We start from the raw sequence: 207,500 nt of genomic DNA, 5'->3' as shown, positions 1-207,500 counted from the left end.
TATTATTTACAAATTGGACAAGCATGTAGTCCTCTTACGTATTAATGATATAGCTGGTTAGGTAATCCAGATTTGTCAGCATGTTACAGAAATAATATTGCAAACTCAAACCATTTGTAGTTAAAACAAAAACACACTAACGATTTTTAAAACAAGTTTTTGTTATAGTGCCAACTTATCCTTTACAAGGCATAACACCTAGTACTAGCCTTTCTTTTTCACATTTTGTAGTCAACTGTAAATTTTAAAAAAGAGCTTTCAATGATACGGTGCTACAGGGGAAAACCTCCATTTTGAGTACAAAGAAGATAAAACAAAAATTCAAATACTTAATTTAAACACAAAAATAATTGAAAATACACATTTCATTCGTCATCTCAAACAATTTTTACAGACTTTGTCTGTAACTGGACATTTGAATGCCAAACATCTAAACACAATTACCATTGTTTCAGTTCTTGCATATTTTCCAGGAAAGTTATCGTGAAATATGCAGGATTGTTTCCAATACAAACTGTCACCAGTTTGGTCATACATTTTCCTTGTAGCCCAGACAAGAAACCAAAACAAAAAAGCAGCATTTGCTGTCATAAAATGACACTCAAAGCAATGAGAAGCCAAGAGCATTCGCCAGTGAACCACAATCAGCCAACTAGACTTTTTGGCATGTTGTCACAGGGACTTTGCACAGATTAGCTAGTTTGTATAGCCTATTGTACTTTCTGGAATTTGATTGGCTCAGACCAACTGTCCTTCTTTTTCTTAAACAGGAGAGTTTGCCTATAATTTCCAAAGGAAAGTCCAATCTGAAACTGTCCAAATTAATCCCTAACTGGATAGTTTGCTGACAATATCAAATTAACCACCGGCTGTATAATTATGTATTAAATGGTTGACTGATTTTTATTGTTTGTGTTGGTTGCAGTGGTATTAAAATCCATATTGTTACTAATATTTTGATAATTTTCTTAGGATCATTACAAACTCCATATGTGGCACTGATCAATGGAATAACTATGGGAGGGGTGAGTAAGGAGATAACTCTGCACTGAGCTCAACATTTACTTTATGCACTAGTTACCAGAATCAGTTCCTAAAGGGTAAATGGAATTGGTTCCCCCATGAGGCAAGAACAGGCAGAATGTTTTTTCATTGATGGGTCAAAAAAGTTTTGTTTAACAACCCACTGAAAACTGTTATTAATATCATGACCCAGTATGGATTCCAAATGTCTATGCGAGACTGCTAGGGTAAAATTCAATGCAAGTAAAATTCTGCTACATAATTATTAATAGCTTACAATAAATACAAATGCCAATGAAGTATAGCCATAAACACTGAACCCTGCCGAGGTATGAAGATCTTAAAAATGGTGAAAAACTGACTAAATTTTCATGACTAAAACACTGTGATGTACACTTCAGAAATGCTAGAAACCTCATTTTTAAGGACTAAAACTTCATGACACTTTTGCATTCAACAGCCATTCATTTGCATTTTGTGATCCTGTTACTAAATATGCTTAGTATTGTTTGGTGTAGTGTAGTAAGCAGTACAAGTACTGAGTAGTACTTTATTACTTCCTAGGGCAGAACAAGGAGATCTTGATTACGATCTGCCGGCTAGCCTACATGTATCCTCTGATGATGATACTATCTTTAATAGTAATGATAATCTTGCAGGGAGTTGGTTTATCAGTCCATGGCAGATTCCGAGTTGCCACAGAAAGCACTTTATTTGCCATGCCAGAAACTGCTATAGGTATGTTTTAACATTATTTAGGGCCTGTATTTCATTTAGATGTACATATAAAATTACTTTAAAAATACAATCATTAAAACCCATATTTAAGAACCTTCCTTTTTTCTATTTGGTTAAGTATGTGCTGGCAGAATTTTCCATTTTTTTTGCAAGGGATGAAATTTTCAAGGTCAATTTCCCCAAGCATATAAACTGACTTGAACTGTCTATTCATGGCAGCAGCATGCAACAGTGCTACTAAAAGTATGCATTTACAGTAAAGTCTTGTCAAACAGTTCCTTGAAAATTTTTTTCTTTTCTTGTTAGGTCTGTTTCCTGATGTAGGTGGTGGATATGTCTTACCCAGAATGAAGGATAAATTAGGTATCTACTTGGCCTTGACAGGTGAGAAGATCATCAACTACTTTACATGTAATCAACTATAATGTGTTTGTCTCACATCATTTTCTGGCTGTGAAAAAAATAATTCTTATAAATTCATATGAAATTTAATCTACCCTAAACTATATAATCTGAACATGGCCTTGCAGACATCTCTCTGCTGCAACAACTGACTGCAACTATAATTGACTATACGCCAGAGAGGTAGTCTCCCTTACACTACTTTTATTTAAGGGTCCTCATGCAATGCCCTGGAACACTGCGTGATGTCTCTTATAATGGCTGCAACAGGGACTACAGTAGAAGGAATCCCTAACCAAAGTGATGTGGATGCTTAGGGGTCTGAATTACAAAATTGTGGTCTCACTTAGGGTGTTCAGAAACAAAGCCACTGTTTTTCGCCCATAACATTATTGCTTTGGGTTTTCATGTAGAGAAATTTCTTTTTAAAAAATAGATTCATACATGTGTTGAAGACAGCATTTTTTTATTTCAGCATCTCAGCACAATATTATTGCAGCCACTAAACGCTCTTATTTGGGGTCTGTTTTACCTTTTTAGAGGTCAAATAGTCCTTAGCTATGCCAGAGGATTACTCTGACAAGCATCCTGAGGGCTGTTTGATCTTTTCACAAGGGAATCCCCCCTGGTATTGTACAAGATGTTAACATGTGCCATTCTTTCACAATTTACAGGTCCCGTTCATCTTCTCTCTCTTCACAAAACAAAAAATTACTGTATATTAATGATCACAACTGCAACTTATGCACACTCTTTTTTGCTGAATTGTCTCTAAAATTTTGCAGTTAGGTATGGTAAACCAACAAATTGTATTTATCAGTATGTATCTTTACTTTAGGCCATAGGTTAAAAGGTTATGATGTGAAACATGCTGGAGTAGCTACTCATTTTGTCACAAGTGAAAAGGTAATAATTTTTTGTGTATCGATCAGAAATCACGTTGTTGTGTTGTTTAACAAGGTCAGGATCTTAGTATTGACCTCAGAAATAAATGCTGTGCTAGTCATTGCATGCAAAATAACATTGATCACCCATCCTTTTTTTGTTTGTGAATATCAATGTTATGTTTTATTTTATTTATAACAATCTGGAAGCTAACAGAACTGGAGTCCAGTTTACTTAATCTTGTGGACCCACATGCAAACAGCATACAGGAGGTTCTAAATCATTATGACAAAAAGGTAGGAATACTAAACATTTTTCATTTGTAATTGTATAGTCTGAAAAAGGGAGCCAGGGGTGGAAAATGTCAAATAACAGCATATTAATATTATTAATAGAACCTGAATGGGATCAAACTATATCAACACCTTATCAACTGCGTGAACTGACCTTAGAGTGTATAAAAGCAAGTTAGTCTATTCAATGTAAAAATGTGGCATATTTTTACACCTACTGATGTAAGTTGCTATCATAGGTAGGTGATTTTGTTAGTTTTGGGGGTGAACAAGTACTGACTCCACTTGCTTTACTAAATACCAGCACCTTTTCAAACCTACTCCTGGTATTTTTATCTTTAAATTGTATACATCTTTCTGCAGTGCTCTGAGGAACATAGCAAAGAATTTGTTCTTGAGAAGTTTACCAACCAGATAAACAGGTTAAATTACTTTACACTTTACACTTAAATGATTAAGTCTTTTTTCTGTTGTGTGACGATCTGAACCACTGATCAATTTTGGGGGTAATAATATTTTTCTGCTTAACAGCTGCTTTGATCAATCATCTATGGAAGGCATTATTAAGGCTTTGGAGAAAGATGGCACAGAGTGGGCATTAAAACAAATTGAGGTGACTTTTATTCATATTCTTACAGTCAAAACTTTCCACAGTGGCCACCTTGGGGACAATGGAAAGTGGCTTTTTGAAAAGGTTAAAAAGGAGTGGAGTTAATGTATCCTGGGGAATGTCTAAAGTGGCCATATAATAATAACAGTGAAATCCCAACTTACGGCTATCTCATTAATATGACCACCTCATTATTATGGCCACTTTTGTGGCTGCCTGGCAAAAACCTCCTTACATTTTCTTGTAAAAAAACCCTCATTAATATACTGTATGGCCACCTGGTTAATACGGCCAGATTTTTTTGGCCCATTGGTGACCATATTAACAGGGTTCCACTGTATTTGTTTGCTGGTGAAGCTAACAAGTTTTATAAATCTAATTCTTTTCCTAGTAAAGTACATGTAATGTACGTTGCGTCGGTCTCTATAGTTACAGTAAAATAAATGATCAGGGCCCAGTTGTTCAAAAGGTGGATTATAATGCTTTCAACTGGATAAAGCATCATCTAGTACGGAGCAACACAATGAATGGTTTCCCTACTACTTGCAATTGTCTTCAGTGGATGGGTATTTATCCAGTGGATAGCGCTATTCAGCGTTTAAGCAACTGGGGCCTGATTGTAACAGATGGTGAACAATCAGATGACACTGAAGTCAAGATTTCACTTGCCGCTCTGCACCAGCTAATGTAATACCCACATTATTTTCATTACACCTTCATTCACTGAGTTCATTCAGTTCATTGCCTAACATTTTTACTTATACTGAAAGAGAACCTTTCTTTGACTTTGAAACAAACTCTAGCCTATTTTCAGCAGACATATATACTCTTAAAAGTACAGTTTGAAAAGAAACATATCCTGGACAAAATAGTACAGACATGAACTTCTTTGTATGGCGGCAAATTCTTTTGAACGAATACTGTTTCATTGTAACATGCCAAATGTCTGCTTAACCATTAAACAAGTTCATTACTGTTAAGACTGCAAAATATTAATTGTTACTTTCGTTTACTGTTTTTAGATCTTAAATAAAATGGTAAGTACACCCACTCCTTACAGTGTTTAATGGTAACAACTCAGATTTAATGTCACGTTATATAAACGAATTAGAAAAACAACTTTACTGTCGCTTAATTTTTGTGGAATCTGTGAGTTTTAGACTACTTGAAGATTCTTGTACGTGCATCATCTGAAGAGCACGTTGAGTACAACTATCCACAATCAATAATAAATTGTTCAATGATTAATATTTCTGGAGTATTGGCATCTTGTTTGTATACTGTAACTACTCATCAGAGTGACTTAGAAATAAATCAATTATAAGACCAAGTGTAAATACTGAACGTTTTAAAAATAGCTTTTTTTTAGTTTTTAAGTATAACCTAGCTGTATATATATTAGGTTTTAGAATTTTTTTTCACTTAATTTCCTTGTATAAACGTCTTAAAATAGCCTTTTGTAACAGATTAATTTGTAAGTATAACCTAGCTGTGCAAATATCAGATTTACGAATTAATTTTGAACTTTTTTTCTTTACTTGGATACAAGTGTACTTTATGCTTGCTTCTTATCACGTCAATGTAACATATGTATTATTATTATTATTATTATTATTATTATTATTATTATTATTATTATTATTATTATTATTATTATTATTATTATTATTATTATTATGTTGTCGCTGGTTGCCAACATTACCTTGATCGCTTTACCTTGAGACTCAACTCAATCCTTAACTTCATTGCCAAGTCACGTCAACCCGTAATTATTGTTCACTCTTCACTCTATGCCGATGTTAAAGGTTTTCTGAATCCGTCAATAATAACTGGTGAAAATTATGGTCCAGAACTTCTTTTCCTAATCCAGTCCAAGTGCCTAAATGTTCTGGAATGAACATTTTGGTTTCGAGTCTAACCTTAATAACAATGCAGTGCGTAGAAAAGAAAAATATCTGAACTTGATCAAAGAAATGAGTAGAAATTACAGATGTGTCTAAATCTCTCCATGAGCTCCCTTGGCGTTTTCTCCGACGAATGCTCCACGTTCTTAGACATGATGAATGACATGGGCATTGACAAAAAGCAGCAACTTAATATAATCAAGAAAATGATAAATATAGCCTTTAGAGCAACATCTTAATCTTTTGTTGTAGAAATAGGAATTGCGAGAGCCCAGACTTAATGCAATTTTGATTTTCTTTTCTTTTCTTTTTATTTAGTAGTATTTGTTAATTGCCTATACGAAGCGAGATTTACAATTGTACTTTTAAAAACACAATAAAGTTCCCATTATTATTATTAATATTTGGCAGTTTTACACGTCTGGATGCCCAGTATTAGTAAAAAAAAAAAAACAAAAGCTGGGCGTCTGTCCGTACCAACCCCTGCGCCGTGAAGTCTTTCTTATGTAAAAAATATTTAAATTTTAATAATATCCTAGTCACAACTGGCTCCTGTAAAATATCAAAAAATTGTTTCCTTTTGTCCTAAAATTTGTCCATCATTTTACTTCGCTTATGATCTATGGCAAAATCGTACTAAAAGTTTTAATAAAAATTTCAACATGCCATAATTTTTTTTTCTAAAAAATGAACACTTTAGCAACAGTCCTCGTTGTTTAAGCAAGAATTGTGAAACTGTGCGCAATGTTTAGTGTATTCGATATGACAGATCTCAGCATTCTTTTCAAGATGGAAGCACTCTTCTCTCCAACAAGTTCCTTTACTGCATGACTCACATCAGCTGAATATCCTCCCAGAACATCAAAACGATGTTATACTGTTTCACTTGGTAGCCAGGATTTCTCTCTCTCAATTCCCACATTAGTGGACCATATTTCTGTGTCTTCTCCATCTCTCCCCCCCCAACCCCCCCACTCCCACGCTAGGGCAGATCATGGGCGCAAGATAAAATTAGCAGGGCTGCTACGTCAACAGTTTGAAGAGAAAATTATTTAGCAACGCTGGTTACGCCGCAAAATTGCATTGAAATGCTTACAAATCTTACTTTTGTTGTATAATTTGCATATTTTAGCATCAGATCAAAAAAGTTTTTGTTTGTTTCGAGCAACTTTTGGGACACTTTCCTTACAAAAAGCAATTTTTGATTGTTTTTAGAGCAACTTTTGAGCAACTTTTTGAGAAATTACGGGAAACTTTTTGGAAAATCTCGAGCGACTTGTCGAAAGCCCTAGTCTTGTTACCATTTCTTCTTCTTCTTCTTCTTCTTCTTCTTCTTCTTCTTCTTCTTCTTCTTCTTCTTCTTCTTCTTCTTCTTCTTCTTCTTCTTCTTCTTCTTCTTCTTCTTCTTATTATTATTATTATTATTATTATTATTATTATTATTATTAACTATGATTTTTTGGGGGAGGCGGGTTTACCGAATTTATTAAGGAAGAGGCATCCTCGTTGCAGAATAAATAATTATTTGTACCTTTCGCTTAGGTCTCATTTTTTCCATTTCCTTGTTTTTTAGTCTCCCACATCTTTAAAAATTACATTAAGACAGTTACAAGAAGGAGCTAAGTTAAACCTTGCAGACTGTTTGAAGATGGAATACAGATTAACTCAGCGATGCATGGTAAGAAAAAATAAAAATATGCAGCTACTGTGTATTCCTAGCAAATAATTAACAATTAATGGACGAGGTTGAGCAAAATATCGTGATTTGTTAGTGGCGAGCAGATCAATTATTTGCCAAAGGTTGAGGTTGAGGTTGAGGCAAATAATTGATCTTCGAGACACCGGCAAATCACGATATTTTGCAAAAACCGAGTTCAGTAATTGTTTTACCATTCGATCACCGTGTTTGTTTTTGCCTTGGACGGAGGAGAACGCCTACTGTTCATGCACCGTACATGAGGTAGTAACCGTTCTGTATGCCATGTGGACGCCATCCTGGACCAGCTGGCACATTTCGATCCCATGTGTTAAGTTTTTCCCGCCCGGGAACTGGTATCTATTTTGTGACACTCGTTCACAGATGAAACATTGGCGATTTCTGTTTGCTGCAGGTTCGTTTATCCGATAAACAAACAGCGTTTTCTCGCAGTTTTCAATTAAGTATATATATTTTTTATATGGGAAAAACTCCATTTAAGATAATCGGATATGTAGATATTATGTTAACAATGTATTCTGCACACTGTATTTGCTTTTATGGATTCTAGCAAGATCAGTTTACGACCATATTTAATTCTATTACAAATCTTTTCACTTTCAAAACCTATTTACAGCGTTGTATTCGCTTTTGTTTGTCACCAGTTTTGAGTCATACGCGACGCTTTGACATCTTAATCAATGAACTTTTCAGATTACTTTAATTTTCTGTAACCCAATTTTTACCCAATTGTATTGACCATCCTACAGTGCAAAAGAATATCTTGTGGATCATAGTCAGAGTGTGGCCTGTTGTTACTTACATGTACTTTACCGAGAGGTTAGGCCAAGTAAATGTAAAAAGTACAGGGCGCTCTTGCGTTTTTGAGGAAACTGAAATAGTAACGAATTGTTAAGTGGGCGGACAAACAATAGCACTGATGAAGACAGCTGCTGATATTCATAGTGTTTGACTCTTACAAACTCATCAAGTAGTGCACCCCCCCCCCCCCCTTTACGACTACCACTCACTACCCACCCACCTCCTATCGAACGCACTCCCCTAATTTGCAATTAATAATAGTTTAATGAATATCTTCGGGAAGCGAGGAGATCTGTTTTCTTTTTTCACGCAAGAGCGATCGTAAGAAGGAGAAAAGCATAGTTTCATTTACGCATGAGTAGAATATTATTTCAGCCAAACCCAGTTGGACGACATTGCGCATGAGCAGACCATTATTTGTCGGCAGTTATTTGCAGATCACATGGTGGGCTCTCGACCAATGAAAAAGAAGAAAAATTTGCGTTGAATAATAACGCCATCTGTTTCTATTGTACCCTATTGTATCCTGCGGTCAAACTATCTGTGAAGATTTGATATATTTTTCTTTTCTTTTTGATCATTATTCTTTTTCAGGAGGATAACGATTTTTATGAAGGAATTAGAGCAGGTAATAGTTTGATTAGCTTGGCGATTTAGCTTGTAAGAATAATCTACAATGTAATGAGTCCCTATTGATAGTTTGAATGTACAGACAGCAGGTGCGGTTACACACATCATGGTAAAAGGCATTTCCCACGGTAAAAGAAAAAGGCGCGGTAAATTTAAATTACCGTGGGTTTAAATTACCGAGGTAACATTTGGTTACACATTAATTAATCACTAAGGTAAACAAGCCGATCTTACGCCTTCATTTGCACTACTGCAACCCTATTTCAGTAATAATCGCCGTCGATAATGGCAGGATTTAATGTTCTGTTGACAAATTGACTTATAATTTTAGCACAATTTAATCTTGTATGTTAGTCCCGATAACTGTGCGAAGTTATATACCATTTTTTTTAAATCAACGCCTTAGATTCCATTTTAAAGTTGGGCCATTTCAATCTTAATTCTTCTCATTTTGTCTTGTAGTTTTGATAGACAAAGATAACAGTCCTAAGTGGAACCCTAGTACTTTGAATGGAGTAACACAGGAAAAAGTGGAACACTACTTTGAAACATTAGGAGATAGAGAACTTGTTTTATAATACTCTAAAAATTTCATGAAACTGGATTTTCATATAGCTTATGAAAAATTGACCTGTGCCTGTTGGTGCTGTGGTTTTTGCATATGAATGAAAAGAGAACAAGACAGTGAGGTTGATCCTCAACTCTTCGTATTTCCTGTAGTATACCTAGTATACGTGCCACATGAAAAGAACTGAATAAAATTTATCTTGCTTTTAAATGGCGTGAGGTGCCGTCTCTAACGACGTCTGAGGGTGTGACGCGCGCGAGCAGCAGACCTAGTGCACTCAGTTACCAGTTTAAATCTCGCCATTTAACAAATAAAGAAGCCGTGCCTACGCTCTGTTCTGTTGTAATGCACGCTGGAAGCAGCAAGAGCACCAAAGAAGTCAGGGTGTCCAGTTCCTATTTTTTCCTATTTTTTTGAGCATATTCCTATTTTTAAACTAAAACCTCCCATTTTCCTTTTTTTTAGCTGTGTAACAAAATTGAAAATGGAATTATAGTTGTATGTGTTTTAGAGTAAGGTTTATCGTAAAGCAAGTAGTATGTTGGCAGTGATGTTCTGGATCTGATGATTGATGTTCTGATGTTATGGATGAGAGATGATAAGTTAATGCTAAATGACGATAAAACTGAGTTCTTGATCATTGGCACGGAACGACAGTTATCAAAGGTGTCCGTTGACAAGATCAAGATCGGCCAAGCTCAGGTATCGCCTGCCTCTTCAGTGCACAATTTGGGCACCTGGTTCGATTCTCATCTGGACATGTCGACTCATGTGACTAAGACTTGTGCTAGCGCGTTTTATTATTTGTACAATATCCGGCACATTAGGAAGTATTTGTCTCGTGAGTCCACCGAGAGCCTTGTTCACGCGTTCATCACAAGCAGGCTTGACTACTGTAATGGTTCACTGTACGGTGCTCCTGAGTATCAAATTAAGAAACTTCAAAGAGTCATGAATCCCAGTGCTCGATTGGTTTACTGTGCACCTAAGTATTGTCACGTTACTCCTTTGCTAAGAGAACTCCACTGGCTACCAGTGCGCTTGCGCGTAGATTTTAAGATTCTCCTTGTTACATTTAAGATTCTTCACGGTGTTGCGCCTAGCTATCTTAAGGATCTTGTCTCTGTCTTACCGGATTCACGTTACCAACTACGCCGTAACAATAATGGTTTATTGTTAGAAAGACCTCGGCTAAGAACGAAGAAGACTTTGGGAGATCGCGCGTTATCGATGGCTGCCCCCTTTTTATGGAACAGTCTTCCTCTGCCAATTAGACAGGAAACATCAATCGACTCTTTTAAACGCTCTGTTAAAACATATTTATTTTAAAAGGCTTTTAGTTAGATTATTTATTTATTTATTTTTATTTTTATTATTTTTATTTTTTTAATATTGTGATTTTAATATTGTAATTTTAATTTTGTAATATTGTAATTTTACCGGGTCATTTTACTGGTTTTTAATTTAGTTATTAATAATGTTGTAATGCGCTTTTGAGTATTTTTATAGCAAAATGCCAATATAAGTATTAAATATTATTATTATTATTATTATTATTATTATTATTATTATTAGCAAAGATAACAGTTACATTCGTTCTTTCCATGACCTATATTGCCTATTAGAGTTCTTTTAACAATTTTGTTATATTGTTACTTTTTGTATAATTTTCTAGTGCACCTACATATACACCGAATACAAATATGGCGGACCTCGCGGCCTGCCCAGGTCGAGTTGCGCGAAAGCGAGGCCTCAAGAGTTTTTCGAAAACGCTGAGGACACACTATCAGTTCCAATCCACCCCGCGCAATATTAGAAACTTATTCAAGATGTTTAACTTCGTTTTTGCCCTGGTTTTGACAAGATGGCGCCAATTTGTCATTTCGCGGGCTCATAATAGCGAACACGTATGCGTCAAGCATGCGCATTTGGGTAAGTTATCGTTTTCAAAAAGTGCGGCAGGTTTTTTCTGCAGGTCACAGGTTACAGGTCACGGGTCATAAATAACGTCGGGAGCTGAAATCTAAAGTTAGAAATAGTGTTTTAAAAATCAGAGGCAGTTGCATTTCTAAGAACACCAATTGTGAAGTCATTTGTGATGGCCGTTCACAGCTAAGCATTCCTTTCGATCGCGCCTTTCGTTTCTCGAGCGCTACTATCTGGAAGCATAGCGACCGCTGAATAAAGGGCTCAAGGGCTCACAAGTTACCCTAGCGTTTATACCTACAGTCAAACCTCCATGTGCGACCACCTCTCGTAAGCGACCACCTCCCATAAGCGACCACCTATCCTAAACACCAAAATTTCCTCAGCCAAAGCGTTACAGTTGGGACCTCTAGTAAACGACCACCTCCTGCAAGCGACTGCGACCACTTGTTGGGCCGGACCGTTAATGATGTTCCATCGTAAGCGACTACTTGATGTATTCTCTGATCTCTGTGTTCTCTGTTTTCACTATGCTACGTAGAATATACGAAGAGCTTTAGCGACAACATGGAACTACACATGGCGTCAGAAATTGTATGCAATAAATTATCTTCCGTAAAGTAGATGTGCCCGGACCTCTTCTCGGAAAAGGTCCCCTGTGGTTCGACTCTTGTAAGCGACCACTAACTCTTTGCATTTTGCGTGGTCGCTTACGGGAGGTTCGACTGGATTTCTTGCTTGCAAGCGATATATTCGGTGGTCATGTGTTTAAATATAATGACCCTCAAACAGTGACTCTGGATCTTGAAGTAGATAAAAAAACTTGCAGTCGTGTATTATCAGGTTTAGAAAATCTTGGCTTTGCCTCGAGTTTTTAAACCTGATAATACACTCAAGCACTCAGGCACATTTTTGCTGGCTGGGAGATGTGAAAGAAATAATAGTCCTTGGAAGGAAAGTGTTGCTGGGAGAAAGATAATTCAGGGTGCCAGAGGGGATTTGAAGTCTAGAATAGCTGCTACGGGTTACTTGTATGGGTTACTTACCACTCAAGATCTGAATTGTGCCCTATGAAACTTTCCAGTAAGTCAGGTTGCAGGTTGTAAGGTTGCTGGCTGGGAACTCTTCCATCAGTCTTGCTGGGAGTGAGGAACAGATAATTTTTTTCCAGCAATCTCCCAAAATGCTTAAAATAGTCTCAGAAAACTTTTTATTATATACATACTGAGAAATACTCACCAAAAAGCTATATCGTAAATTTTCGTACGCAAATTAGTTCTAGCCAATCAGAGGAGCGAACGATGGTTTTCACACGTGAAAAAAATGATACGTCCAATCAGAATCGCGAAGGATGTTTTTTCACGTGTGAGAAAAATGATACGTCCAATCAGAGGCCACAGAGGTGTGTGAGTTTCGCGCCAAAATTCCCGCCTTTTATTGCAGCTTGCAGCGCCGCTTCGCACACATTCAACGAGAAAAGTTTTACTCAAAGAGTTTTTCTCGCTAAAAAAGTGAAAAACATTTCTGAAATGGAGTGGAATAGTTTCGTTTGTTTCACTGTCGATAAAGAAAACGGTAGAGAGCCGGCGAAACAACAGCGGAAAGGGAAAAACAGAACGAGACGTAAGCTTTTGTTGTGCTTTTTGTCGGAGCTACTTTGCCTTTCATTTAAGCTTAAGCTTATATTGAAACCGGATATTTTACTCAAATTCACTCATTTTCAATTGTGCATTGACAACAAACAGTTAAGATTACTTATAGTTCTTGGATTACCTCATATCCTTACCGTCATTTATGTTTTTAACAAACGTTTTTACTAAAAAGCTGATACTTCGTTTTCGTTGTCATTTTGCGGCAAGTGTGTAGCGGCAAATAAGATTTAAAATAAAAAGGCCGCCAAAATGATGAATGTCTCGGTATGTATATAATAAACACAATACCACATGGAAAGTGCTTTGTACGGTATTTACGCACTCGTTGTTTTTGTATCAGAAATCGAACGAGTGAGCGCAGCGAACGAGTAAGATTTCTGATACGTCAACAACTCGTGCGTAAATACCGTGCGCCAGCACTTTCCATGAAGTATTCTCTATATTCACGCTTTGTTGTTGTTTTTAGGTCTTTTTCTCAAAATTTCCCGTTGGGTGCCCCTGAATATTAAAATTTGGGGTTTTTTAGTCTAAGTTAGACGTAGAGTTTAGTTGTGTCTTTATCAGATGTAAAGACACTCACTAAACATTAACTTCTTTTTTTCTTTATGAATTATTAATACGTTTTTCAAAGGTACATTCCAATGGATTGTTTACAAACTAGACCCCTCTGCTCCCTAATTGACCTGTGACCTGCAAAAAAAACCCTGCCGGTATACGTGTGGACGAGCGAAAACGATGCGCAACACGCTACCAGTGGGTACGAATATTTTTTGGAAACGGAGGAAAAAAGTTGCGTTTTGAAACGGCGAATACGGATACGTGTGGATAGTGCCCAACTCCTTCCAAAGTCACAAAAATTGACTTTTCCGACAATTCTGTGTCCAAGAAATCAGCGCAGATACAAAACCTCCCGAGCTGGCACTCGCTGGCGTAAACTTGGTAGATTGTAGTGTGTCATGTATAGAGCAGAATTCTAAAAGAGCGCTTTTATAGAAAAATTTAAGGCGTTACTTTCGGGGATGACAGATTTTGCTCATTTAACGATTGCAACTTGCTGGCAAACTTTAAATTGTAAAATCTGCTTCTGTCGTGACACACTAGCAAAATCGAGTCTTACGTGGATGATTCTGAGCTCTTCTTAGCATTTTCTAACAAAGATACTGATTCCGGCCTCGAGGCTCTTCAACGTCATCTGCAACGCGTAGCCTAACCATCTGTTGATAAATCCGGATAAAACGAAGTTCTGTGTTTTTGGCACCGCCTCACCTTACAGCTAAGAAGAACGTCAGTACCCTCTCTTGTTTTCCTAGTTAAAGACCTTGCCCCAGTAGATGTAGTTAAAGACCTGGGTGTGTTAATCGATAAGCACCTTTCGTTTAGCGACCTTACAACAGACATACACGTAACAGTGTCAAGCTCCAAGTTCCGAAATGCCGTACCACCTTTGCTCAGAACTCTTTTATGTATAGATCTACTATCTTTTAGAACTCGTTGCCTAGCAACATTCGTGACTCGCCCTCCCTTTCCCAGTTTACATCGTCAATAAAACACTTTTTGCTGGAAAAGTGGCTCGAGGGTTAATATGTTTTTATTCTATTTTTAGCTGGATATTTTTATTTCTTAGAGTGATCTTACTTGACCCGTGAAACAGATACTAATAACTACTGCAAAATAGCTACTAGTAAGCAAAAGAAGATAATTAAATTAGTGCATAATAGTGCGTAGTATTCTAGTACCTATTTCAGGGGTTAAAGGAGCTGTGTCACGAAATTCAGCCAAATTAGGTTAATGCCCGTTAAATTAAAAGAAACGTAAAAATAACCGCTTAAAACATTAAAGGAAGGTTAAAATAACACAACAGATGCCAAGGATGGGCAAAACTGAAGAAGATTGAAACGGATTGAAATTAGGGTTTTTGAAAACTGTTCACCCTAACAGTTTTTCAAAGTTGATCTCTGCTGTTTGCAACTTCAAAAATAATGCCCAGGGGACATATTTGTTTGTGTCAGAAACTCATAAGGGGTTGAACAACCCCTTATGGGTTTCTGTTTGTGTCTAATCTCTGATTTTGTCATTTAAATGTAATTTCTTAGCCTACTTTAAGTTCCATAGCGATTGAGGGCGAGTAATTAAAACAAAATGAACTGGACTGCCGTGACACAGCCCATTTAACTAAAATCACTCTATCTCTTGTTCAACAACATTGTACGTTTGTGGACTTTTTTTTATAATTTTAATGATCTTATAGTTGTAAATTGTTTCTGAAAACCCCTTTGTGGGAGAATCAATAAAGTCATTTGTATTTTATTTGTTCTAGAGGTTTTAATAAAATCACAGAGTGCTGTCTTCTTTTCGATCCGCAAACTTGGACGCAAAATCACCAGGCTTAAAGGATTGCCGTAGAGTGCGATCTACAAACTTCCATCAATTCTTCAAAATCATTAATAATTCATGAGCCCATTAACCTATCAAATGGTCGATAATACATCACGAGCAGTGATATAACTGATAAAACCTCCCTTTAGTTTATCAGATATAATGTCACTACACGTGATACACACAGATACAGCAAAACGATTAAGCAAAGATCATATAAACGGAGTCCTAAGCAGAATATTCATTCACTCATATTGTAAGGTATAATAATCCGAAAGGAGGTTGCGCGTTTCGCAAGAAGAATCTCAGTTTTCGATCACAGAAATTGTGTCTAAGTTTTGAACGTACCTACTTCACAAAACTCGATTACAGAAAACTGCAACAGGTTAAACAGTTTGTACTGATACAAAGCTATCGTCCGTTGCGCACATTTAGTCGCACGTATCCTGCAGCATGGATGCAAATTTAGTATTTAACCGATGGTGAACAGTTTGATGTGATATTTTAAATACCAGCCAGTTACTGAAGCAACGTTTAGTGAGTTGATATTCCTAGTACTTTAACAATTCGTTTATTTTGCACCAGATGTCCGAAGGAAAGACAAAGAAAAGTGAATCTATAGTAGGAGGATCGATTCAGCTATGCACATTGTTTCGCGATTTCATTAATGTACAGCAATACCCAATTTCGCACAAAAAATAGTCTAAATTTAGGATTAAAAAAGTAGATTCTGGGTACGGTTACAATGAAGCATTCAAAATAGCTCATGCACGTTAAACGTGCCTATGTTTAGTTTAGTAAGGAAAACAAGAATTCGGCATTCGCATATCTCCCAAAATCCCCCCTTTTTACGCTCCAAACGTTTGCATAACCATCGTTTTTAATTTTTTTTCTGGGTATTACAGTGATCCGAAGAGAAATTTAAGACAAAGCTTATGCAAAATTTTGGGGGCAAACAAGGTGTATTATGGGAGATGTGCAAGTGGCGAATGGGGTAAAGGTGGGGGCCTCGTGGTTCCCGAAAGCTTTCCCCTTCTACCCTTTTCTAGCCCCAGCGCGTTTCTGCGGTAAGGCACTCATAGAAGAGAAATGTAAAACGATCAGTGATACCCTGTTAGGGTAAAATTCCGACAAGCAACATGGCCTTGAAACAGCGACATAAGACTACATAAAATGGCGACAAACGACATGACGATGGGTTGAAACTGCGACAGGGACGAGAAAAATCGTCAGTACAATAGTAAAATACCGACACAACGACATGGCCTCCTCTTCAATACGCCAAACTACCGCTTTTGAAATCCAGACTAGGAATATGCGTACCCCCTGAAGAATGCCTCATCAGTATTTATATCCCACGGTGGAACGAACGCTCGCATCATTTAACTCTGCTTTACAGCTATCAGTTTGCACACCGGAAACTTGCCAAACTGAAATTTTGGCTGTTGGCAACTGTTGTTACCAAACATTGCTAAATACCTTTGCAAACGTTCCTCCGTTACAAGCGATAAATCAAACACCCCGTGCGTTGTCGACCAGTGCCAATTAAGAAGGCTTTCGATGGTCTCAAAGACAAATTCTACATCGCAACTTTCGTCACTCTTGATAATTTTGAAGCCCGCGAATAAACAATACTGCTCGATCCTGGATTTCGGTTCACAATGAACCATCTGGAGGATACACTCTACGTTTTCAGGATTGAGTTCTTTGAATGCATTCAGCATAAAGGGGGGCACATGGTCATTGTAGCGTATAGCTATTTTCCCGCCAACTTTAAGACTTGAAAACATGTCTTTAAAGACTTGCTGTTTTTCAGGCATCCAGTGGAGAGCAGCGTTGCAGAAAACAATGTCGTATACATTTGAAGCCATTCCGAGAAAGCTCGAAGCACTTCCTTCAGCAAATGATAGATTTTTTATATGCGATTGCCGGGCCAGCTGAATTCGTTCCTTGTCAGGATCGACACCAATAACCCTTCCTTCGGGCCCTACCAGCTCAGCTAGGTATACGGACAGCTCTCCTGTACCGCAGCCTAAATCCAAGATTACATTTCCGACCTGAGGGCAAACATCGGTTTGGATGAACGCCTCGCCGTATTTTTTTTGATAGGAAAACGAAGCTTGTTTGTAACCGTCAGCTGCACTGCTACTGAAAGACTTTGCCATTAACCCGTATAATTTTCTGCTTTGTCCTATGGTTTCTTTCAAGTATTACAGTGAGGCACATTCTGCAAGACAATTTTTAGTGGTTAAACAATGCGAGACTGCTAAATCGTTGATGTAAAAACGTCCTCGCAAGATCGAAATTAGTTTAACTAAATTGTGTGTTCAAAACATCGGCAGCAGGAAAAACGCTCAAAATATACAGCTATTTCGAAAAAGGTTGTCGGAAAAAGTGAACGCAACAATCCCGAAAGGTATTGTGGGTGGTTTTGAATTCCCTGTTTTTCAAAGAAGTTTGAAAGAATGACACGAGAGGCCATGGACTTATGTTTGCGAGTGCTAAAAGAAAGCAACAAAAGTAGGTTCGACAGCTACAGTGTCACGAACAGTGTATTGATCATATCCCATATTACCTTTCGGAATTGTCGCGTGCACATCTTTTCCGACAACCTTTCTCGAAATAGCTGTATGTAGACCCCACTTGAAGATCGAAAAAACTCAAAAACCAACCTTTATGACGAGTGCCTCCCCCCCCCCCCCCTCCCCTCCTTGCCACCTAGGAAAGTTAAATATGGAGGGAGGTCCGGTCTTTTTTCAGGAAAAAATCTGCTCCGCAACTTTTATTTGCTTTGCCATTTGTTACAGATGAGCTCACACCGGTGGGCAAAGTTAACTCTTCCCTCGTCATGGTACACTTTAAGGAGATGGGAGTGAAAGAAGCCCCTTGGTTTTCGTCAGTATCACATAATTCATTAACCTCGAAGTAACCATGAATGTGATAATTTGGCTTCGCCCTTACCACGACCAATTGAAACGACCATCACGGCCCCCGTTGTACAAACGCTGGATAGCCCTATCTAACGGATAAATCACTATCAAGCGGAGAGGTGTAAGGGAAAGCAATAATATTGCGTTATCCACTAGATAACGATCCAATAGATAGCGCTATCCATCGGATAAATCACCTTTTGATGAACAACTGGAACCTGAAAACCAATTCATCCATTCCCATTGCTAACTCAGACAATGGACAACCATTCAAAAATATCGCAGTCTCTCTTGGTTACCAATCTCTAAATGATAACTGAGAACCCCTAGGGTGAGATCAACTGAAGAAGTCAAAGGGCCTCGTGATATGGGGGAGCAGGTGGGGCGGCTGCCCCCCCCCCCCCCCCCTCCCCGGGACCTGTTGAACCAGACAATAAAGTCTGCGGATGGATTTATTTTCTTTAGACTCAGTTATTTTGATAAGCCATCGCACCCCCCCCCCCAGCTTTTCAGGAGAAGAAAGTTACAGGTGTATTTATAACTCCCTCTCTTTTAAACCCTCCCTCCCCTTCTCCCTCATCCATAAAGGATAGAATAATCAACCACGACTGCAACACTTCATGTGACATGTGGACTGATCCAGTATGGTTTTTCACGTGCCGGAACTTTAGATTTGTTTTTCATCTTTGGCTGCGGGCTGTGTGCCTGATCTTTTCCACTTTGTGCTCTAGTACTAATGAAGCATTGACAACACCCTTCTCTGTATTAAATTAGACCCCCCTTTCTATTAAGCCCCCCCCCCTCCCAATCAAACCTGCTTGCAATAAATACGTCCACAGGGGAGGGGGGACTTTACTTAAAATAAAGGATTTGCAGTATCTGTTGTTATTATACCGGATGAGATAATTTACCATCCAGCCTTTGTAATGTCCTTCTTCCTTGGTCCGATACGTTCCACTTCACTATTGTCAACACAGAGCAGGAAAGGGTAACCCACTCAAATGTTCCATGTTCTCAACTGACTTGCTACAGAGTAGACAGATTAACTAGGGCTTATTTGGGTTTTTTTTGTCAGGGGTGAGTAGGGTATTTGTCACCACCAATCTAAATTGGCTCCATCGCACCTTCACATGAAGTCAATACGATGTTGCCATACAACACCCAGCTTCCCCCTCTCGGTCTCTTGAAAAAATAAAATCTCTCCCTCTTCCCAATATTATAGCACTGTACAGAAAATATCTTAAGAGATTTTTTTCAGTGATTTTAACCTGTTTCATGGAGGCATTTACATCGGTAGGGAAGGCGCAATGAGAAGTGAGCAGGAGGGGGGGGGGGGGTCTAAGTATCAGGTGTAACAAGTACATCCAAAACATTGATTCAAAAATTGTCTGCAGTGGATATGTTAGTTTCTTGAGTAAAAATAGCAAGGGTCCTTTAATGTCTGTCTTCAGGGGCAGCAAAAAATAACATCAATGCAACAGAGCAAAACCTTCAAATAACAGAAACTGTCTTGTGTGACAAAGTAATATAAAAGGTCAAAAGCACATGAAAAACATTGCAGTATGACACTTTTTTAATAATTCAATAGTAATTATAGCCATGTAGGTTAGTAACATTTTATAGCAAACAAATTCTACAGTCTCTGAGACTAGTTTACATGATGCACAGAAGTATAAGGAACCTCGGGATGAACATCGCTCAAAACTAAGATAACCTAAAAGAGCTTTATAAAGTGGAAATCGCTAGGCAGGGGCATAGCCAGCTTTGTGACTTTTGTAGGCCTGGCTGACTTTCATTTCCACATATCCTGAAAATTGCACGCATCACTAGTACACGCTGACCTCACCAGCACTCTGACCTCTAAAGCTTTCTAGCTCACCCTAACAATGCATGATTAATTACAAGTGGTAGAGTGCTCAAACCAAAAGGTCAGGCTGGCTAGGCCCCTGATAGGTGAAATCAAGGACAACAAGAATTAAAGCTAGCAATGTTTTTATTTTGTAAAATTCAGCTAAACATCAACAAATGCCAGGGTGGAGAATCCCTTTCAATGACAGTATTGATGAAAGGCTGGAACACCCAGAACGATTCCCTAAAAAGTATTTTGCCCAGCATGTACCTTTTGAGTCAGTTGTTTGTGCCAGCTTGTGTTGCCCTCCTTGCCAGCTGAGCCTATAAGAGGACTTCAGTCGATATGTTTCCATGGTCCCAATCTTTGCAAATACCCGCTTTCATGCAAAATTACAAGTCAGAAAAAGCCTCCTACCCTGCCTTGCTCATTGTTCATGATCTGCATTCTTTCTCCGCTTCATTGAAAGCCAATTTGATCAAAACGACAGCATCCAGCATACAAAGAAAGTAGTGTCCGATAGCCCAGGGCTAGTGGATTTTACCATCGGGCTAATGAATTCTGTTCTTAACTTGCCCGATGGGCAAGTGAAGTATTTTGAGGAATTCATCTTACAGAAGAACTGTGAAATCAATTCTGCTCATTAAAAAATTTGGGGGGCTAGTTGAAATGCCGTTTGGGCTAGTAAATGCTAGCTTCAGCTTGCCCGAATGGCAAGCTGTAAAAATACTTTCTTTGCACCCTGAGCATCTCAACCGGAGTATAAACATTTTGAATCACCACGCAGAGAAAATTGGACAAAAATCATGCACACAAAACAAAAATTTAAACCAAAGGGCCCAGAGACACTCAAATCAACGCTCAGTCTCACTGGAAACCAATGAATATCACTTATCATTGAAAAAAATCGTGTGTACAATTGTTACTGAAAGAATCAACTTTAGGCTTTCTTGAGAACTGTCATTTTCACTTCCATTTTGAACTGAGGCATGTGCACTAAGACCAGATTCCCAAGTTTTCTGGTAATGCAAATTTCCATTTTCCCAGCGGCGTTCCCCCACTGACCAAAAAGCCAGGAGACTCTGGGTACAAGATTGGGATAGATCTGGATAGGAAGCCCTGGCATGTCAAAAGGTCAGGGGTGGCCCTGGGATTGGCAAATGCCAGACCCCTGGGCTGCGCAAAATTGCTAATGCCCCACCCTTGGAACTGATCAGGTGGGCAAATGCCCCACAGTAGCCGGGAGGGGGGGTGCAGCTGGAATTGATTGATACATTAACTCTCACACTGAGATTGGGCTGCCTGTGATTGTAACTGTTAAGGCTGGTTTCAATAGCAATGGAGTCAGAGTCGGAGTCATAATCAAAAGCGTAGGACTTAATGATCTCGTGAAAACAGCATTCTGATTCCGTTTACAACTCCGTCATTTACAATTAAGTGAAAACTGGGTTGTCAGAGGCACAAGCAGAAGCGGAAGAACTAAACCAATCACAAAGCGTGGGAACTACATTGGGATTATCCTTCCACTTCTGCTTCTGACTCCGATAATCCAGTTTTCACTCGATCTTAAACAACAGAGTCATAAGTGGAGTCAGAAGAAAATGGAGACATCCAGATTCTTCTGACTCCGTTGCACTCATGATTCTGCTTTAATGTTAACAACTCCGATTTTTGACATTCACAAGGTCATAAGCGCTCTTTAATATGATGCCACTTACGATTCCGACCCTGTCGCTAGTGAAAACCAGCCTTTCCTTTTGCAAGTTGCCTCATGATTGCTTCGCAAGAAGCATGAAACTCTGAGTAGCAATAAATTTTAGTCCAGCTTCATCAGTTTACTTGAATTTTGCTCAAGCCGACATCAGTCTGGTACTCTGAAATACAAAGCTCAGCCAAATATAACAATATACAATTCGATTAATATCAAATATTCGAATTGAATATTGTTATATTTGGCTTGCCATACACTGCTGGGTTTTTGACTCAAAATTAGCGTTCCCTTGGTCATAACCCCTCCAGCTAGCGACGCATACCAGACAGCGATCTAGCCCCGAAATTCAATCCAAGATAGCGACTACTGGTACAATAGCAGAGACCGTCCCGTTCATGTTCAAGCGATGTAGCGCGTTCCGATTAACTTGGCTGCAGATATCCAGAATTCTGTTGATTACATAAGCCTAAACAACCATGAATAAGGTAACACAACTGAATACTGCTAAATTAATTTGGGTTCCTTCTCTGGGTACCGAGGCACAGATTACTACATTTTCGGCCAACAAATACTTAAAAGAACCTACCAGCAAAGCAGGCCTCGCTTACAAATTTTTCCAGTGTCTTGCAGTGGGACAGATACGTGCAGATTTGGAGCCGAATTGTTCACTTTTTGTGGCTTTATTACTGAGCAGCGACTGTGCGCCACAATGTTGAGGTTGATCACTGACCACGTGGTGTGGGTCGGCCAATCGCATCGCTGGATTTATCACGCAGAACTCCACGCAAACATTATCTCGAATTTATATCGCCCTGTTTTTACCCTCCAAGAGGACTTCTAATGACAGGTAAGCTCTTTTAGTTTTCCATGGCAGATATTTGGTTGAGCTTTGGCCTTTGAAAGCAAACTAATTGCAGACGATGGGCTGTACTACCCTTTTCAGATCAGACATTTAGATTTAGATTTAGATACTCGCGAGCCTCTTCAAACACAGGCAGCCCAAACTCATTAAATGAACGCGGACGTGACTATTGCTTGCGAGCGGTGTTGTGTTACAAACGGTTATTTACAAAGGCTTGTATGGGATCGATCGGTTTTTCTTAAAAGAGATAAAAAATGTTATGTTTTTAAATAAAAGAAATAAATAAAAGAAAGTCTTTCTTTTAGCAGTGGAACACCAAAATAGCGCTAACTCGCCGAAAACGCTTCAAAACGGCCTGAGACGCGGGTAAACAACAAAGAATACAACAAGGCAATAAGGTACGTCGATTTGATTTAAAAACATAACATTTTTTATCTCTTTTAAGAAAAACCGATCGATCCCATACAAGCCTTTGTAAATAACCGTTTGTAACACAACACCGCTCGCAAGCAATAGTCATGTCCGCGTTCATGTAATGAGTTTGGGCCGCCTGTGCTTCAAAATGAAGAATGGCGGGTACAGTATGTGGTCCTTGGTCCGCGTGTAAAAGTCATTAACTTGAATATCTTACCCGAAACTTCATGTAAGGAGCTGAAATACTCCCTGAAGATAGCTTTTATGTTCCTGTCAATAATCCTGAAGTTTCAAGCTCCAGACATAAATATTTTGCTAGGAATTCGCAAAAAGGCGACCGTTTTCGATGGTCCTTGGTCCGCGAATCTGGTCCTTGGTCCGCGTCTCAGGTAAGCAGCACGATAAAAACGTAAAAATGTTATAGTTTCCTCACGAAAACGTGATTTTCACAGTATTTCTTGTATTTTTTTCTTTTCTTGATGCAATTAAGCTAAAGTTTTTTTCGGAAGATGCTGTGAGCATAAAATAATCCGCTTTTCTTTCAAAGACTTCTGACAACAGTCTCCTCGAGTCTCCCACACGAGCGTCGACGAGCGGTTTTTAGCGCGGTCGAAAATAATTAGCGAAATTTGGTGATATTTTTCAAGAGTCGCTAAACCAAAAATTCAGCGTCTACAGCAATATGCTTCCAACAGCAGAAATAAGTTGATCTGGAAACCTGTTCTGCAAAAAGGCAAGTCTTCCCGTTTCGTTTTAGTTATTCGTAGGCTAAGTAAACATGACCACGTAATTTACGGTGCCGCAAAAATCCAAACATCAAATTAACCTACCTGTCAACAAACTTTTGCGTCTTCACCCGCAGTTAGAAGGCTGAAACTTCGTCATATGAAAAAATGCTAATCAGTAAATGACGATATCTTTCATTATTCAACGTATTTTTTTTTTCTTGACGAAACATTTTATCATTTTCGGAAAAGACGCGGACCAAGGGCATCGGGGACTTGCGCGGACCAAGGACCACATACTGTATTGTAAACGTTATGTAGTCAACAAACGTGTTCGTTTCTCGAATCTATAATGTGTCCGCTATAACTAACTAAATAATGCCATGTGTTAGAACAATCGTTATTCTTTTATTCTATGGTATTGCACCCCATCGCACTCCTTAGACGAGTTACCGTTTTTCTGTTATTTGCGGAGGAAGTTTGACCTTTTTCGACGGTAAATGCGAGGAGGAAACAGTGTGAAAATTGGCTCGAAAAACGCGATTTGGCAGTTAAATTTTTTCGCAAGCATCCTTTTTACTGGATCTCGTAGTAGGCACAATTCTTATATGTATTATAGCTTCATTAATTTTTATTTTTTCTCTTTCTTGTCCTTTTATTCCCTTCTTCTTGGCATAGATCCCATTTTCCATTTTCTTTGAATATCCCAACCTTGCTAGTTTAAGTTGTTATTGACAGCCTTGCAAGACCCTCATTAGGACTAATTGTTCATACAGTGACAGTTTTCTTCTAACCTGAGTCTCCCATATTTTGTTTCTCTGCAGTCAAGAACCAAAAAACTAAATTTAAAGCTACAGATGAGGCAGAAGAGGAATATGAAATGAGCTTTTTGGAGGATGTGTCCAGTCTCAGATTTTCCAGCACTGCTCAATCTTACAGCTATCCCCGGGGGAACAAATAGAGATTAAGAGCTTCCTGGTAGCGATAATGATTGAAGAAAGAAAAAGTGAATTGCCAAGAGAGATGAACGACAAGTTGAAGACAAAAAAAGAACAACTGCGACAAAAGGCCAAAGAAATTAAAAATAAAAAAAAAAACAGTTCTCAAGGGCAAGTGGGTGGCTGCCCCATTGCAACTTATGGCTGGGCAGCTAGACCACTTGGCCAACCACATTCTGGCTGAGGCCCAAAAATGAAAAAGAACATTCATTGAAAAGAAAAGTTTATGAAGTAAATATAAATGTTTGTATTTTTTTTTTTTTTAACAAAGTCAGTGTAAGATTTATTAATGTACATATGGTCAATATAAAAGACAAAACAATTCATCAAATTTCTCTTATTGTGTATAGTCTCTTCTTACTCCATTGTATCCACTCCATCTCTTATCCTACACTTCCCACACTAATCTCTGCATGAAACATGCTAGGTCAGGGCAGGCATCCTTTTTCAAAACAGCACCACCTGTATCATACACATATGAATTTCCTCTTCATCTCTCAAGTATTCCCAAGTAAGGAAGCACCTAATTTTGAATTAATCAATAATTATTAGTAAAGGCATTAAAACCCCTTATCTCTTCATACCCCTAATTATAGGTTAAGAGTTATTGCCTAAAGAAGCACCTCTTGCGCCATGTGTTATTTCCAAATAAAGAAGCACCTGATTTGAATTAAACATTACTAAGAGTAAATAGATTAAAACCCCTTACCCCTATAAATAGGATAAAATGTATTTCCTAAATTAAAATAATAGAATAAATTCTAAGTCACGTGTCAAAATATTCACACAATTGATTTTTGATCTTAAAATCAATATCTAAATGATCCACCTGTTTACCTGTTTTAATCATACCATAACAATGACAAGGCTATAAAAAATGTATATTAATAAAAACAATACAACAGTAGAATCAAAAAAAGGCAACTATGCGGGGGCCTTAGAACTGTTACAATGGCTAATTAACCACCTTCTAGTCTTGTAGCAATTGTTTCTTTACTGAGCTACGCATACCGAGAAATAACCACAGAACTGACAGGGCCTCGAAGAACGATGGATTTGAACATTGTCACTTAATATAACTAACAATAGCATAGAGTCAAAGTCAAAATAAAATTAAAAGCATAGATGGTAATGGATTTAACTGATGCCCCTCAGTACACTCCCACTCCCAAAAGATCCGCTTCCTTAGTACTTATTATTATACCTTAACCTAATAAACATGCACAAGAGACTATAAAGGGGACAGAGAGGGCATCCCCCATATACACCCTATTCCATAGGTAATTCGTCTCGAGTTATTTTTAACACCACAGATCTCCAGGGGGATTAGACAACAGCCAATCACATAGCGCGAACGTGTTCCGCGTGGATGACCCACGCTGAGAGCCACGCGTCCTTCACGTAATGACGCAGAACAAAATGGGGGAAGACGCGGAGAGCGATTTTGCTATTCCTTTTGTCGACGAAAACGACTACAGCGAAATTTCTGCGAAAGCTGTGTCAGCGAAACCGAAATTAAAAAAGAATCGCCCTTCCTCTCTTGTATAGAGCTAACAGTAGAGCAGGGAAATCCTTAACACACTGAATATTCTCTCAGGATCATTTATAATTTGCAATTTGAAGAGAGCAATTTCTGGTTTGATGTTTATTTTTCTCAATCTTTATAGCGATTATTCCTACCCACTTACTTTGTCAATTGTAGGCGAACCCTCCTAAAGCTGAATTTCAAGGAACCATATTCAAGCTCAGAAAGAGAAATAAAATTTCGTCGTTGCTTATTCACATCCTCCATAAAACGCGAAATTAGGCATTTTCACGTCGTAGTCGTGCAAAAACGGGAAAGAAATGAACAAAAAAGTGTGTTGCACGTGCGAAGTTGTTGTTTTGCTAATTAAACCTATTGTTTTTCTGACGCTCTAGTTGTCGTCCGCGTCGTCGGATCTTAAACTCCCTAAATTGTACAAACGACCGGTTTCAATAGACCGGCGAAATTTCTCATTTTATTAAAGCACTGAGGTTACGACAACTTCGAGTTAAACTGATTTCACGGGTTGTCAAAGAGTCCAGCGATTCCTTTTTCCCAGGTGAGCACCGACTCATTTCGCTTCAGTATTCAGGAATGCTCTCGATCTTTGTACGCTTTCATTGCCTCTCGCCCGACGTGTTTTGCACGGCGTTTGGTCATGTGAAACCTCCACGAAACATCCACGCCTCGCGCGAGGTAACTTTATCCCGATTCTAAAAATAACTCGAGACGGATTACCTATGGAATAGGGTGTATATGGAGGATGCCCTCTCTGTCCCCTTTATAGTCTCTTGACATGCATTGATACTTGTGGTGTTGTCTGAACTCATGTAGCTGTTCTTGAACTATGGTGTCTTTATTGAACTACACAAAAAGTATTGTTATCTAAAAGCATCTGGACGTATTCAGTGAAGAACTGCACATATCTACAATGACAAAAAGGGAAACAAAGCATGCGACTCGTAGAACCACATACACGAGAAAACCACTTTCGACATCTTACCTTCTTGTCGGTTTTTACAGGGCTAAATCTTGGGCACAAGTCCAGATACTTAGACGTAGAATACAGCATGCATCTATTCCTTCCGCCTTATGACTAAAATTCCTCTCATGAATACGCTCTTGAATGGGCTTAAGGTGGCTCGACTGGATTTTTTTAGGGGGATACCTCCCAAGTTTGAGCCTTAACTACGTCGGCATGAGTAAAAATATGGAAAAAAGGTTACCATAACTGTATTACGTAAAGATGAAAATTTTTTATGATCTAGGTTTTATTACAATCGGAGTCGCCATGGCAACGTAATGACGCCATTTCGTTTTTCATTTATCTTTTTGTTTCTCTGTACCAGGAGTTTTTTGAAGAAATCGCTTAAGGGAGATGTACCTGCCATAATTGCCTCCATTATGGCAAAGTTTGAAGAAATTCTATGAGAGCGTTTTCGAAATATTTTGAAATGCAGTTTTAAGAATCATAAAAACAGTGAAATAGCATGCTAGCCGAACAATTCGCTAATATTTTAAGAAAATGATAAGCTTTGGGAACGCGGCTTCATCTCATAGTGGATTGATACCATTGAAAACTGCATACAAAAAAAGAGGGGAACTGCTCTGGGCGATCGCGAGTAAGAAGGATTTTATTAACTTGTATTCAGATGCTTTTGATACAGTTTTTGGAGGTAATTTGGTCCACGCCTAAAAATTTCGCATTTTTCCAAAAACCGCTCGATAAATTTTTTTATAAATTCGACAATTCCGAGATCAATCGTCAAAAAATATTCTCTGCAAGTTTTAAGAACATTGAAAACGAGGAAGGCTTTTAAATAGGGCCTTAAATATAGCCAATTTTCCCCCCAGATTTTGTGTTTACAAGCGAGCGACCTCATTATTCACTGGCATTGTTTTCAAGTTTCATATACACGTGCACATTTAGCAAAAAGATAGAATTTGCATCAAAAAGGACCCTCGGTTAAAGCTCCGGGATATGCTAATTACCGGGTAAAGAGGTTAGTGATACATTATAACATCAGAGCAATTCTTTGTGAGAGTTTCTGTGATGTTATAACCCGATTAAGATAATTAAGTATTGCTTCCTACACGATGAGCCGTGACATTCACCGTTTCGGCTCTCATTGCTGTCTGTGACTACAAGCCAATTATTAGCATATACCGGATATTTCTTCGGAAAGTAACTTTTGATCCAAATTTATATCTTTTGCTACTTGTGCACGTGCATATGAAACTTGAAAACAATGCCAGTGAATAATAAGGACGCTCACTTGTAAACACAAAATCTGGGGGGAAAATTGGTTATGTTTGAGTCCCTACATAAAAGCCTTCCCTGTTTTCAATGTTCTTGAAACTTGCAGGGAATATTTCTTGACGACTGATCTCGGGATTGTCGAATTTATAAAAAAATTTATCGAGTGGTTTTTGGAAAAATGCGAAATTTTAAGGCATGGACCAAATTACCTCCAAAAACTGTATCAAAAGCAGCTGAATGCAAGTTAATAAAATTCTTCTTACTCGCGATCGCCCAGAGCAATTCCCCTCTTTTTTTGTATGCAGTTTTCATTGGAATCAAACCACTATGAGATGAAGCCGCGTTCCCAAAGCTTATCATTTTCTTAAAATATTAGCGAATTGAGCGGCTAGCATGCTATTTCACTGCTTTGATGATTCTTAAAACTGCATTTCGAAATATCTCGAAAACGCTCCCATAGAATTTCTTCAAACTTTGCCATAATGGAGGCAATTATGGCAGGTACATACTCCCTTAAGCGATTTCTTCAAAAAACTCCTGGTACAGGGAAACACAACAATAAATGAAAAACGTAATGGTGTCATTACGTTGCCATGGCGACTCCGATTGTAATAAAACCCAGATCATAAAAAATTTTCATCTTTATATAATACAGTTGTGGTAGCCTTTTTTCCTTATCTTTACTCATGCCGACGTAGTTAATGCTCAAACTTGGGAGGTATCAACCCCAAAAAATCCAGTCGAGCCAACTTAAGCAGATTCAAAAGCCCTTTCACTCCCGTTTGAATAAAATTACACGCTCTCGTGATCCGCACAGCTCGAGGTCCAGTGGCAAATGAGGCCAGAGGGGGCCCAAGCGTAATATGAGAGTTTGTATGGGAAATGAAACTTAGATGAAATAAATGAACTAAAAGCGGTAAAAGTTATCAATGATATGTAAATATTGTTACTTGGTGCCGTTGTCTTTGTTTTTACGAAGTCTCAGCGCGATTTGAGTTCTTTTACATCATTTGTCCTGACAGTTTTATAATAAGAGACTACCTATAAACCTAGTACTTAAAGAGAAGTGCAAGAAGTGGACGAACGTGCAGAGAACTGCAAAGCACGTGCTGTAAAAGTTCCCCGAGGAACAAAGGAAAACTGGTGGTGGCCCAGGCTAAAAAGAATTGGCCTCGCTGTCAAATCAGTACTAACATAAAAAAAAACAATCATTAGTTACCTGCTGTGGGCTCAAGCAGATCTTCGTTGGCAGTTGTAGCAATCACAACACGTTTTTCCACCTTGTTATACCCCTAAACTAAGCAAAGGGTTCAATATACTTGTTATGTCTTCACAACTGAACATGGCGGGCATATGGTCAACAGTTTAAAATGATGTAAGTGACGTAACACATACACTACATAACATCTTTTGTCAGCAAGGAACTCTGAATTTATGAAACCAAAGACGTCCTGCATTTAATCCATTTACGAAGACCACGTTGTAAGTAGCTACACTCACAATTTTCGTAAGTGTGCACTTAAGCGGGGAGTCTGGTTAAAACCTTTTTTTTCGTTTCTTGGGTGATGGAAATCATCACATATGGAATTACTTGATTCGACTTTCTCTTAAACAAAAATCCATGACTTACCAACCAAACCCACCCTGAACCTTGCACTGCCACTGATGCTGTGTTGAATCTTTCTTTAAAATTCTCAAAGGAGCCAAAGTCTCGCTTGATAGCTTCCAGCAGGTCACCTGGTGTCAGAAAACATTTTACTCAGTTTACTGTGAAGGTTCACCACAACCCTCATTCTTCATTTACACGAAGAAGCTGCAAAGATTGATTTTTTCTGCTTTTTTGTGAGAAGTGAAAGTGTATACTCGATGTATAAATGACTAACAGTTTTTCTCATCCACTTTTTGACACGTACGTTTCTGAGAATATTCAGTCCAGCGGATTAATATTTTTACTTTTTAGTTTAGCTAAAAGAAAAGAATAATGGGGATAGATGAATGTCAATGGATGAAAAATATCCTTCCATATAATAATGATCGATGACTTTTTTGTTCATCTCTGTTCAAGATAGAGTCTATTCACAACTGGTTTTTATAAACCCATTAGTCTGGTAGTGAGGAAATGAAAAAGTAAGCAAACAGTTAATTTTTTCTTATTATACCTGTTGGTTCACGTCCACCGTTAAGAGTAAGACACATCCAAAAGTAATTGTGATTGATGAGCCCTCAAAGTTAAACTTAAGGACTGATGCTAGAGCTTCCATGGCACTTCCATCACCTAAAAAGAAATCGCATGATTTAATAAAAACCAGGTGCGTAACACAGTAATGCTTTAACCATCTGTGGGGGGAACTGCAAGGCTTTTGCCAGTTACGTCTTGAAGCAGGTGTACTGTGTTCCCGGTAATATCTCAAACAGTGTTTATAGTCTTGTTTCTTTGGCTACCCACATATACCTACACTTACAACATCAAGTGAGATCATCTGAAATGATTTACACTGATATAGGTTATTGATTGCCCTGAAAAAAATCGCGAGATGGTTGAGCCGTGCTTTTGTTTTGTTTTTCCTTCTGTTAGTAGTAGTGTAGGGCGCACCGGTTACTCCACTTTTTTGCTCAGGAATGTCATTAACTTGCGCAGGAATGAATTAACGCCAATGACGTCATAACCTTTTGTCTTTATCTCATGAGTAAAATGCGCAGGAATCTCATTAAGATAAGGTCGTGTGCTATTTTTAGTTGGTTTAGGTTTTCTAGTTACTTGTGGTCGATAAACGTCTTCGTTTTCGATTGGTTAAATAGAAAATAAGAAACGTTTTCATTGGTCAATTCATAGTGTCTGAGGAGTAAAGTCAAACTTGTCTGTGACTCAGAATCACTGATACGTAACGTAATTATGCAAGTCCTATTTCCTGCTGCTGTGATTGTCCTCACTGATTTTTGGTGGGCAAATCGTGCATAATGAAGGCAAAGACAAACTAGCTCTTTTTAGCACGAAAGACAATGTTTTACTTACCCCACACCCCTACTACTCCTCCGCAATTGATTTATTTTCCCTTTTTGATTTTACTTTTTATTTTCAATTTCCCTCCTCCGTTTTTTTTCCCTCCTTCACAATTTTAATATTTTCCCTCCTCATTCTTGAATTCCCACCTTCTCCACAATTTTATAATTTTCCCTCCTCCTCCTCCACCACATTTCTATTTTTTCCCTCCTCCTCCTCCACCACCACCATATTTCTATGATTTTCACCCACCACCACCACCACCACCACATTTCTTTTGTTTTTCCTCCACCACCACCACATTTAAATTGTTTTCCCTCCACCATCACCAGATTTAAGTTGTTTTCCTTCCACCACCACCACCACCGCCACCACATTTCTATTGTTTTTCCTCCACCACCACCACCACCACATTTCTATTGTTTTTCCTCCACCACCACCACCACCACATTTCTATTGTTTTTCCTCCACCACCACCACCACCACATTTCTATTGTTTTCCTCCACCACCACCAACACCGCCATTGCATTTCTATAGTTTTTTCCTCCACCACCACCACCACCACCACATTTCTATTGTTTTCACTCCTCTTGTTGTTTTCCTACCAAACGGGCCAAAAAGGCCAACCTCAGGCCAAAATCGCCAAAAATCAGAGAACCGGAACTAGGACAATCACAACAGCAGGAAATAGGACTTGCGCACAGTTACGTTACGTCTCAGTGATTCTAAGTCATAGACAAGTTTGACTTTACTCCTCAGACACTATGAATTGACCAATGAAAACGTTTCTTATTTTCTAACTAACCAATCAAAAACGAAGACGTTTATCGACCTTAAAGTAACTAGAAAACCTAAACCAACTAAAAATAGCAGACGACCTTATCTTAATGAGATTCTTGCGCATTTTACTCATGAGATAAAGACAAAAGGTTATAACGTCATTGAGGTTAATGTATTCCTGCACAAGTTAATGAAATTCCTGCGCAAAAAAGTGGAGTAACCGGTGCGCCCTATACTACTGTTACTTTTCTTTTTTTGTGTTTTATGGGCTTTTTAATTATTAGTTTCTTATTTATTTTTAAATGTTTATTTTCTGCTTGAATTTGAAGGGGGGGGGGCGGCAACACGATCTGCGCGATAAACGAAATATATCAGCAACTCACTGGAACAAGGGTACAGGAGGCAATGCGGCAGAAAAAACATGCAGGAAATGTCACAGGTTTAGCGACAACATTTGAAATACACAACCAATTCCGTGAGAGCCGAGCTAAATTAGAGAGAGACCTCCAGATTTTAAGATTAATCAAAACTAACCTTGTGGTAGATGTCCTTGGAGGATACAGTCGCAAGGGACTGAGAGAGCCGGCCGGAGCAACTTACTACCATGCTCGGAAAAACTGCTACAAGAAGAGTGTTAACCATCCTCGGAGACCCAGGGGCAGTCAGTCAGTTTTCAAGCACAGGCGGAAGAGCCCCTGGGTACCGACTCTCACCGGACCATTTCCAAACGGTCAAGTGAATGCTGTCTCCTGATTGGGCACAAAAAATGCTTTGTATTATTGTGCCCAATCGGGGAACAGCATCTCCTGAGTTCTTTTCGTGAGTTCGTACACGACGCGACAGCTATTGACTCGATCACGGCTTGTCTGGCTCATGCACCAAAGAAAGAAATGCACGCAGTCAGGAAACTTTCAGTTTGATATAAACACTTTATTTCAAAATACTGGTTGGTTGTCTTTACACTAGGCTGTTAAGTAAGACTTAAGAGCCGCTAAGTTTTACTTAACCAAAAATTGGTGTGTGAAGGCCTAAGTAAAATCTCAAGTAACTTTGCTTTGCATCTCATTAAAGTCGGAAAGTTGAAACGGTTCAAGAAAGTTTCAAGCGACTTGAAAACCATCCTTATGACCTACTTAGCTGACTTGCGGTTTTGCGGTTTCTTGAGCTTTGAGAAAGGCGAGACATGTCAATCAATCTTAATTTTGTTGCGTGGGAAAATAACCTGAAGTAAAAAAGAATCGGTTGTGTGTGAAGCTTTATTTTACTTGAAGTAATTAAAACTTACTTGTCTTGAAATATTTCTTAGCTTATTTAGGCTCTAGTGTAAAGACTACCACTGTCTGCCCGAAAACTAAAGACGCTTTTCCAAAAATACAAGCTTGAGCTTACAACAGGTATTCATACTTGCATCGATCATGCCTTCGTAAATCTTAAGGAGTTTAAGATTCCACGACAGCTGACAGCCACGAAAACGTCGCATGAAAAGTGAATTCACATTTTTCAAGTCTCTATCGTGATTCTCCCAACTCGCTTACTTTGTCAAATGCAAGCGAACTCTTCTGGAGCTGATTTTCTATCAACCATATCCAAGTTCATAAAGAGAAAGAAAATTTTGTCATTGTTTGTTTACGTCCTTCACAAAACCTGAAATTAGGCATCTTCACGTGGTAGTCGTGCAGTGACGGCAAAGAAATCTGCAAAATGCGTGATGCACGTGCAAAGTTGTTGTTTTGCCTTGTCAAGCTATTACTTTTTTATTATCTCGCCGCCGCCGCATCTTAAACTTCCTATTATCTAATTATTTACGATACATTGTGATCCGTCAGAAACAGAATTTTCTCAGTGCAAAATGAATTGTTCCTGCTGATAGCATCCGAAACGCTTTTCGACTCATCGGTAGGTCCTTCGTTTCTGGTTAGGAAAGTAGAAAATGGAAGTTTCCCTTGTACGCACAAGCTTGGTGAACGAACCGGGCAACTGTGGCGACATAATACCCATCGTGTACGAACTCACGAAAAGAACTCACGAGAAAAATGTTCGCCGATTGGGCACAATAATACAAAGCATTTTTTGTGCCCAATCAGGAGCCAGCATTCACTTGACCGTTTGGAAATGGTCCGCTGAGAGTCGGTACCCAGGGGCTCTTCCGCCTGTGCTTGAAAACTTTCGTCGCGCCTTTTCTCCCGGCCCGACTGACTGCCCCTGGGTCTCCGAGGATGAGTGTTAACCAACACGCAAAAGACTTGTTGCATTTATGCCTGCTTTTTTGTTTTTGTTCATTTTAGTGAGGCAAACGCATTAAGCATTAAAGCATTTTGGTGGCATTTTTCTGAGAAACAATTACTTTTCAGAGAAAATAAAAGTATTTTTAGATAAAATGAATTTATCTTTTACGAAAAAAAAGACTTCAAAAAAAATTCAAAAGTGTCATCCTAATAAACTCAGACCCTACTCCTTACAGCCATAGGATCATCTTTTTTGCTGTTTTAAAACTATTAGCATGTATACGTATGCCACTTGAATGATTTTGTTAGTGATTTTAAAACCTTATTTAAATCGCTTAGAATGAATAAAATGGACTCTCTATAATGAGCATTATCCGAGCATTTAAGTGACTTTTTTTTGCAGGACAAGCATTTAATTTGGAGGCTGATTGGAGAATGAAGGTGGAGCATTTTATTGGGGGGGAAATACAAGGATAATAGGGTAGGTTTCTCTTGAAATTTCAAGGTGCTGAAGTGAATCAATCTTAATGAAAGTTTCAGACTGTAGCGTCCACTCATAGCTACTTGAAACTGTACTTTAATCAGTTGTTCACTTGCTAGTTCGTTTCTAATCTGCACATAACTTGTATTCATTCCATTCACAAATTGCACGTGAAAGAGAAAGATTCGCTGAAATAACAACAACGCGACTATTACAAAGATGATATTGATCGAATAACCGAAAATACTGCATACTTACAAGTTATTGTGCCTTCTTAATGGAAAGGAAAACTTGTCCTAACGAAACGACAGTATAACTCCATAACAAAACATGTGCTTTTTCGTGGGAAAGAGCGCCCGCGATATTTTGTGTGCGGTCACCGAAGACCACACCATATAACGTTTATTTTCTGTCTCTTACACGCTCCCCCCCGAAAGACGACTGGGGAGTCTTTCTACTTTAGCACAAACTAGTACTGAGCGTACAAAAAACTAGTCGAAACTATCCGATCAGTACAAAGTTCCTCAAAAGTTCCCTCAGTTATCTTAACCTTTCGGAACAGTTCAGACACTTCTCGGTGCCCTTCCTACACACATGAACTGGTAGCTTCAAAGAGGTTTTGGCTGCTGTTCCAAGCCACCTAGTAACTGCTCTTCCAATAGACAGAGCTTCCGGACATCTCTGCGGTACGCTCCGTCCGCTGTTCTGACGACAACTTGGCGTACCATGCCTTCGCTATCAGGAAAGGTTTGCTCGACCAAGCCCTTTGGCCACTGACCCCGGGGCAAATTCTTGTCTGCAAGCAACACTAAATCTCCCACTTTAAAGTTTGGCTTAGGCTGTAACCACTTCTGGCGTTCTTGGAGCGTCGGCAGATATTCCCTTGTCCACCTCTGCCAAAATTCATTTGCGAGAAGGTGAACGTGCTTCCATCTGGCTTTGAATCGATCTGACTCATCGAATAAATCTGGGGATGAAGACGGGTTTCGGCGCAACAGAAGGATATGGTTCGGTGTCAGTGCTTCCAAATCCTTTGGATCATCAGAGACCGGCGTGATTGGCCTGTCATTCAAAATCTTCTCTACTTCAATGAGGAATGTTCTCAGGGTTTCTTCGTCTACGAGGCGTTCTCCCACCATAGAATGAAGGATCCTTCTGATAGACCGTATAAGTCTCTCCCATACGCCGCCTTGGTGACTGGCCGCGCGTGGGTTAAATTTCCACTCAATTCCTCTCCTGGTCAACTTCAACTGAATCTTCTCCTGATCCCACACTTTTAAAGCGTTGACGACGTCCAATTCAGCTCCTCTAAAATCGGTACCGTTGTCACTATAGATAATACCTGGGGGGCCTCTTCTACCAACGAAGCGCAGAACGGCATTGATAAAACTGTCGGTGGAGAGGTTGTTAACTAACTCTAGGTGAACTGCTCGATATCTTAAGCAAGTGAAGATGCAGCCGTAACGTTTGTTCAGAGAAGGGTCTCTCCTTGATCTTGTGTTAGGTCCTATCTTCACGTAGAGGGGCCCGAAGTAATCCAACCCAACTGCAGCAAATGGATATACGAGCCTGTGACTGTCCCAAGACACTCTAACAACTGGAAGTGGTGCTGTCACTTGTTCTCCTAACTTGGCGTTCTGACGTTTGCACACATGGCACTTGCCAAGAACTTGCTTTATCGTGGAAACTGCATTCACGATCCAATAGCGCTGCCTAATTTCGGCGAGAACTTGATAGGTTCCTACGTGTCCATTCAAGTGATGATAGTGGCGAGTTATCAACTCAGACACGGGGTGCTTTGCTGGCAGTATCATCGGGTGCTTGGCATCATATGGCAAACTCGAGTGATTCAATCTTCCGCCGACACGTATGATTCCTTCATCTTCGAATGGCTTAAGTCTGGCTAGTCTGCCTTTGATGACTGTTTCACTTTTCTCATCAGCAAATGACTGTTCCTGGACGAACTTCACAATTTTCTTCTCCGCTTTGTCCACGTCATGGATCGATAAGGTTTTAGGACTATACTTCACACTTCTATCTTTGTCGTTCTGGCACTGGGACTGCATCGGTCTGTTGAAGGCTCTACATAGCCACCCAACTATTCTTCTCAGTCGATCCCACGACGAATATCGTTGGAACAAAATGCTCCAGAAATCCGCACGAACTGTGGATGCTCCAACAGTGACTTTCTCCTTTTTCACTCCTTCGTCTGTATCTAGGAGGTCTCCCAATTCCTCTGGAGGGTGCGGGGGCCAATCTTCAACTTCTCTCCACAAGAATTCTGGACTACGGCGCCACCTTTCCAGTTTTCCAGTCTCCGAGGCTTTGATCCCTCGGGAAGCATAATCCGCAGGATTGAGCTCTGATCGTACATGCCGCCACTGCCCTGGATCTAATTCTTGACGTATGACAGCTACCCGGTTTGCGACGAAGGTTACAAATCTTCGTACTTCATTGGCAATGTACTTGAGAACTATCATAGAGTCAGTCCAGTAAGTCACACTGTTAATCTTCAGTCTTCCATCTAACTCTCTCGTTATGACCTTGTTGACTTTCGTTGCTAGAGTAGCCGCTGTCAACTCCAGCTTTGGTACTGTAACAGCACTTTTCAAGGGTTTCACGCGAGACTTCCCCATTACGAAACAGCAATGAATTTGCCCCTGACTGTTAACAAGACGTAAATAAGAGGCTGTCACATAACCATGCTCTTAGTATGCGTCGGCGAAATGATGAAGCTCTACATGTTTCACTTCACCGAAGTCCTTTGGCTTAAAACATCGAGGAATACTGAATCCTTGTAAGCTCATAAGCCCTTCTCTCCAACTCTTCCAACGTTCACACAATTCTCTTGGGAGCTTCTCATTCCAATCCAACTTTAGTTTGCACAATTCCTGATTCATTTCTCTTCCAGGTAAGAGTAGGGGGCTGGCGAATCCGAGCGGGTCATACACCGTTGCAATAGATGATAAGACACCTTTCCGATTCTCTGGACGCTCCTTGTCATTCACAACAAAGTCAATGGTGCCATGTTCAACATTCCAGTGGATTCCTAGTGCTCTATCTATAGGCAAACTTTCTGATTTCAAATCTAAACTCTTAATGGTGGGTGCTCTTTCCTCCACCGGGAACGCTGACAACACGCTGCGAGAATTGGGAATCCATTTTGTCAATTCAAAGCCTCCTCTCGCGAGTAACTCCTGGAGCTGCTTACTGACTTGTACTGCGCGTTCTGAATCAGCAAAGGATTTAAGCAAGTCATCTACGTAGAAATCCTTAAGCACGGCATCAATTGCCTCTTGGGAGAAGTCTTTCTCATTATCCTTGGCCGTCTTTCTGAGGGCGTATCCTGCTACGCTCGGCGAGGACTTTGCTCCAAAAATGTGCACGAGCATTTGGTAAGTCTTCGGTCCCTTTGACAGGTCACCATTCGGCCACCATAAATAACACAACGCTCCACGATCTTCTGGTGCTACGAAGACCTGGTGAAACATTCTCTTAATATCTGCCGTAACTGCAACGTCATCTACTCGGAATCTCAGGATCACTCCTATCAGGGTGCTGGTGTTTTCAGGGCCTCTCAAAAGTTGCTCATTCAAAGACGTTCCACCACTCCTTGAGGCACAATCAAACACTACCCGCGGTTCTTCGGGTTTTCTAGGATGCCACACCGCGTGATGAGGAAGGTACCATAGCGGCTTAAGCACTGGGACTTTGTCATCAGGTACCCGTCGTGATGCTCACTCGGTCAGGTACTTCTCCATTACGCTACTGTACTTTCGGTGGAAAACTGGATCCTTCCGCATCTTTCTCTCTAGCCAACTTAACCTGCTTGTGGCCGTCGACAGACTCTCAGGAAGGTCAGGCTTTCTCTTGGCGAAAAGGAAGCTTAAGCTGATAGTGTCCGTTCACTAAGGTCGCTGACTGATCCATAAGTTCCTGTGCTTTACGGTCCTCAACAGACATGCCTTCCTCAGCATTGGCATCAGCTTCAACAAATTCCTCATCATACATGCGCTCTAGCTGAACGCTTAAGCTATCTTGGCCGGTGCGAGTAAAGTTCATGTGAACACGGTCCTTAACGGTTTCTCCAATCGGGCCGTGGACTGTCCACCCAAGGGGCGTCCTCACTGCAACAGGTTCGCCTTGGTCTCCTTCTTTCCGATCTAACTGCTTGTCAATCAGGTCTGGGCGATCGTTTCCTATCAAAATTGTCACTTTCTTATCTCCTGTTTTGGGTAAGCTAACGTCACAAAGATGAGGCCAACGCTTAATATCCTCGTTTGTGGCCATTTGTCGTGCTGAAACGGGAACATTGCTTGTAGTCAAGACGTTTTCGAGTCGGAACTTTGCATCTCCTTCTAACGATTCAATTTCTAACTGGACTTCATGACCATGTCTTAGCTCCCCGTCCGCACAGTTGGTGGTGGTCATAGTATAGCTGATTGGCTTCATATCCGTTACACCTATTTCACGCGACAAACTATCTAGACAGAGCGAGGCGTCTGAACCGCTGTCTAGGAGAGCGTGCGTTATGATCTCTCTGGCGCCTCCCGGACATCTAATCTTGACTGGAACTACCTTAAAGCATACTCTGGGTCTGCCCGCTTCGAGCGCAGCAACCGTCACCAGATCCTGTTCCCTTGCACTTGCCATCGAAGGGCTGCTATCCTTCGTGTTGGGCGCTTGCACATTGCTACTGTTAGCTGAACCTTCCACCGCATTACTGCTGGGATTTCTAGGGTTCTTTTCATCAACGCTCTCCGACGGGAAATGTAGCAGGTAGTGGTGATCCTTGCCGCAACCTGATATTCGGCAGGTGAATCCCTATCACATTGTTTCGCAGTATGTCCTTGGTCAAGACCAAGCTTACACAGTCCACGTTGACGAACAGTCTTTAGACGGTCATTCAATGAGGCACTTCTGAACTTTCGGCACCTCCAAACATTGTGAGGTCCGGAACACTGAGCACACTTCCAAGGGGGCCTTGGTGATGTTTTCTGGCTTAGGCAGTTCTGGTCAGTTTGAGTCGCAAGGGTAGTAAACTTGGGAGGCGGATCCTTTATCTTGTTTGGTTCCTTTTTTTCTCGGTTACCATGAGAAGAGGACCCTAATTCTTGCCCGTATCTATTGTTTATACGATCTGCAACTCTTCGAACAAATTCAACAAAGTCCGCAAAGTCCGCTCGACCTTTTCGCTTGATGAGATCTCCTGCTTTATCCACCCACTTCCTTTTCAGGCCCTCATCAGGGAGCTTTCGCATCAACGAGATTATGACATCTTCGTTGTCTAACCGACTCACGTAGTTGTGACCCATACTGGTCAGGACCCTCCTAGCATCTTCCAGTCGCCTTACAAACTCCATGAGAGTCGTCGCATCTGTTTTACGCACTTGAATTTCTCTCAGTTTCTTCATGTGGGCTTCTACTATCATGTGAGGCTGGCCAAAGTTCTCGCTAAGAGTTCTCCAGGCTTCTGTGTACCTTTCACCCACTGTCAAATTAACACAACTCCTAATTGCTTCTTTAGCTTTGCCTGAGCACTGAGCTAAAAGGCGTGTCAGTCTTTGAGACTCATCAGACACCTGGTTCTCAATATTGTCTCTAAAGTTCGTAACGAACTCCACATACTCCAAAGGGTCTCCACTGAATTTCATCAACTCTACTTTCGGTAAGGATGGCCCTTGCTTGATTGCTTCGGCAACTGCCACCCAAGGATCAGGTTGCATGCGTGACTGCGGACTAGCTCGCTGCTCAAAAGGAGGGGCTGAATAAATGTACGTTGATGTGGATTGCTGAGGAGTGTCGGCAGGATAGAACTCGGTTGCTGATGCATCTAAACCTACAGTTCGTGGACTACAAGGCCATGTAGGCATTCCTGGTGACTGGTGCATCGACATTGGTGATGCCGCAACAGCTGTGGATGTTGCCCTTGGCAAATTAAAACGAGGTACATAACTGATAGGCGTGCTGAACTTAGTACAAGTAATTGGAGCCTGGGTAGTTAAACTACTAGAACTCGTCTTGTGAATTGCAACTCTTCCTACGTTTGGACCAGAAGTCGTGACCGCTGACCCTGATGTTACGTAACTCGCAGTCACCAATGAAGAAAGTGAAGTTTGGGCAATATCTTGTGCTGAAGATGTTTGCATTTTTCCATTGTCAACAACTGGCTGGGATTCTGAAGAGGGTGTGGCACCACCCGTAACAGGCTGTGACAAATGCCCCTTCGCAGGAGGATAATTGGCACTATGCTCTTTTAAGTAATCATTCATCCCATCCTTCGCTTCATTCTCTTCGCCGCGCTCCAGCAATAAGTCAATTTCCGCCTGCTCCATCTTAGTTTTAGCACTCAACAGCTAATTTCCTGTTTAACTCTGCTTTACTTCTTTCTACTTCTTCTAATTTGCGTTCTAGTTCCTGCTTTTCCTTTAGGGTGTGCACTTCCAATTTAGCTTCTACTGCCACCCTTCTCTTCTCTTTAACACTGCTTCTATTTGACACACAACTTCTCTCGCTCTTGTCAGACCCATGGCTCAATCCAGATTCAGAAGGAGGGGTACCTACTCCCTTTTTCCTCCACTGATTTATGAGGATTTCTAACTGTAATTTCATTTCTCGTTCATTCTGATAACTGTCAATAATAAATTGTTTTTTCTCTTCATCATCTTCAGAGCTCAAGTAATTATCATGACTGACAACAAAGTTACGAAATGCTTCTTCATACCTGTAAATCTCGACTTCCACTCCACTTATCTGTGTGCTAGGGCTTAAAATCAATTCTTGTACACAATTTCGCCGTTTCCGCAGTTCTCCAAGATACCAGTTTCGCTGACGCTTCGCATGAACCGCTTTCTCGACTCGAACTTCCAATTCATCTATTCTTTTGTTCGGCTCCCTTAATCTAACAGGCCTGGAACTACTGCCTTGTTCTACCGGATCCTCGCCATAGAAACCAAATTCCACGTTTCCACTTGTTAATGATGGCCCTACTTGCTCTCATCAGCTTGGAACGTGCGCTGAGGCGATTTCTCTGTTGGCGCCGAATCGGGAACATTTTCCTTCTGTGGAGTCACGTGAGTCGCTGCTTGCTCGCGTCCACCTTTCTTAGCACTACTTTTCGATTTCTTGCGGAAAGTTTGGTCGAATGGATCGCGCCCCGATCCATTCGACCAAAATTTCCGGAAATTTCGGTCCAAAACTCAATGGATCGGTTCGGTCCAACCGGAAAAGTTTCGAAAAAACTGGTCCACCTTTTGAGGTGGTCCACTTTTCCCGGTCGGACCGGTCTGAATTTTGGTTGAATGGATCGCGCCCTATAACTCCATAACAAAACATGTGCTTTTTCGTGGGAAAGAGCGCCCGCGATATTTTGTGTGCGGTCACCGAAGACCACACCATATAACGTTTATTTTCTGTCTCTTACACAGACATTGTTAAAAACATCATGAAGATTATGTGATGAGGTTTAAAAAGAATTCTGTCGAGCCGAGCCGTTTTAGAGATAATACAGAAAAATGCTAAAAGTCAAAATTTAGAATAAAGCTGCACTTAGACAGATGTTAAGAACTCAGGTTAGTTCTCAGAATCGCAAGAAGGAAAATACACCAAAATTTCCTAGCATCAAAACATGATCTTGACGCTACTTAAGATTAATGTGAGTTATTTAGAACTTTTTTATTAAAAATTATATCCGGCTATTGAAAATATAGTTTTGAAATATATTTGTGTTTTCTTTGAATTCAAACATACAGAATTTTTTACTTCTCACAGAGGTTATTTGCTAAACACCACACTAAAGCTCCTAGTGTCGGACTTTCAGTAGCAGGTCTAGATCGCTCAAAATTCGGATTTTATTGATTTCAAAGTTTTTTGGTTTATTGTTGTCATAGTGATACCGATTTTACTTAAAACTCTGTATTTTGACAAACTTCAATTTATAGTCGATCACTGGTGAAAATGTTGTAGCGATCGGACAAGGATAAAATCACTTTTAAGATGAGAAAGACATCGGTATGGTCTCCCAAAAACTGAATCGAAACACCTTAACTCTCTTTATTCTTATTAATGTTTGGAAACTTCCGTAGTTCACACTATTAAAACTAGAAAATCTGAAAACACAGTTTTTCACAACACTTTCCGTTACGACTAAACAACTTATTTTTCTTTGAAGAAACACAACTTTGTTTGCTGTTTGTCTACAAAGTTTTAAAGCTTTTAAAATAACTTTCTGAGTATTTCCAACGCTCAAGACACATCAAACTTTTTTTTGCAGCTCTTTAATACCCCACGTGCCTTATCAATCACAACACTAACAGTTATTTGAAGCAGGTGAAGAGTTATCATCCACGCATGCGCAGTCCTGAAAAAGGACTTTGGTGTACCAAACAGCCTCTTTACAGGCTCTTTACAGGCTACATAGTACATACAGTATCTAAACTCACAGGACTGTTCTTCAGTAAGAATCTGGCTCCTGGACTATCACATTCAACTTCACTGAAACATATCTCATTAGACTGGGTTCATCATAGTTTTCTCCATATGATTACTTGTGCCAAAATTATTTGCAGTAACTCACAGGGACAGTATACTGAAAATATCATTTGACTAACAATCAATGAGTGGTAAACTGTGATAATAGACGAATTGAAACGCAGCAATGGCATTTCGAGTCTTCATAACCTGGACAATCATGTTCAACCTACTTATGAAATGAATCCTGCATCCAAACCTTCCACAGTTTCACAGTTATACTGAGTTAAATTTTAAAAGATTTTATCCCAAAGCTGTGTAAGGTTACATATAACTTTTTTTGGAAACTCACAAAAAAAAGCTAAAAACAGAACTTCTCTTTCATCAGAAGTGAAAATAAAAATTTGATTTTGTCATTAGTGTATGAGACAAACAGCAAACTTCAGTGTTCAACAAGAAGAATTGAAGGTTATGATTTGGCTGCATCATATCTTTCAGCTACATTGGCCCAGTTGATAACATTATAAATAGCCTTCATGTAATCAGGACGCAGGTTCTTATACTGAAGGTAGTATGCATGTTCCCACATATCAATTCCAAGAAGGGGAACAAGACCTGTGAAGAAAACATATCATAACGTTAGCAAAAATTGCAAAATGTGTTGATATACATGTAGCTGCGCAGTTGTGTTGATTACGCAGACTTTGTTTGGACAGATCACCCCAGTTTAACACAAAAAAAGTGAAAAAGCTACAGGAGTTCCAAAGCTGCTTTGCTAAGAAAATTTAAGGAGAAAGCATGTACAAGTGTAGAGCCTGGGAAAACAGCAGTCTGACATTCTGTGACACTACTACTTCCCACCAAAGGACATCTGTGGAATTACCGGCAGAAATTCCATAGTGATGATGTGTTACTACCTTGAACTGGGTTTTGCTTCTGAATGGATGAAAATTTGCTTCAACCTTTCAGAAGCACATGACCCAGATCATGTAGTGACATATCATCTGTATGTCATTTACGGGGAAACAGTTGGTGGTGTGTTACAGTTCTGGATGAATTGAACTGCCTTTGATTATATCCACACCAAAGTCAACGTAGTTCAGAGTATCTGCAACTTTATGGATGACCAAAAAATTACCTGTTGTGGCTTGAAGTGGATCTTGGTTGGCACAGGTAGCAATCACAAGATGTTTATCTACCTTGTTGTACCCCTACAAAAAACATGCAGTGGATCCATTAACTTATAATACCATTTTCAACATTCAATAAGGGTTCAATATAAATACCAGTCGATACTAGCCTTCTTCAGAACACATTATTCTCGTTACCTTTTTTGTGGGCAAGTTTCCTTTTGACATGCCATAGTCTACAAGACACCAAACTACAAAGCTCTTACATAAAACGATGTGACAACAAGCCCATATAGAGGTAAGTGAAGTGAATTTCCCATAAATGCAATATGTAGTCCACAAATCATTTACTGTACAACATAATAAAAGCATACAGTATCAGGCCTGAAAAAAAATTCTTTTTAGAAGGACACGTGTTCACACAGGTCACTGTTTCTGTCAGAAAAACTAGAAAAATTTTTGGTCTGGGGTGGTGATTCCCATATGACAGATATGGGGATGCTCAAACAGAAGCATAGAATTAAGCTTCTAACAAAGACTAAAGTAATAAAAAACAGGCTGCTTCCCAAAACCAAGAGCTACATAAAATCTTATTATTGTAAGAATATTATGACTGACATTTAATGTTTTTGTATATATTACAGCGGTTACCACTAACACGCGTCTTTGAAGGGTTTTTTCTGTCTGTTTAAACCTGATTTTGCGTGGACGTCAATCAACTGTTTCCATGGTTTTCCACGCGCTCTGACAGAGAAGGTTCCCTCATCGCTGAATGAAGGGTGAATAATTTCAAACGACGACGGCTTTTTAAAATTATTTTATTAAGATGAAGGATTACATTGTTAAAACAACGAGGTCTCTGCGAGCTGAGACATTCTCAAACATTCTCTATAGTTTACATGACGGTTTTCAGGTTGTTTATTTATTTGATGTATGAAAACACGGGAGCCGTGGAGGACTGAATTGCCAAGAAGCTAGTATAAATTCAAAGAAACAAAAGATATCACACCGAAAAGGGAAAAAGTTTTCTCTCAGTGGTGGCTGTTTTTGAAAATGAATTTTACTACTTATCATTCCTCATGTTATCGAATAGAAACCAAAACTATCAAGAACTGAGACAAGTTGCGAGCGATTGAGAAAGCTTGCTTATGTGGTCGTAAATTACAGTGTGTAAATATGTCGATAATTTGAGTTTCCTCCGAGAAACACTCAACAAATTCTTTCTCCTTGTAATCTTGACATGAAGCGGTGTCAGATCCTGCAGCCGGCTGAAACGCCGACATATTCCTCCGAGTGCTCAAGAAACGGAGAAAGAATCTTCTCTAGGCCAACGCATGAAAAACCATGGTAACGGTTGATTGACGTCCACCAAAACGCAGGTTTGAACCGAAGAAAAACCCTTTCAGGGTGCGTGTTAGTTGTAACGGCTGTAAATTCTTTTCCCTCATCCCATACGACATCTATTTGAGCAAGAATATCAGCTTTTCCATGGTAACATAACTGGTGAAATGAATCTCCAATTTACACAACAAAGCGAGACATCAAGCATCCCTATCTCCTCATGAAGGGAGTCCCGGCCCCGCATGTGTTAGTCCTTAGCTTCAAAACGAGCAAACTTAACCAAACAGTCTTTAATCAGCGAAAGCTCAAATCAACTTACAAGAACGTACCCGAAACGTTTTTCTGAGTATGCGATATTATGTCAGCGGTATTGATTACTACTTCATAATATCACATCTCCCTTCTCATGAAAAGAAAACTTATTTACAATAGGGCAATCAAACAATCAGTCAGACGATGACAGTTCAAAGTCCTAAACAACGTTCCTTAAACAAAATCTCGTAGTCGTCCAGGTCTATGAATGATTCTACCAGATCTTGTTTGCATCACAGGTGGTCCTTCCACAGGCAAAGGGGTACTACTAACTGGCAGGTTTTCTTGGGATTCCAAATCCAACTGTGGCGATGGTTCCTTGGTCTTTACCAAGTGTCTTCTATTTCTCCTGAACATAGTTCCTTGGAGATCTACCTCGTAGGAGCGAGGTGCTACTTGTTTGACAACCGATCCCTTTCTCCACAGCTTTCCTTTGTCTGATGGCAGCGGTTTCATGCGCACTGTGTCTCCGGGTTGAAGCTCAGGAAGCTCTTTTGTTCCTTTGTTGTAAAACAGTGCTTGTTTCGTCTTTCTTTCTTTGAGCTTGTCTTCAGTTCCCTCCATGATCTTTGGTTGTAACAAAGTTCCTGCTGTAGGTAACAGTGTCTTTGTGCGTCGTCCAAACAATCTTTGTACTGGTGATGATCCAATACTGGGTGAAGGTGTGTTGCGCCAGTCCAAAATGGCCAAGTATGGATCTTGTCCACTTGCCTTTGCTTTGGTTAGTAACTTCTTAGCTGTCTTTACAGCATTTTCAATCTTGCCATTTGATTGTGGATAGTGTGGTGAGGACGTTTGGTGGTCAAAATGCCAGGCGGATGCAAATTCTTTGAATTCTCTGGAAGCAAACTGTGGTCCGTTGTCAGAATACAGAGTATCAGGTATGCCATGGCGTGCGAACTGATTCTTGAGAGACTTGATAACAGAACTTGAGTTGGTACTGGATAATTGGTTCAGTTCAAAGTAATCTGACCAGTGGTCAACGATGATGAACCATTCTTTGTTGTCAAAACTGAAAAGGTCTGTTGCCACATGAGACCAAGGGCGTTTAGGTGGATCATGAGGTATGAGTGGTTCTTTCTGCTGGTTTGTCTGATAAGTGTTACATGTTTCACATTTAGAAACACAGTCCTTGATCTCGGCGGTCATGCCAGGCCAAAACAGGACATCTCTTGCTTTATTTAAACAGCTTTCGATACCAAGGTGGCTTGAGTGTACTTGCGTTATCATGTGGGGCCTTAGCGCTACAGGTACAATTACTCGATTTCCTTTGAAGAGGATACCATCTTGGATGCTGAGCTCTTCTTTGAAATCAAAATATCTCCTGATTTCTGATGGGACTTCTTCTTTTGTTTCTGGCCAACCAATCTTGATAATATGTTTCAACTGCTGAAGACCTTCGTCAAGTTCAGTTTTTCTTCTGAGATCAACAAGGCGTTCACTTGTGATGGGCAGAAACTCGACCATGTTGATCTCTTCAATGGATTTGATTAGATACTCTTCCTGTTTGACTAATAAAACCTCCGACTTCAACTCTTCTGTACTCGGCTTATTGGGAAGGAATGCTCGACTGAGTGTATCAGCAATGAATAGTTCCTTTCCAGGCTTGTACACTATATTCAAGCTATACCTCTGGAGCTGTAATAACATTCTTTGGAGCCTTTTGGGGGCTGAAAGCAGAGATTTCTTGAAAATGCTCTCTAGCGGCTTGTGATCTGTCTGTACTGTAACTGGTATACCATAAACGTACTGGTCAAAGCGTATGCACCCGTGAACTATGCTGAGCAGCTCTTTCTCTATTTGAGCATAATTTCTTTCAGTACTCGTGAGTGCTCTTGACGAGAATGCTACAGGCTGACCCTCTTGCAGTATGACAGCACCAAGTCCAGATTCCGATGCATCGCACTGCAGAGTTACTTCTTTACTGGGGTCGAAATACTTCAACACTGGTTCTCTTGTGATCAACTGTTTCACTTGCTTCCATGAGTTCTCGTGTGTATCGTTCCAGTGCCATTGCACATCTTTGTCTAATAGACGTCTCAATGGTTGCGTCACATCAGACAGGTTAGGCAGAAATTTCGCAAGATACGTAATCATTCCAAGCAGCCTTTGCAGGGCCTTCTTGTCTGAAGGGGTAGGCATTGCTACAATTGCCTTGACTTTACTTGGATCCGGCTTGAGGCCATCAGGGGTCAGTACATGACCGATGTAGGGCACTTCTTGCTTTCTCAACTGTAACTTCTTTGGATTCAACTTGATATTCTTCTCACGACATCTCTCCAGGAGTGCAATTAGGTTTCTGTCATGATCCTTAACCGCACTTTCATAGGTGTCACCCTCGCCAATACAGAGTATGTCATCTACAATGTCTTCTATACCTTTAAGACCTTGTAGACTTTCATGGATTCTTCGCTGGTACTCTTCTGGGGCTGTTTTGATTCCAAACGGTAAGCGAAGCCAACGATACCGGCCAAAGGGTGTATTGAACGTGGTCAAGAGTGACGACGGTTTGTCTAGCTGAACTTGCCAGAATCCATTCTTTGCATCCAAAACTGAGAAGACTTTAGCCTTGCATAGCCTAGTGGCCACATCTTCAATGGTGGGGAGAGGATAATGGGCTCTCAGCAGGGCTCTGTTTAAATCTTGTGGGTCAATACAAATTCTTAACTTCTCTGGCTTGTTGACTAAAACCAAACTAGACACCCAACTTGTAGGTTCTGTAACGGGGGTGATAACTTTCTCTCTGACTAATTTGTCCAGTTCTTCCTTTAAACGGTCTCTCAGTGCGACAGGTACTTTTCTAGGGGGGTGGACAACAGGTTTTACAGTTTCATCAAGTTCCATATGGTATGGGCCATCCATGCATCCTAATCCCTCAAAAACATCACTGTACTCTTTCAAAATTTGATCTCTGGTTAGAACAATGTGGGCAGTTTGAACCTTGTCATTTACTGTGTTCACAGTTTCTGACTCTGAAATGTCACTTGCCATAACCTTGATTAAGTTCAGTTCCTGACATGTCTCAGCACCCAATAGAGGCCTGACATCCTCATTAATTATAAAAAAATCTGCATCTCTACTCATCTCACCTTTGGCACACTTGAGAGTGCACTTTCCAAGTGGAGTCATAGTGGTTCCATTGTACATCTTGAGTATTGCAGATGTTTTCTTCAAATAGAGATCTTTGGGATCCCCCATAATGCTTGAGAATTCTTTTAGTGATAGCAAATTACAAGTTGCTCCACAGTCCAACTGAAATGTAACATCTTTAGCATTGTTTACTTTGACTGATGTAAACAACTGTTTTGGGTGTTTCTTTTCTTCAACAGCACTGACTTGATAAGTTATTACATCAATAGTATACTCTTCAAATTGACTCCCATCTGAATCTTCTTGCACATAATTCAAATTCTGATTGGCATGTAAATTACGACTGGACTGCCTTCTTCCTGTACACTTCGCAGCAAAATGGTTGCTTTTTCCACACTTGTTGCACTGTTGGCCATATGCAGGGCACTTTGATCTGTCTGGTACATGTTTCCTGCCACAAAACTTGCAGTCGATCTGCTGAGTACTTCCGTTTGCTGATTTCTTCTTCTCTTCTTGTTTCTTTCGGAAGAATTTTTCTTTCTTCTTCCCCACTGCATTAACCTCGTGCAAGTTTTGCATTTGTTTCAACTGGCTTTGGGTTGCTTCGGCAGCTCGTGCAATTTCTAGAGCTTTATTCAGCGTCAAATCTGGGACTCGCAGCAAACGCTCTCTCACGTTGTTATCAGCGATTCCAAACACGATGCGGTCACGTATCAGTGAATCTTTCAAATCTTGGAATTCACAAGAGTCTGCCATGTTTCGTAGAACTGTGGCATATTTATCAATGGGCTCCCCACTTTCCTGTCCACGCGAAAAGAATAAATACCTTTCGTAAATTGTATTCTTGCGAGGCTCACAATACTGCTCAAAATGCTCTAGAACTTTATCCATTTTGACTTTGTCTTCGTCACTGTCCCACGTGAATGCATTGTAAACATCTAGCGCTTCGTCGCCGATCACGGTGAGAAAAGTTGCTACTCGAATGGGGTCTTCCTTTCTGGCTGTTCCGATAGCTAGCTCATAGTTACTCCACTTTTGTTTAAATCTTTTCCAATTCTGAGATACATTTCCACTTGAAAGCTGCAGAGGATCCGGCGGGTTTAACAGACGCCCGGCCGCCATTTCACACCACGCGGTTTCGATTTATGCGAACAGCAACGAACCAAGGTGTTCACAAGACAAATATTTCACAAATGCGGTCGGCAAACAGCTTCATCCACTGACTTCTGACACCATGTGTTAGTCCTTAGCTTCAAAACGAGCAAACTTAACCAAACAGTCTTTAATCAGCGAAAGCTCAAATCAACTTACAAGAACGTACCCGAAACGTTTTTCTGAGTATGCGATATTATGTCAGCGGTATTGATTACTACTTCATAATATCACACCGCAGGCATTATTTCTCAAAATATGTTACAATGCTGAATTTTAATTTCTTTAATTACTGTGCAAATTTTCAGCTAAAAAATGATACGTAAAAGTGTTTGATCTGTCCAGTCATTATGTCCATCTCAGTAGGATTTGTCACACACAAGTAAATAGCACTTTGCGCTATCACAAAAAATAGGTTTTGTAACAGTAGACCCACTTCACATGACGCAGGCAAACTTTGTATTCTACTCAAAGGCAATGGAAATTGAGGCCCATTTTCAAGAAGAACAGATTCCGTAATAGTTTTATTACGTCCAACGCCCCCAAAGCTTAAACTGTGTTTCTGATCCATAGCTCTAGAAATTTCGATTGCTTTTTATTATGTCGATTCTGTTTTTTTATTTTTTTAACAAATCTCAATTTTACTGTAATGTATTCATGTATTGTTTCTGTTATTCTTTTCTTTGATTTTTTTTATAAATTAGCTTATTAGTGGTAGTATTTTAAGTAATCATAATTATTTGTAAATAATCGCCTAATTCAACCTCTTGGTTGTGATGTGATTATAAATAAACTATGTATCTATTTTGTATCTATCTAACTCCATGAGCAACATGCTTTTCCAACATGAAAATTGTTCATAAAATTCGCACTCAATGTTTTTAAAATGCTTTTTGAGCTTTATTCTAATATATAAAAGACATTACTGCTATAGGGAGTAAACGCTGGCCCAAGTAACTAAATTAAATGTTTTCAAAATTAGAAAGTAAAGCAACCTGGTCAAAGTAAGGCTACTAAAATCAGATCCGTAGCTCTGTCTTAGTCATAACACTGAAACATGACATAACATTTCTGGCTGTGTAATACTCCAAAAGCAAACATGATGAAGTGAAAAACTGAGTTTGTATGTGTTTTTGCAAGTCTGTGGCAGAATTTCTTAGTAACAGAGTTGGAGTCGGAGCGGTAATCAGAAGCATAGAACTTTGTGATCTAGTGAAAACAGCTTTCTGATTATGCTTATGACTCCGTCGTTTATGATCAAGTGAAAACTAGGTCATCAGAGTCGCAAGCAGAAGCGGAAGAACTTAACCAATCACAAAGCATGAGAACGTGCATTGTGATTGGTTTATCCTTGCGCTTCTGCTTCTGACGCCGACAATCTGCTTTTCACTAGATTGTTAGCAATGAAGTCATACGCGAAGTCGGAAGAAAATGGAAATGTTCTGATTCTTCCAACTCTGATTCCGTCGCACTCACAACTCTGCTTACAACTCCAATAAATTTTTGATTTTCACTGAGTCATAAGCATTCTTACGAATGGCTTCGACTCCGACTCCCTCGCTAGTGAAAACCAGCCTTAAAGCACCCTAACATGAGCACAAACCGGAAATTGTATAAGTTTTTTACCTTTGGTTTTGAAACCAGGTAGGTACCATGCAGTATTTTATATCTCATAGTAGCATGTTGAGCATTGCCTTTGCACTCAGAAAAAAAAAGCATCCTTTGCCCTTTGTACATTTCTAAGTGAAATGTCATAACATATTTTAGCCAGGGTAATGAAACTGCATTCAGAATAAAACCATTCATCCATACAGTCATTTCATTTGTTAAGAAAGTGTTGGCACACGTTAATTTTTATTCAGGATATATACATTGTCAAAACCAGCCCGATTTTTTTTTCCAACAATAAAAATCTTTAAAGACGATGTTATTTGTAGGCGCACATGATTCTTCCATACAATCCTCTTAAAAGGATCAGGTTCAATGTCTGAGGCACAGCAGGGATCAGAAATTTGTGATGTCATCAGTGAAAAGTGCTATTTTAGTTAAGCAACATCCAATGACTGAGTGTCATTTGCAGTTCACAAACAGTATTGAATTATTCAGGTTTCAGATATCAAGGTTGGGCTACCTGTGCCATGCAGAGAAAGACTAATTAGTAAATTGTGCATCGGTTACCTGGGCAAGGGAAATGATTACACATGAAATTGGTTATTACAAGTTTCTAACAAAAATCGATGACTTACCAACCAACCCCAACCTGAACCCTGCACTGCCACTGATGCTGTGTTGAATCTTTCTTTGAAATTCTCAAAGGAGCCAAAGTCTCTCTTGATAGCTTCCAGCAGGTCACCTGGTGTAGAAAACATTTTACACAGTTTTCTGTGAAGGTTCACCACAAACCTATTAAATTCACAGCTCTTATCAGGGACCACCTTCAGAATCAATTAAAGAGGTCAGAATTAGAGAGCTCTGGTTATTAATGAGAATCGCTCTAGCAGGTGACTAGTCTTTAGTGGTTAGTTAGGTTTGCATTTTTTCTGCTGCATGTCAATTTAAATTCCTTCTTCACCACCTCTTAAGACTGACTTTGTGGCCTCAATGCCAGAAATAGGTACTGTATATCCAGTTTGTCCAAACGTTCTATCCTGGGGCTGATTCAACTTTAAAACACATGCTATCTTTATAAAGCAAGTTTTCAATGAAATTTCTTCCCAACCTCTGCTATTATTCTATCTCGCTACTTTTAACTTGTGGTCCTGACTGTGTCTTGTCAAAACCTGACTTATATACAAACGATTTTAAGTAAAATTATGCAACTTTCTGGGTGAACAGTTCATTTAACTGTGAATTCCTCATAAAAAATATGAAGAGAAAGCCTTATATGAAATCTGGTTTTCAACTTATGGCTTGTAACTTGCCCATGGACAATTATCCTCAGTGTCTTTCTTTTCATTTCTTTTTGTATAAATATGCACCTGTTGGTTCTCCACCACCATCAGGAGAAAGATTTGTCCAAAATATACTGTGATTGATGTGCCCTCCACCATTGAATTTAAGTGCTGGTTGTAGAGATATTAAGGAACTGATATCACCTAGAGAGAAATCACACAATTCAAAAAAGTACTGTACATAACACAATAACGCTTAAGCCACATAAGGAACTACGAGGGCTGTAGCATACAAATGTCCCCAGTAAAATCTCAAAAAGTGATGATGGTGTTTTGTTTGGCCACCCATTTTACAACTTGCAACATTTATTGAGCTCAGTTGACAGTACTTAGTGTTATAGTATGTCCCTGGAATGACATCTTAAAAGTAATTCAATGGATGACTAAGAAAAGAGACGTTTCCAAGGAATCCAATCATCATGGCTTCACTTATACCTACTACTTCCCATTCCTAAAGCATGAGTCCCACCTGCTGATAGGTAACTTTACTATCATGCCCTAAGCCTGTAAGACCATTGACCATTTTTTTTTATGTCTAGCAAAAAAGCTGAACCATTAAAATCTTAAATAAGATACACATTTTCTCACACACTGAATGCCATTTGTCTGCCACACAACAATGCAACAGCACTTTAATCACAACCATAACAAAAATCTCACAAAAAAAAAAGAAGTAGAAAGAGAAAAACTCTTCCTGAACTTAATGCACTGTAGTCAATATACCTCACATTTTTTTTCAACTGGCAAAGGGCACTGCTTCACAGACACTGTTGCACTGTTTGGCAAGAAACAAAAACTGAATCACATCATTAGCGTGACAACCGATAAACAAGAACCAATGTGAGAGAAGTCAAAGAGAATGGATCAATGAAGCACAGTCATTTTCTTGAGAACTCTAGAAGTCTTCAGAATGTTGTTAGAAATCTTCTGGCACTGATATGGTTGGGTCCTCTATTAAAATCCTGGCACTCTCATAAAAACTTGGGATCTGTTGTCACAGATGTCCAAGATGGCGGATAGATCATTTAACGATTGTGTTGTGCTACCTGTCACTGCTTCGATTTCTAGAAATGGCGAAGAAAAACCAGCAGTGCGTTGGTCCTTTGAAATGGGAAATCGGGGGCGAAAGTGACAAGATGTTGTTTGATTTTATTTTTCGAGTTGGATAAGGACTTGGAATCGTAGATTGATGTAGCCAGCTAAACATGCCCACAGAAACATTCCAGTACATGAACTTCTACTTGTGTCACCCACCAGGAGTGAAGAAACGACTAAGGACTAATTCCTTGCAGATCACATTTCAGGAATATCAGAAAGGGGCTACCCTGCTGCTATTTTAAGAAAGTACCTCTCTGAAGTAAAATTTGCCAACAAGAAAACAGCCCTATCACAGAGAAACAAATCTGCACGTAAAAAACTTCTACCTTTTGTTACACAATGCGACCCGGCTTTACCTAACCTGAAGAAAATATTAATGGGAAATGGCACCTTATTATACAAAGCCAAACGGCTAAGGAAAATCTTTAAGGAGCCTCTCCTCATTTCTTGTCGTAGGGGAAAATCTCTTAATTCAGAACCTTTTAGTTGGAGCGAAGCTCTGAAGGCCATATAACTTCAAATACAACTAAGTGCAGGAGTCATGTCATGCACGCCGCTTATTTTTAACCAGTTAAGGTTAGTTCTAACGCTCATTCCACTCTGATGGATTGTGAATTTCGATCAAATGCTTGAGATGATGTGTCCCACAAATTGAACATCACTTACAATCTATTTTCTCCTTTTGTAAGATTTGTTTTTGGTGTATTATTTCTTTCTCTTTTTTTGCGGGAGGGAATTGATGGCAGTGACAAGTGGTAAGCAAATTTATTTACAGGGGAACAAATAATGAAAACATGTGGGAACATAGTTAATGGAGGTGACTGGTTATGAAGCCCGGCAAACATCAAAGGAGCAAACAAAGATGCCAAGATTTATGTTAGAAGGTCCACAACCCTGCACAATCTTTTGTTTTGCGTTCATACGTTATGCATGAATTACGTAACCAGCACGTTTCTATTGGTTAGTTCCTCAGTACGGAGTAAACAACTATTGTGTTTTGTGCAGGGTCAAGGCCAAAAAAGAGAACAAAAACATACAACAAAGAACTTTGTCGGGTTTCATAACCATTCCCTCTATTGACTATGGTGGGAACAAGGGAACATAGAGCAATTTTGGAAGGGAACAAGGACCCCACTATATAAGAATTCAAAGCAAACCAATTCTTCCTTGTTTAATATCTTCGTCTTTAAAAACTGTAAGTCAAAGAACCGATACACTAAATCTGGAGGGCATTCAATTCCATCATCGGTTTTAGGAAGACATGATTTCTGAATTCGACCGTATCAAATCTGGATTCCGAAGTTTATCCGATGGCTTAAGAATATTTACGAAGATTATCCGAAGGCTTGACGATCATGAATTACATAAAGGAAGCGTAAATGAGGCATCACATTCCACCGATACCAAAACTTAAGTCTTTTTACGCTGTTTTTAAGAGATTCTTTTTAGTTTCGTCCCACCTTTAGCTTGTGCCTCAGCAAGCTTCTCTTCTGCCACATTTAAGTTATTTACGTAAGTAGCATGGTGCTTTTGGTGGTGAAGTTGCATGATTTCCACGCTGATTGTTGGTTCCAAGGCGTTGTAATCGTAAGGCAAGTCTGGAAGAGTGTGCTTAGCTCTAGCTACTCCTGCAAGAACTACAGGAAAGAGCTTTTTCACGGACATAAAACTTAGACAACCCCGAGAAAGCATTTTCGATGAACTTCGAGATGCAGCCAGCCAGAAGCCAGGACCAGCCTCCAAAGAGACTGGGCTCTTACTACGAGGTTGAGGGAGTGGTGGTGGGGAGTTGAAATACATTGTACACAAGCTACATATATTTTCCAAAGAGGCATAAAATTGTCCAGAAAAATACCAGAATCAGGAGAATTTTTTTTTTCAATTTTTAATTTTTAATGGAAACGAAGTGGAAAAGATAAGAACTAAAGCTATCACGTTTGCGACTTCAATTTGACTACCCACCCTTCCACCCTCAATGCTATTGGTTCGATTAGATCCCAGTTTCTCGCGCGGAATTTAGGTTGAACTTAAAAATGGAGGATTGTCCAGGACTTTCTTCGGCGCAAGTTGAGAAGGTAAATTGTTTGGGTAATATTTTTTTGTATGCATCCTTAAGCGCATGTTCCATAGCAATTGAATCTTCTCTAGTACAAAACAGATGGCTTCCTTGTCATCGAAGGCTTCTTCTCGCTTGATGAGGTGGAGGAAATGAGACAAGAGATGCACAAAATTGTGCAAGAAATGAACCTAGATGAGCATCCCAAAAGTATTTTTACAACTGATGTTTCACAGACAAAGGTAGGAAATTATTATTATCTTTACCCAGCTCAGAAACCTGTGGTCTTAATTTGACCTCTTTGTTCTCCAATTTGATATTAAGCTATCATTCATACAGTTAACTCATGTTAATTGGGACAGCCAATGCTAAGTGTCCATTTTAAGGAGGTTTCTACCTTAAAGCGAATTAGAAAAAATGACTAGGGAGAGGCAGGGACCCTTAAGGTTGTATTTTTTTGGAGATGTCTCTTAGGAGAAAGCTGACTGTACAAAGTGTTTTCCTACAGATAAGGTATTTGCATCATTAGGGTGTGGGATATCCCTTGGGGGTACTCAAGAAAGTTTAAGGGGGATGGTTAAGGGGCATCTAGATCACGTTTCCTGGGAAATAAAATGGTCTTTTTGCAATTTACAAAAAATAAAAAAGGCAATTCAGACTCAAAGGAAATCACGGTTCATGACCAATTAAACGTTTATTTCTCTTTTCAAAACAATTTTGCAAAATTACATTTCACAGCTACTATGAAAATCTTGATTCACAAGGAAAAATCTAGCCATTTCACGTTTTACGAAAAACTAAGGGCCGATCACAAGTCACGAAAATACCCTTTACCACCCTGTATACGGGGAGACTCTGCCCTGAGGTCCAACCCTTTACCCCTTTATATACCATTTTTGACAGAAAAGGTAGCCCATTTTGTGTACCTTCCATTGACAAATGGTACCCCTGTCATATACCTAGCTTAGAACTTTGCATTCCTTTCAACTGCAGTTAATGCATTGACTTTTTGAATATGGATAAATCACAAACTTAGATATTTTTTCAACTTTTTCACAGCCATAAAATGCATCTACCAGCCCCTTTGGGCCTTTTTACAGACCAAAATGGCAGGTTTCCCTATCCTTTCATATATTTCAACACCTGAAATCCCTACCCTTTCAAATTCTGGGAAACTGAGCTGGTGAAAATTTCATAACTGCCTTGTGTATGAAGTCACGGCTCATTACACATGCAAGAATGCAGAGATGAATCTGAAATCTACAACTGCCAACGGATTCAACTTTCGAATAATAAATTCAGAATGGAATCTAGGGAGGGGAGGGGGGGTACGCTTGTCCTGGCTTGACTGTAAAGTTTTAACAGTTTTGTTGGTTTGGGTGAAAAATCTTTAAGTTATGTTTTTTTTAAAGGTCTACTTTGTAAAGGTTGATTTGTTTGATTTACCAACAGTTTAGAGATGATTATTTTATGACAAGTGGAGATAAGATCAGATTTTTCTTTGAAAAGGGAGCTTTTAATGACAAAGGTTTGTATATTGCATACTCTGTATTATAACTTTTCTAGGGATAAGGGATATACAGTCCATCCTCCACTAATGGCCATCTCTCTACAACGGCCATTTATTGGGGGTGGACAGTCCATACATTCACTCTTGTTTCAACCTCTCTACAATGGCCGCTTACTTCTGTCCCCAAGGTGGCTGTTGTAGAGGGGTTCAACTTTACTACAGTAGTGTTTTACATGACTGGTATAAACCACTTTAGTAAAATCCAACTAGTGGTCTATTATCAATGCCGTGTTCTGATTGGATGAGGTACTACTAAGCTATATGTTATAGCCCACTAGTAGCGTAAAGCGCCGGCTTTTAAAACCAAAACAATAGTGGCTGAATCATGTTTTGCTAGCTGAAGTTGCTTTGTCTTGATATTTTCGACCAACTCAGAGACCATTCGGGGAATAATTGAGGAATAATTGTTAATTATCTTCTGACCAATAAATAACTATTAAAATAATTGAAATGTACATGTAACTTTTAAGTACTATACTGGGCTGAATTTTAAGACTTAACAAAATAAACCAATAGATGCATGGAAAGAAATCCACTAGGTGGCACTGGATCAGCTTGCCTCTCAAGTATACGGAACAAACTATTTACAAGGAATCTAGAAATGGATCCTTCCAAGGATTTTTTCAACTTTTGACTTTGGTTAAGTGAGTGAAAATCAATTGACCATACTGGAAAGAGTGTCTTAAAATTAGTTATTTTGCCAAGTTTGAAAGTGATTTGTTGAAAGCTATGAAGATATTGCTCCTCAAAGTCTAGAAATTTTTCAGATGTTTTTATGGTGGGGGGAACAAAATTACCCCCCCCCCCCCCCCCCACCATACAAATGTCTGTATATTTTCGCAACTTTGGGGAGCTATTTCTGAGCTCACTTAAGACTTATTACTTTCATGTTTGGCAATTTTACTAATTTTATGTCACTCTCAGTGGTGTCGACAGATTTTCCCTAACTGGTCCATGTCAAAAAAGTTGAAAAACCATGGAAAGGCTTATTAAAGGCTTATTGAACAATAAGCCAGTTATAGTACTTCTTTTCCATGTATACCCATTCATTAATCATTTGGTCCTCAACAGTCATTTGTCCTGTCAGATTAAAATACCCAACCCCAAGGTTAAAGGTTAGTTGTTTTTTCCAAACAACAAATAAATCAGACTGATGTGATGATCTTATTTGAAGGTGAACTTATTACAGAGAAAGACAGAGCTATCAACAAAGTTGGTCATGGTGAGTGACCTCCATTGTTATGTGCTGTTAATAAAATAATAATAATAATAATAATAATAATAATAATAGTAATGGTAATATTAATAGTATTATTAAATAATTTCATTTTTTATGTTATATTTAAAATCTTTATTACAAAACCTCAATTAAAATCCTATTTACAACCAACCCTCGGCCTTCATAAGAGAACAAAAACAATCCTATATATAATAAGTGAAGAAAGAAACTATTCGTTTACAAATTCTAAAAAATAGAAGTAACTTAACCTTACATAAAAGAAGAGGAAATAGATATAATTAATAATAAAAGTTCAAAATTCTATAAAATAAAGAATTCCATTATGCAGAGATATTAAGATCATACAATCGAATTATACTAATGACGGCTAAACCAGTGTCCATAAAAAGCCCTAAGTAAAAGCATATAGACACGTATTTCAGATATCCGCACTAGTGACGTTTATTTTACAGTCTAATGATTGCTCTATCTTGCTACAAAACGGCGTTCGCGAACCTCTGACGCATGCATGTACTGATCTTAAGAGTTCAAAAATTGTTCTTGTTGTTGTTGTTATTGTTTGAAATTTTCAAAACACTAAAGTTCAGTTAAAAATATTGTTCTCATTTTTTAATTAAGACATCATTTCTGAATTCATAATTATTTATTGAGTGACAGAAAATTTACGGAAAGCAACTACCCAGTTACAAGTTATAGCATACAAATGTTCATGTTATAGGGTTGTTTTAACTCTAGCCTAGCATACTGCAACCCTCCAAGTTGCAACCATTTTGGTCGCCAAGGCGCCTTAAATTTTGCAGCCGGTAACTTGATTTGTAAAAAGTGTGGACCCTAAACCAACAGAGTTGGTTGCCAAATGGTGACGGAGCAAAAACTTTAACTTGGAGGGTTGTACTGCCACATTTCTTTTGGATGTATTTTTGAAGTATCTTAGTTTTTCCTTTCAGCTCTGCATTGCTTAAATCCTGTCTTTAAGAAATTTACATTTAACAAGAGAATTCAGGTAATCACTGATACTGCTTTGTTTTTGATGGTGATCACCTTCTTGTTAGTTATCTATTTTTTCTTCATTTCAGTCCGTTGCCAAATCAGTTGGTTATAAACATCCAGCTGTTCCACAAAGCATGTACATCTTTAAGGTAATTTTAATATGCTCTGTAATGAAGTTGTTAGTTCAAGGAGAGACCATGTTGCAGGGTCAATAACCAGAGTTCTCATTAAGTACCATCAACTGGCTAATAATAATACTAAAATACCGTAAAATTCCGAAAATAAGCCCCTCCATGTATAAGCCCCTCCAAATATAAGCCCCCGAAACCGGTAGCGCAAAAAACCCTCCGTTAAACCGCCCCTCCAAATATAAGCCCCCCAGGGGCTTGTACTTGGAAAATTGCCCTCAAATACAAAGTAAAACAAAGCAAAAACGGTAAATTTACTTCCAACTGTAAGGCTAGCCCAATCGATTTTGAAACGCAATTTTCCCTCCGTAGACAAGCCCCTCCAAAAATAAGCCCCTCAAAAAGGGCCTTTGAAAAATATAAGCCCTGGGGCTTATTTTCGGAATTTTACGGTACCTAATACTAATTATAATAATAAAACCGAAGTGATCCCTGAGGTTGTTTTTGCAGTGCTTGGTACAGTAAAGAAGTAAGGGGATGGTAGACAACATCAAGAAAGTATCAGAGAGAGCTACTGTGACAGAGACCCAAAATATCTACTTGCTTAGATCTGCATCAATCCTCAGGAAGGTGCTTGATGTATGGACAGAATGATTGACTTGAGTGACTGATGTTCCAGGTGCATGGTTTGCACCCTGCTGATGCACAAAAAAAACACCAGCAAAGACTGTGACAGAATAATAATGATAATAATAATAATCATAACTATAACAAAATTCTTAAATCTGATTGCCTATCAACTGCCCTGATTTCAGCCTTAACAGGACAGTTAAATAGGACAGTACGCGTCATGCCTAAGTAATTGGACAGTACACACCATCACGCGCGCGCTTAAATGGCTTTTTTTTCACTGCTAGCAAAAAAATCTCGGAATTTCTTGTGTTTTGATTAAAAAAAGGAGCCTAATATATCAAAAATTTTGTTATAGTTATGATTAATTGGTAACAGAACTTCGTGTCGTCCAATTCGGTCTGTAATCATACTCGTGATTAAACAAATTGGACTCCCGCTACACGGTCGTCCGATTTTGTTAATCACTCGTATGATTACAGACCGAATTGGACTCCACTCAGTCCTGTTACCATTACTAATAATAATAATAATAATAATAATAATAATTATAATTATAATTATAATTATAATTATAATAATTTATTATTATAATAATTTTAATTTGTATAGTGCTGTCTCATTTTGGGGGAAAAAGGGTTTGACATGCTAGCTGTTTACTTTAAAATTATTTTACTGAGAACCCTGAGTGTTGGATAAAAATAATTGCACCATCATGAATGTTTTGAGCACTAGCTCTATTTCATTGTAGATCATGATCAAGGGATTTTGGTTTAGTTGTGAGAAGTTCATTTCCACTTTTTCCACTTTTCTATGACTGTCCTAGTTATGTCCAGCTTCTTAAGTGTGAACTTGATTTCTTCTGCTGTTTGCATGAAAAAAATATTTCATGTAGATGGAACTTTTTCTTGTGCACTGCTGAATTCAAATAAAATTGTCTTAAGTTACTGGTCACTTCTTTATTGTCATATGTTTCTGGTGTTTCATTAGTTGCAGGATTAGTTTAGTTTTAACCTGTGTATTTGGTTTTATGGCAAACAGTATATCTCCATTCATTGTTAATTTAGTTACAATAAAACTGTTTGACATCACTTTTAAACTATTATCCTTTTTTTCCGTACTTTTCAGCAACCAAGGATTGGTGGTGAAGGTATGAACTTCCTTATTTTGACTGAATAGTATTATTTCAAGTTCCTTATAAGAAATTGAATGATATTATTATTATGGAAGGAGAAGGTACTACCGAAATGTGGTGGAAATCATTGGGAAAATGTTCATCCAACAGTATGTTTCCCTACCAGAAAAAAAGCCAGTGAGAATAATTTCCTAAGTTCTGCATGCTTTGAAAACTTTGTAATTATTTTGGTAAGTTCTGCATGCATGGAAAAATTCACAAAATATTATTAGGGGATGTTTCTGCATGGAGCCCTTCAATTTTTTTTAAATTAAAAGTGATTCATATTGAGTTGAAGTACATTTTTTTTCCTTTGATAGTGACTCCTCATCGCGACTCCACATTTTTGTTCACTGAACCTCTTAGTGCTATGGGAGTGTGGATACCTTTAGAAGATTGCACTCTGGAAAATGGCTGTTTGCAATTTGTACCCAAAACTCAGAATGGTATAAGCCATTAAATAAATGTCATTATAATTAGTAATAACTTAACCAAAGGTTACGGAGTGAGGGCGACAACGATGGAAGGTCAAAAAGTTTTGCTCTCTGACCACTGTGCTTTGCATAAATTTCACATGACAGATAGTCAAAACACGCGCGGTCAGATTACAAGACAGTGATAGAAGGTCCACACGCGCGTGATGAAATTGTGTTCTCTGCATTCCATTCATTCTAAGTGAAATTTCAAACGAATGTTGGCTACATACATGCGACGCATGTGTACTAACAACCTGAAGATTAGGATTGTGGGCTCCTCTTTTCACCCGCAATAATTATCCTGTGAATGGTTATTGAGTATAATCCCAAAGGTGATTCACTAGTATCAGTCTATCTTTGCCCTTAACAAGTTTCAAACTAGATAATCCTTATTTCTTGTAATTCAGCCGTTGAAACTCTTCCAAACAAATGGAATACAACTTGACGCATTTCCTTGTTATATTAGGCACTGTTTATTCAGTCCTGGCATTTAAGCAAATGGCTTACTTATTTCTTGCCAGTCAGCTAATTTGAAAATATAGACATTTCATTTGTCATGACAATTTTTACGCATTAAGAAACTAGTCACAAAGTAGTAAGTGTGTATCAACGAAGTTGATAAATATAAGGATTGAAATAATTTTTGGGCTGTGTATAAAAGTGGGACGGGGACAAGGGGACAGGGACATAGGAACACGTGTGTGGGGACATGGGACTTGGGGAGGCGAGACGAGGGACTTAAGGACATCAACTATGGGACGTGGGGATGTGTGGGACGGGGATGCAGGGACGTCAAAAACCGGGATGCAGGGGACGCGGGATGTGAATGAATTTCACAAAAGTCGGAGGTAAATGGGATATCAGTCACTTTCCTCGAGAATATGTTTTGGTGAAGGCAACCCACCCTGACCTCCTTAGCGTTCCTCCATGCCTGTTTACGAAGCGAAGCCTCAGCGAAGACCCCCTGCATTGAAGAAAGTGAAACTGTTGTCCTCGTCTTCTTGCTGATGGAATATTGGAGCCCAAAGCAGGAAGGGTGGGTTGCGGTTGCCAAAATTTATGTAGAATAACAGCATTCGATTCCAAATAAATAAAACATTAAGTGGCATAAGCGAGCTTCAAACCCCGAAGTGCTAGCTCCGAAATCCATCGCCTGTACCCCTAAACGACGGGGGCAATATTTATGTAGCGATATTTATTTTGTTCTACATATATTTTTAGTGGCAAACCTAAAAGTAAATGCTTGCTAACGGTACTTAAAGGTTGATTTCCACCGACGCGTTTTTGGCTGTGCACGTTAACACAAGTAAATTTTAATCACGTAAATAAGATAGAGGCAAGATATAAATTGTTGACATTAAACGTGAAGTTGAGCGAGATTCTACTTTTTTGCTTAGGTGCGACCTTTTATACATTGCCTCTATTTTATTTGCAAACGTAAATTTTACGCACGTACGCATGGAAAAATAACGCGACAGTGGAAATCAACCCTAGCCCTAATCACGATAGTCAGTGCGCTTACTCCTATTTGCAAAGGAATATTTTGTATAAACATCATAAGGTGTCCAATGTGGTTTTGGAAGATGTTGACCATAAATAACACATTTTCACAAAGAAAGAGATATCACATTTACCTCCGACTTTTGCGATAATCATTCACATTCCGCGTCCCCTGCGTCCCGGTTTTTGACGTCCCTGCGTCCCCGTCCCCGCGTCCCATAGTTGATGTTCTGAAGTCCCTCGTCTTGTGTCCCCAAGTCCCAAGTCCCCACACACGCGTCCTGATGTCCCCGTCCCCTTGTCCCCATCCCACTTTTATACACAGCCTAATTTTTGTCGATGTTTCATTGACCATGACATCTGCTGAGAATATCTAAGGCTTTGTTCATGTGGTACCAGATGAATTTTTGACTGCCTGAAAATCTCTGCATTCCATTCCACTCACAGCAGGGAGCTATGCTAACCATACAAAAAATAATCAATTTAGATGCTTAGCCCCTCAAAAATTTAAGTAACAAAATCAGTCAAATTTTAAGGTTGAAATATTGACCAGCATTGTGGGAACTGCTTGAGCCTCTTGTACAGCAAAGATGTACTAGTTGCATAGTGATCGAATGCATGGTTACTGGGCAAGAAGAGGCCATTTTGGATTTGCTTAAGTAGCACTCTGTACATAGCAGATAGTAAAACTACTGAAAAAATGTTAAAATTCAACCTGGTCCTTCAGTTCCGTATTAAGCAGTTCAATGTGAACTTGTCTACATGTCCTGTAAAATTGTTTTAATAAGTTAAAATTTGTCTGGTACCATTATATGAACTTAGCCATAAAACATATTTAAACATTGTTTCTATAAAATAAGAATCAGGAAATACTCAACTGATATATTTTTATTCAATTATCTTTTTCAACAGATGAATTAAAGCGACGGTTTATTCGTAACCCCCAGCCTGGGGGGACACCTACCATTTTTACTGGAGCAGATAGTGAAGAAGCTGGTCATGAAAATGATTACATTCCTCAACTCACAAAAAAAGGTCAGGAAATTCCAGCTGTAGTCAAAATTTTTTAATAGCAAGTAGATCATGTCAAGCAAATGTTTTTGTGGTTTTGTACACTCATGTATCTCTCTGTTCCCAGTGACTATGGCTAAGTATTATTGATCAAATTAAGAATCAGTGGCTAGAGGAGTGATGTGTTTCTTCACACTGGTGACACCATTTATGCATCAGTCAATTCCACCTGCACCCAGGGCTGTCAATTCCCTGGGGTGGGGACTAAAAACGAGGGCAAATGGCCTGTCCTCCGCTAACACTGCCATGTTTTTCATTGATCGCACAGGCGATTTTTTTGTTTCAATTAACGTCTTCCCTTGAGGTTCAAGGTTCAAGTTTATTTCGCACTATTCAAGTTGATACATTATAAGATGGCTTACAGAATCAGTAGGTTAAGAAATAATGAAAAATAAATATATACAAGTTTGTTGAATTATGTGCACAGTGACCAAAGTAGACAAAGCTTTCGTGTTGAAATAGTGCTATTCTAATTATGACTTCATGCCGTGATGACAACAGTTTATGGTTTTACTATTGCTATGACATTATTGACATTAAAATTAACAGTGCACTGTAAAGTTAACTGCTATAAATTGTTTTATAAATATGAAAGGATATTCTTCAAATAATATCAAGAGAAACTTGATTCAATAACCAGAAAAACATTGATTCATGTCAATAGCTCCCGAGTTTCACTATGTAAGTCTGGCTTGTTAAGCAATGAAGAAATGCATGCATAAAATCGAGAACATGCCTTTAAAAACCTCTTCAGTTTTTTCCCGTCATTGACAAATGAGCCAATCTGCTTGTTTTTCCAGTAAAATCCTCTTATGAAAATAATAAGGGCTGATCAGCAGCAACTCGAGTCTTGGGTATTTGGTGGTATCTTATGGTTTAGAAGCAATCATGGGTCATTGGTGCAAATGAAGAGTAAAGCAAGTGAATATATCAGTTATTGATATTAATTTTATTATAGGTTCATTGGTGCTGATTCATGGAACAGTGCTACATAGAAGTTCTGAGAACAAGTCAGAGAAATCCCGACATGCATATACATTCCATATTGTTGAACAAGAAAATACAGAGTGGAGCAAACAGAACTGGTAAGATGTTATTGTGAACTCTAAGTTAGCAAGTTTTTTTTAAAACATACTTTATTTCAGTTTTGTAGCTCATAGTTCAAATTGAGTTTTGGCTGTTTTTACTTATGCATGCTTAATAACTCTACATGAGAATGTTGGGCATGACCTGGTAATAGTTTAGAAACATTTGTGTGGAGTAAGGAAAACCAGAGGACCCAGAGCTCAGAGAGCTGCCAGACAATCAGAAAACTGCAAAGCATTTCATTTTTTTCTTGTTGAGTTCAGTTTTTCAAGCTCTGTTTTTTTTGGCACTTCTTGGAACCATAAACTGCTGCTTATAAACCCAGCTCCTAGTTTTTTGCCCATGTACCTGCAAACAAAAAACTACATTTGATTATAAGCCCCCACCCGGTACCTAGCTAGCTTGTATTAAAATGAATTTGATTTATTTTGGCATTTTGAAACTTCATTAACAACCAGTAAATGAAAAACGCCTTTTGATCAACACTGCTATAGCTTGTTTTGATCCACGATTTTTTATTGTCTTTTTAAGTCCCCCAGATATAAGCTTTCCTAAAACCTCTTTTGAAGGTGATAAGCAACAGTTTACAGTATGTTTTCCCTAATGTTAGGCAGGGTAGCCAACTCCTGTAGAGGTGAAATCTGGAGTTTTTTGCCCCATCTCCACTCCCCTATCAACCCACTCCACACATGACACTAAACCACCCCTTCTCCCCACTAAAAAATATGGCAGAATTTTTGGTAAAAAGCATCACAAATTCTGGCAATTGTAAAAAAAACATTTTTGAGGTTAAAATATCAGCCTAGTATTGACCTTAACGACAAGAGAGAATTTATGACCTGTATTGGAGGCTTCTGACTATGTGACTATGACAGCAAGCAACGGTTTTAGACATTGTAGGAAGTTTATATACAGTATGCTTAAGCTGTCCATTCCGAAAATACGGTGGACTTTGGATTTGCAAATCCTGGCATGTATGTTACAGGTCAAAGTTAAATTCAGGTGAAAGTTTTTTTAACCTTGGTTGATTCTCAATTTTCTTTATCTCCCAACCCTAATTATTCATGAATTGGGGCTAAGAGACAAAGGAGGTTGAGAATCAACCTAGGTTAAAAAAATTAACCTGAATTTAATTTTTACCCATACATGTACATTCACATTTCCTCTGGAAATTGGTGGAGAATCCAGAGGCATTGATAAAGTAGTATTAAAATATTAGTAAAGAAGTATAAAAGGAAATATTTCAAATGGCCCAAAATTTTAGCTACTGACAAATGTTCTGAGTGCCTTCATGCTTCTTGCAAGCCCCATTGTTTTCCCCTCTGAATTATGACTGTCTCACGGCTGGGTTTATGTGAACAATATGCTAAAGTTCATCTTCTTGTCTCTTTTTTTTTAGGTTGCAACCTACAGCGGAACTTCCATTTCCTGCACTTTATATAGAATAATCACATTATATGGGATAAGTTTAACTGTATAAGTCTAAGGTTTGACTGATTATGCTTGAGAAATCAAATACTTTTCTTCAGTGTCAGCCAGAGTATCATGGTTGGGTCAAGTCAGAAGTTGTCAGAAGTTAGTTGAGACTGCTTTACAGAATTATAGATTGCTTTCAATTTCTTTAGATTATAATTTTGTTAAAATTGACAAGTCTTAAGGGGTTGTTTATTCTACAATATATCAGTCATAGTCTGTTTCAATAGCACAGCATTTTTTTATTGTATTTTTATAAAATTTAATTACTTATACACTGATGAACAAAAATCATTAATTTAATCAACACTTTCTAAGCAATTTTAGCAGCCCAAAGCATAATATTAATATAGTCAATAACATACTGGGGCACTATAGCCTGTGGGTACAACAAGTACAGCTATACTGTACAATACGTCTTTAGTTATCTCACAAACCAATAAATGGCAATGTTAATGCAGATAATTAATGACTTAAAATGTTGTTGAAGAAAACAAAATATGCAATACTTTGATCTTGGAATATTTCAGCCTTAGGACCCCAGCATGATTTTATTATGGAATAAATATGAATATGTTATTTAAATGCACACCTTGAACGTCTTATGAACTGTGAAAAGCTAGTGTAAGTTCTAATAAATTTATGCTTATAAATGCGTTTTTTCAGGCAAGTAAATGCAATTGGGGAAGGCATGTGCACGTCTGGCACTTGTCGCTGGTTTTGTGCTTTCCTTCGCTTGCCTGAAAAATGTGAAAAATAATGCCTCTTATGCAGACTACGGTTCTGTGAACTAATAATCATTTTTAACTTTCAGCTTAATCTTACATCCTCATAATTTGATTTTAACTGGCTCTTCAAAAAACTAACTTCTTAAATATAGTTTTCGAAAAACATGTATGATTGTGAGCAGAGGAACTGCTGAGTTTTAACAATTTGGAATGTGTTAACAATGAGCTGTGATGAATAAACAAGTTAACATTTTTGTTCATGTTTTGATTGCTTTGTTTTTTTCGTATCTTGAGTTGTATTTTCGTCCTGCATCTTAAATAGCATTATTGCACTTTAAGACAAATAAAACTTTCAGCAGTTTTTAAAATTTATTAATACTTATTAATGCAAAATTTAAAATTTACTTTTTCCATTGATACTTAAAAATGGAATTTATTTAAGCTCATCACTTATAATGTGACTGATTCTTTAGCTTTACTACACTTAAAGTAATAAATATCACACACTACATGCTACTAACAATAAAATGACAAATGGCTTCTTTACATCCTTTGCCACTTAGTACTTAAGGTGGTTTATTTCACTCCAACTGAAATAATGATGTTATGATACATTACAAAATATCAGTAGGCAGTAGCAATTTATGGAGCTCCTTTACAGATGGAACCCACTTTACCAGGTAGATACGAACTTGCAGGGTATATTTCATACCACAGAATCCCAAGAGCTGCTCCCATGGAAAATCACAAAATAATACTGCTTGGGTTGGCTGTACTTGAAAAGGACCAGTATCAGGGCTTGAAAAAAAAACAACGTTGTATTCAAGCTTGTCATTAGGACAATCTGTTCTCTCATTTTGCTTGCCCAAGGTGATTAATGTGTGTTTATCATTGTGAGTTAGAAGATGGCTTGCTTGGCCCTTGGCCAGTGGGTAAGTGAGCATGTAACCTACTTGCCTGGCACGAAAATATAGTTCTCTTGAACGACTGGATGGGAATTTTTTTCAAGCCCTGATTAATTATCACCCAGACAAAAAAGTAAGCAGGTACGAAAGTTATTTATGTGAAAACCATTATTTAAGAAGCAGTACTCACTGCAGTAACACATACACTTAATATTAAGTATTTCAATATATATTACATCAATATTAAACAGGTCATCAAATGCATTATCAGGTTTTTAAAATATTAAGTATAAAGGTCCTGCATCAGTTTCATAAAAATAATTATCTTCTGTTTTCAAGTTGATCAGATAGTTTTAATAGGTTTCTAATACGTTTGAAAATTTCAGATATAAATATAAAGTTGTAGGTTGTTTTATAAAGATCCAGTTTATGTAGAGTTTTTAATATTGCAAGGTAGATTTGATACAATTAATAGTATTAAATAAACGACAAAAGGATCATTAACACCTCAGACTGGGGTGATCTGACAATGTTAGCAATCAAATTTCACTAATGAAATCTGACTGGTTGCAACACTACAATTACTTGAATACTATTTGCATAAACGGTTTTTCTTTAACTGTGAGGCAAAACAGGGCCTACCTTGACTGCAAATCGCACGAAATTGTACTTCTGTAAAAAACTAAAAACACCTCATGAAATATGTCTTAAACTTGTTACTGCCCAGAGGCTCCCTCGTATCCAGATCTCTCTCTCTCTCTCCCACTGAAAATTTGGGTGCAAAGGAAGGCACGATGAACGAAATGGGCGAGATGTCTGCACCTCTCATTTTTCTCCTTCCAACTATTCCTTACACTTCATCACTAGTCACTCGCCTGTCACTCACGTTTCGCGCTCTCCTCTGGGAGAAGAACAAAGTGCCTGAAGAGGAGGCAGGCCCAGAGGCTGTCAATATTAAATTCACTGAAACATTTTTGGTTCAACGTTTTGAACTGAAAGCTCAAGGTAGAGATCAACCAGCCAGAAAACATTATCAGTATAAGAAGTCTTAAATACTAGTTGGATTTCATTAAGTAGTTATAATAACTAAAATTTGTGAATGAAGCTTGTAGTCCATGCGTCATTAATTTTTTTTAGCTTTGTTTTCCAGACAATTCTAAGATTCCAGAAATAAACTGGCTTACCAGAGCCAGCATGTTCTCTTGATATACAGTGTCTAAAATACAGCTTTAACCTCAACTAATGGAAACATCTTATCATTCAAAATGGTCCCTGTGACATACAAATGAGTGTTGTTGGCCTTCAGGAGATTGGACTGTTCAAGCTAACAAGCCAACAACTTGTACCTTTTTACTGGAACAGCAACCGGATTCTTGAAAGCTTGATAAGTTAAGATATATCCTATGTATTGTTTATAAGACAAAATGTATGATGTATCCTAACTGAGAAGGTCTTCATGAACTCAGTTCCAGATGTAATAGAAACAATTGCAGAAAATTCCACCGTCTAACTCACTGTAAAATGAAATCAGTGTACAAAACATCAATAAAATATCATTCTTTTTTCACATTAAAAGAATAAAATAAAATATGATTTAACAGAACTAAAATAGCATCATTTCTTTATAATTCAGGTAAATTGCTAAGCAGTCTTTTGTCACAGACAGTGTTTTATGTAAATGATACTAGATGTTGTTTGGGCCTAATTATCTTCTTCTAGAGAGTAAATTGATTTTAGTTTTGTAAATTAATTATTAATAAGATCCAGTTGTTATAATATTAGAAAGATCAATACTGGGTTCCAGCCCTAAATAATGGAAAAATTTTTTTTGATTACCAGAATTACTCCTATTATAAAATTAACATTTCAATAACAAATAAGACATTATTTTGAGAAACAAATTTCAGTTCATGACTCTAACAGGTCAGATGTGACAAGCGCAATGTTACTGTTCTTTTTTACTGAAAACAAGGACAAAAAAATGTAACTGACTGGTAATTTTCTGTCTTTGACCAAGAGCACCATCACAAGGATATTAAACCAGCACCTAACAACTATGTCTTATGATTATTACAGCTAAAACTTGGTATGATATACATAATATATAATATTTCTACTGCTAACTTCCACATAATATTATTTTAAAAGGTTCATATTCATTCAGTAGACAGTAGATATTCAGCCAAACAACTGTGCTTGTCATAACTTCAGATGAGATGTATTATTCAAAAACTGTATTTTCATTTTTTTGAAAGAAAAAATGTGCACCATTATTATAAAAGATGTCTGCAATGTTTATTCATCAGACAATTCCAAATATTTCACTGACAGACAATAATTAATAAATATCCAATTTCTGCAATTTGTGAGGATTTGGCATTAGCATTGGGAAATAATATAACAATATTATAAATTATATCAATTCAGTTCTTTAAATGTTTGAGGTATATATGTATTTTTCCTGACTTGCTCTATGGCAATGTGTGTGTTCTAGCAGAAAAGTTGATGTTAAAGTAATTAACAACACAAAGGTCAAGGGGTATTGTGTTACATGCGCCTAATTTAAATACTGATATGTCAATAATTTACTATATACAACATACAAGTTTGAAGCATCAATATAAATGTTCTTTAGGTTAAAAATTGTTACCACAACATTTCAATCTGAAAATCATCAGTAGTAAGTGTAGTTGTGGCGGTCATAGAGTTACAGTTGTAACAAATTCTTAAAGTAAAACAATTTAAAAAATGATAAAAAAAGGCCATGATTATGTCACACAATAAGTGCCAAAAAAGCACACATTATAGTAAGCAGTTAAAAGAAAAAGTGAACATGGAAAATTAGGGGCATTAAGTACAACCTTGCACTGCTACATACCCAGATACTTAATGAAAAAGTTTGACAAAAGCACAAACCAAAAAACAATGTTACGAGTAATACAAATACCTTCCGAGGGCAATTTTTTTTCCAGTGACTTAAAGAAAATGACCAGCAATTTCCAGTGAGTTAATGATATTGTCAAATTACAAAATTTTTGGCAAAATTGTGCCCTGAGAAAGTGAAGAGGTTGTGAACAGCATGCCATTAGCTGCTATGTTTCATCTAGCATCTTTGAAAATTCTCACTGCTTATGATGTAGCACACATAGAGCAATAGTGGTACCTTGGTATGAGGCATCAGAACAAATACCTCATAACCTAAAAGTATTGAAACCACTTTCTTTCTTGGCTGGCATGTCAGATGTAATTCATATCACGCTTCTTTCCATGTCCACTAAAAGAAAGTTCCGATACACTGAATAAACTATGGTATGCATAACATTTAAGGGTGAGATTCTCCAGGAAACAAATTCAAACTCCCACCAGACGTCATAACTATTCAAGTTGTGACATTTGGCAGATAAAACGGATTGAGGTTCCTTAGATTGTATAACAATTTATACCTATACAGTCCAAAAAACAATTTTTAAATCGCTCAATCAGATCAAGGGCTGTGGAATCAAATAAAGACTACTTTACAAGATTACCAATACACCAAGTATCACTCTTAAAGTAGCACTTTTCCATACTGCTTCATGATAAAATATTCAAAAGAGTAGGTCATCCTTAATCTGGACCACTGTACAGGCTCAGAGGTCATCCATGTCATTGAACATGGCGTTGTTGCCATGCTGGTTGTAACATCAGAGTTGTATTTTGTGTTCTCTCCTTTGTACATTTCCTGAGCTAATATCATGGAAGTAACTGGAGATAACTCTTCCAGCTCTACAGGGTCTGCTTTGATCTGCACAGGAAAATAACAGTGTTAGAAAAGGACTTAAGGCAGATCAGGCTGAATTCAAACACTGCAAGAGTAATGCAAAAATAAACCTTGTTCAAGTAATAACACTGTTACTAGCTGCCATCCTGTTTATGGAATAATTTGCCTAATAAATTGTTATATATTCAGTCACTATATAGCAAAATTAAAACTAATCTTTTCCAAACAGTTTTTTCTTGAAAGTATTTTGCACTAGGAGTTTTCTTTGTATTGATTGTATTCATTAAGATGTAAGTTTCATAGGTCAATGGGCTTGACTCACCCACTCCCCTTCCCCCCACTGCTATCATAACATGACCCCTTACCTCTCTTCTGCATTCCCTTTTAATCTTCTCAACTTCATCTCTGCATATTTTGCACACATAAATAATGCTGCGATCTCTCTCAAGTTTCCTGTAAATCTCATCAGTTATGTTGTCACACATCGTATGAATCCACCTATGAAAAAGTTGATTCATTAAAGGATTGTCATATAATGAAAGGTTTCTATCTTCTCCAAAATGTAAAAGTTTTGTCACAAAAAAGGTACTGATGTAGTCACCTGCTGCATGAATCACACTGCACCACTCTGTGGTTACCCTGCTCGGTGTTGCAAATTGGACAGTGATTTGTCTTGTGTTTGTTTTGGTAGCACTTGTCACACAATGTATAGTCAATGTGCCACCGTGATGTCTTCTTAGTTCTGCAAATCCTGCATTGCCGACATCTCTGTTTGGAAGATAGTTGAAAAATGTGTATCAAGTTTCGCAGGAAAAGTATGGTTCCTCACAAACAGTCATGTTACTGGATATTATATTAATAGACATTTGAGACAGACACAAAGTTAGAAACCTGAGCATGAAGACATGTCTCTTTTAGTTGACACAATCTAAGTATGACAAAGCTTTGACCGGCAGTTAAGTGCCTTTCTCAGTTAGAGAGGCTTTTCCGAAAGGCCAATAAGCCTAAATAAATAACTGAAGGAGACAGGGACAATCTGACTAAAATGAAGGAAATGACATTATGGTCAAGACAAATAGCATGGCTCCTGAGAGGTTGCATTGGCTTGTAAATAATTTCTGCTTCAAACAAAGCTAACAACTAACCTCACACTTCCAGCCCAATTTTTCTGTAGGGTTCACCACCGGTGCTATACACAATGGATGGTAACCTTTGTCACAGCTGCGACATATTAGCAGCTTATCCTTTGGGGAAGGAAGTCTGTGAAATGTAGAACAGCCATGATTTTAAATTCCATGAGTTTGTGTTCAATAAAATAACAAAGCCTCAATAATATTATTAACATGAGAATTGTCATCATCATCATCTTCACTGTTATCATCATCATCATTATTAACATGATCATCATAATCATCATCATCATTATTGTTGGCGTTGTAATTTATTTTTATCATCATCGTCATCATCACCATTACTAGTGATCGGGGTAAGATGGGAAGCAATTTCTTTGAGGGGTATAGAATGGTAAATTCGAGTCTTTGTGAGACTGCGAGACCAAGATTCGAGACTGAGACTAAAAAAAATTGAGACTCCAAAAACAGTGATTTTGTTATCTCTGTGTCCTATGTCCCTGACACATAAAAATCTCCAAAGACACAAAATAATTCATGGCATGCATCCTCATGGCATGCATCCCGTAGGATGCAAAGAGGGATCGATTGATCTGAACATGTGTATTTGTAGAAATAGCCCGTTCATGTAATTTCTGGGGCAGTATAATGGCTGTTGTTTAACGATGCACATTTCTTTTAGCCTTTGTTGTACTTTAGAATAGAAGGACTATATTTTAATTTCAGAGTTTTGTAATACAGAGTTTTGGAGTCTGTCTTCAGACTGTTCGGTTACATAAAGGCCCAAGCATTTTCAATTTCGGACTCGTTTTTTTAACTTGGACTCATTGGTTCTGGACTGGGACTCATAACTTTTCACAAGATGAGTCCCAGGACTCACCATAACTATTTGGAACAGGATCACAGCAGGAGGCAAAATCACCAGAAAACGACACTTCGAGACCCATCTCAAACGCTTTTGAGATTTCAAGATTGGGCCAAAATTTTTCAAGACCCCCATTATTGAGGAACCTGCAGTCTATACCCCTTCTTTTGTTACGGCACATTATATGCTTTCGTCACATAGAAAGTTTTCATTTTCACACAGAGAATGCATGAACCTACAAAAAGGCAGTTTATGAAACAAAACTTCATTTCCAAAGGATATTTTTTGCGTAAAAAGATTTCGACCAATCGTAAGAGTTGCAAACAACAGCCACGAAAAGTTTACAATTGTACATCCTCACGTACGATTTCTGTATTTGTTAGACTCACAAAATTTTGTTACAAGGAAGCTGTTTAGAAAACAAGGGATTAATATACATGTTGCTTTGTGAAGATTTATTAAAATTTGATGTTTGAACCAATCAGAAGTTCATTACAATAGTAATGTTAGCACCTTTTTGCACTTTGACGTGCTCATTGCGGTTTGGTTCTTTCCTTCTTATCTGGACCATTACTTGACATTATAATCCTTTAATCAGGTATGTTGTACATAGCTAATGTATAACCTGCACAACTCTTGAAGAAATCCATCAGGTTAGAAATAAGTGAAAAAAAATCAGGAAAGAGGAACCTCAACTAATGACTTGCGTGCACTTGAATGTCAACACAATCAACATCTATTGATATCTACTAATGGCTGCTTGTTTAATGACAAAGTTGAGGATCTTACCTACAAGACTGGCAGGATTTACACTGAGCACATTGCCAGCCAACTCTAACAGTTTCAGTAGCACGCACCGGGGGTGAACAGCAGTAGCTGTGATAATGACAGTTACATCGGCTGCAGAGTAGCAACTGTGACAGCTCCCCTCCCTGATGACATCTGTCACAAAATGCTGCAAATCAAAACATTACATTAAATCTCTCTCCTTATAAACCACTTTTTCTAAATGAAGAGAAATCTTAAGGAAAATAATAATTATTTTTCTTTAATTTTCTCTTATTTTTCTCATTATATTTAAGATCTTTAAAGTGGCTGCAATCATTTTACAAATTAACGGTATAATATTTAATACTGTTTTATTTGCATAATTGATTTTGTTTTTGTCTGTTGTTTGAACCAGCTTTATTTCTACCATTGTAAGAACCAGATACTTACCTACTCTTTGTATGATGTCCTCATGACTTGAACAGTAAAGTTTCAATGTTTTTATGTCCTGTAAAAAAGATATGACACATTTATGTACTTTATAATTCCCAATGATGTTTGATATTTCTACCTTGTGGAGAAGCGACGACAGGAAATGCGTCTGCGCTTCGCAGGCTAACCTTGTGGAGAATCCAGAATAATTTGGGATTGAAATAATATTAATCACCTTATGTATAAAAACATGAAAATTAATATTTTTCCAGGACATCTATATATACTGGTCACCACTGCGGGAAACAGCGAGATTCACTCTGTATGAAAAGCGTATTGGCATTAGAAATGACATGTGTTCAAGAATGTCGACATGGTTACCGTATTATATTTATAATTCAATGGAATTTTTTTTTTCTTTTTCACTGACCAAGAGCCCACCATGTGACCTGTAAAAAACTACCTACAAAATTTGTAAAAAAAAAAAAAAAAAAATTATTTAATAATGGTCTACTCATGCTGAATGTCATCCAACTGTGTTTGGCAGCAAATAATATTCTGCTCAAGTGCAAATGAAACCCCGCTTTTCTCCTTCTTGCAACTGCTATTGCGTAAAAATGGCAAAATCGCTACACTTTGCAACGCTTCGCAAAGATATTCATCCAAAAATAAACTTGGTGATGGAATGACAAAACAATTATTGAACTTGGTTAAAAAGATTTATCAGTATCTCACTTGCCACTGACAAATCACGATATTTCTGCTCAACCTTGTCAAATAATATTGGTAATGATATGTTCTTAGCTCTCACCTGATAGGTTCTTGCAGCCATTGCACAGGGGTAGTGGTATATTCTACCACAATCTGGCATTTCACAGACAATACTTGCACCAAAGCGACCACAAAAACAACATTTCTGCCCAAATAAGTAAATGTATAAATAAATAAATACTAAAAAATTGAAATTAAAATACTTTAAAGTACACAACTCATTACAGTGCAACAGATATAAACAAGGAAACAGTCCAAAGCCACTCAAGGCCTTTACTTTATTTATTATTTTATTCATTGAATACTTTTTAGGAGACAGCCTGGCTGAACAGTCAGAGCTAGGGACCTGTAATGGCAAGCCTTGGGTCTCAAGTTTTAAGTCCCACCTAACTGCTAGCTGAATTTGTTTTACGGTAGTCCCCAACTAGTTCAGCTTTGACCAGTTGGCATTCTTGAACCCAGCAGTTATGTTTGAGTTAGATTAGTTTCAGTCACTGATTTGCTTTGTGATATAGTGCTGAAGGCGAAGTAATTATAAACCACTAGTACATCTTGATTGACAATATGCATGCAAAGTCCAAATGAGTTAACAGTTAAGTGTAACCTTGATGTAAAGAAATTCCACCAAAGAATACCCTGCAAGCAAAGGTTTCTCTCTTGCATGGCTTTTAGTGTTTAGGAAGTTGTTCGCGTGGCTTTTTTGTTGAGTAGTTGGTTTATTTACGCTCCGTTTCTCAAAAGCAGTTGCAATTAACAGACATCACAAACAACAAGGAAGAAGAATTTACCTTTGAAAGAATCTGGTTTGTTAAATCCACTGTGTAATCAGCTGAAGATTTGGTTGCTATGGAGGCCAAAGTCCATGCTGCACATCTCTCATGCACCCATATGTGACCTGACATGTCACACAGATCAACTAGGTCAGGTTCTTCTACAAATCCAACACTGGAAAGATCTTCTTGAGGAAATGGTGAGAGTCTGCCACTACTTGAACTATTTACTAAATGTGATTTCCCATCTGGGCTTCTTGTTCTAAAGTTGAAGCAGAAAAAATACAGTAAACGAAAATTTAACTTACAGTGTAATAATAAATAAACACAAAATGCTCATTGAGACCGGAAATAATGCAGTGATATTGTTGACACCTTTGGCCCTTCTCACATTTCAAATGAGGAGTGGTTATGGTAGAATCCACCACTCATCAAGACTCATCAGTGTTTTTAAATCTGAGACATGACAGCCAAAAGTTCCACAGTGTGAGATGGGAAGAAACTAGACTTTTACAATGCTTCCAAGATTTTGAGAATGTCACCCCTTAATTGGTAAACTAATTACTAATACCACAGAAAAAGACTGGTTGAACATACTTTATTTACCCTTCATGTATTTACCCTCAATCAGTGAATTACCTGACAGGAATGTCACCATGACTTTGATGATGAAGTGTTGAATTAGTGGCATCAGTCCTGTATCTCCAGTAAGACCCATGCTCTTCATAGTCATACTGAGGGGAACTTCTTCTTCCATAGGAAGCAAGTGAACCTCCACCAACAGCGTGGTTATGTAGATTTGAATAAGCCGCAGATGCTGAATGCTGCATGTGTGACTGAGAAGTGACTGGAGAGTGCTTTGGAAACCCAGATATTCTTCCAAAACAAATAAATTCACCTTGTCCCAATAAACTGTTATTCACACAGTTGCACAGAGCACAGCGTACTCTGAAATAAAAATACATTAAAACTTAATAATTTAAAACATTTTAAAATTTCTCATTGGAACATTATGGGATAGTTCTAATTTTGTTAGTTTCATGGAGATATCTTCAGATGGTGATCAGGAATTGTACAAAGACAATAACAAACTCAACTTGATATTTATAACAATCTAAACAATAAGAAACTGATGGCAATATTATTATTTTGGTCATGGCTGGGTAAGGGGGGACCTTTTTTAGACCTAAAAAAGTATGTGCCGCCAAAAAAAGAGGGTATACTTTTCAGGTTCTTGCTGACTCTTACAAGTACATACACAGGGTGTACAATTTCACTATTTAGAGACTTGAACAAGGTGTCTTTATTTTGCTGGCCAACCGGAAGCTTTTAAGAGAGTGGGAAGGTTGGAGATGAGCAGTCTACATTTACGGTACCAGATTTTTTCCAATAAAATCTAATTCCATGATGTTAGTTCCAAAAATTACTTAATTCTGTATGAATCAGTGTCATAAAATAAGGTCTCCTGTCTTAAACAGGGTAGTGAAATGAAAAATATTTGTCTTAACCCATTCGCCCCTGAACCGCTCGTAACCACTGTGTGGATACACGTCCTTTCTACCCCTTGTGATGTCATCAGTTTTAATGGTCAAGAACAACTTTGTAAGCTAACTTGTGCAGAGTGAAGAGATCTTTCAAACCATACCAGAATGAGCACAATTCAGTCAACGACACCGGAGAAAAAGGCAAAAAACCATGTAAGATTGACCTGTAAATCTCCATGAAAATCTTGTTCCATTGCCACCTACCTTTCCTTTCACCTAATCCTAAGATCCTAAAAGCTTTCCTAAAAACTCTTCCCACCAAAATGAAGCCTACTAAATGCCCAGCAAGAGAAAAAAAAATGAGGCAAGAAAAGTGAAAAGAGAGGGAAGGAGAGAAAGCGAAAAGTAAAAGTCAAGACTGCTGTGTCACTTTTAAACCCAATTTTTGCTTTCTGCACATGCCCGAACTATGCAAGCTGATATTTTGCATCTGGATCAGACGACCGTGAAGTGTACGACCTGTGAACGGATTTGGGGTAAGTCTTAGCTCTTTATAGCATGACAGTGACCAGAAAACCACTTGACTAGCTTCAATCCCGTTTTTCTGCAAAATCTCCAGGAGTGAATGGGTTAAAGTGGATCAGGGTTTGAGGGCCTCAGCAGCACGTGATGCACCTCTCGCTGAACTTTCCTTAAGTGCCCCCATCCCGCCCTCCACCCCACACCCCACTGGGAGCACATGGCTCTGTCATTAGATTAATATCCATCAGCTTTGTTACTTACCTTCCTGATTTGCTATCAAAATTGCTGGATCTCTCATCTCTTTTGACTAGTCGTCTTGATACACTTTCAGTTGGAGAAAGCTTAAAAGATAAAATTAAGCAACCAAAAAACTCACAAATTTGCAGTATTTCCTCGAATAATAACCATCCCTCGATTAATTGCCTCCCTCCAATAATTGTCCCCCCCTTTGACGAAAATATTTAAAGTAACTGCCTCCCTCAAATTATCACCCCCCCCCCCCCCCCGCCCCCCTCCACTACTTCACCCCTCACGCCGGCCACCTAATTCTCTTTCCTTTAACAAGCAAAACTGATCAGTGACAATTCAGCTGCTGAGGGCAAGGATATTGACATTGAAAATTAATCAAGGAACCAAATTTGGAACACTTGAATTATAAAAAGCCCAAGTTCAGTATATATGATACTATTCTTGTTTGAATTAATGGCATAAAAAAATAAAATATTTAGGGCACGACTTCAATTCCAATGAGCAATATCTGAAATAATCGCTTTACCTCGAATAATTGCCCCCCTTTTAATTTGTTTTGAAAAAGCAATAATATTAATCGCTGCCGACTATTATTTGAGGAAATACAGTATCTTTTCTGGTAAGTAGGCTGGGTGTGATGAAATTTATTATTGATACAATTATTTATTATATAAAGTGAGCGAGTAGGGTACCTTAGTCCTCTTGGGTGATTCTGCTTCAATATCAATATCTTCATCACTGTCACTACAATAAGATGATGAGTTGGGTAAAATTGGTCCTTGGTATTCAAAGAGCCTTCATGTTGGTTATATTGTTGCCATAAAATAACAAATTTTCCTCCTTAGAATAAGTCAACAATGGGAACCAAATCGACGTTTTAAAAATATCCATTAAAAATATCCACAATATTGTCACTTCACAGGAAGGTAACTATAGTAACTGTTATAAATCCCAAAAATGTACCGTACATATAAGAATTACATTGCAAAACAAGGAGAGACAATTTAAGGAAAGGCATTGGTCATTAAAAAAATCCCACCCATTTTTCCCCTGTTGTTTAATTTTATGCTTGCTTTAAATGTTATTATCGGGAATTGAACTTTTTTTTTAGGTATGGTAATGCTGGTAATGGGTTTGACGTGGAGGAAACTATACTTTGCACCAAGGATAAACTTAAACTAGACCATCTCCTTATAATATTAATGATCAAAATGACAACGTTTTACTATTGGTAGTACAATGTACCTGTCTTGATTAAAATCTGCAGGCTTTCTTTTTGCCCTGGAGTTTAAGATGTTTGCATCTTGGGCTTCTGTCTTCTTCCCTGATGGTGGAGAACTGGTGTGTGTACAGTAACAACTACTGTTTTTCTCAGTGGCATCACTTCCATTTGAGAGTGAGCTACCATTCGTATCCTGTGAGAAAGTGTGCACAGTAACGTACTTAGAAAAAAAATTACTCTCAGCAGATAACTAAGCAATGGCCAGGGGAGGATGAGGCCCAACTTAAAGCCACTTTTTAGAAGTCCCAGCAGGTTGAATTACAACACCCAGGCCTCAGTACTGATCACCCAAACCTTTCATCACAGAATGAAACATTAAAATAATGGAAACTTCTATGTTTTGTTAGCCTCCCATCCCCTCCAAGAAAGGTTTAACAGCAATCCTACCCTCTGCCCTTTTTCTTTCACACAAATGGGTGTGGTCCAAAAGGTGACTGTACTTGTTTAAACTTGCAAATTGTGACTGAGCGATGTGTTAGTTATGTCAGCCCACCATTGACCTGCTCACCACTGACTTCTCAGTAGCTCAGTGGTTAGAGCATCCAACTAGTGTACAGAAGGTTGTGGGTTTAATTCCCATCTGGAAGTCAGAATTTTTTTCTGTGTTCTTCTCTCCACACATATCATTTCATTTAAAAAAAATTTTGCATAAACAACTAACTCACCTCATCACTTCTAAGGTTATTATCACCTTCTGTGAAGGAAAAAAGTATAAATATTATTGTACCAGTAATTAAAACCAGCTGCAAGGCTGGCTGTAATATTTCCCCTCAAAAGAACAGACTTTTTAAGTACAGCTTTACAACAAGTAACTTTGAGATTACAAGTGTATCTGGAAAATTTGTCATCTAATTTTGCACCTCACATTTTGTTCCAATGCAATCACTGCTCATTACAGGATAGTATGTTTGAATACACAGCTGTTATTTATCATATCCAAAGTGCTGTATGGACTAGATAAAAAACCAAAAAATAAACAAACCTGAAATGCTATGTGACTTGTGTGCACTACCATACAATGAAGCTCTAAACCAATCTGAAATATTCACGTTTCAATTAAAAAAATAGCTTTCACACTAAAGTACCATACTTTCATTATTATGTGCTAGTTCTTTTAACTGGACGGGGGGGGGGGGGGGAGGTTGGTCATGAATAACAGTATTTCTGTAAGTTGTGGGTAAAATCCAGGGTTGACAATAAAGAGTGGGTCAGGGGGGGGGGGGGGTGGGGGCAAGGGGATAGGGATTCCTTCTGCAACTTTGACCATGACCCCTGCAGCTCTCAATTCCCTGCCCACTACAACAGTTATTGAGACAAATAAGTAACCAGATTCCTCACTAACCAGTAGTTTACAAAGTTATAAACACAATGCTTAGTTTGATCATACCTGGTGGTTGAACTCTCTCATAATGGTAAGGATTAACACAGACTTTTTCATGTTTTGTGTCATAACCATTCTGACAAAATTCTTTATGTCGCATTTCCATTTTATGCACATCTGGCCATCTCCACAACCGTGCGTATATAACATGTGGGAAGTCCTTCTTGTCCCCAACTTGTAACCTCCCATCCATTGTCCTTTGAACAGTGACACATTTTGATGGCTGCCGTCCTTTGGAAGTAATAGCTACTATCAAAGAGTCCAGCTCATAAAATTTTTTCTTTAACTTTTTCACCAGGGACTCAATGGCCCTGCGACAAAAGCTCTCAGCATCAGCACCCTGATGTCTAAAGACAGCATGCCAGAGTAAATTACGCACAATGATTGGACAGGGATCAGCAGAACAAGGAATATTGCTGGGTCCCGGTAGAGTGTTACTGGGTCCCGCTTCTAAATATTTTGGTTGATCATATGTAGATGTTGGTTGGGGAGGACTTTCTTTCAAAACAGATAATGCACACTTGTCACAATTTGGTGATGTTGTTTTCACTGAAAGAGTTGCAGCTGAATAAAAAAATAAAATTAAAAATGTTATTATGACAAATAAAGCAGCATATTAATACCGGTTGCACTCACCTGTACTAGGGGACTTAACCCAGGATTAAAAGTTATTGTGGCCATGTATTTTTGGTGTACAAGAATGATAAACTGAACTATATAACTTTCTTAGTGGAGAGTGATGCCCTTAATCAGCAATACGTAAGGCAACATGCAGTCAGCACTTACACTTATACAATTTCAATATCATCTGTTCCAAAAACTATAAAGTAAATTATTAGTCTCCCATGCAGATTATCTGAAATAAAACTGGCCGCAAATATAGAGAGAGAAGAGAGAAGTGTTACTGCAATTTAAGATAGGGCGCTTTTCGTGATTTCAAAGAAGATAATTTGCAAAATTCATCAAAAATTACTGCTTAGTCATTACTGCTTAATCATTGTTTACAAAACTTTGAAAATATTCACTGATGATGTTCTATTAGCCATACTTGAACCCTAAAGATACATGTTGTGTGAGAATAATGACTCACTTAGTTGCACCAGGCGACTAGATTATCAGTACTAACATTACTGATAATCACTTTATTTCATTGATACTGGATTGTCTGGTTCACAAATCATAATTTTCACGGATCAGTGGTTGTAATCTTGTGTTGATAGATTGTATCACTTAATTTCTATTTTAGGCATCAAATACAGAAACGAAAGACACACATCCATTCTCCCTCCAATACTGTAAATAATATTATACTGATTCCAAAAACTTATCAAAGTATTGACAGTATAGGTTTCATTTTTTGACAGAGGTATTCATTGAAACTTCACTCATCACCATACCATCCATCATTCTCTTCATTTCCGCTATAAGACAAAGGTCATTAAATTGCATTATAGGAATACGACTTGCTATGACATTGCCTAAAATGGACACACCAACTAAGTTTATTTTATTCTAGATTTTGCTTAATTTTGTTTTAGATTTCATAATGATTCTTAACCAGTCAGAAAAACACTCTTACCATTTGTTTTAACCTTTTTTCCTTGTCGGTACATGTGCAATATCTGTTTTATTCATTCATAATTAGACACTGTAAGCTTAGCGAAGGGATTGTTTTGCCTTGAATAGTAATAAGAGAGTTGTTTTGAAGACTATTATTTGCATGCATGCATGTTTTGTATTAAGAATGCCCAATAAATTATGAATAAGCTCACAAGAATGACATCATCATACATAATTTTGATTGTCGGACTCCTAAACACGTGCATGTCTAGTCACAGTCATGTAACTGCTGTCTGGTTGTCTTTAGCTTGCTGATGAGCAAAAGCAGCCAGCAGGATGTACGCTGACGATTTTTAAAGCAAGTGAGCACAAAAAGCTTTGACTTTCCTGGTACAGAAACAATATATTCTTGTACTGGAAATATGCAATCCATGGAAATAAAAAATCAAAGAAAGTAGGCAATAATTACTGCGGAATATTTACATGAATGTTTAACACTTGCCGTGACCACAAGAAGTCAGGACTGATTCCAAGGGACGCTAGATTTACATTAAGACTGGCATAAGATATATTCCATTAATTGTGTTACACTGCAAGTTTTTAATTTGGATTCCCAAAGTTTTGAAAGCCACAACTTTCACAGGATTCCTGTGCTTCAAATCAACACACACGGAAGTGTTAAAAGATCGAGATAAACCTACTCCTGTCAAAAAAACATTTGTGGTATTTCATCAAGTGTAAAGCACTACTCAAACATGACCTATAATTTGGATGTTAATCAAGCTTCACTCCTAGCCTTTTTTAAAACAACTAACTTATTTCTTGACATGGCCACTGTTAAACAACATGTTGTAACAAGCTAGCATCAGCTTTATGTTGCTTATATAATTTCCTTCTTTACTTTTTAAGGATATACTAACTGCCTATCAGATCTTTGCAAGAATTGTGCCTTAACTCTGATATGTCTGCCTCAGATTTACGAGTCATATTGAAACAGTGTCAATGAGAAATTAAAAAAATGCACAGACATCCACTAATAAAACTGGCTGGGTAAGGGAGTTAATGGGAGCTACAGACTGCACTTGACAAAGCTTAACTATTTATGTGACAAGGAAACAAAGGAACTGCCTAAACAATCATAAAAAATGATACTATTGCAAAAATGACCAAACTACCAGTAAAATCTTAAGAAAGTACAGGTCACTTGTCACTTAGTCACAAAAACATAGAACTTCATATATAATATTGACTAAACAACTCAGTACTAGGAGGCAAGATCAGATATTGCAAACCTTAATAAGAAAAATACAAATCGAATATATTTAAGGACTGAATGATTTCACAGTATCATGGAGTCTGTGTAGAGACACCATTTACAAAATAATATGTGAGAATGACATACTCAGTCATTATAATCTTCTCAAGAACCAACTCCCTCATTTTTTTCTCTATCTAGAAAAGCACAATAAGCCAGTAGAGATTGGAATACCTTTCAGTATTTATTGCAAAAAAAGATAAAAACAAAGGTAAAAATGCTTTGGGTAAAAATATTCATGACTCTATCTGCCACAGTGCCTGCCTGCAGGTAAGTAAACAACATGATATCCTGACCTTCAACCAACCAATATCACCAATAAATGAATTCACTACCCTTGCCAGTGAGCTGAAAACTTAACTTAGATTATACCAAAAACTTTAAAATATTAGAATTGATACAATGAAGTCAAAATTTGCATTTCAGTTCTTCTGTTTTCTGAGCTTTTTCTGATTCCCTGGGGTTTAAAGTGGAACGATGTACACAAAAGAAACCGACAGATCAAATCCTTTTAACAATTAGCTGGGCTTTAACATCACGAAATACTATGGAAAGTACATCTGCCTAAAACAAGTTAACTGAGCTTCCAACACGTAATGGCGACGTTTCGTATAGCTCGACCAAAGACGAAATTTTAATTACGTGACAGTATTACAACAAGCAATTTAAATGCATCTGCGTGGCTTTTGTGGTTTTGTTTGTTAAGAGATGAGAAAATATTAATGGGCGGAAAGATTATCACAAATTATACATGTGATATTTCTAAAGCTTCTGTCCTTAAAAAATCAAATTTTGAAAACGTTAAGGTGGGAATTAATAACGATTGAAACAACAGAATTCGCCGCTGAAGCGAATTTATTATCTTCGAACTGTCAAACAATTACAAACAATAAAGGTTGTCAGAAATGGCATTCAAAATTTCAAAAGACTTTCACGCAACAAAACCTGTTCCGCAAAGATCGAGATAGCGTGCGCGTAGCCCGAAAAATAAAAGGCACTAAAGAGATCGCATGAAGGCTGAAAAATTCACGCTATCGTCTAGACAGCCAAGCAGACTGAAATAAAAAATATATTCAAATGAGGTGTTTTTGAATACTAATCAGGCAGCCTGTTTACTTTCTGGCTAATGCACATTCACTGTTCTCAGAGCGTTTTTATTCAAAAAACTTCTTCCAAATGGCGCGCGCGTGTACTCTGACCTCCGAGAAAAACAATTTCACGTCCCAAAATAAATTAGAGCCGAAGCAGACGACATTTCAGACGTTTTCAGACAAGAAACGTTCCAGCCAGACAATGACCACTAACCAACAATAATACTTAAACAAAACCCAGACAAAATAATTCTCTCGCCCCACACGAAATGATCGCCAGTCATTTGACGTGATTCGCCGCTCGACACGTCTGAAACCAAGTCTGGAAAACGTTCCCAACAAAATCGCGCAAAAATTCCGGCCAAAAATTCATCTAGATATTAAAAATGCAAAATAGGCGCTTGCTCGTTATCCAAACAATGGCCAAGCTTAGGAAAGCACTGACGTGCCCACTCCCATGAAAGAAATTAGCATTTCGCTTTTTGACATGTTTATCGCTAATGAATTCGTGAGGCGAATTCTGTACCATCGAATAAACGAAATGCTTTAACACAGGGAATTGATCGCAAAGATATTTTTCGTAAAAGGCTCTGGTCGAAGTAGGGATGATAACGTTGTAGGCAAAAAGCTGGAGTGAGACGATGCCGCTCGAAAAAAATGTCCGTGAGTGAATTACGAAAATATCACCCCCGATCGAGCTTTTTAGCTTTCCTTGTGACACAAGCACGAAAACAAACTCATGATAGACAATTCCATGGTAAGAAGGATTAAAGCAAGCCTCAATCCTTGTCACATATCAAAGCTCCGGTGTACTTTGTCATCACGTCTGCTATAGGAGCACGTACACGAAATGCGTGCGTTCACTTAGTCCCTTAGGCCAGCTACATGACATCATCACACAATTGACCCAGCGCACAAACCTTCTGAAACAAAACTAAAAAGCTTACCTGCCGGACTGCGGATTCTTTCATAATGGTACGGATTGACACAAACACTTTCATACTTAAGGTCATAGCCGTATCGGCAAAAGTCCAAATGTTTCATCTCCATTTTTTGAATGTCGGGCCATCGCCACAGTCGAGCGTAAATCACATGTGGAAAGCCCTTGCGCTCGCACACTTGAAGTCTGCCGTCCAAAGTTCTCTGAATCGTGACACATTTCGATGATTTAGAGCCTTTAGTCGTAATGGCAGTGATCAAAGAGTCTAGCTCTTCGGATTTTTTTCTCAGCTTCTTTACTAACGATTCAATGGCTCTCTTTGCGAATTTCTCAGTTTCGCCTCCCTGGCGATGGCAAGTTGTATGACACATTAAGTTCAAAACGATGCTTAGGTTTGCATCGGCAGAGCTCGGTCCTCGTTTCGGGGAAGCCGATTGCACTAAGCTTTTTTCCATTCCGCAGACCTTCTTTAGTCCTCATTTCATCATCGATAGTTCAAAATTTCAAGAAGGATTGCTCCGCCAAACAACCATCTATGTTCCTTCCCAAACAAACTCCATATGCGCAGAACAGTGTGAAGATTCAACCAGTAGTGTCATGTCATAGCAAGTACCTCGTCCAATAGCAACTCACAAAAAACGATAGCAATTAATCCTAAAACACGCGTTCTTGTCAATCACTTTGATTGACACGACAAGATAAACAATGGCTAAAGACACGAAAGGCCCTTGCCAGAACTAAATGGTGATGAACATTTGTACAGGTTATGTGCTTTTCTGTCCATCTTCCGTCTTTTATGAGCTAGGACACGTTTTACGAAAGATTACGTCGCTTAAGTTCCGGCCCAAGATCTCTATATAATAGTTACCTTTCCCGTCAGAAAGATGTAAAAAGTGGAAATTATACTCTCTTTAAACATATTAAGTTTCGCCAAGAATAACGTTTTCAAAGCGCTCATAAAAAGCCAGAAGAAATACATCGATCATTTTTTTCACTTAAGAGATCATCAACCTGTCACATCAGAGAGCACGTATAAGCACACCCACGCATCCCTAGGAAACAAAACTGAATTCATGAAAAGCTGAACGTGCAGTTAAAATTTACGCATTGCAAAATTATGTAACTTAGCAGAGAAGAACTAAATAGAATACATACCAAATAAAACAATTACTTGATTTCCATATATTTTAATAGGTGCCATTGGCGTATTTACATAAAGAAAAAAAGAGAAATTCGCAACTTTCCCTCCAAATTTCAGTCATCACGCGCCAAATTTTCTAGATTATTTCCTCTTTTGGAACAAAACAAAAATAAGGTAGACCTTCATGCAATTAATTAAAAGCACTATTTTTGGTAGAACGATAAAACAGAGGAAAATAGCGCCTGCACCCTCGACGGTCACGCGACAAGTAGTGTCCCCAGATGTTGTCTGAAATCAGTCGTTGACTTCTTTTAGGTTTTTTACGCTTCCGTTTGTAACGTCTAGCCGGCCAATTTTTTGTCTGTCTGGAATTTCGAGGATGTCTGTAATCGAATCGGCCATGTTGTTTCGTCGGGCTCTGTGGGATATCTTGATGCATTTTATCTTCTTAATTTTGCCAAAAACAGCTAGGTTGAGTGAAGGAAAATTGTTAGCGGACGCAACTGGGGATGATTGCGGAAGGCATTTACCGCGAAAAGTCGACGTTTTCACTCATATATTATAAAATATATTTTTTCGTATTTTTGGAATTAACATTTACATGGCTCACCCACTAGCAACTATTTCTACAAGCATTACAATGAATTTGTTCTCAACAAAAATGCTCCACGCAAGCATACACATTTTACTTTGACGAGCAGTACACAAATATGGGGACTAAATTGTAATGTTTTAACCACGTACACCGGAAGTAAGCATTTCCGCTCACATAGCTTTGTCCATTGAAGACAATCCACAAGGAGTCAACTGGTGGCCTCTGGTCGCCTCTTGTATGTTAATGTTTCCAAACTTCGCTTTGTTTCTAAGACAAAACAAATCACCATTTGCAAATGCTTGGAATTTTCTTTGATAAGAAAGAGAAAAAAAGTCCAACCTGCATGAATGTAACCCTAACCTATTAAATAAAACCTTTCGGAAAGCAGATCATATCCTTTTGGTTCAGTATTTAGTCGTCGATTTTTCTAGGGAAACGGAGGGCTAGCACCAGAAGGCAGAACTATCAATATAGAAGGTTTTTTTTGTTGCATTTTGCTTCTTCACAATGAAAAACAAAAACAACCGAAACTGAAAAAAGAAAGAAAAACAGGTCCCAAGTTTGCCCAGCATTGTTTCTGAAAAACGAGGACTGTTGTCGGTAAAACCCGTTTCAAGAGCTGGTATCTTTCGTGACTTGAAAAAGGCAACACCAAAAGAAAAATGAAAACCTGCCGTAAATATTTCACTCAAGCAATAAACAGAACACAGCAACAATAGCTCAGAACAATTGTAACAACCAATAGCCGAAGCAATAGTAAATTAATTTAATCTCACGGACGGTTAATTCTGACATTCCGCGAACCAATTTTCGATTCTTTGAAGAATAACTATTCAATTTAGAGAAATGCGTCCGACGCATGAGAAACCTGCGTCAGATTGTGACACGGTTGAGAACTTCGCAAAAGAACATATTTTACAACCAGCTGGCTTCAAGCTACGTACTCAAATATACACATAATGACGCCTACAATTGAAATCACAAGACAGTTTTCCACTTCTTGTAAAAAAAAATCGCTGAAATAGAATTTTTTCCTCCTTCTTCTTCGCATTCCAATTTCTAGATGTATTTCCTAAGTGCTTTACAATATTTGGAGAGATTCTTGCGTGTTTTTTGCTCAATGCCCCGTGTGCAGGTGCCACCGATACAAAACAATCAAAGAGGGTTTGAAGAGCCACGATAAAAGTTTGATGGGTAAGGCCATGGACACGTTATGTAAAAGTTTAAACTGAATTGAAACAACGAGGACCAAAATTATTTCATTTTAAGCACAATGCCGTCCATAGTCAGTACGGGAAAGCTGTTGATATGTATCTAGAGAGTTGATACATCCTCCCTTCTTATTTAAATCCGTTTCGCATTCTGTACAAGGTTAATTTGGCCAGCCGGCTCCTCTGCGTTTGAAAAACCCAATGCATTCATTTAAAGTGTTATTACCGCCATGAAAACGTAAAAAACGTATGGAGATAACGTACGGCGAAATATGTGCTAAGTAGCTAATCTTTAATAGTTTTTTCGTTGGTCCAAAAATTAGCACAAATAAGATGGGTGTTTTGCTCCTCTCCGCTTTCAAAATAGATTATATCGCGACAACTTGTATGGCGCCAAGTAACTAAACAAGGGGCATGTATTGCTTGAGCGAGCATTCAAGCATCCGCTCTTTATTGATGTTGGACGCTTTTACAAGCTACTGTGCATTGTTTTTTGGCACCCAATACAGCATGACAGTTGATATCCTCGATTACGCTTTTCAAATGAACAGAATATTTTAGCACTTTTTCATGGTTAACTTCGCGCACGGACGATTTTATTCCTCTTATTAGAAACAATTTTGTGGTCTTGAGATAACAAGCCATTTCACAATAGCGGAAAGCGCATTATGTACCTAAACATCGTTTCAAGCCCTAGTGAATTTAGTTTTGCATATTATGTAAAAGAGATTCAACGCCGGTGTCAGTACAGGACATAACAAATTGCCGTGGCAAAATGCAAGGGGAAAACACAGCAAGATTTTCCATACATAACATCACCAAAAGCCCAAATCAAGTTAGAGTAAATAAAACGCTTTGCAAAGCCGCTAACATCACGATATATGAAACCAAGGTTTTTCCGTATTACACAAAACACACAAAATACGCTCTCCAAGCAAATTTTATTTATTCTCCATATTCAATGATAAAACCTCACTTCAAGCAATAAAGCATTAGTATATACACTACATTTGATGAGCCACGCACTTAATATTACAAGGGCGTGTAAAATTTGTAAAAATTATGGATCGATTTGGGATTATTCGGACTTTTGACTGTGAACCTAAATAAACAAAAATGCACAGGGAAAAAAAAACAAACAAACCTAGCGATTCCTGTATTTCGGATGGCATATAGCTATTCCTGCATGAAATGTCTGACATGAGAAATTCACTTCTGCGAATTGAAAAAGCGAACTAAAACATGATTAATTATATATCATACAATATTATATTTTCCGTTGTCCTTAGGTGTATAAAGAAAATTCTGGATTTGTACCTGCCAAAAGTTGTAGAACATTCACGTTAAATAAATAACGATTAAATAAATTTCGATGAAAATTGCTCCACATTCAGTTCCTCAGTTCATCCATTTTCGGCAGTTAGGAGCACCACACAAGCATGGAATTTTATTTTCTTCATCCTCAAAGTCGAACTTGTAGTCATAAGTGAGCTGTAAGAAAATGAAGATGTGTAAGTTTTGGCTTCATATGATATGGAACGGGTTGAAACATGGCGGAGGTAGTAAGCCAGATCAAGAGAGAATAATCTATTTTGACCGGATCGATGCCTAAGAGATTTAAAGGCTCTTCAGTCTTGTTCAAACAATGTAATTTGTTTATCGACCGTCCTAATACAGCAGTTCCCAAGAACGCGTTTAACAACCTTTTAAACGTCCAGATCGAATGGAATTTGAAAATTTGTAGTTTGTTGGTATTGTGAAAGGTTCCATAGGACAAGTGATGTAACAAAAGATTTAAAAAAAAAAAAAAAAAAAAACACCGCATAATACGCACATCAAATTACAATACCTAACTAGCAGTAATTTCGACACTTGGAGCCACTAAAGTGGGTAGTAAGGTGCTGGTTTTTGAAGAGCGAGAAAAACTGGAATTCCCGATTGTAAAAACCGCTTGAACAAAGAAAGAAAAGAGGACCAATATACGGACACGAACCAAGAGTTTAGCGCTGTCCGCAAGTGAGATGCTTCTTTGGAAGAAGTTTTTCATCTTTTCCTGTATAATACCCACTCCTGAGGAATAAACTGAATTTTACCTCTTCTCCTTTTTCAACCTTTCTGTTGGAAATAATAATAATTTTCTGCTCCTTCTCGAAGGTCACCACCTCAGCAACGCAGTTTGGCTAAAAAAGCAAAACAGCAAACCAATAAATGTAGAATTCATGAAGGTAAATTTTGTCACTTAACAGTGTTGGATAAAGACTGGGGGGAGGGGAGAGAGGGGCGAAAAGACCTTCGTCACCCCTTTTTCCGCTGCACCAGGCCCCGGTTGTTCAAACGTTGGATAGCACTATACCCACTGGATAAATCACTATCGAGCTGATAAGTGTTAAGGTTGATTTCCACTGACGCGTTTTTAGCTACACACGTTAACGCACGTAAATTTTAATCACGTAAATAAAATAAAAGCAAGATAAAAAAAAGTGGTGAGCTTAAACGAGACGTTGAGCGAGGTTCAACTTTTACACTTACGAGAGATCTTTCATGCATTGCCTCTATTTTATTTGTGACCGTAAATTTTACGCACGTACGCACATAAAAATTACGCGACACTGGAAATCAACCCTTAAGGAAACCAACTGCGTCGTCCACTGGACAGAGATTCATCCAGTGGATAGCGTAATCCACCTTTTGAACAACTGCGGCCAGGCCACAAAAGGCTGTACTAGTTTCTATAAACTTCGAGCCCCCAACACAGCGCCTTTTCACTTGCGACTGCAAAGACCACCTGACCTCACGGGAACAAGTAAGAATTGTCGCGGAATACTTACACTACATGAATGGTTAATATATCGCGCTGGTCCTCCAGCCATTGTGGCATCAATAACGGCATCAGAGTCAATTCTAAACATGTACACGCCGCGATTCTACAACAACGGAAAAAGGAAAAACTGGTCAGTATTTCCATCTCAAGTTTCCTTGCGGCCGACTGCTTAACACGTCAGTAGTGCAATACACCGCCATCAACAGACTATAAAAACCCAATCGCTTTAACGAGGTGGTCGTGTTCAAAAGGTTTTCAGGAAAGAAAATAACCGAGTGTTGGTATGATTGGGACTAAATAATAGTAAAGGTCGTAATAACGGAGTTCTTGTCAGGCGGGGCTTGCATACGAACACTCAGTTTTTTGCTCAATCACCTCGTTAATAGAAGGGGAACTTACTGTCCGGCGGAGAGTGGTCGTATTAAAGGCGCCTTACTCTAAATCCTTTTAAGAAGATCTTGGTTTCGGTTTTATATCAAGAATCTTATACTTTCGACATTAGCTTGATTTTTTCATTCCTGTACGAATACCTTATTGCTACTCACTGGTACAAATATCTTACTGGTACTAATTTTCGCAGGGTCTTCAATTTCACGTTCCTTGATTGTAAAAAAATCGCGAAATTAAAGGTACGCGAATAAAAATCCTCGCTAAATTTAATATCCATAAAATGACCGAAAAAAAATGATTAACATGTAACATAACAACAACTGAACATACACAGCATATGTATCGACAAACACACAAATCAGTGCGGGTTAGTTTCATTTTGCATCTTCCGTTGTGAAATAACGTTAACACATTTAAAGTTAATTTTCCAAATACGCGTTTTGCTTCTTCGTGTATTAAGAGTTCCTTTTTAAACATGCATTTTTGTTTTTCAAGTTTAGAGAGAAATTTTAAAAGTTCAGACTTTTTGCAAACTAAAACGAAGTTGAGTGAGAACGTTTGAATCGCGATATTTAAAGCCTTTTATACATAGTTGCCCAATTGAGATGGCCCAAAAAATATAATCCCGCGAAATAATATACGCGAAATTAAGTAAAAATGGGGTATTTAGATATGGGGGCGGGCGGGGGGGGGAGGGGGGGGGTGGTGGCGTATTTTGGCTAGGAGATTGGATGTTAAGTTTAGGCCTGTCTGTATCAGATATAAAGATACTCATTACACGCTTGATGCTTTTGCTTTTTCTTGGCGAGTTTCTTGACTGAGTTTTCCATGAACTCACGTTTGAGATTTACCAGTTGCGCAATGACCATAGAAATCTTGATGGCAAAAAGACACACTCACAAACATTGGAATTAAAAACGTTTTCGCGCAAACGTTACCTGCTTCTCGTAGATTTGCTCTCTTCTGTTGGCCACTTCGTTTCGTATGATAGAGCCAATGTACTCGATGACCATACTTCCCTGTTGACACGACCAAAAAAGGAACAACATCGACATAAGCGACCTTAACATTGGATTTAGCACAAGTAGCAGTTGTCAAACCAAATTCGTGTGCCTCAATCTCATCCTGAACGTTCATTTTTGTGCTTGTCATATAGTTATAGTTCACGAGATAAAATTAGCCCAAAATTCTTAACTCTTACTTGTACTCGACGACTAACCTAAAGGTCGCTATTAACAAACAGCCACAACAACAGTGTACTAGTGTAAGTTGTGTTATGGTCTGTTTACAAGGAAAGAGGGTACCCACATATTTTCCGGGATTGCCCGCGGGTTTACACGACGTAGATCGAGTTACCCTGAGGAGAGGATCACACTACACTAGACCCTAGACTGTCTGGTTACACTGAGCAAGATGACTTTTCTTGTCCTCAAGTTGTCTCACTTGTGATTGGGTGAAAAGCACATAAGACATTCTTTTCACGTTCTGGGAGGGTTGCCTTCCTTCCACGTTAACAGGTGCTAATAAGGATCGCAAGTCAAGGGCTGCAAAGTACCTAAATCGCTATGACGAAAAAACATCTTAACTCACCCCTTCCATGTCCTTGTTCGCAAAAAGTCCCAAGCCCTGCAAACAAACGAAACTTAATATTCAAAGACGCGACATTACTACGCCGATTTTTATTTCAAACCATCTTAAAACTTGCCCTCACAAGAAAATGCCCCCGTGAGGAATAAAACATTTAGACTGAAGATGTGCTGTGTTTAAGCAAGCAGTTGCCTTGTTTTCTAAGAGGCCCAACATAATATTCTGTGAAGGTATCCGGGGCCCCAAACTAGCAAACAAACTTTCATTAACAGCGATTCGGAATATCAAAGCACTTACTTGAATGTTGGATCTTCCCAAGAAGACGTTGTTTTTCCACTCGGTTTTTAGCTTGCGGTATTGCGCAGCTTTGGAGAATACGAACTGTTTAAGATACAGACCAGATGACTCGTCGGCGATTCCGGAACTGACCGTGGCTGCAGGGGATACGGCGGTGCCAGAACTGGTAGCAGACCGAAGGGCGCGAGCTCTGTGGACAAAAGTAATGATAACATTGATTATAACCTTCCATACACTAGTTCTCGCTGAAGAGGGTGGGGGAGAGGTGCGACTTTCCCGCAGGTTTTCCCATGGGCACAACCGGCGGGCAACCAACATTTGCCGGTTGGCCTGCCAGACTGTTACGGGATGGAAAAATTCAGCGACAGCTTGCTCGTCTCACAATGCCTTAGCAGTCCAAGTACCTACTGTACGAAGTGCGATGAGGGTTACGATGAAGCGCGACAAATCAAGTTACCTAAGCCTTGTATTACTTTCATCGACTTTATAATCTAACGCCGAGATGGCGATTTTGTCTTCAAAAGGTCAGACTTGAGGCAAAAAAAAAAGCGACACCGGGTACGATATTCATAATAAAGTTGTACAGAACACGAATAACAAAGCTTGCGACACACACCTTCCACTCCTGAAATGTGTTCTCAATAGCGGCTCTGACCTGGCACTACCGGTTGGATTTACCGCTAACGGCAGCTCCATTATGGGTGACGGGCCATAACGCATATTGTATCCTTGCATTTGGTCTACACCAGGCATCTAAAACCAGGAAAAAACAAATAAGCGGTTCACAGCAGGCTTGGCACTAACTAAGAATCTAGCAGTAGTGAACGACCAGGAAGACACGTACCGACTCGATAATCCTCAGTACAAATTGCTCTGATAACCCAAACAAATCCTGCGAAATAAGACAAAATAATTAATAACAGTAAATGACCTCTTCCACAACACTGCAAAATGTTTAAGTACCAACCTAATGGGGTTGAACAATAATTGAAACAGCAGGTTTAATTCAAAAGAACGGGTTAAAAATCCCCAAGGCGGGATAGAAAAAGCAGGGTTGAGCGATAAAATTCAGGACAAGCGAGGGACAATTTCTGGTAGAGCCTCTGGCCAGGTCGAGATCTGAACCAGATTACAAGAACAACAAGTAGTTAACCCATCAGTGATGAAACGTAAGAACTCTTCCACTTACCTCTCCTGAGATGTATTCTGGGAACAAGTTGACGAGCCCCTTCTCCTTCCTCATTTTCAAAATGGGAATGAGAATCTGTTGCCAGACATCTGTTGAGAAGAAACGACAAAGTGTAATAAAATTGTTAATCGACCCTAACTATATATAACTCCTTTAATGTAACCCATCCATTTTAACACTGACATGGATATTACAGTCGCACACCTCTTTAACGTATATATCCCTTAAACGGACAGGATCTTGGAGAGAATTCAGTATACTACCAACTGAAAAAATAACATGTTAACTCGCTGAATGAGCATAGATCTGTGGTCTGGAAGGTCCCCATTTCGAACCCTGGCGCCGGGACCATTAACCAGGGTATTTTACAAAAACTGGTCAGATCATGCCGGCTTGGATGAAGACCTTGTCGTATTTCAAATGATCTTGTCATTGGGCGGTAACATCAAGCCGTTAGCCTTGTCTGATTTTTTTAACACTATTATTACTACTTTTGGCATGATAATAAATCTTTATCGTAGATACAAGGTAGAGTGCTTGTTGCAAGTTGTTATAGTTTTGGTTGCTGTTTTTTTGTTTGTTTGTTCTTCATTTGTGTTTTTTTCCTTTTCTCCTTCATTCTTCCTTATCAACGCACAGGGGACGTAAAAGAGCCCCCACCCCCCAAAATACTGTTCTAAGAAAGAAAGGGACGTGGTTATATTCAGCGTCTAAATTTAAGTAATAACTGAAAATCGCATTTCGTTGTGTCAGTTGCATTATCTGACACAAGTCTGACACAAGTCACTTCTAACTTCTTCATAGCACGCTCTGCTTACCTCTTGGCGATTTTCCCCGAAAGATAAGTTGTTCTTTTTGCTCGTCGTCCTCCACTCTGATGGTAAAACTCGGGATACCCTCTGCATCCTCAACCATACAATGATATTTACAGCGGCGGTTCACAGAGTGCATACTCCAGTAGAAACGGATTGTCTTGAAGCCAACCTGATACACCAAGAAACAATCCAGTAAAGAAGAAAACCGCGTCTTCAAAAAATAATTTAAAGAAACTTTAAAATGCACCTTGCAAGGACAAATTGTTTCTAAAACAAATGAGATGACGTCACGTCGATGTTTAAAGAATGGATGTCGTGTAATAAATTAGTACAAGTTTAATGTAAAAACCACATGAGAAGAGTCGCTTGTAAACTTTTGCCCGACTCCAACATTCATATCTGGAAACATTTATGAATAGTTCTGTTTATTCTTGGTGACCCAGAGGCAGCCAATCACTTCTGATTGGCCAAAGAGTCAAAAGGGAAGTATTCAAATGTTTCTTGGTGTCAAAATGCTCTTCCGTTGATCTTATAGTATCCCGTCTTGCTTAGCTGTCCCTGGGTCTTCGAGAGCGAGTTGCGCTGTTCTTGAATAGACAATTGAAATAAAACTTAGCTATAGTTTCTCGTTTATCACTAAGAGAAAGACTGTCCGAGACTACACGCTGGGTTCTATTATCCGTTACTTAGTTTCTATTATCCGTTATTTAGTTTCTAAAATACATGTGTGCATTGGAATGCATGTCTAGCCGAAAACATATACACAGGTTAACGCCTTCGACACCCGTGTTTCCCTAATATCGCTCACTAAGCGCAGTTCAGCTTGGATGAAACCAGTGACTTAAACAAAACAACTGCACGCATGGGAGATTACCGGATAGACGGAGTCTCTGCTGTGAAATGACTGCAGTTGATGTGGCAGAAGCTGTCCCAAGGACCTCACTACCAGGCTTCCAACTCGTAACGTCTGAGGTTTATCGTTGGTTTCCTGATTGTGACGTAACATACTGGCGGCGGAAAAATGTTCAGTGGTTAGCAACAAAAAACGTGCCACAGCGAAAGAAAGAAAGAAAGTGAAAAAAAGTTATTAACCTTGCGATCTGCTGAATCTCGTCTCTGTTGACATAAACCTTCCGATAAACAGCATACGATGATAGAATCAGATCCGTCATTCCAGGGGTATCTGGTCTGTGCTCATGACACAACATCGTCTGAAAAAACAAGGAACACCAACAGTTCAGAGTTTACCAGCAAATTATTTTAGTCCTGTAATTATGCAAATTCGACGCGGTTTGTGACAAAGTTTACCTTGTCCTTGAAGAACACACAGCCATGAGTGATCGCACAATTAAAGTGAAAATTGTTTGGACAGCCAATCTTGGACAAGCCGATCTTCTGATTACATGACACGGTAGCACCTCTTTTCAAACACACCACACAGTTCTGCGAGAAGGAAACAATTTGAAAAAACTGATTAACTTTATGGGTAAATTCACTTGGTGAAGAGAAAAGAGTTCATCAGATATATAGTTTCATCACAGGTCCTTATCCTACCGTTACAGTTCCTCTTTTAACAGCTACATCCACGTTCATGAGAGCGCCGTTTAACGTTTCGTAAACTTCCAGTGACCAAAGCGCACAGTTGAGATGAACCCAAACATCCACATCGAGATTCAGCAGACTGCAAATAAACCAACCACAAACAAGTTTGAAACCACAAGAGTTGATAAGGACTTTATATTGGAGCTAACATTCACTACCCTACGATGGGTTTTTGTTTGTTTTTCTTCAGTGATAGGTGTCATAATAACAAGTAAGGGCTAGCCTACGTGGTTGGCGCCGGTTATTTTTTTGGGTTATTTCAATCGGGCGCGCGAGGGGAACACGCCTCTTCTTCCGCGTGCGCGCGCGTCCTGGAATTTTTTCCTTCAGCACAAAAATGGCGCAGGCTAGTAAAAACAAGTAACTGGACAACCCAAGCAAAATGGATTGCCGGACTGCCCAAGCGTTCCGAAGTTTGTAGATGGGTGACGTGATTTTTGCCACACTCTTTTTAAACTCGTGATCAAAAATTCCTTCGGCCAAGACATTTTCCTTCCTAATTTTTTTTTGAGCATCGTCTGCATAGCGGATACTAAATAATTAGCGGCTTCTATCGATACAATGTCTTTTTGTTACCTAGGCTCCTGACCTTGGCTTGGAACTCTCCCCTATGGCATTAAATTAGCCTTGTTTTGGCTACTATCCACCTTACTTTTTTCATCGGAAGTTTAATATTTGTTTATGTGATCAAGGGGGTGTGTTTTGGTTTTCTGAGTTGAGCAATGTCTGGATTCTTCTTTTTTTGCACGGCATGTGTTCCAAACAGGCTATAATTTAAGTATTTATCCTAGTGTGCTATTGTGGGTAAACAGCTATAAGTTGAAACAGTAGTTAATCAATAATTATAACAATAATAACAATAATAATAATAATAATAATTGAATATTTATCCAGGATAACCCTTCCGAGTACCAAGTACTGTTATCAAAGGGAAGTAGCGAGTTGAAAACAGTCGGTTAATGGATAGTTGAACCGGCTGAAAAGGCTAACGAAATGTTGTATAGGGTCTTGGTACAGATCAGTGAACCTGAGATTCTGCTCCAGAATTTCAAAGTAAATAATGCAAAGACAAATTAGTCAAATACCGTAAATTGCCGCTTATTAGCCCTGGGTTAATAGGAGGTCCTTAAAACTGAGGGGGCTTATATAAACCAGATAAGAAAAATCGCTTCGAAACAAGCTATTGCAGTGCTGATAAAAACACGTTTTTCATTTACTGATTTTGAATCAAGCTTAAAAGCTAGGAGTCTATAACTGGATGTATTTTTTTGTTTAGTAGTAGTTTACAGTATACGAGATAGCTCGTGTAGGAGTCCTTTTCCCAGGATAGATGTTGTACTGACCGAGCTGAAGCGTTGTTGTCTCCATCGCCTGTCTCACCACACAAAGTACAAGACCTCTTGTCATCTGGCAGATCAGCACAGGGCTTCAACGCGCCATGTTTTCCTAGAAGCTAAGAAAAGACGTGACAGTTACAAATCAATCTCTGATGATTGTACGTCAACAGGAACGAAAAAAGGTCACTAGTTTTGTACAGCAACCAAAAGTGGACGGCTTGCTTCAAAGAATTACACATCGTGTCAAATTACTTTTAAATGCTTCTAGTTAGAATTTGCTTAAAAAACGCAAGGGAGGGAGGGGTTAGAAAACGTAAAAAACAGAAGGACAACTTCCTCTCCTCTACCGTCCACTTCGTCCTTCCAGCCTTAAACCCACCCCTTTGACTGCAGCATTTACTCAGATGTCTAGAAATCAGAATGGCGATTACACACCACTGTACGGAATACCAAACCTTAGAATACCGGAACTCTGGGCTGTTCCAGGTCTTAGCTCATGTTGTTACACACCGGTAACACTGTATTAGCTTCACGTACCTCCGTGATCTCTTCAGCTGAAAGTTCTAATCGTTGCTTGTTGACACCTTTTGCCGCTTCATTCTGCTGCCATCTTTTCCATTGTAACCGACGCTGACGTTTGCAACTATTTCCCTAAAGACAGAGAGTAACGATGTTCTAACATCTGTTCAACTTGACACATTAACGCTAGAAATGAAAACATCCCTAGATAATAAAAGTAAGATATAAGATACCAAATATGCTTCAGTTATTGTGGAAAGTCTCGAAGCGAGTGCAAAACGTCGTTCAAACAACACACACAATCCCTTTAATTGCAAAGTCCCTTAAAATAAAGGTCTTAAAGATGTTAACGAGACCAACGACAAAGAGAAAATGTAGCCTGAGAAGACAGCCGACATTTGGCGACGCTACCACTGGTTTCCCCGCCAAATGACGTCTGAGAAACGAGCGCAGAAATTCCATACTGATGACACGTCACTACCCAGATCTGGGTAGTGCTTCTGATTGGTCGTGCGCGTGGGAAATTTGATTCAACCAATCACAAGCACTACCCAGATCTGGGTAGTGACGCGTATTAAGTATGGAATTTCTGCGCTCGTTTCTCAAGACGTCATTTGGCGGGGTAACCAGTGGTAGCGTCGCCAAATGTCGGCTGTTTTCTCAGGCTACACGAAAATGTAAATGTCCCCAAGTGTAGAACATGCCAATGTGGGCTTCTCCAGATGCAAAAAGTATCCCTAAAGTACGCCTCTACGACAGACTTGGTCTAACAGTTTGTTTGTTTTTTTGGTAGTGTATTTTAGAAATTTTTATTTATGAATTTCTAGAGTTTACACACAAAAAGAAAAGCTAGAGAGGCTACAAAGGTGTCTGCCTCACAAACAGTCAAAGAAAATGACTGAAGAAGGCAGGTACCAAACATAGTATACCTTGACAAAGACATGTCAGATAATCTAAAAGACAGCCAAGCACTTCTCACAACTTCATGGTGAAGTACAAAATGACATCAGATTAAAATTGTTGGCAACATGTCAGGTTCTTATTCATATGAGAGCCCCCACCCCGCCCATCATAAAACCACGCACTTTCTCCTTGTTATTTGGTGGCCTGATGATGGTTTAAAGAAAAGCAACATCTTTCAAATACTTGTGATCTGATCTCTGGGTGTGTTTCACTATAGAAATTCGGATCATCCTTTCTGCTATACCTCTCACAATGTCTTGAATCATTCTTTTTTACAGAAGCTTCAAATTGTCCATCGTAATGAGTAGTGTTTTCACTAAATAAATGTTGTACACGGTATACGTGGATAAACGGAAAACAAAAATGTTCTTGGTCATGGTATATCAAATAAAAACGAAACAGAGTAAAGAGGAAAAAAAAACAAACTAACCTGGTCATCTCGGTCTTCTTCCTTCCAAGAAGGACTTCGCAGTTTCCGTAAAGATGTCGGCGATAATCCATCCGCTACGACTCCTCCCCGACAATCAACTCCATTAACTGTTGTCACGTTACCGGATCCGACACTCGTTTGACCCACAGATGTAACAGACATATCCGAATGAGACGGCAAGGCCCTGAGCCCTGATTTACAGTCTTGCGTTAGTGACGAACATTCAGAAACAACATGCGCGAAATATTGCTTCAAGCAAGCTTCCGAGCAAAATATGTCCCCTGTACAGTCCCCTGCTTCCACACTAACTCTGTAGATTTTATAATCTGCGTTGTCCTTGGCTGTTTCATTTGAATTCACTGTGTCTAGTCCCTGTACCGTTTCTTCATCGTCTGGTTTACGTTTCATACCAATACCTATTACTAAAACATCACAGTGGCGACAGTACGGACCTTCTGGCCTTTTGACCGAGCATTTTTCCTCGCTAGATGAGAGGTTTACTTGAGAACTTGGAAAAGGTGATTTCTGATAAATATCCGATGAAGTGTGAGCCATAGGAGCTGCTATTGAACTACTGCCGAGTTTGTTAGTAGGTTTTAAGAAACCACTGGAAGGTACAGTATTTCCAGCCGGCTCAATAACAATGTCCGAGCGTCGGGGAGGAGAACAGCCTATCAATGCAGCGACTGACGCCACAGTGTCTGTGACCCTTTGGTCTGATGTTGGCGACAATGTCAATGACACGTGAATATTGTCCAAATCATCAGCATCATTCTCTGCTCTAGGCCCACAGCAAGTAGTCTCACCAAAATGAGTATCCGAAATACTCCTACAGGAATCGTTAAAAGACGGGCATATACCATTTTGTAAGACGTGTTCCACTTTCTCGCGTTTTATTGTCACTGCTGGAAACGTTGGCGAGTCTGTACTGTCACGATGTAATAAAGCTGAGAACTTAGGAGTCTGCATTCTATTGAGTGCATCGGACTCCGGAGATGAAGAAGCAATGTACTGAACTGTTTCAGGTGACGAAGACGAAGAATTACTATTGGATTCTTTACCGTTTGATTCAGACCTTATAAGGAGAAGTTGTTTCCCAGATGATTGTGCGTCAGCGATTCGATCGTTCACAGACGACGCTGCCGAATCGGACAAAGGAGGAGTAGGCATTGATGGAGGAACACTAACGCCCCCTCTCGCAGAATCCAAAACTGCCATGTACCGCGCCCGTTTGGATGGCCGCTCACTATCCGAACCGTGTGCCTTGTTAGAAGCAAGCAGTTCAGCGCGTTCAGAATGCTCAGGCGAAACGTCGCCATTTACAAGAGGCTTTTCATTGGAATCGTTCTTATGCTGATGCACCCCTGGGGAGGGTGGCAGAGACGAGGGTGGGGTCGGCGGATGTCCCAACACAACATCCACCCCAGATATTGGAAACTGTGAATAAAAGTCAACCATTCCATCTATTTTTGCTGAACCAAAGTTTCCTTTCAAAGGACACTGCCCGTTAAAAGGCCTGCTTCCGTACGGATGTGTCAAGGCATGAGTCAAAAGCAACTTGGGTTCGCAGAGAGAAAGAGGAGTCCCCGGCTTGACTTCTTTGTGAGAGTTGTTAACAGTGGAGATCGTCAAGGATATAGCAGTGTTAGCAACTTCTGTTTTCTGCTTGCTCCGGCTGCTGGGATTCATATAAATACGTTGCCGTTTCCTCTGCTCTCTGATCATTTGTTTTTCTATGCGAAGTTGTTGCTGAAGTGCTCGTTTTTTCTTCTGTTGTTCCTCGTACTCGCGCTTCTTTCGCTCGTACTCCTGTCTTTTCAGCTCCTGCCACTGCTTTTTAATGGGGTCTTCCTCCTTTGTAGAGGTTTTCTTCTTTGCTACTGCATCTGATAATCCATGCTGGTTTTTCGGTCGACTCGATTGTTTTGATGCCTTAGCAGGCTTCTCACGCTGAACTGGACGAGCAGAAAGTGTTGCTGTTGGTTCTTGTACTGGATCAGCCGTGTAGTATTTCTTAGTGTCGGAGATTTGATCCACAGTTTCATGTACAGCTTCTGGTACAATACAACTACTCATATTTGTAGCATTTTGCTGAGGAAAAGCTACACATACATCCCTGCCGCTTCCAAAAGGAGCTTCGCCTAGCGTCTGCTGATGGTTTTTACATTCTTGAACAATCAAGTCTTTGCCATTTACGCTATTTAGCAGCTCGTTTACTGAAGGTCCAACACTTGACGTAATAGATACAGGGACGGCACTTTCCGGAGGACGGATGCCTTCGGAGGCAGCACTCCCAATTGACACAGATTCTGTTGTTCCAATACTTTGCTCTAGTTCTCTGTGAGTGCCTTTATTTTCATGAGGTCCTTGATTACCAACTGCATCAAGTGAACCTAATTCTTGCATTGAACCTTCATTCCTAATTGCTACAGTATCCTCGATAACTTCTTGCTTACACTGATCTCTACTTTGATCGCTGACGTTTCTACCATGATCAACCACCTCGATAGCATCTTCTTTAGAATCAATAACAGGAGTAGCAACATCAGGAGTTAGAGATGGTTCGATAGAAGGTGTCAGCAAAATCTCTTTTTTACTTCGCTCTTCGCTTTCAGTTTTACCCATAGACTCGTCACTACATTTCTTTTCTACTTGAGGTGTTTCGCTACACGAAACGTCCGCGAAAAACTTCTGCCGCTCTTTTCTTTTTTCATGCTCCTCAAACAACGGCGAAATGAGACTCTCTTCATGACACTCAAGAGACGCCACAGAGTTAGCCTGAGATCCATTGCCCACAGTTTTATTAGGTGAGAGTAAGCTTCTTTCGAATGGAGTGTCTTCTATAAAATCTCTTTCGTATATCTTGTCCATTTCAGGATCATATTCATTCTCATCCAGCAGTCTTTCCAATTCAGACTGCTTCTCCAGCTCTTTACATGCTTCTTCCTCATTTGCCATGTCTGCAACCATAGACTCCAACCTTTGCAGTGCTTCTAGCCCCGTACCTTTGCATGCCCCTTTACTCTTCTCAGCAGACTCAGACCCCTCTTTTGTAACACCACGCGTGTCACCTGTACTCTCCTTCTCAGCAACATTGAGGTCCTTTTTTGCTTCTCCTTCGGACGGCGCGCCGTAACCAGCCTCAGTGTGCTGCTCCGCTGGAATGTCCTGCTTTGTATTCTCCTGATCTTTGTCGTCTTTACTTCCATCGGGATTCTCTTGTTTTATTGACTCATGACGATCAGCAGGCCCGGTATTAATCTGCACTTGCGGGGACTGGGGAACTCCTGTGCCTTCTGATTTTTCTTGCATTACGTCCCGTGCTAGCGGTGATGGTGTGGCAGCATGCCATGGAGAAACAAGCTCTCGAACAGCAGAACTCGTTTGCTGCTGTTGTAGAGGGTCGACATCTGGAAGTACTGCTTCTTTTGCTTTTTTGCCTCGAGGCTTCCCTGGTTTCCTGGGACCAGGTTTCTTCTTTTCTGTTCCTCGCCCTCTTCCTTTGTTTTCCAAACCTTGAAACTGATCGCTGAAGGGGTTGTTTGCTTCTGCTACATACCGCACGGTTGGTTGCCTCTGATGCATCTGGTTTTGGCCAAATTGCTTAAGATAATCTTCCGGTGTTGGGAATCTCTGAGAAAAGGAACCTTGATCATTTTTTTGTGGATGACCTGGAGGAATTTGCATGTTAGGAGGAAGGGGCACTTGAGGACCCGAGGGCATCTGAGGACCTGTTGTTCCAGGGGGCAAGCCGATTTGCGAATCTGGTCTTGATGGCAGCCCTTGTTGCAGTTCTGACGTGTGTGATAAAGGTCGCGTTGGGTGCGGCATATCCATAGATGTTTGAGCAAGCACACCAGGGTTATCAACTACATTTTGAGTTAATGAAGGTGAAGGTTGTTGCCCGGGATGTTTTCCCTGTTCAACGTACAGCCCTTGCTTTTGTTGCATAAGACGATGCCTTTGCTCCATTTGTTGGTATAACTGTTGCTGAAGCATCTGTTGTTGTAGCTCAAGATCAGGATCAGCTTTTGGTCCTGCTTTCTTGCTTCTCCTCTGCCGTGGTTTAGTCTGTTTTGCTTTGGGAGGGGGCCAGTCCATGCCTGGGTTTGGCGGACCATGGGGAGAAGGCTGAAGTGGCGTGTCTTTACTCTTGCTTCTTCCTCTACCTTGTTTTGGTGTTTCATCAAGAACCTGAAAGCAAGAAAGCCACGACACAGAGAGTCATCAGTTCAGTAAAAGAAAGGGCTAACGTCCGGCAAAAATGGACTATAAGATGGTATATCATCAAAGATATCCTACCTTGTCAGTCAGTGATCCACGAGCTTGCAAAGGATGCTGCATTGCCATCGCCCCTGGTCTCGCAGCGATAACACCAGGCTGGGCTGCTATCTGATGACCTTGAATAACTCCCTGTGGCCACTGTGAACCTAACTGAGGCTGCGAAGCCTGTGGCTGCTGCTGTTGGACAGAATACTGCTGTTGGTTCGGTGCACCTGCGAGCTGCAGTTGATGTTGGATCAGCTGAATCTGTTGCCAGGCCTGGACCATTTGCTGTTGAAGAACTTGTCCTTGGGACTGGACTGTCATAACCTGTGCTGCTAGCACTGGATCCTGCCCTCCTGCCTGGTGCAGTTGTTGTTGCAGTTGTTGGTACTGCTGAACAAGAACCTGCCTTTGCTGTTGCATTTGTAGAAACTGCTGCTGAAATGCTAAGAACTGTTGCTGAACAATGAAATGCTGGGGTTGAGGAGGAGGTACTGGCAATCCCTGGCTAGGTATATGGAGTGCCTGAGCAGGGGCTTGGTTAGTATCATGAATTGTTTCTGCTCCAGATGACAGTTTTGACTCTTGCTGACGCAGCGGTTTTGCGCCCTCACCTTCCTCCAGTTTGTTCTTCTGTATTTCTTCAACGTCTGACCTTGATGTTTGCGCTTCATCGCTACTTTGATTTACTTTCACTGAAGAACTCCTTGTGTTGGCAACTTCTTTGCACCCCATATCAGAGGATGTATCATTTGGAAGGTCATCTCTGCTATTAGAAGGTTCCTTTTCAACAACTTCTTCGTCAACGTGACTATTATCATTCTCTTCAACCTTCGTATGTTCAACATCCTCATCACCTTTTTTCTTACCATTATCGTTACCAATTTCACCGGTTCTTTTACCACATCCCTCTCCAAATGCAGGACCCGGTGAGGAATTCAAGGTTTCTTTTTCTATCCCACTGGTGCCTTTCTTGCTCTCAGCAGTAGCTTCTATGTCATGCCCACCGCTACCTTCATCACTAAGATTATCTTTCTTGCAATGAGATACAGACGCTTCTTCTTCAAAAGTGGCAACAGGAGCCATTGCAGTTGTTGAGTCACTCATGCTCTTCAGGTTGTCTTGGTGTTCCGCAGTATCTGTTTCCGTCTTTTCACATCTTTGGCGTGAGTGATCCTCGGAAGACTGTACATTTTCTTGGGGATCATTAATGGCGTCACTCTGAACTACAGAGCCAGACCTATTAAGTGACTCACCGGAATCATCCTGGGCTTCAACATTACTTTTCGGTGTATCAACCTTTCCTGTTGAAGGACTAGCCTGGGAAGTATTGTTTTGGAGAAGTTCACTTTTTGGTTGTTGCATCATCATCTGTTGCTGTAGTTGCATCTTGTAAAATTGCTGCTGTTGACCCACAAACTGGCCATCAAGTCCGTAAGGGATAATAGGTTTCAAACCAGGCTGAACCATTGGAGTAGGCTGTCTTACAGCAAATCTCTGCTGTGGAACCTCGATGAAGGGAGCTGTAGGGTGGGCACCCCCTACCGCTATTCCTTGCTGTTGCTGAAATTCTTGCAATACCTTGTCATACTGAACCGTTTGTTTGCCTAAGTCTTGGCGCTGTTGTATTCGTCGTTGATATTCAGCAAACAGCTGCTGCTGTGTTACGTCAGACATCTGAGGATGCATCTGCTGGGCAAACTGTTGCATTAACTGAGGGTTGGAAGTGTCCACTTGTATCATCCCTGAAGGCACAACTCCTTGACCATTTGCAGTTGTTAGCTGCTGCTGGATCCAAGCCTGCTGCATCAGCTGCGCGTGCATCTGCATTTGCTGTTGTTTCTGTGCTTGGCGTTGACGATAAAGGAATCGCAACCTTTCTTGATGTTCTTCCTCTGTATCAATTTCAGGCAAATCTTTTGTGTTTGCGACTTGATTAAATCGAGCTCGCACAAATCCTGGCTGAATTGCGGTGCTCTGTTGTTGCTGCTGCTGCTGCTGCTGCTGCTGCTGTTGCTGTTGCAACACTTGTTGTTGTTGAAGCATCTGGAAAAATTGCTGCTGTTGAGCTCGGATGAGTTGTTCCCGCTGCTGTCTCTGAGCCACGTCTTGCTGGGGTTGATGCAGTTGGTTTTCCTGAGACTGGACAGTCATCGGTAGGGCAGGAAGTTGATTTGGTGCTATCTGGATTGGAGGCTGCTGAACAGGTTGAAACGGCATCTGTGAAATTGCAGGTTGTAGATTTGAAGCACTATGTAGTTGCTGAGGTTGCTGAGAAAAAGGTGTAGTTGACTGTGGATGTACATGTGGTGGTGGTGGTGGTGGTGGTGGTGGTACTTGTCCCTGCTGCGAGGGCCACCCTGTGTTGATTTCATAGGCTTGTAACGGTCCTGTTTGTTGTTGCTGCTGTTGGGACGCCGGCAAAGGTGGCGGCGGAGGGGGAGGGGGAGGGGGAGGGGGAGGGGGAGGGGGAGGGGCTGAATGGGGAGCGATAGATTGAGGTGGAAGGAGATCAGCAGCTGCTACCTGTGCCCGAACTTGAGACAGTTCTTGTTGCCAGTGCATCACTGCAATTTGCTGAGAAGACTGCTGAAGGTCCACACTTGGTTGTTGGTGGTGCTGTTCTGAAGAATTCAACGCCACGTCCTGTTGTACTGGATAAGGCAGACCTTGAATCGAATCAGGGATAGAAGGTTGCTGTCCTATTTGCTCATTTTCCCCACCAACCTGTTGACCTTGCATCGATGACTGTGTTACAGGTATCCTCGTAGGGTTACCATGGGACCCAGGTAACCAAGATTGCTGTTTTTCACCTTGAAACGCTAATTGCTCGTGAGAACTGAAGTTGCCATGAGCGACCTGTTCCTGCTCTTGAAGAGATTCTTGAGAGGGCCTTATGTGTTGTTCAATAAGAGCAGTGCCGTTCTGAAGGTTGTTGCAGCCCAAATGATCCCGATTGGCTTCAGGTTGTAGATCTTCACAGCCCCACACACTTTGTCTTGCAGCTTCCTGTGGTTGACGTGCGTGGTCACTAGGTCTTCTTTGTTGTTCCAGTTGGTGGTGACCTTGAGGATGTTCCCAGATAGCTCTATCTGTATGCTGTACTGTTTCTTCTATGGTCTCCTTTTGCCAATTGAATGGTCCCTGATATCGCTGACTAGCATCTGCATTCACTGAACGTAATTCATCTGTGACTGGGGTAGGGATTTCAGGTCTGCAATTACTTTCTCTTGTGTCAATGTCTCCTTCTTTGAACGGTTTATCCCTTTGCCCATCATAATGAGCCAAAAAATCATGTGACGATTCATTTTGAAGTTGTGTGGTAGATGATGCAAGAGCATTAGCATTCGCTCTTGGTGCAGCAGAAAACGAAGATTCAACCGGTAGCACTTGTTGCTGTACGCCTTGAGTGCCTTGAAATGATCTCTCAGAGTTTTCTCCGTGAAGACCTAGGTTGGAAACTGTTGGATCAGCATGTCGTTGTCCCTTTGACGCCTGACAGGAAGCTCGCTTGCTACCCTTTGGTAAACGTTTTTTCTTCTGCTCATCAGTTCCTTTAGTGCCTTTTGCCTGCTGTTGTTTCCGGAGCTCCTGTCTTAGCAGGGTGTTTTCCTGTTGCTGTTGCTGTTGTTGACGCTGCTGCTCCAAAGCTCTCCTTTGCTGGAGAATTTTCCACTGGCGTTCTTGTTCCTGTTGAATTCGTAGCCGTTGCTTTCTGAGTTCCTTTTCCCTCTCCTTCTCCTCCTTAGTTTTTTTACCTTTGGAACTGACGGTTTTTCCTCCCTGGGGATGGTTCACTGCAGCTGCTGGATGGCTTAGTGCGATCTGTGAATGGCTCAACACTTGACCATGGGTAGGGGTTGGTGTTGTGGGGGTGGTAGGTGTCATGGCTCCAGGAGTGCCTGGAGTCACCGGAGTAGTTGACCTTGCTGGTGTGGTAGGTGTGAGTGGCACAGGCATAACAGAAGTAACTGGAAACAGGGAGCCGTCTGCATTTGTTTGCATGGGTACATACTGCTCGTATTGATGGCTTTGACGTGGGTCTTGTGAGTGGTGGGGTACCTGCTGTAGCATTTGTTGTGAGAGCTCCTGCGACTGCTGCATTTGCTGCGGTACCTGCTGCACTTGCTGTTGTGTCGGTTGTGTTTGCTGCAGCTCCTGTTGTGGCAGCTGAGTCTGCTGCTGCTCTTGTGAAGGAAGTTGTTGTTGCTGATGCTGCTGAGGGTTATTTTGAGCTGGCTTCTGTCCTTCTGCTTTTGAGTTTTCATCATTTCTTGCAATTAACTGGGAAAGAAAAGACAACTAGGTCAACAAATCTGCCGTGCTAAAAAACATCAAACTGCCTTTGAAGTCGCTATAAAACCTATTGAATTACAATTCTTCAAACACCGATCTAGCCAGCTAGCTTTTCACCACAAAGAATTACCAAGGAGTCCATATGTAAAACATAATTCGAACTAAAATAAACGAACAAGTAATTTTGTGACATTTCAATGGCGCCAATAAAAAGAACTAGGTATCGATATTAAAAAAGGCATGGATGTCAGTTCGTGGAATTACTAAGAAAGCTTAAGACCAGACGGACGGTACGATAGCAACACAATTTCCAATACAGCGAAATAATGTAAGTGGTGTACCACATTTTAGGCACATATTCATCCAACAATACTGCTGCAACTCTTGCAAGAATACACTTGATCTTACCTTGGAGAGAACGTATGATTTTGCAACATTGTCAAAGCCTTGCTCACCTTTTACTATAGTTTATCACCCACGTTCGATGTATTAAAATTCATTGCGGGACAATGGAGTGCTGAAAAAATTGCAATTTTGTCCCTAAAGCCTCCGTGTCAAGTTAGAATTTTAATATATCGAACGTGGGCTATTTGCAAACTATTAACGGAAAATGTATACAGAATCACTGACATGATTTTAGCAGCCTCTAATGGCATGATGTCTAAACAAATGTTGGATGTGTCATTTCAAAAATTTTAACCTTTTCTTCACCATCCGAATGTCTTTACCTTTTAAGCCGTAGCCTGTACACAGACGTTGGTCTGTGAACAGGCTATTTACGCCGAGAACAACAATTTAACAAGAAACCCTACAAACAGGTCGGTAACTTGTTCTTTATTGTTCGTTGAATTAGTAATATTTACCTTTTTCCCCTGATCTTTTAACCGCACACGGTTGTCTCTTGCCTTCAGCTAAAAAAAAAATATTAAAAAAAGAAATGCTTAATGGACCAAACATACTGTCAGTATGGTATCATCAACTCTTGCTACTGCTAACTTAGCACAAGAGAACAAACTCTAACTGTTTGGGTTAAGTAACCTTACCCGATAAGGATCCCTTTGCTCCACTGACAACTTTCTCCACAATCTTGCGATAGCTCTGTATCTGTTAGCCCATTCTTAAATAACAAGTTTCAACATCAGTTAATCTGGTGAAATAGCCAAGTAACTTGATTGACACTAACTCCACTGCAATAACCTCTTAAAGAACATCAAACTAATACGCGTACTTGTATAGGTACTCTGGGTGCTCATTTCATATTAAGGACCACAGGTATAGGTAGGGTTGGGAGGAGGGGTGGTGGCTGGCTGAAGGTGGGGCACGGCTTAGACCTTTATGCCCAAAGAGTGATAAACACTATATTTCTCCTTGTTACAACAATGTACTACAAAAATAAGTAGTCAGATAGTTAAGGAAAAGATCACACAAGGTTAACAACTTCTCCCCACCACGTCTAAAGGAATGCCTCGGGGCAACAAATAAGAATGTAAATTTTGACATAAGGTTTAAAAGGGTAAACAAAACATCACTGGTTTTGTCAGTTAAATACATCTGCACATACAGATACATACGATTGTTTTCTATGCACGTCACAAGGGCCAGGGGAGTTAAATTTGTAAAACCTTGGACCATGGTTTATTTCAGACACATTATCATCTTATTACAGCTTCTTTACCCAAGAAAATTACTATACTGCAGGCCTAAGGGCTGTGGGCTCACAGGATCTAACAGGATCCACTTTCAGTAAATAATACAGGGAAAATATCTTTTTTTATCCTAAAACTTTGTGCCTCATTCGGAAACCTTCACTTTTCCACAACATCATCTTTTAGGTGAAAATGATCGCTCCTACTGAGACAGTCAAAGTTGGGGATATTCCACAACAGTCCAACTAGTCTTGAAACACTGTTACGGGCATAATTGGTCACATTTATTTGCACAACTACAGCAGTATCACAAAAACTGGAATCAAGGTCAAACATGAGTCTTCTGCTCCTTGTGATCACGTACAAAGTTACATGAAGAACTGATTGTTACAGCTTTGCACACAACACACATTCAGGACTAATGACCTCAGAGTTACCATTTTAATGCTACATTTCAGTGAGCTACAAAGACACTGACATTATGTGTACACTAACTATGGTCACATTTGTTTCCTACCAATTTCCACTGACTTACCAGGATACTCTTGCTTCAAGTTGGTATGTTCAAGGTTAGCGTATAGAACTGGTGATATAGTTGCCATGGCCCCAAGCTTCTCATCCTCTTCCCATTTCTGCTGTTGTTTTAGCGGGTCTGTTCTAGGACTGGGCGGTCTGCGTCGTTCCCTTGGTAAGTCATCCAGGTCACCTGGTCTTGGAAAGGTACTGCTTTGGCCAAATCCAACAACAGAACTGGGAAAGCCATCAATTTGATTGTGTGTTGCAGGTTGATATCCTGGCCCTCCAGGAACACCTTGGAAATGGGCAGAACCAGTATTGTAGGCATGATTGGTGACACCTTGGCCATAGGCAGCCACAGGGTGTTGACCAGACTGAAGACCTACACCATGGTGTGCTACAGTAGAGTTAGAAACTGAAGGTGCAAACTGTTCTTGGTTGCTCACCACAACACTGTCATTTATGTCAGTATCCAAAAAATTAAACACTCTGTTTGTCATCTCTCTTTCTATACCAGCAAAAATTTCTTCAACCTCTTGGCCATCAACATGAGGCAGTATGTCTCCAGTGTCCAGAATATCCAGGTCATTTCCCTGGGGCCGGGTTTGTGTTTGATTCCAAGTAGATGCTGCCGCTGCTGGAACTACATGTTGTTGGGAAGTAGCTGTTGATGGCAGAGGTTGGGAGGTTGTATGAGAAAGTCCTGTGACAGATGAGATAAGAAAGCAGATCAACCTACTCTAGCATCAAAGCAATTGTTAGCTCAAATTAAAAGAAACCCAACAGTAACAATTATCCTACAGAAAGTAAATAGCTTGAACCCAGAAGATATGACATAAGTAAATTGAATATGATCTCCAAATGAGAGTAGCCGCGGATTGCATTGTTGCTTACAGTTATGGTAAAAGACATGAAAAGAGTGACAAATCACAGCAACAAAGAGGTCCTGTAGGCTGCTGAAAAAAAAGACAGAAAAGGATAAGCAACACAAACCTCTGGTTGCTGCAGAGTGAGAATCATTCTGTGTTGCTGGTGGTAGATCATCCGTCAACATATCCAGTGAGCTGTACAGTGCATCAGGATTAGGAACCTCTTCAGGCAAATTAAGGGCATGAGATGGAGACCAGCTGTAAACAATACATACAAGATTGTATGCATAACAAGTTTCTCTTAATTTCCATAACAACATTCACTGAAAGTAAGAATTGCCCAGGATCATAAAAAGCTTTTTAATCAAATAAAGAGTGATCCTTGCAGTTGTGAACGCAATTTATGCAATTGCGTAAGAAGCCTGAAAAAAATACAGGACTTCAATGGGATTTCAACCTCTGACCTTGTGACACCGGTGCGATGTTCTAACCAACTGAGCTATGAAGCCACTGATGTTGAGTTTCATAGCTCAGTTGGTTAGAGCATCGCACCAGTATCATGAGGTCACAGATTCAAATCCTGTTTAAGTCCTGAATTTTCTTCAGGGTTCTTCTGCAATTGCATAAATTGTGTTCAAAACTGGGAGGATCATTCTTCATTTGATTTTGTTTCTGCAGGTCTCATGTACATCTATCAAATAGCTTTTTGACCATGGAAATATTAAAAATAACTCACCAGAAAAAAATTCCTATGTGAAATTTATCAATCAATGGCTACTAACACACTGATGGCATCTGCTGGCTTATTACAGCCATCATATAAGCACAAAAATAACTATGCCCACATGTGAAATAGATGTATGGACACCTTAACTTCAAGAGAGTGCTTTATAAAAGCCAATTAATTACAACATTCTCACATCTCATGTTCACTTAAGCCCAAGCTTGTATGTTGTTTCTGTGGCGCTGTAGAGTGACTACTGGTTCTCTGGTATCCTGGCTGATAAAGTGTCTGTTGCTGCTCTTCACTAGTCACCAGTGGATATGGGACTTGGCCTGAGTTGCCTTGTTGCTCTTGGTGCACAAAGCCCTGTCTTGGTGCAAATGGGTCTTTATTTGTCCCTTGATCAGGGGTAAGCACTGCTTTGCCACTAGGCTTCACTCTCTTATCTTTGCCTAATGTGTCCAACAAGTCTTTGCCAAAAAAAGCCTCCTTAAACAAGCAAAAACAGTTGAATTGAGAAAGGAATATTTCTCATAACATGCTCTGAGATGAATGTAAAGTGATGAATGGAATTCTCTAACTTCATGAAAGTAGATTACCTGCATCCACTTAGGATATGCATCTTGCAGACCATTTTCATCACTACTGTCAGCTGCCCAGCTGTCATTACTGCCAAGATTAAATGAGGCCTCTAAGTGGTTGAAAGAAGGCTGTTTGGTTGGACTGTTTAATCCACTTGTAAATGACTGATGAAAAGAAAACAAAGCATTTGAATTGGGCCATTTTATAGTTTTTATAGTTATAATTCCAGATATAAACAAGGCTGGAGTTGATCTTGCTTTGATACAAACATTCCTGCTTTCTTGTGTAAACTATGTTGTTCTTATGCTAAGTACAATTTTTCAAGCATAATTTCCATAAGAAAACAAAGTAGATTTACATCAAAACAAGGCCAAGATCAGCCTCACATTCCCTCAAAGGCTAGGGTACAAACCCACAACTATAAAATAGCCTGTGAACAGGCCTTGGGTCGAGTGGGGAACTGGCGAGAGGGAAAACCGGGAAGGGCTGAACAACACCCTTTGGGACCACTGTTCCACGGCACCCACTGTACACCAGATTCTGATGCAAGCTCCTATTGGCCAGAACACTGACTGTTGACAGGTTTGATTGACATCACCTTTTTGGTTGGCAATAGCACGCGATTTGAATAATTGCTTGTAAACAGGTTGCTTCAGTTTAAGCAGCAATTCATTCTTCGAAATTTGGAACTGTGATTCACTATCTGATAGAATTTTTAAAACATCCTGCAATAAACACTAACAAGTGTGACAAAACATGGCCGGAAACCACCACATTCACAGACAAAAGAAAATCGCTTTTAGTTATTCAGTCTATCCAGGAGGCACTTTGGAGAAAATTGAACAATCTTAAACCCTTATTTAGCCACAATGAAGAGCTTTTCTTGCATCAGAGGGCAAATCATGCCAACTGGAAACAATAACTGCAGAAAATCAATATGTGTGTCACGACTTCTCAGTTTGAAACAAGCGCCAAAATCACATTTGCTCAGACAACACATAGAACCTTTCAGAAACAAAATTCATTGGAACAAGCAGCATTTTGGCCTGAGGTGAAAGTGCCTAGCGACCTTGCCTAGTCCCTAGGCCTCATTATTCTGCGCAGCCCAAGTGTTTCTGGTCACGCGATCCAAGGGAAAATTTGAGGCCTAAACAAAAATCTTCAAAAGTGAGACAAAAGTGGGACAGTTCAATGGTGGTGGTTTGTAAGACCAGTGTTTCACCTTTCAAGGTTAAAAATACACCGCTAAAAGACACAGATGGGAAGGAAAAGTTCAAAAGAACGCTTACAGTTAGTTTTCTTTTAGTGGACAGGGGAAGGTTCTTCTTTGCAAAATTGTCCTTTGAGGAACTCAAAATTCACGAAATTTTCATTGCAGCCGATTGGAGTGCTTAGCCTGTTTTGAAACACAACTGGCAACGGAACCAAGCAGCGAAGTTTTTGAAGAATTTTCAGGTACATTCTGTACTCTACAGTCAATTATTTTTAAATGGAAATATATGTTTTTGTAAACATTTCATCCTAGACGTTTTATACACTTTGAGATTGTCTTGAGCGCCCTGATTTGAGATGACTAATTTTTGATATGTGCCCAGTCGATTTTAATTGAGTGAATGGATCCACAAGCCAAGTTTGAGCAAAGCGAATTGCTTTTAAGGATTAATGTACGGGTTTATAAATGAATTAAATAAAAATATTTCGAGGAATAATTTCTCAGTCTGTTGTTACAACAGACAACAGCATCCAAGTTGAATTTAATACTTCTCACATTACTGGCATCAAATCTGCGAATGTCGGTGAATTTTATAGGATGTTAACTTTTAGGTTCAGTTTTCGGCACTTTTCGATACACAGCATGAGCTAATGAATTTTATTTCAAGGTACGTTTTTCTGATTATTCAAGATTTGCGCTCTATACACTCTAAGTAATAAAACAGTGGTATATCTAAAAATGGAGTTGACGCAAAATGAAACATACCCGTGGCAAATGGTTTCCTTGATTGTTAAAATGGGACTGTCCACGTGAGGCTGACATAGACAGAACAGGAACTTTCCTCTTGTTAGTTCCTCGAGTACCTCGGCCAACAAGCCGCCTCCCTCCTGAACCACGACCACGTAACACAAAGCCACCAACACCTGGTCTACCAACACCAGATTGCCTAGGTCTACTGACTTTAGTAGGAACTAAAGAAGGTTGATGTCCAAGGCTTTCCATTTCATTAGCCATGAGTGTGTCACCATCTTCAGTGAAAGTTCTGTTAAAAATGGCCTCTTTCTCTGGAATGTGTCCTGTGGTAAAACTGTTCTTTTTGACAGGGCTAACTGGTAATCCAAACCTCTTAGGTTTGACCTTGTTCTTGATCACTCGTCTCCTGGCGCCTCCAGGTGGTAGCTTCAGCTTGTTCATGTGCCGTACACCAGATTCTGTCAGTTCAATATTGTTACCAACAAAGGGTTCTGAGATGTGTATTTTATTGAAGTGGCTAGATAACTTCAGTTCCACTAAATTGTTGTTTCGTCTCTGACAAGGATGCAGAGGTTTGCCGGAGGGAACAGGAGTGTCACTATCCAGTGAAGACTGAGGTCGGTAATGATGCAAGACTGTGGCCTTCGGGGATGGGGGACCTTTGAACAAAAGAAAGAAAGTACCGACAGTCGCTAACGTCCTTAAACAAACCCAACAATTTGAGATGTTAACAGGACATAAGCTTTACAAATGAACTAAGCGAAAAGCAATCATCCTGTGAATAACACTGCCCACCTTTTGAACAACTGGGCCCAGCTTTTTACCTACAGTGTAACTTATATTTTGCTTGCTATACAATACCAGGCAAAGGAATAAGGGAAAAACAAAAACAAAAAAAAAACAAGAAAAGTTTAATTGGAGATTAAATACCCTCTACTCTAACATTAAGAAGGTTTATATAACTACAAACCCTTAAACGACTTACTATAGCAGTATTCCAACGGAAATGAGTAAGTGAAGGCTGGCTAATTTCACGATTACTGAATTCCAAGCTAAAACAAATTCAAGGGCTAAGCAATCTTTTTTGTTAGAATTTATTGACACAATCTACGGCATAAGGTCTGGAATGCTGGCAGAGGGTATCTTAATGAGATGCACAGTGATACATTTACTAACCATGCAATGAGTTAGTTCCAGCAGAAGATAAGAAGGAGAGGAAAGGATTTGAAGCAGGTGGAGTTGTTCTATAAGACATACCACTAACACCAACAAGTGCTCTCTTGGTTTTAGGTCGACAATACAAACAGTGATATCCATGATCTGCTGCGCAATCCAGTTCTTCCTCATTGACAAGACCATCACAGGAGCCATGAAGCCATCTATACAAAATACATAAGTTAGATTTACAGATTTCAATATAGCATACCTGTGAGATTACCCTTAGGATTTTGACATAATACACATCACTGGCTTACTACTACAGACACCCCTTTAACAGACACTGTTTTTTCAGTGTTCTCCCCAGGATGTTGGGAAGGCCAGAGGGTACTCTGACTGTGATTTTAAAGTGTTTGCACAAAACCTGCTGTAGCCTGAATAAAAATTTATCAACTTGGGAACTTAGTTTGAGTTGTAAAAAAAACTCAATTTGCTTTGACAAGCTTCTCATTTTTCTTCCGCTCATCTTGTATTGACTGCAAGTGAAGGAACTTCCCTTCGTACTCCACGTTTCAAGTCCCTTGAAGGGCCATTATGTTTCTGGAAAAATTTCAAGATGGCTGTTGCTCAACAAAATGAATGCATCACAGGTTTGAACAAATTCATCCAATGGTAAACCACTTTTACAATCAATACCTTGCGAGAAAATACACAAATAAATAGACCAGACAATGGTTCATTCCGACGTATGTCGACATAAGCCTCCATTCAGTTAAATCTTTGGTTTTTAAGCAAGGCGGCCACAATTTTCTGGTGAATTAAGCCAGGCAGTCCGCTTAGCCTTTAGTACCTAGGGCGAACACTGCTTTAACTGCATGTATTAATAAGGAATGTATACCTAAATGTTGAAGAAAAATAACATTGAAAATTTCGCTACTTCTGTTGCAAATCTAACACATATTCAAAGTGACAAAGAAAACTAGGGAATTAAAGTTTTCCTGTGTCATCAAGGTGCATGTAATTTATCATGTTTCTGCCAAAGCAGCCATGGCTCGCAGGATTATTTTCCAGGCAAAATCCACAGCTTGTCCCTGAAGCAAGTCCAGCACCAGGACAGCTTAGATCAATGGTGCCTGCTACCACACAAAGAACTGACAAATAATCCTTATGAGCATAAATGAATATGGTAGCATCCTCTCAGTAAATCTGGAACATACCTTTCACAATGTGAACACTGTATCATGAGATCATTGGTGTTGTACTTGATCTTGCAGACAGGGCATGTTGTTTTACTGGCACATGGACCACACTGAGTGTAATTTGACATCCACTGACACCCCAGCCCTGGTGTTGTAGCTCCACAGTCAGAACAATTCACACACCTGACAAAAAGAAAGGATAGATCAGCAGGAGGTGCAAAAATTTCTATAATTGTCACATTTCCAAAACACTTGATAAAAAAGCAAAGCTTGTGAAATGTCATTCATTCAGATGTGTTCCCCAAAAGATCCGGGGTCTGGCAGCCAGCAAAAATTGCCATATATAGTCACCACAGAAGTGCCGGTTACTCACACAAAATATTTTTTAAGAGGGGAATAAATCTTCTGTATTACACTTAAACAGATGATGAAAGATACGGCGAATAAAGGTGAATAAAGATGCTACTACTAAGGCTGAAATTCTTTCAACTGGTCACTTAAAATGCATTTTTTAGAGCCCCTAAAATAAATATTTTCCCAAGGGTAGGTGGCCAATCCCCATCCAATACCCACATGCAGGTCTAAACCGTGTGAATGATGTTCCACTTATTTTGTTCCAATTTATTGCCACCTACTTTACATTTTCAAGGGAAACCTCCAAATTTACTTCAGGGCTGTCAAAAAGTTTTCAAGTAGCAGGCTGATAATGAATAGCAGGTGGCTTTGGAAATCGCACCAAAGGCACAAGTTCTTGAGGGTCGAGGCAGCTAGGGACATGTTGAAAATTAGAGTCTTGGAAATGGCGTTTCCACAGGTTTTCACAAGGTATTTGTTTGGTCAGAATAAACACAAGACTGGGAACAATGCCGTCGAAATGTCCCAAACGTATCGCAAGGTTTGAATGTTTCACAGATCTAAACCTGTTAGAATATGTGTTCAATGTCATTCAAAACTGGGAAACGGATGCTTAACAATTTTATTTGATGGTGCTTATTTTTTGTTAGCAGTTATGGAAGAAGGAGATGAAAGTAGCCGGCTAAGGAGAGCAAACTAGCCGATGGTTTGGCCGGCTACTGGCCCTTATTGACAGCCCTGTCACTCACCATTTGCACTTCCATCCCCCCTGAGGTACATGCCCCAGTGGAGGATCAAGACAGTATGTGTGATAAGAGATATCACAGCTGTCACACAGCAGAAGACGAGCCTCGTCACTTCCCTTTCCACATCCCTCACAAAGAGTGCAATCTAAACAACGCCAGCCCTTGGTCAAGATGACTTTGTTGATCTATAAAAAAGGCAGTTTCATTTCAGGCTTAAACCAATAATTTGCATAACTCCTAGCCTCTAGACTCCGTTTCAGGAGTGAAAAATAGCCTTCCTTACCACTTCACATAATATTAAATACAAACAAGATACATTGAAAATATAATGTCAACAGATCAAAGTAATCTTTGATTATTACTAAAAAGAAATGAAAACGGAAACAAGAAGGGATCTGGAGCTAAAATGTGTCGCACAATTTTTTCTGGGATCGTTACTGGGGACACACCGACTGGTTAGCTATTTGGTCCATTTTTTTTTCCTATCTCTAGTATATAACAGTCCCAGAGGTCTTTGCAAAAGTTAACTTGTCCCAGTTCCCTTCTCATTTCTAAAGAACAAGAATAACAATGATCCACAGATCAGAAAATCTCAATGTAAATGTAAATGTTTGTAACTACCTTAACATTAACACAGTAAGGATGGTAAGACTGGCCACACTGGGAACACATGATTAGCTGTCCCTCGGCATCTTTACCAAAACTGCCACAGCACAGACACATGTCCTGTCTGGAGGTAAATTCATCATCTGCAGAGAACAGCACCAGGGTGGTGTGAAGGCTCTCTGATTCCTCTTCCTTGTTGTTCTGTTCTACAGCATTTGAAGCACTTGCCTGTAAAAAGAGATAAAGATGTACTAAGGATAAAATTACACAAGACAACCAATTACAAATTCCAATGCTAACACATGCACATGACTATAGCACGTAATTTATTTTGACAAACTAGTGATAACCAAAAGTTAGGGAGCATGGGCGAGATCGATCAAAAGTCAAAAGGCTCTTGCTCCCATGCTGAGATTTGCCCATGATCAACTTACAAGTGACTGAAGCTCCAAACGCGAGTGATCAAATTGCATTCTGCGCATTCCATTCATTCTTACCTATAATTTTTCACTGCAGACCCCTCTTGGGTGCTTGAACCACACAGAGACTGAGACTATACTCACCACATTTTCCTTGCCAGGTGATGTCTGAGGTGCAGCTTTACTTTTCAGTTTGCTTGGTGGTCGACCTGGTTTACCATGTTTTGACTTTTTCCGTGCAGGAGTTCCACCAGTCTTAGACTACAGAAAAATATGAAAAAATTAATTCTGTGAAATAAGCATCACTAACTAAATTGAATAAACACCCACTTCCAACTTTGTGACACATTATAATGACAAACCTTGACTTTGCCAGGAGCCAGCTTTCTTTTTCCTAATATCTTAGGTGGGGTGACAAATGAGTTGTGATGTTGATAGTGGCTGGGAGCGGGTGCTTTAGGTTCTGACAAATGTCTGTCAACCACTGAAAATGAAGGCAATGAGCAGGAGTCTGAAAGATCAGCAGATGTTGCTAACATGTCCAGTTCATGGTCGGGCTTTACAACTACTTCCATTTCTTCGTCCAGTGGCACAGGGAGTTTCTCACTTAACTGAACTTTCTCTGGTTCAATGTTATCAAGGTTGGGAATTGGAATGGTTTCTGTGTCAGTAACATCCAGCACAGGATCAAAGTGTCGTAAAGGATTTAAGTCATCCAGACTGGAAGATAGCAGAAGGTCATCGTCCATGTTAACAGGGCTCATACACCCAGCTGCAATCGTCAATGTACGTTTGTCTTCTTCAGGATTGTTGTCAAATGACATGTCTACATCAGTTGGCTGCTGATCATTAAACCCAAGCTCAATTCCATGATTCCTGTCCTAAAGCAACCACCAACAATAAAGAATGTATTATTACTCAAAGTAAGAAAAAGCTTTGTTGGATTAATATTATTCTAACATTTCATGAAAATAATAAATGGCCATGAAAAAAGACTCTCAGACTCACCATCTTTTTTTAAGTATCAACACATTTGGTTATAGCTAAGTTTTGCTAAAATTCTTTCTATTCAGCCCAAAGGCCCCCTTCTCAAAGAATTGTTCACTTTTTGGGGCCCAAAATCTAAAATAGGGTACTGCCAGTTCCAATCCCCCCACCACTCCAGTCTGTTTTGCATGCTGATAGTTTTATTACATAACTTTCAAAAATATTAAAAAACCTTGAACTTGAATGTGAACAAAACAGCTTTCTAGGCCTAGTAATTACCAGGACTATCGAGAAACAGTCAAAGACAATAATGACAATAGGGAACTTAAGAACCATAACGACAACCTGAAGTGAGTTACAGTGTACTGCCCAAGTACGACCAGTAAATTTCGTCATCATGGTGTCGTCGGCGACGCCAAGTAGAATCACGTTGTCCTGCAATCCACAAGTTTCGGCAGGTGTAAATCCACTGTTTTAAGTGATTTTTGAAGTCCTTTGCATTTTCTTATCCTCGTAAATCCAGGTATCATTCCTTTTTTCTCATAACAAGCAATGTTGATTGAAAATTCGACTAATGAATTATTTTTACTTCGAAGAATGACAACAGCTGTGGAGGCCGAGCGAGCGAACTCGTAAGTGATAAAGAAAATTATTTGTATGTATTTAGGTACGGCAAATCATATATCTTTAATATAAAGAAAATAAACTTTATATGGAAAACAGCTATCACGTCAGAAGGTCTATTTTTCCAAATCTACACTCTGACAGACACTCGGACTCAGTCATCTCATTCAGGTTGAAAGTTGAATAATCTTCGTACGGAAAGCAGGTGTTTTTCCCTGCAAAAAGGTCAGACAACACAAAAAATTCAAAGATAAGATCTTGCATTGTTTTAAAAGATGCCATTGCAAAGAACTTTGTTGCGAACGAACATAACAGTTTTAAATTTGTGTTTACATTCAGTGTCGTCATCGTCGACCTACTGACCAACTGCATCTTAAGTTTCCTTTTTCCCGCCGAAACTGACGTTCTCGTTCCAGTCTTTTCTGAGTCAACAGACGTCGTCGTTGTGAACTTCGTCGTGGTTCTTAAGTTCCCTAATGTTGCCCAACACACTCTATACCAACAAAATCCTTGCTTACCAATAGCTGTAGAGAACCTTTCTTTGGTTTGCAGGAAGGGCAGAAGTAAGGAAGATCTTTGCTATTATACTTTTGATAATCATCTTTGTCAATATCATCACAGCTGGCATGAATCCACTTTTCACAAGAAAGACACTGTACCATAGCAACATCAGTGAACTGTCTATAGGCTCTCCCACACAGTGGGCAAAACAGGCCCTTGTTACGCTGTTGATAACAACTGTCGCAGACAGAGAAGTTATGATGCCAACGTGATGTAGGTCCTCCTCCAGGGGTATTTGACCCACAGTCTTCACATCGACGACAACTCTGTTAAGGAAATAAACAGAATCGTGTCGCAGTTATGTCAACTACCGCAATAATCTTAGTATGACAATCTTTATGAAAACACTTTAATACTGATCTATCAAGCCCTATGTTTGTCAAGGATTTAGTTTTCTCAACAGAGTTGATAAGGCAGATTGGCCACCATGGGTAGGTAGAGAAGTTGACGTTTTAAGCACTAACCCTTTCTCAGAGCAAAATGGCTCTTATGAAGGGGCTAGCACTGAAACATCAGCTTGTATGCTTTGGCAAATCTACCCTACCAACTCAGTAATAAAACTAAATCTTTGTATAATTCCATTCCCCTACTGATGCACCACCACAGATTCTTTAGAAATTAACCCCTTTATTCCTCTGCTTCTCAAATCTAATGATTATTTGAAAAAAAACGGACTTTCCTTCCCCTGGTTAAACAATCAAATTTTACCTTAACTTTTAAACCCTCACAAGAATACAACCCAAATTTCCACTTTTCAACAAGGTTCGAAAATGATGATTTCAATGAAAGAATGGTAATAATCAGGTACTAACCAGACACTTCCATCCTGTCTTAGGTATAGTACTCATGGGTGGATCCAAACAGTACGTATGATACCCAGTGTCACACAAGTCACAAACTAACATCCTATTGTCATCACCAGGTTGCCTGCAAAGTTCATGTTCAAAGTTAATTTACCAAGTCTTTGACAAAACCTGTAGTACACAAGCTACTCACAGTAAAAACTGTTTTATGTCTCACTATATTCACTTTGCAGGGTCCCATACAAAGCAGACACTGGTATGCCTTTCATTCATGTCAACTCAACACAGATATCACTGTCATTTTAAGAAGACATTTACTTAAGTCTTTCTATTTGTGAATAATTCAGTACCACATAATCTCTCTTTCGTTTGCTTTGTCTTGTTCCAACAATGAATGTAACTTGAACCCTTGATAACTCAAACCTTCTGCTAACTTGAAGTAATCTTTGTTTCCCTTCATATCCTTTCTATACAATTTTACCCTCAGTAACTCAAACCATGTTTTAACATGTGAAAAGTAAAAAAGAAGGGTACCACAGTCCAAAAAATTGAATTTATTTCAAAACAACTGCGTTTTCTTTATCTTTACCTTTTTTCAGTCCAGTTCAATTAGTGTCCAGGGGCCCGTTTCTCGAAAGCCCCGGTAACGTTTAGGGCCCGAAATCAAATTTTCAAATCAAAATATAAAGAATAAGAGCCCGGGTTCTCGCTAGCAAACAACTCCATTTTGTTTCATTAACTGATAGTTTTATCATGTTAGATGCAAAACTATTGAAACCTTTACCTTGCATGTAAACAACAACAGCTTTACGGGCCCGTTAATTATCGGGACTTTCGAGAAACGGGCCCCAGCCCTGTATATTAATTAATCAAGCTTTGTCGAGGGTCCGTGAGATGAAGTGTGCATGATACTTGCATTCCTTCACCATCCCATTTGCTTGTTTTCTTATTCCCTATTTTTTGCTTTAATTTCCCAATAACTCGAACTTTTTTTCAATTTCCCTTGAAGGTTCGAGTTATTGGGAGTTGACTGTAATATTATCAACAGTAATTTGAGAGTAATATGTTATTTTCACAGTGGCCTACATTTACCAATTGAACACTAAGCATGTCAAGAGTAATGCTGCATCGTTACCGGGAGCATGCAGCACTTTTTCAGGGGCAGTAGAAGTAGTGCTAATTAGAAACTGGCACCCTTTAGAGTAATGCTGTATGTTATAACATTTTGTTGGCCGTGGTGCTAATTGATTGTCGAGCTTCCTTCGTAAGTTTAGGTCAGTTTTTTCTCTTCTGGGAAAAATTCTGCATTTTCTAAAACGTACTTAATTTGGGTTTGCAAAAATACAATGTAGAAACAAACCTGCAACCCTGACAAACTTTACAATCCGGGCACTGCCATCCCATCCTGATAACAGATGTCAAATCAACAGATGGTTCCAAGCAGCGACCATGATAATGACGGCCACAGCTTGTGCAAAAAATTAGCTCCGCAAAATCTTTAGCTTCGCCACAAAGGACACACTCTGCTTCACTACCCGCTGAAAAAAAAATTGTTGCAAGATCATTAAAAAAGAAAAGTACACCAACTTCATGTAGAGAAGCACATAGAAAAAACAACTAATGAAATAAAGGCAATAGACTATCCTAAAAGATGAAGGGAACCTATGCTATGAATATAATGAAATGTCCTGTTTTGAAAACTCTTTTTACGAACTTACAAAGGTTTGAAACCATTAATTCAATTCAATTCTCTAGAAACAGAGGCAACCCAGAGTGGTCTTACCAAGACGTCCTGCATCTTCCAAGTGATCTGGACACAGCATTGTCATGGATTTAATGTCCTAGAAAGTATGTACAAAACAATAATTTTATTATTAATTCTTACACTAATGCGAATGAAAAAACACCCATTGATCTATTAAGTCAGATTAAGGATAATAATATATGCACATATACAAAATGAGTAAATTAGACAAACCTGAAAGGAGCCACTGCTAGCTGCACAGGGATAGTGATATGTTTTGCCGCACCGTGGAATCTGACAAACAACACTTGCACCAAATCGATTGCAATGATTACATTGCTGCAGAAAGGACAAATACAACAAGGTCAACAATTAATTAGTAAGTAGATAATTTTTTTTATTAGTAAATAATTTTTTTCAAAAGAATTCCATTTCGTATGGTTGAGCATAGATCAAAATCAAAGTCCTGTTCTGTAGCCCTTATGGGGTATCAGACAGCAATCTTGCACTATGACAGTGCAAACTCCCATTTGTTAAAAAGTGAAAAACATGGCCAACAATGGCCTGCAAAAACAGACATTTCTCCTCCCTCATCACTGCTGGGGGACATTTCGGGAGGAGGAACGTCTGCGGCTCAGCGATAGCAATTCCATACCAGGGCTCGAAATTAACGCTCGCAAACTCGCAAAATGCGAGTGATTTTGACAATCTGCGGGTAAGAAAAATATCCACTAGCAAACGATTGCGAGTTAGAATTATCCATGTCTCCCAAACAAAGGGAAATAATTTGCTTGTGGTCTCACCAGTTTGCTAGTGGAAAAATATCTTACTAGCAAAACTTTGCAAGTGCACTAAAAAGATAACTTCGAGCCCTGCATACTGATGACATAAAATCTGTCTGGAATCCAGTCATAAACACTGACTGGACGTTGGAGTAGTTATATTGTACTAGCCATTGTTTATGAATGACAGACATAATAGGGAGCTTAAGCAACTACGACAATGACCACAACGACGACTTCAAAAAAAAACAATAGGTTTCATGGTCAAAACAACAGCTCTGCTTGTGCATCACGCTTTCTAGTACATTTCTTTGATGTCCACTACACGACTACAATGTGAAACCTCCTAATTTGCCGTTTTATGGAGGACGTGGACATAACGACGACGAATTTTCCGTCATCTTTTTGAACCTGAATAAAATCCTTAAGAATTCAACTCCCGGAAAAGTTGCCTGCATTTGACATATTGAGCGGGTCCAAATAGATGCGATTAAGTTTGAAAGAACGCAAATTAATTTTTTACTGACGCTTTCATTGCCATTGTCGTCGTCCTTGCTTAAGGTCCCTAATTTCAAATATAAACGCAATGAATCTGTAATAAAACAGTCAAAATTTGTGGTATATATATTTCTCTAAAAAATGATTTGAGTTTTGCTGGAGCTTGTTTGCAAATGAACACAACACTTTACCAAAATCGACCAGGGGAAACGTAAAATTGAACACATTTGCATTTGAATCCCCATGTACAACAGATCAGTACAAAAGACTAAGCAATAACATTTATAGCCACAAATAAGCCAAACTTCCACCAAGTCTTATCAGGACTGCAGCTAAGAGCACTCCACACAATAATACAATGTTGCAAGATCTACATGTAAATTCCACAACTGAAAATGTCAGAGTATCAGCAAGAACCCAACTTGAAAAGGACGTATTAAAGAAAGTAGGTAAGATAATTTCTTACCTCTGACAAAGCATTGACAACAGCCTTATCAACATTTATTAAATCATAAGAATCTGTCTGGCTAACTCCTTCAGACCAAGCTGCACAACAATGATGAGCCCATGTGTAGCCGTCCTCCTCAAAAATATCGCTCAGATCTTTTTCTTTGACAGTGCCAAAAGAGGTCTTATCAACTGTTAATTCCTGATTAGCAGATCTTAGAGGTAAACCAACTACAACAATTCCCTTCCTTCTGCCCCGCCCAGGGGGTCTCCCAGGACCACGTCGGGTTATAATAGGCTGAGTCTCGCGCTGCTCTTCAACACAAGGTCTGTTATCAAAAGGATCTAAGTCTAGCTTGTCTCTAAATGGTTCGCAGCCACTATTTTGTCGCTGGTGTCTGCTTTGAAGTCTCTTGCTGGGATTGAAGCCTGGAGTTGGTGCATATCTCTGGAGCTTCCCATGAAACATACGCATCTCCACACCACAATTGCAGAATGAACAAACTTTGCTCCTTGCTCTAAAACAAAAAAAAAACAAACAAAAGTCAAGTTGACCACTGTCATCCAAGAATCATATGCAAGCCTCTCTTGCTCTTGTGCAACAAGGAAATCTTAATGTTTTCAAAGAAATTATGTGTTATCCTTCAATTTTTTCTTAGAGCAGAACCTTGAGTTTCAGACAAGAATAAATGTCTGAAAATTAGCCATCCAAAAATCTTAGCAAAACAAATCTTACAGTGTACTTGTACAAGGACAAGCCTTTTTTAATAATGAAGATAGCAAAAAATTAATATTAAAGTAGAAGCTCTTACAGTTCATCCTCTATGCCTGTTGTTTTTTGGCTAACAGCATCAGATGTTAAATTTTCAAAAAGCAATTGTCCTGATCCATGTAAAGTCACAGAGTAAGGTGACATGTCCTGTGGTACACAAAAAAATCAACACAATTTTAATATTCTGACAAAATATAGGTTATATAAAAAATTGTTCATGGGCTTCTACAGAAAATCTTTTACATTTATCACTGGCAAGCACACAAGAATTGTATCACAGTAAACTTTCCTTACCATCAAATTTCCATGTTCCATACTGATATCATGATTCTCATGAGTGCGCCCAGTGCATGAACCAATGGGTGAGGATTTGATAGGAGATTTCAACTTACTACAAAAAAAATACAAAGCAAACTAAAGTGAAATAAGAGACACAGAAATAAAAAAAACACAATGGTTCATAAAGCAAAAAAACTCCACTGTGGAAGAAAGGAAGTTCAATGACCAAGAAGTATATTTTCCATTTTTTTTTTCCACACAAAATCAAGTACATAATTGGCCAAAGTCATATTAGAGACACAAAAATCAAGATGAAGTTTTTGCACTTGCACCCAAAAAGAATGGAAATAGAAAGTTAGCTACCGTTACTGGGTAAAAAAAGGCACCCAAGAAGAGAGTCATGAAATTTTGTATTATTTTTAAAGAATTCTAATAAAATAAATAGTATTTATATGGCTGGCAAGTGTCCCGGCCACTCCTTTCTCAATTTTCTGGATCTGCCCCTCTAATTAATAAACACTGATGTTTTTTTGGAGCACTGACAATTTAGATTGCTTTTAGCTGTATCAGCTGGAAAACTATGGGTTGAAAAAGCAGGGATAGGTCACAACTCTAAGACGGTTTACCATCCTTAAATTCTTATCAGTCAGTATTTTCTCTGACGGAATTCTGTCTATGACGAGTTTCCTGTCTTCTAATACGAATTCAGCCATTATGAAACATTCAAGGTTGTTCGGATAAACCGTCACTTTAATCAACTGAACCAATTTAAGTTTAGACAATAACAAGGTCAAGTTTAGATGACTCTGCCTGTGTTTCTGCCGATGGATGGGGTCGCATATTCACGACTGGATTGACTATAATGGGGTTGCATTTTCAATAGAGTTACTAGAATGGGGTCACACATATTTTTTTATTTTTCGGGGTAAGACAGTACTTCATATTTATGGTTAGCAACCGCACCGGAATGTTTGGCTGTAGGTGGGAAGTAAAGTGTTCTTCATTCGGTTTTAAAATGGGCCAATTCATAACAATAGAAAGTGACTAAGTTGGGATCGCAAAAATTACATATTTGCCCAAAAGTGACTATGATGGGGTCTATAATTGGTCGCAGAATAAACTATAATGGAGTAGGGGCTCTGAGAGGCCAGCAGCACATACTCAGCAAAAATTTACCCAATTTACCAAATTTCCCCTTTCCCTCCCCAGGGGGGGGGGGTCTACATGTATTTCAAGTAAGTGCACACAATACAGTTGAATGTAGTGAACTCACACTTGCATTGTGGGTCAGTTCAGCGAGAAATTAAGAAAATGAAGACTGTTGTAGTTGATGATGATGTTTTTGTTGTAGACTACATACCTCTGAGCATTGACCCTGGTCTTTTTGGCTGGCTGAGGTTTTGTTCTGTTTCGCACTCTAGTGGAACGTCCCCCCTCTCTGATACTCATGATGAAACTTTCTTCAAAGTCTGGTGTTAATGGCGAGTTTGGATAAGGACTCAGTGATTGCTGTTTTATAAAGGTAACAACAAAAAAAGAGGAGAATTATAACATGTTAAGCAAGGAAATATTAATCATCTATACACTGTGTAACTACAACTGAAACATGACAAAAGCCAGAATCGGGAAATCCGGTGATAAACAGCTTTTTCACAAAAGGCTCCATTTGAAAGTTTTGGAACCATTTTCTGGCAAATCTCTACATAAATTGAAGTCAAACAATCCATAATCTTATTCCCAACTTGAAAAGTGTACTGCTTCCTTTCTGCAAAAATACACACCAACCTCCCAAACTACAACCACCTAAAATGCCAAGATTCAGTTGTCACTTACAGGAGCTGGTCCAATCCAAGAATAAAATTACAGGTGGCCTTTTCTGAGTGGAGGCTCCGACACAAAAACTATACTTTTTGAAGGAGAATTTACTCCATGCAATTTCTACATTACAATATTTTAGCTACAAGCTATCACTAAAAGTTCTTCACATAGTGTAGTAAATAACACGTCATTACACACAGATTGGACCTTGACTCAAGTGGGTGCCAACAGGAGGTTCAAAGCAGTGGAAAATTTTAAAATAGTCTCTCCAAAAAGTGGTCACAGTTGCTTATGAGAGGCTCCAAACTACAGTACAGTAATTTGAATGGGAAAATTTTGGTGTTTTGGAGTAAAAACATTTTGGAACAAATATTAGATACACCCAAATTGACATTTTTTGCCTTTTTCTCCTTTTCAATTTCTAAACATCTCTTTTTTTTACTGTGCATACTTTATTCCATGGAACCAGTCTCATTCTGGCAAGGTCCAGACACTTTTGTCCCCTTGCATTGACTACTTATCATTTACTATCTTCAAATGTAATATATGCTGTTAGTAAGGGCAGTGGAACACAGAACACAGGCTTAAAGCAGTTTACAATGTAGGTGATACACTGTAGGAAAGAGTCCAAGAAAATAGAATAGACAAAGCAGAAATCTTTTTTAATGTTGTTAGTGCATATTAAGAACACATTGCTACTAAAAAAAAGGCTTAAGAGTCATAAAAGAGATAGAAATGTAATGCACTTATGTAATGGCTGAAGAACCTCAAATTAAGTACATAAATATTGCTTTTGTCACTGTTTCAAGACTAAACAAACACAAAGGTGAAGAAAATCATGTGTCCAGAAAAAATGTATTATGACAATACCTTTAAAATACATAAAATTAAGAAATGAAAAAGGGCATCTCAAGAATTGAAACCAGCTTTTAATTTAAAATCAATTTAGACAAAACTTCAGTAACGTAACATAAGTAAATAAAATTACAAATAACAAGGAGAACGACACTGTTTATTTCTGAGATTTTAAACCACTTGTACAAGAAATTAATCGCAAGCTAAGGCTGGCATGCTTTTGGCCCTAATTCAGTGGATGGGATGTAAACAACAGGAAATAACTACATTGTATAAAATTATCAGTTGAACAGTATCTATCTCATACTGAAACCTTTCTCTGAAAAATTACCTTAGTCCTTTCAAAATTGTAGTGCAGATGTAGAGGGGAATTTCAATACATGTGTATAACATTTTTTGGGAAAACATCCACAATTTCCTGAGCTAAAATGAATACACCTCTAAAAAGCACTACCAATTATTACTTCCTCTATGCTTCCTGTACAATACACCTCAGTCAAAATGTTCCACAACAGTTAACAGGATAAATAGAGTAACAGGCAGCAAATTGCTGCCTGCCTGCCCACTAATTTGGTCTGACAGTAATTTAAATGGTCTGATTCTAACAATGACAAGGAAATCTTCAAATCATAATGGAAACAGACATCTGTGACTACCGAACAAAAAATATTTAAAGCTATTTCTTTTTTAATTACCAAACACAACAAAAAGATTATCAAGCTGACAATAATATTTTTCACAACCCTGTTGTCTTGAACAAGTATTGGATTGTTATGATCTTTCTTGAGAAAGAATGCCATACGTTGGCTTATAAACCGATGAACATCAATAAATTTTGAAGTTAATTCCATGCTGAGTATGGAAACTTGTAATTTTTCCTATATGTGCATTATCTCCTAACAACGTACTTGCAGTCACCTATGAAACCTCAACAGGAAATACTTTAAGCCTATTTCCCTTAATTTACTGGGAGTAGCAATATTACCTATGAAACAGAAGCCTAAAAGGAAAAAACAGCTGCAAACACCAGCATGGATATAAAAAAATATCTGATTCTTGAAATGGCTGAATGAAAATTAGCAGCAAATTTAAGAAGCAAATAAGAAACAATTCTCCAAACTACCCGAAAGCATAACATCACCTTCCATGCAGCTAGAAAGTCGAGGATCATGTACCAGCTATATACATATATATATATATGAGCTATTTTCTACAGGAGCTCATTACATTGCTTTTCTAACAATGATCGAATCTGGAATCTACAGCTGTAATCAAGGCTCTAAAAAGCATAACAAATTCACTAGCACTGGCAATTATCCCAAAAAATTGAAATGCAAGCAGGAAGAGACTCACTAAGGCAACGCTTGGAGGGCAACAAAAGATCCATTATACGAAATACAAATCATGGTAAAATATCTCAAAGGTTAGTTGTCGGATGGACCACTGTATCTTTCTAAAAATTCCTAAAATGTCAAATGACTCACCGCGCTGTCTGAGGTTCTAGGTCTACCAGGGCCTCTTTTGGTTCGTCCTGAAAATCGAAGACAACAAGTTAACAAACGGAGATCTTCTTCGGAACTTGAATTGGGGGAAGTTATATTTTACAGCACATGTGGCGATCATTTCACCTCCATAGTGACCCAGCGCTTGCAAGGCGTTGTCGACCTGATGGATAACTTTTGAGCAAAATTAACCACTTCCAACTTTTTTACGATTAAGACTGTTTCTGTTGTTTTCGCTCATCGAACGATGGCCTCAGCTGATGGCTTGCATGCGTCATGGTAAATACTACGAATCATATGAACTGAAGCCTCGCCGACAATTTACAAGCAAGCACGGAGAAATGCATATCATTATTGGTAGATTTCCAATTTGAAACTGACACTAAATCCTGGGGTTGTAGATTTCAACCGTGGCTGGGGGAACTCCGATAGAACAACAAATGAACATTCATAAATAATACAAAATCGCTAAGAACGCAGATGTTTCTCTCGGTAAATGGATGAAGAACATTTCAACGAAGTGCATATCTATGCGGATACACGCAATGCAGTAGACATTAACCTAAAACTGACCAGTTCCTAATGCAAAATAAAATTCGCGCACTAAAATGATATCATCTTTTTCGATTTTTCACCGACCGTGCATCGGCCATCTTATGTCATTGGCAGTAATTATTCATATCGCTAGAACTATTGGTTCGTGCCTTTGTTCACATTTGAAGAATCGTAAGTTTCTCGTGTATTTTATCCATGAAAAACGTTAGCCTGGAGTACTTGACTAGAAGCACTTTTTTCTTCTACACATGTTCCAATCCTGAACAGTATGTTACGCCCATCGAATAAAAAATCAACTGTTATTGGCAACAAAACACATGAATGGCCGCGGTTGGGTTAAAAGGAAAGATAACGAAGCGACAGTAGTTTTTCGAATTTAAAGGTACGGCGAGAAAGCCTTTCATCATTTCGATAATAAAGAAGAGACCAACACTTTATTTCTTCACCGTTAACTCGCGTGTCCTCGTATAGTGTGGGAGAGAATTTAGGGTTCAGATGGAACGCGCCACAATCTTTGGACTTCATCACAAAATGGCGTCCCTTAGACTGGTACATACGAATGCAAAACATGGAAGAAAAAAAATTCTCGGGCTCAAAAAGCAGCAATCTGGGACAAAAGTCAACGGTAAAGGGGGCTTTAGCAGTTTATGAGGAGGGTAACTTTAGAGCACGAATATGAGGGAGTAAAAATACAATTGAAGTTCATACGCAGACTTACAGTACAGCACGTCATCGTATGCAAGTCTACAACACAACAACTTTCACTCACCGGACATGTCTTTTAGATAGCAGTCCTGCAAACACCGTTAAGATTCCAGGAGGTTGTGGTAAATTTAGTCCAACGCAATCCACTACACTTTCCAGAACAGATATGCTCCGCCTTTGCAACTCACTAACGCGTCAGGTCGAACGCAGTCAAGAAGCTACAAACGCAAAACGACAATTGAATTCATCGCACATAACCAATTCCCTGAAACGATCTCGACTTCGGGAACGATTTTCATCGAAAGTTGATAACTTTGTCTCAGAGGCAACACAATTTTGTTTCTTCATGCAAGTGTTTAAAAGTCTCTGAGAAGGGGAATTTCAGTACTCTCTGAGCCCGTAGCATGCCGCCATGCTAGAGATATGCAATAGCCTTGCGCGGACAACACGACCCCCCATGCACTAGCCACGCCAATCAAATCAGCCCTCTCTTCCACTATAGACGAGCGCTGATTGGCTAGTGATAAGTGACGCGGCGGTAAAGTGAAAGAATTTTCGTCAGCTGATTGAATTATTACCGCACCACGAACTTCGCCATGGCATTCTAAAGTAACGTTCTTTTGTCACGAAAATAGTTTTTTTTAGCTTCAAAGGGCACTCTTGATGAAATTTAGGAAAGTTCTAAAAAAGGATGCTTTCTCTTGCCTTTGATTGTTCGTTCGTATAAATGGAAAAACAGCTACTGAATGAAAGAAAAAACGTTCGTGAACGATACAGCGAGGGAATCTTCCATTTGTTTTACGTTTCACCCACGCTCCAGACTTCTTCGTGATCATGTCTTCCTTAACGTCTTTGTATGGATGATGTTGAAAGCACGCGAATCAAAACATTACTATAAGATCATAGGTCGTCCCAGCTAATGTTTTGATTTATCATGATGGAAAGAGAGTAAATGCTTGAAAAAATGTATTAAGTGATCAGTTGTTGGATTAATCTTAATTTTACGAGAAATGCACAGAAGACCCATAAATGCTTTGTTGTATGTTTTTGTTGTTTATTGTTATTTTCTGAGCTGATTCTGCATTTCATTTTTCCATGGCGATTGGACAATCCTCTTTGGAGATTGTTAATTTACTGAATTTAGATTTAGATGTACTGTATCAAATAAGTTTTTTTTAAAAAAGAATGTGAGCATTTGCATGCCGCATTTTCATGTCGCGACACGACTCTACCGAGTTCGAAAAGATCTCAACTAACAATTAATAATCTCGATTGAGATTAAGCGCTATTTTCAATTTTCGTCAACTGCTCGTTGTTTGCGTGAGCTCTAGCCAAGTTTCTTTCTCTTTTGTTCTCCGGTTTGCCGTTTGTATGACGATTTTTTCCCCTTTTGGTGATAAAATGTCTTATGATATGTATCAGATTTTTTCTTCTCAAGATCACCATCAACGGCCAGGGTAATGAATAATATTACCATTTTATGATGTTTTTACAGAAATAATCAATACAAGCTTTCATTCTTGTTTTTTTTTTTTTTTTTTTTTTTGATTTGTGTTTTCCTTTTTTAAATCCAATCAAATCTGTACACCAAACTCGATATAAAATGGAATATCAGCTGATGGGATGTCAAGTGAAAAAATGGATCGGAAGAAATAAAATGACAGGCAAACACACCACTAACTTGAGATCATGAAACTTGTGATAAATTCGCTTTAATTATTGTCACTGAATTGGCTTGCTCTCTCTCCGGATGATCATTGCCTTTCGCACGGTTTCGATCTCCTCAAGGAATGCTTGGAGGATTTATCGACGTAAAAACCTTGCACTAACGCTTACACTACTTTTATATGCCAATGGAAAGTGAGCAATTTTCTTAGCGAAAAATCGTAATTCCGATCCATACTATGCTTTGACGGTACGGTAGGCAAAATTTGGCGCCAAAATAGGGGAATACCCCTGACGCGCTCTTATTTCAGACAATCAGGATTTGGCAATCGCCGCAGGTCTATTTATAGTAACGGGAAAAAGAAATACGATATCGTTTCGTACGAGAAATTTTCTATCATTTCCTGAACAATTATTGTTGCTTTCTTTTTCAAAAACAATTGCTAAGTCTTAACTAAGTCATCATACGAAAAAGGTGTCTCGTATTTTTATCGACTTATCCGTTGTTGGTTGGATGAAGAATATTATTTCATTGAGTAGGTCATGGTTCAATAAGCAGTGGAAAGTAAATAAACTTGATTGGCTGATAAACGTTTTCTTTTTCTTTTGTTTTGTTTCAATGTATGCCGATGAGGTTGATAGGATGGTAGTCGAAATAATTTCTCTCTTAACGGTACAGACGTCACTGGATTCATGACATCTGATTGACCATTAAGACCAATGCTACGCCGGCTTGCTTCAAAAAAGCCTGTTATTTATGTAATTTACTGTATTTGTTTGTTGCTTTGTACAACAGTAAATACAGTATTCTACGCTGTGATTGATCTTGCTTTCACTTTAATTATGGTTTTGTAACTGCAACACTGAACTAAAAAATAATAGTATCTAAAGTTACCACACAAATGTAACTCCCCTAAGACCGCCTTCTCTCTCATCTCCTATAAACTGTACACCCGTCAACCGTGAAAGCTCCCACCCCGTACCTCATTGGCTTCTTCTTTGTCACCGCTAGCTACTTTTATGGACATAGCGGGATTTGCCACTTTCTTTGTTTTATGCACCCAGACGATTTACAGCGGTAGTTGGTATACCTCGTGATTTTGGCGAGATATTCTGCACCTGACCGTTAGTCAGATTGAATGTTCCCGTACTTATCCCGCCTTTAGTAAAAAAATAAATAAACAGAGAGTCATTGTAATCTCCAAGTGCCAGATGCCGTGAAGGGGATTGTACTAAAGTTCTCAGAAGCCAGAGAAGCTGTTGTGAATATTAAAGCTCGTCCACGAACAATACCCTGAAGAGTAAAATTATTTGAACTTCCTAACTCTTTTAGTTACTGATCTTTTCTTCAAGACATTGAAAAATCACCAAGAAATTGACATGATTGCTTGGATGTTTTCCTACCGGCTTTCTCTGCTTACAAGTCTTAGTGAGTTTGATTTTTTCATTGCATTGATTTTCACGTGAAAGATATGTACCAAAAAGGTTCAGAGTTGGGCTATTATCGATCATTTCATTCTCTCTTGCTATTATCGATTATTTCAAAGATCTTTTTAGCCAGCTTGCTGAGTATCAGCTATGTCTGCTGACTACAAGCGCTTCTTTCGGCCTCAGTATATAGACCCCGTATATGTCTCAAGTGTAAGAGCTAGTGTAAAATATGAGTTGATGTAATGCAAATAATTTATTTTTTATTGGGTGGAAATTTGGTGGTTACATTAAAATAACTGTGATAAATATATAGAACTCCCCTTATCTTTGTTATGAAATACCGTAAATTTTTGAATACCCTTGTCACTTTCGGAATTAGCAGCCTTCAGAGGATCTTAACTTTCGAGAGGAAAGGTAAAATCGTCAAATAAAGTAACTTCGAGTTACTTTTTTTCCGAAGTATAAATTTATTTGAAAAAAGTTCATTAAAAAAAATTGTCAGAAAATCGGACTTTCATAAAAAAAACAAGGAATTTCTTTTCCTTCTCTAATAATATGACAAATCTGAGGTTTGGTAAGTAAAGGGCTTTATCTGACAGCCTGCACTCAGCAAGTGCCGTCAAAACTACCATCTTGTTCAATGACTGAAGAGTGCAGTCTTCTGTAGTTAGCTTATCCACTACACGATATTCCACATTTTAACTCGATATTATCATCCGGTCCCCAGCGATTAAAGACAGGCTATGTTTGGGAGTTTTGCACTTATCATCTCATGAACGGCAACACACGTTAGAAAATGCTAAACATACGGAAGCTCTACTTCTGAACTCCCTGAGCCGAGACAACCTTGACCTCAAAATGTGAATCGGTTTCCTCAGTTTCTCATATATGTCTGCTTACCAGCTCCAAAGTATTGCACGAGAATTTAAAGCTTCTAGTCCATGGGATCGTTCATAGTTCCTTTATATATTTAGCAGTTGTGAAGCTCTGACAGTAGCAGGGTAGGTGGGCTTCATGGGTCGAAGAATTTGAACTGAATAACACGTTGTTCTAAAGTGCTGAAAAGTAGGACAAAGTTTTTCTAAAGAAGGGGGTCACTGGCTACTTAAGAGAGTACAATGTATCTACATGTGAAGCTAGACCTTTTTGATATGTGAAACACTCAGCTTTGCACTCAGCTGTGCACTGTTGAGTCCTCAAGGTCGGTGAGGAGTACTTAATTAAGATATCAATCCAGAAAGAGAAGAAAAGTAGAAAACAGTGTTTCGGCGTTACGTAAATGAAAAAAAGGGTTCAGCTATAAATATATACTGTCTTAACACCAGTTTCGCTTTAATAATTTAATATTCATGCAAGTTTATATGGTAATAATTATTTGATTACAGTGTAAAATGTAAAACCATCTATCTGGCCATGATTGCGAACAGTCAAATTGGCGACCACCTTCAAATAATAAACTGTCTGGCCTAGTCGCTTGTACCGAGGATTTTTACGCTGCACACGTACCAAGGATGTGCAGAAACAACACAATGACGTCAATAATATGTTACTTTCGAACCAAACACCGGAAGACCGACTTCTTAAGAGATGTTTCTATGGAGAATGTAACAATCATGGATAAGTATAAGATAATAAATGTCGGCTGGGGTATTCCGCTACTCATCCAATCGAAATGTTTGATGAAAACTAACCTCATTTCAAATTGGTTCATGACGTGATTATAACATTGTCCAAGTGAAGAATAACATTGCTGAGACCAAGTATGACAGACGATCCCTTTCAACACAAATGATCTGACTTCTTATTTCAAGTGCGCACACGCAATGAAATGTTCCAGAAGTAAGTCTATTACATTAACCAATCAGAGAGCGAGCCAGGGAATCCCCCTAAAATGAAAACAATAACGATCATTTTAAGAGTAGTGATATATTCATTTTGCTGAAGTGATTAGAAATACGTACATGGTGCTCTTTTAAATTTGCATATGAAGCATCGAATATTTAATGACCATCGTCTCCGCGACACAAAAGCTGTCAAGCAACTGATACGTCATTCGCAATAAGCAACAATGGTCTGTTCGTGGTATAAGGAGAAGCACGAAGAAAAAATTTCATACTGTGAATACTTCTTGAAATAATTAATTCCCTTTTTTAAAAAAATAAGGAATGTAAGGAAGATCATTAATCAAGACCAACGTCAACATCTGCTGACCGTTAACAATGAAAACTTTTTGATGATTTTATGCATCCCTCTCCGGCAAGAACTGATGTCACGACAAAATATATTTGATTTAATTTGCCAGGATCAGGAAATGAGGACTCAAGCGCAAGAAGATCATGTATGCCCTGATTTTATTGTTCAATATTACAGGATTTTTTTTAATTAACGAAAAGTTTCAAGCCCCGTGTAAACGAACGCAACATTGTTGGGTGTTACATTTTGCGTCCGTTTGCACACCCTGTTCCATGTTGTTGAGAGTAACGGCATCCGTTTGCACTCCACTGCAACACGCAACAGTGTTGTCATTATTGTTGGTACAACAATGTTGGGAGTCAGTGTTGCCTCCGTTTGCAGGTAACTTTAGAAATCGCCCCTTTTCAATCAGGCGATGATCAGGGTATTGCATCGAGGTATTCAATGGTGATAACGGGTCTTCTATCGAAAAATAAATAATACATGTTATCAGATTGAAGATGTATTCAAAACACTTATGTTATAATCTGTGAATTGCGCATTTTGGCACATTTCTTAACACACCAATTCGGTTTTTTTTCGGGGGGGGGGGGTAGGGGAATGATAATTTTCCTGCCTTTTCACTAAAAGAGCCACTGATGTATAAAATAAAGTGCCCATCATGACGATCGGTCTAGAACATGAGTCACTGGGTAGACAAGAAACGCGATCAGCCAAAAAGACTTCTTCAAACTGAATATTTTTAAGGCCGAGAGTAAAAAAATATATAAGTGTAAGAGTATTTATGCGTGAAAGAAATCTACCTCTCTGATTTCTCTGATCCTTTGTTTAAATCTTTGATACATTATTTTATTCAAACCAACAGTCATTATGGATAGAACGTCTATCAGAGCATGCGCGACTTGATTGTGATTGAAATCGAAATATGAATATTTCCCTCAAATAAGCAGTTTTTTCTACCCAAAGCTGACTATGACCCTGTTCACATTACGCAAAATTTTGTTTGTTTTGCGAAAAAGCCATTCTCAGTGCGAACGAGTCTTTTTTACCTACCAAAATTTTCTCAACTGTCACCAAACTTCAATTGTGCCATCGAGAATATTTGGAGGCCTACAATTTTTTTGGCTCATCTCCGGCGTAATATAATTTATTACTCACAGCTGACGTAAAACAAAGTAAATAAAACAAGCTTAACTATGAGCCTAATCCTGACAACAGTACGTAAAACGAAGAAAACTAATAAATTATATTACACCGAGGGTGACCCATTTTTGGTCAGGAGGCATAAATCCGTAGTTCCCTGATAGCTCTCCATCGTCGAGTCATCTTACCTCGCGAACATGACCATGATGACCAATTAAACGAAAAATTGGTGATTACAAAATTTTCAAAAAAAGAAAAAAACGCCAAACTCTATTTTTTGTTGTTGTGCGAACAGCGCCTATGTTCTTCCTTAAACTTTCCTTTACAATTTGGAGATTGGTTAGCTTCCTAATTACATAGTTAGGAGCTCTCTATTTCATTTGCGTCCGACAACAATAACAGTCTTGACAACTGTTTGAATTACTTTTTGGCGTAATAAGAGGGTGTACACATAGCACCATTCTACCACATCGCAGACCGTGAATACAGCCGCCCCTCATTAGCCTGGGAAAACAGCCGTCTGTCCTCAGGCGGCAAGGAGTGAGGAGAGACGGCTGTTCTCGCAGACTACCCCTCATCGTTCTGTGCCAAGGGGAGGGAGTGGGGGTGGGGGGGGGGGTTGTGTTTTACAGGAAACAAAACGTCCTCAGCGACTGAGAAGGATGAGAACCCGGGGTGGTGGTAATGGGCTGGGGGTGGGGCTAGGGGTATCCCAGAGTTAAAGTGACGCAGCTGATCGAAAGAAGTAAAAAATCATTCCAAAACTGAGATCCCAACGAAACCCCAAAACACTCTTGACCAAACATTAACCTTCTCCCAAACTCATGTTCATATTATATAACCGGGAGTACATTAAATATTCAATTAAACGCAAAACAGTTGTGGTTTTACTTTATCAGGCAGAACTACCTGGCTGGTATACTCGGCGTGGTACTACATCAATCTTCAGATTGTTTTTTTTTTAAACGTTTTGCCAGATCGTATTTACGGTACCATGCAAAGGTTAACCTGATTAGCAAGCGTTTCCACTCGAATTAATGGCGGAGAAGTTAAAGCGAGAGCAAAAGTTGCTCTTGTTCCAGCTTTCGCGCATTAAATCGGGCGTGAAATGCTTGCTATGCACGCTCTGCAAGGTTCAATCAGTATGGAAATTTGCCAGATATAATGAAAAAATATACTGTTTATAAATTAAAAAAACACCCAACCACTAAAATTAAGAGAACATTGACATACACCGAAAAGGATGGCGATTTTACGATGGCGACTACAACCACTAGCCTGAGAAAACAGCCGACATTTGGCAACGCTACCACAGGTTTCCCCGCCAAATGACGAAACCAGTGGTAGCGTCGCCAAATGTCGGCCGTTTTCTCAGGCCACTACAACCACCAGAATACTTTTAGTTTGTTGTTTCCTTGTGCAAATAAGGGCTATTTTTAGTTACATCTTTGAAGGGTTAAACGATAAATTGAAATAACAGAGCAAAAACGAAAATAAATGAAGCTTGGTAGTTGTGGTCATCTGGAAAATGGCCATTTGCAAAACGTTTATGGTGAAAGCGACAGTTAACTCCGTTTATGGCTCCTGGAATTTTTTCCTTTCGCCCGCCAAGTACCGCGGGCAAAAGAGGCCTGCAGGTCAAATACTGGTAAACGCAACGTCAAGAAACTATATTTAGTCCAGAACTTTGCTGCGCGAGTCGTACTTTGCCAAAGAGTTCGAGCAGATTTGGTCACATTTCGCAAGGAATATAATCCTAACTGTCCACTTGAAGATAGACTTTACTTGAAAGACGCTGTAATGATAATTAAACAAAAGTATACGTAATTTTGTTTCCAATTTACAGTTGGCCGAGAAATTTAGCCTGCATTCCACGCATTCCACAGTGTAAGTCAGCTGAACATCCCGGCCTGTGATGCCGTCGAACCTCCGGTCAGCGGTCCTTCACACATATAGTTCAGTCAATCTGGGCATTTTAGAGGCTCAACATCAAACTAATTGCAACAGAATTGTTTTCAACACCATTTAAGTGCTGGTGGACTATCTAGCAACATACTAAAAATACCCTCCAAATTCCGTTCGGTGGTGAGCTTTTAACACAGGACACCCACGGTAGTTGACGTCATAGGTTCAAACGAAAAATGCGCAAAATGTCTTTGTCACTTTTTGCAGAAAACTTAAAGAAAAAAGAATAATTGTTACCTAGTTCTCGGTGACATAAAGTATAAATATTAAACACAGTTGGCTGCATAGGAAGACCATGCTCCACTCAAGGGACACCAAAGTAACAGGGGGCTAACAAAGTTATGGAGTGAGCTGTTAGCTTTAAAATTACCACAAATTTAGAGGTAAGGCTTTAAATCTAAAAGAAACGAGAAGCCGTTACTTAATTATTAGCTTTTAAAATAGAACCCTCTTTTTATCAGATTTCTGTTAGCTGCGTGCATGTAAGTGAAAAAAATAGTATCTAGTTGGATTTTTGTACTATAACTTTACAGCCAAAACAGACCTCTTCCATCAAATAGCTTTTTCGCGTTCAAATGCTATCTTAAAAGAACTCAACAGAAACTAACTAACAGTCCAGCCATTGTTTTTTTCTTCTCCTCCTTTCTTTCTCTCCTCGCTGTTTCCATGTTTGTTTCTTTTCCTTTTCTAGTGTGATTTTCGGGCTCATCGGAGGCAAAAAAAAACTTGCGCCGCCGGTTTTTGTTTTTTTTCTCAGTCAAACGGCTGCAATTTTCGTTTGGTACGTTTTCAAAAATCCGACTAGATAATTTTTGGCTTTTGTTACCTATCCGTTAATTTTCGTTAACGTACCACCACTGATCCTGAAATACATAAGTTTCCCTTTTTTGAAGCTTTTCGTTTTCTCCTTGTTGTTAAAAGTGAATTGGAGTGGAGGGAATACTTTTACCAGTTCTTTACGACTCATAGCAATGCAAAGTTTTAAGCAGGTTAAGCTCCAATACCGTCATAGGAAAAAAAACTCAAGCTTGGAAAATAGAATGTGAAGACAGACCAGTAATCGGCTCCTGTACATATGCATTGCTGGTAACCTGTGCAAAGCGGTCAAAAGAAACACTGACCCAGATGCCTTCTCACACATTTAGTCGGCGTTTTTTTAAAACAAAACTACACAAAATACATTAGCGATGCTGTATCTAAGATTCTTAAGAAAAAAGCACAATTATTAGTTCTTTTGTCTGAATTTGTTAGTTTGCTGAAATTGGGTGTCCTGTGGAGAAAGTTGAAAATCTTTATTGCCAATTTTTTTCATGTTTTACCAAACGGATTTTGGAGGATTTTTAGCATGATGTTAAGTAGTCTTCCAACAATTAAATGGCGTTGAAAAAAATTCTGTTGCAATTACTTTGATGTTAAACCACAATTTGACTAGACTCATTACAGATGACTCCTCTGTTAACATCTTAAACGAACGAATTGTCAAACTATTTCCATACGATTAATCTTTGAAGTCATATATTATAAATACCTAGCCGGATTTTTGAAAACGTTATCGCCAAATGGACCTTTTACGTCCAACGGTTTTTTTCTGCCAAAACTCTCTCCCATTGCTTTTTTTTCCTTCTTCTCGCTCTTTCTTTTTCCTTCGTTACTGTGATTTTGGAGTTTTTCAGTCGGGCTTAAGAAACATGCCTTTTAACCGAGCCACCCAACAAATATATACTTAGAAAATTGGCCCTGTATTCTGTAGTTTAATTCACAAGTTTAAGAAGCATTTGGAAAAGTGTGTGAACCTCTGCGTTTTGTTTTGTTTCTCCTCCATGTAGAATACACATAATTTTATTTTTCTTTGATAAAATAGTAATATATTCCTGAATTTATAGCGTATGACTGGATATTTTAACTTTTACCATTCGAACGCGCGCTTGTCTCTCGTGGGGCATTGATGTTACAGTGGCGGATCCAGGAGAGGGGCCCGGGGAGCCAGCCCCCTTATTTTTAGACCAAACTGAGGCCTGAAGGCCCGAAAAAAAAAAACCTTTTGGAGACCGTGTACCGCCACCGAAATGATCCCCACCATCGAAATGATCCCCGCCACCGAAATGACCCCCAATCACCACCGAAATGATCCCCACCACCGAAATGATACCTATTCGCAATCGAAATGATCCCGTCGTAAATTTTCGGAACCTTGGCTTAAATGGACTTGGGACTTTCCTATCTATTCTAAATTCTTCGTTTATTCATGCAAACACGATTCTAAACAGAGGAAAATAGAGAAAGCAATTAGACTGATAACAGTTCTATACACTGATTTTATTTTCAAAATTTTAACATTTTTTTTAAGGAACTACATAAATCCGCCTTGAACAGGGAACAGGTTTATCATAATTATGACGTGATAACGAGCAGATTACAACTAGTTTTGCGTTAAAAACTATGTCAGCACCTTTTGTCACACTATTCTTTTATGTCACAAAGAAATCCACAGATATAAATGTCGGCTCACTCCATGACATCAGGGTGAGTTTCCATGTACTGGCAAAGGCTGCACACAGTCAGCACAGCAGAAAAATAATTGTGAATGACAGAATAATTTTCATGTTGTTAATGATTTGAGATGACAGCTACAGCAGCTAGTGCAAGTACCGAAATTAATTGGAAAGCACGTGTTGTAATGTGAGCCTGTAACTGACGTCATCACTGTCGTCATGACATCATCAGGAAGACATAACCTGATTGCAAAATTTGACTTATTTTGCTTTAACACAATTTTATTAAAAAGATTTTCTTGCAAAAATATTTTTAAAAAATTGGAAGAAATAGAAGACATAAGTGAATTGCATCTTTTGAACAAGTATTGTCTAGTGTTAAACCAAAAAAAAAACAATTTACTGCAAAATAAAGTGCGGTAAAAGGTAAATTGCACACCGTAAAAAGATGCAATATAAATAAATAAAAACCACGCACTAAATTGTTTTCCAGTTTTTCTAGTCCCCTTAATTCCATTTCCGATATTCCGGGGATCATTTCGGTGGTGGCCGCCGGTATCATTTCGGTGGTGGGGATCATTTCGGTGGTGATTGGGGATCATTTCGATGGCGGGGATCATTTCGATGGTGGGGATCATTTCGGTGGCGGTACAGACCGCCCCTCCCCCACTAATCTCAGGCTGGATGACCGGGGCCCCCCACCCCCTTATCTGAAATTCTGGATCCGCCAGTGTGTTATACGCTATACACACATTTTACATATATGTTATACACCTAATATGTTTTTATTAAGTGTGATGTCGGAGATACTAGCCTTTGGCTACTCTAAAATCGGAATATAAATAAAGTTATCTATGTATGTATGTACCTATGACGTCACTAATTAAGATATTAGAGAGATTTACAAATCAGGTTTATGGTAAACGGCAAACGTCACTATGATTCAAATTGGCAATTTCTCAAATTTAGAACTGACAGGATGAAAAACTGTTCAACATCATTCTTACCGGATGATCCTGGCATCAATGAAATTTTTAATTTTAGTGCAGGTATAATCAGCACTAAATTTGGTTAGGTGGTACAAAAAGACGTTTGCCTTCTGCCGTAAAAGGACTCTAAAAATCTCTCTATTATTACAATGGTGATAATTGTACGTAATTGTCGCTTTTGGAAGAAAAGGAAGTGGCTTGATCGTTGCATCAATAACCATTTAATATTTACATTCCATACTTCAGAAATTTATATTTTAATGATGAGACTAACACGTACAGGAGCAGGAGCGTACAAGTGTTCGTGTTAGCTCCTAGCTATTTGAAAAAATATATGTCAATATACATTTTTACACAGTGGTGACCAGGCTAAAGAACGGCTGCGTAAGAGTTATTAATGATTACCGGAAAAATGTCACTGAGCAGGAAGTGCAAAAATAAAAATGCCTACTCCACCCAAATGAGCCAACACGCGCATCCGAACAAATACCAGCACACCTCGCATCCTAAATATGGTAAGTATGCCCAAATTTGGTGTGAAGAATTTGAATGCCACTTCCTCCGTTCCAAAGAGGCAGAAGAGATTCTCATTTCTTGACAATTCGTATCTTCATACTACCCTGAAAATACAAAGTTTCTTCTGGGAAGTGACAATAACATTCTAGGTAAGGCAGATCATTAAACTTTTCCTATTCTTAACATGAAAGAAAGTGTTGGTTTTGATATAATGGTAAGGAAATATCAGCGTACAAATAAGATGTACCGCAATTTAGCGACTGTTCCTTTACAAGTTTTAGAAGACATGCCCATTTGAGAAAATTCTGCTTTTATCGATGACATGGGTCTCAAACCAAGTTCTAGAGTCAACAGTGTCAACTGATTTCATCGTTAACTCTCTTAACAATAGTAGCTGAAGGCAGTATATCATAAACAAGAAAGTGCTAAATCGCTTATCTCCGTCTTATCATGCTCGATCCTGTGCTAGAATACATTCATTTTACATACATTATGTAAATAAACATTATTTTCCTGAAATTCAAGAGTAGCTAGAACAGCTAATGCTAAGAAAAAAAATACTGTAAATAAAGCTTTCCTTTATTGTCTTTAACTCAAACTTTAAATAGTTGTTACACTTGAAAGACGTTGAGGTTGTTTATTTTATTAGAATCCTGTGATGATATGTTAGCATTATTCAAGCTTGCTTTTAGTGTTTCGATACTAGGAGCTGTTTCAAACGACGTGCTAGCGCCACTGTTGGTCTGACTCGACTTCAGAACAACTCTAGCATGACTGTAGCACGACTTGGTTTCAAATTTCAAATTTAAACTCAGTCAAAAAAATAGCTATTACAAATCATTGCAGCAAATAAAACTAAAAAAAGAAAAAGTGGTTTAATGAACTCTGAAAATGTATTCTTATGTATTTGTAAGTTATGAATTGAGTTCAGCACCACAGTAGCACAACATTTGTTTAGTACAACAAAGCTTGCCATGCTACACACCAGGGGGGGGGGGGGGGGGGGTACTCTGGATTTCAAGTGACGGGGATGATTGAATGGAGCCAAGAGTCAAGACCCAAAAAAATCCCTGGACCAAAAATTAACCCCCAAAAAATCCCATGCCGATTTTGTGGCCCTTAAAAGTTGCAGAAAGGGGTAATGCTATAACACAAAGAAAAACATTGGAAATTGAACACTCGTGTTTGTTTATTCATCATACCATCTGAATATATCCTTTCCCTCATCTGGCAGTCATTTTAACAAGTTAGAGCGGGTGCTAGAGACACCCAAGAACTGTTTTGTTTAAACAGTAACGTTATGAAACACGTTTGTTTGTACTTTATTCGCAGAACTACGCAGCCAGGGCACTACCGATTCTTTTTAATACCCCCAAAAAATCCCTACTCAAATAAAGCTACCCAAAAAAATCCTTCGATCATTCCCGTCACTTGAAATTCCGAGTACCCCCCCCTGGGGCTACACAGCAGTGGCACAATTTGGTTTCAAATATTGTTCTTTTTCTGTGCTAAATTCAAATTCAATTTGATATATAATTGAGTTCAGCATGGCAGTAGTAACTACATTTGAATCAGGTCTTAGGTTTGTTTGTTTTTTCAGTCAGGAAATTGAAATGGAACGGCGAGTTCTCTTTTATTGTTTGCTGCTCATTTTTGCCTTCCTTGGGTATTGTAATAGTCAAGGTGAGTTGATCGTTGATCTACTTGTCTTCTTAAAACATTTTTTATACTTTAAGAAAACCTGTTACGGTTATGAGTGCAGTGCTGTCAACTCTCCCGGATAATCCCGGAGACTCCAGATTTTGGACTGTATCTTCTGGTCTCCAGATTAGAGTCTGATATCTCCTGGATAATCACCAAAGTTGCTATTGCTGTGGATTCGACTTTCCCACTGTAAAATTTCAAATAGTTTGCGTTGTTGGTGCTACTGTTAACATGGAACGTTTCCTCATAAATTCTGGTATGCCACCGTAATTTAAGCAATAATGTGGCTAAATATGAACTGTTAATGTGCTATATACGTTGATCGGAATCAACGAACATTTTTGGCAAAAATGACGTCATTTGTCATGCGATATGACATTATCTATCATTCCTTCCTTATCAATTCTCAATGTTTGATAACATGGGGGGTTGACATCCCTGTTAGTGGGGTAACAGGTTGTTTCGCCCATAAGTTGATTCACCCGATGTTTATTTGTCATTCTTTAAGCCTGAAAAAAGGAATAAACATGAAAAACAGTTACTGCACTCATGGATCAACAACTTTTTCCGGTAGAAACTTCACACAAAACATATCAAAAATCAATGTTACGAGCATTGAGATCGCTAGGATAATTCAGTATTATGTCTTTTAGTATCTGGAATGTGATTATTGAGATCACTCAGATCATTCAGATGGTTTACCATTCAGATCACTGGACCTTTTTTAGCAATTGCAGCAACAGAATCCAAGCTTAACTAAAACACATTTCCGATAAAGCCGTGTTGTGGAATGTTGTTTCTCAGCAGGCTAATCAACTTACTTCTGGGTAAAATAATCTTGGGCAAATTGAGTTTTGGGCAAAACAACCACAATTCATTGGTGGTTATTTAAGAAGAAAACATCTTTAAAATCTCTGTTATGAATGTGAGTAGAACAAAACATGCTTCTATCTGAACATTATAATGAAAAGTTATTGTGATGAGCTGAATCCAAATCTGAAAACTAACTTGCATGTTTACATTGTTTTCACTTTTAAACTTGGATACCCAGGGAGGTACACTCCCATACATGGACTAGATAGGTTTGTGCCACCTGATAGGACAGGGTTTTGAGGGCCTCCATCCTTAAATAGGGTGTCATTTTCGGCCTTGTATCCTGGTTTGATCCTTAGATAGGGTAACTCAGTGCCCTTTCAAGTGCCTGAATGCCCAGCTACAAAAGAGACAAATCATCTGTTAAAACTGAAGTGCTGTTGAGTATTAGGAAAGCAATTTATTGGACACTTGTGTGTTTCTGTTAAATTCTTAGTTTTTGTATTTTCCTTAAAGTGGGTCTCACAGGATATCAGTTTTTGTTTGTCTCATCCTTAGATAGGGTCAGGGTTTAAGACCCAGAGTGGCATACTCCTACCCGAAATTTTTGGAAGTAACCCCTCCTGGGCTGAGTTGCTCAAAGCATGGTTAGCTTTAACCATTGGTTAAGCAGTATCAAAACCAATACGTTGTGAAGGTATTAAATGCTGGTTAACGCTAACCATGCTTCGAGCAACTGGGCCCTGGGCTTGGTGCAACTTGAAAAAAGTAATTGTTGAAAAATGTAGTGCTTGCATGTGTAGTAGAGCTTCTCCTGATTTAAATAAGTGAGATGATTGATTGACTGATTAATATCCTTAAGCTGGGTTGATCGAACTACCCCACAAGATGGTTTAAAAACTACTAACCTGTTTAAGTAGATCTATTGTTCTAGCTAATTTTCTTAACAAAATATGTAATTGGTTAAGGACCCCCCTCCCCATAGAATTGGTTATTATAAATTAGTTTCCTGGAAATAACTTGGATAAGTGATAACTAATAAATGTGGGTTAAGTTGTTTCGGTGGTCAGTTTGCACTCTCCTCATACCACATAGAAAGCTCCAGTAAAAGTGTTGATTGATTGATTAAGAGGGAAAGTCACATTTTTGAAGTTTAACTAATAAAACTCTTTGGTTTGTATGTTTTATTTTCCCAATGAGTGTCTGAGAGGAATTTGCTCCTTTGTCTTATAAATTATATGTATATATGCAAGGGTATAAGACTAAATTTGAAAGACACAGTTCTCTAAACTATTATCAGGTGGCGTGTGGTGGGAAAACAAAACATACAAGCTACTGTTGATCTTCAGGGATTACTTGGTCCCTGAATATTAAGATTTTTTATTACTAATGCATATAAGAGGTCTGACAAGACTGTAGTTAATACACCAACTGTCTTTGTACATTTACAGGAGTAGCTAGCTGTGGAAGTTTAACAAAGTGTAATACATGTATAGGAACAGCAACCTGTTCATGGTGTTCTGATGAGGTAACAGTAGTGATTTGAATTGTACTTTGTGATAAATTAATTGTGTATTTTTGAGGGGATTTACCTTTTTCCTGCTGTACAGTATCTGTTGAAAGCCGAAGGCTTTCTGCTTTAATCATGCTTCAATCATTCCGTTGGGGGCTGAATGTTAAGATCCAGGGGGAAAGGAATCAAATTTCAACTGCTAACCAAATCGCTCCTGACTATACTTCAGCGAAATACAGGTGACTCCCAATGACTTGAACCTGCGCTAACTCAAACCAAAGTTGATTTTCCCTCGATTTGGAACATTCCGTTTTGTATATTTCCATGTTCTCAATAGCTTCATCTTGATCAGCGTCATTGCCTTTGTCATCAGAACTGCTGTTACAGTCTGAATAATCATCCTCTTTATCTTCTTCCTCGATCTCTCGTTTTGAAATACATTTCCTCAACACTTTCTAATAATTGATCTGAATCTTCTGTTGTGCCTAGCAACAGTGACAATGGCAAGGTTAAGCAGGGTTGTCAATAAGGGCCAGTAGCTGGCCAAAATCGCTGGCTAGTTAGCTATCCTTCATCTCCACCATCAAATAAAATTGTAAAGCATCTGTTTCCCAGTTTTGAATGACATTGAATACACATTCAAAGGTTTAGATCTGTGAAATGTGTGAACCATGCGATGTCTTGGAACACCTGGGACATTTTGACGGCATTGTTCCCAGTCTTGTGTGTATTCTGACGAAACAACATGGCATCCAAGGTGGAAAATGCCTCTTGAAAACCCCTGGAAATGCCATTTTTGTGACTCAAAATTTCAAAATGTCCCTAGTTGCCTCGACCCTCAAGAACTTGTGCCTTTGGTGCGAGTTCTAAAGCCGCCTACTTTTCATTATCAGCCAGCTACTTAAAAACTTTTTGACAGCCCAGGTTAACCTGTCTTTTCATACTGGTTTATCAAAGAATGCTGCTCTGAAGTTTGTACATCTTGCTATTCTGCTTTTGATTAATGTTGTGTTTTCTTTCTGATCAGAATTTTCCAGGTGATCGGTGTGACACATTGAACCGCTTACAAGCTCTAAAGTGCCAAAATCTTTCGAACCCTTCAAGCAAGAGCACACCCACACAGGTACTAACTTGTTGTTAAGCTTTAGCTCATAGAGACTTAGATTTGAGGAGGAGGATGAGATTTGACTTAAAATTTTTGTTTGCATATTTTTCAAAAGGCACCACAGAAAGCTTCTTTTTGTATTTTTCTTCCCAAGATGGTGCATTTTATACAAGGCAGAATCCTTAATTCCAAAAATTTATTGATAGGTTTTACCAAGTCAAAGGAAACTTCTAACTTCGTTAGACACTGCAAAAGCCTCACAGCTTTGAATTAAAAAGACTTATGAAGGCAGAGAACAAATGCAACTGTGGAGTACAGGAAAACCAACTGTTTATATGACATCACGTGTGTGAAAAATTTCTGAATGAGTTGTATCTGGGGAAACATGTTTTCCCATTTAGTGGTTTTGTAAATATTAAATTTGCACTTATAATCCTTTGGACTTGAAATTTGACCAGGATAATGACTGGAAAACAAAAATGAAATACGTACATTGCATTGTTATTGGTGCTTTCACCCTGCTCTATAATATGTGAGTTAAGCTCAGTGTGGTTCCCATCATATGAGTAAAAACCTCAGTTCTTTTTGACAAGTGGAAAGCTAAGTGATTGACCTTTAAAAAATGAAAATTTCTCTGAAATTGTAATTGCAGAATGATGTTCTTGGTGCTGGAGTCCAAGTAAAACCACAGAAAATTAAACTGGATCTTAGAGCAGGTACAGTTAAGCTAAATTGTGTTTCTAGATTGCTGCAATAATTGCTCTTTTGTTTAGACAAGTACATACTGGTTGGTATATAGGAAGAGAAGATGTAATTCAATTCTGAAAATCCACAAGAAACATCTTCCAAACCATTCTTCATTCTTGGAGAACATGGGTAATGACAGTTGTTATGGTGAAACGTGGAATCTTGCACATTTGCTACGTGTCATTCAGAATTGAGAATAACGGTGTTTCACACACTGTTTTTCTTGGCTGCATAATTTCTTCTACAGTTTGAAGTAGTTATTTTGATATTTCACTCTGATGGGTTCTGTGATTGCTTCTAAGACCTGGACCCTTTAATGTAGGCTGAAATACAATGTTTGGTGAGATACAAATTATATAAAATATTAACTGAGCTATAAGAATGTAAACAGGTGTTGTATATATATATATACATATACACTCGTTTTCAAAAAGGTTGACATTTCAAATATATATATATATCTTTTGTTTCTTTGGGCGAAACAAAAGAAAAAACAAAAGGTATATATATTTATATATATTTCTGAAATGTCCACATTTTTGTAAACGAGTGTATATATATTATATCTGTCTGGATTTGATAAAACGTACTTCCAGAAATTTTTAGCAACAGTCTCATTTGAGGCTTGTTCGGTACGTGACCATTCTTGTTTTTTTTATTTTATTTTATTTTTTTTAATGATCCTTTCCGTTCAAAAATCCCCTTAAAAGCTGCAGTAGATAAAAAAAACATGTGTTTAATATGCTGTTTACATCTTCCCCACCCCCCCCCCCCCCCCGAGCTCTTCTCTACCTATCATTTCGCATAATTCTCGACACTATGACATTTGAAATCAGTGCACAGGGTAGAAGTTGTTTTCCGTGGTCGGTTAATTTCTAGGTTTCTTTTTGGCCGCCTGCAGCAAAGTTTTCTGGAAGGCATCATTAAGCCTTATGAAGGAACAAGTCTCACGATTGGCAAAGTCTGCTGTCGTCCAATTTGTTACTGTATTTCGTCTGATTTTGGCTAGACGGATGAAACACTGATCTCGGGCTTCAGACGGAAAGGCATCATATTGCGAGCTTTGATGTGGGCCGTGACGAGTCTCTGGCCTCAAAAAGTAGCTTTTAGGAGTCAAAACTATTCGGCGAGAGCAAAATTCATGCTGATTTCTGACCAGGCCAGAGACTTAGTAAAAATTTGTTTTGAAGGCCAGCGTCTGTGTCCCTTTCAAAACGGCTCGTCTACATCCGGGATCTCGAATAAATCGACTGTGTCAGCAAAGTTTACATTTGATGATTTATGTGGAGAAAGCAAGAGTTATTGAGAGAGAGAGTAATGTGATGATATTTCACCCATATGAAGTGTGGAAACATTGTGTCTGGTTGGTTGTGGATAGTTTTATCAGTGCCGCGAACGTGGTTAATTGTATGATTTCCTGAAGTTGTTGACAGACAGATTTCAGGTATGTCGTAGCGCTCGTGTTATAAGAATATTGTGTACAAGCATGAAAACGCTTTGTAAGTTTTTAGTTGAAGTCCTTTTGTCTTAGACAACCAATTGTGGGGTCAAGAAAGGTGGATTCTAGGTCTGTTTTAGTCGGGCATCTCGCTATGAGCCTCATAGTTTAACAGACTGAAAGGTCATTATTTCTGTGCTTTAAAATGTTGTTCATTTTGTTACAAATCTGTCATTTTTGCCAACAGCAACTTTTGGTGTGTTGCCAGCGATTAATTCGTCCCTTTTAAGCCCTAACAAGCGACTTCCAACTGCTTTTATTGACCTCAAGGGTCAAATTGTTAAAACGCACTTGAAATTTCTAGAGGTACCTTTTATCAAATCCAGACAAAATATATATATATATATATATATATATATATATATATATATATATATATATATATATATAAAACATGGCTTCAGTGAGTGTCTACAGGTCCTATGCTAAGGGTGTCCTTGGTACCAAGACTTTGACCCTCCCCACCCAGGACAATGGGTGACTGTCTACACCTCCCACTGGGCTCTGCAATTATCATGATAATCATTCTCAGCAGAGGCCTGATTCAGCTGGCTAGGGCACATTAAGACCAAGGTAGCTGCCAGTCAAAGCCTCTACTGAACACTGCTGCTTTACTGAAGGGGTTGTGTCAAAACAACCCCTGCCCTACCCCACTAGTTTTGACCCCCAGGCTTGATCCACCCACCCACTGTTAGGCCAGTCCCTGGGCTATCCAGCTGTACTGAACAGGACGGCAACCCCCCTACTTTTTTGGACACCAGACTGTGGGCTGTGCCTATCTGTCTTAATGAAATAAGACAGATATATATCTAACTGGATTTGCAAAAACATGGCTATAGAAATCTCTCCTATTTACCTTGTGACTGAGTCTTGTAGTGGAGCATTTTTTTTTCCAGTCACTTTTTATTTATTTAATCGATACTGAATAAGCTGCAGTAGATAAACTTTGATGAGTTTTTCACTGGCTACTAACCTACCACCCCCGCCCCCCCAGCCAGAAAAAAGTTTTTTACCAAGAGAATTATGGGAAGTTATGAAAAACTTTTTTGGGGGGAGAGTGGGGGGGGGGGTAATAGGTTAACAGCCAGTGAGAAACTCATCAACGTCTATCTACTGTGGCCTATCCGGTACTGATTAAATAATAAAAAGTAACTATTGAAAAAAAATTAGTAGTTATAATAATAATGAAAAAATATGCGCCACTACAAGACTCAGTCAGAGGGTATATAAGAGAGATTTCTGAAGCCACGTTTTTGCAAATCCAGACAAATATATATTTTAAGGTACATTGTACATAATAGATCTAGGTGTAGGCATTCAAAATCAAATTGATGTTCATTAATTTTATTCAGGGGAACCTGCAAAGTTTACCCTGACAGTGCGACCCGCAGAGGACTACCCTGTAGATCTTTATTATCTCATGGATATGTCACTTTCTATGGAGAATGACTTGGACAACTTAAAACAATTAGCTGGGAAAATTGGTAAGACAGTGTTCAATAGCAGCATATAAGTTAATAGGTGTTGTTTATCTCACCTGAATTGGAATTGAATCATGGCAATCTTAGTTGTTAGCCTGGTTAATAAGTGACTTAATAAAGCTTAAGTTAGCTTATTGTGGTATAGAAGAGCTGCCAAAAACATTTATTTAACATCTCCGAGTTACTTTTGTAAGTAAAATTTGATACAGTTGAACCTTTCCACAACGACCACCTTGGGGGGGGGGGTACTGCCATATATGGGCTATATAGGTATGTGCCGCTGTGAAGGGTATGGTTTTCAAGCAATTTACTCTAGGATAGGGTATATAAATCAGAGCGTTTGGGTCTAGAATAGGGTATCATTTTTCAGGAAACTGATCAGTTGGTTGAGGATTTATCTAGACTAGGGAAACAGCTACTCTAGGATAGGGGAGATTTGGGGAGTTTACTCTAGTATAGGGTAGCAAAATTCAGCTGAACTAGCTCTGGTATAGGTTAAGGGTTCCAGGGTCCCAGCGGCACATCTCCACCCGGAAATTCCCCCCCCCCAGGAAGGTGGCCATTATGGGTAGGTAGGGAGGTAATATGACAATTTTTTTAGGGAGTACAACTTTTTTGCTAAGTTCATGCTTACTGTATCTCATAATGGTAATCCAATCGTATATAATAATTATATAGAGATGAAAATTATACACAAAAAAACTTGAATAATGTTTGGAACCAAAATGTTAATGTGACAAAACAAGTAAGGTTCTCAAAATTTGCCATAAGTATCATAGACAATTTATTTATGCTTACTGCAGCATTTTAAATGGAATCAAAATGCGATTGCTGCAATTACTCATCAATGCATCATACGGGTCAAATTTCATGACCATTCTTGACTCTCATCAGTCGCTGAAAAATCTGGCCATTGTGGAGAGGTTATTTTGGCAGTTTTTTCATGGAAACATGCTTTAGTGGCCATCGCTGTTGCAGAGAGGTGGCGGTTGGTGCAGGTTCGACCGTATTTGGGCAGTATAGTTCGTAATTTCTTTCATGTCATCATCCTCTCTCACAGTTATGCCACAAGTTTGGACAATTCTTTGCTTTGAAATATTTAGTGCTCTAACTGCTTAGCCACGCTGCATCCAGTCCTTTTTAGCTGGGCTATTATGAAAATGTACTTTTCTGCATTTACGATAATGGAGCTAGCTAGTTAGTCATTCAAGTAAAAGAATCATTTTGTTATTTCAATCTTATTCTTCTTACAAAAGGTTTTATAATATTAAAAGTTTCTCTCGTTACAAGTTAAACCTTAAGAATTTAAATGTTTTGGTTTGATGATGACCGTTAATTTGATATTTTATCAGAAAATTAAATGTGAGTTCGTTTACACAGCTACTGCCATGAAAAACATCACCAAAGACTATCAACTTGGATTTGGTTCTTTTGTGGACAAGACAGTATCTCCATTCATCAGAACTGAGTATGTATATGTGGTAGTTACAAGTAATATACAACTTTACATATTGACATCAATTCTCTCGTGATAATTTCAATACAAGAGAAAAGGCTGTAAGAATTATCAAAATTATCACCTAAAACAGATAATTCTTTAAGGAAATGTATGGAGATGAGGCTGGGGAATTTGTATGTATCCATGCATACTGAAGCCACAGTCTACACGTTATGTTTTTCTTGCGGGCTGAGCTTGCGAAAGAGGCAAGAAAAGAAGTTCTCTCACACTGAATGAAGTCTGGGTACAAGGTACATTTTAAGGTATCAGTTTTCACACTCATGACATGATGCAGTTTTTTTTCTTGCTGTACAGTACAACAGCTTTTCCTATTATCCTGCCCTTTTCCAGTTCAAAAAAATGTTGTGTTAGTTTGCAGGCAGTGTTTGTAGTTTGTAGTTTGTCTTGTGGCAGATGTGTAGATGGCATTCAGTGTGTGAGAAGATAAACTTTTACAGGACATACCGCATTTATTCAGTTAACCGTCCTGGGCGCTTATTAAATTTTTGGACCTTGAGAGTGGGCACTTATTCATGGTGGGTGCTTATTCGAGGCTGGGCGCTTATTAAATTTTCACCATTTTCAGCAAGTGAAGTATGTTTATTTTGCAACAAAATAATAAATGCTAATAACAAAACGCGAAGAAGTAACAAAGCAAGGTTTCTGTAAAATACCCTGAAGAAAACTCCATCCTCAGGGAAGTTTCTTATTAGAATTTATTCACTCAAGTGGGTGAGGTGGGGGCGAGCGCTTAGTTGAGTTTGATTGGGAGGAGGAGGGGTGGGCACTTATTCGACACTGGGCGCTTGTTCAAGGTGGGCACTTATTGAAATAACTACGATAAAACCTTTCAAAATTTATAGTCCGGCGGCTTAGCTAGAAATTTTAAGTGAACTGTGCACTTTTAGATACAAGCATGAAATTTGGCACACTCATAGTAGTCACGAATACAAGCATTTTCAGATATAGTGACAAGCCCGAATTACGTTGGTTTCTATAGTAACCACAATTTATTAAAATTCAATAAAAAATTAATCAGTCATCCAACCTGTTTACCATGTACATCTTGTTTATAACACGCCATTTAACCTTAACTATGTGTTGCCATGGCAACGGTAAGCAAGGGAAAACTAAAACTACAACGACTGATTAAAATTAATGTGCCTTCAGTTTGTTTGATTATTATATGTAATACAACTAATAGAATATTTGCACATAGCTTTATTACCTAATAGATTTAGCATTTTTGTTATGGAATAAACTTAAGGTGATTCTCTAGGTTTGCCACCTCCCTCACTGTGCATAACAAGATGGACGCCTCTGCAGAAACATGATTGAAATGACATTGATCAGAAGGAAACGTTATTGGAATTTTCTGTAGCAGTCGATTTAAATTCCATAAAATCCAATTTTTCAATGCTTTCTTCCACCTTCCATATTCGTGCCGCTTTGAGACTCGCCCTAATCCTCCCTTAATCAAAGGGTGCCTAAGGCTAACTTGTGTATTATTACATTACTGTATTTTAGAAATAAAAGCTGATAATGAACCTGCAATTAGTCTACCAGTATATTTTAAGTTTGTCAAAAAATGAAAATATGTTTTACCAAAAACAAAACAAAACAAAACAAAACAAAAGAAAAGGACCAAAAAGAAAAGAAAGTTTCCAAGGGTGAGAGTCAAACCCAGGACCATTGACGTCTAAAGTGAATGCATTATCTAATGTGCCACGAAAGCTAACATTGAGTATTTTCATTAAAATAATCATGCTGAACACTTTTGCCCATGTAATTCTGCCGGTCGACGCTCTTTGAAGCCGGTAGAGTGTTATTTATGAACAATCGAGGGATATATTCAAGGAAAATAAGCATAGTTTTTACAGTTAAAGATGTACTTTAACTAATTTCATTGCCTTTGAAGAACATAGGGCCGACAAGTGTCTTGCAATACCGTCGCAAAGTCTCTTGCAGATAGCGATTCTCGGGGTTTACATGAGGAGAATCACTTACTATTCTGCAACAGTAAACTTTTCTGTTTTTATTGAACAAAGAAACATTTCATTTCAACCATGAGATTGGAAGTCTTGTCATGAGAAAAGTTAACACATCGTGAGACTCACGGCAGAATTGTGAGCTTGGACCAGCTTCGTTTGGGAGTCAAAGAGCAATTGCTGATCTTTTCAGTGTCATGTTTATCGCCTAGACGAGTCAAAAAGCTTCAAAAGTTCATAAACTTCTGTCTCAAAGTTGGCCATAGTTCTAATTTGAAACATTAAAAGTCCACATGAAGACAATCGTCCTGTAACTGTTGTGAAATGTACAAAATCAGCACATCGCAGAACAGGAAGGATCTGCGACAGTTGTCGTTTTGACATCTGGCACTTCCATGTGGAACCGACTGATTTATGAAAGGTGTCTACATCTGACGGACAAATTTGCATATTGCAGTACCCACAGTAACTTGTTCCTTACGCTGCAAGTAATCCACAAGTTAAAAATCGCAAGAAATGCAGGTGGTACACACTATCTGCAGCTTTACTGCAAAAACAAGCACAGTGACCTTTATTTTTTGTCTGTCAGTTCTTTTCTCCACTTAGTTTGCCTGATTGGGAACCATGTCTTCACTTGCATTTCTGTTAGGCTAAATTCTGAGGTCAGTTCCACTCGCTTGTCTTCAGTGATTTATTGATGCTTCGTGAACTGTTTCTCCATGGTTTCCCCTTGGTGTTGTGAAAAAAATGGCCGCTTTTTCTTCTTGGCAGTTTTCTTTGCTTCCTACAGTGAAGATATGTGCAGTGTAGAAGGTTACCTGCGAAAAAGAGCAAGAAATTGGACAGCCAGAGAAGGCATTTGATTTTAAGAAATGGACTATCAGTAGCGATTTTTTATTTTCCTGTTATACCAAAAGAGAATCCCCATTTAATTTCTATTTAGTGCAAGGGAAATTAAAGGAACATAATTTGCAACCTGGAGGTTTGTGACTTTAGTCAAACTATTCACGATGTTTCCTATCCACAGTCAGTAAATGCTCACTTCAAAACAAGTACCTTCCATTTCACCAACGTTTAATTAAGTTAGGGTGGTTGCTGGTAAAGCCCCCACTTTCATATTAATTTATTCGCTGTCTTTTTTTAATGGCAATTCTATGACCGGCAGAGAGGGAAGCTGTATCACAAACTGTTGGGGCATGGAAGACAAGGAGAAATGCCAAGTTAGATGAACCAAATAAGGCTTTTAATTAGAGAGAGTGTGGGTAGAATATTTCCTGTCCAATAGGACACTCAAAATTCCTTAAAGTATTAATAAGTCTGTGTTAGGCTCCAAGATAGTGGGGTAAACGGAGCAAAAGAAAGCATTAAGTTTCGAATCATGGTTGACTAGTGAACATTTTCTACTGCATCGGCTACATGGACTATCATTTTAATGTCTGCTTCTTCTCCTTGCAAACAGACGCATTCTTGACCATGTACGTTTGATGCTGTGGATTAGTTACAGAAATTTTTCGTTCCATCATGCGACCAGTTTGGTCCCATTGAAATCATCGCAATGAGATTTTTGCCACATAGTAAACTACTTGATAATATGGAAGCTGAATTCCATTTCCATGTCAAAACATTTCCCCGGCAGTCAACTGCTAAATTTAATTTTCCCGTCTCATAAAATGAAGTTAAGTCTTGTTCAAAAATAAGGTATTTAGTACAGGCAAGAGTAGAGCCATTTCCTGTACAGTTAACAGGACACTTAGTGTTTTCATTTGTTTCTTTCTGGCAAATAACACACTGAAACCAGCTTAAGGCAGCAACCTGTTTCCTTTGTCTTCAAATTAACCTATTTCTTACTACATTTTTTTAAAACCAATGGTTTCCTCTTTTATATGACTAGAATAGGTTATTTTTTCCTAGCTAAACTGAGTCGCATGCATATTTAGAATGAGACAGCACAAACTGTTACCATCCGAACCAACCCAACCAAGAGAAAAGAGAGAAAAAGCTGGCATGTGCAGATAAATTCCAAAATATGGCCTGCATTTTTATGTATATGAAGAGAGGAAAATAACAACAGCAATTAGCATCCAAATTTAAACATCTGTATTGCTGTACCTGAATTTGAAATACAATGTCTTTCCCAGCACCTACATCTTTCTCCTCTCCAAGACTAAGTTGATCCACCTCTTTCTTCTTTTCTTTCTTTTATATCAGGCATTCCTTGCCATAGAATGGAATTGTATGCATCAAAATATTCTTGTTAGGGGGAGCTACCTTTTGAAACGTGCTGCAACACATCTCTCAGGCATTTTCCACAGTAATTTTCCATGATCAAGAAAGATATAACCAAATCACTTAGCTTGAGAGGAATAAGAGTTCTTGACCCTACTTCACGGCTCCAGTCCAACCGAGAGGAGACTAATGCAAATGGTGGGACAAAATGGCGGCAAATTTTGAAGACTTAAAATAATCATTAAAAAAATCGCTTTTGGTGGGAATCAAAATATTTTTTTGGGAAATGTCATTACTTGATTCAGATGAGAAAATAAAAAATTTTGTTATGGGCACTGTAAATCTAAAAAAAGAGCAAGAAAAATAACTTTGAGGCAAGGGGGGGGGAGGGTCTTGGGTCTGAAAATTTCATTGGCTGCTAACTAGCTGGATTTGGAAAAGTAAGCTTGGCACTATATCAGGAAATGACCAGCCTGGGAATGTAAATATTCCTACAAAGTTTGGCGCTTGTATCAAAAATTGCATGATTTTCTAGCTAAGCCGCTGGACTAACTCCGGCTGCAAAACGAGTAACTTTTTACTTGCAAATTTTGCTCGGTTGGTGTTCATGGTGGAACCCAGCTTGCTCTGAGTATTAGTGTCTGCTTAATACTGCAACTTTATTTTACACAAAATGTGGGATGGTCTGGTTCAATGTTTGGTACACTTGACGCAGATTAACATTTCATTGTACTAGCAGACAGTTTTATGCTAAGAATTTAACCATTATTTACAATGTATTGAGGCAGAAGGACGACATAAAATCAAGTGAATTGTAGTTAAAGAAAAAACTGGTTACATCTCACTACATCTGCCTCGATGATTGATAAATGATGCTTCTCTACGCGGGGGAATTTAGGGTGCCTCCTTGAGTTCCAGCCTCTGCAGCCTGGGCAATAAGTTAGTACCAGTTTCATTTCAGTAACAACAAAAATTCCTGATAGACCCCCATAATACTTATTTAGTGTACTTGAAGAAAAGGCTGGGATAATAATCTGAAGTAAGGCCCAGTTCAAACGTCAAACTTTCGATTTACAGAACCTAATTTCTTCAATTTAGTGCATTAATTAAGAGATTGACGTTTGAATCAATTAAGTCTGACATGTCTTTTGGGTTGACCCATGAATTAAGATAGAGTGGGCCACATGCAAGGGAATTTTGTCTGTGGAGCGACTTCATTTCAACGTCGAACTTCTCATGTACCAAACCTAATATGTAATTCACTAAAAACTTTTTTCACTTGTGAGCATTGTAGACCATTGAACATCGTGGAAATGAATTGAGTCTGGCTAACTAAGTTTGATGTCTGAATCAACCGTCAAACTTGAATCATTTTGGTTGACCTAAATTGGTATTAATTCGGTATATAATAAATTGACATTTAACTTGGTATAAGAGTCAATTAGGTTGTGTTTTCATGGACCTCCTTTTCTTCTAATATTTTACCTTGGCTTGCTAGAATAGCTCTCTTTAATAATAAACTTCTCCTTAAGATTTCTTTGAGGCGTTAATGAAAATAGAGTTGAGTTTTCCCTTCAACTGGCAGGGTGTTGTATTTTAATTTGTAGAGTAAGTAAGCCATGTGATGATAATCAGAAATGTATCCCTGCCTATGGCTTCAGGAATGTTCTCAGCCTTGTGAAAGATCCTAAGATATTTGAGGTAACTTGATTTTATTTTTTCTCGACTTTACAGTAATGATTCAATATATTGTTTTCTTTTCTTTTCTTTGTTTTTTTTAACTATGAATGGAATTAAGTTTTCTAAATGGCTCAGTACCTACCTACCAAACATTACTGAGAAACCATGAAGTGTTAGTGCCCAAATCACCAGATTACAGTCAAACCATTCCTTTAAGCTTCATTGTAGACATGCTTGCTGTTTGCTCTTTGCTTTTTGTTGTAGAGAGGTCATGGTGTAATACAATCAACTCATTAGCAAGAGTCCATAATAGCGGGTGTTTATTTCAGTCAACTTCTCTAATTTATTTTTGCCTGGGATTTAGCTGCTATCTGTTTTCATATGGTGTCCATTATAGCGAGGTGTCCAAAAGGCAAGAGTCGACTGGATCTGCTAATTGTGTGAAGCATTAATTTGGGATGTCCATAATAAATAGAACATGTTGATTGAAGTAGGGATAATGGAGTCCAATCATTGTGGGGTAATACTAATTTGGTCTGTTCTGATTTTCTTTATTGTTCAAGGTGGAATCAAAATGAAAATCGACCTTTACTGTAATCCCGTAAAATTTTTCATTTTTGTACAATAATTGTCACCAAATGCATATATGTTTATACATGCATACTCAGTCAATTCAGAAGCAAATCGTGGAATACAATAGTAAAAGTAAATATCCTGAAGAATACTCAACAGTCGATAAAGTAGGAAGTGAAAACCTTTTTGTAAGGAAGTCCTGTTTTGTGTAAAATTAATTGCCTCATCATTTCTTTTCTGCTCTCCAAGAAAGCTCGACTTTAAACGCTTGTTCCTGGAATGGGGCTCGTGGCTGGGTTATGGGGATTTGCCAACTGTGGGTACTGTTCTTTTTCTAGAGGTTGGCTGGACAGACTGGAAGCCCTGGGATACCCCAGACACTCATCTTCTTTATTTGAGGGAGGCATTTGGTTAATATTCTTTTTGAATTTGCTGTTAAATCTTGCAATGACTTTGGATGCTTTATCTACAGGATAGAGTTAAGGAACAGAACATTTCTGGTAACCTTGATGTACCTGAAGGAGGATTTGATGCTTTAATGCAAGTGGCAGTCTGTGAAAATGTGAGTGCATGATATGAGTGAGTGATGAGTCCTGTGTTGAATGTAAAATGTGGGAAACACATCAAATTGTAATGCTTATGATGTGTATAGTGTGACTGAGTTTTAGACACTATTACTCTCAACTTACTTGTACTGCAAATGCCAGCTTTACAGTCATTTAACTTTGTCTCTGTGTTATTAAATAAGGAAACATTAACAAGTGTGGATGTAGGGGTGCACTGTATTCACTCCTGTCTTAACCGACTGATGTACTTTTCCTTCACTATCAGTAGAAACGATGACTTGATCACTTTAATTAACCGCTGGTTATATACTTGAATATTTTGAATGTGGAAAATTAGATCAAAGTACGTAAAGAGTAAAAGCAAAGTGGCTGTTGGCCTAACAAAATATTGCCTCAAATGTGGACACCTGAAATATAAAACAACTTTTCAGCATGAAATATGATTTGGTCAGATTTTCTTGAGTTAGGCCCTCACTTTTCAAATTCAAGCATATACTAACATCTGATAAATTGACATAATTTAATCCTGGCAAATCAGTGTTGCGCCAAATTATTAATGATTTCTGAGTGAAGTCTGTTACTGGCTTTCCCTTAAACTATTAGCTTTGAACTAGTGGCTCCTAGCAGCTTTTAATCTTCCTAAGTAAATTACTTGCTTTAGGAACAGTCGTCATAATCAATCTAAACATCCCAATGTTTTGAGAAACTCTCTAATAAGGTAGCAAAAATGGTTAGAGAAAAATACTCTGCTGTTAATATAGTGAGAAGCTTGATCTTGTTATTAAGAGCACATTGCTGAGCCAGTGTAGCATTTATATATGGCCAGTTCTGTTGTTAAACTGCATGAAAGTGAGGCAGAGTGTGTCACAAAGGTGTTGAGAATCAAAGTTGTATTTAAGTAGGTCTCTGCTATAGTGACTTGAGATCTGGTTACATTGACAGGATAATATGTAAAATATTAAGCAATATTTAATTTTACCATAAACCTGAGTTAGTTTTGTGGTCCTGCAGGACATTGGCTGGCGTCAACGTGAAACCTCACGCCGGCTTGTTGTTTTTGTTTCTGATGAAACATTCCACATTGCTGGAGATGGAAAGGTTAGTATTTTTTCTAGATTATATACCACAGAGTATGATTATGCAATGTATAGTGTGGAAAAGATCAACTAGAAACTTGTGACATGGTGTGCTGTATCCAGTGTGTAAATTTCGGGACCCTGCTTTTACTTAGTAAAGGTTATGCACCAAAATCAGAAGTCATTGTTTTGATAAAGTGTACATATTTGTTGCCTTAAATTTATTTTTTTGTCCAGGCTGTATAGATTTAATGCTGTCTCCATAGATTCTATTTTTGTGTCAATAGTGGATTTGAAAATATGTTTCAACAGGAATAATGTCAATAGAAACTGTCATTTTACTTGGTAGAGTAAACCTCCTCAGTAAACACACAGCTCAGCAAACATAATGAAATCTGAAAGATACTGAAACAAATTTTTGGATAAATTTTGAAGATTTTGATCAGCAGGCTATTGCATATAACCTCTTTTCAAATAGGTGCAATTTATGCGTGCTTGAGGGAAAAGTATCTGTAAGCAGAATGAGTCACTCTTGACATAATGGCAAATAAATCTAAATGTACACACAAACAAAGCCATAAGGATAATCTGTAAAAGAGTGGAACACTCCATGTGAGACAGATCACCATGTAGCTAATCTAAATAAATAAATATGTAATAACAATCAGAAAAATACTAAATCAAAATAAAAACATTAAAAACTGTCTTCATTCCTGACACAGAAACTGCAAGACTAGGAGATAATCTAATATCTAAGGGTATTGAATTCCACATTTCAACAATAATTCTATTAAAGTAAGTGTATTTAAAGTTAGTCGTTCTAGCAAAATTCGTCTTCAAGGAATAGTCGTCAACATGTCTAAACCTGTATGGATCATGCTGAGAATAAAAGTTCAGATACATCCACATTCAAGTATCCATTTAAAGGCTTATACAAAAATGTGACATCAAAAAGATAGTGTCTCTTTTCAAGCAAAAGCAAACTAAGACATTTTAGGTGCTTGTCACAGGTAAAATTCCTTTTTCCAAAATAAATTTTGTTCCCCTCCGCTGTATGCGCTCAAGCTTGTCAATGTTTCTTGCGCCATATGGCGACCACACAACTGATCCATATTCCACTTGCGATCTCACCAATGTGAGACTGAGTAAAATCACAGAGTCCCAGGGGATATGGTTTATTGTACTCCTGAGACCATCAAAGTCTGCTTTCTTGTATTAAACAATTAAGACTTCCCTATTCACTTTCTTTTGATGTTTGAATTTTGCATTAATAGCAAAAGATACCAGAAGATGATCTGAATTAAAATTGTCAGGATGAACAGAGACATCAGAAACAACATATGTCACAAACTTAAAACTTTAACAAAGAAAATATGCAACTACAAATCTTTGTTAGTAAATAGGACTAAAGGTTGTCGAGTGCAACCTGGGGTAAAGCGAGGGTGGCACCCATTGGTGCATGCAATAAAGGTGGAAGCAACACACCCTAAACTGGGTAATGCAATGAGGGTGGCAGTGACACACCCTTGCAATAATATTCAATGGAATGAGGGTGGCAGCGACACACCCTATGTAGTAATAAAGGAGGCAATGCAAGTGAGTAACCTAAGGTGGGGTGGGGGCCCCACCCAGCCTGCTACGTAGTGGTAAGAGTGGCAGGTGTGCACCCAATTACATCCCAATTACTGCCTTGTGAACCAGCGGACTATGGAAAACTAGGAGTGCAATGTCCTTGTAGAGGGGTCCAGGCTCATTGACCTGAGGTGTTTGTGGCAGCCGAGCAACTTGGAAACTTCTGAAAAACAGAAGGCAGAGTTCTAATATAAATGGTGAAGCAGTGCCTTGACCACCGTCGGAGTGTTTGGATCAGCCAGGGGGGAAGGCCAACTTTAGCTGCTGAGGTGGCTGTATTGATTCTAAAACTGTGGGACATACAGTTCTGTTGGGAAACCAAGATGCTGGAGGAGGGTGCAAAGAACACTAGTAACTTTGGCTCTGGTAAGGTGGCTGCCAGACGTAAAGGGGAGATGCACTGCTGGTTGAATGCAAAGCAAGGTACTTTCTGAGTGCACGGACCGCACAGACTGAACGATGTGAGGGGGCAGACAATAATGAACAGCCCGGATGATAAGGGTCAGTCGTGGTTTACTTGAGATGCATTGCAAGGCACCCATTTGAAGTGAAGGAGACGTCAGTGGCGCAAAGGTGCACTAGGGGATTGAATTGTGATGCTGAAGGTGAGGTGAATTCACTAGACTGCTGGAAGTTGTAGAAGGCTAATGTAAACGCCAACCACAGCATCAGTTTATCAGATGGCAAGAAATCAGGTGCATGAGATACCTCCTTCTTAATCTGCCGAAGAAGGGACATGGTTACAGGGAGGTGCTGATGAGATGAGAGCCCCATGGTGTGCTTGATTCCACGCAGAAAGAGATGAAGGTGCAGTGCTGAGGAGAAGGGGTTCAGTATGCTGTTTTCAGTGTATATAAAACTGAGGCCTGTCATGTATAACTTTATGGTCTTGTAGAAGTCTTGGTCAGCCAAGAAGGGGGCAAAGAAGGGTAGTGTGGTCCAACTGGCCGGGAAACTTTGCCATCCTCTGGAGGCACAGAAGCCAGAGTATCTCTGAATGCCAGCCTGGTAGGAGCGGCGGGTTGAGTCTGCAAGGTGCATGGTAAGGGGGTCTCGGGAAGAGCCTGATGCCCAAATGTCCACTACCGCTTGATTGTCACAGTGAAAGAGGAGCTTCACTCCAGACCACTGATCACCCAAGAGGAGACATAGAGAACAGTGGGGTAAAGCTCTTTCCATTGGATTGATTGATTCTGGAGGCCAGGGGTCAGCAATCCAACAGCCTGCATAGAACATGCCATAGCCAATACTTCCAGAAGCGTCAGTGAAAAGCTCCAGATTTGGTGCTCTTGTCCCATGGGGGTCTGGTATGATGGCATGCCCGTTCCAAGGGAGAAGAAGCCGTAGCCACCGATCGATGTCGCTATGGGCTTCGCAGTTCATGGTGACATGGTGGTGTGGGAGGTGTGCGGTGGTAGAGAGATCAATTTGACAGCATAAATTTGGAAGGGCCAACCATAAAATAGTCATCTAGATAATGCATGAGGTCCTGAATGTGATAGTTGGTCTTCAGGAGCCACTGAAAGGCATCGGCTAAGCGATTGAAGAGGAAGGGGAGGATGGCAAACTGAAGGGAAGGCGGTGATCGATGTAAAAGTTGCCCGGCCAGTGGATGCCAAGTAGTTTGCGGTCCTCCGGGCAGACTGTGCAGAGTCTATAAAGCATGTTCCAAATCCACTCTCATGCAATAGAATCCACAGAAACAGCATTGATTCTATGAAGGGCTGCAACATGGTGGTCGCCAAGTCACCAGTGGCATTTATATGTATATTTTCTGCTGGGAAAGGACGACATTGCGGACTTTTCTCCCTGGTTGTGAACTGCCTCCAAGAAAGAAAACAAGGAATAATGAAGATGAGCCAGAATCCAACAGAAATTATGAAAAAACAAAGGTCATGAACATTTCAAAGCAGCTAGAATAATATTTGGTTGATATGCTAGTCCACAAATACCAGTAAAACTTGTTTGGATTAGCAAGCTAAATTTCATTGTCAATGTTGCTGCTCTTTTTTGTGGAGAACGCTGTATACAGTATTTACCTACTGGGAAAATTTGTCGGTGATATCGAGGGTTTGTTATATCTAAAACCTCGATTTAACAAATTTTTGTGAAAAAAAGGAAAATGTATGTTAATTTCCAACACCCAGCATTTTTGGATCTGAACAATTTCTGTAATAAACATGTGTATACGAAGCTATTGTCAGTTCCGAGCTGTACATAGCTATGGCACTAGAAACACAAGAACAGGCAAGCAAACTTGCTTAAAAGTACTATACACATCAATTTTATCCTTGTAAGTCTGTTTCACATTCATCTTTAGCTGTCTTTGGGTCACATGTTGACATTTATTCGTTATATCAATCAAGATATATTGTACGTTTGCATTTCTGGAATGTGTTCGTTATAATGAGGATTTTATTAAATTGAGGTTCATTATATTGAGGTTCTCTTCCATACATTTTATTGTAATTTCGGCCAGGCTGAAGAAAATCGTCCGTTATACTGAGGACTTCATTTTTTAGAGGTTCGTTAAATCAAGGTTCCACTGTAATAAATTTCAGTGCACATTATTTTTTTTTAGTTCTTTTACCGTTAAAGTCCGTTAAACATACATTTCTGGAAATATAGTGGAAGTTGAGGGCCTCTTAATTTTGACCTGGGCAACTAAAAAATCAAATTAACTGGCCCGGCTGGCCACCAAGCACTAAAGTTAATTTTCATCCCTGTTCTATGGTAACCATATTTTCGTTTTGCTGTTAAAATCAACTTGCTGTAAAAGATAATATGTAATTGAGCATTGGGAAATTTTATCTGAAGAGTGCTGCACCAGTTGTGTTGAATGTCAAATCTACATAGTGAAAAATGTGAAGTCAAATCACATTGCTGGTGTGTCTTCAGCCATGATCAGAGTGATTGCGATCAACATTGTCTTGTTATTCATGATATTCTTTTTATATCCTTTTATTAGCTTGGGGGTATTGTCACTCCAAATGATGGAAAATGCCACCTTAATTCAAATGGAGAATATGACAAATCCAATGAGCAGGTATGGTTAAACCACACTAACAAAAAAAAGCATTAATTTAATATGAAGAGATGTTAGACAGTTCATATCTACTTTAACAACATGAAATCATGATTATTTTTATCTGCCGTGTTTGTAAATCCTGCCAAGCTATTTTTTTGCCTGCTATAAGAAATTTTTCTCAAGGTATCTGCTTTGGATGGAGTAGCAGTAATTTGTTATGGTTGCATGTATTCATAATTTATTTAGCCTCTGAGAAAGATGCTGAGAGTTTTGTTGAAGAGCTCCTCATGAAGAAATTATTGATGGCGTTGTAGCTAAATCACAATGTAAGATACCCGGTGCATGACTGATATGTATGTGACTTGATATTGCTTTGTCCCTCTTGCAGGATTATCCCTCCCTTGCACAACTTCATGAGAAACTTCGGGATAGCAATATTCTACCAATATTTGCAGTTACAGATAGCGTTAGTGTTCTTTATCAGGTAGCCATCTTATTATTTATTTTATTTTCATTTATATTTTAATAATTTATTATGTTGTGTTATGTTTATTATGTTTAGAATGTTGTGCTTTTTATTATTTACAGTTTGAAACTTTAACTATATTGCTACTTAACATAATATTAACAAACAAGTGATTTACTGTAATTGTTGTCAGTTATTCAAAAAACATGTTTTTTTTTTAAATAAATGCCACCCTTGAATAAACACGGCATCAGAAATGCTAAAAACTTAATAAAACCGTGACATGTAATCAATTAAATACAGTATTTAAGGATGGGTTCCTTTTTAGAACCCCTAAACAACGTAGCAAATTCACAAACCAATGATTATTACACTGCCTTTCATTTTGACTGTGTATGTTTGTTAACACACTCAATCATCTTAATTTCTTTTCAATTTCTTTATCTCCACCTTTTGTGTGGTGGCTGGGTGTGAGACACAACTTGCTGTTCTTGGAATCGTCTTGATGGATAATATTTTATTCAAGTTGGTTTTTAATTGTGTAGAGTTTGAGCACTATGTGGAGTGATGTGGGAGCTGTGGCTGGAAAACTTGATGACGATTCTGGAAATGTTGTTTCTCTTATTGCAAGTAAATATGAGGTATGGTACTTGATAAACTTCCAGCTGTTGTTTAACTTGATCAACGCGACATAAATTCCCCCCAAATTATACAGTATTAACTTCATTCAGGGTAGGAAAACGTCCAGGTCCAATTGCCTGGCGCAAGTAAATTTCGATCTTGGGCAAGTAAAAATAGAAGTCTAGTGGCCCAGTGGGCAAGTGAAATTAGACACAGTATTCCTATGGGTCTGTCTGAAAGTTTTAACTTTATCATTTGTAATTTCCAGAAAGAGTGTATTTCAAAACTGAAAACTGCAAGTTGAGTGACAAAATTAGTTGAAAGCATGAATCAATTTAAAATCCAGGTGCATGTTTGTTTGCTCTTGTTACTCTACTGATCACCATAATGGTCAAATCCAGCAGTTACTCTGTATCTGGCATAGTATTTTAAGTACCAGTAGTCTCTACACACTTTGTCATAATATATACTGAGCAATTATTGAATGAGGCTGTGTAGGATGTGAAGAATAATGCGTATCGAGGCAAGATAACATCAACTGAGATCTGCATAATTCGTCACAACACGCGAAAGCTAAATTCAACAATTGTTTCATTATTCATTCAAAATATTTTAAAGTTCTTAACAAGCTTACCTCTTCGTAGACTTTCGTCTAAACTTTGGCCTCTTTTTTGGCACAGTTTCAGGATAAAAACGTAGGTTTTTTTTGCAGATACTTTTGAAAAAGTAGATAAGATATATTCCATCAAGCAATATGTTTTGCGTATGATTGCTTTCCTTCAGGCAGGTACAAAAGTCAGACCGGATCAACTCGGACCGCCAGGCCGGGTCGGATCAACTCGGATCGACTCGGACCAACTCGGATCGAATAAAAAAATTAAAAAAAAATAAAATTGGCCTCGGATCAACTCGGATCATTAAAAAAAACCAAATCGGATTATAAAAAGAAAAATAAAATCAGTCGGCATCACTTAACTTTCACCCGTCATTTTGTTTTTTTCTCACGAACTCGTGGTTGCGTAAATTAATTTAATTTTTATTAATTTTAATGATACACCAGTGAGCAGCACACATACACTTCCAGGGAACATTTTCAACTTGGAAGGAGGAGAAATCATACTCGCCCGGGACAGCGAAAATTTTCGTACCCCAGGCGAGAATTGAACTCACGACCCTCCGAATACTTAACATTTAATGAATGAGGCTGAGTATCTTATGAAGAATTATGGAGATCGAGGAGGGTGTTATCCGTCGAGGCCGTAGGCCAAGGCGGATAACACCCTCCGAGACGCTGCATTTTTGACGTCATTTCCAAGTTAAAGTCAAAATTCTTCCAAATTTGGTCATCAGTAACTGGTTATGGTGAATTAAACGTGTGCTTTTAGCCAATCAGAATCGGGGAAATATTTTGAATGAATAATACATGTTTATGGGACGTTCCAACCACTGAACCGGAGGGTCGCGAGTTCGATTCTTGCCCGGGGCATGGAAATTTCCTTTGTCCCGGGCGAGCATGGTTTCTCCTCCTTCCAAGTTGAAAATGTTCACTGGAAATGCATGTGTGCGGCTCACTAGTGTATCATTAAAATTAAGTTCAGAAGTCCTGCAGAAAAAAAACAAACAGGAACAAACAAACAAACACTCTTCGGTATTAAACTATCTAAATGCGATTAACAGACCAGGCTTTTGATGCTTTTCTCATAAATAATTCGGTACACTTATTAATCAAAAATTATGCGCATAACTTATGATCACGCTCACCTCAAATTCTTTAGCTGCGATAAAATAAGAAATAAGCAAATATGTATTCTAGGCGACTGAAACTATCATTTTCTTGGAATGAAGCAAATTCATTGAGAAAGATGGTTCAGATTTTACCTTCCTCGAGGTCATCCATATCTGTGAAGCAGAGCGCGTCGTGTAACGCAACCACAACCACGAGTTTATAACATGATCCGAGAGGAACTGGCACTAGTAAAACAAAATAGTGCCTGAAAGCTACGGAGAAAAAAAGGATGATCTGGCCTTTTTTACCCTCCAAATGGGTTAAACTTTCAGTTTTGCTGATTTAATTTAATTTTTTTGATTGCTCCGAGTTGATCCGAGTCCAATTTTGTTTTATTTTTATTTTTATTTTTTATTCGATCCGAGTTGATCCGATCCGGACTGGCGGTCCGAGTTGATCCGGTCCGACTTTTGTACCTGCCTCTTTCCTTCCGTTCAGTTTTAGTCAGAGGTTCGGCTATTGTGTCTTCGGACAGCCACATGCCATTTTTTCAGTTTCCTCGTGAATAAACAGCTGGGCCACCGAGCTTGGAAATGATATAATAATAATAATAATAATAATAATAATAATAATAATAATAATAATAATAATAATAATAATAATAATAATAATAATAATAATAATAATAATAATAATAATAATAATAGTAATAATAATAATGATAATTTAATGAGTTTTATTAAATTTTCAACCTCGGATAATGCATTTCTAGCATTCTGATTGGTTCACTTAATCTCGTTAATCAGCTCATGTACCTTAGTTTGTCCTTATATAGAAAACAACAACATTTCTCTCGGGCAAAGCAGCAGAAAAAAGTAGATTTTGCGAGCTTTCTACCGCCACAAACTTTGGTTTGAAATTATTTCATGGTACTCCAAAGTTTCCTTACAAATTTACATTATGTAAAGAAATTTTATATAAGCTTAATTCTTCTGTACGTCGAGCTGATTATGTAACAACAATAACAACAAAGTTTACCTAAAAAATTTTCAGAATGGCTTGCAAGTCCTTGCAGGAGTAAGTTTTCAAAACCATTAGCAGATTTTTTTCGTGTTTGAAGAGCTTTTACATCTGTTAAAACTTTCGTAAGTCCATAACGGACCATAACAAACCTCAAGTGAATCCTACAACGCCGCGCAGCTTTCCATTGAACAACAACAACAACTTGATTAATGAAGCTGGATCTTTGTGCGGCTCCGATTCAGTGGAGGAAGAAAATGAAATTGAAGAGCAATTAGGTCGACCTCTGCAGTGTCATGCGATTTTCAGTCATCTGTAATTTGAATAGTGTGAGATAAAATGAACCTCAAACCATGGGAGTAATATTATGTTTTATTTCCCTGTGCAGGAAATTGTGTCTACAGTCCGCCTTGAGTACAAAGCACCAGAAAAAGTGTCAGTTACTGTTAAAGCTAAGTGTGGGTGAGTAAAGAAAAGACATTTTCTGTCACTCCAACAGCTTTTTCTGGGTGTTTTGGCTGAATTTCTCTCAACGGTTTGGTGAATGTTTGGCCTGGTTTTCATTGACCAAGAAAAATAGACGTTTTGAATTCAAACATGAGTACAATGGAACCTTGATTATCCAGACTAAGTGTTAGATTTCTGTATCTGGTATTGTACTTATGTCTCGCTTTTGATTGAAAATAAAATTAATTAGTTCTACAATCTTAATCAAGTTCTTAACAATTTCTCTGTGGAATACATGAAACTCAGCAGGGGTCAATTTAAGACGGAAGCCATTAGGAAATTGAGTAATTTTAATTTTCAGTGGACAAAAACCTTTATTTAAACAATATCACATTCCTTTTTTTCATTTTTCAAGGGCTATAGATGTAATTAGTTATCTGTAATAACACCAAAGAAAATTTTTAATGGAAGCCAGAGAAAACGATTGTCAAATTTCACAAAATAACATCTTACACATGAAATTTTCAGAGTTTTACCCGTGTTTTCATAGTTCTTGTGAAATTTGACATTTATTTTCTCCGGCTCCCATGAGAAATAGCCTTTAGTGTTATCATTCGATCACCAAGTTTATTTTTTATGAATATCTTTGGAAAGCGAAGCGATCTGCCTTTTTTCACGCAAGAACGATATCACGCGTGGTTTCGTTTACGCATGAGCAGAATGTTATTTGCAGCCAAACACAGTTGGATGACATTGCGCATGATCAGACCATTGTTTGTAGGCAGTTATTTGCAGTTCACGTGGTGGGCTTTCAGCCAATGAAAAGGAAGAAAAATCTGCATCGAATGATAATATACTATATCTATAGCCCTTGAAAGGTGTAAAAAGGAATGCGGTATTTTTTAAATAATTTAAACAATATTATTCTGGCACAAGGTTTTTGTCCACTGGAAGTTGAAATTACCCAATTTTCTGATGGATTCAGTCTTAATAATACTTTTACAAGTGCAATATAGAAGTGTAGCTATTGTTTTCAAACTCAAAAACAATCCCCAGGGCTGGGTTTGGATTATGGAGTTTCTGTTAATGGGAAATGTTTATATGCTATCTTTTTGTTAGATGGTAGGTCAGTTCAGCTTGATGTTGGTTCTCAACCTTGCTTGCAGTGTATTTTTCCAGGCACTCCAGAAATAAAAAGGATACTGATCATACATGTGCACTGATTGACATTTTTGACTGAACACATGCTTTAAATTACTATTCGTCTCTCTGAAATTGTTACTAACAAAAAGGGGCAACCATTTGCAAACTTAGGTGCATTCTCTTTTATTTTTATGTCCATTACATTGAGGGAGTTTTTAAATTATGTCTTTTAGAAGTAGTTCAGTGAGTATTCAGAGCCCAAAGTGTTCCAATGTCAAACTGGGGCAGACGGTAAGCTCTTGTGTCAGTCATTTTATAGATGAAAATGGTGAACCTGTTACTAAGTGCATCAACAAGTATTTATAATTTTTTTTGAAATTAGATCCCTTCCTCCCGGCCCACAACGGCCACCTTTCTTCTGTCCCCAAGGTGGCCGTGGTGGAGAAGTTTTACACTTAGGAACTCTTGCTTTATAACATACCAAAAGTCCTAAATTGGATTCTAATCAGGGCCGAGTTGTTCAAAGCTCGGTCAAGATAACCCAGGGTTAGTGCAAAATTTGAATTCAGATTTGAAAGCTTAAAAAGTAAATTCATTTAGCTAAAAATTCGTTGTATCGTGCTGTGCGTTTTGCAGACTTCGAAGGATTTTTGGGTTTTTCTGTTCCGTCAATCATCTTAGCGAACCTCTTAGGAAGCACATGTAAACTTGTTCAGGTTCAAAAGGTCATGGTTTGTGATTCGTGATTGGTGGATTTCGATCCGTTTTGTTTGTTTCATGTTTCAAGGTTCGTTGCTTTGTGATCGTCTTGTTTTGGGGAATAATCGACTAGTTAAGTTTGCTTCGCAGATAATTCTGATCTTTCTTATTCTTGTCACTTGCAAGAATAAAGCAACGTCTGCCTCTTACCTGCGACAAAAAAAAACTACTCACCATTGCGATTTCCTTCGCTATTCTTGAACAATCTAGAGTCATTCTCAGCCAAGCTTGGCGAGCACGTAACATTGTGATTTGCATTAACCCCGCCTTCACTAAAATGATTGACGGAACAGAAAAACCCAAAATCCCTTCGAAGTTTGCAAAACGCGCAGCGCGATACAACGAATTTCGCTGTAATTCTTTTTGTCTACAATATGATGATTGGATGATCTTAAAGAATAGAAAAGATTATCCGAGAAATTGCTTTCGAGTAAAATAAAAGATACCCAGATTAAAATTCAACCTCAGGTTAATGCTAATCGGCCTTTCAACAACTGTGCCCTGGATTTATTGAAGTCCTAGCAGCTTAGACCTCTTGTTGATACCACATGGTAAGAAGGCTGACGAAACCTTTCATGTCGTAATGCTTAATATGAAAACGTTTTTAAATAAAATTTTAAATACAAAGATGTTTCTTACCATATAGCAGCTAGAGACTAACAAAAACAAACAAAGGATAAAATCTAACAATTTTGAGCCAACATGATGCTTTAAGCCATTACCTTGGAAGTGCACATAAACCGTGCGTGTGCAGATCCACATCCCTTGTACCGCATGTGACGTCATCAGTTTGTGCAGTCAAGCACAACTTTGTCATCCACCTTGTGCAGGGAAAAAAGATCTTTCAAACCATGAGATCCTATAAGCTTTCCAAAAACCTTTTCCCACCGAAATGTAGCCTAGTAAATGCTCAGCAAAAGGACAAGAGAAGCGACTGTGAAACTTTGACATGTACTATTGGTAATAACTGAGGGAAAGATAGTCTGCCTTTCCTAACTGGTAATGTTATTGTTTCTTCAACGCAGGTTACTTTTGATATCTCTGTGAAGTTAGATGAGTGTCCTGAATCAGAGGCTGAGAGGCAGAAAAGGTAAACAAAATCCTAGTCAAAATGTCATAAAAAGATCTGCATATTAATGGTATTTAACACCCTCCTACATGATACATGAGTTACCACCCTACAATTTTAAGCCTGCAGTGCAGTTGCCATAACCTGATTGAACCCCAGTGCCCACACAGAAAACAGCGGCACTTCAGGCTATAGGCTGTGCAATTGAAACTTATTGTGTTTGTTAATGGTGAGTGTGTTGTTTTTATAGCCTCAAAATTTCAGTGCCAGGGTTTGGATCTGTAACGTTGGATTTGAGTTTTATATGTGAATGTCAGTGTGAACAACCTAACATGAAGGTATGTTGAACTACAAGTTCTTTGGCTGCTATCTGCAACATTTTTTTTCCTACATTTAATGTTTGCTGGTTAGGTGTATGTGATTTAAGTTTTATTATTCGACCTTATTTTAGCAAAATAACAGCAAAATTTGCAATGGAAACGGCACATTGAGTTGTGGAATATGTGAATGCAACCAAGGAAGGTGAGAGTGGTGACCCTGTGCATATGACTTCTCAGCTTGGTCAGTGCTTTAACCAGCTAGTTCATAATTTACAACATATCTATCTTTCTGAAACAGATTTGGAGAATTCTGCCAGTGTAACACACCATTTGAGCAAACAGATCTATCAAAATGCAAGAGGTGGGTATTGTTTTGCTTGTTCATTTTTCTGACATGTATCGTGCCTATGCTAACTAAGGGACATTTGTCAGTGTGCCAGGAAAAATGATATAGTAGGTTCTCAAAGCTATTCGAGGTTCGCAAATACACAAAATTTGGCGTATTTTACGCCAAAATTGTTCAGATGACTCCACTGAGGTTACGGAGGGAGTCACTTCGACTCCAAAAATTTTCGGTAACAAACAGGGAGCCACTTCGACTCCAGAAATTTTCGGTAACAAACACAGTTTTGTCCTTACCGTTTTTTCTCAACAAATACAATTTACGTTAATTGTGAACGTTGTAAACCGTAATTAAAACATTTAAGAATTATACTGCACGACAAAACAGGAAGAGGGTAAATTACGATCAAAGCTTACTCGGTGACCGCCATCATGGCTTTGAGCTTTCCAGGTCAGCGGACCGCTACAGCTACTTTGTGTATCCCTCACGATATTGTATACATACCAGGGCCACGTGCTGGAAAGTCTGACATGGCTTTTTTCGTTGTGATACTTGACTCCAAATATTCCAAAATGTCTCCAAAATTTGTGAAGCAGAAGTCACACTGACTCCACTCATCAATAAAATTTGTAAACCCTGGGCTATTGAAGAGGCTATGTTTCGCTCCTGTGTGTGAAGGGGCTACTTTTAGCTAACGATTGAGAGTTTCAAGCTCTTGGAATTTATCTGCACTTGACGGTACAAAATGGAATATGGTGGCGTCCGAATGTGTCGTCGCAGTAGACCACTGAAAATTAAATTAATATTACATAAAGGGTTACTATACAAATCAGTTTCAGTTGAACCGATGACGGGCAAATATTGACTTCCAATTTTTGTTGCGGCTATTGCTAGTAAGGCAGCTTCGAAACTTCGATGCTTGATCGGTAGGTTGCATAACGAATATCTTGCTTTTAAATAACCACTCACCTGACCGATTTTTCCCGCGTCGCGCAAAGTCGAGGTGTCGGCGCTAAGGTAATTAAATATTAAAAAAAAAAATCTAAACAAACAGCTTGAAAATGCGAATCAGGCTATGTCACAAGGATATAGCTGTTTTTGGTCTATTATGTGCGAAAGTCATTACTTAGTAACTTAACCCGGCATACACAAATGAAATGCTCCTGTAGAGTTATGAAGTTTTACAGTTAAGTCAAGTCAAGCGTACCCCCTAAGATTAGTACATTAATGAATTTATTATTCGAAAGTTGAATCCGTTGGTAGTTGTAGGTTTCAGATTCATGTCGATTCATTTCTGCATTGTTGCATGCGTAATGAGCTGTGAATTCACACGCGAGTCAGTTACGAAATTTCTACCAGCTAAGTTTCCCTGAATTTGATGTAAATGTCTTCTATGAAATTTAACCCATTTAAAGATTTCAATCTGACCAAATACAGAGAAGTTCTCGTAGAATTTTCACAGCTCTTTACGCATGCAGGAATGCCGATTTGAATTTGACACTAGTTACCGGAACAACTAACGGATTAATTTTTCCATTAATAGAATCTTAGGGGGTCTGCTATCCTTCCCTCCTGGTCTTTTAACAAGCAAAAGCAAACAGTTTCAACGCCTAAATATATTCTGCAATAAAAAGATAGCAAATAATATGACGTAGCCCCAGTGAACCCGGATAAAGGGAGTAACCAAAGTACAATTGGCAGGTAACTACTAGTAGTAATCGGAACATAGAAGAGTGCGTTCAATATGCTTGTTAGGCGTACAGCTAACAGTTTGATCATGGTATATATTTTAAACGTAAGGACTGCTTACAGCGAAACTTCTATTTAAACTGTGTATCACTATGAAAAAGTCTTGAAAGTGGAGCTCCTGTCAGCTGTTTATAAGTTTGACACAGAGCCACTTTTCTAGCTATTCTAATTGAAGTGGCTCGTTGGATCACCAGTCGATTCTAAGGTATATCATTCAATCCAAATAAATACCATAGACCTAAAGTGTTCGTTTGTCCGGTGCCGAAAATATCACAAGTCATGATGAAATGGCGCCGCCGAGCTTCACATCTCGGTAGATTTATTTTGTAGCACAACGGCCGCCGAGCTACACAACTCGGTAGATTTACTTTGTGGCACCGACGACCGCCGAAACTTTTGAACAATGAACGCTTTGGAACGCTTTACGAAGACAGAATAGCTGTTGAAAGATGAACGCCGAGGACACACGAATCACCATATGAGTTAGTGCGTCAAAGTGAGGCAAAAAGGAAGCCAGCGCCTCAAAGCGAGGCAAATGTGTGTCGACACAAATGAAACAAGACGCTACGGAGCGTACACTTCGGAATCGTGGTTTTGGAACTGATTAATTATAAATGCGGAGGAACAGTAAGAAATGAAATATGGTAAGAGTAAGGTGTTAATTTGTGAAATTATGGGATTTGTCAGGATATTCTGAAAAGAGCAACATCCAAGAGGCCTACTTGCCAAAAACTAGCATTTCGGGACAAATTGTCTCTGAGATACTAGCCCAGTTATACTCTGATGACTCCATACAAATCCTTCTAAATTTGACTTGGGCCACAAGTTTAGACGTAAGTCAAATATGAGGTTACTGGCGGTGAATAACAAGTCTAACAAAACAAACAGTGAAAAAAGACTTCTCTATTTTTCTTAGTCACATCAGGCTTCAAAAACAGCACAGCAGTCTCAGGCACTGATTAAAGATATGTAAGGCATTGGTAAGGAGTCAATTACGTTGAACATGGAATTGGCTAAAACTCAATGTTACGAGTTCGAATGTTTTGAGGATAATTATTCACTGACTGTCAGCACGAAGGGATGTCGGATTAACACAGGGAAGTTTAATACCAAAGGAACATAGCCTTTACAGAGCTTTAAAACACAGCATCCGCCAACACAAACTTGCCTTGAGCTTAAGTAAAACTACATAGCCTCTGCCAATAGTAACAAACTCTCACTTGAACTTCAGATATCTTACGGCGTCCGCCAACTTGTAAACATAGAACTTGAAAATCGACCTTCGTCACACTTGACTAAACACAGCAGTCCAGCTCGTGGGAAAAAAACTTAGTTCGTGAAAAGAACTCGCTTGGAACTTGTATACCGTTTGACATAAGGTTCTAGAAAATACTAAACAGGCGAATAGTAGTAGCTTTTCGGCATATTTATGATTTCAGTAACTGATGCAAATCTGCTGACCCATGCTGAAATGTAAACATGCCCTAATTAATTATTCATGAATAATCCAAAAACGTAGAGAAAGTTTGAGAAAGTCACGCAATGCATGAAAGCAATTTCACTACGGAACACTCAACAAAGCAGCAGTTGCAAAGAGGGCTCACTCGTGAAATGTTTTTCAACACTCGAAGAGAAATTTCGTGTCTCTGCGCGGCCACTTAATATCCTCTATTTATTCCTCGAGTAAATTTAAGACTAAACTCGAATTGATCTCAAGATATCACGAAGTAGTCCGGTCTCATTTCGTGAAATAGCCGAAACAAGCCGAAAAGTCACGAACTTGCACGTTCAATCTTGTCCCGAAACTAGTGCATCATTTCATAACTGTTTTTCTTATCCCGAATTACCGTGGGTCACAGTAGCGCAATCGGCTAATCCCTCAACTTAGAGTCTCCTTTGATCTGACGGGTCACACAGGTGAGTCGGTTCAAGCCTCGGGAAAGCCAAAATAGTAATTCTTTCTTCCTCGAAAAAGTTAAAGAATAAATCGAAGAAATTGAAGTGATCTCGAAATATCTCGAACTAATTCGGCCTCGTCAAATAGCCGAATAAAACCGAAAACCTACAGACTTTGCGTGCCCAATCTTGTCAAAAAAAGTCAACTTTGATACATTCCTGAGCGTCGCGAATCCTTTACTTTGCGCTCCGCCGAAGTAAGAACCTGGCTTGTTATTTGCAGAGGACACCCAATAATGCACAGAACACCCAACCGAAATTAGGGGTTGCGTTCTCGTACCTCGAACGCAATAGTAACAAATTATTATGGTTGTTACCCACAATGTTTTTAAAATTATTCCTCGTTCATTGTTGATAGTTGATGCTCTGTCGGTGTCTGTATCAACAAGCTGTCTTTTCTTTGCAGGACTAACTCCTCAGATGAGCTTCCTTGTAGTGGCAGAGGTGAATGTGTTTGTGGAAAATGTGTTTGTAGATCAGTAAGTATAACACAGTCTGTTAAAAATAATCAGAGAATGGAAAAAAAACTGTCGTGGCCATAACTTATTCATGACTGAGTTTAATCACCCATAGTACGTAAAGACAGCATAAATTATTTGATTGTGCATTCCTTAAGACATGTTCCTCTCTCCCAGCGGAATGAATTTTGAGATGTAGAGATGATATTGTTTATCCTGATATTCGGTTTATATCAATTACAGGAGCAGGGAAGGCGATTTTATGGGGAGTTTTGTCAATGCAATGACTTCTCTTGCCCTGAAGATCAAGGCAAACTGTGTGGAGGTGAGTGAGGAAGGTTTTTGCTGTGCTGACTTTGAATCAGGACCTGATCACAGATGTTGCTGACTGTTGTCTGCCAATTTACCCTCCCTTTGTCTTTTATTTGTATTAAAAATAATAAGTGTATATCTCCACACATCCTGTTTTGCACTATACCCAGTATGTCTGTCCGTCACTAGGGGGGAAGGCGAAGGGGGTGGGGGCGGTGCAGCGTGCAAAGAAAGGAGTGTCCGATAGCCTGGGGCTAGTGGATTTTGCTATCGGGCTTGTGAATTCTGTTCTTAACTTGCCCGACAAGTGAAGTTTTGTGGGGAATTCGAATTGTGTAGGTCCGAAAAATATCTATACCCCCCCCGCCCCAAAAGAGGCCACTTTTGTTTTAGACCCCTCCCCCCCTGGAATTTCCATTCCAGGGGGTGCTTGTCATACCCCCTCCACCCCCTGTAATTTCCGTAATTTTCCAACTTGGTTGGGGAGCCCCTGGAAAGACTATTTCCGTCAAAAAATGCCGTTTCACTATACTTTTACCCCACTCCCCTCTCAATTTCCGTTGCCCTCCGTGGCGGGGTGTGGATATGTTCTGGAACTACACATTACAGAAGAACGTATAGTCAGTCCTACTCATCATTAATTTTTTTGGGTTAGTACATGCTAGCTACAGCCTGCCATTCTAGCAAGATGTAAAACGGACTCTCTTTGCACCCTGGGTGGGGTGCAAAGGGAGGTTATTATTGTGCCCCTTCCACACTGAAGGTGAAAGACGGTTGAAAGCTGTTTTATTGAAGACGGTTAAACCCGTTTGTTACATGTAAGCTTCTTACACAAATTTAGCACATTTGAAAGCACGTTTGAAGCCAGTCTTTTAGTTATCTTTGCATGATTTTCATTTGTTAACTGCGGAATTATTGTTGTTAATGTGAATGGGCTTTAATGTTCTTCACCTGTTTATTTTTTGGAATATCCGCCCTTTTGGACAGGAGGTCCCTGTATAGCCTATGCATAAGGGTATCTCCTTGTCTCAGAAAAAACCCAGGGAAAAAATGAAACAAAGCGAAGATAGATAGGTAGATAGATAGATAGATAGATAGATAGATAGATAGATGGATGGATGGATGGATGGATGGATGGACGGACGGACGGACGGACGGACGGACGATAGCTGAATTGCGTATTTACAAATGATCGAACTGATAAAATGTCTATATAAAACTAAGTTCAGTAAATATAAAAGTATAAAAAATATGATAAAAGGACTAAAAATCTACGTATATATATTATCGCTGCAGGATCTAATAATAAAACTGTTCCTAAAACGATCTGTCTTGCATTTAGGTACGATGAAGCGCCTGTTGCACCTTAAGACATAACGTGACGGTCCACTAAATTGTATGAACCTGTTATTAACCAGGGAAATTCAGACGGAGTTCAGGAAAATTAAAATAAATGTTTATACAATGTTTCAGGTCCCGATCATGGAGTTTGTCGCTGTCGTAAATGTATATGTAAAGACAAGTACTATGGGGATGTATGCAACATAAAGAACTGTACTTACTTCCCACAAGAGACACAATGCCGGAAAGATGCAAATTCCGTAAGTTGAGGGGGAAACATAAGTTAAGCCATACCTACAAGCGAAGCTCGCATTTAATACTGTCTGTTTCCCAGGAAAATACTTTAAAACATTGCGAGAAACTCATTTTAACTTATAACCAATGAAAAAAGTTTATTACATGTGATTATGCAACAATTAATGTGATGAACGTACTGGTATAATGGTAATTTCTGTTCAAGGAATCCCCTTTCCTTTTATTGGTGATTGCTGGATATTTTAGCAAGGTTCGCACTGCTCCTGGAATTCCTGAAAAAACTCCTGGAGTTTTGAAACTTTTTTTCCAGAAGCATGGAAAAAACCTTAAAAATTCAATTTTGGCATAAAATCCTGGAAAACTCCTCGAATTTAATCTTAGGGCGCTTTCCAAAAGTCAGAACTGGCCGGCCAGACCATGGCAGGAGCAGCATTTTGACAATGAAATAGGCTTTTCCCAACCGTTTTTGCTGAAAAACCATCTCCTTCGTGCATAGTATTTAGGATTTGACGGATCTGGTTGGATAGTTTTGATTAAAAGTAAAATTCTCATTACTACGGGAATGGTCTGGCCGGTCAGTTAGCGCCCTTAGTTGTAGGATTAAAAACGAATGAGGAAGTTTTGAAAACGTTTCTCTACATACACTTTCACTTCGTAAGTAACTTGTTCTAAAGAAAATTGATGTGATTTTTACAACTTTGGGCCCCTGGATTTTTTTGTTTATACTTTGGAAAACTCCTGGAAACTCCTGGAATTTCATAATCTACAGGTAGTACGAACCCTGTTTGAAAGGATCGAATAGCTTATGCTTGTTTTTCAATTTATTCTGAAAAGCTGATTCACCGGCCGAGAATTTCGTTTAGGAATAAGATGGCAGAAACTAGTAAGACCCGGCGTACCGCTGTCTTGTCTACACCGACCGACCTTAAAATCAGTAGATATAGTAATTTTTTTCTCTTTGTGTAAGTTAAGAAGAGAGAACTAAACCAATTAATAACATCCTATAAGTAATAACATTTTACGCGCAATATTGATTGTAGTTTTTTATTTACATTTCGCAATGTAATAGAGCGCGTGGATTTTACTTCGTCAATTAGTCCTCTTTTAAAATGTGTTTGCATCAACCGGCAAGATAAAATTTCCTTCGAAAATACCTTGAGAGCGAAGACTTTCCAAATATTTTAAAGTGAGCTCGAAACTGTTATCTGCCGTCATAAGAACGTAACAAAAAAAATTTAACGAATCAATATTGTCGTTGTTTGGTCGTTGGTTGATGAAGGAAAGTTATGATTTTGAGTCGTGTAAAATTCCTTAAGGATCATTCGTTCGAGTGAACCATATCGTTAGTCTGCCTGGTACTTAGGCCTGTACGGAAAGGGGGAACTAGCTCGTCCTCTTTTCTAGCACGTCAGCCACGCAGGATACCAGTCAAATCCTTTTACTTTACAGCAATTTGTTGTGTGATGCACTCCTGCAAGTAGCCTGATCCAGGGGTTTTCCCCAATCTCCTCTCGTTTTTATCCCTCGTCTGCCCTAACGCTCGCCGGGCTCGAATTAACGCGCTTCATGCTATCTGAAAGGCTGGAACAAGCTATTCTGCAATCTTTGCAATAACGATATTACTTTGCAGGAAATTTGCGGAGGTACCGAAAGAGGCGAGTGTAAACAAGATCCAGAGAACTGTTTCAAGTGTGAATGCAAAGAGAAGTATGATGGGACCTACTGTGAAAATTGTCCTGTAAGTAATTTGCCTTTATTAACAGGGGTGCTCGTTAGATAAAATACACATTTAATCCCTTTTGGGGTGTTACTCTAAATACAGTAAACAGCCGCTAATATGAACCTACGCAGTACTTTTTTTTGAACTCTGGCAAAATAGGTTCTTGTATTTTGGGGTTCTTATTAGAAATTTAGGCTACGTAGGCTCTTAATTTTTTTGGAAGGAGATAATAGATTGTTGATTACCAGAAAAATAAATAAACTTTTTATTTATTCACACTTTTATACTACCGAATTTATATACAGTTTAGTACAGTACGTTCTTGTTATACTTAAATTTACAACTCAAAGTTACACTCCCTGGTTAAATTGTTTATCATAGGGCCTGCTTACATGGAGGTGGGGGACCCCAGGTAGGTGAGGTAACCCGCCTGTTCATATAATCTCTCATATTAACTCGATCATTTTTACATGATAGGTGGGGTGACCCACCGCATGTTAGCTCGCCTATCGGGGGTCCCCCACCTCCAATGTAAACGGGCCCTTAACTAGCTACTCCCGCTCTGTATGTGGTCGGTCAATTGTAGCCTTGGTCTTTGGGTAGCTTTAATTAAAATATTCCTACTGAAGATTTTCACACATATAACATACAATAGGTGCGATAAAAGCAGGAAACGCAAGATTTCATGCACTAAGTCAGGACATTAAGATCGATTTACGCAGCTTTGATCAAAACACCCTGGATGTTTCGAGAAGTTTTTCACATTCGCGGTCTAGTCATTTCTTTAAAACTAAAACCGCATTTAAGATAATATTTTGCTTCAGAAAACCTTTATAGAGGGACATCTGTGAAAAGGGATTTGATCAGCACAGAATTTAACAGAATATTTAAAATTGTGGGGGAATTTCTCAATTTGTAATCGTCTAAGTCTACATTTTCGCGGTGTGAGCTAGCGTGCGGAAAGTACTGCTAGGCATTTCATTACGCTTCAGTTTTGCTTTAATACTTTCAAAACAGGTGCTCCACGGAATGTCAGTGAACACACATTTTTGGCCCAACAATGTTGGAGTTGTTGCGTCCGTTTGCACGTAGGTAAACGTTTGACCGGTTTCAAACTTTGCGCGACAACTCCTGACAACACGCAACAACAAGCAACGTTATGCAAACGGACACAACATGTAACATCCAACAATGTTGCGTTTGTTTGCACGGGGCTTAACGCATAAGAGTATCGAACTACGACTTAACAATGGCTGTCACAAAATCAATCCAAGCGGCTCCTTTTGGAATTTTCTGTTTTACGTCATCCTTGCCATTTCTTACTTGTGGGCGTGGAGCATTGTTCAGCATTGAAACGTCATCATCACCCAACGATTCCGCGTGGCACCTGTTCAAGCAAATTGAGATTTTTTTTCTGGTATACTCATGACTGCTTTTTTTATTAACTGTAAATAACTTCTTTTATATACGCGCGAGTTACTAGGACGCCTCCTCGAGATTTCGTCTTCTGGGCGAAATCCCTGCGGGGGCAATAACCCACATAAAAAATCCTGCTTTGGGTATTAAAGTGACAAATGTCTGCCAGGAGGTTCTTAATCCACAGGTTCTTATTAGCGGGTGTTTACTTTATTTCAAACCTCATACGTAGTGGTTACATTGGGGACCGCATTAACCATATGACCTTGGCTTTTGTTGTAAACTACAATCAGTTACCTCCCAGATCCCAGGAGTGGTATTCTGGAGTTAGTGACGGTGATGATCGAAGGATTTTCTTTGGGTTTGTAATTTTCCATTCAGGATTTTTCTAAGAAGGAAGTTTGGCTCTTTTTTGTGCCTTGATTTAAGTAGGGTTTTTGGGGGAATTAAAAAACGGTCTGAAAGGATTTTCTGTGGGTTTGAAAATTCCATTCAGGTTTTTTTTTATAAAATAGGAAATTTGGCCTTTTTTTCGGTGCTTTGATTTAAGTAGGGATTTTTTGGGGGTATTCAATAACAATCTGACGATTGGTGTACTTTGCGCGTATGCCAGCCGCGTAGTTCTATACTGCCAGGTGAGAAAAGGTAAATTCAGATGGTATGGTGAATAAGTAATTTTCCGTCCAGGGAATTTTGGGGGTTTCATTGGAAGCCCTAGGGATATTTTTGGTTTTGATTCTTGCTCCTTTTTGATCACCCCCGTCACTTTACTCCGGAGTGCTCCCCTTCCCCCCCCCCCCCCCTCCGGTCCCCTGATAACCAATAAAAACAAGTGAAAAATAGTATCCACTGCTTAAGTAACTTGTACGAACCGAAATTACCATACCTTTTTGTTTTGAATTTTGTGAAAGGTTAGTGGTCATTTGAGAAAATATAGCGAACGCTCGAAAGGATGTTTTTCTGATGACTGGTTATATCTTAGCTGTGAAACACTCAGCTAGGCCTCGTGCTTTTAACCCACTTTTGAGTGGGCAGACGAGAAATACTCCATTTAAGTTCTTGTGTTTGATATATTATGTTATCAACTACATGTAACATGCTCGCTTTTAGTAAACTGGACTTTTGGAATTCATTAAAGCTAGGTTAGCCTGTGTACCGATTTTTTTCTGAGGGAGGGGGGACGTCTGTACACAGGCTAAGCCGGGTTAGTTATTGCTTGTAAATACTAAAAATAATCGCAATTTCTCTTTTTTCAGTATTGCGAAGATGGAATGTGCAGTAGAAATGAGGACTGTGCAAAGTGTTCAACGTTCGAAGGAAAGTCTTTAGACGAATGCAAAAATGTCGAAAGATGCGAGGTTAATGTACTTGAAGTTGAAGTTGTATCCGATATTACAAAGAAGACAGGTAAAAACTGAATTCACCATTTCCACATTGCCCATAATGTACCTATGAATTTTCCTTTAAAATCGAGACTCCTTAAACAGATTTCCACGAACTTAAATTCTTTACTAAAGTGCTCGCTATTTCTATTGACAATTCCAAGCACAAAATCGGGTTTTGATTTCATGTTTTATCGGGAAATCAGAAAATCCGGATTCCAATGTGCTATTTGACAGGAGACGTAGATTTTGACATGTTCACAGTTTTCCGTTTTACGATAAATAACTTGTAGCGGCGTCTGTTGTTGTTTAGATGAAGGTCTGTATCGATGCGAGGCACTTGATTCAAAGGACGGTTGTACATATTACTTTACCACTGAAACAGAAAAGGACAGCACAAGTTTCAAGTTGTATGTGCAGAAAGACAAAGGTAAAAATTTTGCTCCTTTTATCCAGTGTAATGTAAGGCAGTATATTTAGGCCCTATCCGTCCACACGAATTTGGACAGTTCAAGTTGAAATGTCGTGATTTGTGTGAACGGGCCGGACCTTAAACCACTTTTCGGTGAGCAGATTCACTGGTGTGGACGGCAGGCCGATCCTTTGAAGAAATGCGATTTCAAAAACTGAATATCCGCGGTTTCGTGTGGACGGAGCTTTACTGCCTGTATTTCAAAGTTATTATTAATGTACCAGAAAATGACGTGATGCTGGACAAAAAGGAACTGAAAGTTTCCATAAATTTCTGAAACAGCAGAAAAAAATAATAAATGGAGTTTGTTTTGTATCTGTGCGCAAACTGATTTAAAACCGCGTTGGGTGAGCGTGCAATGAATGTTACAATTTCTCTTGTCACAGTTATGATCTTGTACCTGTACAACGGATCAAGGAGGACAGCGCTGATTATTACGTAAATTCGCCAAAGATTTCAGGACTGTTAATTTTAAACAACCTCTCGTGTAACTTGCCTCGTGTATTTGTGGAATGATTGACTTGGCCCAACTCCTTGCGTTTTCTTTGAAACGAAATTGAAACTTTCGAGATGATATTAGGAATACTTTGTGAATTAATTCTTGTTCGTAATTACCGGACTCGTTCTGTCACTTATGAGGACTTCCATGTACAGCAAGTAAGAAATGGAAGTTGGAAAATATCGCTCTCATGCAATCTCATATGCCGCTGCTCAAGTCAGATTTCCCCGGCACTTTCTTTCATTTGGACCCCGTCTCTTGTAAGGGACCACCTATCGAAAATACCAAAATTTTCCAACCCCTGAAATTAACACCTCTCGTAAATGACCATCTCACATAAGTGATCGCAAACACTTTGTGGTAACGGTCAGTTTATAATTTTCCTTGTTTTCAGCGACTGCTTGATGCATGTTTCATGCATTGATGTCTTTGTTTTCTGGTTGTACTACGCTGCGCAGAGTATACGAAGATTTTTAAGTGACCAGATATAACTACACATATCGTAACTGTGAAATTGCGTGCAATACATTATTTTACAAAATGTTGAAGTGTGGGGACCCTCGCTTGAAATGACCACCTGTGTTCGATTCTCGTAAGCGACCACTTAATCTTCGCCTTTTTGGATGGTTGCTTACGGGAGGTTCGTGCGTTTACACTAAATCAAAACCAGTTCATAAAAGTAAGCTAGGAGAAGGAAGATAATGGTTTGTTGAGAACAGGCTGAGATGAGTAACTTTTCTTATTATAGTGAACTGCCCAAAAGAAGCACCTATTGTCATTATTGTAGCAGCAGTGGTTGGTGGAATCGTGCTCCTCGGTCTTATCATCCTGGCACTTATTAAAGCCTTTCTTACCATGGTGGTATGTAAACACTTTTATACGTTTTTTGTTGTGGTGTTTCTGCTTTGCGATATCTTGCCTTTCTACACGGATACTTTAGTGGTAATTAGTATAAAATGCTCAGAAATTTTGTTTTTCACCATAGGATCGTATTGAGTATCAAAAATTCCAGCAAGAGCAGGCTCGTTCCAGATGGACCAAGGTAAGCTTCAAAATACATTTATTTCGTTGAGTGTTACTGAACGTTGTTAAAAGCAGTTAGAACTTAATTGTCATTTTCTCTTAATTTATTGCTTCGAGGATGAGTGAATTTTTTTGCCAAAAACTCATTTAAGCAGCTTTTTGATAACCTTTTTGTAAAATGCCAAGCAAATCCTTTTTTTTCTTAGCGAAATATAAATTAAGAATACCACGTTACTGTTATTGGAAGTACACACTCGTTGATATATCCTTCTCTATATTTTGCTTCACGACGCTTAACTAACATGGTCTGACTGTTGTGTGATTTTCAGGAGAAAAATCCCCTGTATCAGGCAGCCAAGACAACATTTGAAAATCCCACATATGCTGGTGGAAGACCTTGCTGAGCCGATCAGCGAATTATGGACGCCATCCTTTGAACGCGGATCACTGCCCAAATGGGGCGCGACTAAAGAACGGGAATTTCGGCATAAAAAAGTCAATAGATTTTTGCATTTCAACAGGAAAAATATTTGGAAAATCCCCGCCCTTGATCAGTTTTGCTGGTCGAACGGTGTTCTAAACTGAAAATTTTTCATTCTTTAACCGCGGCCCATTTATCACCCAAAATATGTAGAGGTGGCTAAATAGCTGAATGGGTTTTGCCTATAAAATATTTTTTTCAAATGTATGCTTGATATATTTAGTAGTTATTTCTTGGTTTTCATCAATGTAAACTTGGACAGACGAAGCCATTGCTGATCCCTTTCAATGATGTTTTTTTCAGTTTTGGTGTTCAGATTGGCGGTTAGCTGTCGCTATTTCATTGTGTGGCTGTTTCTCCAATTGTTTTGTACATCATCTGCAACATCAAAAACCTATTGACCCCCAAGGTCATTAGATTTCTTGGTGTAACAATCAAATTGTAGAGTAAGAACCTCTGAAGTTTCGTACCATTGATTTTCCCAGGCACTAGTCGATCATGTTGACTTCTCTGATTTCTTTGATTTAAGTCCTTCGTGAGTATTACAGATTAGCCAGGTAGTAATTTACTAATGGTAGCTTTGTGTTAATACCCGCTGACTCATCTTTCATATATTTTCTAGGTTTGTTTGGTAGTAGTTACAGTATATAAAGTTAAAGGCCACAGCTAACTCTATATTTGCAAGGTGGCGTCATTTTACTACTACTACCAGAATTCTTCAGGGTTTTGCTCTTGCTAGCCTGCGATCCGCGGACTTATTTCCGGTCGTCGCTTTTTTCCGTCCGTTATTTTTCGGAGGGAGAGAAGCGACGACCGGAAATACGTCTGCGGTTCGCAGGCTATGCTTTTGTGTGCAAAGGGCTTTTGTCATTTTAACCTTGCTGGGATGACCAAATTTAAATGTGAAAGAAAAACGAAATTGATTCTGGTAGTGTTACGTAAGTTTCGCAAATTGTTACATTAAGTGCTTTTTTTTTTTCACGTTAAGGTTTTGCTTTTAAGGCATTTACAGGCTGGGAATGCTAGTATGAGAGAGATTCAAACTACTTAGTCTACCAGTGTTGGCAACGAAAATTGCATCTGGAAAAGGAAAGCAGAGTTTTTGAGTTTTTTTAAGCATTTTCGCTATCAAGACAAGATGTAAAGCTTTCTGTGGGTGTACTTCGTTATTATTAAACATTTATATACCATACGTAGTTAGTAGGCTTATTAAGATAAATTATGATGCTAGATAATCTGCGCGATTTAGAAAGCAAATTGAATTTTTAAATTTAGCAGGAAAAGTAGAAATTGGGCTAATATTTAGAGTTAGCGGCTCAGATAAAAGACTGTTAACATTCTCTTCTGCAACTTCTTAAAGTCCTTGAATTCCTGTGAAAAGCGTGACTATTTTTTACAAACAAACCAATAAAAATTGCTGTAGATCTATGATCAGCTTTACTCGCTTAACTTCCAAATAACTAAATTCCTTTTTATAAGTGTAAAAAATATTTGAATAAAGAACTGTTGATATTTACATAGGTAATATGGTATTCATTCTCCCGTTTAACAATATTATTCCTCGAGCCCGAATGGGTTCTGTCGGCCTCATGGGCTATTGACTAAGAGGCCATTCGGGCCGCCGGAAGAATAATTGTTTTAGTAAAATCGAACTGGTTGCTCAAAAATATCGAGACAAAACAACTTTAGCTAGCAAAACGAGACTCAGCCGCCATTGTTGTGTTTTTCAACGCCGGCGCTTTTCGCTGCTAGTAGGCTGTAACATATAGCCTAGTAGCAGTAGCTCAACCAATCAGAACACAGCGTTGATAATAGACCACTAGTTTAGGTTAAATGCAGTTTGTTATTTGAGATTGAGAATGTCAGTAGGTATTATCACTAGATAGATAGTCTGAAATGTCTGATTACGATTGTGTTATTAGCAAAGTTTAAAACCCTCTTCATCCGTACGAATTACTTGATAATTGATATTTTGTGTCGCCGCAAATATTTCACCATTGTCGCCAAGCCCTGTTAGGCAGGCTTTTTTTTTCGTTCTTTTTTCGTTCTCGCCAACTTTTCTCTCATTATTCCTCAAAGCTTTTGTTGTTACATCCTTTCTCGTTAATGGGAGATAAGTACCTGCCGCTATCCTGTCTTGGTCGGCTTATCTCATTACAGGCATGCGGCAATCCCTGGTTCACATTTTCAGTTTCATTTTCCGATTTTTCCACCTTTTTGTTCGCGTTCTCTTCAGAGTGAAGCAAGTTGTCGCCTCCAAAACTTACTCGCCGATTCTCAGGGTTTCTTCGTGCAACAACTCGGTTTTGTTGAGAGCAATTTGAGAAATTTGTCAGTTCAACCAAAGCTTCTTGCTCAATGCTTGTAAACGATAGGCACCTTATCCGATCTACAGCGAGGACAGTAGTGACCGGATTTTCGCTTCCTGAGAGAGAACTTGCTCTAAGTCGGTCAGCGACGAGGCTTTCTGATCGCATACGTTGCGTTTGTTTGCTAACTACACTGGCTGTTCTACGTCTTTCCTCTAGTTCATATTTACAGTTACATTGCAAGGTGTTTTTGAATGCTTTACGAAAATTCTTGTTAAGCACAGCGTAAACTAGAGGATTTGCCACGCTGTTTAACAGTCCCAGAAAATTTCCAACGAAGACAAACACATTCGGTGGAACGTAACCTTTTCTTGGAGGGAAAATGTTCAAAAGTTTGTTGATTATGTACGGCAACCAACACAAAGCAAACAGCGCAACCACAAGAAATAGCATTTTAATTATTTTTCGTTTGTTCAGTAAATCTTTAGCCCGACTCTGAGACGTTTGTTCTCCGGGATGCTGACGTGTGTACAAACGGTAACCAATACAAAAATAGACAACTGATATCTGTAACAGGAAGAGAAAGTAACAAGAGATCCGGTACATCTGATAAATATGCATGTCCTGTATAGTACTCCACGATTCTATGCACAACTCCACTTTCTTGGCGTCATTACCCATTTCTGAGCGAATATCATGGTGAAAGAGTGAAGGGAGAAGAAGCAGCGGCGAAACAAACCAAATAAACGCTACCATCTTTTTAGCCCTGCTAACAGTAATTAATCGTTTCATTGGAAAAAATATAGAGAGGAGACGATCGTAGGATATAGCCAGCAAACTTAACGCTGAGGCCATGACGGACATATGCACCAAATACGACAAAACTCGACAGCCAATTTTTCCGAAAGGCCAAACAGGCCATGTAAGCACGTTGTAAACGTAAAATAGCGGCATACATGTCGAGGTGACTATAAGATCAGCAGCAGCTAAAGACGATATGAACAAGTTAGTTGTTGAACGCATGCTCCGGTTTATAAGTACAGAGATAATCACCAAAGAGTTACCCAGCGTTCCTGATAATATGGACAATACATTTGCTAGAGTCAGTGCTATAACCACCGTTAAAGAACTGCCTTGAGTACCGGCCAGAGGTTTGCTTGAGTTGAAAGTAAGTGTAGTGTTATTCATGGCTCCGGGCTGCAGTGCATTCGAAGTTGGTGAACTCGTCTTGTTTCAGTTGCTTTTAAGGTTGACACGCGCCTTTGAAAATCTGTCAAAGTTTGAGGTTTGTAACTTGAGATCAAATGATGTTGCTGTCTCTAAAGCTAGAATGAGAAAAAAGGCAAATAAGACGAGAATTAGCACCCACCAAAGTAAGGAATAAAACGGTTCGTTTTGAGCTAAAGCTTTCCTGACGAAAAAGGCGCTGGTTTACAAGCAATCATACAATATAGATTTGTTGTGCAAGCGAACTTGACCGAACTTGACGTCTAGGATTGTGATCAACACTTTTTCTTACCCAAAAAGGATAAAATACAATTGTTAAATCTCAGGTATGGTGATCAATTTAGCATAAGAACTGATAAGGTGAAAGGTAAAGTAATATTGCGATTACATACAAGAACTCGCTGAACTACAGTCCGGCCCGGCCTGGCGATAAGTTTGAAATATTTCAGAGAATATCAGTTCAGTATGAATTATTCTGATTGACTTGACAGATGACTTCGACAGGATGAAGGATTTATTTATCATGGTAAAATAAATAACTTCTTTTGGCTGTAATAGATTGGTGGTCTCTACCATCTGCTTGCATTTGAAACTAGTTATCGGAAAACCACAACAATGGTCTTGTTAATGGCCTTAGAAAAAGGGATATTGAAACTCAAAATGAAAATGAAAAAGGATTTGCATGAACGCCCTTTTGCTCACAGAAAGGACCGTTTTTTGTTTTGATCATGTTTTAAATGATATGTCAATTGAAATTCTTTAGAATAATTCATCATTTGAAGAGATAAGATGTCAAGGACCTTGATTTTGCGTGAGTGTTTTGCTTGAGATTTTGGGGCAAAGCATATCTGATCACATTTAATACAATTGAAAAAGAAAGTGATTTAGTGATTAAGCAGTCATTTTTCGGCAAAGCACTTGTGATTGCACTACAAATGATAAAGTGATTTATAGGTTTGCAAACTGCCAGTTCTATTACAGTACTAACTACAGTTAACGTTATAAGAAAAAAAAACGTCAAAAGAACTCCAGGTTCATTAGAACACTTCACCAAACTCGAGAGTACAGGCCTTCAGTCACGCAAATTCACGCTAAGAAACATAATAAAATACGCTGGCTTAAAAAAGTCGCAAGCTAATGGAAATAGTAATAATTCCGACTTAGGCTGTTATGTCCTTTTAATTCCCAATAACAATATTAATTTCGTGGTGTATTTTTGTTTTTAATTTCAATTTCCCGTACCATATATGAACATAAAGAATTTTAACATTTACACAAGTTTTGTTGTTCTGAGGTGAATGTCATTTCGCCGACAACTTTTAAGTTGTAAACTAAAAGGTTTTATTAAAGACACATTCTGTAATTTATTGACAAATGAAAGGTTTGACATGATGGGATGAATATTACAATTTTCACTTTTCCATTTTAGGTTCAATTTGGAAACGAACAGCGCACTTGTGAGTTTGAAGGCAATAACAGATGCCCTTTTGGCTAAAATGAATTTCCCGCTGATTAAAGCATAGCAAATTGATTACTTACTATTATAGGATAAAACAGCTAGCACAGCAAGCAGTCAGTATTTCTTATTTTGTTACAGTAAAAAAAAACCAAATTTTGATAGTATGTCATGTATACAGACAGGTCGGGTCTAGAGTTGAAAACTGAGACATTTAATTCAGAGCCTAAGTATTCACTTTCATTTACTTAAAAAATACTCACCATAATAATCTTCTTCATTGTAGCTTTTCTTTCAATTTTTTGTCAATGAAAGCCGTTTTTGAAAACTCCAGAGGAGCTGAGAACAAAACTTGTATTACCAGCAACAGAGATTTACTGCCAGATACGTTCACCGCCGGACAAATGAATGTAGATAGGCGTTTAACCTTCTGGTAAGCGGCTAAATATATAAAGCTCCGAAATGGAAGATTGTCGTGAAATCCAATGAAATGGCTTGAAAGGTCTTCTGAGTGGGATGGTATTAGGGATTTTATCCTGTGACGTTTTTGAGCCACGCACGTCAACCGGAAGTGAACCTTTTTCTATTTTAATAGGCTTTAACGTTACCAAATTTGTATTGCCAAGTGTCTTCACTCTTTCAGAGACGATTTGACCAAAAATTCGTTCAAAATCACGGCTCAAGAGTGCAAAAAGTCCACTTCCGGTTGACGTCCGTGGCTCAAAAACGTCGCTGCTTAAGCTCCGTATTTACGAACCTCTGACGTCACCCATTTATGCCCTTTCCTCTCCATGGAGGGGAGGGAAGGATGGCCACGCCCACGAGTGTTACTCAGCATTCACGTGGTGTCAATCGGTGTTTTCAAGCCTTCCTCCACCCCCTGTATTGGACCATTCGTTCATAAATGTACTTTTGTTTGATGTAGATTAATTTCGTTTCTTTAAATTCAAGATTTTGGATTTCAGACTTGTTTGGATAATTAACTTTGAAGTACTAAACCTAGAAATTTGACTGTGAATTTTGTATCTGCGGATAAACGTATTAAAGGAGAACCATTAAAAAAAATGAGGCACCTTAAGTTTGTTCAAAATTCATGTCAGTCAGGACCGGGTCGAAAGTCGTAATTCACATGTCTCGAAAATTATGATAATGAGGAAAATATATTGTTCTTGCTTATTTGCGTTAGATTTGGCCCATGTGAAATGCAGGCCTAAAACACGAAGAACCAACTTAAGGAAAAATATCATCAACCATTTTATTTTAACTCACAAAAAATACTGTTTAAGAAAACAGGTCATAAAGTAACTTCATTAGGCGGAAAAAAACCCGAGCTGAGTAGTATCAAATAGTCTCTGGAAGATGGTAAATAAATACAAATCTCTAGTCACTAAATAGACACATCAGTGTCATCTGTGTCCATAAACATCTATGAATATTTTGAACTCCCTCTTTCGTTTTTCATTTAATCCCGGTTTTCTGAAAAGAGATTAATTATGAGTAGTATAGGACGCACCGGTTAGGCCTTTTTTGGGGATTTAAGTAATTTTGGCGTGGAACACATCAATGCCGATGACGTCATAGCCTTTTTTCTTGATCTCATGGATAAAATACAGTGGGTTCTCATTGAGACAAGGTCATGTGCTATTTTTAGTTGGACTAACTGGTTGGATAGGTTTTCTGGTTATCTTAAGGGCGATGAAGGTCTTACTTTTTGTTTGGTTGACAAAAAACTAAGAATATTTGTTGATTAATGTTGTCGAAAGAATAAGCGCTAACTCGCGTGTGACTTAAAATCACTGAGTCGTAACGTAATCATGCAAGTCCTACTTCCAGCCGCTTTCATTGCACAACACCATCGCCACCACCACATTTCTACTGTCTTCCCTACACCACTACCACCACACCGCATTTCTAGTGTTTATCTATGTTATTGAAATGCTGTGGTGGTGGTGGTGGGAAGGGAGTAGATATGTGGTGGTGGTGGTGGAGGGAAAACAATAGAACTGTGGAAGTGGTGGTGGAAGGAAGACGGTAGATATGTGGTGGTGGTGGAGGGAAAACAATACAGAAATGTGGTGGTGGTGGTGGTGGAAGGAAGACGGTAGATATGTGGTTTTGGTGGTGGTGGAGGGAAAACAATAGAAATGTGGTGGTGGCGATGGTGTTGTGGCAGGAAACAGAACTTTTATAATTATACAACTCAGTGATTTTAGTCTAAGTCGCAAGCGAGTTATGGCTTATGGAAAATATGATTTATAGCTTTCAAAAACATGAATCAACAAATATTTTGTAAATCAAACAAAAAGCAAGACCTTTATCGACATTAAAATAACTAGAAAACTTATCCAACCGGTTAATCCACCGTAAAATAGCACATGACCTTAAATCCACCGCATTTTATTCATGAGAAAAAGCCAAAAAGCTTCGACGTCATCGGCGTTTATGTATTCCACACTGCAAAAGTTAATTAAACCCACAAAAAAGGCCTAGCCGGTACTCCCTCTGCTACTATTATGGATTTTAAGTACCTTGTAAAAAAGAAAAAAAAACAGAAAATTGCTGTAATTTTTATGATTTTGCGATATCAGTAACACCAATGCATTACGTTTTACTGTCACAATTTGTAATAGTCATACCACTTTGAAATACCTTCTCAATTTTTAATAAACCGTGTCGCAGCACTGACTTAAAAATAAATAAAGCTGTAGCAATTTCTAATAATTCCATCAGTCCCACTTTGTATATTCTCAAAAACATGAATGGTAGGAGGACGGTAGTCCATAATCAAAGGTTATGAAGTCATCAAGCACGTAACTAACGAAGATTTCTTACATCTGCGAACATTTAAAATATTGACTTCTATTAATTTGTCTTAAACATTTGTTTGAATTATAGTTTGTTGATTGTGTGACATAGAAAATTCTATCATACTTTCTCCCCGCTAAAGTAAAAGGTGTATGGTTTGCTGGCTTCATGCAATGGCCTCAGCATGACAGCAGTGTAATGCATGTATATACTGTATATGTATCACTAAAAACGCTTTGGGTGGATAAGTCACGTGGTGTGAAAGCGGGCGACAAAGCTCCTTTCTTGTGGGCCAAACATTTTAGGTGATTCTATTGAAATGCCTTACGTATCCTTACTGGGCAAAGGTGGCTATTAAATAGCTTCCCTACAAAATTTTGTTGAATCATCCCCCTAAGGGTTCTTCTCCGAACCAAAAATAAAATGTTGAGAGCTCCTGCCATCGCTTCCACGTTTGCTGTGCATTACATGTTGATTAAAAGTGAGGTTACGTTGTAAGCCTAAGCATTTTTACTGTTTATGAAAAGACGTGGGTAAGTTGTAAAATTCTTTATCGCCTCAGTTTTGGGTTGAAGCACGTGAATCGCTTGTCATTACAGTGGTAGCATCTCATACTACGGCAAATGCCGGAGTTATTATTTTCACCGACACTTGCCACATTGTTTGTAGACCTTTGTAACCCACAAAGCACCCTAGCGAAGATAGCCCGAGGAGAAAACAATGCGTTCACGCCTAATACCATCCAGCTTGCTATTTGCGCGCTATTTTACTGCTTTTTTAAATAAAATATCATTCAAGATTCTGTCCACAGATCGATAAATTACGTCGCTTCTTTGGAAACCGACATTCGGGTGTGGAAAAAATAGTGCGTTGTTCAAAAATCAACACTTCCCGGGGAAACATGCGGAGTAAAACACAATGAATTAAGGCAAACTGTGTTTTTTGAAATAATGACATACTTTTTATTTATTTACTTGCTTATTTCCTTTTTTTGTTTTTATTTCATTTTTCACCCCTGCCCAGCAGTCTTTTTAACGTACACGCGTGTGTACCATGCCCACAGATAGCTACTGCAACTTCTCGGCTATGGCTGTTCTAACCGTTCACTTCTGCCTTTACATAGGGAGAACATTCGTTTGGTTAGGAGGGTACTGAAGATTGCTCTCCAAGGGTTTAAAACGACACGATAAATCGGAGCTCCCTGGATGTCAATGAGAAAAATGTAAATTTCCTCCTCTCTGAAAGCTGAAATCATCTACCCCTTCAAACCCCTGTCCTCCCCTGGTTAAGAAGATTACGCTGATCGGCTATTTACGGCCACGTCATCAACTCAAACTTCCTCTTGATATGGTTTAGATTTTCATTGTTTTAACATGTTAAACGAGGAAACTTTCATATTAACATTTACGTTAAAACCGTTCATTCGCCTGCAGTACCACAAGGTGATGCAGTGTTAACTACGGTGTAATAACTATTCTGATAATGTCGTTCTTGAAAGGAACACTAATTACTGACATCTCTGTATAAAAGTGTATTTACATAGTGCATTACAAGGGATTTCACGGAAAAAATCAATCGTGGCAAGAGATAATCATGCCAGATCAGTTAATCTGAACAAAGATGCCGCAATCAAATTATAAAGCAGGAAGCCGGCTTTTTTTCCTTTTCAGAATTTTAATTATTATCTTGTTTCAAACTAACACACCCTTTGCTTTTAGACAGAAAGGCACACTGAAGCGGCACGATTCGACAGTGTCCGGCCGGTTTGCAGCTCAACAGTCCATTTAAAGATTGTTCGGATGTCTAACAGAAAACGGACCTAATTGTTTGGATGGTAAATAGAGCTCCTTAAGTATAATACTTTATGAAAACATCCCTTACGTACAAGTCTAAGAAGATGAAAGAATTGAACAATGGATGTTTGTTGATTTGTTCAACTCGCTTTACTGCACTACACTCATTAAGTAGAAACTAAAGCCGAAAAAGAAGTCCTGCTCTCGCAGGCTAAACGGAAAGACCACATTTCACTTAATGTGGATATCTTTTAGTAAAAAAACCTGTTTCACAGTTGGCGGTGTCCAGATTAGCCTGCGATAGCATCCGTTTTTTTCGGCTCTAGTTTCTAGCTGCGGGTGAAACTAGAAACTTAAGAGACGAAAAAACAGGATGCTCTGGCAGGCCACGTCCAGATTGTCTCTCAAATGATCTAGGTATGATGGACGTTCATGGACCAAAAGGAATAGTACTATAAACATGGCCTGAAACTAGAGATACGCCGGCATGTAGAAGTGGATCGTGTAAGTTCTTTATGTCTGTGTCATTTTGATACAGGAAGAGTACTTAAGCCTACCTTTCTTAAAAGTTAACTTTAACTTCACTTCCCGGATTCTGGTCAGTTATCTTCTAATTTTATCTTCGGTAATGTTTCTGACCATGAACCATAACCACGAGTCACTAACTTGGGGATGAAAAAATGTTCACAAGTGCCAACTGCTATCCGGTTTCAACATTGTACCTTCACAAGTTCACAACTCTGTATTTAACAGCTGACAAAATCAATAAAATCTATTGTAAAGAACCCATAATTACTTTGTTTGTCATTCTTCTGCTGGTCGGTGTATTTATTTTCAAGTAAAGCTTAAAAGCTAGTTTGACGTTAATGGACATAAAGTAATTTTAAGGTTTTAATAGCGTTCCCTATTTGCAAGCCATCATTTCCGAATGTAAAGTAAAATCTATATGAGACGTATTGATATGCAAATTTAAGAAACAATACAAGTCAAGTCACCAAATAACTAGCATGCTGATTAACTATCAGTAAGTGTCAACTTAATTCACTGGCACTTAGCAAACTTCTTGTTTAGTCAAGCTTATTCTTTTCATCTTGTTTTCTGTTAAGTTTTCATTGATGAATCGGAGTTAAGGGCACAAAGTAGATCTCCAAAACAGAAAAAAATGGAGGCAAGTGAGCAACCGAAGTGAAGTCATTGGGAATAAATCGGAGTAAAGAAAAATGAAAAGTGGAATGAACACATTTGCAAGGACAGTTTTTACCAAGCCAATTACAGAACCTAGAAAATAAGTAACTAATCATCCTTAAAAACTAACAAATTAAGACCATAATAAAAATGTGTACAATTTAGGAGCACATTGAGAGAGAAAGTTCTACGTATGTAAACTGTGTATGTTGTTACAGCACAGTGAAGCGTTAATGTGCTTATAAGCAGTTTGCATCGAAACTTCCTGTAATTTACAATCTCTTCACTGAGTTATGTCTTAAAGATACCATGTATTTACCTTTTGAGCGAACTGTTTCGTGCGATTTTGAAAACTGTCCTTTAATTTAAAATTTCATTTAATGGAAAGGATCATACTCACCACACCAGCCCAATATTACAAATACTGCAAAGTACTGTTTTTATACCTTTTTACTACTTTGAATCTTTCTTCCCAGAGATAATAAAAAAACCTGGTAAGGCTTTATATTTAACTTTCCTGGTTAAATTTTTATTTTCCCACCTTAGCGTAGGGAAGTGTATGCAAAACAAGAAAACCACTATATTTCTGTCAGAAAATAATATCTGCTTATTCAACAGTAATACACTTCAGACCCAACTAATCGCAAGACAGTAATCGCTTTTCTCTCAGGCACGCGTTTCTCGGCGAAAGACTCGAAGGTTTTAGTGGTCTGTACTAAAAACAACGAGAAATTTCGGCCCAGCATGCAACACGTCTCCCCCTCATGTTCAATATTATCAATATATTTGAGTGCTCATCTGCTCTCGCAACACCTTCCGTGCCACTGATTTTTTATCAAGCTTACTGTTTGGGGCTTAATTATTCCTTGACACTTTTTTTGTCAAGTTAAACCTTTACGAGAAATTTGTTAAATTGAACTTGAACTTCAAATACCCGGAAGGTGTTGAAGTAATACACTTACCCTCTCTCCAAACCACAGTATGAAGAATCAGTTGTTACTTTGAAATTCCGAAAGCATTAGACGATAATTCAGCGTGAACGAGGGGATATCGGCGACCTTTTGAAAAACAACATCGCCCTACCAAACAATTTTGTTTACAGTGGGTGCAACCAGAACCAAAACCACAAAAAGAACGATGAACGGAAACTAAAAAACTTACGTACTTCTTGTCGCCATTAATAAGTGAGCTCCGCAGCTGCTAAGTAGAAAATGGGGCTTCGACAATAAATTTAGTAGGAGATAAACCTTGAACAATAACGCAGAGTTAAGTAATTTTCGGTAACACAAAAGTGGGCGTTGTTTAACCCGGATTCAGTGTCTGTCTCAGTAAAAGATTTAGGCTGTTCTATGATCAACAAACATATGGTAGCCGAGAAAAAGAGTAAAATAAAAGTGGTATTTAAAAAGCTAAATTTAAAAAAAATACTTCTACGTATTTCGTCTCAGTACCTCTATCTTGAAAGGATCAAGCTCAAAGGGTCTTGTTTACGGTAGCCAATTTACCTTCGTTCTACTCAAATGATATCAAGTCGAAGTAACATACCCTACTACCGTGCAAAAGTGTTTCAGGATTGTCAAACTATGTAAATTACCTAGTAAATTCCTATTTCTTTTATTTTTTCGTTGTTACTTTCTTTCTATGACATCGTTTACACTTATTTACTAACTTAAGCCGGGAATCATCCCGAGCCTTCCTAACAAAATCTTTCCACACGACCTGATCGAGCATTGCATTTCTTACCTCTTTGGTATTGTTGTCCAGTCCGGTGTTAGCCTTGATGGTGTCAATGTATGTAGTTCTTGGTTTACTTACGATTTGGGTGACCATGTTGGGGTTCCCAAAGCAGCACATTTGAAGCAGTAAAATACTGATAATAATAACAGTATTGGAAACGAATAGGTAGATGCAATTGTAGAACAAACCGACTATTACAATTAGGTGTATCGTAAATGATCTTTTTGACGCTCTGTCCCAAATAAACGCCTCTTGTCTCATAAATGCCCCCTCTAAGGTATTAATTTTGCTTTAGACGTCTCTCTCTAATAAACGCCTCCAGTCTTATAGACGCCCCCTCACGACAGTTACTGACATGAAAATACCACGAATTAAAAGGAGTTTGCGAATGGCTTTTTCTTCACTATAAAGTTCAAAGTAGGGATAGATTAACGATGACCACACAATGACCTTGAACGAGGATCATCTTGACATATCGGGATCACTATCGGCCTCTCATCATATTTTCCCCGAAAGCATGTCAGTCTTGTAGATAGCCTGCGTAGCAGGCGCTTGGAAGTAGTGGGCGCGAGAAAGATCGCAAAAATGAAAATAAACACCTTTCTCTTTTAATTGCCTCCTATATCTATTAAACGGCCCCCCTGGACGCCTTAAATTAAAAACGCCCCGGTCCTCTATCAGATCATATGTCAACCAAAACGCCTGGCTTATTCCACGGCGAATTTTTATCACTAACGCGAAGTACTTTGGGCTCTTTGGGTTGAGTTTTCTTGCCGATAATAAGGGATTTACTGGCAAACCAGGAATAAAATTTTAAAGTACCCTCGTGAAGAGTTAATTCTTGATCCATGGGAAATGAAAGACTTTAACACGTCTAGTCTAGTTTTTTTCAACATCTGATTAGTTTTATTTGAAAGAATTCTGTACATAGTATTAATAATATTCTATTATTAACAAATCCAAGACGAACTTGAAACTGACTTGATTTCACACCTTTGCTATGATCCTTTAGGACCATCGCCTACGAAAACAACAAAATAACTTCAATGACAACACAATACAAAGAACAACTACAAAAAAGCCAAATTTCAGTCACCTATTTCGGTGATTTTTGAGGGAGATGTATTAGTAAATGTTATGTACATCACGAATGCATAAAGGAAGTCAGGGAAAAAGTAAAGAAAACTCATAGGAAGAAATGTATCAAGCACGTATTGGTTTTATTCAAAAACTGATTCATTGGATAATGCAATTCTAGAGCTCTGATTGGCTTAGACATCATGGTATATGAACCATTATACCATGCTCTCCAAATGTGGTAACTTTAAGCGTCTGCTCAAAATTAAAAACAAGCTGAAAATCGGTTGTTTTTACAAATAAAAATGGGAAGAATTCTTGATATTTTGAGGGACTTTTTAATAAAACAATAATTATTATTCTACTTGCGCTTGTTGGCAATTATAGCCAACTCGGCATATACGTGCCTTGTTGGCTATCTACCATCTCATATCCAACATGCACTCGTGGAATAATTGTTAAATACACTGCAGAAGAGACTGGTTTATAATACACTGCAGTTCATTATACCTTTATAAGCATATTCCAAGGCACTAGCTATGGCTGTCATATCTGCCTCTATTACTCTTGACCAGTTCTCAACATCGCCCAGTTCCTGAAATGTGATGTATTGCTTAAGTAATTATTGGTACCTGTACTTTTGACTTATGGCAAAAATGATTTAAAACTATTCCTACCTTTAAAGCTTTGTTGAAGGCTTCTAACATCTGAAGCCACTGCACTGTCTGTTTAGAGAATCGTACTAAGGAGAACATAAAAAATAGCAAAATAAAGTCAAAAAGGTAAAACAAAACATTATACATTTGTCAGAGTTTGCATTTATCATAAAGTCATGAAGAGAAATAATCTAGATTGTTAATCTCCTGGGAATTTGAATCTCTTTCCATCTGAATTTTAGTAGCCTGTGAAAAACAGCTGCCTCAACCTCGTTCCCATGCTCCTCTCCTTCTATCCTGACCCTGAGAGCAAGTTTGACAGCTGCCTCTAAATTAATGATGGGTGATGGATGGGAAAAGCCACCAAAAGCTTTGAAACATGTGAAGACATCTATGTCATATGAATCTAGGTTAAACCCTTCAGACAGTCAACCGTCTCATAAGCGACCACCCTTGGTGCACGACAAAGTGGTCGCTTACAGGAGGTGGTGGTCTGTTGGAAAAATCAGGAAAATAAGCTCAAACTGAACTGATTAACGTTAATACATATTAAAGTTATTACCTAACAAGCTAAGACTCAGGCAAACAGCAACTGGCAATAATGTTTCACATCGAATACAGTAAACACCCACTAATAACAATCTGTGGATTGAGAACATCCTGCCAGAAATTTGCAACTTTATACTCAAAAATACAAGAACCTGTTTAGCCAAGCAAAATCAAGCAGGTGCTTATATTTCTGGTTGAAATAGTGGTTGCTGTTGTTTTTGAAATTTAAGAAATTGAAAATTGAAGTTTACTTTGGTCGCTTATGAGAGAGTTTTTAAAACAGTATTTGCATGAGCAAGAAACCGTTCTTTTTAAAGTGGTTGTTTACGGGAGGTGGTCGCTATGAGAGAGTTGACTGTATTGACATCTACAATATTCAAGTGGTACTGCATTAATTTCACCTGCGTGAGCTTGTAACTGTTTGGCTTCTGTCTCCAACTTCCTTTGATTAACATAGGCTTGCTCTACACTATAGAAATATAAACATATGGATGTCAGTTTTCAAGCTCAATAGTCTCTATCTTTTGCAAATAATCTCTTTTACTTTCAGATTTAAAAAGAAGTAACCATTTTTATAATATTTTATAATATTTATTTGCATTATTCTACTAAGAGACAAAAACTACATTTGAAAGCTGGAAATAGAAGACTACCTAGATACTGAATTTTGGGCTGATTTGAGAGTTAAATTTTTGTTTTAGATTGAACATTGTGGCTTTCTGGTGATTTGGTGCCAGAAGAGACTGCAGATTGACATGGTTTGGTTGGAATGGTATAAATTGGAACTATGACTCTCCACGAAATCAATGCTTTATTTATATTTAAATTATTAAAATGCATACTTTTTTTTCAC

At 38.7% G+C, this 207,500-nt stretch overlaps 11 protein-coding genes across 17 annotated transcripts in view; 3 read left to right on the top strand and 8 right to left on the bottom strand.

The window, feature by feature from the left end:
* Positions 1–9,781, top strand: part of LOC140930492 (3-hydroxyisobutyryl-CoA hydrolase, mitochondrial-like) — a 19,870-nt gene extending 10,089 nt beyond the window's left edge. For 2 of the 3 annotated variants that reach the window (XM_073380207.1, XM_073380209.1), the window contains exons 7-17: positions 973–1,025; positions 1,683–1,761; positions 2,068–2,145; positions 3,002–3,069; positions 3,258–3,344; positions 3,705–3,763; positions 3,873–3,954; positions 4,974–4,988; positions 7,429–7,533; positions 8,968–9,001; positions 9,466–9,781. In XM_073380207.1, coding sequence (XP_073236308.1) covers positions 973–1,025; positions 1,683–1,761; positions 2,068–2,145; positions 3,002–3,069; positions 3,258–3,344; positions 3,705–3,763; positions 3,873–3,954; positions 4,974–4,988; positions 7,429–7,533; positions 8,968–9,001; positions 9,466–9,581 — 776 coding nt within the window. In that variant the 3' untranslated portion in view covers positions 9,582–9,781. The remainder of the gene's footprint in view (positions 1–972; positions 1,026–1,682; positions 1,762–2,067; positions 2,146–3,001; positions 3,070–3,257; positions 3,345–3,704; positions 3,764–3,872; positions 3,955–4,973; positions 4,989–7,428; positions 7,534–8,967; positions 9,002–9,465) is intronic. The other variant, XM_073380208.1, reaches the window with a different exon arrangement.
* A 7,126-nt stretch (positions 9,782–16,907) lies between these two features.
* LOC140931566 (uncharacterized) lies at positions 16,908–22,699 on the bottom strand. Its single transcript, XM_073381368.1, has 2 exons — positions 22,602–22,699; positions 16,908–17,752 (listed from the first exon to the last, which is right to left on the bottom strand). Exon 2 carries the CDS (start codon positions 17,688–17,690, stop codon positions 16,908–16,910), a length of 783 nt encoding a protein of 260 aa, XP_073237469.1. The 5' UTR covers positions 17,691–17,752; positions 22,602–22,699.
* Positions 22,700–36,511: 13,812 nt separating this feature from the next.
* LOC140931565 (uncharacterized) lies at positions 36,512–37,923 on the bottom strand. Its single transcript, XM_073381367.1, has 2 exons — positions 36,704–37,923; positions 36,512–36,560 (listed from the first exon to the last, which is right to left on the bottom strand). Exons 1-2 carry the CDS (start codon positions 37,921–37,923, stop codon positions 36,512–36,514), a joined length of 1,269 nt encoding a protein of 422 aa, XP_073237468.1.
* A 72-nt stretch (positions 37,924–37,995) lies between these two features.
* Positions 37,996–38,778, bottom strand: LOC140931564 (uncharacterized). The gene has a single exon (XM_073381366.1). It carries the CDS (start codon positions 38,776–38,778, stop codon positions 37,996–37,998), a length of 783 nt encoding a protein of 260 aa, XP_073237467.1.
* Positions 38,779–43,325: 4,547 nt separating this feature from the next.
* LOC140930491 (superoxide dismutase [Mn], mitochondrial-like) lies at positions 43,326–56,571 on the bottom strand. Its single transcript, XM_073380206.1, has 5 exons — positions 56,291–56,571; positions 53,760–53,876; positions 53,028–53,134; positions 44,895–44,967; positions 43,326–44,371 (listed from the first exon to the last, which is right to left on the bottom strand). The coding sequence occupies exons 1-5, from the start codon at positions 56,520–56,522 to the stop codon at positions 44,226–44,228; spliced, it is 675 nt and encodes a 224-aa protein (XP_073236307.1). The 5' UTR covers positions 56,523–56,571; the 3' UTR covers positions 43,326–44,225.
* Positions 56,572–56,857: 286 nt separating this feature from the next.
* LOC140930490 (phytanoyl-CoA dioxygenase domain-containing protein 1-like) lies at positions 56,858–69,727 on the top strand. 2 transcript variants are annotated; one of them, XM_073380205.1, is made up of 11 exons: positions 56,858–56,905; positions 57,010–57,128; positions 58,339–58,414; positions 59,631–59,678; positions 60,644–60,699; positions 60,773–60,835; positions 62,573–62,594; positions 62,939–63,064; positions 65,507–65,629; positions 66,624–66,750; positions 68,151–69,727. In XM_073380205.1, the coding sequence occupies exons 2-11, from the start codon at positions 57,039–57,041 to the stop codon at positions 68,197–68,199; spliced, it is 780 nt and encodes a 259-aa protein (XP_073236306.1). In that variant the 5' UTR covers positions 56,858–56,905; positions 57,010–57,038; the 3' UTR covers positions 68,200–69,727. The 2 variants fall into 2 exon arrangements, with proteins under 2 accessions (XP_073236306.1, XP_073236305.1); XM_073380204.1 differs by having other exon boundaries at positions 56,864–56,905; positions 56,979–57,128.
* Positions 69,728–69,926: 199 nt separating this feature from the next.
* On the bottom strand, positions 69,927–88,889 carry LOC140930489 (uncharacterized). The gene is made up of 16 exons (XM_073380203.1): positions 88,185–88,889; positions 83,278–83,835; positions 82,873–82,926; positions 82,556–82,584; positions 81,854–82,023; positions 81,301–81,352; positions 80,621–80,700; positions 78,993–79,301; positions 78,372–78,615; positions 77,624–77,728; positions 76,831–76,888; positions 76,402–76,567; positions 74,763–74,877; positions 74,219–74,385; positions 73,983–74,115; positions 69,927–73,641 (listed from the first exon to the last, which is right to left on the bottom strand). The coding sequence occupies exons 1-16, from the start codon at positions 88,630–88,632 to the stop codon at positions 73,405–73,407; spliced, it is 2,925 nt and encodes a 974-aa protein (XP_073236304.1). The 5' UTR covers positions 88,633–88,889; the 3' UTR covers positions 69,927–73,404.
* Positions 88,890–92,050: 3,161 nt separating this feature from the next.
* LOC140930488 (uncharacterized) lies at positions 92,051–135,784 on the bottom strand. Of its 2 annotated transcripts, none has more exons than XM_073380200.1 (42): positions 135,418–135,784; positions 134,076–134,122; positions 131,279–131,427; positions 129,934–130,030; positions 129,680–129,786; positions 128,887–129,385; positions 127,375–127,479; positions 127,180–127,237; positions 126,757–126,934; positions 125,406–125,520; positions 124,551–124,859; positions 122,784–123,302; positions 122,566–122,682; positions 122,018–122,230; positions 121,400–121,581; positions 120,315–120,479; positions 119,116–119,318; positions 117,952–118,598; positions 115,991–116,137; positions 115,588–115,880; positions 114,792–114,925; positions 113,818–114,501; positions 112,680–112,753; positions 112,500–112,547; positions 107,377–111,624; positions 103,075–107,268; positions 101,700–101,813; positions 101,169–101,278; positions 99,778–99,904; positions 99,532–99,666; positions 99,316–99,434; positions 99,098–99,230; positions 98,227–98,392; positions 97,409–97,497; positions 97,064–97,111; positions 96,836–96,972; positions 96,220–96,409; positions 95,926–95,961; positions 95,274–95,354; positions 93,953–94,048; positions 93,218–93,304; positions 92,051–92,615 (listed from the first exon to the last, which is right to left on the bottom strand). In XM_073380200.1, exons 1-42 carry the CDS (start codon positions 135,422–135,424, stop codon positions 92,523–92,525), a joined length of 15,300 nt encoding a protein of 5,099 aa, XP_073236301.1. In that variant the 5' UTR covers positions 135,425–135,784; the 3' UTR covers positions 92,051–92,522. The 2 variants fall into 2 exon arrangements, with proteins under 2 accessions (XP_073236301.1, XP_073236303.1); XM_073380202.1 differs by having other exon boundaries at positions 119,197–119,318.
* Positions 135,785–147,745: 11,961 nt separating this feature from the next.
* Positions 147,746–193,369, top strand: LOC140930483 (integrin beta-1-B-like). 3 transcript variants are annotated; one of them, XM_073380193.1, is made up of 28 exons: positions 147,746–147,896; positions 149,348–149,430; positions 151,716–151,792; positions 152,805–152,900; positions 153,535–153,598; positions 156,480–156,611; positions 157,989–158,076; positions 163,928–164,021; positions 165,046–165,135; positions 166,151–166,237; positions 170,816–170,893; positions 171,264–171,359; positions 171,887–171,982; positions 175,097–175,170; positions 176,532–176,589; positions 178,083–178,147; positions 178,377–178,464; positions 178,578–178,648; positions 178,745–178,807; positions 182,901–182,973; positions 183,196–183,277; positions 184,738–184,865; positions 186,491–186,598; positions 189,253–189,403; positions 189,692–189,808; positions 191,098–191,210; positions 191,335–191,391; positions 191,702–193,369. In XM_073380193.1, exons 2-28 carry the CDS (start codon positions 149,361–149,363, stop codon positions 191,774–191,776), a joined length of 2,391 nt encoding a protein of 796 aa, XP_073236294.1. In that variant the 5' UTR covers positions 147,746–147,896; positions 149,348–149,360; the 3' UTR covers positions 191,777–193,369. The 3 variants fall into 3 exon arrangements, with proteins under 3 accessions (XP_073236294.1, XP_073236296.1, XP_073236295.1); XM_073380195.1 differs by lacking the exon at positions 166,151–166,237; XM_073380194.1 differs by lacking the exon at positions 147,746–147,896 and having other exon boundaries at positions 149,330–149,430.
* Positions 193,370–193,677: 308 nt separating this feature from the next.
* Positions 193,678–197,271, bottom strand: LOC140930484 (QRFP-like peptide receptor). The gene is made up of 2 exons (XM_073380196.1): positions 197,109–197,271; positions 193,678–195,487 (listed from the first exon to the last, which is right to left on the bottom strand). Exon 2 carries the CDS (start codon positions 195,348–195,350, stop codon positions 193,920–193,922), a length of 1,431 nt encoding a protein of 476 aa, XP_073236297.1. The 5' UTR covers positions 195,351–195,487; positions 197,109–197,271; the 3' UTR covers positions 193,678–193,919.
* Positions 197,272–205,243: 7,972 nt separating this feature from the next.
* The window catches only part of LOC140930479 (biogenesis of lysosome-related organelles complex 1 subunit 1-like), a 37,397-nt gene continuing 35,140 nt past the window's right edge, over positions 205,244–207,500 (bottom strand). The window contains exons 4-7 of the mRNA XM_073380179.1: positions 207,049–207,116; positions 206,120–206,184; positions 205,953–206,037; positions 205,244–205,386 (exon numbers count right to left, since the gene is read on the bottom strand). Of these exons, the coding sequence (XP_073236280.1) occupies positions 205,364–205,386; positions 205,953–206,037; positions 206,120–206,184; positions 207,049–207,116 (241 nt within the window). The 3' untranslated portion in view covers positions 205,244–205,363. The remainder of the gene's footprint in view (positions 205,387–205,952; positions 206,038–206,119; positions 206,185–207,048; positions 207,117–207,500) is intronic.

Source organism: Porites lutea, chromosome 3 (genome assembly GCF_958299795.1).
Source record: "Porites lutea chromosome 3, jaPorLute2.1, whole genome shotgun sequence".
Classification (NCBI taxonomy): Eukaryota; Metazoa; Cnidaria; class Anthozoa; order Scleractinia; family Poritidae; genus Porites; species Porites lutea.
This window is presented reverse-complemented; position numbering and strand designations above follow the sequence as displayed.

Bases quoted from the DNA above. Each gene is read 5' to 3' on its own strand.
- LOC140931566 (XM_073381368.1), bottom strand. From the start codon at position 17,690: ATGGCAAAGTCTTTCAGTAGCAGTGCAGCTGACGGTTACAAACAAGCT.
- LOC140931565 (XM_073381367.1), bottom strand. From the start codon at position 37,923: ATGGGGAAGTCTCGCGTGAAACCCTTGAAAAGTGCTGTTACAGTACCA. The intron at 36,561-36,703 runs GTTAGTTAACAA...ACGCTTTAAAAG, and splicing joins TATCGAGCAGTTCACCTAGA to TGTGGGATCAGGAGAAGATT.
- LOC140931564 (XM_073381366.1), bottom strand. From the start codon at position 38,778: ATGTTTCACCAGGTCTTCGTAGCACCAGAAGATCGTGGAGCGTTGTGT.
- LOC140930491 (XM_073380206.1), bottom strand. From the start codon at position 56,522: ATGCTTTCTCGGGGTTGTCTAAGTTTTATGTCCGTGAAAAAGCTCTTT. The intron at 53,877-56,290 runs GTGGGACGAAAC...ATTTCTCTCTAG, and splicing joins TGCTGAGGCACAAGCTAAAG to GTGATATCAGTTCCTTAATA. The intron at 44,968-53,027 runs GTAAGTCATCGA...TGTTTTTTGTAG, and splicing joins GTTCAGGTTGGGGTTGGTTG to GGGTACAACAAGGTAGATAA.
- LOC140930490 (XM_073380204.1), top strand. From the start codon at position 56,864: ATGGAGGATTGTCCAGGACTTTCTTCGGCGCAAGTTGAGAAG. The intron at 62,595-62,938 runs GTATGAACTTCC...TTCCTTTGATAG, and splicing joins ACCAAGGATTGGTGGTGAAG to TGACTCCTCATCGCGACTCC. The intron at 63,065-65,506 runs GTATAAGCCATT...CTTTTTCAACAG, and splicing joins TGTACCCAAAACTCAGAATG to ATGAATTAAAGCGACGGTTT.
- LOC140930489 (XM_073380203.1), bottom strand. From the start codon at position 88,632: ATGGAAAAAAGCTTAGTGCAATCGGCTTCCCCGAAACGAGGACCGAGC. The intron at 82,927-83,277 runs GTATGATCAAAC...TGAATATTTCAG, and splicing joins TGAGAGAGTTCAACCACCAG to ATTGGTTTAGAGCTTCATTG. The intron at 81,353-81,853 runs GTACATTGTACT...ATCTTATTGTAG, and splicing joins GCAGATTTTAATCAAGACAG to TGACAGTGATGAAGATATTG.
- LOC140930488 (XM_073380200.1), bottom strand. The intron at 123,303-124,550 runs GTAAGCAAGGAT...TGGTTGCTTTAG, and splicing joins AAGGTTCTCTACAGCTATTG to GACAGGAATCATGGAATTGA. The intron at 122,683-122,783 runs GTTTGTCATTAT...ATTTTTCTGTAG, and splicing joins TGGCTCCTGGCAAAGTCAAG to TCTAAGACTGGTGGAACTCC.
- LOC140930483 (XM_073380193.1), top strand. From the start codon at position 149,361: ATGGAACGGCGAGTTCTCTTTTATTGTTTGCTGCTCATTTTTGCCTTC. The intron at 178,808-182,900 runs GTGGGTATTGTT...TTTTCTTTGCAG, and splicing joins GATCTATCAAAATGCAAGAG to GACTAACTCCTCAGATGAGC. The intron at 189,809-191,097 runs GTAAAAATTTTG...TTCTTATTATAG, and splicing joins GTATGTGCAGAAAGACAAAG to TGAACTGCCCAAAAGAAGCA.
- LOC140930484 (XM_073380196.1), bottom strand. From the start codon at position 195,350: ATGAATAACACTACACTTACTTTCAACTCAAGCAAACCTCTGGCCGGT.